This window comes from Pholcus phalangioides, unplaced genomic scaffold, assembly GCF_987345545.1.
Source record: "Pholcus phalangioides strain wild (caught in Gottingen) unplaced genomic scaffold, Ppha-v1.0 ptg000015l_1, whole genome shotgun sequence".
Taxonomy (NCBI): Eukaryota; Metazoa; Arthropoda; class Arachnida; order Araneae; family Pholcidae; genus Pholcus; species Pholcus phalangioides.
The window spans coordinates 78,802,342-79,043,348 of NW_028301608.1; the positions used below are offsets into that span (position 1 = coordinate 78,802,342).

Sequence of the window (241,007 nt, forward strand, 5' to 3'; positions counted from 1 at the left end):
CAGGAGTGATTATGTATACTACTCAGATCGCATAGGAAAAACCAATTAAATTACTCGGATGTACCGAAATTGTGCTTAAACTTCAGTTTAGGACCATGAATTCTACCGGTAATGTCGGTTTTCTTTGCAAATATTAGTACAGATGCAGAAAGCCAACATTACAAGACGAGGCGCAGCCTTCTTAGTTTTTACATATATTTTTAACAATTTTAACTTTTATAGCACAGATGCGTGTGGTGTTCGTATCATTTAGCCAAAACTGATAAATGAATCAACTAAAGTGATGGCTCCGTGTGGTTTTTTTCACATTTATCAAACTTACCAACCTAATTTGGGAATTATGCATAATCGCCGGTGAAAGTGATGAGGTGAAATTTATATCGAGACGATTATGCATATATACTAACAGATTCTCATCACACATTTACCGTAACATACTTTATTTCTTCCATACCGATGGGAGTAAAGGAGCAATAAGCCGTCGATCCTCTACCTCCGAATACGAAGCACGGAACTTATAGATTGCATTCCGGCATTCATTAGAGAATGCTCAGAGGAACTTTTATATAGGGGTTGTATTGCAGGTTTATGCAGTCACCATTTTTTGAAGGAAGAAAAATAAAGTTGCTTTACTCTTCGAAAATGTCTTTCCTTAAACCCACTTGAAAATCGGGTAAATTAACGCAAGATTGGATAACGCGCTCAAAGTTGTTTAACTATGAACAACTAACTTTTCTAATGTCGGAGAGTGGCAAAATTCACTGGCGCCGATTTCTCTCATTGCTCTTCGTAAAACCAAGTGCTTTTTTTTAAACCTATCTCAGTAGCCCGGAAACTAGAAGACTGGATGACCCTATTTTTTTTTTTTTTTTTTTTTTTTTTTTTTTTTTTTTAAATCACCCTCACTCAGGTGCTGCTAAAAACAAATTCATTAGCCTGGAAACTTTCCCTCACGCCCGCAATCACAAGAATTTAGAGAAATGACAATACCTTTCGCCCTCCCTCGTCTGAGTGACACCATAGAAATATACGTGTTAGGGGTTGCTACTTGGATACAATCTTTCAGTATCTAGGCAACATTAGTACCACAGTGTTAAATTAGGGCCACACTCGTGTAGAGCTTGGCCAATATTTATAATAGTCATTCGCAAATATTTGCTTCCAGGGTGCTTTCCCCCTGCTGCAATGAAACACCAGTGATATAGACTGGCTACACAGTGGCTCAATGTTCCTTTGTGAATATTTGCTTCCAGAACTCTCCCAGTTGTGACTGCGTTCTCCGACCAACGTGCGCCCTTACGGATTGAAAGATCGGGAAGGAAAACAGCTGCTTTGACTTGGGTTGTGCGCTGAAAGTTCTTGGTCGTTCTGTTCGTCCAACCTTCCAATACTTTCCTGCCTCCAACGTTAGATCCATTGATTCTGCTTAAGTCTCGTATTTTAGCATTGACAAACCCATATATTTTGATGATTTTTCGATGAACTTCCCCCCCCCATATCCTCTTAGTTTTCACTTGCTGAAAATCAGAAGCACGCCTATTTCATTAAACAATGGTATTTTGAATGTGGTTTAGTGATTTCTGCTGTACCGCTCAAAGGGTTAAACACTTATTTTCAGCAGCTGTAAATAAATTGTATGGAAAGTTGTCAGTTCAACTAATGGCGATTCCTCCCTGGCAGCTAATCTTCATTCCATCTCTATTTCTCTATTGACACTCATGTATACTAGAGTACTTACAATGTACGATGTGAAATCAGAAAAAATTAATGGAAATTAATCTTCCAATTCATTTTTGTTAGAATTTGGTTGCAAAGAACAGTTTGAACACAATTTGCTTGTGGCAAATCTTTATTTTCTTTTCATATTTTAAAAAAAATTGTTCATAATATCCAGCCAGCAGACATACTAAATTAAAAGACATCAACATATATTGTATAAAATTACTAAGACATCTTAAATTGCGAAGTAATAAAAAATCGTTCGAAAACGTATCGTTAAATATATACATTCGCATCACTGTTCGATTCCGTAGCAGTTTTTCGATGAGTGTTCAAATAAAAAGAGTCACAAATGATGTTTCAACCCATCACACCGGTGATCCATGAAACTAAGCGATTTGAAATGGTTGATACGATGCTAATGAAGGGTGTCGTAGGCCTTCGAACCGGAAAAGATGGATGTGGATTATCACCTTGAACGGTTTGATTCCAAATAGGCTACAAAAGCAAAAAAAAAATATAACAGATTATAAAATATCAGATTTGTTTAAAGCAGGAGAGTGGGGCAACTGATTATTACAAATAATACAGAGACACACTTACTATTTAAGGAACAAAAACTAAGCTGAATATGACAAGGTTTATAAAAAAAAATATGCTTATACAGTACAACTAAATAATTAGGCAGTATAACTGCTTCAAATTAAAATGTTGAGAATTTCCAAACGAATAAGAATCGTACTAATCCGCGTTATATCTCTCAAACGAATGAATTGAATCGTTTATTTGTTAAAAAATTTTTATCGTTGGAAAATCAGATCAAAAGACTTTTCTCCCTTGTAACACAATCGAAATAGATCGCTCAATTGGGAAGAGAGAAGAATAAACTTACCCAAAGAAAAGCAAGAACACATTGCGCTCATCACAAAATTCCTCGTAGAGTAGGCGGAGAAGTCGTTAGTATCAAGAGAAAGATCAAGAGACCCATCACCATTGCACAGTGGTAAACCTAGAAAGATCTTGGTCAGAAGGTTAATAATGGGTTAGAGTCCGAAAGCCCCATTGCTCTCCCCTACCTCTGCCCGTTTGTTTACTTTTAGCTGCTTCACGAGAGGCAATAACACCAACATTTCCCCGAGACTTTTCGCGTAAAGCTAAATTCACTTTTCGGTCAGTTTCGATTACGTTGTCCTGGAATTCTATTTTCTTCGAAGTTTCAAACGTTTCTTGTCTCTTGAGATTTCCCGAAAGTCCATTTCTTGTGTTTTCACAAGAAAGTCACCCGAAACCTAATGAGAATTATTCCAACAAATATAACATGTATTCACAAAACAGTTCAGCCTGGGCCGTGTCCGATTTTGTGTTTTTAATTCCCATACAATTTTGATCGGGGAAAATAAATTCTCTAAATAGTACTCTGATATTTTGCCCAGAGAACTTCTCTCCCAATTCACTAAATAAGAGCTTGAATCAAGATTCTTAGTACGCTTAAATATCTATCAGCATTCTACTAAATATTGTTTAATCTGGTTTGATGCGGTGATAAATACGTGGTTGACATCTCTTCAAAGTTAAACAAATTCCTCACCCAAAATTAAAGTATTTTCAAATAGAAAATGCGGAATAAACGGGGAAAAACAAGATGTCTCATAACTTTTAACATTTTTAAATAGTTTAAAAATACATAAAAATTTAAATTTAAAAATTCCTCACCAGTTTTTTGTTCTGTCGGGGGGAATTTAATAGCATACGTATATACTCGTATTTTGCATTATCTACTTTTAAGTGTTAATAAAACTGCAGTGAGGCTACTTTATGTGTGTAGGACACAGTTGTGCAGTAAACTACTTCACAGGGGCCATACATCTAAATATTATTCACGTAAACAATTACATTTTTTTGCTGACAATAAACACTCAAAAATGGACTTTAGGTAGTACTAACAACTGCAATTCAGAATAAATGCCGAAATCCAGCGGCATAAATTTGGCGGCACCTGATAATGCTGCTTCTCGATATTTTTTTCTTGGTTCACCGAATGTTGCAAAAAAAGGTATTCTTATGAAGGGGTTTTTTTTTTTGGTGCAGAAAAAAAAAAGTTCAATTTTTTTTCAAAGAGAGCACTGCACGAAAGTCATCACTGGAAATTGCATTTTATAGAATTCTGATTTGCATGAGAGAATACTATTAACAGCTCACGTATAAATTTTCCTGTTACTCGCGCTTACATAAGATTTTCATTGTAATGTTGACATTCTTGGATATGCACTATGGGTGAAGTTGTTTTACCTCAGCCACGAATTGCCGGCTGAAACTTTATGAACGTTTCGGAGACAAACGATTGAAGACAAGTCGAGGTCTAGTCATTCCAAATTTGCTTTCATGAAGCGCTCTCTTTCAACAAAAATTTGAACTAAATGTTTTTCTACACCAAAAAGCACCCCTTAGAGAGAATAAGTTTTTCACAAACCACATTTGAATACGCCGATTCTTTCAATTTTTATGAATATTTAGACTATTTATGAATTTATAGGACACCCATTAAATCGAATTCGCAATGACTCACCAACTTGTAAAAGTTATTTTACGTTACCCTAGCAAAAAAAAATTCGCGCTTTTGACCCTTAAGCTGCCTAAGCAGTCAGAGATGTAGATTTCGCTGATAATCAAGTTAAAAACTGCCTTTTTTCCCCAATCGCAAATAGGTGGATAAAAAATAAAATCCGGCAGTTTATTTACACGTTGAGAGCAGTTTAAGACATAAAATGGATTAAAAAAATGCAGTGAAACCTCTAAAAAAGAGATTTTTTCTTTTTTTTTTCAGGCCAAATCCGGCCTTCAAAGACAATGGTCAGATATGTAGAGGGAAATATCCAGACCAGATAGAAAAAAAAATTTATTTAAAAAGTTTTTTTCTGCACGAAGATGGTCTTTCAGAGAAGTTTCACTATACTATACTGTATTTCAAAGTTTGCTATAAAACCGCAAGCAATTAGTATTGTGAGAGCGATATTATTCACAAATGCGTTGGTAGGAAAAAGTTTCAAAGCGTTAGTAAAAACAGGACAAAGAGGAGAGAAAATCGATAACATTTTATTTTATTATTAGTATTTAGCAAACAAGACAATGGAAGACTTTTTTCACGGAGCATGGCCACGACGACCAAGTCCCGAATTAGAAGAGAGGAAAAGACAGACCGTTCAGATCTATATGTTGTTTAAATGTCAATGAACATAGAGCCGCAGGAGGAAAAAACAGCCTTCAGCAGATGAGCTTCACCATAACTATATGTATGTATAATCTATATATATTCCATATCTTTTTTTTAAATACATTACGAGCAAAGTATTCTACACTTAACACTTACACAGACAGAAAACATAAAACACTTAAATACGTAAAAACAGAGAATCAACTTATTTCACCTGAGACAGGAAAGCATATTTTGGATAAATTTGAACAAATATTCTGTGCATGTAATATCACATTTCGTAACATTTCGCATATATAATAACGCATTTTTTTTTTTACTCGATATTTACAAGTCGAATATTACATTTGTGTGGCACACGTTCGAGCAAAAAACAATAACAAACCAACGACCATCGGGCTTTTTTTTTTTACATTCTCCTTCGACAGAGAGGTAGGGCTCTCACTCCAATCTTTTTTTAACCTTTTAGGGATTGAACGGACAATCGTGACTATGAAGGTTAGTTGAGATTTTAAATATAATTCTTTTTTTACATTGCAGTGTGTATCGATTATATACAGTACGTATATGGTTTTTTTAATGTATTTTTTCCAAGTAAAAGTAACGTGACTTAATCTTTTTAAATATTTATATTTTACAGTCATTTTCAACATGTTATGAGTAAGTTGTAAGAGTTCTGTTAAATGTTTGGCTGATAACAGATATTTATAGCTTAAATCGGACATTAAAATCCGCTCAATTTAAAGAAATAATATCGGCCTCAGAAATCATGGGAAATGTATATCTTACAGCTATGAAAACAGCGAAATAATCATACGAAAATCTTTCCAATATGATAATAGGTTTCAATTTACTTATCCTAAACGTCTAAATACAATTTTCACGATCGGTGGTTTTAGAGCAATAGTTAAGTAAATAAAAATAAATTAAGCCACGAGAATATAGTATTGAGTATATTTGTCTCTGCTCTTTCGATCTCCATCCCCTCTATTCCTATTTCCTTGTGTTCACGAAATTCTCATTCCCGCTATAACCTTCGCTTGATAAATGTAAAAATTAAACTCCCCGTGACTTCAAATTAACTTGAGCATCGCGTTCTTACACTTTCCTGATCGTATAAGATGTCCGCTTACTTAAAACAAATTCCTATTGAATAACGAAAGAGACGAATTTACGGAATGTCATTCCTTTGCCCGGCGTAATCAAGAGAGATATTCAGAACTTTCCAAATACATGTTATTTCCTTTCGTACCTGAAACTAACCAAGACAACTGTGATCCAAGCCACGCTAAACAAAAATTTAAGTTCCCATACGTTGAGCCTCTGTTCCGTAAAGCGAATCGTTTCGCTAAAATTTTTGGATGTATTTGAATGGGAAGGAAATAAAAAAAACGCGAAGCTTAAGTAAATTTCCTCCCTCACACGCTATTATGCCGATTCGTGTGACAGGATATGAATTCAGATCTTGGGAATGTTTTTTTTATTCGTGACGGTACTCTTATCTAAATCCGATACTCACAAAAGTTTCTATAATTCAAGAATTCTAAATCCTTGGGGATAAAATTTCTACATAACACTCTTCTTGGTTTTTGGGGCATGTGAAACAAATTCAAATTTTGAGGAATTTATATAACACCTATTAACTAAAACACTGAAGTTTTTGGCTGTTTCATGTTCTAGACAGAACATTCTGTAGATGCGGCTGTGTTAGTAGACAAACGGATACTCGTACATTCCGAATCAAAACGTGTTAGGCATCGAATGACATTTCGAAAATAATTCACGTTACTCGTGCAAGAGGAGACACGCATGAAAATACCAGAAAACTACATATTTCATAACGACATGCTTTGTTAGCACTTCTGAGCAATTTCATGTCGAAACGTATATATATAAACCAACGATAATAGAAAAATCTACAACATGCCCTAAGAAACTTGCGATTTAAATATTTTCGATTTGGAATCTGCCTTAATAGATGGTACTTTCTCGAAAATCATCTTCGGGGTGCTTTCCGAGTTCAACCAGGATGATTCCCATTAGACCGGTAACCCAACGTTGAATCACAGTATTAGCTTCGTGATTTCCAGTGCGAAGAAATTGCATCTACTTAGTCGTATCCGCAACTGGATTTTTTTGTAGGCATCGTCGATTTTCGTGAAATTTTGCTGTCGCTCCTTTGGCAAGCAAAGGTCCATTCCGAGAACATTGTTTTTTTTTTTAAAAACAAAGAATTTAAAAAAATCGAACCAAGATATTTCTTTCAGTGGAAAACTAACAACAACGACGACGCTGCGACGGCTGCCATCCCCGCGACGGTCCCGTGGGACCTCACGACCATCAAAGGGCAGCACATCGCCACTACCAGGTCGGATAAATATACGAGCCACCACCACCATATGCTGGTGAAGGTCACGCTCAATCGAGTGGAAGCATCTGTGGCCGCATCTGCGGTCGGATAGAGTACGGGAAACCCAGAAGACGAATTGAGTCTGTAACCTTCATCCAGTTTAGACTCTATGGCGGAGTCGTCCTCGTACACGGAATCTGTTAGATCGGAATCAAAGGAGTCGTCAGTTTTCTCATGCAGTTCCGGGTTATTAATCGAAGACGAGGAGCCAAGGGTCGGAGACGAGTTGCCATTTACCATAGTCGGCCTGGACGTGCCGCTGTCCTGTCCATTCTCGAGAAGTTTCTCCCAAGGATCCTGAGTCGACATTTGAGATTGATCACTTACCACTCGCATAGGGTGTAGCGTGACGTTGTGTATAGTCACTTCCTGAGACGTCACGATGAAAGGAGTCTCCGAGGGTTTGTAACCGTCCGCTCGAACCTAGAAGACATATCGTATAAAATACAGTAAGGCCTAGCTAATAATCACTTAGATTAACTTAATACAGTCGAATCCCGTTTTAACGAATACCGTTGCAGCGGAATTCTCATTTTAACGAACCCTTTTTTCTAATCCTTCAGATAAGTTTACATAAGAGCAACGCAAAAACATGGAATTCCTTTATAACGAAATTTAATTTCAACGAAGTGATTTCCCGGTCTCTTGGAGTTCGCTATAAAGGGATTCGACTGCATAAACAATTGGTTTATTAATATCTCCAAGTGGCACTTATTTACTGAGTTCAGCATCATCAAAAACAATATTTATACTGAGATTAATCAGTTTTAACTAAAATAGCACTAGTCTAAAAAGGTTTTTCCAACATGGAAAATCTTTGCTGTTCTATATTTCAGGGTGCTTATCCCAGAATTGACTAAAAAATAGTTATCACGTCGTTTTTTAGTTGTATGGTATTTAATTTTGAATATATTCAAAATTTACAGATTCAGGCTATATGTGTGAAATGATACTAGAAATAATGTTTATTTTTTGCCGTCTAAAACATGAGAAATGGCAACACTGTCTGAGAAATGGAAACACGAGCTTCACGTTTATGTGCAACCCTTTGACTCGGTTCCATTTTTTGACTAATGTCGTAGATTCATTAACGTTCCAAATAAGTTTTGCTGCCACCACTTCATATTACGGTGCTGATCAGAGGTATACGCATAGGATGCGCCCCCCTCCTCTTATGTCCCCCCCCCAAAGCGATCAAAAATTAATATTTTTAATGTTTGTGTGAAAAATACTAATAAAAGACAGCTATTTTAACCAATTTCTGTTAACTTAAATTTTTAGTTATTAACCTTGAAAAAGCATTCATCTGGAGGAAAATCCTTGTGAACCCCCCTCCGAAACCTTTTGTGGCCCCTCCTAAGTCGACCCTGAGTATGTCCCTGGTGCTGATGGGGAACATTATGAAGGTTACCGACAAATCTAGAACTGGTTTCTCGCACCTAAAAGAAAATTTTTCTGAAATTAAACAGGGCAAAATATTAAAAGTATTTGTATTTCCTCAAATAAAGTAAACTAACGGGTGATTTTTATTTCCACATAGAACACATACTGCATGGCAATCATTCATATCTGCAATGAAGGGGTTTTTAGGGAATCAAGGCAGAAGGGACCCATCAATGATGAGTGATTACTGTTGGGTTTTTTTTTCAGGAATAAGCCACCACAATAATATAAGAGAAAGAAATGAATTATTTTTATAAAATACTAGAAAAAAATGCGTATAAATTTCGTTTTGTGTATATAATATCCATAGAGTACACGTGTATACTCAATGTATGTGTATAAAGAAAAAACATTTCGTATATGTAATATCGATGTATGAATACGAAAAAATAACTATCGTAATGAATGTTGTACTTTGTTTTATTAATATGGAAATTATCTCCATTTTCAAGATGTGTAAGTTTTCCATAATGTATGCATATTTCCGAAAATGACCATGCATACAGAACGGACCAAGCATGACCAGGCTGTCGCTTACACAATTTTAGCTGCCCGAGAAAACCCTGAAAGACGACCAATGTATATTGTACCCTACGAAAGCGCCCCCCCCCCCCCTCCAGTGTCCCTTCTTATGGGAGACTGGAAGGGGGGGGGCCACTTTCGTAGGGTACAATATATATTCGGTAATCATATGTATATCGTATAATTCGTTATAGGGCTACATACAATCGTGACAATATACACTCATTCGAGATTCAAAAATATAACTGTGTAAATGCAAAATTACAAAATGAAAAATCTGGAACCCTATCATGCGACCCAAAGGACGAGGCCCAACTCATGTCGTTAGTGGCTCTGCGCAAGTTCCAGGTCCCCTTTTTCTGCGTCCGACTGGATCTGTGTAAACGCGCCTTGTCAGTTTAGCTGATCTCCGGGGAGGGGTCACTGCGGTGTCCGAGCAAACTTTTTCTTCATTCGGATTCCCTATTAGCTCTCCCCATAAACTTATGGGAGCGCGGATGACGACGACATGCATATTTAGCACCCCAAAATTAGTTTAAGAAAACTTATTTCACTCATGTTAAAGGGAAATATGTTAAAAATTGTTTATGATATTTATGACAATCATGAAAATCTCGATTTCCAAAAATCCAGCTAAGCCTCGAGAAAGTAGGAGAAACGGACCATTTTATAAAAAAAAGTTGGGGTGGATAAAATTACGGGATTGCCCCAAAAATATACGGGTCACATATGTTCACTATATATACACACGAATACAAGTTTTTGGCCCGCGAGCGTCAAATATACCGCATATCTGGCCCGCGGACTGAAAGTTATGCACCCCTTGCTCCAAGACATTTCAGAACAGAACTTGGAAATAGTGAGATTTAAAAAATCTTATATACATGCATTTAAAAAAAACGCAAAGGTTTTGATCCAGATCAATATTCTTTAATTACGTGAGATAATCTCAGGTTCTGTAATATCAGCAGTGAATTTTCGCATAGTGCGAAATCATTTTTCACTTTTCGAGAAATATATTGCAACAAAAGAGACTTGAAACATGTCAAAATTATTCAATAATTTTTCATTTCGTGAAAAGAGCATATTTATACAATATATTAACATACAGGTAGATTCAAAACTCGGGGATCAAATTTCACGGCTAACCTTTCACTATCTTTTCCTTTTCTCAAGATTTTTTTTTTTGGGTGGTGGTCGACTTGTGGACATTGAGAACGCGGCTCCCATCCAAAACAGGGAAGACCTCGTTACCAAAATTGATGTAATAAATGGGTCTTCAGTAATAGAATCCATACTTTGAATTTTGTCATGTTCGAAGCTTTTTTTACGAGCAGACATTTCGTCCCCTATTGCGGTGGACATCGATGCAGGTGGCTGCAAGGAGACGAAACGACCTCCTTGGAAGACTTTTATCTACTACTTTACCACACACCAACTCCGGTCATATATCGCCGTACGGCAATTTCCAACCAGTGGAGTTGGGTGGGAAATGAAGGCTTCATCCATCGGTGGTCACCCTAGGCTCGGTAGGTAAAGAACTTTCTTCTGATGTTCTATGCCCGGAGACAACGGTCTAAAAAGGTCATTTCGTCGCCGTGCTTGCCGCCACCTGCACTGATGATATCCACCGCAGTAGTGGACAAAACATCTGCTCATAAAAAAGCTTCGAACACGGCATAGCAGCCCGAAAAGTATGGATTCAGTCAAACTCCTGCAGTGAAAGCCTGCCTAGTTTTTTCAGTGTTTGCACTTCAAAATTTTATGGGTTAAAATGGCTAAGTGCCAAAAAAACACCATTTTTCACGTGTCTCAAATGAGCAATGCTATATGATGTTGTCAACGTGAAAAGCGCATGGTAGTTCTTTACGTGATTCAAAAGAGAGTGTAAAGAAGTCGCAAATGTTAACGTCCCTACAGGCTGCAAAAACAGTTTTTTTCTTTTTCCCAAATTTTTCTTTTTGGCACTTAGTGTTTACCCTTCACTTCATATTCGAAAAATCCTTACTTAGGTGTGGTGTGTGTTCTCAAAGTTTGTACCTAGAGTTTTGAATCACCCTGTAAATTGTTGTGATCACGAATCGATGAAGTTGCCACTCACCTCTAATACGTAAGCTCCCGGCAACAAAATTCGCCAATATTGCCCATGCTTCGTAGAATAAAAAGTCATATCCCTCCCTTTGACTTTTAAAGCCGCTCGAACGATGGGATTATTGGCACTATCTTTTATTATCCCTTTAACACCTGAAAAGTTTCGAAAAAAAGCTTTCTGCAGTAAAGATCGGGGGAAAAACATGGAAGGAAAACAAACACAGCTTTACTTCTCTCAGAAATTAAAGAAAACACTGTCCATGATTCAAAGACGATTTCTAAATCAAACATTCTTTTCTACTTGCCGTTTGAAAATCCTGTTAGTTCGAAAATCTACAGTAAATCTAAGAGATTGGCTATTTAAACAGAATGCTTTTCGATTGAGATACCTATTTTCAGTGATCAGGTTTGGTTTTAACCCTTTAGCTGTTAAACTAGATTTTAATAAATGCAATAACATTATTTTGGACTTCGGTTGCTGGTTGTTGGGACCAAATTAGTTTCTCCCGGAACACAAAAATCCACCAGGACGTCTGATCACTCTACCAATTGTTTAAAATTTTGTGTAAGGAAGTTAAAAGAAAAAGGAGGGACTTTTTAAAGTCCCGTCGGACTCGTCGATTCTGGATACATGTATCCAAATACAGTGTAGACCTCTTACGTCATTCATATTGCAAGCGGTTTTAAAGCCGCGTTTCTATAGTTATTGAAATTTTTTTTTTTAAATCTTTATTTGGTCACCGTCTTAAATAGCCCAATTAGAAAATTGTTGCCCTGTTTCTTTTGAGCCAAAAACAAATGTTTTCAAGTGCAATATTTGTTGAGATATGACATGAATGTCGCTCTCCACTTGTTAATACAAGATATACAGAAGACTGGATGTTGTGAAGATATTTATTATTTTAGATGTTAATTTTTTAAGGAAGGAAAAAACTCATCTTGTATTAACAAGTGGAGAGCGACATTCATGTCATATATATAGCCCTCTGGTGGCTCGTCGTCCATGAGCTATTAGCTGATCGGTTTCACCGTCCATTGCACGGTTCCGTTCGGCATATATACGCTCTAGCGAAGGAAAATCTCTATCTCCTCTGTAGCTTAGTGGTCAGAGCACTCGTCCGGCAATCGAGGGACCCGGGTTCGACTCCCGGTAGAGGCAGAGATGAGTTTTTTCCTTCCTTAAAAAATTAACATCTAAAATAATAAATATCTTCACAACATCCAGTCTTCTGTATATCTTGTATTTGTTGAGATGTTTGAATTCGAAAAACAAAGAAAATGAGGGAAAAACAGCTTGTGAAACGTAGAATGAGCTTGTCCGTTTATTCGATTATTTCCCTCATTTTCAGTGATTTTCGAATTTGAATATTCCAGCGAATATTGCACTTACAAATAGGTTTTTTGGGCTAAAGAGGAACGGGGCAAATTTAGAGCATAATTAAATGTTTTAGAACAGGGTAACCAAATAAAAAGTTTCTTTTTTTATAACTATAAAACCCCTTACACTATCAATGATGCTTCTGGGGTCTACACGTTATTTGGATACTTTTTCCTAACTGGATATATGTTTCTAGAATCAACTGTTCACGAGTAATTCCAGAATAACGGGACCTTCCCATGCACCCTGCACTAGAGTTCCTGAACAAAGCGGGAAAAATATCTAAGCTGCTTCTCGCTAATAAATTGGCCGTGTACTTTCGTTGCATGCAACTCTTGTTTGGAAATAAGAAATAAAATTCACTCTCTTATCAGATTAAGCGAACCCTACCTTTGTGAACTTCTCCAAGGAAATGCAGCAACGCTTTTTTATTTTCGCCCCAAAACCTGGGGATATCCTGGCGGTTAGGAAATTTGCAACACGAGATCTCGAATGTTACTTCCATGGTTCCACCCCAGACGTAATTGTAATCTTGCATACCACCTGGAAAATCGACGAAGCGCATTCATAAAACATACCATGGAAACTTAAATACTCGTTGCAGTCAACTTGATTGTGTTCGGAGAAACGGCGAAAATTACATTACCCATGAGTGGATACCACGCTGCTCCGTTCGTAGTACCATTCGGGAAACCTAGGGTACCGTCCCGGCACGGTATTCCCAGATGCATATTCTCATGATTGAAAGAATACACAGCAGCTAAATGGCGGAATACGTCGTCATCCGGAGTCAACGAAGGAGGGCTGAATGTCTGAAACACTAAAAGGATACAAAATGAAAAAAAGACATCCATAAAACATTTAACTCAATTTCTGACGAGTGCATTTCTTTTCCTCTTTACAGGATTGTCATCATCACACACATTGCAGATATTATTCCATTAAAGATATTGAATTACGATTAAATGGCAAAGCGCTGTTGGAATGATAAGATATATGTACGACCAGATATTTTCCCTCCGGTAGCAACAAGAAATTCGCTATTGTGCATCGCTTCTTCAAAAACAAACTGCACTTGATCCTTCCAAAACAAATGAAAACAAAGCTCTTTTTTCGTAATCCAGTAGGTATTTCTGTTTGAAAGAAAATGAACGTTACCGAGTTCAAAAGCATATAATCAGAATACGCGCATTCACAGACGAAGCTTTCCATCATGTGCCTCCTCAATTACGGATATGCACGCGATCTTTCTCGCATCTCTTTCAAGTGATCCTGCTTGGCATCACGAACAAGCTTTGAATTCAGTCTTCTCTCAAATTTACTTCCGTAGTTGGAATATAATGATAAATATATAAAATTTTTCTGTGCATACCTTTATAAGCTCTGGATTTTATTTTTTTCGCCCATCTTTTACTTCCCAATGAAGAGCTATTCACGATATGTTGCATACCATTATGTCATCACTTCGGCAGTTATTGCATTAGATTTCGTGCAAAGACTTGGAGCCGATTTCAGATAATTCATACTAATAATAAAAGTAGTGAGAGCTGCTGAATGGAACAGCGTTTTCCTTTTGTCATTGACTATACATTTCGGGAACGATATGGACCATAGCTACATTGAGCTTTTCATATAATGATGGCGTATGTATGAACCATAATTCGTTAAAGCAAGGTACCGAGCTGGTTCCAGCTGGAGGGCAGTTTTTTTGGGTTTTTTTTTTGTTACTTGAAAGGTTGGAGGTGCACCAGAGCACCGCGGTGCACAGTTTGAGAACCCTTGTTCTATACAATATGTAGTATAGGGCCAGATTGGTACGATCAACGTGACAGTAATAAGAATGAGCAACGAACGAAATCAAATCGAACAATTAAAAATGAAATAAAATTTACAAGCACAGAATAATTTAGTTTTTTTTTTTTCAAAAGCATAAATTTCAAAGGAAACAAGCGTCTACCCAAACATTCTCAGCTCATGTTCAATAATAATACGAATACCACATCACTTTAAGATTGGGATAAGGGAAGTAGACGAATAAATCTTGCATTATCTAAATCAAAAAAAATAACTATGCAAGGGGTTCTCAAACTTTTTTTCCCATCCGAGGCGCCTCTTTTCCCCATGTAACGCTCCGGGGAGCCGGCCGAGCTAGAGACCGGCTCCCCAGAGCTGTTTAGTAGAGAGGTATCGAATAGTCTTTTTTTTTTAAATCAAATGTGAACATTGGTACTCCTTTTATTGATATTTAATTTCTTGCTAAATGTGTGCTTACTGTTGTTGGCCGCGTTGTCGTAAGGGAAACTAGCCACCAGGGCTCCTCCATGGATGTTTCCGGAAAGAACAAATTGCGTCCTGTCCAGCCATTCCCTCACTGCTTTTGTCTCTGGCTGTTGCTGCTTGTTGTTGGTTTTGAAAAAATCGGGGAAATTCCTATTCAAGTCGAATCCTCTCGCGTTATACCTGCGAAAAGAAAGTTTTTCGTCATCAGTAATCTAAGATTCGAGCACTCTTAGCCTTTCGTGACACCTACATAGCAAAACAAATCTTCTGAGAAACATCGAAAAGATTAAATATTTTAACAGATTTAAAAATTGATAATTTGAAGCCAGTACAACTAATCCAAGATTCTGTTTGAAGATAAGGCATTGTATTCAGCTGTTTTAGATTGGTTAGCACAGCGTTCTGTGGTAATTTATCATAAAACAATTATGCTATAATACTTGAGCCACAAATCAAGAGCATTGTAAATGTCAATTAAGGTAGATTCCACCTTCTAAACCAAAATTATTTATTAACATGCCCACAAAACATGAATCGATGTTCTAATTTGCAACCAAGGATATCTATTCTGAATTCTGATTACCATCAACCCTGTCATTATTAGGAATTATGACCATCGGGCAACAATATTTTATACTCTGAGTAGGTTTGTTTTGTTTCCTTAAATTCAGAAGCCGCACTAGTGATAAATATTTTTCTTAATTAGACCTGGATTTCACAAAGCAACGAATCATTTCGTCAAACAGATCCACTGATCCGGAGACATTTGAAGTTTGCGTAATGTCCCGAAGAAAACTACATTAAAGATGAAACGTATAAACTATCAAATCGGGAGCACCAAATTCCTGCTCGCGGGTTGTTAATGGTGTTGCCCGAGTTTTGTAAGGTGAATTGTTAACCTCGGACCAATGGTGCTCCGGTGATATAGAATGTATATATTTTTTAACTTTTATTTTTTTTTTGATTGAGAAAATAAATGCTCCCTTCGGGGAACCCCGTATGGCGAATCACATTCGCCGGGTCGGGGTAAGTAACTCAAACTATCAAATGTCATGCATCATATGGTTTTTAAAAAATTAATCTCTACGCTAATATATATAATTATAATATTCATGAACCAATGATATTGGTACGTACCAATTTTATTACTTCATTTCAGAAGAGAAGTGTCTTACCTGTGTAATTAAATTAATGCTCTAAAAAGATTTGAGCCTTTGTGAACTGCTTCGTATAGCAAAAAAAAAAAAAATAATCACGAGATTATTTTACAACAGCAATTTTCGCACAAAAAGTAAGATGTAGTAAACACTTCGTTCTAATTGAGCAATGGAAACAGCTTCTTCCGCTTGTCTCAGTGAACCTAGCTAGTTCAGCCAACACCTTCTATTGCAGAAAGCCTCCGTGCGAAGCTATATATCATATATAGTCATTGAATATACTGAACATACTACAAAAAAACGGTAAAGATTTCGTATACGTCGGACTGCTATATTCAACGGCTACAGGTGAAATAGACGACTTCAGGGACGTGAAAGCTTCCTGCTATAGGCGTTGGTTTAGCATATTTTACAATGTATTCCGATAGTAATAATTATTTCAATTTAATATCGGCTTACCTTCCCTGACCGCCAGAGCATTGTCCTTCAATCGCCGTCTCGAATCCATCGGGATTCATGGAAGTCATTATGTGTATCCTAGTTGTGTCCAGCAACCACCTCACGTAATTATCAGTGTAATAGTTATTGATAAGATAAGCGATGAGGTGAAGCATCAGTTCTCTGCCTATGGCCTGAAGAAAAACAAAAACACTCATCAAATGTGGTTGAAACTTCAACACATTTCTCCATCTGAGATTTATTTACTGCCCCTCTCTGATTTGGTACTTACGATCTACTACTACTAAACCACGTATGCACCTCGTCCATATTCCTCTGCGGAACTTCTAATGAATTGGTAGAATTGAATTGGTGCGTGCGTGCACATTGCGTACAGTTTGTTTCTACGTAATGCTTATTATAGTGCTGCCATCTATTTTTTGAACTATGAGTGAAGTGTAACGATTGAAGATTTGTTGTTCTCTGTGGCGAGACCTTTTAACAAGGAGATCGGCTCACTTTCGATCTACTATTTGTAGGCGGCGCCTACAGATAGAAATATACATATTGCCAAAGCTATAAACAAAATCGGTGGTTGACGAAATTTGTTTTATGGGACTATATTTTTCTGCTAGGATCAATTTATCCCTTAGTCCAATTATCCATGTATCGCTTCGTATTTTAGTGATTCAAGCTGTGTCCAGTCCCAGGACGGACAGAGCTTTTATCCACATCGTTATGGGAGCGACACTAGCGTTACGCAGCTGTCTCTTTGGAATGGTTACTAATCTCTTTGGGCAAAGAAGCTATAACTATTTTCGTGATTAAAGAACAGTCAGTAGATAAAGTACTACGTTAGATAATTTATGTACTAATAAACTGTTTAAAAAATAATCATTTTTAATAATCAGTTATGAATTCGTTTCAATTATTTTTTTCCAATTGGAATCAAAATTACCTACCAAATAGTTTGAAAAATATAAATGTGATGATTATTTTAATTTCCTTTATTATCTTTTTCTTCTTATTCTACTATTCGTAATGGGGTAGATAAAGGGTTATGCCATACTCAGAGGCAGAAGGAACGTGAATTTCAGATAATCAACGATATTCTAATTTCGACCAGCACGCATCTATTATTACTCTGTGTGTGGGCCAAGTGATAATTATATAGTAAAGTTTGTTGTACTTTCAGGAGTCTATCCATACTTTTTTTGTAGGGTATTGTTTTCGTGAAAATGTTCTCTTTTTGTGAAAAGGGTCCTTAATTTTGTTAAAAGTAATTTTGTGGAAACTGAAATAATCTAACAAACCTATCACAAAAGAATGAAATACCGAATTAATGGTTTATTATTTTTGTGAAGGGTCCGGAAAACGGACTCTTCACAAAATTCTGGATCTGAAAAACGGACCCAAATGTCGGCTGGACAGACCCCTGACTATGTGGTCAGTATTTCTGAGTAGGCTGAACATTATGGCCGTTCGTTCTGCTTAGATGGCGATAATGTGTTCAAAATGCGTCTTGAAATTGCGACATGCTGAAGTAGACTCAAATTTTACCTATGACTTCCTTTAAATAAAATAACTTACAATTATTGATCACATTCTTTTAGACACATGCAAACACCAAACATAGCCCCCGCTTTGTCCGTTGTGGGATATAAGCAGGCCATCTTACGGCTGGGCCTTGCTGGAAAAGGGAAAGCCCCGCCAGCCATCAAGAACACCGGCCGACTTCCGACCCACACAAAGAACCAGCAAGGGCGGCCCAAGGTCCCAACCGGACCTACAGCAGAACGACACCATCGGTCACTCCCCGTCCATCGGATCAACGGAAAAGAACATACGTCTGCTCCTAATCCAGTGGTACATATAAAACCATTATCTTTGCACTCAATCACTAGTAGCTGGTCAAGTGACCAGTCTAATCCTATTCTGGAACCTCTCGACATCGAGTAGTTGCATCGTCCACCTAAAACGATAACAAAAAAGAGCACAGCACGGCATAGAATAAATGTTGGAGAGGTTCAGGAGTGGGAATTAACAGTCAGTATAACGGACTTTGTCAAACATCACAATTCTGAATAGGGGAACCGCAATAGCATCAATATATACACATTCCAATTTCCATAATAGGTTTCTTATAGTCCATGGAAATCAAAGTTAAATACTGTATGCAAATCAGTTTGATATTGGAAATTACATTGGTTCATAGACCAACTAGACAAAACAAGCTGAATATACATTATATGAATATATGAATGATACAAGATATGGAATTATAATTCACAGGATAATATATTAACATATCAATAAAATATATATGGAGAATTATAACCATAGTAGAGACATAGTAAAAAATGACAATTCAAAAATATTTTTTTATAAACATGGATGACGCTCATGACATCAGTCTATATCCACAACCACCAGTCAGGGTAAACTGACAAAATGGAAAAAAATGACATCACCGGTGCACACGTTGATTCGTCAGCTGTTTGAACGTGTGGCTAGCAATGAATCTTCTAATTCATTATCTAGTAATGAAACTTCGACGCTCCTGATAATATCAAGCACTATTGAATGCAAATTGAACTCGCACCGACGATGGCTGTTTGTCCCAAATAACGTTCTTTCAAAAAAAGAACAATTTGATTTCATTCAGACAATTTGCTTGCATCGTGTATGAACAGCATATATTCCGATGAAAAAACACAAAACTTTAAAAATAAAAATTGCCATTTACCTCATTTCCATGCATGTTTGCTACGTATTTAACGTTAGGCTTAAATATCGTTTCTTCATTGGGATACCTTGTAACTATCATCACCCACAATTCCCGACCTGAAATGTATACATAACTCATATTTAACATGCATTCACGTATATAAAACAGTGTTATTGGGAAAATATTTCGTTCTATAACGTAGATTTGAGAACCAAATAATATTTGTGCAAGAAAAACGACCACTTGAACAAGCAAATTCTAATTCCTCTCACGGAGCCATAAATATTATGAATCGCGTATGAAAATGTAAATGAGACAAAAATAAACACGAGATGCAATGAGGAACGGGCCAATCATGTCGATTTTTTGCAACTGTCATGTAAACAGGTTTCTCTCGAGAGCAAGAGCCTTTTATTCATCAGAAATAACGTTTCGTCGGTCGGCCACCCTCTTCCCGCATAAATCAATGTGCGTAGCCAGGCGAAAAGAACAAAGTAGAAAGATTATTTTAATACAAATAGTTATTAATTGTACAGCACCATGACGGATGACACTTAATTGGAGATCTTCCCGCAGCTACAAGCCCCGGAAAGAAATTATTGCTCCTCATAAGGCGGATCATTGCGGATTTAATGAAGTAACTGGAAATTAATTGCCAGAGGGAGAGAAACAGTCTCTGAATCTAAAGAGGAAATTCCTAAGAATTTGCGAGGCGAATGAATTTACTCGAGCTTCTCCAGTTCGATTCATTCGAGTGCGATTCCGTAATTTGATCTGTCATAGAATTAACATATCCACTATTCGCGACACCTTCTCTTGCGGGCTCGTGATGCGCCTCGCATTGCAGTCATTTTTAATACATCTTCGCTTCTCTCTCGTGGGATCAGACATCTAAAAGGTTAGAGAACTATATTACGTATTATGTTTCTGCAAATTTCGCGAGTGCATTGTGATTTGTGATGAAATTCCACTCGTCGAAACAGTGCAATCCAATGGGCACAGTTGGATGTTGCAGTTTCTTTTCTGTGGAAACTCAAACAGTCGAATTTCATATTCATCTATCTATATTAGTTGACAAAAAAAAATCTTATTTCAGGTCTGAATTAAAAATGCATTTATAAATGCAATTGGTAGCATAACACCAAAAGTGAGCAAATTTACGCGTACCTGGAAAATTCAGATTAAGTTTTGATAATTTTATTAAATTCGAGAAAAATTAGAAACCATATACTAAAAGAGACTTCGTGGTATGCACAGTTTAAAGTACGAAGATAGAGTTGGGTTACTATGTATCCGCCCGCTGGAATTGCCTCTCATGCAGGCCGACCTAAAGTTTTGCTACCCATAAATGTTCTTAGGCCGGGTTCATACGGGACCGATACTACGATACAATCCGTGCCGATATTGTATCGCTTATCGTATCGTTCCAGTTTGTACCCAGCCTTATACAACTCTGCTACCTCCATTCTTTTTAACTGCGTCATCATGTCACTTCGTCGACATTCATTTCAGATCCAAACACCAATGGCTCGAAGCAATCTAAGATACAACAGTAGAAAGGCAGAACTGGGAGAGAATGGAACGTTGTACCATTCAAGCTTGTATGCTATCATATCAGTTCTGTTGCGACTTATTTTGAAAAGTATTTTCTATTGTTTTATTGCGATGGTTTTATTTGTTTCAGGTGACGAATTCATTTTTTTTTCATCGTTTACATTTATTACTATTCACTATCTTTTTTTTTTTTATCATGTAGAGCAGTGATTCCCAACGTGGACGTTAATGCCCGGGGGCAATGGAATGTTCCGGGGGGGGGGCGGTGGGAGCTACGGGTATACCATAGGATCCTATGGGTTAGATTGCGTTGGGGGCGATGGGACAAAAAAAGTTGGGAAATTATGATGTAGAGTAAAAGCCTTGCATGGCCTTTCACATGCAGTGATAAACAAGTTTTCAAGAAATATATTCACTTACATCTGTTTTAGAAAAGAAATGTGTTTTATACTCACGTGGCACCATACACCAAGGGTGTCCAACAGCTGGCCTTACGTAGTTTCTCCGGCCACACTGGATGCCAAAAAAAGGGGCAAGAAATAATTGAATTTGGGAAAAAATGTTTCGAGAAACGGTGTCACTCTCCGTTGTTCATAAAAGCACGAAAGACTAGGTACCAAGTGGAGAAGAAAATCCATATGCCTCTGCTAGCCTCACCTCGAGTTCATATATATGTTTCATAGTTTACGAAGTAATGTGGGATATTCATAGTTTAAGTCAGTGTTTCTCAAATGTGTCGCGGCTCCTCAAGGCATCGCCAACCTTTGTCGGGGGCGTGCTATAAGCTGGAAATTGTGATTTGTGTGCTTATTTATGCTTGCAGTGGTTGTTTTATGAACGTACAATATCTACTTAACTATTCTGGGGACCATGAACAAGGAAGGGAGCCACGAGTGACAAAAGTTTGAGAACCACTGGTTTAAGTAATGGGGGATTGTGAATGTGAAGCCCTCCTCCTCACCAGATCATGGCCCACAGCTGTCTCAAGCGATAAATAAGCAGGTACTCGAAGACGATCTGAGCCCATGCTGAAAAATGAGCGTGTTATGTGTTGTGAACCTAACGTATATTTGTTTTTGTATAATGCTTACTATATACTGCTGTCATCAGCCATAAATTTTACTAACTATGAGTGAAACGCAATGATTGAAGAAATTTTATTGCTCCCTGTTTCCGAGAGTTTTCAGCGGAGAGTTCGGCTCGCATTCGCACTTCGAAGTTGAGAACCACAAAAACCGATTGTGAAGTCTAGAGTAAGATTTAACGACAAAATTGCCCACATACTTCCGTTTTTTGCATATACAAATCTGCTATTACTCATTTTACCGGTGCGGCTTACACGCCAGAGGGTGCAGCCCATTACTCTGCACGTGACCATTATTTTGGCAGTCAAACGGAAAGAAATTGACCACCCCTGGCATCGAATAGGTTCTAGTTTTGCTTTCGACTCACCTTTTCTTCGATTTCCAATATTGTGGCAAATTAATGATTGACATTGAAAACTTATTTGATCCTCGTTAAAACTCTAACGCGTTGACGCATTCGGAACACGTTCAAGCAATATTGTGATCGCGGTTGGATTTCGCGAGATCGAACTCTAACTGTAATTCTGTAGTCATTAAGCAGTCATTTCGCGCCAAATCTTGAAATCGCCACGAGCGGATGGCGGATTAACGCTGGATTTGGGGAAATGGTAGTTAATGACGAGGCCCGAGATCATTTATCACCATTCGCCTCCGTTTGACAAACTCCACGAACGAATGGAAGGAAGGCGGGATGACGATGATCGATGAACGAAATGGCATTTTCCCCCCTCCACAGATTTTCTGAAATTCTTCGAGAAATTCCGATAAAGTTCCTCAATCGCGAAGAAATCAAATTGTTCTCCGCTGGAATTGTCATTCAAGTTCGTTAGCTGTTGAACGAATCCTAACGAACTTCCCGATACGTTCCCGACCTTAAAGAAAGCCCCCCCCCCCCCGACAAAATTCCATGAATCTTCCCACGATGGAAAAATTTGGATTTAATGCTTTTTATAAAATTCTTTTAAGAAATGTTTTCTTTTTTGCTTTATTTTTTTGTTTAGGAAGGAAAATAAATAGCTCGACTGAGAAAGAAAAGGAGATCAAACAAGAGATGGTGCTGCTGTTGCGCCGCTCTCATTTTTTTGTATATATAGTCGAGTATTAATATTATCCAGCTCGCGAAGAACAAAGTCATTTCTTCTCGTTCTCATGAAAAAAGACGGCGTCTATAAAGGCAGTTAGAAGTTAAGATGGGGTCTGCGGGTGGAAGTCGGAAACTTTATCGCCGTCTGCCACGCAAAAGACAGTGGCCCGCCCGGACTGTTATGAGCAAAAGGACCTCCTTATCTCCGAAAACCAGCGTTTGTGATGATGTCGTGCTCCTACACGGCCCGGAACTCCCCGACTGTTAAAAAGATTTGACAGCAAAAGTGTATTGAGGTGCCGTCGTACATTCAAGAGAAACGCCAACTTCTAGTGGCGAGTTCCTTTCTTTCTGCTCCTTCGCGTGTACCGTACATTGAATAAGAAATACGTGTATCTGTATGTACTTAAACAGGTGGCGATGTTCTGAATTTATTTTTTCTTGAAAGATAAATTAAATTTTCTTACTTCTTTCCGATCGAATGTGCTTGTTTAAATACCTAATGATGAACTAAATGCGTCGTGTTAATACGCGTAAGCAAAGTAATAATCCAGGGAGCATCAGCTCTGACGCAGTATTTCAATTAATTCTATTTTAATTATGCTTATAGTACAGGATGTCTACAAATTATTGTTGTAATTTCAAAATTTTATGGATGTATTATTGGACATGTGATCAAAAACATTCCGAAATCGCAATTGGAATTCTTTACACAGTAACTGGATATGCTCTTTGATTTTCTAAACATCTGCAATCAATTTACTCCCTCACGCAATGTAGCACGTTCTTGTTGAATTTGAGGAAACTCATGAGATCCTGCAGTTCTGGTACATTAACTAGTAAAGTGTGCCGTCAGCCTCAAAAAAAATCACAATGGATTAAAAAGGAATACTTAAACATGATCAACACAACAGTTGATGACCCAAAATACTATCAATGAATCTGGCATAATCTAGCGATCGAAAATACCATATTTCTATCACAATGTTTGGAAAGAGAACCTATGGAGGGAAGTAAATGAAGTCTACAATGGTGGCCTTCAAGTATGACTCGATTCAATTTCCCAACAAGTCCAGATACACGAATTCTGTTCGCAAAAGAAAAAACGACAATGCTTCTCGTTATTCTAGGACTACTTTTTGTATCTCTGAATCAAATTGTTCTCTTACGACAAGTGAAACCCAAATGAGAAAAAAAAATCGAATAGCATCAAACTCAATCACCATATAGGCAATTATAGATATCAAACCAAAATTGCTCTGCCCATGTGTCCATGATACTGCTATGATAGTCCTGCTTTTATGGGTCGGATAAACCACTTTCAAGAGTTTATTATTTCAAAACATTAATTTTGTTCATGTTTTTGAAATGGTCGGTGTTTATGCACAATCACCGGATTTATCACTTTTGCCTTTACATATACATGTGTATGACGTGCTAAAAGTTAGAAAAACCTCACTCACCTTGAACAGATTTCCCGATGGAATATAAAGAAGCGAAATCTGGATGTTCTCTGCTAATGTCATGTAATAACTTAGTGACTTGGTCATAATTATGATACGTAAAATCTACTTGAGCCCCTCGTACGTACTGCACAGCTGTGACGTATAGGTACAAAATGACGACCACGAAAGCCCAGAGGTACCAGACCGCTGGCTTCATGTCAGAAACTGACTTTTCTGAAAGAGCATAAGAAACGTAACATTAGATTCAGAAATGCGATTTTAAAAACTCTGATTGAAATAAAGGACGACTAAATTCCACCAAAAACTTTCGTCGTGATTCCAGTAGAGTTAAAAAAAAAAAAAAAGCAATATACATTAAAACCTCTTGAGGGACAAAAATTCTTCCGTAAAATAGAGGTAAGGCATCTGAGTGGTGTCCGTTAAGAGGAGTTTTACTGTACATGCAATATAGTAGAAACTTCGTTTAGTAGTAAAAGTTTCTTTGCTGTGAAGCTATTTGTTTGGACACGTAACCGATTTTTCTTTTTTGCTTGGGTGATGCATAATTTCTAGTTACTTCGCCATATTGTGCCGAAAGTGCTACTCGGAAAATCACGTTATTTTCTTACGTATTCGTGATTATTCATGACATGCAGTTTTTAATACTTTTTCATTCATTTTAATTTCGATCCGTTTAAAATTCTGTTTGTCACGTAGGTTTGTTTAAAATATTTGAAAGGTTGGTTTTATGGCCAAGTATGCTATATTCACTACGCACGTGCGAGTACAAAAAATTTTTTGTGAGAAATTTCATGCTACCAGCTCTCCAGATTTCTATTCACTAAGAAAAAATATTTATCTGCTGAAATGTGTCTCTTAATTTCCTCAAAAGAAATCATTGTTGCATATGAATTGCCAATTCATTATTTCAATTTAAGTAGTTAAAACTTAAAAGAAATTAATTCGCCCAGAAAATAAATTTTGTATGTACAGTAAAACCTCTCGAGGACATCGGCGGGACAAAAAAAAGACTCGTCCGTAAAAGATGGGGTGACCGCCTCTGAGGTGTGTGGGTCAAGAGGGCTTTTACTGTCTTTAATATTCAATTAGAAGTTTGATTAGTTGAATAATTTTTTTTTAAACCAATAAGTTCTCGTGAAGGAGGACTCCATTTTACCTTCACCGGTTGGAAATATGACCAAGTAATACTCTTTGAAAAAAAAACTTTTCCATATTTTTCCATTGAGGTAGGCTATACCTGGGATTTTTTTTTCTTCTAACAACTCAAAGTATTTCTTAAATTCTGTTGAAAACGAATAATTTTATCATACAGGCCTCGGTGAAAATCACATGGGACCATATAACCCTAACTTAACTTTTTTTTTAAAGTCAACTCATGACCAGTTCTTATCGGAAAGTGGATAATAAATGTTTGAATTTAGTTCAGACACTCGAGAAGAGTATCTTTCCGAGGGAACAAAACAGCTCGATTCACCCCCCTCAACCCATTAAATACACTCATTAATACTTGAATTTCAGAACGAGAAAATTTTGGTTAACCAGTGAAGCTAAATTTGTGGTTTCGGTATAGTTATTGGTGCCTTTTAGAAAGTATAATTATGGTGATATTCGGCTCCACATTAGCATAATCGAAGTTTCATATTGTAAACCAGCTTATTCCAAACTTAGTTAACCTATAGCACGTCGACCCCCTCCCCCCATTTTTAAGGCAACCCAGATTCAATGTTATACCCAGGGCTTTTACAAGCCTCCTCTACCTCTCGGTATAATTCAGATTCTTGGAACGGCTATATCACCCACTTTGCGAAATCTGCCAAATGCGAAGGATAAATTTATTGGAAGTGTATTCATGCTCCAAAACAGGACAAAAATGTCACCTCTAATATCTCTATTTTGACGTATGTATCAGTCGCGCATGTTATATAAACACTGAACGAGGTTATGCGTTTAAAGACTCGGTAATGGATGGAACACGAGAAAGCTGTCGTTAATGTTATCCGATAGCTGTAACGCTCCCGGATTTCCTCACGTCCAGAGCGATAACAGCACTTTGTCAAGTAGCCGTTGTAATGGCGCTCTATCAAATCGGGCTATTATCAGATTCCGACCTTTAAAGGGTTGAACATGAATTTTAAAGCTTTGCCTTGCGTTGGCGAGAGGAAAGCTTTATCTTTCACTCATCGATTTTGGGCTATTGATTTAGTGGAATCCATATAAAACAAGCTGTGTAGTTATACCTCATCAATCCTATTTGCCGATCTTCAGTCGTTTGTTACCAATTGCTTTTCAATCATGAACTTTTTATAACCTAAAGCCTTCAACATTTCTTAAATCGATTTGCATTCATCTCTAAAATAAATACGGAGAGGTTTTTTTTCAAAGTTATTGGTCAGTGCCGGACTCGTGATGCGAGGATCCGGGTTCGAACCCCACAGTGGTGGTCGGCTGAAGTTGGTTTTCTGTGGTTCCCAACTTCAAGGCGCAAATGCGAGCCGATCTCCCCGTTAAAAAGTCTCGCCACAGAGAGCAACAGTCCTACAACGGTAAATCATTCAACCATAACACTTCACTCATAGTTAGAAAAACTGGGGGCAGATGACAGCACTACACATAACAAGCATTACACCGAAACAAAAAACTTTACGTCAGGTTGCACTACACGTACACTCACATTCCCGCATGTACCGATTCGTTGGGGGGTTGCGCGGGGGGGCGGGGTGCATGTGTGGTGTAGCAGTAGTAGGTAGGGACTCCAAAAAATGGCTCGGGGATCCATGATGTTCTTAAGTCAGCCACCTCGTTGGGCAATTTGCCTGTTGTGGCGTTGTATTTGTATTTGTATTTGTATTCTTTCACCGCTGCTGCTTCGTGGAAATTTCCTGGTGATCCGCGAAACATTTCGCCAATTTCTCCAAGCAACTACATGTTAACCGCTTCACTTGCAAGGTTTCGGCGAGAATAACCGCCCGTTAGAGGAAGGTAAAGTTGAAAAAAACAAATAAAAGAAAAACAATATAATACATAAGTGAGATAGAGATAAGCGAATGTTGTTATATTAAGTAGATCTCTTTTCATCCTCACCCAACCAGTTCTCTTTTGCTCTTATACGTATCGTATATAGAAGCAGCATACATCATATGTGGGGAAGAATCATAAATAATTCTATAGAAATAAAAGGTAAAAAGAACAACACTTCGTAGGGTTACAACAAAGCCTGATGGTGAAAAAAAAGGAAAGAAATAACTTGTTTGACTTTATTCCAAAGGCGTCTGGACGCAATATTACGTCCTTGATCGTAAAGTGGTTAAGGAAGCTACACTGTTGAGGGGTTTCAAGAGATTTTTTTTATTTCTATTCGTTTAATAAAGAAATTGTTCTGTGGTATCAGTAATTAAAACCTAACAGGAATTGAATGGAAGCACTTTATATCTCAGAAGCAACGTTGAAGCCTCGTTTTAATGATTTATTTTTAACAAAGAAACAGCGGATGTCCATCTACTAAAAGAATGAAACGGACAGATATTTATTGAAATACGAGAAGCTTCTCACTGAGACTCTTGCTGCCACCTATCAAATAAAACTTACCAACTCAAATGAAATCGAATGCTCGTTTTATACCGGTGAGCAGTATAAAAATGAACATTGTGAATCCATATATTGTATATTTTCATGCTGCATACTGATATAAATCTTGTATACGTATGTGTCCCTAATAACGGTTACTATATTTTTAAGTTTACCGTAAATTTTACACAAAAACATAACAGCTGATATTGTTGTGATAGCGATGAATTCACACCAATGTACAACATGGAAGTAAAAAAGAAATAAATCGTATTATACCATGTACCGTTTATTTTCATGCGCTAAAATTTCAAACCAGCAACCAATTCAACTTGAATTATAGCAATTAGTTTGTTTTTATTTGATAGCTGGCAGCAGAGGGTCACAGTAGAACGATGTTTCCTGCATGATAAAATATGAGCTAGAAAAATTAGGAAATTTCTTTTATCACTGGTTTGCAAATTATTTCATTTATAAAATTATACAATATTATACAATTTTGGACTCAATCTCACCGGTTCACAAGTGGAAAATGGTTGAACACTGTTTTAATGGATTGCGATATATATTACGCTTTTTCCAAAATATTTCTTCAGAATGTTCTACAGATATGTATCCCTTTTTAAAAGATTGAGGGTTCAAAAATTTGTGGAACACATTAGTGTAATTTCCTTTTTTTAAGTAAATTTATGCAGCATATATTCCTTCCAGAGAATGGAGTTCGTATTTCCTCGCGGAAACGAGTGAATATACTATTGAAAGTTTATTTTAAATTTGAAGCTTGATTGACAGTCGAATCAGTTTCTCTCTCCCCCCACTCTTGAAAATGGAAGAAAAATCTCGGTGAATGTTCGGATCGCACTTGAATCCAAATTTGTTAGAGAAGGAAGAAACCGTTGTTCGCGCGCACTATCTCTAGAATTGTGCGAATTATTTTGAGATGCCGATGAACACAGAACTATCGGAAATATGAAAAGTACGAACGAACGAGTTCATTTGAAAATAAAATTAGGAAATTTGGGTTTGACAAAGTAAAATTTAGGGGAATGGTGGAAGTAGACCTCCGAATGAAGAGCTAGTCGATATTTCATATGCAACCGCACATCAAAGCTGTCGAAACCGTCAGTGTGCCTCTCTGAGCGGCACAAATATTTCAAAAACTTCTATCGTCTTTTATACTGCATGAAAACAGAAGAACGAACGAAAAATAGAGGGGGGGGGACACACACACACACGGGAAACTATGCATAATTCATGAACCTAGAAAATGGAGTATCCGCCATTGAAAGAGTAGATAAAGGAAAAGGATAGGGTAGGTAGTGGGGGCTTAGTACGATTTCGGTTCGAGTCGGCCATCGGCGATGAGAATTCCCCCCCCCCCCTCTCTACATTCTGGCTTCACATCTTAAAATAAAGAAGAGACTGATTCTACATCATTCGGCGCCGAACTCGAGACACCGAAATGCTATAGCCATCCGTGCCCGAACAACGCTAAAACCCGACAGTAATTCAAAAAAGAAATAAAAAAATTTTGCCCACAGAAGAAAAGCAAGTTCCCTGCATTACTTATTTGTGTAGTGCAGGGCCGAATCAGATTCCTGAAAAATAAATTGATCCGCGAGATTATTTCATGTTATGATGGTGAAAAGCCAACCAGGAGACTTATTTTTGGCATCTTATTATGTGTGTGTCCCCTATCTTTCTCCTACAACATAGTTGACTTTTTTTTCAAAAGATAAGGTTGCAAAAATCCTCCTTTTCACTTTTAAGCTTCCCTCGGAATTACACCAGTATTCCGCCGGTGCTGATGCGATAGCCAGACTTATTGAGCCCGAAATGCATTCGGGAAAAGAAATAGATGCCATCCAACGTTCGAAACTCTGATAAAACTTTGAAGACTGCGCGTTTCAATAATTTACCGTGAGAGTTTCACGGCCCTACGTTCCTTCGAGGAAGAAATGTTTGAAATAAGCTAAGAGCAAAGCAAATTAATTTTCATCTTTCAGAAAAATATTAGACAACTTAAACTACCGTGAAAATATTTATGCTGTGTTATCAATGTGATAATACACAGGGTATCCCATAAATTCATAAAGTTTAATAATGAAAATTGAAATGTTTGAATGCGGTTTGCAAAAAAAAAAATTGACGGGGATGGGTTTTTTTTTTAGAGTACAGAAAAGTAGCTTATATTTTTTGTCAACAGAACGCGACACAAAAACAAATCACTGAAAATATGCAAATAAGTGTCCTATCAAATGGAGGGAGAACGATTAAAAGCTTAGTTTTCCCTGGAGCTTACACGAGGTTTTCGTTGTGATGTTGCCATTGTTGAATACAGCACTATTGATGAAATGGTTTCACCTCAACCATGAACCACCGGCTAAGCTTTATGAACTTTCCGGACAAAGAGATAAAATAATGGTTCCGCGAAAGATTTTTTTGTAACTAGTTCTCCTGCAGCGCTCTATCGACAAAAATGTGAACGTTTCATGTACTAATAAAAAAAATTCTCCGTGAGTTTTTCGCAAATCGCATTAAAAACGAATTTCTTCAATTTTTTTTATACATACACACACCAGCTTATATCTCCTGTAGCGACAAGCGAGGATCATGGTTTGTTGTACATACATACCATACACGTATGTATGACTGTTGTCATAGTTATGCTTGTTTCATGTTATACTGGTGAGCCTGTCACACTTATTCAAATTTTTCTCGATAGAGGACGCTGCGTGAAAGTCTCGCAGGAGTGATTTGACCTAAACTTATCTTGAATATCTTCTGTGTCCGAAATGTTCGCAAAGCCTCGTCCGAGAAATCGTTGGCCGAGGTAAATTAACTTCATCAATAGTGTCAACATCACAATGAAAATCTTATGCAAGAGCCAGTAAAATTCAGAAATGATCTATAAAATGAACGGTGTACGATTAACAGAACTCAGATTTGTATATTTCCAGTGATTTGTTTTTTTATGCAATACCCGGTATTAAAAAAAAAAAATGGCAATTCAAATTTTTGTTATGTACCAAAAAAAAAATACCCCTTCGTGAAAATAACTTTTCGTAAACTGCATTCTAATTCACCAATTCATAGAAATCGAAGGAATTGAATTTTTAACTATTTACGAATTTATGGGACAACCTGCATTCTTTTATTATTATCCCTTCATGAGTCAGACATTTGAACTAAGAGGAGCCCTGGGCTGAAATATCACAAAAACACAGGAACAGGAGATTTAGGTTTTTAAATTCACGTTTGATATCAGATGGAAATTACGAAAAAATGTGCTCGGGGATAAAACCTTTCATTCCTGTCAGGATTGATTTTAGTCTTCATCCAAAAAGAAAAAGATTAAAAAGGTTTTTTTTTATAACGGTAAAAAATTACTTTATAATGAAATTATCAAACTTTCCGAAAATCCTCCGTGATGTCTTTTTTTAAGTATAATCTTTGTAAAAAGTAACGGGGCTTCATAAATAACATTGTTTTCCATCACTATGGAGCTTTCCACGTGAAGGTTTTAACCTAGGAGCTTAACTCGTACTTTTTTTAGAGGCTAATAAATTGATATAATAGAATGCATTGCGCGACGATATAGGTATAAATCGCAAAACGGGAAAAGCACGGGTATTGCCTCCCCTCTCCCCATTTTCCATAATTATTACCCAAGAGAATACAACACAAAGTGTGCATTTGCAGATTGTCCATCAACACATACATGTAGTACATATCTGTGTAGGCTGTCCACATCAAAAAAAAAAACTTTTGGGTATGTGTGCCAAATACGTTTTTTGCTAAAATTCTGGTTTAATTTAGAAAAATGAAAGCTATAGGTTTTGGCATTCACGCTTGTTCTTTTTTTGCAAGATTTGAGGTTGAGTTTGTGAAAAAGAAATACAGCGAAACCTCAGCATAACGACACTCTGCTGACCAAGAAAAAAAAATGGTTTTGAGGGGGTATCGTTCTACCGACAGGTAGCAGCATTATCATAAAGCACCTAACTCATGCTGTTGTCGGCATTTCTTCTGAATTGTTAGTACCATCGTAAAATGCATTTTTCCCATTTGTTTGCAGCAAAAAATTCAATAGATTAGAGTTGATGAAAACAATTGATCCTTCCTGTGTGGTAGTTTACGAGTTGAATGGTGTCACTATCCCGGATGCAACCAGGGTCACCGATTTGGGAATTCTCATTGCGAGCGGCTTAGGTTTTCTGAACATTGTTCAGCGGTGGTCAAAAAATCGAATAGAATGCTTTGTCTCATTTTCAAAAAAGTATTTTCACGTTCTTCTAAAGTCATTCTTCCGCTTTTTCGAGGCTTAGTTCGTCCTAAACTGGAGTATGCTGTAAGGTTTGGGAGACCATACCTGCAGAGGGACATAGACTTGGTTGAAGGGGTGCAGAGAAGAACTACGCGTGTCCTTATTGGCACACGGGGCTTGAGTTATGAAGAGATACTTCATTTTTTGAATATGTTTACATTGGATGAACGGAGGTGTCGAGGAGATATGATCGAAGTGTTCAAAATTTTCAATGGGATGGACCATGAACTTTTAGTATACCGCCAGTCGACTGCTTTTACAAGGGGACACCAGTATCGATTGGTGAGGGACAATACAAGGTTATGGTGTCGCAGGGAATTTTTCTCTAATAGGGTTGTTAATAAATGGAATAGCTTACCCCCGGAGGTAGTAAATTGTAACACAATTGGCACGTTCAAAAAGAAATACGATAAACATGTTGGGGTAAATCGAGAAGCTATCCATTCTTAGAATAAGACAACCATAAGTATTCTTTATGGGTATTGTATAATATTTTATCATGTATATATATTATTTATAATTTTTGTTAATTGCATTTTTAATTGGGTTGCTGCATTTTTGAAATATGACATCCATATTTTTATGGGGTTTTTTTTCTCAGCCACCTCGTTGGGCATTTTGCCTGTTGTGGCGTTGTATTTGTATTATACTATACTATAATGTACCTCACAGAAAACAACTACACAGCAATTTCATAACTTTCGGCTGGTAAATGGTGCAAAATACCGATGTCAAATACTGGAAAGAACAAAAACTGGCGAGGAATTCAAAAATGTATGGATGTATATTTTGAGCGTGATGAACTTAGATGAACTGTAAATGTGCTGCAGGGTATTTGAGTAACTTCGGTGATGTGGGACTTCACCACTGGCTCCACCACTTATGTGCTCTAAAACTGTGCCGCAAGTCACTTGAATCATACATAAATGTGGCACTTGATTCATTTTTAAAATTTGGTTTGTCACGGGTCACGTCAGATGCCTCCTAGAGCCATAGGCTAAGCATGTAAGTTATAGGGATTTGTTATAGTATAGGATATCGTTGTATCGAGAGGAGTTCAACATTGCACTATAGGAGATTCTAAAAGATATCGTTGTAGAAAGAATTTGTCGTTGTAACGAGGTTTCGCTGTATAAAATTCATTACGCAAACTTTTCTTCAAAACAGAATTAAACCTCATACACCCATGTTTCAAAAGAGATGATTCTTCCGACTTTCAACTTGCTTAGAAAGGTTGAATTATCTATGTAACACTTCAGCGTAAATAAAGAAATTAATACTAATATTAAAAAAAAGACACTTTCTTGGGGTCGGATTATTTCTTATTCAGCAAGCTCACAAAACTATTCAAATCCGTAATAGAAAAATATTTATCAAAAGCAAACGCACCACGAAATTCATCTCATTCCGAAGGATAATTACGGAAAACTGACAACAAAATTACGAATGTATCACTTGGCGCCCGCCTTCCGCTGCGACAGTTAATTTTATAGCTGTCACCGCGAAAAATAATTGATGTTCACCGAAGGCGAAGAGAACAGGCGAAAACAGTCCACCGAAACCGCGATACATTTACGGAGAAATTCCTGTACATCGCTAATAAAACCCGAATTGTGTATGTCTGAACAAACAGCGCTTCCCTTTTCCATTTTTAGCACGAGTTTAAATACACGCAAACGCCGAAATATTCGTGGGCGCCCCCCTCCAATGTGCTAACAAAAGCCTCGATGATAGCGAGAGACACACTTGCTGATTACCTCTTATTAATTGCAAACTGAAAATCCATTAACTTTTTTTTTCTATCCCGTTCCTAATTTCGCTACAACCCTGTCGTACCTGGAATTAGGAAAAGATCCAAATTTGCGAAGCTGGGGGAGGAAAAATAGGAAATGTTCACCGAGTAATCACCGATTTTGCAGTTTCGGCGATTCCAGCGGCTGCAAAACCATCGCATTAGAATTGAAGAATTCGGCGCCCGCTAATTCCAGTTTATGGCTTTCGGAGTTTCCGCGCTTAATGCTCTGGAAATTTACGATCTCTGAATCTTTTCACGTATATGTTCGGGAGGGAGAAAAAAAAGGTACAAATGAAACAGACTCTTTCCTTCATTGGTTTCTGACGCCATTTTTCCAATAACCGGAAGAGTTCGGAAAAATTTTTCTGAATAATGAAAAGCACGCGTGAAGAGAAATATGGAAATTATTTGATTTTTTTTTTTCCTCTTCTCCCATATATTCGGTGCGTTAAAACCCAAAATGAAGCAAGAAATCACCCAAGTTTGAATTCCACAACGCAATGACGTGGAAATAGGGGTTTGTCAGAGTTAAAATTTTCCAATTTAAAAAAAAATATTCAAAATTTATAAAATTCAATTAGTACTACTACATATCATTCTTGATCAAGATAATTATTTACACTGGTATTCTGAAACCTGCAAAATTTCATAACCGTCATAAATGGCACAATCCAGTCTTAGTCTTCACATTGTTTCTAAATACTACTACTTAACCGTACATGCGATTCGTGAGCATTTCTTTGGAGAATTTCCAACGAATTCAGTATCCATATTGCTGCCAATGCCCGAAATAGGTTAGTTCGTGAATTGACCAATTTCGTTGTAAATTGGCCCTGCCAATGTCTGAATTTCGGATTTTAGCCAGCCAGTTCGCGAAGTGATTGGAGATCCCTGGCCGACGTCCGAAAATGAGTGACATGGAATCGGGGTCATCGCCAAGTTGGCGTAATTTTTCGTGACAATTATATGTCCACGTTAACTATTGCAGTCCATCAGTCACAATTCAGTAATTATTTTTTCAAAATTTGACAAAAAAAACCCACCTCTTCTTTATATTGTATAATTTCCATTCATGACATGGAACTAGCTAATCCAATACAGCAACTATACAGGGTACATTTCGCCGGTAAAATTCCATGCCCCACCCGTTTGCTATGCACCCAGTATATAGCCATGTATTACTCGTCGGCGATGAAAAATGGATATGGCGTCTACCGGATCGTCATACATCAGCACATCGAACTTTGGCCGGGAATCTCCTGCCATTAACGAATTACCCGGTCAAAGCCCGAATAATTTTTGAAAATCGGAATTTGGCCAAAAGGACGTGGCCGCTCATCGGAGTTTGTTTACATAAAGTACATATGTTGCGGCCATAAATCTGTTTCACCTTCGGCTGCAGAAACACTTTCAGTTAGAAAAAGTATTCAAATAACATACACGTCTGAAATGTGTTACTTTACTAAGGGTCGTATATGAACAGAGATAAAAAATACATTTTTTATACGTTCCCGTCTTCTAACTTCCAGTTAGAAAGTTGCTGCCCACTCTCTTGAGCCACCAAAAAAATGGCATGACATAACGTGCAATGTCAGTGCAGTTTGAATTCAAATATCTCGGCTGATAGTGGAAGGAACGACAAACTAACGGACAAGGTCGTTCTACGCTTTATATGCTGTTCTTTCCCTTCAACGATTTTTTAAACTCAAATATCTCGGCTAATATTGCACTTTAAAAAGATTCCATGCTTTTTTTGGGGGGGGGAACAGGGCAATAACGTTTTGTAATTGGAGGTTAGCTCAGGGACCGTATGAAAAATAAATCTTACATCTCGGTGCATATACGGCTCTTAGAAAAATAAATGGCTCAAAAGATGGACACATTATGCAAGTGCTTCTCATAATTAACCCTTACAAAGGCATTTCTGAGATATATGTTAGGTTCTGAAAACCCTTTCATATCGGCATTGACGAGCTGAGATACGGTTTCAAATTTTCTCCTCCTGATACCGTTTTCTTCTTCCCCGTTCAGTCAATCAGCTGCCATTGTGCGGAGTCAGCTTCAATTCAATGTCTGATAACAGAAGGGGGAGCGAGAGGATGTTTTTCGTTTCCCGTCGAGGTAGTATATGACTGCGCGTTCAAAATAAACAGAAAACGATCGTTTTTTTTCCTCCCTTGTTCTTTTTATTGTTTTATGTTGAAGGGGAAAGCATTTATCACTTTGAAATCAGAAAATATTCTTGAAAATAGATGGCAGTTTTTAGAAGGTTTAGTGATTTATAATGTGGCGGTTATGAAATACGCGGATCAGGAAAATTTTATAAAACGCTTAAAGGGTTAAAAACAGTATTTCCAAATTAAGAGTTTTTCTAGTGTCAACTGTTTAGGAGCACAGGTGCAGATAGAGTTGAAAGTCTGGGGCATTATGATGGCAGTTTATTATACGCGTACACATGGGATCAGTTGATTCCACCTTTGACGCTGGGGGGGGGGGGGGAAGTATCTCCGCCCAAGTTATTTGAAGAAAAATGGACTCGAGTTTTTACCCTGCATACATACATGGCCCTAACGTTTTTATGATGTCACAGTTACGCTCATTTCCATATTATATGGTGAAGCCATCTGTATCACATTTGGAAGGTAAAATCGCGAGCACTGGACGTCAGTTTCTTTCGGATCATTCTTTTAGCACTAGAAGCTGCTACGCTCCGGTTTCTTTTATTCTTCTGGGTGTTTGGGGGGGGGGGAGCACTTCCGAAAAATGTACATGAAAATTTTTTTATTTTGCAGAGGGTTTGGGGATTTCCACTGTATCGGTCGGTTATAATGTGGATCAGGAAAATCTCAAGAACCACTTAAAGAGTTAACTCCTGGCTTTGTAAAAAAAAAACATTTTCATTACCGCAGATGGCAAAGAAATGATGTTTTGGGTAAAAATAAAGTGAAAAACATCCGTATAACGGAAAAGTTGATATAGAAAGTCTCTATGAAAGGGTTAAGACAAATATTCTATTAACTGAAACCTCGAATGTAATTTATGCAAAACAGGAGATTGAACGGGAAAAAGACTGGTGATGGAGTAAAAATCATAATTGCATTTTCTTTCCCTTCATTAAAATATTCTATGCTTTCGGTTTCCGTGATGAAAGTGTCCATCCTTTAATCCTCGAAACTTCGTCGCAAAATTTCCGCGGAAAAAGACAAAAAAAAAAATCCAGAAATGGAAGGAGACGAAAAAAACTCATTTATATTCGTGTCGCTCGGCACATCAGGTGTGTTCGAGAATCTTACACGTTTTACCTTTTTTTTTTTTCACTCCTTTATGGACTTGTATGATATCCCTTGAGGGGTTCAAATATAATCCTCAGAACAAAGAATAGCGTGTTCAATAAGCGAAAGATTTTCTTCACCAAAAAACTACATAAAATCCAAGTGGAAAATTTAATTATAGTCGCAATATGGGCGAACTAAGGTTTCTTCAGCGAATATTTGCCATTCGTAAAAATGTGATACGAGATTATATTAAAAACAGAATTTCGCTAGTTCATTATGCTTCTTATACACATGATCTTGATGCCAGGCTTGTCAACTTTTCTAGTTGAACAATTTTTCTTGCAATCATACATGTATGTAGGTTGTAACGAAAGTTCATGCAAGCGTAACTTATGTTTTATCACTATATAAGTAGAACCACGCTGTACATCGCAATGACAAATGAATTTAATTTTACTAATCATTATTCGAGGAAGGTTCCGAATTCATCCACAGAGCACTCACTGCCACTGTTATCAGAAAAAATTATTTTGTAGAGTAATTTCATTTCTCCCGCAATATTTAACGGGTAGTTTTGTAGAATGATAGCTATTTCATGTGTTTTCATAGATACCCGTTAAAAAAATTATCTAAAATTTATAGGGAGTATTTTCGCTCATCGAAATTTGGAGGAATAAAATTGAATTTTGATGCGTGAATCACACATCTAGATTAGTATTAGCGCTGCTTACGAATCATAGATCCGTTACGACTCTGAATGAGAGCGGTAGTCCAACATATATATATATGCGACTCTCCACCGCTCCTATTCAATTTCCCAAAGTAGCAGAGAAAATGACTGCCACGGCAACAACTTACGCCAACTCTTAGAAATGATCTCTAGAACAAGGATGTGTACACACAACGAAGTGTGGTCCTCCAAGGGGTTTTATCTGGCCAACGAAAAGTCTTCCGGAAGAGAAATCATACATTTTCTCGATAAAAAATATTAAATTTCGAGATCTGTATGAGAAAACATCGGACGTCGCCAATTATAGCCCAGAAAATAACTAAGGTAAGCAAAATTGCTATTTATCACTCAAAAATTGCAACTAGCAGAAAATGAAGCACTACAGCGAATCGCAATGTCCCACTGTTGCCGCAATGGTGGTCGGCTGAAGTTGGTTTTCTGTGGTTCCCAACTTCGAGGCGTGAATGCGATCCGATCTCCCCTCCCCCCCATTAAAAAAGTCACCACGAAGAGCAACATTCCTACAAACGGTACAAATATTGAATCGTAACATTTCACTTCTGAAATATAGATGGCAGCACTAAAAATCATACAACACTAGATACACACTTCCGGCACAACTCACTAGGTATTAAATTGCGCATGGCGATATACCCGAGTTGTGTGCTCGTTTCAAAGAAAGTCGATTAAAATGTAATTCACGGGAAAAGCGTTTAGTTTGGCAACCTACAGTATTTATTTTGAATATTCATACGACTTTATATTACTTAAAATAAATAGTCATAGTTATTATAAGTTGTAAAAAATATTCTTGATCCTTATCTACACTAAAGAATAGAAATTCAAGTAAATTTTTTATAAAATATGGCATTGTATGGAAAAGTAGCGATGGTAAAATTACGGAAACAAAAGAATATCCCGCCAAAATTAGGTCATATCACCATCGTATATACAGTCGGCCCCCCGGTAATAGCGTTTTGTTTTTGATGAATGTTCAGTTTTGGCATGGAAGGGTACCCCCAGGACAACATAATCATAGTACAATAAAAAAAATTGAATTCAAAAATTACATTTTTGAGTGAAAGTTCGTTAAATACAGCGCCTCACTGAAACCTAGAGGGCTCGGTCGAAGTCCCGAAACAACGTTCCGAGTTCCTTAATAATTCATAAATATTCAGTGTAATCCCAACTTGCATACGCCATTGTGGGCCGTTTATATGGACATCTAGCAACCCTAGACCTTCCATCTCCGTTTTCTTCGCATCAGAGCTCTTTACGACGAAACGTTCTTTCCGAAACAAGTTCCGCGAGCTCGACCACGCACTATGCCAGTGGTGTGCAAACTTTTTGAAGCGCGACCCCTTCTGACCAAAAACTTTATCGACGACTCCTATATGGAATGACCATTTTTCCCGCGACCTCACATGAGCTGACCACGTGTGCCGGAAAACCGGGACATTCAGATTTTTTCATCAGTAAACGTGTTGTCTCAAAAGCCCTTCTTGAAACGCTTGTTTCGATTTTGATCAGGCATATTGACTTCCAAAAGATATTCAATTTTTAATATCATAAATATTTACTTTGTTTTTTTATGTCCCTTATGCAAGATGGTAGTGTAGCGAAGTGTTGGTCCTTGATTTTCGTATACAGGGGTTTATTTATTTTGTTATATACAAAACCTGAGCAAGGCCAGTAGGCTCTAACTTCACAGGTGCACAATCAATAAAATTGGAAAAGGACAGCAGGGAACATTAAAGACGATAACAATTTACACACACGAACATATGCAAGGAGAAGAATGCATAAAAGATGGCACTGATAAATGAACAACTCCCCCCCCCCCCCCCGAACACAAAACAATCAAATAAACATGTTTACACAAATAAAATTCAATAAATTCAAAAGAACATTTTTTAAAATATCATCGCATGTAATTCCAAATTAAAATAATCAATAGAACTTATGTAAAAAATTTATATGTATACAATAAACAATAAAATAAGCATATATGCACCAATAAAACCCAACAAACTAAATGCATAGCACGTTAAAAATGCTTGGGACGTATGGTCACTTCTATCCACAATGTGGGGAGGGGGGGAAGAGATCGCCGCTCATGACTGAGCTCTAGATCCGATCCTGCTCACATGCGTAAGCGAATTCATCGTTACGGTAAAAATCGATGCAATTAATTATATAAAAGGTAAAATAAATAAAACACAAGAAACTCGAAGAACCGTTTTTTTAAACCGTCTCCCGTAGCTCCGTAGTTTACTGCGGCCGTCCGTAGAAACTACGGGCAATCCGTAGCAATTGGCAACTCTGCGCCAGTAACAGGAAAATTCGCAATTCAGGTGTTAATCGCACACCCTGAATTTTATAGGATTCTGATTAACATTTTTCCGGTGATTTTCTTTCTTGCAACGCGCTCTATTGACGTAAGTTTAAACTAATTGTTTTTCTTCACCAAGAAAATATCCCCCCCCCCCCCCCCGTGAGAATACATTTTTCGCAAACCGCATCCAAATATATCAATCCTTCACATTTTTAAACTATTTACAAATTTATAGGACGACCTGTGTTCTAATATTGTTGTCTCTTCGAGTTGAGCATTTGAACTGAGAGAACCCTGGGCTGAAATATCTAAACATCGCAAACGAATGGGAACAGGAGATTTAGGTTTTTAAATTCAAGTTTTATATCAGATGGAAATTATGAAAAAATAAAAGTGTTCGGGAATAAAACCTCATTCCCGTCAGGGTTGATTTCAGTCTATCCAAAACAGAAATAGGTAAAATTTTCTTTGATAACATGAAAAAAAATCAGTAACGAAATTATCAAACTTTTCGAAAATCCTCCATGATGTCTTTCTTCAAGTATAATAAAAAGAATGGTAAAATATAGCGGCTTTATAAATAATATTGTTTTCAGTCACTATGGAAGGAGTTTTTCAGGTCAAGTCTCAACCTAGCAGCTTAATAACTGGTCCTTTTTGGGGAGCTGATAAACTAATGCATTATGAAAACGGGCGGAAAAATCGTAAAACGGGGAAAAGCACAGGTATCGCCTCATGTTTTACAATTCACAAAAGAATACAACACAAAATGTGCGTTTGCAGATTTTTTATCAACACCATATCAATTTCTTTTGTTTGAACACATTCTCTTAAATAAATTCAAGTTTTCGGGTTTGTACGTTAAATAAGAATATTCTAAAATACGAGCTGTATACCAAGATTCGATAGATGAAAAGAAAAACTAGAATATTTAAAATTTCAATTATATTGTGAAGTATGCACGGGTGTTGGATAATTGTAAAATCGAGAGAGTAGTACTTTACTTGCAATACAGCATTTACTTTTGTGCATTGCTGTTATAAAAAATACATAAAAATTTCCCGCAATATGTTGACACAATATGTTGTATGTTCATAATGGGTACACTGTACCCATTATGCTTTTCCACTTACAGCTCAAGGTGTACCATTCAAAATCTGAATTTGTGTCATCATAAGAGTATGGAAAGCACGAAATGTTCAGATCACGTGTTAATGAAAGTATATTTTCCTTGATAGCATAAGAATAAGCAAAATTTGGGATAAAGTTTCATAACGGATGATTATGAACTGTTTCCATAAAACAGTCTTTGAACATGGTTAAGAAATTCTGCAATGATGCTGATTCCAGAACAGTGAAATAATGCAGCAGCTAAGATCAATTATAATTAATTATTCAAATTTGGGAAACAGTTTCAGTATCTGATAAAATTTTAATTGATGATTATTATCGTGTGTGAATGTTAAGTTGCCATTTGTAGTCCTTTTTACACACCCAGGATAGATTAATTGGAAAATTCGAACTTTTCCAGTGACTTTGGACTTCCATTAACCAAGTTTGACTAATTAAAATTTTTTGTTGATATTTATTCACAAGTGCATTTTCTGGTGGTACTAACGATGCCAACTTAGAAGAGATGCCAAGAACGTTAATCTGGTAGCGCATGATATTACCTCTCGATATAACGATAATCCCTCTACAACGATATTTTCCTGAGTCCACACACCGAGTATAGTTATATCATGGTTTCACTATACATGGATTTTGTAAAATTATTTGAAATACAACTCCCGAAATAAAGAAGGTTAGCACATGTTTTAAAAGACTACAAAAAATTAACGTGAAATAGCTTATCCATACGCTTCATCTTCGAACATACTGCGGACTTTGGTATTATTCTCTTTCGCGTCTGAATTTCTTTAGAAAACGTAGCAGCAGCTAAATTACGTTCTTTGCGAAGAGTGAAGGCAGTAATTGAACACTCAGAGATTAACTTCGGCATCGCCCCTAAATCATTGGTTCGTGGCTTATCTTTTCGGCTGGAACCTGAATTACGCAAACCCCCCCCCCCCCCAGTAAATGTAATCGAAATTAATTTCAACACCTGTTCGTCGAAAGTAATTACTGGCAATGATTCGTTTACTAGACGAACGACGACGGAGGGAAGAGCTATAAGCTGGTCAGGAGGAGAGAAAAACTTATTAGAACCATTACGGGAATTTTCGCTACATTGATCGCGTACTAAACTAAATCTAGTTAGTGGGGGAAAGAGTTCATTAAATTTATTAATTAAATGCTAATTTGTCCAAGGATCCTTAGCCTCTGCAAACAACTTTCCGTCGGCAAAGGGAAAAAAATACGGCGTATCGTTTCCCAACTAGAATTCCCGTGCAGGTCAAAATTGAACCTTTTCCATGGATTTGTAAGTCTTCCCCCAACCACACTGTTCACTAACTTTTTTTAGGGCGGGTAGGAACCGATTAAAATTTTTAACTGTTTAATCGAGAATTGTAATAGATTAATCGAATTTTAATTGAGTGTTTTTCGTAACTATATAATGTTAATTGATGCCACAAAAACTTATGTTCATTTCATGCACCTATTTGCAAGATGTAAACAAATATAGGAATATATTGAAAAAAGGTGCCTGCTTGAAGCAATTTATAATGTGTTGAACATTTGTCAAATCCTAGAATTTCTTCACTTTTATCTTGTTTTTTAGACAATCGTTTATTTTAGCTCCATTTAAATATTACATGAAATAGAGAAGCTTTTTGCGTTGAGACCCCTGCTACCATCTATCAAATAAAACCAAAACTGTTTTCTTTAAGTAAAAATGAATATTTATGCTGCGCACCGGTTTAAAAAGTAAAAATTTAGTTCAACACTATATATTGTTTATTTTTATGCTGATACCGATGTACATCTTATGCGCCACACACAATACTGATTACTATATTTTGAATTTATCCCAAAATTATTTTTCAGTAAACGTAAAAACATAGTAACCGGTATTTGACGCAATAAGTTTACAAGGTAGAAACATTAGGTGAAACTTCCCTATTTTCTATTTATTTACTTTTTGTTGTATTCTTTTGCGATTCTCAAATCATTTCTCCCATTTATGCTGGTCCGAGAAATTGTTCAATTAAATCTCACCGGCCCCCGAGTACAAAATTTAAAGAATGCTTTTAGGTAGGTCGCTGATTTCGAGACTACCTTTGATCATATATTGTACTTCCTAAAAACTCTCCACAATTACATATGGGAGGAGTCGATACATCCGAATACGAAAACTGCTATTCACAGTGGAGACAATAAGTTTTAATCGTCTCTCTTCTAAAACTCTCAAAATGATTTTGAAATAATAATTTTTCGTTTTTAGATTTAATAATTACATTTTAATAGATCAGATTTTCAGATTTAGATTTCCCCCGGGCAAAAAAATATTGGTTAAAATATTCTTTGATATGGTCACGTATCCAAAATGTTATGTATAGGAACATGTAAAGCATCTAATTGGTTTTGTTAAACAAATCAACTTAATTTACAAACTTTTTCAAAAAAAACTAATAGATATCGATTAACTCAAGTAAAATTTTTAACTGGGATTAATTAATCGATTAACCAACCAGCTGTTATTTTTCATATTGCAAGGCATGTGACCTCGTTTAATTTACATAAGATTCTTTGAGGGTACGACTATGTATTAAAATACTGAAAAAAGATCGAATACATTCACAGTCAAGTTTACTACCGGAAAAATTTTTTCGTGCTTAAGGCCGCTGAGTTTAGTCGAGCCGATACATGAATGAGCAGATCATGAAGAAACCATTACGGCCAAATTTTCAAGAACTGAAAAAATTTTATGACGAACACTGGAGTTTAATAATAACCAAGGCGTTTCTTCAACTTAATGGTTTTTAACCCGTAAAACCAACCCACAAAAAATCAAAAATATCTCACGTGCAATACAGTAGAACATCGTTTATACGACGTTTGGCGTCGGTCTCAATTCATTCCTATACATTGATATTATTAAGTAACTTCAATATTACACGATGGTTTAATGACTTGAATCCCAAATTTCCGTAAAGATATTTCTGTTAATCGATTTTTTTTTGTCGTTGGTGGTATAAACTCATCATTGAAATAAACTTTATTGAATATTGTCACCGTAGAAGTCATAAATTGTAGTGTGATTTTCAACAAACACTCAAGATACATGAGCATCTAGCAGGCTGAAGACCACTTTAGAGTGGGCACTAATGATTTATTATCCCCTTTCGAGAATTTAAAAAAATGCGGCGTGCATCAAACAAAATAATTTTAATTTTTTGAAAGGTGACCGCACTAGATGAACGAGTTTTCTCCAATGTCAATGCTTTATTTTCTCATTGTTATTCTTGATTCTTCGGCAAACCCATTAACATAAAATTAAAATTGGAAGCAATTCCAGCGACAATTCCGTGTCTATGAAAAATGGAAGTCCACAATAAAAAGTGGACCACGTGAAAAAATTAAATACCCCGAGTAACTTTTGTAGAGGATTATACAGAAGCGGAATTAAAAATAAAATCTATTGGCTGGCGGAAAATATTTAAAAAAATGTATCTAAAAAAGGGAACACGATTGAAATAAGACTAACATCATGATTTTTGAGAAAAACTATTCTCGGTTTCATGATTTTTTCTTCCTGTATTCCTGATATTCAGATCATTTTCAAACAGAGTCCGAAAATGAAATAAAAGCATTCATTATTTGAGAATTTGCGAGAGTTTATTTTAATTTAAAAACTAGGCTTCACAGTTTGCGTTTTTCAAATTTATACGATGTTTTAGCGTTGCCTCGTGAACATTTTAGAATACAATTAAAGCGGTTTATACATGTCTATGATTCAAATGCTTTAAAAATTGCATACTGCATTAGCCAGCATGCAGAGGAATTCGTGTCAGATTCTGGAAAGTCGTTAAATGTCTGGACTCTAAGACATTGTTTGATTTTGAACCTTGCCTGTGATCTTCACTTTAGGATACTTTGTGTTTTACGAACTGCTTTCGGATAGTTCGTTTTAAGTCTGCTTGTGCTACTAGAATTCTTAGTGCAACGCAAATGTCAGATCCTCATCAATATTCATTCACGTTGATTAGATGAGCTAAAGCGAAGTATTTTTGTATTATTTGGTATGGTGTTTAAAATTTGAATAATTTGAGCAAAAATATAAATTGCTTTTCAAAACACGTAATTGCAATATGTAGTAAAGCGATAGCATGTTTCCTGAATCTCTGAACAGTAAAAAAAAAAAAAACAGTATCTCTATTTCGTATGAGACTAGTGCTAATTAAGTTCGGGCGATACGATAATGAAAAAGAGGGCTCAATTTCCATTTTCGTTGCCAAATTCTTGTATAAAACACATTTGCTACAGTGAAAACTATTATTTCATTCCGATTAGTATATTTATTAGGTATCAATATGCAGGGTATCCTGTAAGTAATAATGCGGCATGAATCCAATTCAAAAAATGCTCAAAAGTCGTTCGAAAATTACTGTTGCAGTATTGAAAAAAATAGTGTCTCAAAAATATACACATTTTTACACTATCCCCTTGTCCTTTAACTTTCAATTAGAAAATTGTTGCCCTCTATCTCCCGAGGCCAACAGATGAAATATTCGTGTTTCTAAGTGCAATATTCACCAAGATATTTGAATTCAAAAATCTGAGAAAATTTATGAAAGAACAGCAAAAACTAACGACCAACGTTCCTTTCATTTATGCTACTCTTTCCCAACTTTCTCCGATTATTCGATTTCATTATCTACGAATATTGCTCTTGGAATTTTTCCGTTGGCCTCAGGAGAGATAGGGGCAACGACTTTCTAGCTGGAAGTTAGAGGACAAGGGGACCGTATAAAAATTCAGATTTATTTTGCTACACTATTTTTCTCTCAAAACTGGTACAGGGTACTTTTTGAACGAATTAAGCATTTTTTAACCTGAAACTATACCTCCACGACGGGTGGTTGATGAGATGGTCGCATTTGCGCTTACAGGACACCCTGGGATTAATATCGATCTTTTAAATGTATCATGTGATTCTTATTGAACCTCGCCTTTCCCGGCACGCCGGGAATGGAGTAACATTGAAAAAGTGGGTGTCCTCCAATTTTACGGCATGCCAGCTAATGTGGTATGAATAATATCCATACAAAAAGTAGGAACGACAGAAAACATTTTTTGACATGATAATATCGGTGGAGTGCAGTGTACTTGCGCGGACGCACTATCGGAATTGGGTAGTATGTGACTATGGGGCTTCCTCTTACAAAACAAATCATCCAAGTCGGAAATTGGAAGCGAAGTCTTTAGTTTCTCCTTCGCCCTCAATCCCCTTCGAAATAACACCATCGAATGCCTGAAGGCGAAGAACGCCAAAAAAACCGTTATGAAAGAGACTTCGTGACATTCTTAAAATTGATAGCAAGCCCTCGGTAAAAAAAAAAAAAAAATGAAATGACACGCATTGTATGCTGCAGAATATTTTTTTTTCAGGTCATCTTTGGATCATATCCAAGATCGGCGAATGAAATTTCCACTAAGAAAAAAAAATTAATTTTTTTTTTTTGCTTTCCCTAATCGCGTCACGTCTATTTCAATGGAAGCCAAATTCAAAAGGTTTCAGACACTCAGAAGGGAAAAAAAATCCACTTCACCATGCACTCAGATAAAGTACTAAAGTTATTGCTGGAGTCTTAAGAATAAGATTCGCTGTCATTTCAGTCCATTTTCAAGTATTTTGAAAAAACTGTTTCGTTATGACTTGTAGGATTCGTAATTTCCTACTTGTTGCTCTTATTCGGGATTTTTCTTCATTAACCTGTTCAATGTTTCTGACATAATATAACGTCTGAAGTTATATGGAAGAAAGAAAAACACCATTCTTTCGCTTCCCAAGTGTGTGCGTCGGTTTGAGACAAAACCTTCAGAATTTATGTAAGCAGCTAAGAATACGTATTTCCTAGAAATATTCCCTCCAATTTTTGTGTCTGCTTGAAGGGTTGTATATTAGCACAATTCCGTAGAGTAAGAGAATTAGAAACTGACTGCGTTATATCAAATTAGAAAATATATGAAGTACATTATGCAAAGGCGCGAAGTTATTGAAAATATTGAGAGGCTTCAAAAATATTGTTTGAGGAGGGGATGCTCTCAAACCCAATATTTCTACAGGTATTATCAAGATAGTGACAAATATTGAGAGTGCTCGGACTCGTGCACCGGATACAAGTTTACGTCTGTGATAATTTGTCACTATATTGTTCGCTAGTGGTTTATTTGGCATTAAATAGTTATTTGTCCATTGCATTATACCCAATAGTTCCTTTTCGACAAGATATTATACTTGCAAATTTCTCATTTTGTATTAGATATATTTTTAATTCCACGTCACTAATTTATGCATGGAGCATCAGCTAAAAGCTCAGTTTAAGTGTTATGAATTAAATTCATTCACGGGCTTCGGAAGTGTTTTAGTGTTGTTTATTCTTGGTGTGCTCGGCTTGAACTTCATGTAGAAATTCTAATTTTGAATAAATTCTGGTTTGCTCAGACGCATGAAAAAAAAAATATTGGGCTTGCTCCAGCACCTTCGGCTCCGACGCAACAGTTTTATTTACAAAGTTATATGAACAGTAGTAAAAAATGTAGAAAGTGTCTAAATCTCTCGTTTCAAAGAAAAAAAAACGAGGCTTGTTTCAAAAATAAGAAATAGAACTTTCTTCCTCCGCCGAAAATTGCTGCATAGCCTAATAACAAATACTCTCATATTTTCTCAATCTCCATATCGTCTATTGTTATTGAATCGCTAAAACCTGTTTGTTAGAACGCTGTCCTGTACTTGCAAGCAAATAAAAAATTAACCTAAAAAGAATATATTTTTCCCTGTTCTCTCCACAACCCAGGTTTCTAGTTTTGGTGAATTCTTGCATGGGAAAAGAAAAAAATACAGTTCATTGAAAAAGAAAATTTTTGCTGTTTCAATTCAACTTTTGCTGTTCATTCCCAAATTTTTGCGCCCCACCCCGACATTGTAGGGGTTATTGTTATTTATTTAAAAGTTCCGTAATTTAATGCGTACAGTGGATTTCGATATTTTAAAATTTTCCTATAACCCACATATGCAAATTTTACTCACCAATTGTGAAATCTTAAATGGAAAGAATTGCTGGTTACTTTTTTGGAAAAAGATGCTTATTCTATTCTTCGCTGTCTGATTTTTAACGTTACTCGCAGTACGTATTTTCTTCTTCTCTTCCACATTTTTTTTTTTATCGACTATGCATTTCAAAAAACGTAGAAGACAGAATATCCGAAAAGAGGGAGGGGGCGGTAGGAAGATGAAGACTACAACTTCAAGAGCGTAATTCATCGTTTCGTATCAAAACGGTAGTGCTGCTGCTGCTGCTGCATCTCCCTCATCTATCATAAATGTCGAAAGGTCGACAGGAGCACATTCTTCGTCATTCTCAAAATACATCCATTTCCTATCGCTTCTACTGTTTCAACGACTCAAAAAAAGGGTAAAAAAATTGCTTCAAATATTTTATGGAAAAAAAACAAAGCTAATGTAATTCAAATCTGGCAACCAGTTGGATTCATGATCCCCGAATAAAATGGCTTTGAATCGAAGAATGGATGCGAGAACCTTATTCAGCCGTTCATCTTGTCAAATCATGAATTAAATCCCATTCCTCTTGCATTTCCAGTCTATTGTCGGATTGCATGCATCTCGGTGACGATAAGATTTTCAATTAAACTTTTGGGGTCTAACCTTCACCAGAAATCTCTTCACGTCAAATAAATGTGTCTAGCGGAAGTAAACTAAATGACGAGTGAAATAAAAAAGCACAGCTGTAACACAACTTTTTATCAACTCTTACGCTAGTGCAGTTTCCCAAATCGGGCGATAAAAGATACATGCATAACATAAGATCCTATGAGTTCACTTGAGTTGGGACGATGAGAAGCAAAATTGTTGATAAGAGGGCAATGGAACAAAAAGTTTTGGAAACTATGCGCTAGTGTAGGTGCCAAAGTAGGTGATATTGCCCCTTGGAGGGGCGATGGAATGAAATAGGGCAGGAGTTCTCAAACTTTTTCCACCCGTGACGTTCCTTACACTAATCAACGCATATCCGCGGCTTCCCACAGCAGTTAAAGAATCTCTTCGAAAAATCTTTGTCGAGGGATGGTGGTGCAGTTTGAGAACCCCTGGACTAGCGAGTCGTAGAAGATACAGATGCAACACATCCCTTTGGTTTGGCTGAGCGTGGGAAAAAAATGAAAATATCTAGTCAATATTCTTCCTGGATCGAACCTGGGACACGACGGCAACCGCAAAAGTGATAGACGAACATGTTACCACCACGCCACTCTAGGCCGATCTACTCTTGTTCGCACTAGATACAATACAATACAACGCCACAACAGGCAAAATGCCCAACGAGGTGGCTGAGAAAAAGATGCCCATAACAAATATGGATGTCATATTTCAGAAATACAGCAACCCAATTAAAAACTAAAAAAGATTCCTTTCCAGGAATTTCATTGCAAAACTTGTACCTAAGATTCTCAACGAAAAAAATTTCAATATATTATTTTTCAATCAAAACTTTAATTCAAGGAATTCAATGAAAAATTAAAATCTAGAAACTTGAATGCAAAAATAGTATCTGGAATATTCCAATGGAAAAAAAAATGCTATCAAATTTCTGTCAACGAATTGCAATAAAAACCTATATCCAGGAGTTTCAATGAAAAATTTCTATGAAAAATTAAAATACTGTTAAAGTATTCTATTCGTCTCTTTACGTTGGTATAAGAAAATTTCTATCCAAGAGTATTATTGAAAAACTCTTATCCAAGTAATCTCAATGAAAATGTTCTAACTGGGATTTTGATTTTCAATGAAATTATCCCAATCAGAGAATTCTCTAATTCTTACACCGGAGAAATGTATCGGTGGACACAACCATCAAGAGAAGTCACTGATACCATAAACATTATGCAAGTAGATCTTTGAGGAAAAAAGATTTTGCGATTGTAGTCTATATTTCCGGACCGATTGTGTTCAGGAAAATGTTGTGGACACATGCTTTATCATAGTTAAGACGCAACAAGTTAATGTTTTCAATCGGCGAGGAGGTGCCACTCGAGTGAGGGAATTATTGAACGCGAGTAAATAAAACAATAAATAGTAGTTGCCTAGTAATAGAAAAATAAATAAGTTCTTGAAAGCGGACATGTGTTGATGATACACTTGAACGCTCACCTTCAACAACCGTGAGGTCGGTTCAGTTGGTAGGGATGAATTTCGACGAAAAACGAAAATACTGATAAAGTATTGAATTCGTCTCCTCACGTTGATATGAAAATTTTTTATCCAATAATTTCTATGAAAAATTTCTATTAAGGAATCTCTCTCAATGCAAGTTTTCTATCTGGAACTTCCAATGAAATATCCCAATCAGAAAATTATTTTACTGCAACACCTGAAAAATTAATCAATTTCACAATGTGAAGAAAGAGAACACGCCTATCAAGAGCAAATACCATCAACAATATGCAAGTAGTTCTCTTGATAAACCGTTTAGAAAGATTCGCCGATATTGTACATTTCTGTGTCTACAATGCATGCCTGACCAAATCGGTCCATAAAATGAACGTGGACACACATGTTTCACCATAGTCTCGATGCAACAAGTTAACGTTTTCAATCGGCGAGAAGAGGCGTCGCGTATGTGAAAAAGTAAATAATATTATTAAACGTATAAATGTTCTCAATAAAAAAATAATAAATAAGAGTGACCTAATGAATACAAGTGCTTTTTATCGGGAATTTGATTTTACTGCATCGACTCTACATTTCATCAGATGAAAAGTTCTAGGCTGAAGAGCCGAGGTCCATGGAATTCGAATTCTCAAACGTTCCGTCTGCAGCTGCGGTAGCATTCATTATTGGACAATTGCACATCAAACACAAGCAAGAAATCAAGGAAAAAGACTTTCCTATATATTAATGCAGAGACGAACTTCGAGAAGAAAGTCTACTGGTCTCTACCGGGAACCGAACCCTGATCTTGCAATTCATTCAAGCATACTAACCATGACAATTTTTCTTTCCTTGCAACACGTACCGTAGTGTGATGCACTGAGTAGAAACATTGAAAGATGATAGTTCCCAATAAGTCAACGATAATCCTCTTCCTCAAATTCGATCCCAGCAAAAACTAATAATATATCCCTCAATTTAATCTCATGAATTTCCAGAAAGTCTTTCCCCTGTGCTGTGTGTACCGAGAATGATATCTCTTCACAAACAGGAAGATTTTTCTTTTGATTGAAATGCACCTTATGATTCGCTTTACCCTTACGCAAAGTGAAATTTCATACCCTGTTGAAACAATTGAGACATTCCAATTGAAAAATTGTATTTGTTGATGTACAATACACACACACAATCGTGAATGCTGCCACAACTGCAGAGGAACATGTGGGAATACAAATTCCACTAGACCCGGCTCTTCAGCCCAAATCCTTTATCATGACACCGGCCCGAAAAAGCCTTTATTCCTGTGTATATTTCCTATTTCCTTGGAACAAGAGACCAGCGTCTTAAAAAAATACAAAAAAAAAAAAAAAAAAAAAAAAATCAATGCAAGGATGTGATGTTCATTGCAGAGTATCAGATAATTTATCATTCATTGACCTAGATACGCAGGCTTTAGCTTCGCATCTCAACTCTTGCCAAGAAAAAATTTTACAGGAAGAAACGTTTACAAAAAAAAGCTTAAAATTTTAAAGTGCAACGAAAGAACAGCTGTATTTTATGCTGTAAGAAATTTAATTACTCCGCGAACACTCCGCCGTGTTTAAAATGTATTCTGGAAAATAACCAAGAAAATGCTGTTGTATATAATAAGGGATCTTTAAAAGCCCCGAGGGAGGGGAATAAAAAAAAAATAGATTACGTACTACCTTCAAGAAGAATTACTAAACCATTTTTCTGCAAATTCTTCTCCTCGGGGTTTTCTTTATTCGGCTGATCAAAATGCTCGAGTGATCTCGCAGCAATTTAAACCTAAATATGTTGCTGCTTTCCTTTGTAATCATCAAGTAAAAAAAATTAACGAAATTAATTTTTTTTTAAAGTGAAAAGGGGCAGCTCTCGAAATTACCGATAACAAATAAGCAAAAAAAAACCGCGTACAGAACTCTAAACATATCAACACGAAGTTATATTCTTGGAAAGAAAATTAGATACTTAATGCTGCTGCAAAGATTTACAATATCGTACGTTAAAAACATTGAGGCAGAATGTTGCTAAATGACATTTTCGGCTACTAGCTGCACTGTTAATACCCATCAACCGCTACACAACGTTTTTATTGAATGAAACATTTAAATATGTTACTAAGATTTTTTTTAAAAACACATTGAGAGGAGGTTCTACTTTACCGTACACCAACTCTGGTCATATCGCTATACGGAAACTTACTACCATTGGAGTTGGGTGGGAAATGAAAGCGCTATCTATCAGTGGTTGCCCCAGGCTCAGTAGGGCTGGGATCTTTTGCTCCCACCACATCCCCCCCCTTTCAGTCAAAATACTCACGGGCTCTTCTATAGTTAATTTATATCATGAAAAAGAGCCAAAATAACATGAGAATTGTCCTGGGCCCTTGTGGGTTTAATGGGTGAGAAAACCAAAATGCACACTTGCCCCTTGTGATAGAGTACAGGGGCGGCACTTGGACATCGGACCATTGCGGCCGCACGGAGCGCCACTCAAGAGGGGTGCTAAATCCCAGGTTAATTGGTAAAAAAAATTTTCCATTGGAAAAAACAAAAGAAAATGTTTTCTGTCGGCTCTGGCGAGGCGCAAAATCCGAGATTGAAAGGTCGAAAAAAAAATTTCGATAGGACTTGTTCGGATAAATTGCGAGGGAGGGGCATGACCCTCAAGGGTAGGGCTGACAGGGTTCCAGCATGGGGCCCGGGACTAAATCCTTACTTTTTTCACCATAAATTAACTGTAGAAGGAGCTCCATGGGGAATCTGGCTTGGGCCCCACGAAAAAATTCGTCTAGGAGCCCTGACGCAGAATGTAGGGGCTATGGGGGAAAACAGGCAGGGGTCCCAAAAAATAAGGTATTTTTCGGGCATGGATACAGATTTTGTCTCGAGCTGCCCCGGTGGCTAACATTCTAGTTTCGGGTATTACGGTCAGAGGCTCTATATTTTCTCAACGTTTCGTTGTCGAAGTTCGACTCAAAAGCGTGATGTCATGTGAATTTTTACAGTGTTAAATTTTGGGGTCTTAACTAAAGTCTACGCTGCCGCCCCTCACAACCTGCCACCCGGGTGCGCCGCACCCCTTGACCCTCGCTTTAGCCTCCCTTGGTAGAAACTTTTAGGGAAGGTTTAGAAAACAAAAACAGAACATAGCAATGTATTGACCATAAACCCCAACCTGATCAGCTGGAGGTTAAACGAAGATGCAGAAATGGGTGGGAAAACTCTTTAGTGATACTTTACACGGGGAAAGTACACGTTAAGTTTCACAACAAGTGCTCAAAGTTCTCATCATCCACAGTTATGCACTGTTTACAACGGCGACGCATTGATTGTCGAACCTTTCAAAAATAACCGGCATTTCGCGGACGTTCGCAGCGGCGACGAGGGCGGTGCTCCCTCAAGCCCACGTAGCTGTGGATGGTACGAACTTCGAGCACTTGTGAAACTTAACGTGTACACGTACTGTCCTCGTGTAAAGTATCGCTAAATAGTTTTACCCCTTATTGGCTTGCGATTTCTGCATTTTCGTTTATCCTCCAGCTGATTAGGTTGGGGTTTCTCCGGTCATACATTCTCATGCGATTGTTTTATTTTTTCTACCTCTACTAAAAGTTAGTACGTTGAGTTTTGAATCGCCCTGTATAACACACTGTCAGTAGAAACAAATTTCGCATATTATTAGTCACGTGATGGATACCTCCGTTGAAATACTAGGCAGCCATGTACACATCTTTGAGCAGAAGTGTGAGGTCAGTATTATCGTTGTAATAAATCGTTGTTCCCCTCATTTTGTTTCTTTTTAACGATTTGATGAAATTCTCTCTTAGCTGAAGGTGATGCGATTTTTTCTTTTTTGCACATTGCTAGTTGTGACAATATTATTGCAAGTATGAAGGATGTAAATTTTAAAATGAAATATAATCCGAAATATATATACACTCTTATTTTTATCTTTCAGATAGTTCAGAAAATTATATTCCTCTTCATTCACAGCAATGGTTGGTGTATTTAATCAAATTTAGCTTAAATCCCGTCGTATCACGATTTCATGCTTTGTGGGGGGATGGGATAGTTAGAGGTGAACTAGGAGGTGTGTAAGTAATGGTAAAAACATAAGCGAACCTATTACGAGACGCACAGTATGCAATCTATATACACTACATAAAATAACCGCTGAAGCTATAAATGAGATTTTATCAGTTATTTCATGATGAAAAGACTCACTAAGAAGGGAGTTTTCAAAATTCTCTCCTAAGGGAGCCATAAGTGAGTTCAAAGGTTACAGAGAAATCACGCCATGCTGAAACCGCTGAAGCTATCATTATGAAATATAGTCAGTATAATGTACAGATTCACCAAGAGAAAAGATTTTTCAAAATTCAACCTCTAGGGCGAGGGAGTCATACGGCGGTTCAAAGGTCATACGGGGCATCATGGCCAAGGCGAAACTGCTGAAACTACGCATTTTAAATTTTTCTGAAAATTCAACCCTGAATGGGGATCATGGTGTTCAAACTTTATATAGGAGAATCATTGAGTAATTACCAAATCCACGCGAGCGAGGCCGCGGGTGACAGCTAATCCCTTATATATTTCAAAAAAATACAAATTAACGACGAATTTATAAGCTGTGTGGGAAAATCAGAGGCAAAGAATCGCCATCTCCATCCCTACTAAATTATGTGAACTTTGTTATTACCAGCTTCTCTTAACTACAAGATATGCACGTCCCAAGAGCTGTCAAGTCAGCTATTAGAAGAGTCATCCAAGCCATCGGCGAGCTTAGAGACTAATCCACAAACAATTAAAAATAGTTCCGATTGGAAGATGAACAATCATGAAATAGTGTGAGGGGCAATTAATTTTTTTTATTATATTGTACTTGAAAAATTCGTTAAGAAGCTACATGTAATGATAAAAATAATCGTATCGCGATACAAAATAATGTATAAATGCCTTAATTGACTTAACCCCTCCAAGGCTTAGTTCGTCCTGGCCTCGAGTATGCCGTACGGTTTTAGAGACCTTATCTTCAGAGGGATATTGACTTGAATGGGTGCAAAGAAGAGCCACTAGAGCATTGATGGGTATACAAGGCTTGAGCTATGAAGACTTGATCCGTTGAATATGTTTTCTTTGGAACAACGTAGGTGTCGTGGAGATATGATTGAAGTATTTAAGATTTTCAAGGGGATCGATATGATTGATCATGAAATATTGTTACGCCGTCTTTCAAATGCTTCGACTCGGGGACACCAGTTTTGATTAGTTAGGGATAATTCTAGGTGGTCGCAAGTAGTTTTCTCCAACAGGGTTTTAAATGTAGGAATAACTTATGTCGTGAAATGCCTGATCACCAAAAGTCATCACCAAAAGTCAATATGACTTTTTGTGGGAGTAACCGAGAAGCTATCCATATTTAAAGAATGACAACCACCTTTCTATGGGCACATAGTTTTATTACTTTTTCCGACTTATTATTTTTGAGTACCTGTATTTAGGCTACGACATCCATAATTTTAAGGGCTTTTTTCTAATACTAATTATTTACATATTTGTTTTCTCCTTTTTATTTGTTAAAGTCATCTTGTTGGGCAATTTGCCTGTTGAGGTTTCTAATTTTGTAAACATTTGAGAAACTTAAGAAAAATCGCATGTAGGTGTTTTACGATCCTTGATAGTATACATGTATGTCTGGAGCTGTTTGTGTCGTGTTCAGAGGTGTTGCAATCTATTTTCTGAATCAGAGGAGGAATTTGCCAATGTTGAACATACCACCGTGTGAAGATTTGAAAAGTTGCCCCCTCAGAAATTTTTATTTCTGATCACCGTGATCACATTTGCTGTATACATATAATTTAATCATAGCCTAGACTTCTAGTTTCAGAATTCAACTTTGCACTATTATGTGTGCAAAAGAATCTTTACTCTGTTACTCTGGAATGTGAAAACTTAGATTAGTGGCGTTAACCAGAAATGCGCGTTCGAACCATAACATTCGTTTCACATACACCGATGTGCCACAGTATTCATCACGATTACTATACACCTATATAGCAGCCCAATTTACTAGGTATGCTAACTTGAAAATTTTAATTAAGAACATTTAATTTAATATTTCCGGAATCGCCATAATTTTGTGAACCAGAAAGTAAAAATCAGTTATTCCTGAAAAATCACAAGCATAAAAACGATTCAGATTGAAACCTTGAATGAAATGACGCTCGCTTCTCAATGTTCCGTGCGAATTAGAGCTCATGCCGGAGTTGCATCCATTCGAATATCCAATTAACAGCTTATTATCTTCAAGATGTCCTTGAAAAAATCATTTCAAGGACATCTTGAATATATTTTCGATCTTATAGAGTGGTCACTCGTTCAGAATGACCCAAAAATATCGATGACATCCGCACCGGAAGTGTGCGGCGGTCTGTCAGTCGGAACTGTTAGAGATTGCGACCTTGTTTACACAGAGGACAACAAAACCTTCGACGAACTTTTCTATAACCTATTTCAAAGAAAAACTTCTCGCCTTTTCTCAGACACTCAGAGAACGTTAAGAATAAATAAAGTGTAGACGCATTTTCACTCGAAGTTAAAGCTCAATTTTAACGAAATTTTAGTAATTGAGAAGTGGTGCCAATAGCAAATCTGCAGAATATAATTGTACAAGCGATTATGAAGTCTAAAATATCCATAATTCTCTAATTTGAGCATTCATTACAGCAGTAGCTTTCAAACTGCGTCCGCGGACACCCCTATGGGTTCATTGTAAGGGGTCTGCAAAATCATTTTTATTAATTACCATTGCATGAACATGTGTTTTGCTGTAAAACTACAATTTATTCACTTTTTATATGTAAATTAGCAAAACAAACAGTGCATTTTGAATTTAATGGGAAAAATTACTATATTATATTATTGAAATCAACTTTCTGACGCTACCGGAGATCAGTGACATCAAAAAAGTTGAGAAACGATGCATTAAAATTTTATTGATACAGAATAGAAAACCATATGTAAATAGAGTTTTTATTTCATTTTATTTATTAATCTTTTTCCCCCTTCTCATTGCGAGCTGCTTTCGATAAGGAAAATATCTTTTTGTTGCTCTATATTATTCACGTTTGAAAAATTCGATATGCAGAAATTCTTTCGATACACGGTCCGAGATTCCATTCATGTCATTTTATCATGGCAAAAGGACTTTCTTACGACTTCCAACAAATATTTAAGATGAAGGTGGCAGAGTAGCATCAGAGTACTTCTAGGAGGACGAAAACTCGGCAAACGAGACTTTGCGTCATTAGCGATGTCTTTCTCTTGTATTTTGTGCTGGTGGATCTCGATCAGTGAATGGAGGTTCACCGATAACTCGACAAAATCAGCTTTTCATCGCGAAGGTGAATGCGATGGAGGAAGAGGGTACAAGGGCGAACATCTCCAGCCAGCATCTGTTAACTACTGGCTCTCCTTTGAGGCTTTTCGCGAAAGCTGTCACTTGTATCGCGGATCGGAAAGGCCTTTATGGGAGTGACACTAATAGCATGTTCCAGCCTCCGACGCACACACACACAAAGCCTTTTCGTAGCTTCGAGGCTTCATTAGGGGAAAACTCCGGAGGGGTAACGGTGTTGCGTCAGCAGCATTTTCGAATGCCAATCAATCAGCGCGCCATAGTCCGGCATACGGCTCAGCCTCGAACAGTTTTCCCTCAATGGATTCTCTCTAAATAAATCTAATAGACTTTAATGGAATTCTTGACTGTCGTCCTTTATTCCCAGATAGCATCGGTTACAATTTCACAACTGGAAATTTCGACGCACGCCTAGCAAAGTGGATTCGCAGTTTTATATTCATGGGAACGCCATAAATATTCGATCGATTCTGATGCTGGTGTTATCGGCTCGGATGAGAAATCACTATAAACGGTATGAATTTTGCAAACGACGTTTAAAATCAATAACCTAAGCTTTTTCAATAATTACGGAACATTATTCCCACAACAAACGTTGAATGCTTGCGAATCGCACCAAGATCTTGTTAGATATTTCCTATCGTATTCAAACTCGCAAATTTCTTTGCATCAACAATTATTGAAATTGGAAAATTTCACGGCATTGGAAAAACTATCATATAGCTTGTCATACTAATGAACTGTTTTTGAACTACTAACCAACGCTGTCAAACGAATATCAACACTTAGTTTTTTTAGGTTTACCAATTTTTGACCGGTCCTCCAATTCTCATGACTAGAGCCCGGAAGTTTAGGCACTAAAAACGGTCGAAATAGGCAGGCAAAAGGCACTAAGAATGCCTAAATATGCACTAAAAAAAACATTTATAATTTTTTAAGGAAGAAAAATAACTAAAAGATAAGGTATTAAAAAGGTCCATAAACTATATGAAAAATCGATTGCATTTAACCCGTTTATTGTTTTAATTATAGTTTATAATAACTGCATAATCATTAGCTAAATTGATTTCAAGTCCAAAATAAAAATGTTAGTATGCCCTCAGGATTAGGCTAAATTCCAGGGCCACAATTACCAGATGCAGAGTCGATAGAGAAAATTATCTATGGTTCTCCCTCGAGTAGCGAATAATTACCGTTTACTTGTATTATTTGGAATAATCATTTCTACAGTTGAAACGTGGCTATATTACTCTTTTTGTAAAAAACGACTTTTATATGTTACCATGTACCAGGACTCCTTCAAACGCGGGGTCCTGTGTTGGCGCATCTGTCACACATCCTAAGGGCGATTTTTTTTCAATTTAATCGAATACTAGATATGTTTAATAAATAGCCATGGTTGTGCATTTAACGCTTGGTTGTTTTATACTAGCCAGCCCTGTCAGCTCCTACCCCGCCTCGTGTGAACCATGACGCCAATTCAAGATCTATTGGGAAACTGCTGCTGTTTTTAGCATCATATTGTGCCCTTCAATTCACTATTTTCGTCAAAATGTCTTTCTAAAAATTAACATCCTTTGGCGCTCAAAATATTTCAAGACCATTAACTTACTCCACAAGACATGCGTGAATGGGTAGTTTGGTCGTTCTAATTTGCCGATCAATTCCATAATTTTCTGAGCTCTGTAAGGCCGGGTCCGGCCAGAGCTCAGAAACAAAAAAAACCAACCGAATACGTTATTATACGAGTTAGAACATTTTCAAAACTGAAGGAAGATTGCATGAATCGAGCATCACATTTTTTTTTTAAAAAACCACATGCGAAAAGGTGATCCAATTTTGGCAAGAGAATATTGGTTTTTAAGCACATAAGGATACAAGGCGCAAGTACTGAGTAAAATTATGACCAATTTTTGCTTTTAAAAATACAAATTATCGATGTTTCCAGGAACAGTAAAAAATCAAATTTTCGCATTTTATTAGTCAAAATTCACAAATTTTGCATATATTTCGTAAATACGAAATTTATGTATCTCTAGTCATAGCCCATGAATGAATAGTTTTTCTCGTTACTGGTGGGCCAATAACCTCACTAGTTAACGTGTTAAAAGGCGGCTTGGTGGTCAGTGAAATTAAACTATTGTAGTCAAAGTGTTAAAATAGAACTGCCAAAAAATTTTATAAACAAAAAAAAATTAGTGTTGCTTCCTCAATCCTCAAATTCAAGGTGTCAAGTTATTTTAACCATTCAACGTAAACATCGCGACCTTATTGTTACATAAAACGTACGAATGCGGCCAATGTAATTTTTGCGCATTAGTCTTTATTAACGCGAGTTCCTACTGCGGTGAAGTCCAGAACACAGAGCTGAGAGAAAATTGTCTTTCTTTTTTTAAAACGATGTTTTATTATCCAAAAAGTCAACGATGGGAATCCTTTGAATTTCAAACATCCATTAAGGAGTTTTCATTTGGCTAACGCGTAATTGATTTTGACATTAGAAAATCAGCGGTGAAAATCGCACAAAGAAAGTCATTAATTTTTCATTAATGAGAATGTCTTGCAATAAAATATACACGAATTTGATCGTTTGAAAAAAAAGGAATCCGACTGTAATTATATGATCTTAATGGATTATCAGGTAACATTCCCAATGCATTTAGCCAACATTAACGAGACAGCCCCCCCACCCACGGTCTTTGTTTTCTTTTTTAATGCTGAGCGATTTACTTCCTCAAATACTAGAATGCGTACTGATGAAATTCTAGCTTTAATAACTGAAGTATACACCCATCAGAAATCTCATTTTTCGCCATTTGATGGAGCTTAGAGATGATCGTATAGTCATTAGATATACTAATTACTGGATTTACTCATTGGATCAAGAGAAAATTTACGTTGTTTGGACAAGATTCGAAACATAGTTCTGAAATTAGAAAAAGAAACGATCGGTTATAGTTTCAAGTTTCGTATCTTATGACATGCAAATCGTCCTGAATGCCGCTGTGCGGTCATCGTGCTCTTGAGGTTCTCAGTTTGAACTCCGCTGGCGGCACCGGTGGTCGGCTGATGTTGGTTTCCTGCGGGTTTCAAACTTCCAAGAGCGAATGCGGGCCTGAAGGCACGTAGACCTTCAACACAATACTTACAAATCATTAAAATTGAGGCAAAAGTGCCGTTTTCACTTCAAAATACAGAATGCAGATGGCAGCTCCACTTTAACACGAACCAAAAATAACTCTGACAACTAAGTTAAGACACTCCAGGTATACATATATACGTACATGTTCGGGAATGTACCAATTCGTTAAAAAGAAATCCGCAAAGAAATGTATAAGAGGTGCATGTACGTTTATGTGGCGGTAGAGCGGCCTGAATATCAGAACAACGCTTAGAGTGTGTCGAAAATAATTTATTTCAACAGTTTTGTGGCTTCAGAAGCTGGAGCAGTCGCCTATACAGGACCATATAATCATTTGATCATTTTTGTCGCACCACGGTCATTTTCTGCAGACGAGGGCTAATTAGAGAGAGACCGAAACCTACAATTTATTGCCGATTCCGAACAGTAAGCTTGTTTTTTTTTTATACTCATTGAGAGGTTGGTGCGCTAACCCCTCGGTGTGGGACTTCCTGCGGTAGCAATTTTTTCTGTGGGCGTGTTTCTGTTGTACCGTGTCACGAAAGTTTGACAAGGAGACACAAACCGGGTATCGTACTCACGACACCTCTAAACATCCTTTGGTAATTTAGGCGAGTATCATATCGACCTGGGCTACCGCGCCTGGGGACGGCGATGAGAAAAAAAATTCTAAAAGGGGGGGGGGGGGGAAATGGAACTACATGTTTAAAGCCGGGTTTTCCTAGGAGCAGGTTATCTGCACCGTGAAAACGTTGATTAAAAAATCTGAATTTCAGGTTTTTAACCAATCCCCACCTTCACGCTGCATAGGGCGCAGAAATACTCCTAGGAAAACCCGGCTTAACTGCGAGTTATCTCTGGCATTTGGCCACAAAAATGCCGTGAAAACAGAAGTTAGCTGTTGCCGAAAGATGACGCTGTAAGGTTATGGATTACTGAGGCAACTCTCGTTTAAATCTTACGCTGAAATTTGCTTTCATGCTAAAATTCAAGAAAAATTCCGTTAATTATTTGTATTCTACACTAATCAAAAGTTGAGTGTCATACGTTTTTATGGTAAACAAAAAGTAGATATACAGGGTTTCGCGTAAATTCGTAAATAGTTTAAAATTTCATAAGAAATGAAGGAATTGGTATACAATAAAACCCCCTCTTAATGGTCACCGTTTTATGGCCAAATAAAAATATCCCGACAAAGATCCTATTCAAATAATGCATTTCGAATACCACCTTAACGGCTCCCTCAGATACGGTCACGGACGCTATTTTCATCATTTGTTCCAATGAACTAAAAACACTTATTCGGACACCTATAGTTGCAATTTTGGATCAAATTATGCTTACTAGATGGTGGCACAAGTTTTAATATTCGATTCGCTTTCTGGCAGGAAGAATCTCTAAAGCTAGAAAAAATATTTCCGAAGACAGGATTTGCCGTAGTCGCAGTTGTGTAAGATTGGTATGTTTCAGCTAGTAGGATGAATTTACGTTTCCGACCCGATTCTACAAAGGAAAAGGTCGAGAAGCTGCAGAAAAATTCGGACTCATCATCTTCAAAGCTTCAAATGGTTCGTGGATCATTTTCGTTAGTCACGAAAAATTGCATAAAAGTATGAAATTGCGCGGTGAATCTTCTGATGTCAATGAAGTGTGCGATGAATGGAGTAAAAAATTGCCAAAAACTATCGAGGGATATTCAGCCTATATAAACCTAGGGTTGACCAATGTTTCAGAAGGAGTTAGATTACTGATTAATCGATGTTTAGTAGGTTTTGCTAAGTATTCCAACTATTTATGAATTTTCGGGACACCTGCATTTTGGCGGTAATAGGTGCTGTTGAAGAAAGTTTCAAAAATGCTAGGTAAAATAAAAATTAATGCAATCATGTTCAATCGGAACATATTCACATAGCAAGCGAAAATTATGAAATTAGTCTTACGTTGAAGCGCGTATAAACAAACGAATTGGAAACGCGATATCAAGTGTTACAGTTTTTAAAAGGTCGACGTCAATATCCCACTCGAATGAAAAAATGATAATGTTAAATTTAATACGACTAGAACATGAACTAATTTGAGTTTTAAAAAATTAAAATCAATAATTGATTTGGAAAAAGGTTTGTGTGCATATAGAATGCCTACTTCGAAGAAAAAAAATCGTGCTACTCAAATTACTACGCGGACTCCCAACATCCCAGAAGTAATTGATTTTGTTGGCTGGTAAAAATGTGCATATTATAATGACTTGGGTAAAGAGAAATAATACAAAAAAATCATTTCCCCTTCTTTGAATTACTTAGCACGCCCGTCTACGACTCGTAAGATAATAGGCAGCGCAGACATAGTTTTATTACTTTTAATGCGAGTAATTACTTCGTTGCTATAAAAATTTTAAACGGATTTAGTTTTGTGTACAGAAAATGGGAAATTTATAAACTAAAAAATGCAATCCGTTAATATAACCGATTTAATATAATATTTATGTATTTTATGTGTTTATCAGATTCATCTACTACTAGCTATAATACTCGGCGCTGCCCGGGTTTTCTTCAATTACTGAGAGGATTAAAAAAGTGACAAACCATTATAAAAAGCGCATGCATGTCAAACTCACGGAAGCAAAATAAACATTCCGAAAGTAATTGTTGAGGTCCAAAAACCATTGTTGCCCGACAGTTTTGGTTTACAATGGTGACAAACCATTGTAAAGGCATATACACGTCTGAAGCGCATTGCTAGGGAACCACGGTAACCAAAGTAAACGTTCGGAAAGTGATTGTTGAGGCCCAAAAACCATTGTTGCCCGACAGTTTTTGCCCATTTCGGGCATTTGCCATGCTCTGGCAAACTTTTAAAGTAGCCTATCATTCAATCCGAGCCCTGTTTGGTATATAAGCAAAATTTGGTGACGATCGATCTAAAATTGTAGATTTGTATAAAGAACATCACACACAGAAAATGAAATATATTTATAGACTAGCTATAATACCCGGCGCTGCCCGGGTTTTCTTCAATGAGGCTTTTTGGATCACGTGAACATGCAAACCGTGTCTAAGTTAACCAATATGCACCTTCCTACGCGACTCGTGAAACGAATCTAGATTTTAAAAAACGTAGAAATGAATATATTTTTATCTTTTTTTTAAGGGGCGCAATAGGTATTTCGATTTCCCCCCCTTCCCCGAACTTCAAGTTATCCATCTGCCTGTTTCTGCTTCAAAAAATGCTTAATTAAAGCTGTGGAATTTATTCGATGTACTTTTACTGGCCCATAATTAATTTTAAAATATCCTCACCCACATGAATTTATGCAGTTGAATATCAAGAGACAATACGGAGATATTTTCATGCTTGAGAAGATATAAAATGTTGAAATCAATGTTATTGCATAAATGTCCAACTCAAAAGTAGGTCCTGCTAATAATTACTTCATATTTAATCTCCTGGGCTTCGTATATCTCTTAGTATATATCAAATTTAAAAAATCGGGAATTCTATACAATTTTTAAAATTATCGATGTGACAAACCCACCAAATTTCCCATTTCTACAATAAAATCGGCAATTTTAACACTGATTTCTATGGAGGATCATCCTTTTCCTGACCCTCAAAGCGATGCTGATGACGTCTATTCAAAAAGCCTCATTACTGAGAGTATTGAAAATGAGACAAACCATTGTAAAGGTATATACACGTCTGAAACGCATTACTAGGGGAACCACAGTAACCAAAGTAAACGTTCGGAAAGTGATTGTTGAGGCTCAAAAACCATTGTTGCCAGAGTTTTTTGCCCATTTGGGGCATATTCCCTGCTCTGACAAAATTTTAAAGTAGCCTATCGTTCAAGTCGGGTCCTATTTGGTATATATGCAAAATTTGGGGACGATCGATCTAAAATTGTAGATTTGTATATAGAATATACACAGAAAATCAATTTTTATACCGGATTCAGTTGAACATCATTAAGAGACTTAAAAGATGTACAAAGTAGTATAACAGTAATACCCCTTTTATAACGGACACCCTTCAAATGCGGTCACCCCTCTTTCACGACCAAATAATTTTTGGTAAATAATTTTTAATTTTACAGAGTAAGTGTTTATCTGTGCACTGCAACAATACAGTGAAGTAAAGCGCTTAAGCTTTAGCAGCCTGTTGATACGCTATTGAATTTGAGCGTTATTAACCCTCTATGGCTCACCCCCATTAAGAGACATTTGAAATTTTGTTTTACATAAAAGGAATGTGAATCGGTGCTGTAAATCATATTTGTAATTTAAACAACACTTCAGCACAGCAATTTAATTAGAGAGGATTTTTAATTAGCTAAAACGGTTAATTAAGGACAAAATATATCCTTTACTTCAATTTTAATCCTATCTATAAGAGGATAAAATCTTGCTCAGCAAAGTTCAATAGTTTTACCTTGAATTTCATTTCCGATGCCCTCAATGTAGTGCGATTTTATAAATCTCTGAGCACGTCTTTTTTTGAGCTGCTGAAATTTCATACCAACAAATAATCAACTCTTTCGATATATATAGTACTCATATATGAAGTACGAAAGCCTGGATAACCAAGCAGAGAGAGATGTAGTTCGGAAAGAAAATTCACATTCCTCTGTGGGGGAATCGAACCACCAATCTCTCACTGTCCGGGCGAGTGTTCTAACCATTGAACTACAGAGGACAGACATCTTTCCTTAGAGAATATATATATAAATGCTCAACGGGACTGCGCATGTACAGCCTCCTAGCTTAGCTAATAGCTCTTACGACGTTAGCCCCCAGATGGCGACATATAGAGAAAGAAACGCTGAAACAGAGGCTGTCCATGCACAGTCCCGTTCAGCATTCATATATATGCTCTAAGGAATGAAAATGTCTGTCCTCTGTAGTTCAATGGTTAGAACACTCGCCAGGACAGTGAGAGATTGGTGGTTCGATTCCCCACAGAGGAATGAATTTTCTTCCCGAACTACATCTCGATCTCCGCTTGGTGTTATCCAGGCTTTCGTACTTCGTGTGAACAGCGGAGAGTGACATCGTTTCTCTCTATAGTACTCATATAGCCGTATTTTGTACCGAAACGCAATAGAAGATGTACGTTCTAAAATACCAAACAAATTGAGAAAGGAAATCGGTATAATAGGTTTTTTAACCATGTGTTTTTGCCATGTAAATTCAAATATAGCTATACTGGACAAAAGAGGCTTAAATTGAAACGAGTTGCGAAAAATTCTTAATTCACAATGTGTTTCTTATTCATCGGTATATTGCATTGCTTGACCCAACTTTCTTCCTCTGATAAAATACTCATTTTGGAAATATAAGGTGATCATTTGCGACTAGTTTTACATATTTTGAGGGTATCCACGAATTCCTAGAAGGAAAATATGACATTTTTAAGCGTTCGAAGTCAAACAGTTCTTTCTAGCGTCGAAAAAATTAGGTAAGTTTGAATAAATACAATCTGAATGTGGAAGTAAAAGAATAAAAAAAAATTCTTGCAGTTCATGTTTATGCTGAATAGCAGTAAATATAGTGCTAATCTCTAGAACCTAAACGCGTCACTTGCTGCCATGCATTTACTGTCTAAAAAGTACTTCACCGTTGTTTATCGTCCCTTGAACTTCATACCACGCGTTCAGAATCGCACTGATGTAGAAATGAGACGCTAAAAGTAGCCACAGATCAGCTTGCTCAGCGTTGAGTATAGCATTCAGAGTGCCGATTACAACTTAAGCTGTTGTGATGACAGTGAAATCTACAATGTCGCTCGCACCGAGAGGCCATAATCATGTTTCGAGAACAAAGCGGAGTAAGAAAAATTCTTTGCGAGAAATCGCCATTCCATCATTCAAAATAGATGCGGTCAAAGGAAACGCCCATTCGTCCGAGCCATGCAACTGCATTATCAGCATCGCTAAAGTTTCCGCTTGTCCCAGTAATTGGCCGCGTCCGGTGTTCGACGTAATATTGTTGTTCGCCGTCGTCGACTTTCTTGGAGCGGAAAAGATATCTCGAGAACTATTCCTTCAAGGATTATATCTTTACCGCTTTCGCCCAGCACGGAAACCTACAATAATTACAATCGGAACATGTGTATAGGAAGGACGGACGGACATTTCGGATTAAAATTAGTTCCCAAGTTACTTTCCCCGCAGATACGAATAACAATATTTCCACCCAGCGTGATAAAGTCTTTCGGTGTAATCACGGAATTGATAACAATCGTCGTGCTCGTGTAAAATAACGCTGCTGTTTACATCCTTTTCAACTAGTGGGACATTAGGCAGAAATCTTTGCGATGCAGAAAGATTTTCAAAACCAGTAATTGCACTAATGAAGGCCACCCATTTACCAAATGTACTATTTTTTGTTATTCCCACTCTCACGCAAAAACGGGCTCAAGTATTTTTCGGACCTCTAAAACTGGTTTTTGGAGGGCCACTTTGCCAATCTCCCAATATCCATAGGCACACTCGCGCATTCCAGATTTACATTGGCACCTCAGAATGACTATCAAACTATTTTGTTGGTCATAAAAATAGACATTCGGCAATAAATTTGGACAATAGTGCCTGCTGCCCAGTGAAAAAATTGCAAGTGCGCCCACAGACACTTCAAGGTTGGGGGTGTCCAGTGCTAGAGAATTAATCTACCCACGGCCACAACTATATAAAGTCGAACCCCGTTTAAACGAATTCCGTTATAAGGAAAAATCTCGTTTTAACTGACCCCTTTTCTAATCCCCAGATAAATTTACCTAGAAACAATGCGAAAACTTAGAATTCCTTTATAACGAATTTTCATTAAAACGGAGTGATTTCTCCGGTCTTTTTGGAGTTCGTTATAACGGGATTCGACTGTACTCTTTCAAAGAAATGCATGCATTATGCTTCCCTCGTGCAATTTTTAATAAGTGTTTTAAAGAATTTATGACACCCCGCCCGGAACCAGATCTAGTAGCCACATCCTTATTCGCTTGATAGGGTTCTGATGAGACCCCCTTCTCCAAGTCAGAATTTTTCTAGAGATTTTCTATCTTGGACAGAATTTTCAGCTATTGTTTTGTTAAGCAATTCAAGTCAAATGAAATTTAGCCAAAGTATTATTTTCTATCCGCTTTTAGCGGCCGCACCCTTCATATCTGTCCAAGTTCGGTTCTGCTCCCACGGTCCTTGGAGAAAGTCCTTTCAACATAAAGACATTAACAAAGTAGACACCTTTTTTTCGCTTTTCAAGCGCAACTCCGGTCTATCGTCATGAGCAATGCAAAAGAGACCGAGAAAAAACATCTCCACACATCTAGGAACACACCTTCCTTCACACTCCACACCTTCTGGATATTGTCGAGAAAAACTTGGAAAGAAAATGAAGTTGTCTCCGCCCAGGAATCAAAGTCCGATCCTCTTGCAAAACCAAGCAAGCACATTGTCCAATACACCAAAGACAACTTTTCTTTCCTTGTAGTAGTATTAGTAGCTGATTCGCCAAGAGAAGACTGCCGCTTCCTTTCCGACCCGAATTTGTTTAGACAGTTGAAATTTTTATCAATTTATTTAGTCTTCAGGTCCAATAAAGCATGGCTATCGAACATCTTTCTGAAAAATGTGTTTCAGTTAGGGATTAACGTTTCCCGGGTTTTTCCTCAATCCTGAGATTTGGTCATTGTAAACATAAGCAATTTAAGTAAATTTAGAGGCATTTGATAACAGATAGAGTATTTATATTAGAGTTATTAATATTTGAAGTTTATTAACCAACATTAATAAACGTTTTTAATTTATCAAAAAATGAAATACATAGTAATACATGGATTTGTATAGAAATAATTCATTCTTTTCTCACCGAAGGCTTGACTCTATTATAGGCCAGTGTCTGTGAATGGGGGGGGATGTATCCCGTGGATTGCCAATAGTACTTAAAGCCTAAAATACCATTCAATAATGTGGGTGCAGTGTATAAGTTATTACAGTTCAGCTATTGCACTATTATAATTCTCATTAATTAGAAGAATTATAACTATAATATAGAAAGTAAACTATTCTACAATATTGTTGGAAATAATGTAATTTTACTTCAAAAAATCTTTAGAAAAATTTAATGAACTACAGAAACATCTTTTTTCAGTGTAATTTATATATTTTTAGAATAATCCTTCAAAACAATGAGCTAGGTACTTTTCTTTTTTCAAAAAAAAACATTTCATTGAATAAGTTTTTAAACTAAGTGATTTGACGTTATAAAAAGGTTTCACATTTTGCACTTACAGCAATTTTTCAGTGGTGAACTTGTAAACCCTTTAAGTGGTGTAGCGACCCTTTTTCAACTATGTTTATTATCATTTTCTTTATTATTATTTATGTCAGTGTGGCAACATGACTATTTTTCTGTAGTCAAAGCCGACTATCATTATTGTTTGTTTTGCATTCGGCTTCTCCGTACGTCTGCCACACGCTCCTGCCGTTAAAGTTATAATGGTTGTATAAATTGTAAATAAAACATGTAAATAATTAACAATCGCTATATTCTACTTGTGAGCCTACCGAACGACGTCGCGCCCCCAACAGCGTAACAGTGGCAAAGCACAGAAATCATTGAAACCCCCTGTAAAATTCCACAGCATTTTTTTTATAAGTAGGCTTTCTTCCAATTTTTTTAGCACATGCAAAGACAGCGGTATACAATAAAAATGCTCCATTGAGAAAAATTATCAACTTTACAAAATATCTGGTCTTGTCATTGCTGAAATAAGCAGCTTTCAAGGAGGCGAGATATTATTTCAATGCCGATTGAAGAGTTAGTTAATAAACAAATTCAATGAGCGAAGGAAAAAAAGACCGAATTCAAGTGACGTATTTATTACGGATTACCATTGCCCGTCACAAATTACTGGAAATATTTCCAATATTACAAAATGTCTAGGCTTGTCAATGCTAAAATAAGAGGCATGGGATAGAATCTCGTCAATGCCACTTAAATGGTTATATACTGCGCGTAATTCGCAGTATATAATGTTAAAATTGATAATTTATCTATTAATACGAGTAATTTTATACTAAATTTATTGATTGCAGATTCTTGAGTGCATGCTTCTAGTGATAAAAATTCTTTAGCCATGTTTAATTCGATGTAGAAATCATTTGGTTCAACCTTATTCTTCTTCCGCGATCTCGGAAAATTCCCGGTTGCATTTTAGGTGCGGGAAATCCCGGGAGGAGAACCTTACTTTGTGTTGAAATTCAGAACTGATTCCAATTGTCAACATACATTTTATAAATTCAAAAACAGTTTAAGGATTACATTCTCTGATCATATTAAAAAAAGCAATATTGATATTATTCAAAAACACAGTAAATAGCTGCTATAATTTTCGAAAGTTTCACAGGCGAATGAAATCAACAAAAACAAAGTTCAATGATAATCATACAACCGAATTGAGATGGAACAGTAAACCACTTTCTCTTTCTTCGGAACCGAGCACAACTACCTCTTACGGGCATGGGAAACTTTATACTGAATGAGTTCTGCCGGAAGTACGCACGTTTACCTAACAGTCAGAGTGAACATCTAGTGTTGTGCGTGAATTGTGAGTGCTGCCATCTATTTTTCAAACTATGAGTGAAGTCTGATGATTGGATATGTATACCGGTCTGTTGCGAGGCTCTCTAACGGAGAGATCAGCATGCATTCACGCCTCGAAGTTGGGAACCACAGAAAACGAACTTCAGCCGATCATCACTATGCCGCCGGGAAGGGGGTGTCGAACAGCGTGTAAGTTGCAGTAAAGCATTTGCAATCTATCACCAAAGAAAGGAACTGCAATATTCAATGCTAATTGTTATCTTCACAAAGAATGGGCTGAATGCCAAAAACTGGTGATCCCAATGGAATCGCTAATGGTCAGAAAGGTTCAAACTACAGCAATAGCCGCCCCAGGAGGCAACAGTACAGAGAGAGTTTTTACTCAACCAACACGTGTAGGAAATACTTTCTGGCTAGCTATAAGGAAAAGAAAGTTGTGTCTCTGGAATAACGGTTACAATGCTTTACCAGTGTTTGCAAGACGACACGAATTCGATTCCCGGAGGAGACAACTTTTCTTTCCAATGTTTGCATCGGCATTATATTCAGGAAGTTTCTTTCTCCTAGATAGACTAATTTATCAAAAAAAACTCCAATACCCAAATATATTTTCAAACTCATTCCCTGTCTATTTTGAGATTCTATCCGCGCAGTGTCACTTGACTTGCACAAAATAGATTTCTTCAATACGTACATTACATTCAACAAACTCTACGCGAAAGGGTTTTTTTAGGAAACTAAAAGCGGTAGCAAATGAAAAATGCTCCAGAAAAACACTCCCTCCCCAGTATGAGAACGAACCTCCGAAGTGACTCTCACGGAGAATTTTATTAGCGGAAGTCCGAGAATCCGTGTGCATCTACAAATGCAATTACCGTAATGTGAAATCCGCTCCCAATAATACCGGCTCGCTGTATTCTACGATGTTTAAACGCCGGCGTCCAAGATTCCTATGAAAGTGAACTTCATTATACTGAGTGCCCCGGAGCTAACTCAAATCCGTCGTTTTCATCGCTCAACTTTAATTTCATTCAATTCGAGATGGAACTTGCGAAATGCGCGGAAGAGCACCACTTTGTCATTAACGAAGACGGCGAAATGATATTTAGACAAGCAGCAGTAGCAACGAATACGTGTATCGTGTGCACTCGTCCTGCGATTTACCTAATCAAGATACTCCCCGTGCCCGGACAGTCATTCGTGCAGCATATTGTACGAGGAAATTCAAATTACGCGCGATGATTGCGCAAGTATCTTTCCCCACCGCTAAATATCTCTAATGGGCTAAGTAAGTGTCCATAATTATATAAATTCACGATGTTAACGTTGCGAATATCGACATCCAGTGATTGCATTTTCGAGCGTAAGTTTACGCGTTTCAAAATTTAATAATAAAAACCACAACCTTTTGGTACTAAATCGGTTCAAATAAAATATAGCAAATGGCGGAAAACCAAACAGAAACAGCCAGAAATAATTTTAACAGTTCTGTGTCTTCTGAAAACAAGGGGTGCATAAAGTTTCACTGCCGTAAAATGCATTTTTGTATTCACCAGTCATAAATAATGAGCTGTCATTTTGTACCAGTAATCGGCGTCAATTTCATTCCGAAGTACAAGGTGTCTCACGCGCTTTACTATTTATTACATGATATAGTTTAATTTTTTTATAACTACTTATTATAAAGTATTTACTAAATTTCTGAATGGTTTAAAAATTCAAAAATTGAATAAATTGGTAAATTTAAATGCAATTGGCGAAAAAATTCTCATGAAGGGCACGGAAAAAAAGGAGTTCGAATTTTTGGCGATAGAAAACTCTGCACGTAAGAAAATCGCAAGAAATATAGATTCGAATCAATCATATATATACACCTCATATTTTACTAACAGAATTTTCCTGTTACTGTCACTTCACTTACATAAGGTTTTCATTACGATGTTGACATTGGTGGATTAAGTATTATGGGTGAAGTTGTTCTACCTCAGCCACGAATCATCGGTTGGAGCTGTACGGACGTTTCGGGCACAGAACAGATTGAAGACACTCCTGTCCGACATTCGTGTAGCGCCCTCGTTCGACAAAAATCTGATCTATATTTTTTTCTGTGCCAAGAAAAATCACTTTTAGTGGAACTTTTCGCAAACCACAATCAAATACAAATTAAAAATTCATAACAATTGAAGGAATTTGTAACTGAATTTAAGATACCCTGTACTTTCATTGCTGTCAGAAAAGTCTGATCATAAGCAGGGCCGTCTTAAGAGCATCATGAGTCCCTGGGCCAAGTGATTTCATTGAGGCCCTATCTGGCAAATTCTTTTTCCAAGGACAATCTTCTCTTGAGGTGCCCGGATGAGCCCCATGCTTTAAGACGGCACTGCTCATAAGCTTGAAAAAAACGGACTCAAAAATTATGTCGTCCTTTGTACAATAAAATATGCATATCAAACCCCTGATTAAATACGGTCACCCCTCTATTACGGACAAAAAATTTTTTGTACCGTCGGTGATAGTAAAAAGGTTTTACTGTATTCATGCATTCACGAGATTTTCGGTCGATTACTCTCCCAAATATAACCATTGATCTAAGATACGCATGTCTGGCATAATGCGCGTAACACCGATTTAATTTCTAAAATTCAAAGGCAGGGTAAATACAAAAATTTAACGAATTGGTTCACTTTTACGCAAATGTGGAGGGAGGGGGGGGAGGGGGCATTATTAATCTCACTCTCTGCTTCGAAAATATCATTTTTGACTCGGAAAAAGGAAAAGGTTGCGTTTTAATTATGCTAAAGAAAAAGATAATGAAGATATTTCTCAGAAGAAGCAGCCGTTGAAAACTGAGGGGAAAAAATTGACAAATTGTAATTTTCCGAAATTGCCCTGATGATGGGTGGAAATTAATTTTTTTTAACTTCACCTGAAAAATTTCATTAAAAAAAAGATCCAAAGCCTTTGTTTTAAATGACTTCGAGTAGATAAAGCTTTTTTTCATTGTAATGCTACGATTTATTTTGCATTTATTTTTTTTTATTTTTTTGTCTAACGCTATCACACATTCATGACTCACCGCGTACGAGGAGCACAAATCCCAAAATACCATAAATATTTCGGACGTTACCGTAATTTTCATGCATATTACCTGCGGATATACACCTTAAAATAATACCATTGATTTTCTCATTGCATATTATCTGCAGCTTTTATTTCAGGAGAGTTGAAATAGAAATATTTCGAAAAAATTTGTGTACGAGAAGTTTATTTTTTTAAAAGGGAAATTTTTTTTCCGAAATGCATTTTTTAACGGTTTATGCATCTTTGAGATAAACTTCAAGACTATGCAACCTGGATTATTCAGACGGGAATGTTTTTAGTAGAAATTACAATGTAAACTTAGTCGTTTAACCTTTTTCATACAGTTCAGTATTTTCCATTTGTCGATAACGGACATCATGGGACAGAAAATTTTGTTCGCTAACGAGGAGTGCCCATTAATGGATAGTAAATCATGTACATCGAGTCCCGTCGATGTAAATCAGAACTGTCCGTTATAGGTTTCACTGAAGAATGGTCATGTTTCTTGTTACTCACGGGAGAGTAATAAGGGTACCTTCCTGGGCTAGGTCAAACCTTCTGAATCAACGGGTGGCGTAGAAATTTCCAATTTATCAGACAAAAAAAAACTTTTAATCAAAAGATAACATTTCCACTAATTTTCTTTCAAAACGAAACATTTCAAAATTTAAATGTAGATAACTCCCTTGAATGTTGATCAAGAGAAACAATATTTGAACATTCTTATACCACTTTAGTATGCTTGCTAACCGCTGAGTTAATTTCCACTTGTGTAAGGCACTTCATTTCAGAGAGAAAAAAAAGTTCTTATACCTGCCCTGTATATTTAGCAAAAGTGGAAAGATGCTCCTTTTTGAAAATAAACTCTTCATAAATCTGAAACTTTTTAAAAACATATGTCATATTGGAAGTAGAAAAATGAATTTTTTTCTACAAAAACGGGACTAAAATCCCTTTTATTCCTATTGGTAAATGAAGCTTGTTTATATGCGGATTATACGATTACAAGTTTAGCTATATTTAGAGAAATGAGTATCTGTGCGTAGGTGTAATATCGTTGCATATTAGATAGAAATGATTTGCTTCAGATCTTGTTAATTACAGCTAAATTTTTATCTCTATACCGCTTCTTTCTCGCCTATGTTTTCTAGCACTTCAGTTTTTGGAAATTTAGTAGATGGAATCGATCAGGAATTTCACACTCCCTCACATGCAATCTCTTTCTAAAAATCGATCTCCCGACTTATCTGTAAAAGGTTTTGGAATGAGTGTTTTGATGTATACAAATAGGCATCTGGAAGAGCTGTGCAGTGAGATTTTTCTCAGCAAAACCAAAAGTTTTTGAAACGAATCGCCTATATGAATAGCTATAAGTCAATCGTAAATTTTGTTACAAAACGGGTTTAAAATTCCTAATTAAACATCTCAATAGGAATAGTAGCATAGAAAACTAAAATATTAAAAAAACTACGATTTCGGAAATTTGAATTTACTGCTCAAGCAACAGGAGAAAATATTACTGTAGTCAAAACTCGATTAAAACGACCTGTTGTAACACCTCGCCTAACGTCAAAAATTGGCGGTCTCAACCGATCCCCATAGTGTATCTATATAATGGTAGTAATAAGCCTTGCTTATAACGTTGATAAAATGCAACGACCTCAGATATAACGACACTGACACTTTGTGATGGCGTTTTCCGAAGGAATTATATTTTTCCAAAGAATTACAGTTCTCTCATTCAGAGAATTTTTTTAATCGTCAGGTACCGATAGAACAAAGGTTTATTACATGTTCGACTTGCTTGTTGGTATGACCCCGTTTACGGTGTGTTCCATATTTTTCCAGTAAATTTGTGACTTTAAAAAAAATGTCCCTTCTTCAATGGAAGCTCACGATCTTCACTGAAACAGGGAGTGGAGATAATTTCCACAATTTGTTAATTATGATAATCTATCGAAATTCATCTCGTATTTGCCATGTTCAACACTTTTTTTAAGAAATCAGGGCTGGACAAATTTATTTCCGACACGCCCGAGGCATGAAAAAATTTCGATCGGGCATATATTGCAAGAGTATTTTTGTTGACCACACATGGCCGACGCTGGCATATACTATTAAAAAAAGGGTTAAATATGACAAGTGTTCCTACACACGCGTGAAAATTTCACAAAAATGCTTCCTTTGGCAATAAATGCAAATTTGTAGTTAGTATATTTGTATCTTTTTACGGTCCTAAAATTTAGTAGACCGGAGGCCATGGGCCCTCATGCACTGCAACTGGGCTTTTCTTTATTTGATTACTCCAGAGCAGCGATGTGAACACAAATTTTCTTCCCAAGAAATTTTGAATTACCACCCTTCGAAAAACATTTAAATTAGCAGGAATTGGTTAAAATACCATGTAAAAGGTATTCTCTTTCGATATGTTAATTTTTCCTCAAAATTTTTCTAATTTGTTTCCTCCCCCACCCCACGTACGCCTCAGCTCCTAGACATTTGTGTTTGTAGGATGAATTATTATTGTTGCCTTGAACATTTATGACCGAGTTCGAATTCTATTCGTTTTTCCATGTCAATAATTTTATAAGTGTGGTGCTGCTTGGCTTGCGCAATTTGTTTTTTTATGCCACCCACTAGCTAGGCATTATCTAATGTCTTCTTGTATTGAAGTACAGTCTAGCTCTTGCTGTCGACAAACCACATATATACTAAAAATTTCTTCTCTCCTATTTCTTCTATTAAATAACTTAAAAAAAAAAGTCATGACTCGGTTATGTTTCCAAAATAGCGAGCCATCCCCAGCACTCGCGTCACCACATATGAAGAACAGAATAAATACCGCTTGAACACCATGACCCCTGCTGCCACCTATTGGTAAAAACAAAACTATCAGCTACAATTCTCAAAATAAAATGGGTGATTTTACACTGAGGTGCAGCATGAAAATGAACAACGTGGTATAAAACTACATGTTTATGCTGCATACCGGTGAATATTTTGTGCACCAAAATATCGGTTTCCATGTATTTATATTTGTTGCACGAATTTAATTTTGGGGCAAATATAAAAATATAGTGACATATTATGCCCAGTCGGGCATGTAAATTTTTGGCGATTTGTACAGGCTTTCACGTAATGCATTTTATATCATTGCATACTTGTTGCATTTTATTTCCCGCTGAAGGTAATTGATACGCAATATTTAAGATCCACACACACTTCCAGTATTTCTCTCCTTAAAATATGGTCATATTCTCTCTAATCATAATTAAATAACTTCGTATACAGTATTTAATTGCATCTGATTATATTTTGTACATCTATAAATATCTTGAAAACATTAGTCTTGTTTTTTTTTTGTTAAAAACGACAAAATTTCGTGGACTCTTCGATGTCGTTATAACATACACTTCTCTCTCGTTCAAGCTATTAATTACAGTCGACCATACTCTTCAGAGTATAGGTTATTCGTTCCGTCCACAATATAATCATTAACCGACACGAAAGCTGTTTTTTTAAATCCAAAGAAAGTACCGATCATGCTGTAGTTTAAACAAAATTTGACTACGAACCCAAACTAATTCCCTCTCGTGACCAAAAAAGTAGTACTTCAATATTTTTCAAGGGCATCGTACGCTAATCTAACTCAATCCAGTGTTATTATAATATTGAATTCGTGAAAAGATGCCATTGTATAGATATCAAATATCGATACTACCCCCAAAAGAAAAATATCGAAAAAGATCAGCTTCTTTGTGTTTGTCGATATGAATATCTGCTAGGAAATGAATTTGCCGATAAATTTACAACGTGTACCATTTCATGTGTGCAAGACATGTCAAATCCTTATAGCGAACCAGAATTTTTTCGAATATAACGTATGGAATTTCTAGTCACATTCGATTGCTTTATGCATACATTATTTTCCACAAATGTAGCGACCCTCAAAAAGTATGAAATTTAAATACAATGAACTTTATCGATATCTTCGACTTGGTTTTTTTATTGCTTGCAATCTTTTTCATAGTAACCATTCAATATTTTCAACCTTCAAAATAATTTATGTTCATGTAACAAAAGCAATATAAAAACCCTATATGCAAATGGACGATATTTTATCTTCATCCTCCACTGCATTTTGTCTTCTCAAGTCCGTGAAAGGCTTGTTTTAAGGAAGGAACACAGTAAATATATTTTACCCGTAGCCAAGGCTTTTTTTACCCGAGGAAATCGATTGCACTCATAAGGAAAAGAACTGGTAAACTAGTAAAACTTTTATATTGACTCCATTTAAAGTCGAATCAACAAGCGCAGAGCTACACAGCTTCGACCCGCGAAAACCCCGGTTTTGAGGTGTGGCTAGCACAGCACGGGCTGTGTTGAGGGTGGATTTTCAGAGCCAACTCTCCACAGCCGGTTTGTGTGCAGCTCAGAATCACGTAGTGCGGCAGGTGTGGACCAGCACCTTCTAGAGATAGGCCTCCGCATGGGTTGCCAAGTTCGTCCGAAACATCATTAAGACTACCTAGCAAGTTTGCCACGTTTTGAACCACAACATCCTATTACTTTATTTATGACATTAACATCCTATTTACTTTATTTTGGCGTGAAATCTTCCTGGTTGGCTCACAAATGCCGCACGGTGATTGGATGTGGATTTTCATAGAAATCGACAATTCTGAGCATGACGATGATACTATAGCACGTGCAGCGGAATTTTTCTGAATATTCTGAGTTAGGATGGACTACTTGCTGACGTCACGAACAGCGTGCGGAGGCCTATCTCTAGGTGGTGGTGTGTGGACCCAGTTTTAGGATGCTCTAACATTTCAAAGAGGGCTAACAAGGGAAGTGTTCCCATGGTGTCATATTCAAAAAATTATGAAAAAATTTAAATGCATTCATCTCACACAGAAACACAAAAGACATGGCGGTGGAATGCAATTTTTAAAGCTGCAAAAAAATTATTAAAAATCATAAGAGTTAGCTACTCGTCGCCTCTTGGCGATAACTAAATAATCTTTTAACTTTCTTCACTTTCCTCCAGCTTCTCTGTTCTAGAAACTAGTTATTTTTTCCTCTTTCCTTGTCTATGCTGTACTTGATCATATTTGAATGACGTCACTTTAACACTAGGGTTACGGGATTTTCAAATGCATTCTTAGCCTGTGTTGGCATTCAAAATATTAATTATTGCACACGTGGTTTTTTTTGCAGTGACCAATATTAATTTCGCCAGAATTTTAACATTTTCGTGCAAACTTAGAGTAAAATCAGTGGCAAGTTTTTCGAAACTTTTGAAAACTTCACTTTGGGACTCTTTTCTTGTAAGATATTTCTACCCGACTACGATGAACTGCAAGAATGCTGTCTCAGAAGTCAGAACAACGACTACGAAAAATGTCTTCTCAGCTCCCAATATATTTTAATTTTAATCATGTTGATGTTTTCTGGCGGGTAACTGGGAAAAAAAGTCTCTGCACAGAGCAGGCAGATCTTCAACACGGGAATACATTACTTTGGGGCACTTTCTATTTTCCCTTCAAAATAAATAAAAAATAAAATAGTAGCATCATCGAACACGAAACATGCATGCATAATTGACAACAAAAATACGTTTGAGCCACACATTACGGCATGCGAGTAGCAATATATGCAGTTTGGTAGCAGTGGTAAATGCCCTGCCTTGAAGTCATTGTGATGAGATCAAGTTGCGAGGACCGAGATTCAATACGACTGTTATCAAAGTGGGGATCAGCTGAAGTTTGTTTTCTGTGGTTTTTTCTAATTTCGAGGGTGAATGAGGGCTGTTCTCAAATTAAAAGAATCTCCACAGAGAGCACACACCAACATTTTAAACTTGCGCAGAATACGACCATGAAAACCAGACACGCCTCCACGTTAATATTCCTAGGGAACTTCTAACGTATAGGAGGCGCGCTGCAGAATACGAACAAGCAACCCACGGAATATGCTTGCTTTCGAAATTAGAAAACAGATGGAAGCAATTCTCGAACACAACACGCGTGAATACTTTTCACTTAACCAAAAAGCGATCATTTTTACTTTAGGTGCTTAACACATATTTGAAGAGATGCCACTCTCCGCTATTCATACGAATATATATATATATATATATATATATATATATATATATATATATATATATATATATATATATATATATATATATATATATATATATATATATAAGCAACGAATGTCTTTTCTTCGCAATGAATGTGGCTGTCCATATAACGCGGTCCCGTTCAATGCATACGAGCTCAAACGAAAGCTAGTTGATTCTATTGCAAAGTGGTCTAACGTGCTCAGCCGGCATGCGAGAGGACGTGAGTTCGATTTCCTGTAAACACATGCACAACCAGATGCACCCCCTCTTTCCCACGCGTAGACAGTTGAATTTTCTTTCCTGAATTTACTTTCGCATCAGCCAGTTGTTTAAATCTTCATACATAACGCATACACGGCACTTTCCGGCATGCAGCGATTCATTTGAATTTTTTTTTTTACAGGAATGTTTACTAGGTGCATATATGGTATCTGTGATAGGTAACTGATAATATGCTTACAATATTTTTTGATCATTTCTGTTGCAGAATCTGTTTAATTAGCTCTCGTGTGCATGAATTGACCATTGCACACGATTTTCTACACACGAGAGCTAATTAAAAGAGGAACTATAATTTATTGCCGATTCCAAAAACGTCAACTTACCAAAAAAGTTCCGCAGAGGAATATGGATGAGGTGTATGTGTGGTTCAGCAGTAACCTTTTTTTATATTCACCAAGAGGTTGGTGAGCAACACTTATTATGGGACTCCCCCTACGGTAGCAACCTTTTCCGCGGTCATGTCACTGTTTCTGTTCTACTCCCCACGTCAGGAAAGTTTCCGACAAGGACGAACCGGGTGTCGAACTAGAGATTCCTCTAAACGTCCTTCGGCACTTCAGGCGAGTATCTTATCGATCCGGGCTACCACGCCCCAATATTTTGTGGAATAATCCTATTATCATAAGATCGGGTATAGTGTTTGAACCACAAAAAAAAAATACTCCGCTACTTAAAGTTTTAGTGGGGATAATACGAGGACTAAATTTCGAAAAATGCCGAGATACAAGTTTAATAAAAAATGTGCTCGTCATAACCAAACTTATCACACAAAAGTCGGGGAATTCCTGATATAATTAAATAACGAACCAAAAAAATGGTTTAAGGAATGCTAATATTAGCCGTGCTAGTCTTTAACGAGTTAGACTGTTTGCATACATACCTCAGTAAAATGAAACTCGCCATCTACTAAGCTATAATGAAACTGTTCTGGTATTAAATTTAAAAAAAATTATATCGGACTGAAAAAAAAATAATTTCCCACAAAATAGATTTTTTTTTAATGCCGCTGTGTCTTGGTCCGACCTGAAAATCCGTTGCTCGTACACATGTATATCTTATACAAAAAAAAAATATTGTGGATTTCCCGACACAAAAAAAGTACAAAAGGCGGGAGAAAGATGGCGCGAGAGAAAAGAGATGAGGTAAGAAAAAAAAAGTACATCAAAAACACATTCTTTATTCCCGTGTGAAGGAAGATAAAAGTTTTCGTAAAGAACTCTGGCAATTTTATTTATCACAATATACCAGATTGTTCCCAGCGGTCCCTTTTCAATTCAACCTTTTTTTCTCCGCCCTCTTTTTCCTTTGCCAAGTGTTTCCAACTACGTAAATTCTCCACAAAAAAGGATTTATATATTTATTTTATTTTCCTGGTGGAACTGTTGCCGGGGAAGGTATCGATGGCACAGAGTCAGATGCAAATATGAATTCCATTTTATCCAGTAAACAGTATTGAAATGTAATGAAACGGAGCACAAATCATGTTTTGATAAGAGAAAAATTTTTTGAAGCAAATGCAAATAATTTTCCCACTAACGCTCATACATCGACCGAATATTTGATGGAAAAGAACTTTTTTAATGATCACATATCAATATCAACAATGTCGTCTCGATCTTGGAACTCGAAGATCGTGGTTTTGCCTTATACTGTACAGTAATGATGAATTTCAAAAATCGTCTTACCTTGCCTTGTTTATCGAACAGATTTTAACAAGCAAGCACAAACGATTTTCGATTTCAAATATTTGAGAGAATTTGAGATTCCTTCTCCCATCATAATCTTTTTAAAAAAAATGGAGTAAAAAGAATCCTGTCTCTTGAAAAAAAACCCCAATACTTTGATGAATCGATAAAGAGAAGGGGGAAATATTTCGTTTGAGAACAATCTTGTTTGTGTGTGTGATCACAACCACTACTTCTTTCTTCTCTTAATGATGTCTAAAAGATTATTTATTGCGATTATTTTTCCATTTGGGGATTATTCATCTGCATACTGATTATCTCGTTTTTTGAAATGTTGCCCAAAAAGTCCAGTCATATAACTACACTAACTAATTTGTATTTTAATAAAACATTACGCACAATTCATAAAGCATTCCAGATTCTGTTGAAGCAGGAAACAGAATTCAACTTCGTTGCTTGAATCTTAATTCTGTTTAATTGTTCTCTGAATGTATTGCGTATAAAGCATTTTTATCAAGCCTTTATCTACTGACAGTACTTTAAAGTAACAAGTTACATAATGTTATGCGTATGAACTGTTTGAAAAAAAAATTCTCTTTAGTTAGAACTAAAATGATTTACGTGACAATTATTTATTGTCATTTATATTTATCATTATGTATGTTTATTCTCATCACAGGGTGTCCCACAAATTCTAAATAGTTTGAAAATTCGAAAAAAAATTTGAAGGGTTTACGAAAAAGTTATTCTTACGAAGGGGGGATTTCTTTTCGTACAGAAAAATTTTTCAATTTTTTATCGATAGAGAGCGCTGTACGAGAGCAAATCAAAAGTTATTGGACCTGAACCTTTCTTTAATATCTTCTGTGTCCGGAACGTCAGTAAAGCTTCAGGTAGTGATAGCTGGGGTGAAACAACCTTCACTAATAGTGCTTTATCCACCAATAGTCAGCATCACAATGAAAACCCTACGTAAGTGACAGTAACAGGACAGTCACAAATGAGCTGTTAATCGTACACCCTGCATTTTATAGGACTGATTTGAGTGTATGCAGCGATTTGCTGTCGTGAAGCGTTTTCTATCGCATCAGGCAAAGGAATAAAAGGTTCAATAACCATTTGAACAAATTGAGCCTGGTGCACACCCGCTGCTGTAAGTATCACCTCAGCGCCAAAACAGGCAGTGGCTTTAAAACAGAGCAGAAGAGTAGCAAAGCAATTTCGAACAAAACGAGGTTTTAGTGGTCGAGCAGCTTGTTCCATGTGGAGCGGGTGAGAATGAGCCAGTTTCTTTTACATACGACTCCCAGTGGATCGCTCAGCGACTACAGCAAGGATACGCAATTTTGAGCTGTTTACTGTCCAAGCACTGCACAACTTCACCTAAAAATCCGGTTTTCCGCTGCGCAGGGTTGGGGGTGAGGACGCGGTTTTACATTACATTACGTGATGAAAGCGTCGTTATGAAATTCAGTCAGAAATACTTATTTCGCAACTCTATTAAAAACGATTACGTTCAAACCCCTTCCCATATATATAACAACCATCAAAAATGTATCTTTGGGTTCTGAATAGTGTGCAACTTTATTGTCGAAATGTCTGCGCGAGTTGCTACGAATTCATTCAAAAATAGAATTGTCAAACTAATGCCATTTCGAAATACTATCGCATAGCCGGATTAAACTGCTCCAAGGGTAATGGGTAGGGAGGTGGTGCTAAAAATGAAAGCAGGACGAAGTTGTTTCCATTATTAGCGGCTCCGAAAGGTAGACGACCCTTTCTCGCACGTCAAACTAATGTTTTATTTGCGGAGCGATGCAGTTGGTACATTTTAACGTTAACGGACAAAGCGAAGTTGTGCGAGTAAACATTCAAACTTTTATTTCAAAAAAGTTCCAACGAAACAATGTTCTGCAACTTTCACTTGAGAATTTATTTCAATTAGGAATTTCATCAAATTTGATGCCTCCAAATCAACAAATTCTTTTAAATGTGTTGTCAAATCCAGAAATGAACGCATTCGCTGTAAACGTGATCAAAACAGATCTTTGCACTTCGGTCGAGATGCTGAATTTTTCCGTTTACATTCTCTCGGAATAACGTGCCTCTAATATTTGTTTAAGGAATGAATTGCGTGAAAATGACTTGATTAAGAAAGAAAGTTTGGATATTCGGTATTCTCCGAACAGATGGATTGGCATATTTCAAGCACTTTTTTGCAAAACCTCTAATCGGGGAAAAGCCACGAAGCATGAATTCGCTATTAAACTGAAATGACGGAACTTGAAATAACTTAATTATTCTTGATAAGTCGAGACATGCATCCTAAAAGGAAATAAATGAGATTATTTCCGCCGTTTAGATTTCCATTTGCGCGCGTTAGCTTTGAAATTTTCATTCTCAAAATATGCCACTTACAAATTAGTGTATTCGTCTTGACATATATTTAAAAGCTAATAAAGGCTCTAACGGAATACAACAAAGTATTCGAGAACCCTCAAATAATTTCAGCATAAACGCATCGTTTTCGGTACACATTCGAAAAAGTAATGAGCACGTAAATGACAAATTCATGAAAGGCTGCGTTACTCAAGAAACCAAAAGTGAGACTATATTTCCTTAATTTATAACACTTCTTAAATTGCTAGGAATTCTTTCTCACGATAACCGGGTAAAACAGCGAAATGCTTAAATTGAGTTTATTTTCGTAATTGTGAAAAGGCACCGTTTGTATGGAATTCAACATTTTGCAAAAGTGTCGCATGCTTTATGAACAAAGAAACAATGAATTTGGGGGAATCCCCCTTACGTATAACAATCGCAGTAACTCGCGTATGTATTCGAGTTATCGTATTCCATGCATCATAAATGAATTTCCAATGTGAAACATAGGATATTCAAATTTAACGCGGTGAACGAATAAAACGTGCCGTGTTTTAAAACAGAACTTTATGCCGGAGGACGTTTCCCTTCCAACAACGACGACGATATACGACAAGCAGGAAGAAGTGTGTTTCAGTCCTCAACATGCACGGCAACTGCAATATCTTGTCGTAGAAAAACTTTGGAGCTCGGCATCGTTCCTTGAGCATTTTATACGTGACGTGAAGACACTGCTTCGGGGATGCGTTTTAGAGGTAAAGAGGAAACGGGAATGGATCGCTTTTAATATCGCAGTAGCAGCTTCCAGCACTACTGCTGATGCTAGAGTTTTTTTTATAACCAGCAACACAGTACGAATAACATTACCAGGATAACGAAAAAAATGCGGTAGCATAAAATAGTAAAGGGGGAGCCGTGAGCAAAAGAAGATTCACCCGGGGAAAAATAAAAATTGCTCATACGCGCACCCATACATACACGTATAGGCTCCAAAAAGAGTATAGTTCAAAACGGAAAAAAAAATTTTAAGAATGCAGCCAGAGAAAAATTTGAATGCCACGTGCTGCCATTTTGCTCTCTTCACAAGTTTCCTTTAGAAAATGTTTCCGAGAAAATGGCTTCCTACATTCACATACTATGATAGATAAAAAAAATCGCTATCAATGAAACGAAGGAGAAAAATACATTCCTACGGTCTTTCCTTTACCTAACATCCTAAAAAAAATATCTTCAAAATACAATTTTTGAAGTTTGATGTTCCTTTAAAATGCATTCCGATATTTACGGAGGATCCCGGATAACATCTGCATTCATAGGCACTGCGCGATCAAGACAAGACAAAATACTGTACCTATCCTCTGGGAGATGAAAATGATTACATAAGGAATTATTTCTCACAGGTAAATTTAATTGGTTTTCGACAGCCCCACACACGTATACCTCAGATCCATTTAAGATGTCACATAGGGCGTGTACCCCTCTAATTTCTATTTTACGTCCGAGTTATGCCATGATGGTGTATTCAGTGATTTCGTGTACGTGGGAGCATTCACAATGTGGTCAGTAAAAGGGAACATAAGTCGAAACGGTCTTAGGTAAATACCCAATCGAGGTTGTGTAATAGGAACCTCCGTGGAAAGAGGTAAAATTCCGTTGTCAAATTGTAAGCTAATACCATGCACAAAGCATAAATTATAGAATAAGTGTATTAGCTAGTTAGTACAATATTATATTTATTTCAAAGTCTCCAAACAGAGAGCAGCTGGAACTTCAACACTAAACTTACAAAAAACATGAAAATCTAGGCATTTTCCACTTTCAATATGGAAGACTGATGGTAGCACTCCTAGAACACTAGCACGTATGACCCTGATCATCTATTTTACCTATCTCTCAGGACACGTTCTCGCATGCACCAAATCGTTAATAATACCCCCAAAGGAATGTTTACGAATTGCATGTAAGGATGTAGTGCAAATATTTTGATCACATTTAATTTTTGTCGAACCACGATCTTTTTGTGCACAGGAGGACTAATTAGAATAGACCTACAGTTTATTGTCGATTCCGAACGGCAGCGTTCGACATTTCCGCATTTTTACACTCACCGAGAGGTTGGTGCGCTAACCTCTCGGTGTGGGAGACCCTGCGGTAGCAATCTTTTTCTGTGTGGCCATGTTGCTGCCAATTTTGTGCCTCCACGTGAGGAATGTCTGACAAGGACCAATTGAATACCCAATTACCAATCGGGTATTGAACTTGACTGATTGAGGTAGATTCATTTCCTCAGGGCGTATCGAGTTTCTAAGACTACCGTAAGCTTCCCGTTCGATGCTGCTCCGTACGAGCTGGATGAAGTTAAACGTTTTGTATAAGATAGTTGGGTGTTTAAGTACGTGTATAAGAGGCGTGCCAATAAAAGAATAAAATTTACAGCCTATGCTGTATACTCAGATTCAGTATATTCAAATTAACTGAGATCATTTTAGAAAATATGAAATCGGTGAGTTGTGGCTTAATTATCACAGAAATTTAGAATTTGTAGAGCTATGTCCGAAAGAGGTGAAGTATCAAAATTCAAGAACGTATTTCATATGAAATCACAGAATCTAACTCAATTATCTGAGCAAATAATTGACAAATAAGTGGAATCCTCTACCTAATGGTTACAACAGAGAGAGAGAGTGTGTGTATATATACACGTGATTAAATACAATATATATATGATTACATGTGGATAAAAGATTAAATGCGATAAATATATGGATTGTCGCATTCAGTGTATATGCAACACTATGCCTCCAATCAATTAAGAGAGAATTAGGACTATCTATATACACTTTTTTACAAGACTAAACCAATTCACTGACCCATATCAGACCAACATCCTTAGGTCGAAGAAACCTCAACATCTCTCCCGCACGATAAGGCGAGATGTCTCATGCGCTGATATTCTGATGTTTCAGCCCCTATCAAAATATCCTCTAAATAGTTTGACTAAATAGTCATGTATGGTTTCAATTTTTAAATCCTTCATCATGTCGAGAGATTTCGGATATACCATTGTGCCCCGGTATATCGCCGAAGTATTTTATTTTGTTTTACTAATAATTGTTTGATGACAGAAGGTTTCGCTGTGGAAAAGCATGGTGCTGCATAGCACATAATTTGTCTAATGAATGGCTTGTGCATAATGGTTTTGTTTTCGAGGCTGAGTGAAGAGTAAGGCCAGTATTACACTTTTAAGGTTTGATAAAATCTTTTATAAAACTCAAAAAATCCAACCAATAAAGCTTATGTTACATTCGAGAAAGTGCAACTAATAAGCTTATTGGTTAAATTGTTCAAGTTTCATAAAACGACTTATCAAACTTTTATAGTGCAATGCCGGCCTAACAGACTCTGTTTAGAAGTCCTGCAGCCTTAGCGGCTGGAAATTTCGCCTCATGAACGTGAGCTTTGAAATTGAGCTTTTATCCAAAATAACGCCAAGATATTTTGTCCGAGACTTGGGTCGTAATATGGTGTGTCCCACTGTGATAGCGGTGTTCGGCGGGAGTTGCTTCTTATAAACTATATAAAGTTACATTTGCTCTCGTTTAAGACTACTGCATGTAGCCGACAACAGATCTCGACCGATCGGACCATTTCTTGCAAGTTCCTCAGAGCTTACCGAGGGTTCCTGGATACCATAAGGATTTTCGAGTCGTCAGCATAAGAAGTTAAGATTCCTCTGTGGATCCGGAAAATCGTTAATAAAAATACTGAAGAGTATTGGGCCAATTACTGACCCTTAACAAATAGATGCCTTAATTGGGCGTCGAGTAGAAAGGGTGTTTTTGATATGGACCTGAAATATCCTATCCCTGAACCATATGTATAAAGGAGGGAGACATAAGTATCAATGGCAATGAGTGTTGAGTGCTTAACCTTATCAAAGACCTTCTGTATATGTCTGAATCAAAACATGCTACATAGTCCTTGTGGATGACAGCATCTTGTATGTATTCTACAACACGGACCAGTTGTTTTACACAAGAAAGCCCGCTGTAAAAGGCATGTTGTTCATCTCGGATAAAGCTATTATTCTCGAAAAACAAAGATAAACTCGCCTTAAAGACTCGTTTAAAAATCTTGGACAATCCCGGGAGCAAGCTGATCGGGCGAAAATCATTCGCAAATAGACTTATCTCCCTAGTTTTTGGAATGACTTTAATAATGGCATGTTTCCAGATAGAAGGGAAATGGCAAATTTTTAACATACCATTAAATTGAACTCGCGGCACCTCTAAACATTCTTTTGTTCTTTTGGCGGGTATCTTATCTACCTGGGCTACCCCGCGCCCGTAATACGAGTAGTTCATTTATTAAGAGTTCACATGTGGCAAGCAACTCGTGTCTGAAATTGATATAAAAAAGTGCGACTCAAAAGTGCGAAAATCATTCCTCAACGCATCGAGGATAAAAAAAAAAAAATTATCAACATCCATCAATCCCCCCCCCCATACTTGAGTTTTTTCAGTATAGAGCTTGTTTAAAGCCCAGTGGAAAATCTTTTTTATACAAATTCCCAGCATTCTTCTCGCTCTGATCATGTAACAATAATGGTAAGACTTTAGCTTGGAAGACATTTTTCCAGAACATTTCCATTCTTTTGAAATTAAACAATTGTTATTGAATGTAATTGTTTTTATTGACATCCAGTACTTACTGTACAAAATACACTTCGTCATCATTCTCCGCGATTAATGCCTATTTTTGCCTAAACGCCTTTTGAATTTTTCTTGCCATAAATGCCTATTTAAACATTGAAGTTTTTTTGCAAATTTCAGATGCCATATTCGGTAGAATTTAAATATTTTGAATTTGAAGAAGTTCAAAAGGCTTGATATTGCTAAAATCTCTAACTCTTAGTATTAATTACCAGAAAGTCCCCCTTCCAGCCCAATTTAAACGTGAATAGGTGCAAGTGCCTGAGAGATAGAAAACTTGGTGTTGCCCTACATTAACTTTTTGGCTGGATGGTGTTAGACATGAATGGTTTCGTTTCAGACAAACGCAGCTATATGAGAGATGATAAAAATTATGAGTGCTTCTCCTTGTAACATATCTTGCTCATGTATTGGGCAGTATTATATATGTATAGCTGGCCGATCCCTGTCAAAACCGGTCATCAGTTGACTTCTTGGTTCACCTACGCCGTGCAGGGGTTGAGTACTCTGGTCCTGGAGCCAATGGTGCATTGAGACCCATTTTATTCTTTTTACACCACAAATAACCATAGCAGAATATTTTAGGTATTTAGTATTCGATTGAATTGACGAGAGAAACCCTCAGAGTAGTGACAGGTGCGGTCACTTGGAGTAGACGTTCGCATACGTGGTAACATGAAAGTCAAATTTTTTCACAACGAAATAAAACATGGAAACTGTTTCAACTATAAAAATGAAAATGAATTTTTCAAATAATACAAGAAATAAACGAAAATTATTCGTAACTCGAAGGAGCCTCGCCATCACTTTCTCTAAGGGATTCGCATCTGGTAATGGTCGCCCTGGAATCGACCTAATCCTGAGGATGACAAACTTGAATGCAAGTAACCAATTTCTGGACACTTAATAATCCAAATAATACACACTTGGGCTGTTGGTTGTTATTTAGTGCCGATTTTGAGCATTTTTAGTGCCTAAACTTTTGGGCTGTATTTATTATTACTGTTATACGCCATAGAAAAATATATGATGCGAATGATTCACCCATTTCCAAAAAAGAATCATTCAGGTTATGAATGAGGTTTTTAGTAAAGTCGAAATAAAACTTTCAAAAAAATTCCACATATAGATGAAGACATTAATTTCAATTTTCTACATACCCAGATACTATAATCCCTGTAATTGCTCGGTACGGTTTGCTAACATCTCCTGAACGCATACGAGATGATACTCGTTTGGAAATAAGTGTCAAATGTCTCGCTCATATTTCTTACTTTTATGTATTATATTGCAATGTAGAAGTTATTCTGGAGTTTTCAGGAAAGTATTGCCGAAGTTGTCACGCAAATTCCCCCCAGCAATATTTACCAGCTTCACTAGATAAACGCGGAGGAGAAAACCTCGCTTTAATAAAGATTCGCTGGTTGGTGAACTGCAATCGAGCGCCTTTGGGCAATGGAAAATTTAAACCCATTTCCACTCGGTGCATCTTTCAAGCCATTAAATTTGATTTTGCGTTCGCTCATTTCTTCATATGCCCTTGAGTAGAAACATTTCCACTTGATGTAGAAATTTAGGTTTTCCTTCTTTTTTCTCCAACCAGAAACTTATTTTTCTTATCTCAACAGCATCTCATGAATACTTGCGCTCCACCATCAGTCACGAAGCTTTTTAAAATGGAAAATTAAATTTTTCTTGTATTCAGAATGAAATTCTGGATGAAATAACTGAAAATCAAGATAAAAATGAGATGACAGCATCATAAAAGATAAAAAAATAAAACAAAAAAACTTGTATAAAAAATGCATTCGAATTATCTCGGACTGGTTTCATGTGCAAAGAAAAACATTCGGTTTCAAAAATACTACGATTCGGGTTTTTTCTTCTTTTGAATAATTGAAAAGGGAAATTCTTCGATGAAATTAATCTAATTATTGATAAATCTGTATGGAAAAATTATAAGAATCATCCCAATACTCCAGCGATGTTTTCAATGAAACCAACAAAGACCCTATGCCGGTGATCACTCAGTTCACGGCACCACTACAGGTGAGCGAGCAGTGAGAAAGTCGCTCATGCAGTCACTCCTTCAATCGCTCGCTCAATTATACGGTTACTCACCCCTCTTTCATATGGTCACTGACTTTATCGCTTACTCGCAGGGCCACTCCCCCCTTTATCGGTTCCCTCATACGGTCCATCAATGGCTCAACAACTAACTTGGTCACTCAACTGACTCTAACTCACCCACTCAATTCATACGGTCACTCTCTACCTCATTCACGCATTCACTTACGCATTACTTGGTCACGCATTCGCTCATTTGTGATAAACTGTTGTCGGTAAATCTTCCCAGCGGTGATTTTTCCGTCGGTGAACTGTTTGTTGGCGGTGAGTTGTTAGCGAATTTTAGGTTAATCGACTTTTGCATTTTAAAATGGAAGTTCGGCTCGCATTCGAGCCTGGACCTAGGAAAACTACTTGTAGCACCAGTGTTCGATCTCGAAGCATTTCGATGACATACTCAAATAACGCGACACTAACTTAAAATACAAGTTTTATCCACACTGTTTGGGAATATGACTTATTACATAATGTGCTTGACAGTTTTGAATTCTGGAATTAAAGAAACATTCTGTTCAGACTATCGCCTTTCTATTCATTGCGCACCCGAAAACATTGCGTGTTGAAAAAAAATGTTAGGGCTGTAGAATTAAGTTTAATTCGTACTGGCAGCCATGTAAACGAAAACTTGGCAAGCGTCAGAATCAGAATTGATTTTCGAGTGCAGTAAATACATTTATACGGGGGCAAATTAAATTATATTCACTTATGTAGAACTTGTGTTCCATAGTAAACAATCAAAACGAATCGCACACTAACCGTTGATTATCTGTACACTTCACACGTCCTTTTTACACCGTTTCTGTACTTGTGTACTTTTGTTTTGTACAAATGTAATAAAGCGAGGGGTTGGAATGGATGTCTATTATTATAAGTGTTTGTTTTGGCTGTCGGTCAAACAACGTCATTTTCCCGAAATTCGAAGCTAAATCTATCTTATTCCGATTCGTCGCAGCAGCCATAAAAGCTCATTTCTTACTCTATTTTCCCTTCGGTGCTATCGTGGAAAAGAGAACGGCATAATGCATAATTTCTCTCACGAACATCATTTCAGTGGTACCAGGAACATAAAATGAACCAAACTCGGCACTAACAAGGATGTAGTAATCGAATTAGTTGCAAGCGTGAAAGGTTCTATATGGCGGTGTTTTCTTTTTTGGAAGTTAAAAAAAATTGCCCTCTAACAATGTTTGAATGCGTAGTTTTCGGCAGAACTAAACTTCCAGTTGAACGTAAACGAGTTCCGGTTTTCTCGGAGAGAAAATGCTTTAATGAAATGAAAACCCCCTGATTTTCTACACGAAAATGTTAAATTCAAGCGAAAACGGTTTCCTTTTGAAATAATTCGATTTTTCTAATTGGAATTTATTAGTCTGGAGAGATGTCGAAATGCTTGAAAATCAAGACGTTTTCTTGTTTTTAGATTATGTACGACAGGAGAAACAAAAACAAGTTTCCTCACTTGTGCTCCTGATAATTTATGCAGGTAAAGGCCCTTTCACACAGTGGAAGAAGTTATAACAATTGGTATATACGGTGCCTCTTTCAGACGATGCGGAATGCGACCGCAACTTCGAAGTGTTCATGCGGGTCCGGATGTCGTCCGCATGTGTTAAAACACAGTTCGAGCTCCGCATCCGTCCTTACAAGTTGTGTACATTAGGTTATTCGGAGCTATTCACACGACGCGGATGCGGGTCGAATTCATCCGCATCTTTGGCTACTTTTTAAAGATGGTTTTGCACGGAATGTTTTTAATTATTTGCCATAAATACCCTTAAAAACACCTTATGAAGGTCCCTGTTCATCAAATATGATGTACCCACATACGTCTATCCCTCCGTTTCCTTCCGAGTCCCCCCCGTACATATATTTTACACGATATTGAGTCTATAAACTTAAAAAAGTGAAGTTTTATATTTCAGAACTAACTAATCTAAGGATGGGATTTCACTAAAAGGTTTATGAAAGTTATTTTATAAAACTTGAAAAAAGCAACCAATAAATTTATTGGTTGCATTTACTCGAATGTGACCGATCAGCTTATAGGTTGCATTTGTAAGAGAATTATTATAAATTTTTATAGTGTAATCCGGGCTTAAGACAGTCATGATGTGAATATTTCTAAGCACAGACATTTTGAAAGTCTCCACCCCTCCCCTTTTTTCTACTTACAAAGTCTTTGATATCTCCTGAATTTATTTTCAGGAATTTTTCTTTCATTTTCCAAAAAGACATCTTAATTTTTTTTTTCAAAACCTTTTGAAAATATTTTCTCCCATCGACTGATTGTGAGGATCGAACTGAAAGCATCTTTATACCCATATTCTATGGGGCTCTAGATTAAACCACCAAAGAATGGCTCTAGGCTGCCTATGAGCACTCAATCAGGGAAAGAGAAAAATAATTACAAAAAAAAAAGTTTTTATGCACGAATTTCAAACGGGTGAAACGCAGTATCTTTAGTGCTCGTGCGAAAGGGCACAAGGATCCGGGCCCGCATCCACTCCGTGTGAAAGGGGCGTAATACAGTCGGATTTGATTAATTCGAATTCACTGGGAAAAAACTAGAATTATCCAATAAATCGATCTTGGATCCTTAAAATGACTACAAATTGCAATTTAGTCATCAAAATTCACATAGGATAACAATTATTACGATTTTACCATTAGTTATGAAACTGTTTTCCAAATTTTAAAAATATATAATTATAATTGTTGGTCTTAGCTGCTACATTATTCTACTGTCCTGGAATCATCACTGCAGAATTTCTTCATGCTGAAAGAGTCCGATTTACGGAAGCAGTTCATGATCATCCGTTACGTAACTCTTTCCCGAATTGCGATTGTTCTTACGCTATCAAGGAAATATTACTTTCACTAACGTATTACAGAATTTGTACTTTCCGATACCATCTATACTTTTGACGATAAAAATATTCAGAAATACTGAATGTTAAACCTTGATCCTATAGGCTGAAAAGCATAATCGGAATTAAGCGGTACATAGTCGCGATGCACTCCAATTGAATGATTTTAAAATGAGTAGAGTAAAACGGAATTTTCAAACTTGCCTTTAAAAATTTGTTGCTTAACAACTTGGTCGAGAAAAGCAAAGTCTGACTTTTTGTAGAATTTTCGCAAACTAAATTTGCTCATACAAAAATCATGATTTTTTTCCATCCAATTTCGAATTATTCAATAGATTCGGAAAAATTTCGATTTAAAGAAGAAATTTTAACATTAAATTAGAAAACTCAAGGAGTTTATAAGAGTTCGAATTATCTAAAGTTTGAATTAACAAAATTCTATTGCATTAATAGAAAACATTCAGTTGAAGATAGCGTGCGTATTTTGAAAAGTAGTTTCATATTTTACTGAAAATAAATTCAATTATTCAAGTGACTAGACCAAATGGGTCGAAAATGTTTCAAAAAATATCTACCAAAATACATTTTTAAAATCACTTTCTAGTCTTGGTTTGCCGATGCAATGGAAAATGAGCTAGTTTTTAAAAATGCAAAAGGTGTATTAAGAAATTAATCGTTTACAAAATCAATAGAAGTTCTTCTGATATTCAATTACTAATCTCAAAGTTAGTCCGATAGAAATGAACTCTCCAAATAAATGTATAATTTAGCTATATTATTTGGCCACTCGCACTTTCATTGGACTAACAAAAATCGTATTCAATAATTGGTATTTTAGTTCCTGAATCACTACGTGTAAAATACAATCAAAAAAATCTAGAAAACTTCTGACAGATTTTTGGTTAATCATTTGTTTTGGCGCAGCTTAGCCCAATTGGTTATTGCGAAATAAAAAAAGTAAACTTCTTGCTCGGCAGAACTAAAACTGTCATTAATTTAGATACTGATATTAATCTTCCTAGCCATCCCAGTATTTTTTTTCAACTGGCTTCCAGCTCTCGAATGCCCTTATCAAACAAGACCATGAGTGCCTGCTGCAAGTCTGCTTCATTTCGAAAGAATTGTGGTAGTTATCTGAAAATAGAAGCAGCAATATTTTTTTTTTTTTTTGGGGGGGGGGGTGCAAGTTCTGCGCAGTCATTTTAACAGAATCGTGGGAGCCAAGACAAACCAATGTTGTGAGGGCCAACTTCTTAGAAGTACCAACCCACCAATTCACATACTGACACTCGAAAATCGGAGTACGCACAGATTTTATCGAGAGGCCCTATGCACCTGAGGCCGCCCCTGTAGGGCCCATTTGTAAAGACGGCCCTCGTAAATCGCTGGATCACTGACAATCAAATCTGGCCACGCAGGCTACGGTATTGAAGGAGCTGTGCAATTAGACAGTACTAGCTAGCTCCTTGCTTTGGGGCCCGTTGCACACGTTTCAACTGCTACGAGTGAATTTCCGCATTGGCAGCTTGTTTGTAAAAGGCACCAAAGCAGAAAAAAAGCAAGCATTGGTTAATCACGAGGATTGTACCGCTCCCGACATTGCCAGACCCACGTGTAACATGGATTGCCACGGATAGCATAATGATTTTGTTGAGTCACTTATCCATCGTAATCCCATCATTAGATTATCGACTCTTCCATTTCCCGAATAGCCTCCACCTGAAAACCTCAAATGAAATAGATCCATGCAAGCACTTGTGAAATTCTTTGCAACCAAAATCTCCGATTTTTCATGAGGCCACAACATACACTGGGTAGTTGAATGCAAATTATTTTTAGGAATAACGGTATGTTACATTTGTTATGTAAATTTTTGCTTGCGATGAGCAAAAACTGCACGGCTGTTTTCTGGTTACCTTATTATGAAGTAACCAAAAAAATTAACTACAATCTCTATTAATTATATAAATTGAAGAATAATTGGTTAATCAATGTATTCCAGAAGTTGAAATTACGGTAGAAAAAGAAAGGCTTATCCAGAATAAAAATCAAAAGTAGGAAGCAGCTGGTCTGCATCGCTCGTAGGAGCATTTCCAGAGATGAATGCGGCCGAAAATCACTGCGGGTTTGCGTGAGTAGTACGTTTCATCTCACCAATTGCGTGACCCTCTTGGAAGTCCTATGTTGCGAAATCAATTTTCTCCTCAGAGCGACAATAAAAAACGAATAGGTGGCCCAGAGATTCCGTGAACCAGGCAAGTTTCTCACCACTCTTCGTAGAAAATTTCGCGAGTTTTCGATTCCTCTGTCAATTACCCACAATTCTACTCTTTCGTAAGCGCCGGTTCGACGTAAGAGAAAACCATCTTTAATTCAACAAAAAAAACTTTTCGTGACGTTACATTACCCATACATACAAAAATTATCGTAAGAATGAATTGCTTTACGAAAAAATTGTTCTTTTCTTTGAATAGACATAAGCAACAAGTCACGGAAAACAAATGATTGTCAAAACGGTTCGTTCTATTATCTTATATATAAATGTGAAAGTATGTATGTTCTTTATACAAATCTACAGTTTTAGACCGACCGTCGCCAGATTTAATTAATAAGGTATAAATATGTAAACTTTTTACAGGGCGGACAACGTCACCGGGTATCAGCTACTGGAGAATAAAAACGACAAAACGTCCGCGAGTAATAACGCAAATCCATTACACCACACGACTATTGGTCGAATAATTCAATTATGTATATTTCTACTCCACATAAAAGCTGTACCCACTAACAACGACGAGAAACATAAAATAAACAGTTCAACTTAACCCGCTTCGATCCGTTTGTATTAGTTATTTCCGGATCGTTTTTAATATTAATATTGGATTAGAGTGAAACTGAAATCACTTCTAATCAGTCATCTAGTATCGATGTTCCCAACAATTCCAGCCACCATTTAAAAGATTAAATCGGAGCAGTTATAAGCAATTATACATATTGACGCATATCATATTTACTGTCCAAAGATTTCTCGCACACAATCTATTGTATTTTTTTTATGAGGGTATACGCAAATGCAAAAAAAAAATTATTTTACACGAAGGGGGATTTTATGATAAACATTGTACAAAGTTTTATTTGAAAATAGTTTTTTTTCTTATCATTCTTATAGGGCATTTCCTTATGACATTTCCCACAAATATTATGATCATTAGTGTTCGGAATAGTAAAGTCCTAAAAAAAGCTCGTATACAGCATCTTTAATTATAAAGTTCCACTTTGAAATGGACATGAAAGGAAAACTATTGGATAAAATGTTATCAAACTTGGTAATAGTTTACAGGTCATTAGATTTTTTTTGTGCGGAAAATTGAAAGTTGAAAAACTGACCACCAGCGGGGAATGGCGCTGTATGCAATATTGTTAAACGAAATAAGGGTAAAATGTTTTTAATCGTTACTGAAACGTGTTGCAAAGCATCTTCAATGTGGCATCCACCATTTCCTGAAAGCAGGAATTTCTTAAATCAAGCATTTTCTTAAATAGCATTACTGCGTTCTCCACAGTAGCGCTTAGCATATCAAGAGTATTGTTATGGACATTACCACTGTTTGTGGTGATAATTTGGCGGAATTGAAAAATGCGATACACTGGCATGTCCGTAACATTCCTCCTGATCTTCCTAAGCGCTACTGTTGAGGACGCAGTAATGCGATTCAACTTGCTTTCAGAAAATGGTGGATGCCACATTGAACATGTTTTGTAACGTGTTTCAGAAACGATTAAAAACACATTTTAAACCGATGTCTTCATTTGTTCAACAATATTGAATACAGCGCCATTTCCCACTGGTGGCGAGTTTTTGAACTTTTTTGCGGAAAATTAAATCTCATGACCAGGAGGTCATGAGATTTAATTTTCCGCAAAAAAGTCACGTTTGGTCAAAAGGCGTTTGGTCAGAACATATCTCCAAAAAATGGCTTTTAGATCTAAAAATAAATCTTGCTAATTATAACTAATTAGAAGTGAGATAAACGCACAAATACGTGCGTACGGCCAAACGTGCTAATGATATTTTCATTTGTATGTGTATATGCTTTATCCCAAAAATGTGATTTTGGAGTTATGTCCTGACCAAACACTACAGAAATATTACCAAGTTTGATAACATTTTGTCTAGTAGTTTTCTTTTTATAAGGCCATTTCATAATTATAAAGACCCTGTATACGGCCTTTGTTTTAAAAGTGGTCATTTCTATTGGAAAAAATAGCAATTTCAACTCAATGGGTTTTTGTAATTGTTTTAATCACGACTAGCTTCTTTTCTCTGAGTGATAGTGGGAAGGGAAAATTATTATAAATTATAAATGTATAGCATACCTCGTATGTTTCCATAATTTTCAAATGTTGGTTCAGAGGGTATCAAACTAATTTGCGAAAAGTAATTATATTGGGGGAAAAACCAACGTCGCAGCATTCATGATAGCAATCACTAAAAATGTGATATATACACAGGGAGCATAGCTAACTCGCGTTGCAGAGAATTTCTGGCAAGCCGTTGATTAGAGAAGCATACTTCCAATTAGGAAATGCATCCCAATAACGGGTAGACTTCAGATTCGTTATTCATATTGCAGGACGGTTGTGCAATTATTAGAATAAAGAAAAATTAACCTTTCCATACGGTCAGTGTGCTCAAAAACCCGGTGAGAAAGTTGTGTTGCCCTGTCTCTCACCCGAGGCCAACAAAAGAAATTCCACGTTTTTAAGTAATATTCGCCGAGATATTTAAAAATATATCATAAGTTGGGAAAGGGCAGCATAAACGTGAGAAAGAAGCGTTGTTCGTTAATTTTAGCTGTTAATTTTTTCCTATTTTTGAATTAAAGCATCTCAGCAAATATTGCACGAAATATTTAACTCAATATAAAATTTTGGTCATCCGGCTTTTTCTTATCAATATTTCCCGTTTTTTCGACGAAGTCTGCCCCCTGGACCCCCCAGTGAAATGTCAAACAATGCGACGGGCCACTAACTGATAACAGCATGAGTAGTGTGACCATGTCCGATATTTCACGGGGCATTCTTGTATTTCTTGGTTGTTCCGACTTTTTTATACAATTTTTTTCAAGCGAAGATCATATGAATTCATAATCTTTACTATAATCACGAATGAAGATGATGTTCATAACTTATAATTATCGCGATAAATATAATCATCACAGGTCAAAATTCTTCTTGTGCACTTACTGAAAATATTGCACTGAATTGACATGTAGCTTTAATTTAGCGTTCATTTCCTATCCATCGGTAACTTTTCAGAAATTTTAGCAATAATTAGTGATTTTGCCGATGTGTTTTATGACAATTGACGATGCTCTGTATTCTGCTGTATTTAAGAACCCAGTCTCCGTATTTTTCTTAACTTTTAACTTTTTCAGCCGCAGTCCCGAGATATCTCGTCAAACTTTATTAGCTTTATTTCTGTCACCCCTGATATGTAGTGTTCTAAACATGCAATGAAGCCGTTTTTTTTACAATAAAACATGTTTTCCATTCCCCTTCAACCAATCAACTGCAGTGAGCGGAGCTCTTGTTCAACATTAGATAAGGAGCAGCGAAAAAAAATTGTATAATTTATACTGAGCGTATATTTCAATAAAATTCCCCCCAAAAAAGGTATTTCTCATCCTAGAAAGCCGCAACACGTGGCAGGTGATTTTGCATCATAGTCAGGGAAATAAAGGCGATGGATGGAGTAAATTTTCTTGTTGAGGGGAAAAGCTATCTGCTCGAAATCGAAAAAATTCTTAATTTACGTAGCAATTTGGGATCGTTTCGCAATTTCAAATGTGGCAGTTATAATGCTAATCAGGAAAATTCAAAAACTACTTAAAGCATTAATGACAGTCACCTCGTTTTCTTTCTCTTTTTTTTTTTGAGAAATATATTTTTGTTTACTGAGATTTGCAGCAGCCCGTTATCTCTCCCACCCTTCAAAAAAATTTAGCAATAATTGCTAAATTTGCCTTAAGCTTTTTTTTGTCAAGATTCCTTTCTTAGGGTAACAGTTTAACGTACGCGTGTATCTTCCTTGAGACATGGCGACCCAAAGTATGTATGAAAGTTTTTTTTTTTGTTTGAACCCATAAGTATAATACTAATATCAATTACAGCAATTGAGTAATGCTTCATTCAGTTAAAATTAAATTACCATTAAAGTCTGCCTGCTGACAACCAGCAGGCAGACCACTACCCACTGGCGTCTCACTAAGGTCCAACCTTAGTGAGAAACGCAAGTTTATAGATTTGTAGTGAATTATGAGCTACCTTTTTCTTCCCGTTGTTTTTCTTCTGTAAGGGTACGAACATAATGCACGTTAGTTTCCGATTCTGCGTGCCGGCGCTGGTTGGTTAACCGGGATTTCAGGTTTTTCACCTATCCGTAACTGTGCCGACTCACAGAATCTGAAACCAGTGTGCACTATATTGCACCCTAAGCTTTAGTAATTGCTTCTCGGCAACTTCACCGATTCCCTGTCGTTACACAGACAATAAGCCGTGTCAATACGATTTCCTTTGAAACGTCAAGATGAATCATCGAATCGAATTCATTGCTGCCATAAAAGAAAAATTATGTACGAGTGTGGAAATTTATTCAGCCCAATACAGAATTTGTAGCCGTGATAATCGATGCTTGAAATAAAATCCGAATTTCTTCGGTCGACGAAGCAAAACTAATCGGATTCTGGGCAACTGAACCAAATTGTTACGATTGCCGGGATATTGTTTCATCCAGAGATAAGTCGCTAATTACGCGATATTTATGTACCGTGATCTTCATTAGAGATATAACATTACACAAATTTGACTGACTGATTCAGGTAGAGCGTGGGCGTTCTTGCGTACATTGAAAGATGTTGAGGACGCCCGAATGAATTAAAACCTTTGGAAAGGAAAATTTAATCTTTTGAGCAATCGGAAATTTTCATGATCGTTGAATCGCATGTAAAATGAGTGTCTTAACAATAAGACAAATGAATTTCCATGTCACGACTTGCATTAGACAGATCGCGTAATCTTAGCGGGAAATTATCGCCGCTTCATGCTATATCATAATATAAAGCTTACTATAGTCAAACTCGGTTATAACAAGATCCACGAAATTTTGCTGTAACCGAGGTTGACGTTTTTAAAGACCTTTTAAGACGAAGAATATGATCAGATCGCACCAAATACTTGGCATGAAGTTTTTAATTCATTATGATCAAGGGTGACCAATTTTGAGAATATGGGAAATTGGAATAATTAATACAGGACATCACTGATTCTCGCCAAAAATGTTGCCAAATGTCGAAGAAATTACCAAATATTGGTTAAAAATAACCCTTGGTGGGGAAAAAATGCTACAGCAAGTCTGCTAAAATTTAATTCACAAAAAACATTAACTTGGCAAATATGTGAGATGAACAGTCAAACATAATGCACAATTTATTGTGTAAATTACGCTCATTCTTGATTCTAGTAAAGATTGGGAATTGAAGCAAATTTCATAAAAAAAAAAAACCTGAACATTAAGAAAAAAAAATAGTTGAGAAGACCAAATATATTTGGGAATGTTTCAGCGTCCCGGTCAATGAGCAAGTCGCAACGTCAAACACATGCAATAAATCTTTCTTTAAGGTTAGATATGAATAGAACAGACGAACATTTCGGCAAACTATCAGCTTCAATCTCACGAATTTATGGGGAGGGGGAACGTCGATGAATCACACAAAAGGGACGAAAAAAAATCCGAGGTGGTTGCTTTTGATTGACGTTATAAGAAAGGATCATTAGCATGATTCTATTGTGATCAGTTCAGTTCAATTGATGTTACAACCGAATTTGATCGAATTTCATGAACGCATGCATCAGAAGCGAAATAGAAAAGGTCCTAAATTTTTTATAATGTCTTGTTTGTTCTTTCAGAAAGACCAATTTTGAATCGAATCTACAGGTGTAGGTATACAACTTTTCTCAAAACTAATTGTTTCATTGCATGAAATCAATAGAACGAAGAATCAATACTATGCGCATTTCTACCGTATGCAAATTTTTACGTATAAAATTTGTACAAAATCACAACTTGATACAAGATGCATCGCAATGGTCTTTCTGAAGTTTAAACAATCGCTCACGTGACCGCAAAAAGGTTTGGGCTGACAGGGCTCCAGCTCGAGGAGCATCAGCCCAATTATTTTTACACTATACAGTGGCTCCATGGAAAATTTGGCCTAGGAGCCCTCCTGCAGGATGTAGGGCTACGATCGCTCATATATATCGTCACCCACCACCAATAAACAAGAGGAGGGGTAATGGTTAACTTTTTATTATGATGTAAATTTTATGAAGAGTATGGCGTGTGAAAAATCCTAGCAATACAATTTATATACACACAAGAACCCTTTCTTTAAATTTAAGTAAATTTTTTTAAAGAAAAAGTACCATAAAAAAATTTTGTCTTCGGGAAAGTTGCGTCATAAGCCAATGTCATTTTTATCACGGCACAATAACTATGCAAAAGGCGTATCACGGAACCGTTGTTGAAGTACGAAAGTTTAATATAGTTATAATTATTTTCACGTGTCAGTTATTTCCAGTGTTTACAATGACATAAATTCCACTCGGATCCACTGATTACGTAAGTAATAGCATTTCAATGTAACGCATTGCACATTCCACGCGCAAGTTTTAAAATTCCGTGTTTGAAAACAAAGTTTCAAAAAGTTATCTTTTTTTCTTTCAAACGCGAAATGTGTTTTTATTGACTTACCGTGTGGCATATTTATTTCCCAGATGAACAGAACCTACGAGAGAACAGAATTCCTGTTTGGGTTAAAAATATGAAGGGGGAAAAAAACCAAATCCACCGGTAAAAATATCGGGCAGAAGCAAATGATGATGATGATCAGGTAGAAGAAGAACAAGAGCGTCCCTCGATACGATGATCCATGTTACGGTCAGGACATCAACTGCGAAGAAGAAATTCCCGCTGTGCGTCTGCGACTCGGGCGACCTCTCGCGACTTCCTAATACTAACTGATTGCTGCCGCTACTCTCTGCATTTGCATAAAAGCCGCCTCGTTATTAGACACTTTCATTTTTTTAATTAACAAATTCATATACCTGCTAGCACCCAATCAATCAAGCTCCTCTCTCACCGCAAAATCGGCCGCACGTGGCAAAATGGACCGCAGTGGATCTTCCCTCCCACACACGAGTGGGGGGTGAAAAAATTCTTGAAATATTACACCAATTTGAAAAATGTGAAAAAAAACACAACTTACGGCGGAAAAAAAACCAGGTCTCTGTACAAACCTAAAGTAAGAAAGAAAGAAAAAAAAATTTAGTGATAAACACAAAAAAAATGATGAGTGAGTGGTTTGAAATAATTTTTTGCATCACAAATTTTAATCGCGAACGCTTCATTTCTTTGGAATTAATTTTTACCCTCATTTTCTAAAAATTAATTTAAACTTCGCTATAATTACCACTGTCAGAATAGAACGTTTGTTGAGCTTTTTATAAGTTCAAATTATGTACGCGTTAAGGCAGGGACCAGCGGGCCAAATGTGGCCTTCGGACCTGTTCACCGTGGCCCGCCAGCTGCTTTAAGGAAATAACTGAAAAACGCTGAAAGACGATTACAATAATTACAAATTAACACAAATTACATAATTTACAGGAACGCTTGAAACCCGTTAATTTAAAAAAATGATTTCATAATTTTTCAAATAAATAATTTTGGAATTTGTGACAGAAATTATTTCAGAATTACTGAAAAATATAATTTCGAAATCAATGACAAGAATAATTTGCGAATAATTGCAAAAATAATAATTTCGAGAAATATTGAAAAAAATAATTTCAAAATCAGTGATAAGTTTATTAATTCATAAATAACTTCAGAATTGCTGCACGGAATAATTTCAGAAATAATTACAAGAATAATTTTAGAAATAATTACAGGAATAATCTCAGAATCTGTGACAGAAATAATTTTAATCAGAATATCAGGGGCAGAAATAGTTTAAATATTAGTGTGTGTGTGTATGTGTGTGTGTGACGAAATAATTTCAGAATCCCTGACTGGAATAATTTCAGAATCAGTGACTAGAATATTGTCAGAATCAATGACTAGAATATTGTCAGAATCAGTGACTGGAATTATTTCAGTATCAGAATTTTGAAAAATCACTGACCACTTTTCGTGTTTATAACTTCAACAATTTCTGCTCGGCGATGATGAATCAGTGAATCGGTCAGTCAGTCAGGACATATTATTTTATATGTATAGATATCGATGAACCAAAAAAATTTACCTTAAATTTTGCATAAAACTTTTAGTCTCTAGGACAGCATTTCTCAACCATTCTTACCCCAAGGGCCAGTAGAATGTCTGAAATAATTTGACGGATCACTTTTATGTCCCGTATTACGGGATATTCCTTTAATTTTGTTTTGTCCGATTTTTTTTATACAATAAATATTGAATTTGTAATATTTGTTAGTCATGAATACACCAGCGTTTTCATAATTTATAATATTATGATAATTACGACAATAAATATTCATCTCACGTATTTCTCAGGCTCGTTTTTGTTCCAAATCTTTAAGCCATTTTAATAGCAATTTGTGATCGTGCCTGCTTTTGAAACGTTTTTGATGACAATTGGTGATGCCCCGTATTTTTTTTTTTTTTTTTTTGCCTATTTAAAAAGATCTCAGTTTATCGTATTTTTCTTAATGAAATATGGTCATCTGATCGTTTGAATTATTTTTCGCATGAAATACATTTCTTTACTGAGATTTGTAGCAGTCGTTCATCTTCCCCCCCCCCCCCAGCAGAAATTTCTTTTTCATTCAATTGCAAATAATATACTAAAAATTTCGTGTCAATCGGTTAATTTGTTCTTTCATAATAAAAATCCGTAAAGATTAAAAAAAAAAACTACTGCACCCTCCCCCAAAAATTATGAAATTTTGCAAAAATGTTTATTGTTTATTCGACACGTGTTAGTAAAGTAGACCTCGAATTTAAATATCTGTCCATTCGTTTGAATTTTATGAATTTTTAAAATTTAAAAGTTTTAAATTCAACACTTTTTAAAAAATACTTCCCATTAGTCAATTGCTAAATCCGAGGTTTCTATTTTACTGACACATGTCGAGTAAACATTTCTGAAAATTTTCAGAATTTTTGGGGAAGCAGCAGTAGTAGTAGTAGTTGTGGTTTTTTTTACGGATGAGCTCAAAAAAACTGCAATCTGAGAAAATCAAATCGCGTTCAAAGTGTTATTCCTTGTATGCGTTTACAGTATAATTTGTTGTTCCTTTCTTTTATCATGAAAGAACAAATTAACCGATTGACGCCAAATTTTTAGTATTTTATTTGCAATCGAATGAAATATTTTTTAAGGACATTTTTGCCAAAATCGACTTTGAGGGTGGTGGCGTTATTACCCTTAACGTAATAAAATAATGGTTGTAATTATGAGAGTATACTCTAATCCAGCGGTTCTCAACCTTTTTTGACTCGCGGAGCCCTTTTTAGTAAAAAAATTCTATGGTGGAGCCCCGTAGGCCCATTTCTTAACTATTCATCGAAGTTACTGATTTATCTTTACTATTTACAAATATTTATAATTATTTTTTTTAGTTTTACTGCTTTTTTATTTTTCTCAAGCGGCTGCGGAGCTGTTGGAGAGTGCACAAGGAGCCCCAAGAGCTCCGCGGAGCACCGGTTGAGAACCACTGCTCTAATCCATACACCACAAGTAGAATGGTTAAAAGCCGCAACTTTATAAGTTATTTTTTATTTTATTTTTTTTTTTCATCTGACAGTAGGCTTAGAATTTCCGCGACTTAACTTTCTGCGACACATTACTACTACTTAACATTCAATGTACCTCTGCGGAATTTCTAGCAAAAAGTGAGAATGCAAACGAAACAACCGTGTATGTCGGAATACGCCTAAATGAATGTGTCGAATGCCCCTAACGTATTTATGTTGTCAAAGTTGTGCTTGTTTTGTGTTCTTGCTGGTGTTGCTATCTGTCTTCCATATTTTTGAAGTGGAGATGGTAAACGCTTCAATCTTCATGTTATGTAAGTATCTTGTTTACGGTCTGCCTGCTCTCGGCGCCGAAAGACTTTTTCAAATAGGAGACCGGCTAACATTCGCGCGTTGAAGTTCGAAAATCGCAGAAAACCAACTTCGGTCGACCACTATTGTACAGCCAACGGAGTTATGGTCTGCTAAAGGTTGTTTTATTTTTATTTGTTTTTTTTTATTATATTTTTTTGGTTGGTTTATTACTATTTTTCATTTACATTTTATTTTATATTCATTTAATTGTTTTATTTACGTTATTTTAATAATTTCTTTTTTAAAAAAATAACAAGCTTTTCGTGATTTTTTTCTTGTGTGAATTTCCTATATCGTGAATAGTTGCATTTTGGATATAATATTTAATATAACATTATTTACATCAGGGTTGGCCAACTTCTCTCTGTTGAAGTGCCGCCATAATGGTCAGCTGCAGCGTCGTGGGCCACACCAGGAGACGACACTCCGGTATATAAGCCGCACCACTAAAACGACCCTGGAAACTTGCAGATTTGGCTTCGCCATAAGTAATATGGTGAAACACGGACAGCCTTTAATCTTCTACCCTGGGCTTAGTAGTCCTCAACTTTTCTCCAAACCGATACGTATTCATTGTTTATCTTATTGTTTTATGATTCTTGCTACATGCAATGCATCAAAATTATAGTTCTTTGTGCAAATTATTTCCTCCAATACATCCATAGTTTGAATTTTACAGAGACATAACATTCTACAAAATTTTTCTGCGGTTAGTTATTTTTTTCCCTACCCATGATTTGACACCTCTTCTGTACAGTCACCCCGTGTGACCACACGGATCGAATAGGCGATCAAGGAAATGATTCACGCACCGATAGACTTCGAAAGGAGTTTTGATATTGGGATGGAAAACAGGAAAAAGTCCTTCACGAAAATTGTACTACTAAACTAGACATGCACCTCGTCCATATTCATCTGCAGAACTTCTTGGTGTAATGTGTGTGTACGTATAGTGAACCTTCCGTGAAGTTTGTTTCTGTGTAATGCTTGTTATGTGTAGTGCTGCCATCTGCAATCAATTTTTTTAAACTATGAGTTTTTTTTAAACTCATAGTGAGTGAAGTCTAGTGAACGAATAATTATATCGTTGTCAGCCTGTTGCTCTCTGCGACGAGACTTTTTAACGAGGGAGATCGGCTGGCATTCTTGCCTCGAAGTTGGAAACCACAGAAAACTTTACTTCAGCCGACCACCACTACGGCGACGTTGGGGTTTGAACCCGGATCCTCGCGATGCGAATCCGTCACTATGACCACTCGACCACCAGAGCGGCAGGAAGATAGTACTAATACTACTACGAAGATAGTACTGACAATCCTGAATCAGATGGTACCGAGATAAGATGGATCAGCGCTCCACATGGACCAAGCATACTACCAGTGAATTTGAAAAGATATGCGTACCATTACCTAGTGCTCACGTACGTCCACTGAACTAGATTTGCGTGTATTCTTATTACGTGAGTTATATTCTTTAACCAGAATTTCGTTGGTTCGGTGGAAAGAAATGCCAGTCTGGTGCAACATATTCAAATTTTGATATGAGTGCTGCTCTTTTTCCGTCCCAAATAGTCATCGTGTCTGGGTGTGGAACCCCCTTAGTGAACAACACAACATGAATCCGACTATCAAATGTCACATTTTTGCAAATTGTTGGGGGTCTGCACAGTCTGGCCGATTGGAGTTTCGGTTGCTATTCTGAGTTGGTATACAATTTAAAAAAACCTTCGTTTTAGTTTTGCAGTGAGCAGAAAACCAAATATGCATTCAGATACAAATGAAAAAACCACAAAACAATACTTGCCTAACATGGTGGCGGAAAGAAATTAAAAGGAGGAAAAAAACGTGAACAAACAAACTTTGAGAGCAATTTGTGTGTTCAAAAAAACAGGTGCAAGCATAGTAAATTATTTCCGCCACTTTAAAGGATATAAGTAGTCTGTTCATCAGGAAAATGTAACCGAAATGGCTCAAATAATGATCAGAAATTCAATTTAATTCTTAGTGCTTTTAGCTAGTCGGGGGTCGCAGTCACCTCACGGGGAGCCCGAGTGGCATGGTGGTAAGATGCTCGTCTACCATCGTGAAGGTTGTTGTCAGGGTCCCGGGTTCAAACCCAAGGGAGGATATAGATAAGATATTTTCCCTAACGAACTCGAGGCGACCATCAATAGACAGCGCCTTCACTTCCAACCCATCTCACTAATCGCAGTAAATTGCAATATAGCGATATGGCCAGAGTTGGTGTTTGGTGAAGTAGTAGTCACCTCACGGACCAGCTGTCGGCCACCCCGATCTACATTATAAGCTACTCAGTTTGAGCAACCAAAACTTGTTCAATTTCGTTGGTACTTTATCAGCTTGGAGTCGTTTCACGTGGACAATATCGCGTTTCAAAACGAGTGATCCTGGTATAATTCGGCGAGTCCAGAGCAACGCAGTGAAGGAGATGGGAACGTTAGCATCTTTCGTATATTCAGAAAAACATTCACAAGAATTTTTTTCCTCCCTTTTCTTAACGCTAAAACAGTTTTTTTTTTCTCCTTTTCCCTCTTAAACTTTCAGCAGCCAATGGTGGATCCAACACTGCAAGTTGCAAAAATGTATAAACGATTTTTTTTTCCTTCCTCTTTTTAAAAAAACAAATCTTAAGATAACAAAAACCGAAAAAAAAAAATAAAGCTTGGTTTAGTGAAAAAATATTTTTGGTATTGAAACTCAGATATCGCAGCGAAATATTCGCCCACGAGGGGTGGAAATATTTCGCCGAGGGATAAAAGTCGATATAAAAGTCAGCGAGTGTCAAAAGAAAAGCTTTTACATTACGCCACGAGAGTACAATGACGTGACACACACTGGCTTTGCCTTCTTCTCCCTTCTTTTCTTTTTTCTTACTTTATTTTAGACATGAAGAAACATTTTCGAATCGAAAAATTCCGCTTCGCAGATTGCTCTTTTTTGTCCTATCTATAGACATTGTCCTTTTTTTATTATTATTAGTATTATTCGGCGCAATTGTTGTTTTTCTGTTATCGACATCGTGAGAATATGTTCAAAAAACAATGTCCGAAAACCGCACTCTATGAGTTCTTATGCGCATCAACGCCATGTGTGTTATTATTTCTGGTGCAATAAGCGAACTGTGTTCTTTAGATAAAGACAATCGTTGCACAGTTTGGCTGAGTATCTCAAATCGGAAGAAATTTGGCTTTCTGCTCCGTGACAAATCCATATATCAGTGTTTCCCAATCTCTGGTCCGTCAGTACTCTGTAAATGGTCCGCGGGATTATTAACATTTACTACCATTGCATGTAAATTCGTTAAACCTGGGGGGCACCAAGTTCCTGCTCGCATCATGTTAATGGTACTACCCGGGGTAAAATGTAATCTGTAATTTAGAAAATAAAATAAATAGGGAGAGACGTCGTTTTTATGTGGGGAGCGGACTCGGCTTTGAGCCCAGCAGCGTTTCTCTCTTCTACTGAGGGGGAGCTATCGAGGCGTCCTACCATCAAGAAGCCCCGCAGGGCAAACAAAGTTTTTCGGGGGATAACTAACTAGTTACTACCATTGTATGAATACCACATTTTGTGCTGCGCAATTGTAAATTGATTCAATATTTTATGATATGCAAATTTGAAAAACAATACATTTTGTATTTTATGGGGGGGACGTCGAAGGGATTTTATGATCTTCGAACGCTGCATGGTCGTTCGCGGATCATTAATCGGCACCACGGTGTTCCGCGGTGCATTGACCCTCACTGCAAGGGGTCCACGATATCAAAAAGTTTGGGAAACACTGCTACGAGTATATATTAAGGTCAGTTCTTTCTCCGAAGATTTTTAACAGCTGGCTGATGCGAAGATACATTGAGGAAAGAGAAAATTCAACTATCTTTGCGGAGAATCGGACACCCCTAGCCCACTAGACTACAAAGGCAACGAATACCTCACTCTTTCCTTGGAGTTCGTGTGCACTGAACGGGACCGTACATGGACGGTCGGACCTAACTCGTGCCAAAGCTCACGATTTCTCACACTGCCGCCAGATGGCGACTTATCCGAGGATGATGTCACTCTCCGCTATCCATGCGAGAGCTGGCTGATGCGAAGATATATTGAAGAAAGAATTGAATTTTTTCTTTCCTTAATAAATCTTCGTATTACCCAGCTGTTAAAGACCTTCGTATAGATAGCGGAAAGTGACATCATCCTCGGATGGTGTCACCATTTTTGAACTTGAGGAAATTTATTTTTATTTAGTATACAAACCTGTGTGAAAAGCCAAAGGGCTCTGAATTTACTAGGTGCACAATACAAACAATGAATGAAAATGAGAAGAAGATAAGCAGGGATATCAATAAAACAGTAAATTATTCAGACACACGAACATATGCAGAGTTCGCGTAGTATATAGTATACAGGGTAATTCATAAAAGATGGGAAAACTTTAAGAGATGGTAGCACACGCAAAAACAAACAAAAATATGAAAAAAATAATAATAAATAATAATAAAATTAAAATTAATAAATGCTGGGGGGGGGGGGGCACGATGATGATGATGATGATGTCAATTCATATTATACACTAGATCAGTTGACTCCACCTCTGACGCTGGGGGGGGGGGGCCGCAATATCCCCACCGCCCATGGTGAGGAGAGAGACTTGGCGGTCTGGTTTCCCCCCCCCCCCTCGAAATGTGAGAAATGGCCGAAAAAGGGGAAAATATGGCCAAATCTATTGTTCTATCACTTTGGTCCCCCCCCCCCCAAACGAAGTTTCTGGCTACGCCCCTGGATTTCGGTCTACGAGAAGTGCGGAACACCCCCGATTTGTTGCGTTGCACAGGTTGATTTAGTCTATGAGTGTAGACATACCCAGTGAATCATCTTTATCCTCGAAGTTTCTATTTCCCATAAATCACAGTTACACGTAATAACGCGTATTTTTAAACAATGTACTTTTTCTCGTTTTTCTGTTCGACTGACAGTTCTTGTAATTTCCATTAGTTTGTTATAATTCACTTGATCGAATGAAATTGATTCAAACATTTAATTTCTCGATTATCTTTAATAATCCAAGTCAACGCCCTAACATTACATGGCTGAAATTCGAATTAAAAGAGCATCACTCACAAGCATCGAAAATATCGGTGTATGTGTAATAAAAAAAAGGGATCTAAGAATAATTTGCTGTTACGGAGGGGGGACCATTTCAGGGCAACTGAAAAATTAATAGCGCCGGAAAGCATTTAGCAATTGCCGAAAATGAGTTGACAAATGAAAGGATACCCGAGCGCTAATTATTATTAGAGCACCGAGGAATTAAAATTCCTAGTCCGTGTTCGCTTACATTTTCGGTTGTGCGTGTGATGCCTGCAAGGGTAATTTGGTAATTTTCTCCGCCTGAAGCAAACAACCAGACAAGCAAACAAAAAATAAATAATGCACAGAACTGAAAAATAGAAATGTAAAAAAAGAAGTGCTTGTGTTTGCAAAAATGAGAGAAGGAGGGTGTAGAGATGTGTTACTTCGGCTTTGGGGAAGGAGAGCTAACAATTAATCAGGACTCAGCTCCGTTGCTCGAGAGTTAGCATCTCTCTTTAATTCAGCGCCAAAAACCTGAGCAAAGAAAACTTTGCGCCACCGTCAAAGAAAGTTTCGACGAGAAAATCGAGTTGTTGCTCGAGAATTTTCAGTTCGGCGTGTGCGAAACGAGCTCCCGGTAATTAAAATCACAGCTTGGCAAAACAATTTTTCGGTGAGCGACACTCGAGAGTCCGCAGTTGTTTGCTTGTTTATTTGTGTGATAGCATTCTGCGTGATGCGTGGGCAGAGGTCCTGAAAAGAGCGAAAAATTGTCTGATCGAGGGAATAAACGTGACTATAAACTCGCCAGTTTGAAATTAAAGTACGGAAGAGGCGAGAAAATGTTCGGTTCTCTTCGTTCGAAGTGTTTTAATTCTTCCTGGTGAATGTGTGCCATTTGTTCAAAGTAGCTTAAAGCATATAATACAAGTAATACTTTACTATGTGTTCCTCAATCTGGGGTCATATGGTCCCTTTTTCGGTAGTGATACACTGCAGGGAGGGCAGATGTGAAGATCAAGAACATCATTTTCACTGCTGTGGGGGGGGGGGGGGACACAGAGCTGTGAAAAAAAATAAATTCAGGTGTAAAGAAATAAAACTTTGAAGTGAAATATGATTTTAAAAAGAGTGACTACTTTCTGAATCCATCAGTACGAGGACCGTCTTAACAGAAAAGCCTACGAAGGTCCTGGAGTACACAAAGTGCTTCATGATTACGAGGTCTTATATCACGTTTTTCGAGAATACGTTTGTAAATTGGTAGGCAGATCCATCTTCACGGCTGATATCTGCAAATAAATATGTAAGCTGTTACTTCTAGCAAAGTTCATTTTGGCTGAGCTTCCAGTGTTCAGACAACCCTGCATAGACTCTCCTATCATAAAGATCAGTCAATATGTAGGAACGGTTTCGCTCGTAGATGAGGGTAGCGGGGTATCCTGGATAAAGTGGGGGGAACACGAAAGGGAAATCCAATTAACTAAATCCTTGATGGCCCACAAGGAATGAGCTATGAAAAAAGACTTGATTTCTTAAATATGTTTACATTGAAAGAATGAGGCGCCGGAGGGGGGATATGATCGTAGTGTATAAAATTTTCAATCGGATAATTAGGATGGACCATGAGTTATTAATACAACGTCAACCAAGCTTCGTGACACCAGTATCGTTTAGTAAAGGAAAATTCCAGGTTGTGGTATCACTGGGTATTTTACTCTAATAGGGTTGTCAATAAATGGAATAACTTACTTCCTGGGGGTTGTGAGTTCTAGTAAAATTGATATGTTTAAAAATAAGTATGATAGACATAGAGTGGGATAAATCGAGAAGCTATCCATACTTAGAAAAAACAACGATAATCTTTTTCTATGAGCAGTGTATTAATACAGAGTGTCCTGTAAGTGCTAACCGACCTTCATCTCATCAACCGTCAGTCGTAGAAGTATGATTTCAGTATGATTTAAAAAAATGCTCAACAGGCGTTCAAAAATTACCCTGTACAAGTTTTGAGTGAACATACAGTGCATAAAAAATAAAAATTTTGAATTTTTATTCGTTCCCGCGTGCTCTAACTTCCAGTCAGAAAGTTGTTGCCGTGTCTTTCCTAAGTTTCTAAGTGCAATATTTATACAGACATATTTAAATTCGAAAAACGAAGGAAATTTGGGGAAAAAACAACGTTAAGAACGGAAAACCCGTTTTACCCGCATTTAACGCTGTTTTTCCCCGAATTTCCTCCGTTTTTCGAATTCGAATACCTCTGTAAATATCGCACTTACACTGCTGGCCACCCAAATTGCAACACCAAGAAAGACAAGAGATATCGCAACAATATTTATTTTGTAGATAACATGTTGACCAAGCATCAAATGATTAAATTTATAGACTTCTGTGAAGTGTGGTTCCTGCCAAAATCAGTAGCCAGAGTAGCCGCCATTGTTGGAGATCACCGCTGCCACACGCCTCGGCATTGATTCAAAGAGACTTTGGATGTGTTCTTGGGGTACAGCAGACCAAGCAGCTTCCACGCGTTGCCAAAGGTGATCTGGTGTGGCAGCTGGGGATGTAATCTGGGTCAATCGTTGAGCAACCATGGACCACATGTTTTCTATCGGCGAAAGATCCGGAGAGCGAGCTGGCCAGGGAAGCAATTCAATCTGGCGATTGACGAAGAACCTTTGGACAATGCGTGCCACGTGTGGTCGCGCATTATCCTGTTGAAATATGGCTGTGGGCAAGCCCTGAAGGTAAGGAAGGACAACTGGCTCCAACACCTCGGAGATGTAGCGCTGGCTTTTTAAAGTACCGGCAATGCGTACTAGAGGAGTGCGAGAGTGATATCCAATACCGCCCCATACCATAATACCCGGTGCAAGACCAGTGTGGCGGTGCATAACGCAGCTGTTCAGCATCCTCTCTCCACGGTGTCTCCAGACTCGAATCCGACCATCGTGGTGTTGCAGACAGAAGCGTGACTCGTCAGTAAAGACAATTTCATTCCATTGTGCCGTCCACATCCTTCTTTCATCGCACCATTGGCGACGGAGACGTCTGTGGTTCTGCGTCAAAGGTAGACGAAGCAATGGACGTCTTGCGGACAGACCACTCTGCTGTAAACGGCGTCGAATGGTACGCGCAGACAATGGATGATGCGGTACAGACTGAATGTGCTGTGCTATGGTTCGTGATGTGGCTGAGCGATCCGTCACTGCCATACGCACAATACGCCTGTCATCACGTGAAGTGGTGCACTGAGGTGGATGCGATCGAACACGTCGGTCCGTCGTACCCTCCTGCATCCAACGATCACATATCCGCATTACAGTTGTTTGGTTTCGTCCAACACGACTACCGATTTCCCTGAAAGATAATCCACAATCTCGGTAGGCCACTATCCTTCCTCTGTCGAACTCGGATACTTGATCAAAAGATGATCGCTGTTTTCTACGAGGCATAATTGATCGTTTTTTTGAAAAATCCACAAGAAAAACACAATTGCCGTACTTCAACTCGTCGAAATCTCCAAGCCTTAAATAGCGCTTTGAAGTGGCGCCACAGGCGCGCGTGATGTGCGTCTGCACTGAAATTCTAATCATTTGCATATCTCACCTCCGCTAATGCATGTTGTAAATTTCATATTATTTGCATGCTTCCTTCAAGGTGTTGCATTTACGGTGGCCAGCAGTGTAGAAACATCGATTTATTTTTTTTGTTTTGTTTTTTTTTTGTTTTGTTTTGTTTTTGTTGGCATCAGGAAAGACAGGACAACACCTTTCTAATTGGAAGTTAGAGGACGGGGGACAGCATAGAAATTTTAATGGTTTATTTTGTTACACACTGTATTTTCACTCTCAAAACCGGTACAGGGTAATTTTTGAACGAATTTTGAGTATTTTTTAAATCATACCTCTACCACAGACGGTCGATGAGATAAAGGCCGTGCTAGCACTTACAGGACACCCTGTATATTATTAATCCTCTTTTGCTGATAGATGCTTTTATATTGGGCATTTTGGTTATATTTGGCATCCATATTTTTTATGATCTTTTCGTTCCGGCCTTTGTATTTGTATTCGTACTATACATAAATGCATGCGATGTAAGTATAGACTTGTTTGCCTTATAATGTTTTCTTCTTTTATGCCAATCAATCGTATGTTTTCGATCAAATTTAATAACTTGATGCAGTGCAGACATTGCACCGAGTGAATTTTACTTCTTAGAGTCAGAAACGAAAATGAATTTTTTGATTGAGTTTTTAGGATTCAGTTACATTTCTTCTTCCCTACATCATTCAGGATGACGTAGATTTCGATACATATTGATATTTTTTTCTGTATTTTTTTCCTTTTTTTAAATTTTCGTTAAAACGACTCATGCAAATTGTGCATCGTTTTTTACATTGCTTTCCTTTGCTGAATGATTATGACTTGTCTCTAAATAGTTTCCGTCCGTCTCCTTGAAGTAGCATTCAGTGCTAAAAAGTTTCTATATCATAAAGAGGACAGGCACGACATGATATCAAACTCAAGAGAGATCATCCCTTATCATTTTTAGTTCTTTTTCAAATAAATATTTTCTTTAATATCAAAGCAAGCTCTTGGCGTTGAGAAAAAAATTTAGGACAGATTGCTGTGCGTATAAACATTTTACGCAGTACGGCCGTAGGCAATGTCGTTTCAGTGAGACTACGTGCGATGTTTCATATGATTAATGAAGTATTGACTAATATCGTTACATAATGCTTACATGGACTGCCCAATTCAAAAAGGCAACAACTCAGAAAACTGCATTTTTGAGTTATGCTCGCCATGAGAACGGTGGGAAATGCCCTTACACATTGCAAAAAAAAGCAATAACTCCTAAAATATGAGTTGCCTTTTTGAACTGGGCCGTCAAAACGTTGTGCCGAGCCCAATTTGACTTTTGGACCGAAATACAGCACAGTTTTTTTGTAATTACTGTTAAGATATCACAAAAACACTGTTCTCTCTCAGCAATGGTTCTCAAATTGTGGATCGTAGTTTCTATGGGGGTGTTGCGGTGATCTGGCGATATCATGTGTGCCTATCCGGTGCTTTGAACTGATATTTTGTTAGATTAGTCGTTAGACTCTCTCTCTCAGGCACACACACAAATAGGAAGTGGCATGAATTTGTACTCCGTCCTTGAGGGTAGAATAAAGACTAGTGCTTCATACAAACTTTTAGTATATCTATGATTTTCGGGAATTATTTGACCTACTTGGAATATAACCTTACGCAGGAATTCAAGGTCTGTTCAAGAAACGCACACAGTACAAGGAGTTCCCGTGTAACGAATACAAAAGCTCACTTGACATAAAGACAGTTTTCACATTCTTATTCATCGGAGTAGGTTGTGGGGACTGATGAAAAATTACATTTTCCGACACGGACTAATTACTTTGCAGAAGCAGAGTTGCGATGAAAGAGCCGAATGCAGATAACTTTTTTACGCAGCAAACATTGTGCTTGTATGAATTTTACAGGTACACGAGTAGCGATGTATAATGAACGCATCAATATAAGCGTTCACGTCATCATCTTGTTTTGACGTCGATGGTTACAAAGAAAACAAAGCTCGTGATTGAAATAGCGAACGAACTTCAAAACGAGCCTATGTTTGCGTGTATCTTAATACACTCTGTTTCACTTCGTTGAATTTAGCTTAAACAAACTGATTTGTGAATGAAAATTGGATCGTTTTAAACTATTGTGGATAATGTGCTGATGTGTTTGAAGTAATAAAAGTTACAGGACTCTCTGGATATTTGCTTTTATTTCATCATCCATGCATTCCGTGTCAGAGATAAACGTCTAGGATTCTACGCGAATTTAACCGTGTTCGTTCAGAACGTTATTTTCGATTAGAGGTACGTATATATACTATAGAGATATGTGATTAAAGTTCAATCCTGCTATAGCAAACCCGGCTTATAATGAAGCTCGAGATATAAGGAATGAAAGTTTCGATCCTCATCTCATAGAAATTTCTCTTTCCAGATCTGATATAGCTGATCCCTGGATAAAAAAGTATCCCCCGCAGAGAGAGATGGCGGACCTTCATCACAATACATACATAAAATGAAAATTCAGGCATTCAATATTTTAGAGAGTCATGATGTCTCTCTCCACGGTTCATACAAATTACGAAATACTGTATACCAAGCATAGATGAAGATTTGGAAGGAAAATTCACTTACCTCCGCAGGAAATAGAATCGCAACCACTCGCAGTCCGGGTGAGTGCATTAAGCTGCAGGGCACCGACATTTACTTTCCCTAGAGTATGCACAATATAAACGCTAAATGGGACCGCTCATGGGCAGCCTCCTATAGCCCAGATTATAATATAGCTCTTTACAAACCTCCCCCCCCCCCCCTCCAGCATATAGAGTAAAACGATGTATCTCCCCCACTGTTCATACAAAGTTCGAAAAATGGAATACCAATATCGTCAAGACCTATTAGCTAACCAGCTCATGCGCTTTTCCGTTTGGCATTTATACAGGGTGGTAACTATCAACCGCCCAATAATTATACATGTGATTCCTTGTGAAAAATTAAAAGTGTTTTTCGTTTATGGATCGGACAAATGTTAAGTGAGTTATAACGTTTTGAAATTTTGTGATGTGTCATTTTTCTAAGGGTCAGTTATGCGCCAAACACCGAGCGAAAGTACATATCTCCGCCACCAGCGGGTTGTCACTTCTTGAAAATCAGCTGAAATATTTCATCCCGTTAGAAGCCAAGTTCAGCCTTCTTCTTTCACAATTGGCGCGTTTTCTCTCCATGTAGTGTGATATTATAACCTTGTTATTACGTGTAGCTTACGTGTTAGCTTCGTCCACTATGTTGCCAAATTTATCACCAGACTTGCAAAATGTTAGCGAAAAGAGATCTATTTGAATTTTTTTAAATCAAATCGACACTTTTTCGCCAAAATATGGTAATTTGCTTTCCTTCACTGATAAGTGTTTGCTTTTGAGGGGAGAAGCATAGAGTGCATAGTGTTCACTGCGCGATCGATCGTTCCTTTTTTTTTTTTTATACCGTGTCTTTCGAATTAAATCACACGTCGTTCAATAAAGCAGAGAGTAATATGTTTGACCAATTTTAAACTATTTTAAACTTTCATCGAAACTGTTACGTGTAAACAGTTTTAATAAAACATGTAAAAATGGTAGTCTCTTGACGAAGGTGTGACTGGTAGAAACAGTAAAAAAAATAACGCTTCAGTCAGAAACCGTTAATCAAACTGATTATTTTATGAATTGGCATATTCAATATAATTAGTGGTTTCTCTCTCGGGTTTTTTATATTGATTACTTACTCATCGAGCCATATTTTCATACCGATTTATACATGGTGGAACGAAGATTTTTGGTTCCCTTGTGACTGCAATTGATATTTATCGGGCTGAAATGTGTTAGTAAATATACTTTTTTTTTATGAGAGAAATCTTTTGACACTACTTAGAAATATTTCGACTCTGAAATATTTTATTCCAGCCTAGATCATTTGGTCATTTTTTCAAAGGAATTTTTATTTTGGGGTGTATTTATAAGGGGCTGTTACCCCGGGCCCGCCCCTCTTAGCAGGATGTCAACTTAACCAATCCGTATCGATCGCCTATCCAAAAATTGTGACTCTAGTTTTAGCCATGTCGGGGTATACTGAACTAAGGGGTGTCACGACCCCTAAAGTCGATCTTTCAAACATAACTTTAAAAAGTATTTCTTCAAATGAAAAATAAATGCAAGATATTTCGAGTATCAATCGTGTTAATTTTTTTTTTCAAAGTAAAATTTAGAAAAAATGACTGAAAGAGAAACACTTTGAACGCGATTCTCTTACATTGCAGTTTTTTGAGTTAAGATTTAAAAAATAATTACTGCACAAAAAATTCCTGAAATTCTGTAGGAACATTTATACATTTTAGTAAAACGAACCTCGATATCTGATCATTCATTAGAATTTTAAAATTAAAAATTAAAAATTTAAAAATTCTGTGTGTGTGTGTGAGAGAGAAAAAGAGAGAGAGAGAGATAATTCAATAATTTTTCACAAAAAATACTTCCCGTAGGTTAATTTCTAAATCTGAGGTTCATATTACTAGCACAAATGGTGAGTAAGCATTTCTGCAAAATTTCAGAATTTTCAGGCAGGACGTATTATTATTTTTGTAATATCTCACGGATGATCTGAAAAACTACAATCTGAGAAAATCGTAACAACAATCACATATAAAAATTTGAAATTGCAACACACACACACGAGAGAGAGAGAAAAAAACTGGTTTGCTTTCCTCTGTTTCTCATAGGGTTGTACTGTATCAGTTTCAAAAATGCCAAGTTATACGTTTGGTGTACGTTCAGTGAAATTTATAATCTTCATAATTTGAAGATTATGAAGTGATGCGATCAATTTTTATAGCGTTATAATTTTTTTACGTTTTTTTTATAATTGATTCTTATTATTTGTCATTAATTATTTGTCAAATAAAAAACTGAAAGCACTTTTCTATATTAGTTTTTCACAATGAATCACGGGTGCAATTATTGGGCGGTAGATAATATCCACCCTGTATGTGCTCTAGGGAAACAAAATGTCGGTTCTCCGTAGCTTAATGATGTAGAGATAATGGTAGAGCACTCGCCGGACTGCGAGAGGTTGAAGGTTTAATTTCCTGTGGATACATGTGAGTTTTCTTTCCGAACTTCATCTTCACCATCCAGTCAAGCTGGATTTTTAAAATACTTTGGTATAGTTTCATGTACAAAAGCTTCATACTGTGTATGTGACATTTTTACTTAAAAATATCGAAGCCAGGGAACAGCGCCAATATAACATGAAACAAGCGCAACTCTATTCGTTAGAAATTCCCCAGAGGAATGTTTACGAGATCCATGTACGGTTAGGTTAAATGCAATGACCGATATCGCTGAAAGACAATTTTGTCTGGGCTCCAAAGTGATTAGGTTAAGTAATTTCTCCAGGATATAGCGAATCTTTGAATTTTCCCCCCTTGAAGTTCGTTATAACGTGGTTTAAACTCATTGTCTGAAAACAAAACGTTTCTGATGGTGATTAGTTCGAAATAGTAGAAATTAACCATTCGTTCAGCCAACGTTTAGAAAACAATAAAATTTTATTCCAAATCACTAGAAATACAAATAAAATTTGAAAATACAAATTAAAATATATATATATATATCAAAACACAAATAAAATTTCAAAACTGAAATTAGGAAAGAAAGTTTGAAGCTATGAATACTACTAGAAAATCAATGTACGATAAGTATACGGAAGAATAAGATATAATGCTCTTGTATTTCCAAAATTACCCCGTGTTAATCAAGTGAAATTTTAGCATGAAAAGAATGTCGTTTTAAATTATAACTGCAGAAATTATGCATAAATATTCTCGTCTTTTTTCGGAGTTTCCGTCGCACAACCACGTCATCTGAAGGTCTTATTTTCTCATATGAATGCTCGTAAAACATTACTGATTCAATCGTATGAGATACCAACAGAGTAGGAGGATCGGAAGCAGAGTTCAAGTGAATAGCAGCGCTCTTATGATCGGTTGTGGAAATCTCTAGAAATTCTAGCCGTCATCACAGCATGGGGAGCAAGCCACACCTCTTGCATGTTAACTTGCCGCGTCTTCAATCCTTGCTCTCCGCCCAAAAGTCCTGGAACTAGATCATTTTCTTTCCTTTTTCCTTATTCCGGCAAAAGAATAAGAACTTGCTTCCTGACTTTTCTTTCTTTTCCCTCCTTTCGTTTCTTTCTTAACTTCCACGTCCTGGATTTCTTTCCATAGAAGAAGATTGATTTCTGATTTCGGAGCTAGATAACTTATTGTCACAAAAGAGAAAAAAATTCGATTTCTTCGATGCATTTAGTCTTGAAACAATCATTTTCAAAACATTTTAGTAAAGACTCGCCAGTTCATGATAATCATTAGTTTTCACGTGTATATGTGTAAGGGGTGTTTACATACACTGCATTGTACAGTGTGATTCAAAACTCAACGCACAAACTTTTATGGAAGGTAGAAAACACAAAAACAAATCAAAGATCTTTATGTAGTGGTACTTTACACTAGGACAGTACGTCTACAGTTAAGTTTCACAACAAGTGCTCAAAGTTCTTACCATCCACAGTTATGCACGCAATGAAACTTTTTTTTAATGAGTTTTTCCACCCAATATTGGCTTGTCATTTCTGCATCTTCGTTTATCCTCCAGCTGATCAGGTTGGGGTTTCCGGTCATGCATTCCTATGTGATTCTGTTTCGTTTTTGTATTTTCTACCTCCCTTGAAATTTCCACGTTGAGTTTTGAATCACCCTGTATACACTTTCCGCTGATTTTTCGCATGGTGACTTTATAATTAAATGTCTTTTATGTTCCGACAAATATTACCAGGATTTTAAGTAGCCGAGATCTGGAATTATCATCTTGCTGTCGTGAGGGCATGACAAAAATGTCATCTGTACCTTGGACATTATATAAAATCGTCTCTCCCCCCCCCCCTCTCGGTCACATACCCTTACGTAACCTTGGACATTAAAATCGTCTCTCTCTCACACACACACACAGTGCCATCTTAACGCATAGGCCTACCCAGAAGAGAAGGGCCTATCAAAAATTATAACTGGTTGAAGTTCTCGAGAGTTTGCCAGGTAGGGGCCTCAGAAAAATCAGTTGGCTCGGAGGCCTCCGATGCTCTTAAGACGGATCTGCACACACACACACGCATACCCTTATGTGAAAAACAAGTACGCTACTATAGTCGAAGTGTTTTTTGCATAAAGTTATCGAATAAATTTTTATATTCAAATTCTCCAGTGGTTTCGGCCCTACATTTTAAGCATTTTATAATTCACATTTATATATAACAAGGATGACTAATAGCTAGCCCTCGGGCCGCAATGTGATTTGTGCGGTCCCGTGAAAGGTCAAAGTAAAAACGCTTTGTATTAAATCAAATTTGTGATCATTATGTTTGAGCTATTGTTTCCTACAGCAAACTTCCTGAAAAACAAACAACTTATTGCTAAACAATTTATTACATTCATTATTTTAGTTTTATCGAAAATACTATGTTCGCATTTATTGCCTTTTCGAAACACATAAGGCAATTTTATTGCTTACTAGCTTACCCGTCGCGCGTTGCTGCGATCTCAGAAGAAAGGAAATTCAAGGAAATGAAGGGAAGGGGAAAAATTTTTTTATAAAAAACGATGTCAGAAACCTTCGCGGGAGTGTACTCAACAACTTCCCAAAGTTTCATGGTGATCGGATGAATGGTGTAGTAATGCATAAAGGACAAACAGACATACATTCGTTTTTATATATATAGATAGATAAAGCTTGTTATGGACTATTTTTCCCGCGAATTCGTTGGGAATGTTACCTGTTGTGGTCGCTGTATTTGTGGCTGAATGTATTTGGTGTTCTGCTCACTATGACGAAACTTTTTCGAAGTGGATGGCAACTCAAAAGAACACCTCGAAACTTCAACCGACCAATAATTCCAAAGGACAAAAATTTGTTATAATTGATATTGGGTTGCATTTACCTTTTACCGAGGGAGTTCTATAGCCTGGCACGATGATGATTATTTGCACCGAAAACAGAGAAGCATGCATCTCTAAATTTCGACTGGCACTTTTTCAAACTAAACAGCAGATATTTTCGTCAAAGAAGGTAGCTCGCGTAATAAAAACGCATTGTATCACAACATATCGTCGATTTCTGATCAAATATAATTACGACGACGGTAGACACTTTAATCAGCATGGAATTCATCTATTGCTATAGCAAAACATCAAGGACAAGACCGTGAAACATTGGTAGAAATAAGCGACACCTCACTAATTTCGTATATGGACCAACGAACGTCAAAAACTATATCGAAGATCACAACGGTTGTCCTAGTGTAGCGCAATGGGTGCTCTATGGCACTTAAAAACGCTTGTTATTGTACGAGGGTACTCACTTGCTTAAATATAATCATATCACATTCGTTGTGTGTAAAAATTTTTGATTTAAAACATTTCGATTGATGAACACTAGATGCGTCCATCCTTTGGGAACGCCTTGAAATCTGTAAAAGATGTAAGGCGGGACGCATCTGGTGTTATTGGTCGATACGATCCACGCGACTGGCTTTCGAAAACCTTTTTATATTGATCATAAAACTTTTCAGGAGTACCGGTTTATGAATCAATTCCTTTTAATGCCCCGTGCAGCAGCACGAGATACCGCTATATTCCATTTCACCGTACTGCCTTTTCGGGTACACAAACTGCTTTGACAACACAAATTCTTCACAACCGTTTCATGGCACTACACCCGGAAAGTGAAAGGGCGTGGGTTCGATTTCCCGCAGGGGCAGTTGAATTTTCTCTCTTTCCAAAATATATCTTCGCAACAGCCAGTTGTTAAAAAAACCTTCGTATGGTAGCGGAGAGTGACGTCATTCTTGTATATTTGGTATGCTGCTCACTGTGACGAAACTTTTTCGAAGCGGATGCCAACTCACAATTGCACCCCTCGGAACTTCCACCCGACTATATATATATATATATATATAGGCTATATATAGACTACGCAGACCCTAATAATTCCAAAGTCCAAAAAAATTTCGTATTAGATAGTGATGTTGATATTGTGCCTTTGACCGAGAAGAGTCTCCCACCGTAACATGATGATTTTGGCGAAAATAGACAACCTGCCATGTCGAATTCATCTCTAAATTTCAACATGGCAGCTTGGTGCAGCAGCACGTTGCACCAGACTGGCGCTGCTTAAAATCGAACCAGCGGCATTTAAAGGAGGTAGTTCACGGAATTAGAATACATGTATTGCAAATCTGGTTCCTTGTAATTTCCCTGTACGTGCGCACCTTTTCACATCCACAGGTAGTCTGTTTGGTCCAAAGCAGGTCTACCTTGTCGTTTAACGACTAAAAAAATGTCCGTGTTGACCATATTACTTATGGCGTGTAGAAATCTGCAAAATTTCCGGATTATTTCAAGGGTGCGGCTTATACGCCGTGTGACGCCCCGCGACGCTACGACTCACCCTTATGATGCCCTCCCTCCCCGAACAAAAAGAACTTTTCCACCCCGCGGCATATAGGATTGTAGAGAAATTCTAGATGAGAGCCATGTGCTATTATGTTGAAAAGCAATGAATTATGTCAATTCTATATTATGAAAATTTCGCTTTATAGTACCTTATAAAATTATCGTTGACGCTACAAATATATAGCTCTTGGCATGTAGTCCGTGCGATAAAAAATTCTCAGCGAAGAGAAGGATTACATTTTTCTTTTGGCAACTAAAAGCAAGTGAAACTGTCTGTAAGGAAGCCATAAAATAAAGAGACAGTATCATAAATCAGGAAGAAGAGGTTCTTTCGAAGAGCTCCTCGAATTGAATACCACTAGAATTCAATATCACCGAGGAAAACTTGCTCTTTTCTTTAGCCGGAGCATTTCCGTTTTAGACTGCACAAACACTCATAACGATGCGCAACGAGAAGCATAAACTCGAGCACAATCGTGAGTTTATGAGCATCGTCAACGTACGAGAGTGAAACTCGACATCAGGCTCAAAATATTTTCCTGTCGCTGAGTAGACCATATACAGAATATAGCCGTTTACACACGCGTGAAGGTACATAATATACGTATTGTTTCGCGTCTCGGTCTCTTTTGGTGAATTTTTTCTTCTTTCGGTGAAATTTTAATTTCAATTATAGCCGATTAAATTCAGGAAAATATATTTAAGAGCTAATCACAGCTATGTCTACATGAAGCCGAATTGGAGCGATAAAAATTCAAAATTCGGACCACAGAAATTTTTCTTAATTTTTTGTCAATTAATGCATATAAATTATTATAAATTTATAACAGTAATTTCACTTGATAATTATTATAATTTATTATCATCGAAATCAACTTTCAAAATAAAAAATCCCCCGTAATTATAATAATAAGCCTCTGAAATCTATATTTCTTCCGAGCAAACGCCAGCCGAATTTGATCTGAAAACAGGGAAAAACTTCGGCCAGGAACGTAAAACCTTAACCTTAAGTCATCCGCCAGCTCCGGCTCCGTAAATAGCTGGGTTACACGAACCCAGTTAACTGAGTTATACACCCATCCTTCGGGAACGCTTCGATATCTCTCCGAGATGGGAAGCGGGGGTGTGTCCGGTCGTCAAAGGCCAGGAACATGGAGTGTTGTGCTTTCCAAAACTCCACACACCATGCAAAAGTGTCGAAATTCCACCGCACGCTCCACCCTTACACACAAGTTTCTGAACGGGCCTGCTTTTGGGCATGAAAGAGTGGGCTCAAGAATGTGCCTCTTTTTAAAGCCGGGTTTTCCCAGGAACCGGTTTTTCTACGCCATGTGAACCGAATAAGACCATTTCGCGTCGGCAGAAACGTGTAACTTTATCACACTACGCGTTTGTGCTTTCCTACCGTGACGCATCATCTGTTCTGTCATCTGCATATCCATGTATTTTTGCCATTTTACACAATAAAAAAAAGGACGGCAGAAAGAAAATAAAAGTGAATAGAAGGTCGGAAGAAAGAGTAGATGACTGTCTAAATAATACTCAAAGAAATCGTGACCGAATAAGGCAAATATCAGTCCTGGTATTTGCTTTATTCGTTGACGATTTTTTTGAGTAAGAGAAGATCGGAAAAACGGGTGGCGCACGACACATTTGACTCCTGCAGCAGAAGTCGACCAATCACTTCCGGTGTAAAGCGCTGGCGTGAGGCGCGTTGCGTTCCGCAGGAAAACAGTCGTACCTCTCGTAGAGAACGTGTCGCGCTATGCTTATTCATGTTTTTCGGCTGTCAGCGATAGTAATACGGTTTTTCTGCACTGCTTGAATGGAATAAGATTATTTCCCGTCTGCAGAAACTTGTGGACGACGTGTCGCGCTGGGTGATTCACGTTGCACGCGGAGCAGAAAATCTGCTCCTAGGAAAACCCGGCTTTAACAACACGCTTAACAATACAGTGAAACCACAATTCTTAGTGACTAAACTCAGGCTTATATGTTACATTGTTTATACAGGGACGTAACCAGGATTTTGGGAAGGGTGTGCTTTGTTGTCCCCCTCCCCCCTCCCGCTCTGAAAAATTCGATGATTTTATAACGGGGTTTTCGTTCTTAAAATTTGCCGCCCCCAGAGTTTGTCGCTCAGGACACTTGCCCCATTTGTTTCTCTCTAGTTACGGCCCTAATTTATGTTAATGGAATCCTATCCAGATTATAAATTTGGATGATGGCACTAGGAGAACAAATGCTAGTGTTAGCATTCTACTGCAAATATAAATCATTCAAGGGTAGTTAACATGACGAGATGTTTAAACCGAAAACAGTCTCTACGAGTTAAATTAACCGCTTTATGTGAATGTTTTGGGAAACAAATTTGGATCATTTGGCCAATTTGCAGTTGAACCAGCAGAGATAAATCTCAAAAATTGATATTATTGTTTATAAAATTGTTCTAAAAATTGATGTTGTATAGGTTACACCAGGGTCTCAACCTTTTCTGCATCGCGGAGGCCTTTCCAGCGTATAATTTCGATGCCGGAGCCCTGTTTGACTCGAGGAGGTCTTTTTAGTTTTTAATTCATACGTCGGAACCCTTTAGGCTTAGTTTTTTATATATTTATCAAATTTACTGGTTCATTTTATTTTCTTAGAGTGGCTGCGGAGCGCTGGTTGAGAACCGCTGGTTTACACCAAAGTGCCCCGAAGCTTTTTGTTCCCTCGCCCCCTTAAGAAAATGTTTATTGCCATCGCCCCCAACTCAAGTTAGGATTCTATACTAAACCAATAGCTTTTATCATTCCATCGCCCATTTTAGGAACCACATTGTAGATCGGTTTTATAATGTGAAAAGCTCACTCATCACACTGGCTACGAGTATAAAATCACGAGTTAATTCGTGACTGGTGAACAATGCGTTAACACATAGGAAATGATTTCAAGGACAAAAAAAAGATTTTTGTGAAAAAAGAGCTTGTTTTTCCTTCTTCCTTTCCATTCCTCCTTTCCTTATTACATCATCAACCGTCCATGATGGGGAAAACACAGTGCGTCACAAAACAAAAACAATCTGAATTTTTATACGGTCCCCTTGTCCTCTAACTTTCAATAAGAAAGTTGTTGCCAAGTCTCTCCTGATGCCAACAAAAAAAAAATTCCATATTTCTAAGTTTCGCTGAGAAATTTGAATTCAAATATCGGGAAAAGTTGTGAAAGAACGGTGAAAATAACGGGCACAACGCTCCTTTCCCACATTTATACTGCCCTTTCCAAAATTTTCTGAGATTTTTTTAATTCGAATATCTCAGCGAATATTGAAAACATGGAATTTTTACTGTTGGGCTCTCAGGAGAGACGGGTCAACAACTTTCGAGTTGGTAGATAGAGGTCAAGAGAGACTGTATAAAATTTAGATTTTTTTTTTTTTTTTTGTTACACACTGTCTTTTCACTCTCAAAACCGGTACCCGGTTATTTATGAACGCCTTTTGAGCATTTTCTAAATTGGAACCATAGCTCTACGATGGACGGTTGATGAGATAAAGGCCGCATTAGCACTTACGGGACACCCTGTATACTGTAATACAGTACTAGTTTTTCCCCCTATCAAACAGTAGCGAGGGAGAGAGAAAAAAGGCAATGCTGGAAAAGGAAAAGAAAAAGTTTTTGTTTGCAGGAGTTGTCAATGAAGAGTCTCGAAAGAAAGGAGAGAATAGATCTCAGATACATTTATTCAGTTCCGAGATATCTCGTCCCTTGACGTTAATGGGTTGAAGATAAAAAAATAGGCGTTAACAGCTGAACTTTGTTTTCTGCGGTTTTCCAACTTTGAGGGAGCCATGGAGCCGGTCCCCATCTAACAAAATCTCTCCACAGAGAGCAGGTAGACCTTCAACACGATACTTACGTAACGTGATAATTTCAGGAATCTGCAACTTTCTCTTCTGTAACTAAAGAGAGATGGCAGCACCAGTAAAACGAGAAGCCAGAGTGATGCAGTAGTAAGATGCTCGTCTTCCAACATGGAAGCAATCGTCGGAGTCCACGGGTTCTCTCCGGAGGAAGAACATCGAAAACAAGTCCTTTACCTACCGAGCCTGGAGCAACCACCGATAGATGAAGCCTTCATTTTCCACCTAACTTCATCGGTTGGAAATTGTCGTATGACGATATAACAGGAGTTGGTAAGTGGTGAAGTAGTAGAACAAGGGGCACACGCATAATTCTAACATAAATACTTTAGGGCTACGCAATACACGCACGCACGCACGCACGCACGCAACACGGATCGTTAGGAATTTCTCAGAAGAATGTTTACGACGTGGTGGTACAGTTAAAAGGTAGTACCTTGTAGTTTCTACCATCATCAGGAGTTACCTAAGTTGTGTTTCTGGATACTGAATCCGAAGTTTCGTGTCTCGCCACAAGCCCAAGACTTTTCAACAGCTCACCGATCAACAATCGCAGCGTAAATTTGTACTACCATTATTTCACCGTATATGCAACTCGTAAAAAATTTTCTGCTTAATTTCTGGCCAATTGGTATATGCCAGAACGTGTGTTCTGAGTGTATGTGTGACCCAAAGTACCCATATTGTCAGAGTGATGCATTTTTATTCGATGTAGTTTCGCATTCTACGCAATGTATACTTTCTGTTTTTCATCCTGTCGTAGACTGCTTTGTTTTAATTGCTCATTTTAAATTTTAAACTGCTATTTCGACAAGTGTCATCCTTCATGTGGTAGGACAAGAGAAGCCAAGATTTCAACTACTAGTGTTGGGGGAAACGCTAAGGAAATGAACTGGGATGGACGATATTTCTTTGCTCCGGGCACATTTCTTTTAATCGACAACAACCGTGAAAATGTTATCAATTACTATAACCTTATCAGTTACTATACATACTATAAGAAGAATCACGGTAAGTTTCTTGTTATAGTATGAAAAGGAGGAGTTACAAAAAAGGAAAAGGTTTTAGCCACTTTTATGAGCTAAACAGCTTCAAAGAACGAAATCGTGATATACAGATATCAGTTTTCAGTCGTACGAGTTTATTGCCAGATCTCGAAGAAATCTCGTGCAGGTATCGAGAGTATGGAAAGAAATCGGTTCTCGGTCACAAGAAGGAAACTTTTCCGTATGGTTACAAGAAAAATCATCCAGAGATTTCGATTTCACGATCGACTTTCCACTCAAGTTCAAAAATGTTTGAGAAAGAGCTTTTCCTCAGCACTCGCCGCTCACTTTGCCGCAAAAACACTTTCCTTTTTCCCGTTTTTTTTTATTCCTCTGGGGTAAAATATTTTTCCTCCATTCGATTTCAGACCGAGTTTCACATCATTTCGGCGGAGTGCGATTACCAAAACCTCAGGTGAGAGTCCAGAATTTAATTTCAAGTCGTAGATTTCGACTCAAAAACTCGGGAAAATGTACCAGTTATATGAGAATGCGAATGTAAGGTTTTGCGATTTTTCAGAGAACTTATACACGGTAACACAGGGATAGAATTACTTCGGAATGATGAAGCTGAAGTGTCAGTCTTGAAATATGAATCTTTTGCACAAAAAATTTATATTAATTTTTAGATGTAGATGGAGGTCGTGTGTATGATACGAATAAACGTGGAAGCATATAAAAGTTCGAGTGCACTGTACCGGCGTTCGTACAGCTTCTGAAAGTCATCTATTAAAAGAACCCAGAAAGCTGTGTGTGTGTGTGTGTGTGTGTGTGTGTGTGTGTGTGTGTGTGTGTGTGTGTGTGTGTGTGTGTGTGTGTGTGTGTGTGTTGTTTTACACTACGTATCATCTCCATAACTTTATCGGTAACAGACTTTCTCGCCAGAAATTGTAATATAGCGTGCTTTGATTCCACATACTTGCTGCTTAGCAAAATGGTGGTGGGTGTAAAAGATAACTTCCAGCAAAGCTGCAACTAACACGGAGTACTGTAAAAATGTAAAAAAACACCCGAAGAACCTACTCTGGACTTGTCTATTATTTATACTGTGCGCATATTCCTATACTACCTTGAAAGAGAGGAAAAATATAGTCCCCTCTCCTTCTGATATCAAACCTTGAAGAAAAAAGCTCGCTCCTCCCTCTGACAGTTTGGGGGGATGGAAACATGTTCACAAGGAAAGACTGCTTTACAAAGATATCTGATCTCGACATTGCCAAAATAATTGGGTTTTAAGCAGTAGACGAGATATCGTCAATGCCACTAAGCGGATTAGTGATATTGTGGGGAATATTATAAACTCTTTGTCAACTTTTAAAACATAATCACATGATAAATCAATCAATAAATTAACAACTGTAAAATACCCCAAATTATAAAGAGAATAATATACAGGGTGAGTTTAATTATGTTTCCGTGTACTCTGAGTATTTTTTCTCAAAAACTGCTTATACCCAAATACCGCCAAATTTTTAGGTTATCTTAGTGAGGCCACGGGAGAGAGATGAAATGGAAAAATGTTCCAACTGAACACACCACTGGGTGAAAAAATTAAGTTTTTTTATTGAATTTTCCTTTTTCTTCCCCCATGGATAATATAGCGTAGAAAAATCAATAAAAACGAGTCGCTTTTTCCCCTGGTAGTTGAAAATGGAACTTTTTTTTTTATATTTCATAAATCTCTCTCCCGTGATCTCATTCAGATATCCTAAAAATTTGGCTGCATCCGGATAAGAAAAACTGCTCAGAATACGGGAGCTTTTATTATAATCGCCCTGTATCCTAAAAAATTTATTTTGACATAGTGATCGTTTTCTGGTTTTCGTGTGACCCCGTGTTCAAATCGAATCCTATCATACCAGTGTAACACCTCCAAAAAAATCCATGGCAAGGAAAAATTCATCAAAAGTCGATAAAGAAAAATTAAAATCGAAGTGAGGGATATTAAAAGATTGGAGAAAAATAATTTACTGAGGTGGATTTTTTTGAACCGAAGACCTTAGGGTTTACTATCCGACATTTGTTCTATGATACTTAACCAAATAAGCTAAATCGAATGAATAATTTTTTGGAGTGGGACGAATAACCGAATATTGAATATTCGGCAGTCGAATATCAATTTCCTTAAAATGCATCATAATTATGAATAAAATTAATGTTTTTAATTGAAAATAGATTATTGGTAATTTTTCAAATGATTGATATTGAATTTTAATTTTGCAATTAATTATTTAAATAAGTAGTGCTAATAAAATAAATGAAAAACTGCTAATTGAAAGATTTTTGTTGCCATGATTGTGACAATCAAATTTAACGATGATATATTGTATTCTAATATATTATTTACAGAATCAAATTTTTTTCAACACTTGTTATCAAATTTACATCTAATTAAAAAATTGTTCAACCATTATTTACTCTTAACTAGAAATGCATCATAAAATTTACGACTCATTTTCTTGTTTTTTTTTCTCTCTATTTGGATGTTTTTTGTCCCGTTTGCCTCTTTCAGTAGCTCAATACTCAACACGCATCTGGTCTAGGTACATCCTTAAGTTAATGAACTTGTGTATAATTCATGCACACTTTCACCTTATTGCAGTAGGATTCTACTTTCAGTTTCGTGCTTTCCTTATCCTAGAAATTTGCCCTGGCGTAACTTCTTTCACCACACAATAAAATATAATCAGTAAATTTTTAATTCATGGGAAAATTCCAATTAATATAACTTTTTAAAACTAGTTTGTTCTGCTTATATTTACACAGATATTCGGCCGAATACCTGTAATTGCATTTTTATTTTGGGGTGGGGTACTGTATTTAGAAATATGTGACATCCAATTTGTTATGGGCATCTTTTTCTCAACCACCTCGTTGGGCATTTTGCCTGTTGTCGCCTTTTGACCAAACCGAATATTCGGCAAAAGGGCGAAATGACAGCCAAATATTCGTCCCACTTCTATTAATTTTAATCTAACTTTGTTCACCATAGTTTTATCAAAGAGCTTTATAAAACTCCTCTGCTTGTGACATATTGCTACCTTTGACTTTCGTAGCGACCAATTACAGCATACCCATTTCTTCTATATTCAAACGGAGTAAAGAGTATAAGATGTGCGCCCCGGAGACACCGATCGGAGAGAAGTGCCAATTACACTCTTTCCTTTGAGCTATGCCAAACTTGATGCATAACAAGGTGACGTAGTATCAAAAGTGGCAAAAATTATATCGTCGCCTAACGAAATTCATTGTTCTGGAGGTGGTTGGTTGAGCGTCGGTATTTTAAAATAAACAGGATAATTGAAAGATATGCCTCGTTCTACCCGATAGGGTATGCGGTATACTAGTAAACCTGACTTCACAATCCTGCTCAGCACAAAGATCTGGCGGAGCGAAATGGGATGAATCCCAGAGTCGAACGCCAACGAGGTCAAGTTTGAGAAAATTACTGGGGTAAAAATTTCTCAAAAAAGTTTCCAAGCTTTCGGATCTTATTCCGTACATTTTCAGTGGGTTCGGCTCGGGTTTAATCAGACAGTACACGTAATAAGACAAACTGAATCGAAATTGGTATATGAATGAAAACTTTTTTACTTTTTCCATTTTTCCCTCTCAATTTATTATCTCGTCAGTTTTCTTGGCTATGAGAGGAAACGGTTTAGCAACACTGAATCGTTTTTTAAAAAAGAAATGTCTGGTATTTATTTACTTTTTCTTCCTCATTCCCTTTCCACAGACTTACCAAAACATTCAGAGTCACTTCACAATCCAGTCTGAAAACATTAAAAAGAAGTTTACTTTTCACCACACAACGAAGAAAAATTCTTCCGGCCTAGAAAATAAATTCCTCTTCTTTCTGTATTCCTAGAGTTGCGCTCACTTCGTAGGAAAAGAACTTGTGAGAAGTTGCCCCAAAAGATTTGCGAAAAAGATCAAAATTTTCTGTGAAATTAAAATAAAAAATCTCGCCATGAAATGAAAAATGTGAAGGGGAAAGACTCCAAAAGGAAAGAAACAAGAATCAAAAAAATCCTTTTCCGAAAGATAAAAAATGAATGTTTTTGGTGAAACATTTTTGCTTTTAGTGAAGTGCAATGAGTCTGATTCAGTCATGTGACCAGACAAAAATACTAATTCAACATTGTAGTTTGGCATAACATTTTTATTTGCGGTTAAGAACATCTTTTATTTGTTTCCCTATACTTTTGTTTGTTCCTTTCGATTCACAGTCTCTTTTAAACAAACTCATCGGGGTGCAATTAATTACGATTCATTTCCGTGCTAATTAGAGGTTTTCTTTAATTTCTCAGCTTCCATTAATCTAATTATTGATGAAAGCAAATAGGATGGTGCCACACAGGCAAACACCCTTTCGTTAATACATTTCTAATAGTCTGAATTTATGAATACGCTATACGTGATGCGAGGTTAGCAATTTTTTCCTTCATTTAGTCTGCGTTCAAATCTTAGCTGAAGGATGTTTGTCGTTCAGAATTACCTCTAAATAACTGTCTCTATAACTGTCTAATTAGAGTTCTAATCTGATGCTTCAGATTACAATGAATAAATGTAAATTATTCATTATGCTGTAAATTCGAGCAGCTTCAGGATTCTCCTATCATCGTCCACTCACTGGTATTATTCTTACATGAGTCATGCAGTAAGCTATAGTCTAGTCCAACAGATCTCGACCTTTTTTTGTTTTTTTAACTCGGTGAGCAGTTTTTGGTTTATAATTTCTATGTTAAAGCTCCGTAAGCCTCTTTTTCTAATTTATTTATCAAATTTAGTGATTTACTTTGAGGACCTGGTGCGGTCGCGGAGCCCCTGGGAAATGCATACGTAGCCCTAAGAGCTCCGCAGAACACAGGTCCTCTCTAATATTATAATATCTTGTACAGGGCCGTAACTGGAGAGGGCGGGGGGAGCAACTGTCCTGGGCGGAAAAATTTAGGAGGCGGCAGTTTTAGGTGAGAACAAAGAATAGCGTTATAAAATTATCGAATTTTAAAGTTGTGGGGGTGGCAAAAATCATAGTCATGGCCTTACCTTGTGTGATGCAATGCAGTCTTTTCTCAACACTCCATAAACAACTCACACCGAAAACACATCTTTGCAAATTTTATTTGGTTTTTCAATTGGAAAAGAAATGTTATAGTGGCATTCTATCAATCAGATAATTATCATGACTTCGTTAATGAAACCGTTAATTTTTGTTAATAATAATGTTTTTTGTTTATATAATAATGTTAATTTTTTTTTCATTTAGCTAAACTTTCTTTTTGTTTTTTACACGATAGGGTTATATAAAATTGGTTTTTTAGAGGCTTCATTTGGAAGCCTTAAATATTTCTTTCAAAATAGCACTTAAGGGTGAAGCACTTCTAACCAATGTTTCAACACATAAAAGTAATTCTTAGCTTTGCTAAAACTTGCTCATCTCTTCGGATTGTTTTGTTTTTTCTTTCGTTTTTTAATGGTCATAAATAAATTTTAATGTATCAGACAGAAAAATTCAATACATGAAATGAAAACGTACAATTCTTTCTTGAACGTTATACGTTCCAATAAAATTCAGTCAGGGCAAACTTCTTGTTGTGCTCACCCAAGTTTACTTTCACAGCCAACGAAGAAATTAGAGAACAACGTTCTTGTGGATACACACCGTGTTAGTTGGCTCCTCACCTCGAGACACTGAGGTTATTTAGCACCATATTAAAGTTTTTCAATGAAGTCGCTCGTTTTCCACGGTAGTGATTCGAAAGAAAAATAAAAGTAAACAAAGCGTCCGGATCTGCAAACAAATCAGAGTAATTTTTTTCTTTCTTGGATGAAACCTTTTTTATTTCACGCTTAGAAAGCCGGATTTTCTTTTTTGTTGATCCGAGATCCATTAATTCAAATATTTTCTCTTCCCTTTTTATCCTTAAACCTCGCTGTAATTACTTCCATGTACCGCATAAATTTGATCCAAAAAAAAATAGAGTATCATAAAAAACGGCAGTAGGTGATATTTCATTAGCAATTTTTTTTTTTTTCTCTTCATTTAGCATAGTATTTATACTGTGTGTGATTCTCGAACGCAACGCAATCTTATCTCAATACTCCCAAGACACCAAGATAGGGGAAAAAAATTAAAAGAAAGAAGAACTTTCACTTAATCTTACAATAGGAAGATCGCTGAAGAAGAAATAACTCCCCGAGTGGTAAGAACAAAAGTTCTTTTTTCTATTCTTCTTTACTCACCTAAAAAAAAAAGATGAGAAAGCTGTTATTTTATTTTTATTAACTTTTTTTCTTGCGTTTGTGATCTTTCTATCCTGTTAGTTTTCCCTCGATAGATTTATATATACGTACTGTACATGCGTACGTGTGTGTTTGTGTGTCTATTTTATTTTTTTAGATTTTCTTCATTTTTTCCCCGAATTCGGAAAAAAAATATTTCTCACTGTCTCTTCCGGAGATATTCTTTTTTTTTTTCCCGCTATTATCGATAGGTTTTTATATTTTATTTTGTGCCCACACCGTGTCTTTGCTTCCAATATCCGCATCAACAACAAATCCCCATCGCCAAAGATCATGACCAGTGACATTTTCGATACCGAGTCTTTTTCTCTCTCTCTCTCAGTTCACTCTTATCTTTAACGATGATGTCACCTAGTTTGTCACTCCTGGAAAATAGATGGTATTTATTTATAAGTTCCAATCGACTGTTACAGCTGTGACGTGTTTTGCTATCGCGAAGTAAGTCCCATTTGCACCAATATTGGATGTATAATAACTTTTTTTTTTATTCCGTTGTATAAAAAGGTACTCGCTGGAATCTCAGAATAATCTACGAAATTCAATGTCTATGATACGTATAATGAATATCGTAATGCGTAATAAAAAGTGATACTTGAGTTATGAATCTACGAAAATCGTCTGGAAACTTCTCCCTTACTTTAATTCCATATGCAGTAGCTTTTTTTCTGGTCTCTGGTATAAAGTATTTTGTAAAATCAAGGGAGAAAAGAAAAAATTAGTTTTCTTTTCAATAATTTTTTTAAATGAATAGAAAAGAATAGGAATGAGTCAGTTGTGTGAAGTGTTCAGCCGAATAAACGATCTGTGTTACATATTTGCGAAATCGATTTTGTTTTTTTACCGTTGCATACTGTATAGCTTCCGTTACTCGTTCCTCAAGTCGGTTCTTGCAGAAAACAACATATGACGTAGCTATGTTACTTTACAAAGCTGCAGTCCAGGCAAAAAGGTGTTCCCCCCTAATTCACGGATGACTTTGATTGTGTCTCCTCTAAAGTTTAAAAAAAATGACATAGACCGTTGTTCGACCGAATACTTCAACTGCAATTGAATTGCTCGAATCGCACTGATATTCCATAAGGTAGTGGTTCGCAAAATTTTGTCATCTGCGGCTCCCTCGTACAATTCATGCTCCATGCATGGTTCACCAGAATAGTTTAGTAAGTATTTTCACACTAAACAACACTATTTCAAAGAATAAATAGGCAGACAAAGCACTGTCTCCAGCTCGTCGCGATGCCCGTAGGAGCCACGACTCACACTTCGTTTTATTTAGTGGCAGTGTTACTGCCAATAAACAAAACATTTGTGTCTTGCCTATGTGCTTAAGAAACGCATTTCTTTTACGTTTTTTTGTTATAACTATTCAAAATCACCTTTAAATAGGATTACAGTTCGCAAATGAGTTGAAACTTTATCTGAAATCACGACTCTATACCAGTGATTCCCAACGTGGGTGTTAACTCCCCCTGGGAGGCGATAGAATGTTCCAGGGTGAGGTAGAAGCTACGGGTATAACATAGGATCCTATGGGTTAGATTGCGTTGGGGGCAATAGGGGAAAAAAAATTCTGAACAAGGGGGCGATGGGACAAAAAAGGTTGGTGAACTATGCTGTCTATACTATAGGATTGCTAGAAGTATTTCAAAGCGCATTTGCGAAATGAATTATTTCCTCCTAAACCTCTATATTTCGAAATCTTGAGAAGAATTTCTCCATTCCACCGTGTCTGTAGATGTTGACGCACTACTACTACTACTACTACTACTAAACCACACATGCACTTCCTCCATATTTCTCTGCGGAAAGTTTTAATGAATTGGTACATGTTGTGAACTCAATATAAAGTTTGTTTCTTTCTAATGCTTATTATAGTACTGTCATCTGCCATCTATTTTTCGAGCTATGAATGGAGTGTAATAATTGAAGATTTGTACCGTTGTAAGCCTCTTGCTCTCTGTGACAAGACTTTTTAACGGGAAGATCGACTCGCATCCCGGAAAGCTCCCTTCGCGATTGTGCCATATTAGATAAGGACGAATTGTGCTCTTGAGTCGGCCCGTCCAAGTGTACCAGGGCCGTCTTAATGCATGTGTTGCGACTCCCACTGCTTCCCAACAGAGGGAGGCAGAGGTACCATATGTACGAGCTGTATTATTATTATTATTTCTTTTTCCTTTTTTTGTGTGAGTATATTTCAGTAGTACACATCATGTAATTGAGGAGAAAAGAAGGACAGAGCGTCTTCTGTCACTCTGATTTAAGAAAAGATAAGATTATAATGGTTTTGTTTTCGACTAAGTGTTGTTTAATTCTTGCCCAGTGTGTCATTTCATTCATAATGCGAGAGGGGTAAGTTTTTAATTTTTATTTGGTAGAAACATGATTTTAAATTAAATTTTAGATCGACCCGGACGGGTTCCGCTTTGTCGATCCCTAAACAAGTGGCGAGCCAGCCAGGATTAAGAATTTTTGATTTTAAGAGTTTTTAAATGAAATAATTTTAGATTTAGTTGAAAAACAATTTTTGGATTTTCCAAGTGAAATAAGTTTAGATTTTAAGCGAAGGTATTTTATTTGAAGAATTTCCATCATGGAAAAGTTAGTTAGACAACGAAAGCCAATTAGAAGTTCATTCACAAAAACGGTAAACTCTCTTAAAGAGGAATTAGGTAATGAACTAGTGAATCAGAGTGAAATTCTAGATAAATTTACCAAGCTTGAAGAGTTAAAAGAAAAACTAGAAAATCTAGACGGTTCGGTTCTAGATGCACTTCTAGACTTGAAAGATGTTAGTGATGATGATGTCTCAAAAGAATATGATACCACGGAAGAGTATAGAGATGTGTTTATTACCATCAAACGTTTGGTAAATGAGGCATTACAAAATGCCAGTCCAGATCAGGGCAGTAAGGCAGAATCTGTTATTAGTTCGAATAGACGTACTCAGTATAAATTGCCAGAAATTGAGCTTAAGAAGTTTGATGGCGAGTTAATCAATTATTTACCGTTTTGGGCTCAATTCAAACAAATTCATGATAATGATGAACTGAGCGAAATTGATAAATTTCATTATTTGTGCCAGGCTATGCAATCTGGAACCAAAGCCAAAGAATTTATCAATGCATATCCTGTCACAACGGAAAATTATGAAAAGGCAATTAATGCTTTAAAACAGAGGTTCGGTAAAACCGAATTATTGATTGAGGTCTATGTAAGAGAATTATTAAAATTGATAATTGATAATTCAGGCCATAACAAAAATAAGCTGCCCTTGGGAAAATTGGTAGATAGCATAGAAGCTCAGTTACGGGCCTTAGAATCTATGGGTGTTGATTTCGAAAGCAATGGAGCCTGGCTATATCCCTTAGTAGAAAGTTGTTTGTCAGAAGAAATTCTAAGGGCCTGGCAACGCTATTCGTATTCTTCCTCCCCCGCTTTAGAAAATTCCACAGATGTGCACTCCATCCCCAAGGAAGAATTTCCCCCTCAACGACAACCAAGTTCAAGGTTAACGAGACTCATGTCTTTTCTGCACCATGAAGTAGAAAATGAGGAAAGGGTGTTGTTGGCAAGAAAGGGATTCGAGGGAGGAAGGGATCAACGACCCCGAGAAAAACAGAAAAAGGGAGATTCTCCCCTTCCCACAGCAATAAACCTACATGCTGGGAACGTTAAGTTGAACTGTATTTTTTGTGATCGTCCCTCACATGAGAGTAAAGATTGTTTTGAGGCTATGTCTCTTTCACTGAATGCAAAATTAGAAAAAATTAAAGAAAAAAAATGCTGCATGAAATGCATTAAAAGAAATCACATTGCAAAATTTTGCCGTACCCTCGTCCGTTGTCATATTTGTAATAAGAATCATCTCACGTTACTATGTCCCGAAACACCTTTGAGAAAGGCAAAAGATAAACGTACGATAGAGGATAATAAAAATCTTTCTTCAGATTCAAGCACTGTGCAAAGCACATCTGTTCAGGAGAAATGTACTTCATCTGTGGCATTAATGACATTAGAGCTTAAGGTTACGAGGAAGTTCTCAAAGCAAGTCCGTGTGCTTTTAGATTGTGGATCGCAAAAGTCATATATTAAACGGTCCACAGCCGAAGAATTGGACCTCGAATGCGTCACAGTGGAAACCATATCGCATACCTTATTCGGGGGTTCAACAATCAGTGCTAAACCCCATAAGAAATTTCGTGCAACTCTGGGGGCAACCGATAGATATTTAAAAACACAGTTAGAATTCGAATTTTTGAGTCAGGAAGTGATTTGCGGAAGCATCCCACGGTTAGCCCTTGACAGTAAGCTACTAGAAGAGCTCAAAATTAATAAAATATGGTTAACCGATGTAGGAACTAATTGCCCAGAAGTTGAGGTACTGATAGGCGCAGACATATATGGTAAGATTTTGACCGGACGAGTGAAACAGTTGCAAAGTGGTCTAACCGCCATCGAAACAAAGTGGGGATGGACAGTATGTGGGGAGAAGAATGATAACAAATGTCCAATTGACCGCTCCGCTAGCACTATGACAGTGACAAATCTATCAATAAGGGAGTTAAAAATTCCAGAATTGTGGAGCTTGGAAACAATTGGCATTGGCGAAAACAGGAGTCATATGACTAAAGCAGAGGAGGAAGAGCACGCTCAAGAACAATTTTGTGGATCACTGGATAGGAAACAAGATGGTAGATACTGTGTAGGATTACCATGGTTGGACGGACGTCAAGGTATTCCTTCCAATCGACACATAGCCGAGAAAAGGTTGTATAGCGTTACTCACAAGCTGAAAAGAACCTCTACTTATGATGATTATGGAAGAGTATTTAATGAATGGGAACAGGAAGGAGTAATAGAAAAGGTACCTGACAATGAGTTAGATCGAAAATGCCACTATTTGCCCCATCATCCTGTCATAAAACCAGATAGTTTGACCACCAAAATCCGACCTGTATTTGATGCTTCTTGTAAAAGTGGTAGGAATCCCTCACTCAATGATTGCCTGGTAAAAGGACCAAATCTCATCGAGCAAATCCCTTCCATAATTTTGAGATTTCGGGAAAAGGCGATAGGGGTGATATCCGACATTCGACGCGCATTTTTACAAATTGAACTGAATCAGGAAGACCGAGATTTTTTGAGATTTTTATGGTGGGATGCAGAGAACAAAATACAAGTGTTCAGGCATAATCGAGTTGTATTTGGAGTAACAAGTAGTCCGTTTTTGTTGGGTGCGGTAATATTACACCATTTATCTCAGGCACCTGAAGACAGGAAGTATCTTGCTAAGAAGCTTACAAAATCATTTTATGTAGATAACTGCATTACTTCCGTTGACAATACCGAAGAATTGAAAGAATTCATAACAATATCCACTGAGATGTTAGCGGAAGCGAAAATGAAGTTGAGAATGTGGGAGTTTGGCCCTTCTGAGGAAGTGGACATTATGGAGCATGAGATCCCGGACGTCCAACACACAGATTTCAGTGCCTCAGTCAATATATTAGGATATCTATGGAATAGAACAGACGATAGTCTTACCATTCCCGTCAAATTAGACCCAGAAATTCAGAATCCAACGAAAAGAGAAATGTTATCTATTACGCAAAGCGTATTTGACCCGATTGGTTTTGTATGCCCAGTGATGTTACAAGCTAAATTGCTCATTCAGCAAGCATGGGTATTAAAAACGGATTGGGATGCTCCCTTACCTGATGATATAAGAGATAATTTTGTCCGCTGGTATAAACAACTGGGGTTATTGGCCGAGCTGAAATTTCAACGAAGAGTAGGATATGGAGATCATGAGAACTGGTCTATACACGTGTTTTGTGATGCCAGTCAAGCGGGGTATGCTACGGCTATTTTCCTGAGATGCGAAAATCAGAATAAGGTATCTGTGCAGTTGGTAGGTGCACGGTGTAGGCTAGCTCCACTAAAGAAAATTACGATACCCAGACTTGAACTTCTTGCATGCGTCATAGGAGCAAGATTAAATAATTTCATAGTAAATTCCTTAAATGTTTCCTCAATTAGCTCGTACTTTTGGACTGATTCTGCCACCTGCCTTGCATGGATCAAACGTAATGACCAGTGGGGCACATTTGTGGGCAACCGAGTGCGAGAAATAGGAAAATTGTCAAATCCGAACCAATGGCTCTATATCCCAGGTCATTTGAATCCAGCAGATCTTCCTTCTCGCGGTTGTAATGTAGCCCACCTGATAGAGAGCAGATGGTGGGAAGGACCGTTATGGTTGAAAGAAAATCGAGATACCTGGCCTAGTCTAGAAGTGCATACAGATGAGCGTCTAGTAACTGTAGAAAGAAAGAAATCTTTCTCTGTAAATTTAAGCGTTAATGATAATAATGAAAATATTAGTTGGTATAAAAAATTCTCTAACTTCTCTCGCATTGTGCGCATCTTTTGCTGGGTGAGAAGATTCATCTTGAGAGCACAAAAAAAAGTCATCCCGAAAGGAAATCTAGTGGATGCGTATGAGAAGGAGAACGCAGAAAATCTCCTCTGGTTGTCTGTGCAACGAGAATCATTTCCTGTCAAGGAAAATCGCTTCAAGGGTCTGACCGTTGTTGAAGACGAGAATGAACTATTGAGAATTAAAACCAAAATTATTGAGAGAGACGATGAATTTCCGTTTCTTTACCCGCTGCTCCTTCCTACGAAACACTATCTTGTGGACTCTTTGATTTGGCAATGCCATGTCAATAATAACCATGCAGGGATTCAAATCCTAGCGTCAATACTAAGAGAAAAGTACTGGATTATATCTTCAAAACGGGCAATTAGACGAGTGATTTCCAAATGTGTACCTTGCAAACGACACAAGGCCAAAGCAGGGACAAGTGTACCGATACAGCTTCCGTTCGACAGAGTGAGGGAGGCCAATGTCTTCGAAATAGTAGGCATAGATTTGTGTGGACCTCTCTATTTGAAATCTAAAACCAAAGCTTGGATCGTACTGTTCACCTGTGCTATCTATAGAGCCATACACTTGGAGTTAGTGTCCTCTTTAAGCACCGAAGCATTTATACAAAGTTTCCGCAGATTCGCGGCCAGAAGAGGCAGACCATCCATTGTGTACTCCGACAATGGAACTAATTTTGTGGGAACTAGCAATGCGCTAAAACTAATTGACTGGATTAAAGTTACCAACGATGAGCATTTGTCTCCAATCAAGTGGAAATTCATCCCTCCTACTGCAGCCTGGTGGGGAGGATGGTGGGAGAGACTGATAAGATCAGTCAAAGAACTCTTAGTGCGGGTCCTAGGCCGATCATCTCTGCATTTTGAAGAACTCTATACGATTATTTGTGACGTTGAGGCTACAGTGAACCGCAGACCTCTCACATTCGTATCAGAGAATTCTGACGACCTGGTGGCGCTTTCTCCAGCATCCTTTCTCCAAGAAATCCCAACATCAGGAGTTCCGGATCTTGACGTGATTGATCATAAGAGCTCCAACGCTAGGCTCAAGTACCGTCAGAAGCTCCGAGGTGAATTGAGAAGCCGTTTCCGAAAGGAGTACTTGGGTCAGCTGATTCAACGGTCAAGTGAACAAGGAAGAAACTTCCAAGTCGGCGATGTGGTCTTGGTGGGACTGGAAGACAAGAAAAGAGTGTTGTGGCCCATGGCCAGAATAACAGAAGTTCTTCCCAGCAGAGACGGTAGCACGCGCGTGGTAAGACTCCAAACGAGATCTGGAACTCTAGTTCGACCTGTACAAAGACTTTACCCGTTAGAATTGAGTGACTCACAAGATCCGGTAATTAAATGCAGCGAACAGAGAAGGTCTAGATTCGGCCGAGAGCTGAAAATACCGGACAGACTTATATTGTGACACTCAACAGTCGTGTGTTCAAACAAAATCAACAATATGTGTCGCACTACATAATATGTATTTATTTTATGAATGTCATGCATTTTTATACATGTTTCATATACTCAAATTTTGAAAATTTAACTTTTATTATGGGTTATTGTGCAGAGCATATGTATTTTTCAACTTTTGTAGTTGCATGTGTATATATATAGCTATTTTTTGATTCTATGCACAGTAATGTTTATTTCGGAGCAATATTTTGTATAATTGGAATTTTGTTTAGGCGCACTGCAATTCCAATGGTGGGAGGATGTTGCGACTCCCACTGCTTCCCAACAGAGGGAGGCAGAGGTACCATATGTACGAGCTGTATTATTATTATTATTTCTTTTTCCTTTTTTTGTGTGAGTATATTTCAGTAGTACACATCATGTAATTGAGGAGAAAAGAAGGACAGAGCGTCTTCTGTCACTCTGATTTAAGAAAAGATAAGATTATAATGGTTTTGTTTTCGACTAAGTGTTGTTTAATTCTTGCCCAGTGTGTCATTTCATTCATAATGCGAGAGGGGTAAGTTTTTAATTTTTATTTGGTAGAAACATGATTTTAAATTAAATTTTAGATCGACCCGGACGGGTTCCGCTTTGTCGATCCCTAAACAGCATGGACCTCAGAAAAACGAGAAGTAGTTGAATTGAATTTTTTGAGGATTTTCCAGGTAGGACCTCAGAAAAAGTACTTGGTCATGTAGACGGCCCTGCAGTGTATGCCAATGCGCATCTTGATGCGGGACTTACGCATCAAGATTCAATTTTACTCCAAATTTTGTTCAGGGGTGAAAATACTCCTTCAAATTTCCTCCTTCCTCCTTTAGATAACTTTTTCAAAACAGGTATTTCGCTGTTTTTTCATTAAAAGACCCTTCCTTTCACGAAACTGCCCTTCAAAGTTTTGAAGAAGAGTAAAATTATTCTTCACTGTTTTTTTTCTGTTTCGGACAAACAGACCTTGGTTATTAATAAGCAAAAATAGAATGAAAGAAAACAGTATAAGTGGTGTATAGATCAGTTTTCTCTCTCTTTCCGTATTCTTCCTCATTCAAAGATTTTGTGCTGCCATCTGTTGCTTCAATCTCAAAACAGATATCGAAACCAGATTTTAGAGAAATCACAGATTGATTGCATTATGCAATAGGATTAATGAAATTCATTTCGGAAGCATTTTTAAAATTTAACGTGGAATCGAAACGGTTTGAATTATTGAATGATCATCAGAAAAGCGTCTTATTATATCTACTTTACGCTCTTCCACAGTACGTATTTGCTCACGGGTGAAATCAATTCCATCACTAAATTGAAAAAATCGTCTTCATCACGAATAGAAGTACAATCTTTCAAAGGTAAAAAAAGAAAGCCCTCGGATAATGTAATATTCCATCAATGGACGACGGGTATAAAAATACAAAAGATTCTAACCTATTAGCCGCACCGTCAATCATCCAAACGAGCTCAAAATTCAATTCAAAGACTAAAAACGTTAAATAATAAGGGAATGGGGGGAGGAGTAGAATAAATGAAAATGAATGCTGAAAAAATGAGAATACGGTTTTTATCTCCCTCCTCCCACTTGGCCGTTAAATTTGAAGCTTATCTCCCAAAATAAAACAATTGGCCTTTGTTTTTTTCCTGCTGGTGAAAGAATAAGGGAACTTAATTTGCTTAAAAAGATTTTTTGTTTCTCTTCTCATCACCCTTCTCCCTCCTCCTCCGTATTCAAATGAGGTCTCCTCCAGATTCCTTTGTTCTCATAAAGCAAGTGGACATTTTTATTTACTTTTTTAATATCTCTCTCTATCATACCTTTTTAAGAGTGCTTTTAAAGTACAAGCAGACCAAAAGAAAAAAAAATTAATAATAACAACAACAAAATGTGTGTATATGTATGTGTGTATCTTAGCCGCTGTTCCTGAAGAGGCTTTTCAAAATTGCTTTCAATTCTAGCTTAGTTTTTATTCTAGAGCATCTTTTTATTTTGAATTTTATCTTTTTTTTCTCTCTCTCTCTCTCTTTCTTCAAAATTCCCAAACGTCTGGTCGTCAACGAGCCAACTAATTGAAGGCAATATTAAGATAAATGAAAGCAAAACTTTGCTTCAAAAAAAATTTTCTTGAATATACATACATATAAAGCTATTTATGCAAAATAAGAATGTTAAATACAGTAAAAGAATCTCTCTCTCTCTTTCTCTCGACTCTGATGTAATAAAGGCATTAAAATGATAATAAAAATAAAACATTTTTTTTTTACTCCTTGCCTTTTCTCCGATTACATTTTGTGTTTTAAAAAAATTATTTTCGTTCTTATTAAAAAAGACGACGACAATTTACTTGCGACGCGCAATCGTTTTTTCTCCATAATACGGAGCTGTTATTGTATAATGAGAATGATAAAATAACAAAATAAAAGAACATCTGAATCAAACTCCCTCCTCCTTTTGAATGGCTGGTCTCCCTCCCCCACGCCGTATTAATTTTTATTGCTGCAAACCGCATCTGGTTTTCGTGTTTGAATCTAATAGATAATTATTTCAATTTTTAATTTACAGCCATCACAAAAGCTTGTGCTTCCAATTTTTTTTTATTTTTATCTTTCTATTTATTTTTTTCGTTTTACATAATTTTTTTTTTTTTGGCCATTAAAGAATAAGAAAATATTAACTTTATCGCCGATTTTTTTTAACAACCTTTGAGTGCTTTCGAGATCGATATTTGTATTTCATTTCGTGGAAGAACCATAATAGAATTTTTAGAAATACGTATTCCATTTTATCGATAGAATTCAATGATCCATCTCGTTTACTACGTGAGCTGCGAATGTATGATAAATAGCTATTGAAAACATTTTTAATGTATCGAAAGAAAATCCTGCTTGTAAATGCATGTAAACTGTCGCTAGTACGATGCTTCACAATTGTAATTGAGGAAAAAAATCATGCATATGTTAACGCAGCGTTTCTCAACCTATGGTTCGCGAACTGAAAGTGGACCCCCCCCAATGATCGCATAGGTAGTCCGCAGGCAGACTTGATGATTTAATTCTAACTGAAAGAAAAATTGTTCAATTGTTGTGATTAATATTTGTAAATATTCTTATGATTAAAAAAAATGCACTTTCAGACTTGGGGTCACTATATCTCATCTAGGAAAATACAGCAAAATTACAAAACTAAACACGATACATCGCTAATTGTGGCCGAAAAAGTAAAATACGACAAATTTGTTAATAATTGATAAAATTATTGAAGGGTGGAGAAATAAAGGGATGCTCAAAATCACAATAAAGAAAGCTGCTTTTTACAGTTGGGGGGGGGGGGAGAGAACCATTCATGATGACAAACTGGCTGACCATATTTCATTGAGAAAAATACCGGAACTACGATCTTAAATACGGCAGAATGCTAGATATTGTCAATTATCAACGAAAACGTCGCCATAAGTCGTTGCAAAAATTGCTTGCTGAAAAATTACCAATGGATGGAAAATTAAGAGCTGCTAGAAATCACAGAATGCACATGTAATGCATGGATAAAATATTGAACGTCTGTCAAAAAATGCGAGATGAATATCTGTATTTATACCGATAATTACCATAATATAATCTCAAAGTTATGAAAATTATTTTCATTCACGATTTTAGTGAATTAAACATCAAACATTACAAATTCGAATAAGCTTCGTGGAAAAAAACGGGGCAATGTATAAGAAGTCGGAACGGTTAAAAATGCAGGAATGTCCAATGAAATACCGGACAGATGGTCACACTACTAATTAGTTGCCCGTCGAATTGTTTCAGACATTTCACTGTCCTTGGATTCAGAAAGGTTGAGAAACGCCGTGTTAACCCATAAGAAGACATCAGTAGAAAATATGTACATGTCCAGAATACGTATACAGAAATACGAATATACAGAATATGCATTAATCTCAGCTGTGCTTTTCACACTTCTGAACACTTGTACGTGCGCTCTTTTGTATGGAAATAAGCTATTAATTGCATTTTTCAGGGGTTGTGTTGGGAGGGGTCTATCTATCTACGCTTTTCCGAAGGTATATGAAATAGCTCGATGATGGCATATAATCATTAATGGTTATGATTATCCTCACTTTGTCTAAAGTTTCAATATGTATATGTGATATCAATAATATGCATACGAAAAAGGAAAAAGCTAAGTCTTCGATCATGGTCGTAGAAAATGAAGCATCTTCTACTTCATCCATTACGTCTCGTTAGGAAGCTAATCATGGGCGACTTATGAGCTTACAGCCAAAGTATTAAAAAAAAATACAATGAAAGGGAAAAAAAGTTCACAACATATTTTCCAAGGCATCATTAAGAAGCTTCCGACCACAGTATAAAAAAAAGTTTTGAACTTTGTTTCTTGTTGCAGAGTTTTTAAGTATCTGTCAACAGAAGAAAAAAATAGTGGTGGTAGTAAGAGTTACCGTATTAAATATTAATGCCATCGGTCTTTCGTGTCACAGTGAAACTAAGACGAACCAAAAAAAAACCTATCATTAAGCTCTAAAAAACCAAGGCTCTCCTCTTCTTCTTTTTTAAGTATTAAGAGGACGAGAAACTTATTTAAAAAATTTCATCTCCTCTTTGTTCATTTCATTGTAAGTGAATTATGCTACATCAATATATTCATGGATTTCGATATTTACTTCATTTTAAATGACAAAGCTGCTTTACATGAAAATTAAATATGTAATTCATAACTATCGAATAAAAATCCCGCCCCAGTTTTTTAGTCTTTTACCTTTTTTTTAACCCTTTAACCGACATAGCAGAAATCACTAAACCCCCCACCCTGTAAATTTCTATCTTTTTTATGATATAGGCCAGCGGTTCTTAACCTTTTTTGACTCACGGAGCTCTTTCCAGTATATAATTTCTATGGCGGAGCCCTGTTTGACTCGAGGAGTCCCTTTTTGTGTAAAACTTTTATGACGGAACTATGTAGGCCTCTTCTTTTTTAATCATCTATCAAATTTACTGATTTATTTTATTTTCCTCGAGTCGCCGCGGAGCCCCCGAGAAGTGCACACGGAGTCCCAAGAGCTCCGCGAAGCACCGGTTGAGAACCGCTGATATAGGCAATTTTTTTCTGCAAGTACAAAATAAGTGGAACAAGAAGATGTGTTCCCATCGGGAAAAATCCGCTTTACAAAATATCTAGGATTGTGAAAATACTTTTGAAAAGGTGGGATGTATCTCGCCAATGCTGGTGAGAGAGTTAATTTGCAACTTGCGCAGAAGAGATGTATATAATCTCTCTGTTAATGGTGCTATTTTTCGTCAGCCTGTGACCAATCGTTTAGAATAAATAGGTGTTCTGTTAATGTACCGACAAACTCAGAGGGTTGTTAGTAGGTATCAAGAAGAACAAAAATTGCAATAGAACGTGGTGTCGCAAACTAGGTTGAGAGGGTGAAAATCGCGTAAAACGCATGCAGGTTTTAACGTCACGCTGGAACGACAAAAAGTACAACCATAACTTCAAAAAGATTTATTTTATTAATTATTACAAGAGTTGTTGGAAGTGGCGGCCGCTGATGCCATTGCACAGTCTACAACGACGTAAAAATGATTCCCGGTCTCACTCAGAGATACCAAGTATGTTTTTCATGTCTGCCGCCGCGATAACAATCCGCGCTATGAGATCCTCCACTGTGTCCACCGGATAAACGAGTGATTTTAGGTAACCCCATAGGAAAAAGTCACACCGATTGAGATCCGGTGAACGTGGAGACTAAGCAACGGGTCACGCGCGTCCAATCCACATTCTTGGGTATGTAACATCGAGGTGATTACGCACATCGCGGGAAAAATGTGCAGGCTGTGCTAAGCGCCCATTGCCATCTGCTCGACCGTAAATCAGATGCATATCAGCGTATTCGTCGTTCTTGTAGTCAGCGATACTCTTTGAAACAGACAACTAACTGCTACACGTGCTTACTACCGCAATAGCGCTTATTTGCGTCGTTCACAGTGTTATCCTACCCCAGCGCATGCGTTTCGCGACGCTGCTTACGTCAAATATGATGAGCGAACCCACGAACGCATTCAGCAATCAACTGACATCTACCTTTCGTCTCCACTGGACTCAGAGCAAGCGTGCGTTTTTCACGATCTTCACCCTCTCAACGTGATTTGCGATACCATGTTCCATTGCAATTTTTGTTTCTCTTGATACGTACTAACAACCCTCTGAGTTTATCGGTCACCCTGCATAGCATGATATTACGTTTGTTATATTATTTTCTGGGGTTCTTAACCTATGGGTAGCAACTCAAACTTGAGTCATGAGGGCTTCTGAGATGGGTCGAACAAATCCACATTTAATCTAGTTATAAATCCATTTTTTTACGCAACTGGTTTCAGCGGCGTCCCAAAGATTTCCGTGACCTGGACTGAGACCCAGACATTTCTTGGGCTCTCGAGAACCATGATTTTATACAGGGTGAACGCGACATGTTCTGCCAAACGAAAGAGGGTGATAGACGAACCCAAGTGAAACATGAACTACCCTACCAACCCTGTCCTATCTTGAACTTTTTCGAATTATTATTTCCTTCCCCGGGACCTGATGCTAGCCCTCATAGGCGGCAGATGAGCATGACGTAAGTGACTGGCGGATTTCAAAAATTTCGAAAACAAAACATTTTTTTTATTTAATAGCATCTTTTAAATAGACCCTTTGGATCTTGGTGATTTTGGGTCACAGTCAAAAAATGGTTAAGAACCCCCGGGTTATTTGCACCATAAATTTCTACAATGCATATTTGCCTGAAATATTCATATTTCGGCAGACTCGTACAACACTATTTCACGACAGAAAAACATCTATAAACATGTTTTTGCATTTCCTTTGTAGTCCTAATGAGTTATTTTTATCACCTTTGATAGAACTGCATTAAATCCATCGACTTTTTTTTAAATCTTTAACGTATGTGGAATATCAGTAATTTTCATTTAACTAAGTTTCATCCGTTTCCGCACGTGAACGTGTTATTTTGAACCTGAAACCGTGAAAAAAGAATATCACACAGTAAAACATGTTAAGTTAAAGTTCTATTCTTAAAAATTGAATATGAAAGAATCACTTAATAGTTTGTAAGTGATGTTATTCATAGTCATGAAAGAAAATTCTATTAATCTAGGACACAAGATTATGATGCATGTAGAAGCGATGATTTATTTATTCTTCATAGAAAAAGCCAGAGGCAATCATGTGTATTTGCATAATGCAGCTTATCGCGATATTTTTATTCGAACAATGCGTAAAAGTCAACGCAGAGCTCTTATGTATATATTTTATGTATTATAAATATATTATCTATATATTTACACCTTCCTTTCGTGTATAAACAGGAAATTTATCTCTTGCCTTTTAACGACAGGAGAAGTGTTCTTTTTTTTTTCATTAATGAAACAATTTCTCTTTCCGCGGAAGCACATCCTTCTTCTTTTTCAATTCATCTTGGCTCTTCAAGAAGCTATTCATCATCAAACCTCAACTTCAACTCTCGGTTTTTGTGGAAGAAAAAAACTACTTTCTCACGGTCGATGCGACTAAAAATTTATCGTAGAACGAAAAAATTAAATAAATAAAAGATTCCTTAAATTTATCATGTTTCTCGCAACATTTAACCAGCGTCGCGCGAAGCTAAACTGATACTTACGTCATTTTTTTCATTTATTCAGTGTATTTTGTTTTATTTCCCCCCCCCCTTTTCTTTTTCTTCTTTTTGTGCGTGTTCTTATCTGTGTCGAAGTCTTAGTGATGGAAACAACGTTAATTAATCAGATAAATCTTGTCCGCGGATAACTAAATAAGGCATGTATGCGTGTCTAAGACACGCAAAGCTTACTTATAACGGGAAGGCGAGACAAAAAAATATGACGAGAGTAAAAAAGTAAACATTTTAACTGCGATATTGAAAAAAAAATTAATAAAGAGTGAAGTATTTGATAAATGATGCGTGATTTTTTTTAAGCAATAACGTGATTTAAAAAAATGCTTAAATGCTTCCGTCATTCATCAACTAACGTTTGTGAGTTCTGTGGGTAGAATTTAAAAGAAACCTCATACTTTCGTTTAAATATATCTTATCGTATATGAACACTTCTCCTCCTACTTTGACGTTTGAAGACCGGACACACCCCGCTTCCCATCTCAGAGATATATCGAAGCGTTCCCGAAGGATGGGTGTATCCGGAAAGTTTTATTATGAACAACAAAACATTGTCGCCTCAGACGATGGCAACAAAAAATATAATATATATATATATATATAAACGATCGTCAATCTGAGATCATATAACAGATAATTAAAATCGAAACAACAAACGCCGATAGTCAATCAAAGTCGTAAACAAGATTATACGATGATGGCTTAGTATGATGGCATTCTCATAAAGAATCTAGTAACCTCTCCTCCTACTAGATATAAACTCTCGATAGTAATGTTACTGCCTGAAAAGATTTTTTATGAATCAGGAAATTTAAATGTCTGTGGTGAGGTACGCATTTGAAAACGAAATCCAAATAACCAATTCTTAGAAATTGATTTCATTTGTTCAAAGAAAAATTGAGATGTATTTTGCTTTTCATCTTGGATTTTTTTAAATCTATTTATCATTTCGCAATATTACTTAATAAAATACACGCCACTTACATACAATTCATCGGGACTCGGAGTTTCTGATAACAATAACCAGTTGATATCTATATCCGATAAAATCCTGGTTGTATGAACGATGACCATATATCCCGTTTTGGTCGAACCGGACAATTTCGTTTTTCTTTCAAACATAACAGGTTTCAAAATGTTAAATCATGAATTTTTTTTTGTTATTCTAAACAGGATTTTTTTTCATCCCTTTTTTTTATTCAGAAATTGTGAGAAGTTTTAGAATGGTACGATCCAATATGTATTACGAATTACAATGCTTTATAAAAAGCATTGTAATTCGTAATACATATTACGGACGGTACTGTTCTATAGATTCCCTTGTGAAAGTGTTCTAGCCGAGGTGAATGTGGTCACAGTTGGAAGAAACCGACCGAGAATTGAAGAAATTAACTTTTTTCTTTTATCTTTACACAGCCTTCACTGTAGAAAATAAATTGCAAAAGAAGCGCTACGTGTACATGAATCGTAGCCGCTATTTCGACTCGATTAGGAGATTGTGAACTGAGTACAGAATTTTTTGTCACAATAAGGAAACCTTCTGTCGTTCTACATAGTCTTGCAGGTTGATAATGATAACTTGTAGGGGGAGGGGAAATTAATCTGGTTCAAGCTGAACTTCAAAGTATGAAAAAGAAAAAAACTTTTTATGAAAAAATATTGATAACAAAAAAAACCGAAGTCCTGATAACCATTTCCAAACTCCCCCCCCCCCCCCATGCTACGATATTGGTCCGTTCCGTACTTGGCGAAAGTGATAACGGTACCAGAATGATAACATTATCCATGATTTTAATAAGTTTCGTCTACTGTAAATGTAAATAAAAATAGTGAGAGAATTTATATATTTCACTGAACGGCAAAACAAGGCAGTTTGTGTGATCTTTTAAACGGAGTGCGACGTTTATTTGATGTAGAAGTTCAAAGATTTGATTTCGTAGAAGTATTTGCCTTTTCTCGGAATAGGCATTTCTTTGCAAAGTGAATAAGCTGTCTGACTTCCGGATCGACAAATAAAGTACTGATTACCGCATTCAAGTTTTCTCGTAAAATTTAAAAAAAAAAAAAAAAAAAAACATGGGTTTATACAAAAATTACGAAACCGCAGCTTTTTCTTCAGTCTGACAGAATGAGGAAATGAGCAGAAATGTTTTTGCCCTACAATCGGAACAAGACCTTGAAAACAATCGAGAAGGAGAAAAGACTCACCGTTATATTCGACCAATGCCCCACTCACGTTCACAAGGGGGAAGAAGGACACTCGCGGATTATCTTCAACATAAGATAATGGATAGGTATTGGTTCATGCAAACCGGTTTCCATTAGACGTTTTACACATAGGAAGTCTTACCTTGCTGGATGATAAATATCCACGGAACGAACTCACAAGTTTACATCTAGATTCAAACAAGCAGTGGCAGTATTCGTAAAACGCTATATATTTTTCGTTAAATCGGAATGACGAAACTTTTTCTTTTCTCTTTCTTCTTTTTTTTTTCTTTTCTGATGGTCTATCTCTCACACACACGCACACAAGCTCGCGAACTTTCACAGAATACACCGCAGAATAGAAATTTCTTGACAAAATATTCAACTTCCCTCTTTATTTTGTTTGGGTCGCAGCACGCCTCAACCTGAAGAGCAGGTCGTTCAACTTCACAAAAAGAACATCCAAGCTTTTTTTTTTCTTCACTCTTGACAGATAGATCTGGAACTTGAAAACGTTTCTATATAGGATGGGTGAGCCCACGTGACCTCGAAAACTGGATGTTGTTGTTCGGCAACGATGAGGTTACGGTAGCATGACGCACGAATAATAAGAGACGAAATAAAACGTTCAGGAAAGCGTTACGTAACGCAAGTCAAGGCTTTTTTTTTATATCTTTCAGTTGACCAAAAGATATGTCACAGTTCTCTTCTCATTTCAAACTTCACGAAAAAAAAGAAAGAAAAAACTATCACTCCGATACGTTCCAAGAGGTTTTCACAATAGGATGAAAATGTCCAGCGATTCGCTTGAAGAAAACAAACAGAATGTCCTTCACCTTTCACTCGAAAACGTTCGTTTAGGATATCGCGTCGTCCATCAAGAAAAAGAAGTTCAAATAGAACTCATCATCAACAACTCAATATCAACACTATAGAAACACTCGTTTTAATTTTCTATTTTTCTTTTCAAATCATTATTCACATCATATTCCTGATTGAGAAAACTATTAACAAAGCTCCGTAGCATACCCGAATCGATTACACTATAAAAGTTTAATAAAGGCTCTTTTATAAAACTTTTGAAAAAACAATAAGCCTATTGGTTAGATTCGAGCAAATGTAACCGATACGCCTAATGGTTGCATTTTTCAAATTGTGTAAAAGATATTTTGTCAAACTTTTAAAGTGCAATTCCGGTCTAAGTGATATTTCGGCAAAATGTCTTCCATATTTATCATACCAACCTCATTCGGAAATTTTGCATAATGACCGGTAAAAGTGATAAATTTAGGAAAATTTACCAAAATTACGGTGATGGTTGTGCGGTGATTATGCATAATAACTGCCGATTATGCGTAAGGTTCGATTTATCGCATTTACCGTAGCATATACAGGGTAGTAAGGAAAGTCCCTAAAACTTTCTTTTTTTTAGGCCACATTTTACTGACGAACCGCTGGTCCTAGAGGCATACTTCCAAATAGAAAAAGAACCCAAATAACGTGTAGACCTCAGACACGTTATTCATATTGTAGGGGTTAGTTATTAAAATATAAAAACTAACTTTTTATATGGACACCCGGGGTCCTTGAAACCCACTCACAAAATTGTTGCCCTTTCTCTTCTGAGGCCCAAAAAAAAATCTACATTTTCAAGTGCAGTATTCACTGAGATATTCGAATTCAAAAACTAGAGAAAAATTTGGAAAGAACAGAAAAAACTAATAGACAAGGCTTCTTTTTTTTTATTAATGCTGTTCTTTCCCAATATTTCTCCGATTTTCGAATTAAAATATGTCTGCGAATATTGCACTTAAAAACGTGAATTTTATTTTCCTCCTCAGGAGAGAGTGAAACAATTTTTCTAATTGAGTTTTTTCGAGGACAGGAGAAAAAGTTATATAAGCCTCTCTCGTAGAAAGTTAAAACTTATATAACTTATAAAAAGTTAGTTTTTGTATTCTAATAACTTCTATACAATCCCTCGCAACATGAATGACGTATCTAAGGTCTATACGTTATTTGGATACTTTTTTTATTTGAAAGTAGGACCAATATTATGAATGTTTGAACTTTCCTTACTACCCTGTATACAAATTCCATTGTCTATTACGAATTTCTGAAATACACTCATGTTCATAAATTAAGGATAATTCAGAATCACACGCAAATCGAAATCTAAAGTTAAAATTTCACCTGTAGAATTATCACACACATCTGCAAGAATGATATGCAAATTTCAGGAAGCCACCAGATGATGCCGATAGTACGTCACAATGACGAGTGTGTAAGAGGGGGGGGGGTATATAAGGAATGGTGGCAAAGAAGTAAAATTGTTCACAAGAGTTCTGTAAGGCGCTCAGTGCCATAAGCCAATAGTTATGACACAGAGGACGCATGTCGATGATTTTTTACGTGGTAGAATTATCGGCCGCCTGGAATGTGGGCGTACTCAGATGGAAGTATCCTATCCGAGGAACTTGGAATTGCCCAAAGTGTCATCTCTAGGCTTTGGCAACGATTCCAAGATAACGGAAATGTCAATAGATGTTACAGTACAGGTCGCCCCCGAGTTACAACGCCGAATGAAGACCGGTATTTGGCAGTAACTGCCAAAAGAAGCAGACGGAGCACAGCATCCGACTTGTCTCGTCAGCTATCTGCAGCCACGGGTACCACAGTTTCAAGGCAAACCGTGTACAGACGTTTGGGAGATATTGGTCTATATGCTCGCAGGCCTGTGAGATGTGTTCCGCTCACGGCAACTCACTGTCGGCAGCGATTAGCCTGGAGTAGAGAACATGCAATGTGGACATCGTCACAGTGGGCTTGTGTGATGTTTTCCGACGAGTCCAGGTTTAGCTTGCAGTCTGATTCACGTCGGACTTTCATATGGAGAACGCCAGGTACCCGTTACCACCAAGACAACATCATTGAACGACACCGTTACAGTGGTCAGCATTGCTCGTTTGGGGTGGAATTATACTGGGTTCCAGAACAGATCTGCATGTTCAAACCCGAGCCATGAAAGCCCAAATTTATCGGGACATCATTCTGTAACAACATGTACGTTTGTTTAGGGGTGCCATGGGCGCAGAATTTGTGTTTATGGATGACAACGCCCATCCTCACCGAGCAAACATCGTAAACGAATGCCTTGAATCTGAGGATATAACCCGTATGGAATGGCCAGCATTCTCACCTGACTTGAATCCGATAGAGCATGTGTGGGACATGCTTGGCCGACGAGTTGCAGCCCGTCAACCACCTCCTACATGTGTACCGGAACTTCGGAGAGCATTGCTTGCTGAGTGGAGTGATCTTCCCCAAGATCATAATTTGATACTCAGCATGCCTAGGCGTTGTACGGACTGTATTTCATCGCATGGGAGACATACAATGTATCAACCATCATACCACCATGTAATAGTAAGTTTTTGTAAAGGAGATATTTTTTACAATTGCTCCAGGGAGCAAAAATCGTAGTTTTTATGAATGGTATCATACATACACCGTCGTTTTTGTTCTTTATCTTTAGTTTAATAAATGGGCTTTATGAATAAGTAACGTTTGTTTTGTTTCTGAACCTTTATTTGCCGGAGCTGGCATTATCCTCAATTGATTAACATGAGTGTATTTATGAGTTTGTGTGGCATTTCGTAATAAAGTGTATCTTAACCAGAGGCGTATGCAACGCTGAAGGTGCGAACTAGAAGATGTCGCATAATATCTTGATTACTCGCGAGAGTTTGGTGATCAGAAGCTTTCATTTTTGATGTCATTTTAAGCGTTCTCGTATATTTTCGAGATTTCTCCCTTTTGTCCTCATTTTCAGGTTCGTGGATTTTTTCCCCTTTGTAGGAGAAAAATAGCACTGTGAAACCTATACTTCTTCCTCAGTGTGTGTTTATGATCCACCAACCCACCCCACCCCCCCCCCCCACACACACACACACACATTCACACGCTATGACCAATCACTGTCGAACTGTCGAAATTTATTTTTTTTTAAAAAACGAGATCCCAAAAAGTGCTTGCAAAAACGTATTTACGGAGGGGGGGGGGGGGGGGGGGGCTTAGCGAGCTATAGAACGGGGCGGCAAATTTGAAGAACGAACTACAAACGAACTACAAATTGAGCTACAGTTTTTATCTAGCCTACAAAAAGCAGTGGTTCGTTGTTTTTCTTATAATCAGAACCACCCACCCCCCTTCATATCAAAAAGATTTGCGTTATGTCTCTTGGTGAAAGCTGTGACGCTGCAATCGCAACGGGTTCGTGGATGAGCGTAAAAAGGAGAAAAAAGAAAAGCAAAAGTCCGGCGTATTTATTTTTTTCCAAGTCTGAATGAGAGCCTATGTGGAAGTACCTGAACTAATTGGTGCATACCGGAAAGTTTTGTGCGTGTATTATGTGTGGCTTTAACGTATTTATGTGTCAGATTTATACGTACGTGTGTTTCGTGTTGAAGAAGTGCTGCCATCTGTCTTTCTTATTGGGAGTAAAAGGGGCAAATATCTGAATTTTTGTGTATGGGGGGCCATTCAAGTATTACGTAAGCAGATTTTCGGTCATTTTTCAACCCCCCCCCCCCCCCCGTCAGCAAAATGTCGTCAGCAGCTTAGAATATTTCATATCTTCAAAAAGGGGTGGTTGATGACGTAAGCAACCTTCAAACCCCCTCCCCCTTGTCATCAAAAGTCAGCAAATCTGAACCCCCCCCTCGATGTTGACGTAATACTTGAATGACCCCTATATCCTGTTGTACGTCTCTACTCCTCCATTTAAAAAAAAAGTCTTTCAACATTTTTAAATGGGAGACTTATAACCGTATCCCAATGTTGGAAAACCACATAGAAGCGACTGCAGGTGACCACTACTGTCAGAGGGGGGTTTGAACTAAGAGCCTCCTGATGCGAATCCATATGCCCACACGTCTGCATAATAGTTTCTAACGATATTTCTAACGAATCGGTACATGCCGGAACGTGCGTTTTGAGTGTATATGTGGCCCCAACGCGTTTATGTTGTTAGAGTTGTGCTTGCTTCGTGTTCTTGCTGGTGCTGCTATCTACGTTGAATATTCTGAAGTAAATATGGTATATGCTTGAATTTTCCTGTTATGTCAGTATCGTGTTGTAGGTGTACCTGCTCTCTACGGAAAGACTTTTTTCAAATGGGATACCGGCATGGCTACCGGAATCACCGGCTCGTACTAACGTCTGAAAGTTGTAAAACCAACTTCAGCCAACCACCAACTTTGCATCAACGGTGTTTGAACCAGGATTCTCACATGCATACTGCCATTTGAAATATGGCAAAAAAAACGCTCACGAATATGAGGGGAAAAAATCAGACTTAACGTCACTTCAAACTATAGTAGGAGCTGGAGCTACGGGTTGAGGCTATTCAAATCTTCCCCCCCCCCCCATTTTGTGAGGGGCTGACCGCTCGAAAAAAAAAATTCATTCTTTTATCAGTTAAACGCTATCTATTCATTATGTATTAATTTATTAATTAGTATCTATTCATTATTCTCCCGAAAAACGGGCTTGTTTAGTTTTTCTTGGTTACGTCGAAGCCACACTCGTGTCCAGCGTGGCCCAATACGTTCCAAGGTTGATCATGGGTGACTAGTGTGGCCACTCCACTATTGGCAATATGATCATCAAATGTTGGAGGCTGAAAGGTATTGGAAGCCTGATCAAAGAGACCGTCCAGGACATTCCAGACCCCAGCCAGAAATCAGAGAAGTCACCTTCCTTCTCGATTTTCAATCGGTCTGGCCACACATTGGTCGGAGAACGCCAATAGTCAGAACACGAAGAGTATTCTGGATGCAAATATTCACCAAGAAATATTGTACCAGTGTGTAGCCTGCCTATGCCTCAAGGCGCTTCATTGCAGCCAGGGATAGGCAAAAATTGGAAGCAAATATTTGCGAATAACTATTGGACCAGGCTCAACATGATTGTGGACTTAGCTGTAGTCTAATGTCACGTAGCTTACTACAGGAGTTTTTTAAATTTTTGTCGTAGCGGCTCTCCCGAATCACCAAAATCTGCCTCGTGCTTCGTCATACCCTATTTTTATCATGATAACGAGCAAAAGGAACTTTCAGTGGTTTTGAAAGTCCACCCCCGAAGAAAAATTTAGCTCCTCCGAGTGTTTGAAAACTCCTTGCTTAATAGACTGGTCGTCCACTGGAAGGTACTGCAAGCGAAAATGTCGCTGTATGAGCAAGACCGCTATAGCAACTTTCCGCGAACATGCGACTTGTTCTGAAACTTGTTTTCGCTCGTAGTAGCTTTCACTGGACGACCGGTCTTGTATGTGTTCGGCCTACAGTACGAACCGAGCACACAACCAGGCTCTCCTCGTAAACTCAATTTAAACTCATTGCCTCAAGGGGAGTGATCATGCCGAAGATGAGATATGGTGGATACCGCGCGCCACCACATTTGCGGTGCTTCATAATGTCAGAAAAAGAGAAAAGTATTTGTACATGTCACGGGAATCCCTTTAGCGACGGATAAAATGGGGACCTAGTGACGTGTATGTTCAGTACAAAAATATGACACAGTGTACATACTGAAAGAAAAGAGAGAAAGAAAAATTTGTATATGTCACAGGGGGGGGGGGGAGTGGTCGCCCCTTAGCGAGGGGTGCATGGAAGCCTGGTGACGAACCATGTGCAGTTCAAAGTACACTACATGTTCAGTGTTGCATAATGAAAGAAAAATATAGAAAGGGAAAAATTCTGTACATGTCACGGGAAGGAGCCCTTAACGAGGGGTACAAGGGGAACCTGGTGCGCTTTGGCAAGAGGAGCAAGGTCTCGACGGACCTCCCTAATAGTCAAAGATTGGTATAAATGTCACTCGATACATCATATATACATCATGTGTAAAATGTAATTTCGTTTTCACGTTGATAATAATCATCAACGGATAAAGTGTTCGAACTATTACGTTGCAGCTCTCAGCAAGTTTCTTCACGAAACTTCCCAGGACTCACCACGAGGAGGCGGCTGCGCGAGTCCCAACATATAGCACGCGGACAAACGAATATAGACGTACATATATACAAACGATAACACTAGAAAAAAATAGAAAAATGAAAAAAAAAAATTAATCCCCCCGACAGCACCTAGATAACCGACTAAGACAACGACGTACAGTAAGGCAACCCCTACGTACCCGACGACGGCACCGAGCCCTTTGGAGCCTGAGCCACTCGCCGAGGCGGTAGCTCAACGGCTCCGGAACGATCTCGATATCCGTGCCATAGCGCAGACCCCCAGCCTCCTCTGGCTGGTACTGAGTCTCTTCCGATGGTTCACCTGCAAATAGATGTAGATTCCAAATACTCAGGATGACTGAATGAATATTGATATGGGTTGAAGCTGTGTGTGTGCGTTGTACATGAAAGTAATTGACCATTCATCTCAAAACTACAATTATTGAACGGGAAAAATAAACTTAAAAATTGAGTGTAATGTTTACTTACTCGACATGAAGATAGCTTCGATGTCGAGAGTCTCGAGGCTGCTCGGAGGTTGCGACTCTTCCTGGGAAATGAAAAAATGTATATATACAGTACATACACATATAAAAACGTTTTAGACTTGTGCGTGAACGACTGTCAATTTGAAGAGTTAAACGACACCGATTAAATACCTATAAGTCGTTAAACTGAGATGACGAAAATACGCATCGCCCGCCGTGACCCTTGGCTTATTTGATTTAACCATGGTTCTTTGGGTCGAGTCAGTGTTACGCGTATAATTTTATCTTTGGGAGTAGGCATGGGCCCACCCGGGCACGGCCCGGGGACCTCAAGCGAAAAGGGGCCTCACAAAAATGAGATCTGGTTGAAATTTTCGAGAATTTGTTTGGTAGGGCCTCAGCAAAATGAATTGGCCCGGGGGCCCATGATGCTCTTAAGACGGCCCTGGGCGTGGATTCCCCCCAAGAGGGGGATCAACAGAGCTCCAGTGTCCTGGGACATGACACAATTTCCTTTTTTTTCCATGCAAAATTCACTAAAGGTGAAAGACCCGTGAAAAGTCTGGCTTGGGGGGAACGAAAAAAGATCCCAGCTTATATAGGAACCCTACTCTAGGATGTGGGGAGCAGAGGGAGTACGTGATGAGCCATTCAGGAGGGTACGCGACAAATAAGTAGCAATGGTAAAAGAAAGTGAATTTTTAAAAAATTTCAAAATATTATGGCGTGATGTATACTGGGGGCATAGGTAACAGGACGTATGGTATTTTACTGGCTAATCGCTGATCCTAGAAGCATATTTCCAAGTGGTAAAAGTTTTCAAATAACGTGTAGTACTCAGATATGTCATTCATGTTGCAAGGGATTGTGTTGTTATTAAAATAAAAATGTTAACTTTTTAAACGGTCATTCTGTGCTCAAGAACCCAGTCACAAAGTTGTTGCCCCGTCCCTCCTGATGCCAACAAAATAAGTCACATTTCTAAGTGCAATATTCACTGAGATATTCGAATTCGAAAAACGGAGAAAAGTTGGGGGGAAAAAAACAATGTTAAATGTATACGGATTTTAACGCTGTTTTTTACTCAACTTCTCTCCGTTTTTCGAATTTGAATATCTCAGTGAATATTGAACTTAGAAATGTGATTTATTTTGTTGGCATCATGTCCATATAAAAAGTTGACACTTTTATTTTAATAACTGCACAACCCCTTGCAACTTGAATGACATATCTGAGTACTGCACGTTATTTGGAAACTTTTCTTAACTGGAAGTATGCCTCTAGGATCAACGGTTCGCCAGTAAAATACCATATGCCCTATTACCTATGCACCCTGTATAAGGACGTACTCCTACTCATTTATATAGCAATATTTCTCAAACTTTTTTAACCCGCCATTTCCTTGACCTTTCATCGTTCATCCGCGGCTCCCCAGACTAGTGTAGATAATAATCATTTCAAAAGAAATCCGTTTCATCACTGTGACTGAGCATACATAAATATATACCAACTCTTCACTTGCCTCTGACAAAGGTTGGCGACGCCCCTAGGCGACTCGTAAAATGTTGGGATGAAGGGAGAACGTCGTTAAACAAAATAAATTGCTTCATCAGTATGTCTCTCTCATTACCAGTATCCTTGCCAATAATGCCTTCCCCCATTCACCAGTAATTATATGGCTGCCCAAATTGTATAACATGTATGTGTATAATGAATGGGAGAACGCACGCGCGACGAAATCTGCTAAGCATCGCTAAATGTCGGCCATGTCCGAGCTAAACATTGTCTATTTACAACCAGTATGTCTTCCAGGTAGGCGCAGAAAATAAATTGGTCTGCCCGGAAAATGCAGGACTATTCAACGAACCTACACAATAAATAGCCCCTCCCTGGATCCGCGCCTGCCTCCAGAGACTGGTCCTTCAAACCGGGGTGTCACCAGCACCCCCCCACCCCTTCAGCAATGCGTATTGCTTAATGAATTTCTAGAGCGAGAGACAGAGATTGTTCATAAACGTAAAAATGCGCATTTACTTACGAAGTAGCAGATGCTAAGACGATCACTGAAGGTGACACTTCGGACCAACTGAAATGTAAAGCATAAAAAGCACCATTTTAATTATATAATCAGTTCTCTCAATATTTTCTTTTTCTTAATTCTTTTTCCTTTCTTAATGGTGTCATTTAACCTTTTAAATTGCCATTCACGAGGTATCTCTCGCCTCCTTTGAAAGCCTCTTATTTTGGCTTTGCCAAGCAAAAATATCTTGTGAAATTTATTTGTCCATAGAACAATTTTCTCCCACATTTTGTTTTTTAAACTGCCTTTTTTCTTGCTTTGCACCTGCTGAAAATCGGATGAATGCTTACTCAAATAAAGTGGATATGGCATTTTGAAGGTAGTTTAGTAATTTCTGCTGTGTTGCTTAAAAGATCAAAGCAGTAGTTCCCATCTTGTGTTATGTGAAGGGCAGTTTAATGGTACTCGGGGAAATAATCAGAAATGGCAGAAAATTTTGCAAAGTAATAGAGAATCCAAAGCCATAGTTATAGCACAGCATACAAGGGCATGCAAGTAATGCATTATTATGCATTTCCAGGAAAGAGGGATAAATGGGACATGAAGGGGTAGGAATCACTGATTTGGAAAATCAATTTTGATTTCTTACATAGATTACAACATTATTCCTGGCGTCACTAAAGATAATATTGGCTGTTAGAAATCAATACACATGAGATTCTCTCATACCCTAGCATCCAAGGACTCCGAGCTTGCATCCTCCAAGAGCCCCGCGGCTTTCGTCTCCTCTACAGACTCAGAGGAATCTACGCCCTTCTCGTTTTCGACGTTATCAATGTCGTCGGGTACACCCTGCTGGTTCACCAGCCTCTCGAGCTCATCGAGCACCCCCTGCAACCACAAAAAAGAAATATGACTATTGGGATGTTTTTGATCGCAAGGTTATGTGAAGCGATGGCCACATTGCCGAAGTAATCAGTAGTAGTAGTAGTGCAGTAGACACTTGCACAAACTTTCGAGTAATAGTACGAACTCGAATTTGATCTCGATGTTCTCCCGTATAAGCCGTGGTCTTCTCGAAAAATTCGGAAAAAGCAGTGCAATAAGTTAAGTTCTGTGCATCGAGAAAAATTGATCAGCGGTTCTCGATCTTTTGTCATCCGCAATTCCCTTGCCCTAACGCAGAGCCGTACACAAGGGGAGGGCGAGAGGCATAAGAGGGCTCGTCCTCCCTCCCCCCAAGACAATCAAAACTTAAATATTTTTGTAGAAATAAAAAATATCTAAAGAAGATACTTTTATGTAAATATACTGTTTCGACCAATTTCTGTTAATTTTAATGCTTTCTTTAAAGGTTGGTTTCTCAAAATTTCTCTTAAAGAGATTACTTGTGCCCCCTTCCCCCAAATCTCTTGCGCCTCCCTCCGAAGTTCGATCTTGCTTACGCTCTTGCTATAACAATCATACTCACACGATACTCTCATGACCAGAAAGCTAGTGGGGCCACACTCGTGTTCAGCCTGGCGAAATATTCATTCACAAATATTTGCTTTCAATGTTTGCCTCCTACTGCTGCAATGAAGCACCAGCGGCATAGGCTGGCTATACATTGGCCCAGCTTGCCACAATATTCCTTGGCGAATATTTGCTTCCAGACCACTCTCCGTGTTGTGACTGTTGGCGTTTCTCAACTAATGTGTGACCAAACGCATTGGAGAATCAAGAAGGAAGGCGGCATCTTTGACTTGGGTGAAAAGTAGTGGTCGTTTTCTTCGACCATCCTTCTAGTACATTCTAGGGACGGGCTTTAATTTGCGGCCCGATGCAAAAACAGCTTTGCGGTCCTCTAAAACGAGGTTTCTCAATCCCCCAGTGCGGTGTATTGACATTCGCGGGGGGGAGGGGGGGGGGGCACCGCCAAGATTATACATTTTTGAAGTAAAAAATTTAGTTCCCCCTTGGAAAGAGAAATAAATTCGAACCCCCCCCCCCCTCCCTGAATAATCCCTGCCCATGAACATCCTGGTCTATACCAGGTTTACGTCGGAATTCGAGAATGACTATCAAACCATTATTTCATGGTCGCAAAAAACCAATCGACAATAAATTTTGACTATAGTGCCCGCTGCCCATCGGAAGAATTGCAAGTGTGCCCCTAGGCAGTTAAAAATTAGGGACGGAGGGTTAAGAATTTAGCTCCAGCACCAGATTCACCTACGCCCTTCTTTTGGCTTGGATGGGGGGTGTCTGTTGAAATCACGGCCCCCTCAAGGGTGAGGCTGACAGGGCTCCAGCCCTGAGGTCCGGGACAATTACCATAATTTTTTGTTTTTTCATGCTATAAAATTTCTATAGAACTATAGAAGGGCCCGTGAAGAGTCTGATTTTGAGGCCCGCTAAAGATCTGAGCCTAGAGAGCCCTGCTCCAGGATGTGGGAGCCTTTCTTTCTTTCTTTCATACCTAGCACAACTGAGGTCTATCGCCATGGGCAATTTACTACCTAGCAAGTTGTGACGGAAGTGTAAGTGTGTGTACGTAACAGTCTGAGTCGTTGTATCGTTTGTAGGCCTGTTCTTCTCTGTGGTGAGACTTTTCAATGGGGAGATCGACTCTCGGCTCACGTTCGTATCTGGAAGTGGAAAAAAACAGAAAACCAACTTCAGCCAACCACCACTATGGCGACGGTAGGCTATGGATGATGCCCTGGTCCAGAGAGCTCGATGTCTGAAATTTAGATACTGAACAAAGTTTTAAGCTATTGCTGGACACGATTGTGGCCTTATCTTAATCGATGTGGAATTACAGTCGGATACGAGTAAAGACTAATGAGGGCGCGTTAGTCCATTTCGATTAGATACTCCCCTAAGGGATGTTATTCCTTTCCTCGAGTTCGATACCCGATTCGTCCTGGTCAGAAACTTTCCTGATGCGGACGTACAGCAGAACAACATGACCACAGAAAAATATTTCTACCGCAACCGACGACGGGTTAACTCGTCAACCTCTCGGTTAGTATAAAAAGGTACAAATGTCGAACACTGCGTTCGGCAATAAATTGTAGGTTCCGGCCAGCCCTTGTGCTTATATTTCTCTTTGGGACAGAGTGAGAGCCATGTTCAGGTTTGGTGGTAGTGGCCAGCCCTTGTGTCCAGAAATTGACCGTGATGGACGAAAATGATCGAAAGACTAATCACCATACACGCGCACATCAATAAGTTTATGTAGGGTCGTCAGTTGTTCCGGAAAACCGGGATTCTTTGCTAATAAATGCACTGTCTCGAAAAATGGTCTCGGACCTCCTGTTCACCAAGGTTTTAAATTTTCTTAATCAAAGGTTAATGAAACCAAATTATTCTTCAATATTCAGATGGCAAAACCGTTCTATTATGAAATTTCAAACCACTCGTATGTTTTAGCTTCGAATCCTCATAGTTGCAAGTTTGGATGGGAGGATGCGTATCTTGCGCATCGTAACGCTACAGAATGGCCAGCTGGGTACTCTAACTCAGGGCTGTTACTCTAACCCAAACGCATTCCCCGTGGTGAAATAATCTCAGGTTCCTCCTTCGCGGGACGAATAATTTTAGGTGATTAATTACATTATTCAGAATGTTCATAACATTTTTATGGTTGTGGTCAGGATCAAAACTGATGGAGAGCAGGGAGAGTTCTGGTTCCCAGGCACTGTAAACCAGCGCTGAGTTAATTATTTTTAAAAAATATAATTCAGACGGCCCAACATGGAACCTCTACAAGAAAGAAGCTCACTGAACTTAGAGTAGGAATGTATATACAAGTCGGAAGCGGCAATTTATTGTGTAGGCTCGTTGAATCGTTCAGTAGGCCTATTTTGAGGAGCAGACCCTTTTTTCGCCATGTAATTTGACTGTCGGAGAGGAAGATCATCACCCCCTTCCCTGGATCCGCTTCTGGCCCAGGGGTCCCGATCGACCATATAAATAAAATTGTTATTTATTATAAATTTTGTTTCGAATATATTTAAATCAATATAAGTTAAAACGATTACGCTTCTAGGTGAGAGGCTGGATAACACGGGGGGGGCAAGAAGAAAATATCGTTCGAAGGGGCCGTGGACTAAAAAAAGGGTTGAGAAACATTGCCATAGATTACGATCAGGTTGAAAAATCATGAGGGAAAGCATGTATTCAAAGAAACGAAGAGAAGTATGTAACACCAAATACAGAAAAACTTACGGCTCGCTCGATCAAATCCAACACCACCGTCACGGTATCTACCAGTGACGCGAGCACCTGCTCGACCTCCTAATCAGAAAAATTCAAACATATGTTCAGTATTTTTAATACCACTACTACTGCATTTAACATAAATGTACAAGGTCATATTATTGTTTTTCAGATAAATCAATAAATTCTCAATTATAGTACCGAGAGAATTTTTTTGAAGGGTTTCTAGGAATTATAATACTATTTTATCTTAACAGGAATTGTTAATGTTAATGTTAATTGTTAATAGAAAAGACGCGCACACACTTACCTCTAACATCTCAATTCCCTTAAACATACTATCACAATCAAATCGCAAGAGAATCACTTAGATAGCGCCGCAATTCTCTCAAATATGAGTAACAATGGCTGGAGTAGGTCTTTTATGCCCTGTCAACAATGGGCGGAAGTAAAGCATTTGTTGGTGTTCAATCTCGACCGATAAGTCAAAATCACAACAAACGTGTGTGGCTATCTGTTGAAATATCTTTGACCGATTCTGTTCGCTGGGATTTTTAATAAATTTTTTAATACTCAAATTTTAACACAAATAATTCTCTATCAATAAATATTTTTAAACGTGAATGTTCTAGACATGGCCCGCCTTTGACATGAGGGTGTCCACGGCAAAGCAGGATTTGGGTGGCCCCCAACCAATTACTTAAATTTTCCGTCTCTCTGAACTTGACGCTGTGGGCTGTAAGCCCACTTAAGCTTTCCCCCCACCCCACCCCGTCTGCGATTTGCAATATTTTTATACCTCTCCGAGTTTACAGTAGTGCTTCCTTTTCTTGCAATTTGCAATTTTTCGGAGATTGAAGCAATATAGTGTTTGGGTTACTAATTTCCCGTATTTTTCTGAAAAAAACATGGTCATCATAGGAAGGGGTAGGTGACCTGTTGAGAGCAGGGCCGTAACTTGGATTTTTGCCGCCCGGGGCAAACATTATTTTGTAGCCCCCCACAACTTTAAAATTCAATAATTTTGTAACGATGTTTTTGTTTCCACTTAAAACTGCCACCTTCTTAAATTTTGTAGCCCGGGGCAGTTGTACCCACTGCTCCCCTGTAGTTCCGGCCCTAGTAGAGAGTACGGCTCTGTAATCGATAGCAGGGGCAAAGAAAACATGGAAAAATGTGATATAGGCTCCTTTGTTCAGAATGAAGGTATGACTATACGTCCTATAGTTGTTAAGATGGGTAGCACGGAGCAAGGACCTGAACTAGAGGTGGGGTGACGGGGGCAGTTACCCCGGTCTAGGGCCAGCATGAGATGACGAAGCTGCCGCGTAGGGCGGCATGATTACAGGGGCGACATTTTTGTTATGACAGATTTATTATGACGGTGTTTTCACTCCCAGAAAGTTTTACACATTAAAATGATTTTGAAGGAAAAGCTCGAGTAAATAAATAATGCTATTCAATGCTTGATTCATATCAACACACCTCCTTCCTTGCACTTCCACCTTTGTCTAAAGAAGCTGGCTGTCGGGGTGGGGGGGATGGGAATTAGGTTCCTTCTCTTTTTTTTTTGTCAAGGATCTCTTCGTTCTTTATCAACATTTTTCCGAATGATTTTCCTTAATTTAGTCGATTCCCCCCCCCCCCAGCACAAGTTTGGATTCCTTGGTCATCTCCCGAGAAATGGCTCTTTCAGCCAACAACATACTAGAAGAATCTCTAGTGCGGTACTGTCTGGCTCCGGAATGTTCTGACTGCCCATTTCTGTATATACCTAGGGTAAAGTTTAGGGTATCTATATATTAGGGTAAAGTTTCTCGCGGAACCCTTGATAGTTATAAGGGTGATCCATGGAACCCTGATAATGAAGCTCTTCTACAGAACTCAAACAAATGTTTGTGTATTTAATCCAAAAATTTTCCCCAACTGCTTTCCCTTTGGGGGATAAATGTTCATAAATCTCGTCTTAGTGGGTATTTACATTACAAAATACTGACTAAATTTCATATTTATGGCTTCAATAACCTTTGAATTTACCTGGGAAATACCTTCTCTGTGAATCTCTACATTACTAAAAATACTAAAATACTGACCAAATTAATATGACCCTCTCCTCCCTCCCCCCCCCCCCCCATAAAACCCCTTTGCGATGAAATGAAACTTCTAACCAAATTTCATAATGAGCTTAAGCAGTTTTTTGGCTCGGCATGATTTCTCTATGAGCCCCGCCCCCGTTTGACCCCCTTAAGAGTCGAATTTAGGAAAATCCCTTCTTCATCTTCTTCTACAAAGAAGGATAAGGATAAGGGATAAAGATCGATACAGGATACATGATATAAGTTTAAGTAGATTCTCTCAACTATGGTTCGTAAGTGATTTATTAACACGAAATATATGATGGACTACAGCTGGGACATAACACAACTATGGTCCAAAATTTAATTTTTAAAACATCCATATTTGAGCTACATAAGGAAAAAAAAATGTTTAATTTTTCTGTTTGATCAACTTTTGTTAAAACGTTTGTATGGATAGCGAAGAGTGACGTCATCCTCGGATAAGTCACCATCTAGTGGCATTATCAGAAATTGTGAGCTTTGGCTTGAGTCACTGAGCTATAAGTAAAGCAGCAGTATTTGCAGCTCAGTGGCTTGAGTTAGGTCAGACTATGTACGGTCCCGTTCAGTGCACAAGGGGTCCATGGAAAGATTGCGATATTCGTTGCTTTTGTTGTCTAGTGGTCTAGGACCTTACTCTTGGCTTCGCTATTCACACATTTTTACAACAGATGGCACTACTATACCGACAAGAGGAACAAGTTAAAACAGAACTCGTTTTTAACGAGAAAAGAAGCGTTACTGCAAAAATCGCAGTGAACAAAACTGTTACAAAAAGCATTGACATGACAAATATGTAAGATGGATGTATATATATAGACAAGTTATTTTATAATTACTATAGTATAATTTATAAGTTATCAAATTAAACCTAAATCTTGATTTCAGAAAAGTAAATTGTAAATGAATTATGAATAAAAAAAACGATTTAAAAAGTCTGATTGACCAAAATTTCAGGAATGTCTCCATAAAATACGAGTCATATGGTCACCATAACTGTGACAAAAATATTTCCTGTATTTTTCTTTTTGAAATATGGTCAGAAAAATGTTTGTGTGATTGTGAGAACGAGTCCCGTTGACATCCAAATGAAATATAGTCAACTGGGTCAGAAGACTGAATGATATTTAAGAATCTGGCAACACATCCTAGATTGGCATGAGTTTTTCCGGGTTGTTTACAAATCGCAGTTGGCGATTGCATCATAACATTGAACTCGCCCACTAAATTACAAGCCCCCATTCTTCCGGTTGTGAGAAAATTCAGAGGCAGGCCTCACAAAAAATGCTCAGCAGCGCCCGGGTGCCGCAGATTGGACGAATTGCCCGAATTCTCAGGCAATCACAGCCCAAGTGAGTTTGAAAAGCTTTTAACACTGTTTAATGCATACATGCTCAACCCATGGCCCGCGAACTGAATGCGGTCCTCGGAGTCATTTGATGTGGCCCGTGACCTCAATCTTGATACTATAAAAAAAAAATAAGCGGCACATTTGCAGATCGCTTGAATGGCCCTTGCAATGTTTACAGACCACTCATGGGACCCGCGACATATATGTTACACTTGAGTGACCCGCGGCACAGTTCTAGAGCACGAAAGTGCAGTTCCTCATCACTTAAGTGGCCCGCGACACATTTATAGGTAATTCAAGTGATCCGCAGCATATTTACAGATCACTAAGTGACTTACAGCGCTGTTCCAGATGGCTGGCGACAAGTTTTCAAACCAATGAAGCGGCCTGCACTCTCCTAAAAGTTGAGCACTCATGGTTTAAAGCAGCGGTTCTCAACCGGTGCTCCGCGGCGACTCGAGGAAAATAAAATGAATCAGTAAATTTGATAGATAAGTAAATAATAGAGGCTTACAAGGTTCTGCTATAAAAATTATGTATGAAAAAGGAATCCTAAAGTCAAACAGGGCTCAGCCATAGAAATTATATACTGAAAAGGGCTCCACGTGTCAAAAAAGGTTGCGAACGGCTGGTTTAAAGCATGGTCCGCGGGCTGTGTGTGACCTGCGATGCAGTTCTGCATCACTTATGTGCACTGTGATACATTCCGAGATTATTTGAGTAATTTGAGGCATATTTCTAGATAACTCAAGTGACGCATGGTGCAGTGATTCACATCGTCTATGTGGTGTATCGCACATTTACAAATCACTTAAGTAACCCACAGCACAGTTCTAGAGCATGAAATTGCAGTTCCTCATCACTTAAGTGGCCCGCGGCTCGTCCTCAGCTCACTCAAGTGACTATCATATTATGTTGTTGGTCTGCCTGCTCTCTGTGAAGAGACTTTCTCAAAAAAGAAGACAAGCTTGCATTCTCGGCTCAAAGTTTTAGAACCGCAGAAAACCAACTTTAGCTCACCATCAACAAGATTTGAACCTAGATCCTCAGGTAAAAAGGGTATGCAATAGTCCATCTTCTCCCTCCCCTGCCCTATTCCCCCCATTTTTTGAACTAATGATTGAATATGTGTATCGTTGTAGGTCTGTTGTGAGAAGGGCATTTCTTAACTCAGTGCCCAGAGTTTTCATGTCCAAAAGGGGCCTTCATGATGAAGAGATCTGGTACAATGATTTTTCAGAGTAAGACGTAAATCGGTATGCTGTCACTTCTATCTATCTAGGTACAGGAGCCCCATAATAATGTATAGATCGCTTTGACAAGGAGGGATCTGGGATACAGCTAAGCCTATAGTATAATCCAGGGCTTGACAAATCTCCCAATTGCCAGGTTGTCATTGCAATAAAAAACTGGCATCAATGCTGGTTGAAATCATGTACAAAAAACATGGAAGAAAAAAAATTTTTTTGTGGAATGTGTATGGTGCCATTGCTGCCATTTATCTCATTTATTGAAACTTCATCAATATCAGAAAATGAGAACTCAACGAATTGTGGACAGCTACCCATCTGCACTAGCATCTATGACCTATGTAATTTGTATTTCCAACATGTGTGCCAACATGGGACAATGTCCCAAGTTAGACAAACTTGACTTTTTTGTACTCAAGCCAGGCTGTAACTAACAATAATGGGGATAAGAAAAAATTGAACCACCATTTTGAGAGAAACATCACCTAACATTACCCTAAATCAGATAACAGACCCCCCACCCCACCCCATGTACCATCATATAACTGTGATGAAACCTTAGCAGTTCATTAAAAAAACTCTGATATTCAGGCACACACATGAAAAACATTTTCTCATTAGAAACACGTACTTCACTACTGAAACTATCATAAAATGTTAACGCAACAATAAACAAACATGATGACCTGCTTTAAACGTAGTTGGCAGGGTTCTGCATTGTTACTGCCATTGCAAGCACTGGCTACTTGAACCAGATTCAGTGTAGCAACGACAAAAGACCACAGCAAAAAAACTGAAGAATAATTTCCAAAGTCGGTGTTGCCAGTAGCCGCTGTGGTGGTTGAGTGGCCATAGGAACTGACTCGCCTCTCAAGGACCCGGGTTCAAACCCCACATTTGCCACAGTGGTGATCGGCTGAAGTTGGTTTTCTGTGGTCCCAACTTTAAGGTGTGAATGGGAACACAGATCTCCCCATTCACACACACACAAAAGTCTTGCCACAGAGAGCAACAGGCCTACAATGGTACAAATATTCAATCGCTATACTTCACCTCTGAAATATACATGGCAGTACTGAAAATCAGATACAACACTGTATACGCACTCAGACTGTCAGGTACTTACACTTTAGCAAATTGCCCATGGTGATAAACCATAGTTTGGCTTGGTTTGAAATAAAAAAATGTGTTGCCAGAGAGTATATACAATAAAACATTACTTTTCTGCCTATTTGTTAAGTATGTTTGCTTCTCAAATAACTCTTGGCTTTTTTTATATTATTATGCCTAATTGTTTGGCCCTCGAAGCCAAAGGCTTGGTAGGCTTGATCCAAGTTAAAACCATTTTGAGCACTTTTATTTCAAAATGTAATTTAAGCAGTAAAATCATTGATTATTTGCAGAAATGTCGCTGAAAATAATCACAAAAACAATAAATATTTGTTTTGAGTTTCTAATTCTCTTTCCTTTATTCCAGTATAAAGTGACAACATTAAAACTATTTTTTTCATTTCATTTTACTTTGTTAATCTCAAATAAATTGGACGGACGAGATTAAATTGCTTTGAAATTATGGCAAAAACATTTAATAGTCATTAATTATGTATAATATTACTTTTTGAACAATGGGTGAGAAATTCATTTTTTGCTTAGGGATGATGACTGTAGTGCTGTGTTCTTCAGACGAATGTACGGAAGCTCTACAAAGCCGCATCAAGTAAGAGAAATCAGAATCCCAGTTCCGTATGGGAACCTCATGGCAAAATCGTGGGGTAGCAACACTGGATACCCGGTCTTAGCACTTCATGGTTGGCTCGATAATTGCGGAACATTTGACAAACTGATGCCGATGCTTTCAAAGTCATTGAATATCATTGCTCTGGATTTACCTGGACATGGTCGCTCGTCTCACAAGCCGCCTGGAAACTTTTACAGTGTTCTTGACGTGATGGTTGATATCAGAAGAGTGATACATTTTTTCAAATGGGAGAAGTTCCACATCATCGGCCACAGCTTTGGCGGAGCTGTTTCTCTTTTGTTCTGCAGTCAGTTTTCTAACTTAATTGACAAACTCGTAGTGTTAGATCTGATAAAACCCCCGTCAATCGCGCCAGAAGATCTGGGCGATGTTTACTCTCGGGTCATTGAGCAAAACCTGGAAATAGAAACAAAGATTGCAAAAGGAGCACCTGTATATACAAGAGAATCTGCAATCAAACGTTTAGTCGAAGGCATGCACAATGAAATAAGTGAAGATTCTGCAGCGATTCTCATCGAAAGAGGAACTAGGCCTTCCGATTGTGGAAAAGGTTTAATTTTCAGTAGGGACTTGAGAATGAGATTTGTTGAAAGTTTTAACATGATAAGTCATGAAGGAGTGAAATCCCTCATGAAACGAATCAAAAATGAGTTTTTATTAATAAGAGCTACCGATCCTAGCCCTTTCTATACATCGCGTTATCCACATATAGATGAATTCACAGCTATATATGAGCAGTGCTCTAAACGTTTTGTACAGAAGTTTGTTGAAGGGAATCATTTTGTTCACCTAAATAATCCTGAGAGAATCGCTCCATTAATAAATGAATTTCTTTGTGAGAAAAGTGATGCAAGTTAGCATGATTTGAATGCATCAACGTCACATGATTCCATATTTTATCAGTATCATTATCTCAGAAATTAGGCTATCCAAAATAGTGGTTGTTATTTGTTTGCTTTACCTTAGCTGTTCTTCTAGCTTTAAGCTTCCGACGTAGTTAATAGATTTTTTTGATATCAAAAATATTCTTTATAGCTGATTTTATTATCAATATTATCAGCGCAAATATGAGCCAGTCTTTTGTTTGAAAAATAGAGCAAGAAAAACTTCACAACACAGTACTTACGAATATGAAAATTTGTACATTTGTCATTTTCACTTAAAAATAAGGAAGATTGGTTGCAGCACCAGTATAACATAAAATAAGGATAACTATGACAACATAAACACATTTATGACCACACAAAAAAAACCATGCACACACATGCATGTTCCTGCGTGTACCAATTTTTTAGAAATTCCCCAGAGGAATACTTATGAGGTGCATGTACGGTTAGGTAGTAATAGTATCAATATTACCAGTGGTGAGGGAGGATTTGCTCTTGCAATTTCAATTGTAAAAATATCTTTCATATGTCGTGAAATATATTTCATGGGTCATGTCTATATTTTAGGGCAAGCATCTTCAACCGATTGCTTGCTAGAACCATTATTCTTACTGAAGCACTCAAGAATGCTCAATGTGCAACTTGTGCCAGATTTTGTGATCACAAGTTCTTGGTCAAAACACTAATTAAACCATCCTATTCGAGTTGCATTAACAAACTCGCTTTATAATGGTCTTAATTCAAATGTAGGTCAGCGTTGAAATCAGGCCCGTCAATTTGGGGCACGTGATGATTGAGCCCCCAAATATACTAGAAGTGGTGTATATATATACATTGAGTATATGTTCTTCCCCCCCCCCCCCCAATCCTGGGAAAAGTTGAAATGACGGTCCTGGTTGAAATCTAAGTGCTCATCATGCTGAATATAAACAGTGCTTACTACTCGAAAAGGTTGAGGACTCTGCCCTGTTTTAGGATGTGGTTGACAAAAGTCTGAAAATAATCAAAATCATTCTAGTAACTGAATAAATAACCTTTTCCACATTTCTACCCATCCTCTCTAATATGCTTTTTAAATATCCATTTAAATTATGGCCCATTATGAGAATATTTGATATACAATGGACCCTCCCATATCTGACCTGGAACAGAGTTGTACTGAACTCATTTTGGATGAGAAAAAAAATTTAGTATAAATAAACATCTCTCTGTATAACTCTCTTTATTTATCTCTCTAAAACAAAAGGCTTCAAAGCTCATAAAATGCTAAACCAGGGGTCTTTGAGTTTGAATGAAAAAACAATAGACTCATTGCTATATTATATTGAATATCATTTTATAAAAGGATTCATGGCCTTCATTCTTTTGGCATAAAGAGAATCCATGGAACACAAAAAGTTGAGAACCCCCTGCACTAAGCATTATTGAAATCTCTCTCTCTCTCTGCTTCTTATTCTTATAAAATTTGAAAAGCATGTCTAAAAAAAATTATTGGCACCATTTAAAATTTATTGGCCTCACATCAACGCTCAGTCCACACATATCTTTGAAAATGCTAGCTGTGAAAAACTATTTTGATTGTACCGGATATGGAAGGTTCTACTGTAGTAGTACGAAAGCCTAGATAACCTGTTAAATTCTACTGTAGTTTTAATTATTTAAATTATTAGTGCATTTTAGTGCTAGGTTTGATTTAAAAAAAATTGCTAAAATATAGCAAAATCAGTTTTAATGTATTTAGAAGGTTCAGGGAATCTTTGCCCCCGACATTTCGCCCCGTTATATTTGTCCCCACTAGATATTTCGCCCCCCTGACCATATGAACAACTCTATCAGTGATCATGAGAGCTGGACATTTATCCCCAACATTTCGCCTGCCTTACCGTATGAGTTAACACATGAATGATGGGCACAAGTTACTAAGTGAGTGATCGTATGAGTGATCAAGTGAGCTGGGCACTTAATGCATTTACCCATGACATTTTGCCTACCTGACCATATGAGTGGCCACAGGAGTAACAAAGCCAGTGACCAAGTAAGTGATTGTATGAATCATCAAGTGAGTGAACCTATGAGTGATCAAGTGAGTTGGGCTTTTACGCCCTGAATTTAAACTGCCCTGACCGTATGAGCTACCGTATGAATGACCATATGAGTGACCAAGTGAGTTGAAAATTTACTCCCTTCACATTTCACCTTCCCCCCTGACCGTATGAGCGATCGTATGAATGACCTCATTGGTGAACATATGATTGATGGTAAGAATGACCAAGTAAGTGACTGTATGAGTGATCAAGTAGTTGGACATCTACCTGCGACATTTTGCCTGCCCTGGCCATATGAGCGATGGTATGAATGACGGGATAAGTGAGCATATGAATGATTATATGAGTGACTGCATGAATGATCAAGTAAGTTGGACATTTACCCACTGGCATTTCACCTGCCCTAACCTTATAAATGATCGCAGGAGTGACCAAGTAAGTGATCGTGAGTGAGTTGGACCGGATATCTCATTTCGCAATTTCACACCCTACATTTCACCCCTTATGTAAATGTTAGGTGAGTATGCAGCAAAAATTTGCGCAAACCATATTGTCATGTATATTGCAAAGTCTATTGCTGTCACAAATGCATTGACGTACATAGGAAAGGGGAAGGTACCTTTGGTGATTTTAATGTTTTCCTTCAGAAGTGTTATACTCCAGCTTATGCTGAAAATTTTCCCAGCATAAATTTAAAAAAAATTATTTTATGCTTCTCAGCAAATTCCAAATTCTTAGGGCCATTAAAGTACTGCATAATCATACACCCTATGGGGGGAATCAACTTTGCGGACACTCACCAACTCGGTCAATAATACGGACACTCACTTGGTCATTATTTTGGTCACCCATCCACTTATATGGTCGCTCTCACAGTCACTCAGGCGTTCAGGTAGGTGAAATGTCAGGTGTGATATTTTTGGGGGCAAAATTTTTGAGGGTGAAATATGACAGGGACGAAATGTCAGAGGCGAAATTTCCGGATCTCATTTAGAAGGACAAATACAGAACTGAATTTTAGCCTATATAAGTAAGTCTCTCTCTCGACTTGTAAGTTACCCAAGTTAAGAATGCTTCGAAAATGCTTCAATTTTTCAATTTACAAAAAACAATATTGGACTAATATGCATGAAATGAACAGTGAAACTTGCCTAAGATGGACACTGTATGAGATGGAAACCTGTCTTAAAAAAATCGAAATACAGTCTGTTCAATGATTAGTGGTTTTATTCGCACCTTTATAAAATGGAAATTTGTCTAAAATGAAATATTACTTCAGTCTATTCGTGTTTCGTTTCATACAGGTTTCACTGTATAAGAAGCAGCTCGTTCAGCATGCAAGAGCTGTCTCTCTTTGTTGGACTCAACCATATCCTGTATTTCAAATCATGTAACAAAAATTGTTTTCATTGTGTATAGAATACTTTTTTTTATAGGGGAGTATATTTAACTGTGTGATTTTTCAAGAAATCTTATTTTATCTTGCAAAGTTTTCATGCAGAACCAATTAGCAATATCAGCTGATGTTTCACTGTTATATGATTCATACTCAGTTCTTCATAATTATTTCAAATTAGCATATAAATCAAATTCATTGTGATCCATCACTGTGAGATCAAAGGAAAAAATTGTATTGCTGAGTATATTGTGTAGTAAAAATGTATGAGAAAGTATGATATACTTTATATTGAGATAGCATTTTTGCTGTGTAAATTGTAACCGGTTTTAAAGTATTGTAAAGGTTTTTTTTTAGTGACATAATTAAGTTAGTGTTATTATTTATGACAGTGTGCAAATAAATATAGAGTAATAAATCTTTTTCTGTAAGTGTGCGATGTCTTTACAAAAAAGAATGTGTTCATATAAACATACATAATTTGGTCTAGATTTTAGGTTGAGCTTGATAAATCTGTGCACTATGGAAGTTCAGTAGCAACGCTACTTGAAACTCTTAATGCAGCTTTATTCAGTACTCTCATTCACAGATCTTTATTATCGAATGATGTGATTTTGCTGCCCTTACTAATCTGTGACTTGTGCAAGCACTTGGGTTACACTGCACATACAACTGTATGATTAATGAAAAAATAATTGATCATCAAAAGATTGACTTCTCCCCCCTCCCAAGTGAATATATTGACAACCCAGTACAAAAAGGCATCAACTCAGAAAATTGCTTTTTTGAATTATGCACGCCATAAAAAAGAGGGAAAAGATGGCCAAATCTATTGTTGTATCATTTTGCCTCCCGAGCGGAATTTCTGGCTATGGGCTAGCGCCATGAGAAGGGTGAAAAAGGCCTCTACATATTGCAAAATAGAAATAACTCCTGTCTCTTCTTATATGCTCCCTACCGTAATTAAATCTGCGAATTGATTCTCATTCAGTTCTATACAAAGTAAATCTAAAATGCAGGCATCCCAAAACATATAATTTTGAGTTGCTTTTTTGAACTGGGCCATCAATATTGTTACAAAAATATCGGTAACGCAATTTTTGAAGATCCCCTCGGGTGAGTAATCTGTTGCCAAACTGGAAATGTAAAGATAAACATTCAAATCATGTGGAAAGATCGAGAAAGTCTCTGTTGACCTCCATACGGTAGAATTTCTGGAAAATTCGAGGCGTCTTAAAAAACGATGCAAGGAAGAGACGGTCATTCAGTGTTGTTGCGACTATCCTCAATGCGAGATTGTGAATAATTGTAAAAATAGCTGTTTTCGGTGAATAAATCTGTGACATCCTGAAAAATTGTTTCATCCTCTGATCATTTCAAGGACTTGTGAGACATCATCTGGAACGATATGCACATGCGAGCCTGTATTTATTTTTCTAATGCTTGCTGAAATGAAATTTTTCTTTCAATGTTAAAATATAAATTCAAACAGAAAAATATCCGTACAAGAACATACCTGGTTTGCAACCAAGATTCCTTTATAATATAAAGGATTATTATTTATATTTGAAAACAGGCTTATAATTTTATTCAGCATTTATCATATGATAAATGCTAAACAAATAAAATTATAAGCCTGTTTTCAACACATCAAATTCCATGTATTTTTAAGTTAAATTATGTTATTTATTTATAATAATAGTTGTTTTTGTATAATAAGTTCATTAGTATTTTATTTATTTGTATCACTGATGCAAAATTCATTTCTTTAGGGACTGTTTTACAAAGAAGATAGGCTCGATATTCGTGAATGCGCATTTTAGCACTACGTCCAGATCGATGCAGGCTGATATTCAAATTCCAATTCCATATGGACAAATAACTGGCAAGTTGTGGGGTAATAAAAATGGTCAACCGGTTCTGGCTCTCCATGGACTTTTTGATAATTGTGGAACGTTTGATAAAATGATACCATTGTTATCAAAATCTCTTCAGGTCGCTGCTATAGATTTGCCTGGCCACGGAAATTCTTCTTATAGGCCCGCTGGCTGTTTTTATAGTTTCTTAGATATGATGGTTGACTTGAAAAGAGTTATCAGATTCTTTGACTGGAAACAACCACCACATTTGATAGGACATAGCAGTGGTGGAGAATTGGCTTTGATGTTTGCTGGCTTATTTCCCAACGAAGCGTACAAACTTGTTATCATAGATACCATAAAGACAGCTTCAATATCACACGAAGAGGTAAAAAAATCTTTTGCCAAAGCTGTAGAAGACAACTTGAAGCTGGAACAGAAGTTATCTGGCGATCCTCCTATTTACTCAAAAGATTCTGCCTTGAAACGACTGATTGAAGGAACTTACAATGAAATTGAAGAAGACAATGCAAAAATCCTAATGTCCCGGGGAATTAAATTATCTGATTGTGGTAAAGGTTATGTTTTCACCAGAGATTTGAGGATGAGAACTTTGGAAGACTTCAACGTCTTGACGCACGAAGCACTCAAATCCATTATGTGTGGTGTAAAAAATGAAATTTTGCTCATCAAATCTCTGAGAACCAGTCCCAAGTACATTTTCAAGGGAGCAGAACTTGACCAGGAGTTTATCAATTTGTATAAAAGTTCCAGCAAAAAATTTGAAATGAAAACTGTGGATGAAAACCATTTTTCTCACCTAAATAATCCACAGCTTATAGCAGATATGATTAATAAGTTTATTTGTTAATAATTAGTTTTTACGGAGACTTTTATTTTTAATAACATCTGAGAGTGTATTTTTGCTCAGCTTTTAAATTTCTGCAACACAATTTTTTTTTAGTGTGAAGTAACACTTGTGACTCTCAGAATCACTTTTTGTATGTTGTATTTCATCTCAATCAACTGTTTGTTTCATACAGTAGAGCAGTGAGTTAGGGCGTCGTTCAAGTATTATGTCAGCAAATATTTAGCCATTTTTGACCCCCCCCTGTCAGCAAAATTTCGTCAGCTTTGCCTGTACATTTTCAGGTCATTCAAGTAGGCCCGTGGCACATCCACAGATCACTTAAGGGACCAACGACACAATTCCAGAACACTTAAGTGATCCGTGGCACATTTTAAGTGACGTGGCTAGGGCCGGATCTTGAATCCTGCGAACTACGCGGTCGCAGGGGGTGCCAACTGAGGGGGGTGATTTTTTAGGTTTTGTTTCAAAGGTGAATATTTTCAGAAAAAAAATATTACTATATAATACAGCAAGAAGGACAACAAGGTTGAATCTTAGCGAATTGGTGATGGCGATATAGCGGTCCATTTGGTGCCAAACGTGGTGAACTGAGCCGAGAGCTGTAGAACATTGAACGGACCCCCCCCCCCCCCCCCCCCCCCACAAAAATAGGCTCATCCATCAACTGGCGGACAGGCGCTAATGCCACGGCCACAATCGTTTCCCACTAGGGTTGCTCTCCCACTTAAAATGCACCCGAGTATTTTCCGTTAAATCTTGCCACCTTTCCCGGGATCCCGTATCAAATTAGCCGATTATTGCTAGCTGAACACAGTTATTTTAACCGAAAATAATTTTCGGATGTTTGTTATTTTAAGCATACCAGGTACATTTTAAGGCTATTGATACTGCTGTCATCTTTGAAAGAAACAGACATTCATGAACACATGCTTGTTAATTATTGTTGTAACCGTGGGGCGTATTGTTACTCCAGGAGGTGTTACATCTCTATGGCGCCTAGACAGGGTTTTTTTAGGAAAGTACAAGGAGGAAAACGATGAATATGACTGAAAAGATCAGAGAAAGAATGATGGGTAAGAACGGCTAAAAATTTATTACTCTAATACGCTATTAACAAAACAGCGGGGCGGAGAAACATCTGTATATGAGATATTCTGTAGATTTCGGATAATAAAGAGGTAGAAATATAGTTGAGGAAAGACAGTCAAGCCTCACTATCCTGAGCAAATTTATGATGCTGTGTATGAAGCCTCCCATGATCAAAACATTGATGCTTTTGGCAAAAATACTGCTTTGGTAATTGCTCGAAAACTGCAGTTTCAAGTTCCTTTGCTGTTTAGTCACCTGGCATGAAATACTGTTTAAAATAAGCTCGGTTAGTAAAATGTTACAGAATGTCACCTGTGATCTAGAAAGTTCAATGAATGTCATGAAAAGTGTCGAATGGTTTCTTGAAAACATGTCTGATGAATGAGTCAGACGCAAAAGTGCTTGTAAACAAAGTGCGCCGGAACTTAGGGGCTGAGGGAATTTGGGCCCTCCACCCAATAATTTCTGGAAATGCAAATGCACCCTCCCTCTCCTGCACGCACTTTAGACCCACATATACTGGACGACCAGCAACTTTCAGCCCTCTTCCCCTCCAATGTTTTCTTCATGTCAGCGCCTCTGCGCCCAAGGAACATAGAAAAGTAATTATTTTATGAAAGTGAGGATGAACCTATTGTGTGTGTGGGGGGCTGGGAAAATACCTTTCAAAGTAAACTTTTTAATGTTGTGCTTGACAAAGCGATCACATCACTGAAAGAAAGGTTCCAGCTTTTATGGAAAACCACAGCGAAAGCTTCGAATTTCTATATCAAATAGACAATCTGCGGATGAACGGATAAAGAGGATTTGAAAAAAGCATGTCTGAATCTTGAAATTTTGTTGAGTGGATGAAGAAGAACATGGCACTGATTGACATGATTCCCTTCAACAAACTCCAAATATTTGCAATTATATGTTGACTTCCGGTACCACTTCATCCAAAGCCTTTCATCACAAAACATTGGTATGTGGATTCATTTCCTAACGTTTTTGTAAGCTTCAGAATGCTCACTCTTCCAATATCAGTGGCGAACGTAGTTAAACTTAATAAAGACTTATTTAAGATCAGCTATAAGAGGCAAGAACGATTGAATGGACTAGCCTTGATGTCCATTAAAAATGGCATTCTCAACGAAATGGATACGGATGCAATAATAAGGAATATTTCCAAACTGAAGGCCAAAAGAGTCTCTTTATAATATGAATGTTGGAATAACACAGAAACAATGAGTTTCGACATGAAGTTTCAGTTGTAATTATCAAAATAAAATTTTTCATATACCTTACTTATTTGATATGCATTCACCTTATTAATTTCCATTAAATTCAGCGGATGACAGTCAGGAGACCTTCCTTATTAGTGGTGTGTATTTAGTAAAAATTGCTGACATAATTATTAAAATTAGAGCTTCGTTCTATATTTATCGATAGTTATAGTTTGCCTTCGGCCGTTAATATTTTTGGGAACCTACGGATATTGAAAAAAAATTGCAATTATTATGATTTTTTGCAGAATATTTGTCCATTAACAATTTCCTACACCTTTGTTATCATTGAGGGAGGGGGGGGTAAAATATTATTCGCTTACACTTGAAAAATGTCTAAATCCGACTCTGCATGTGGAACAGTTTTAGAGCACTTAAGCAGCCCCCAGTCGGTTCTATATCACTCGAGTTACCCGCGGCACATTCCCAGATTACTTAAGTGATCCGTGGCGTAATTACGGATCACTTGAGTGACACGTGGCACAGTTCCAAAGCATTTAAGCGGCCCGGACACATTTCCAGATCACCTGGATTTGCGAAATGAGATCACTAAAGTGGCTCTGTATCAATTGGGAGAATGTTAGTTCAGGTGCCCACAAATTAGCGAAAGGTTTTTCTCGTTTTTTGGTGCACCGAGTAAGATGCCATTAAGAATATTTCATTTCTTTAAAGGATGGTTGAGGATGTAAGCATCATCCAAAATACTCCCCCCTTGCCCTAAAAAGTCGGCAAATCGGACCCCTCCCTAGAGCGGGGATGACTCAAAATGAATGCCATGGCTTACTGTCTGGCGAAATTCTGCTGTTTAGGGCCGAATGCGAAGCAGCCATACCATGCCTCCCCCCCCCCCCCCGTGGTTTTTTTTTGGGCCTCAGTATAACGAATTTATAGTGTGAAAAAACATTAAGAATTGTTCCGGACCCCAGGGTCGGGGCCTTTTCAGCCCCACCCTTGTGGGGATCATACCCATACTTTTGCTCTAATGAAATGTTTGTTCTACGTAGAATTTTATCAGAGTGGCTAAAAAAAAGTGCCTTGAGTAGGTGAAAATTGTCTCGAGTCACCATTGATCCTATGGATTTATTCAACTAAAAATGAACATACTGCACAATGCTTGCTTTGATTTTCCAACTTCGAGTAGGCCTTTCCTTAAAAAGTCTCCTACTGAAAACAGGTAGATTCGATGAACACGAAAATTATTTCACTTGATATTCAATCGATTCATACACCAGTCACTTTCACTTCCGATTTGGAACGTGGATAGTCGCACTTCAGACAATTTATACACCTCCGATACTTCGAAATACAGTGCAGTATTAAACCTAAACGGTAGTTTCAAAACTTTTTTGGTTCACATATCTATAGTACTATAGATTGCAGTAGTATTATAGACGTATTATGATATCTGCTCACGATAACGGTGTGGCATGATGAACGTTGCAGGACAGCAGCTGGATGGAATTATGAAAATTTTGCTAAACTTTCATTTCTTAGAAGATTAATTGTTATTTTTCTTTTCGATATTTATTTTTTTATATTTTAATCTTTTTCAGTCACTTTAGTGGACAATTAACCAGTTGTGGACTCGTATTTTTATAAGTATAGGCTGTATTATTATTAAAATTGATAAAAAAAATAAAAATGAATTAATGTAGTTAATTTGAGTAAAAACCAAACTGTGAAAATGTAGTACATTTAATTTGGTTTTTTTAATGAAATTTGAAGTACTTTGAATGAATGCATAATTTAAAATTTGTGCCTGAACAGGAACACAAAAAAGGTGCCTTTTTCGTGATTCCATTCTTCATTCTTCCATTGACAAAAATCTAGCTACGTCACTGATCTGGGAATGTGCTGCGGGTAATTTGAATGATTAGAGCTGCAATGCGACTTGCTTAAGCGCTCTTAAACTGTTCTGCATGTCACTTGGGGATCTCTAAATGTGCCACGGAACTCAAGTGCTCTGGAACTGTGCCACGGGTCACTCAAGTGATCTGTGAGTGTGCCGTGGGCCTACTTTATCTGAAAATATGCCACGGGCCTATGCCTTTATGCACAACCAGTGCGTGAGGCAGTTTTTAAGCCACTTTAAGTGCAAAATAATTGGTACAAAATGGAAATAAAAAAAAGCAGCCCAAGTGATTATTTTCCTAAATACTAAGGCCAAAGAGATGACTCATCGCGTCTCGTAAAAAAAGTTTTTTATTTTTAATTTTTTTTTTCTCAATACTATATCCACATAGCGGAAGGTTCGGATGGGCGGCATATATTTCAGTAATATGTGTTCAAGAATATGAGAGTGGAACAGAAGAAGGGTGGCGTAATTTGTAACGCTTACAGGCAGCAAAACCGTAAATACACAGTGGCGGAAAACGCTCGAGCACTTCCAGTACTTTGAGGCACAGGGCCGAGCACCCCTGGCCTAAGCTTAGAATTTATTCTGAAATCGAAATATTCTCCTATATAAGGAGAAACGAAAGTGTTTTAGACTTATGGGTGCTCTGTTGAATATGTACGAAATTTTCATTTCTGAATTCATCCTACTGGGTTGCTCGGCCCAGGGTCGCGGCTGGGGGGGGGGGAGGCAATTAGGTCTGGTGCCCCGGCGCTGGACCAAAAGCGCCGGGTTGAGAAATTCTCCATTTACTTTAATTCCCTTTTTATCCCAATCCAGTTTTCTGAATACATCTAAAACAGTAGTAAAGAGTTTCGATGAGATAGTATCACCCTGTCTGACTCCTTTTCCAAGTTTAATCTTTGCTTTTCCTTTATCCAAACGAATCGTTGCAGTTACTTTGTCATATATTTTCTTGATAATATTGATGTAAGTCTTCTCGACCCCAATTATATCTAGAGCTTTAACAACAGCAGATGTGAAGACAGAGTCAAACGCTTTATCAAAATCAATGAAGGCCATACACAATGGTAATTTGTATTCCTTTTGTCTCTCTATAAGTTCCCTGATTGTTTGGATGTGATCCATTGTACTGAATTCACTTCGAAATCCTGCCTGTTCTTTTGGTTGAGCTTCGTCCAATTTGGATTCAAGCCTATATGTATAGGCTATAGGCTGATTTTATAAATTACTGATAGGAGACTGATTGATCGATAGTTTTTAATATCTCCCTTTTCACCCTTTTTGTAAAGAAGAACCATCATTGCGTTATTCCAATCTTCAGGCACATCCGATTTTGTAAGACGATTTGTGAACAAAGCAGCTAGCATACAGGCAAATTTTTCTCCTGCTGCTTTAATAATGTCTATTGAAATCCCATCCTCACCTGGGCGTTTCCCTTTTTTTCATACATCTTATAGCTTTGTAGACTTCCTCTTTCAGCACAGGAGCTACTTGTACGAATTCGGCTTCCATTTTCTTTTGTTCCGATCCTGTTCTTCATGTTTGTATAGAGTATTATATTTTCCTCGAGTATTGTAATTCCTCAACAATACTAATGATTTCATTTCCATCTTTTGTGATGGTTCCATCTTTCCTTTTTTGTGCAAAAAATCCCCTTTCTCCCAACACACAGTTTTCGTTTTGCTGATTTTAAGCTCCTATTATCTTCCCATGCTTTCTTTACAATATCGGAATTAAACTTCCTGACATCTTCTGTAATCCGCTTTCGTACTGTCTTACAAAGTTCTGCATATTCCACTTTTGATTTAGGGTCATTCTTAATCTGAAATTCTCTCCGGTCTTTCATAAGTTTCTTCTGTTATTTTCTTCACTGGTTTGATTTCTTTTTCTCCAGCGACTTCTTTTGCTACTTCTTTTTAAGGTAGTGGTTGAAGTTATGTTCATCGTGGTGACATCTTGTTCTTCCTCAGTGGTGTTACATAGCAAATCAAATCGGTTCTTCAGCTCTAACTGGAATTGATATTGATGTTCTTGAAGCTTTGTGATATTTTGATGTCAGTTTTTCTATTTTTGATAAGTTTCGCTCTTTCCATTCTAGTGTTAAACCTTACTCTACATCTAACCAGTCGATAATCCTGTATTGAATTTGTTGAGAATACTGCAGTCTTGGATCATATGCTTCTTATTAGATAGGACGTATTCGATCTCACTAATTATTCCAGTTTGGTTTCTCCAGGTCCACTTTCTTAGGGGTTTTTTAAAAAATGAATTCATGATGCATAGCTGTTCACTCTCTGCAAATTCGACGAGTCGATTTCCTCTGTCGTTTCGAACAACGTAACCATGACGTCAACCGAATTTTCACCATTTCTACTCTCCAATTCTGGCATTGGAGTCACTCATTACTATTTTGATATGATGGTTTCCTTTACTATGCAGCTCGTCTAATTCTTCATAAAAGTCTTCTACTTCTTCCTCCGAATAGCTTGTTGTTGGTGCATAGATTTGTATAATCTGTATCCGCGCGCTAGTGTATACGCCCCTTAGAGGAGAAATAAAGATTTTCTCCTTCGATGGATGGCACACAAATCTACGATACTACAGCATGACTCGTAATTTCAGCCATCACTATTTTTTTTTTTCATAAAAATGTCCCGTTTTCTCCCGTAATTTCAACGGGACCTACCTGAATTTTCATTCTTCATCTGAAATGAAGGAATAAAATTGTTTACCCAACTTATTTCTATAATTATGACTATAAATATTTGACGAAATGTGATTTCTCGTATTTAGGATTTCCTCCTCCATTTTCAAAAATATGGTCAGCTCAAGAATGGTATGAAATACTGTTCACCGTGACGCAAAAGAAGCAGACGCAATAGCCAAAGCAGCGACAATCAATGGCGCACATTTAATTAAAATATTATTACCATCACCAACAGCGAAACAAAAGGCAAGAAAATAAATACTCAATCTATGGCAATCCCGATGGAATGATGCCGAAACTGGAAGAAGTGTCCACAAAATAGTACCAAAAGTTTCATACAACGCAAAAAATTGGAGCAGAGAACTGGTATTTTTTACAACCAATCACGGACCTTTTCCAAATTACCTTCACCGCTTCAAAAAACGAGGAACAGATCATTGCTTTTGCGGTGAAATCGGCACTCCCATCCATTACTTGACAACATGTACATTAACTGCACATCTAAAGCACATGGCTGTGCGCGCTGCTGAAAATGCCACACTCTGGATCAGAGTGATTTTTAAAAACAAAAGTAGAATAAATAAAGTCAAGAAAATAATTAGATGGGTAGAAGACGATGAAGACAAAGTGATCCCACGGACGCCTTATCAGCCTATAGCACAAGTACAAACTGCACCACCTCGCCGCTCACAAAGAAAAAAGAAACTGATCATCTACAAAGAAGACTGACTGATAGCACAAGACCAGTATAATGTCATGGAAATCGAACGATTTAAATTGAGGATGAAATCGATTATGAATTTTATCTGATTTATTATTGATTTCAATATGTGATTTAGGACTTTATATTCGAATTAAGATTTTATATGGAATATATAGAATTATATGCTAGATTTCCGATTGTATACGTAGATTTGTGATCTCGCAATTGACTTTATACTTAGATTATGATTTTATAGTTGTTATGATTGTAATGTATATTTTGTAATGTATGCTTTTTTATGAATAAATTGCCAGAGGTATCCAGTCCGTGTGGACCATCGAGGAGAAATAAAGTATCGTAAAGTAACTGTATTTCTCCTCTAAGGTGTGGACAATGAGCCGATATTGCCATATGGCGATGTGGCCTGCGTATCTTTCGGTTTGACGGTCACCGTGACGCAAGTCTACTCATGTTTTATCATCATCCAGAATCTCGTTTTTTCATGTCTTAAGAAAATGTTTTCTGCCGAAAAAAAAAATGGCCATATTTTTTTGGTTGCGTTCTTCATCAGATCAACTCTTCGTAATAACGGTAGATGGTAGCACGCTCTGTCATATAATACAAGGAAAAAAGGAAGACATTAATTCTCGCTCAGAGAGTGAGAGACGTTTTTGAGTTTCCTTTCGTGAGTGTAATCGTGAGAAATTATTTTTTTTCCAGCTAATCGAGCGCATAATCTCTTTTCCTCGTTGGATTTTCTGACGTTTGCGCGCGTTTGTTGTTTTTTTTTTCATTTCGTTGTAATCGTTCCTGTTCATGGCACGGACGTCACCGTAAAGGTATGTAATGTACGCTGTTTAAAAAAGTAAAATATAAGTGGTTCACACACAAGTCCATTTGTCTTTATTATGGATAATAACACCTTGGAGTTTTTATAAAAGCCCTGCTTTTGCAGAATTTGTAAAAGCAGGGCACTTATACCTGCTTACTTATGATAGTTTTAACTGAACTTTGACATATTTAATTTCTTTACACACTTTTGAACTGAATTGTCTATCAAAGACTTTAAAATTGTCCATTAATCCATAATAAATACTGTGGTTGTGAACCCCTCATGTTAACAGTACAGTAGTCTCCAATAATCGTAGACCAACTCGGATTATCAAAAAAACGCAATTGAAATCAACTTTGGGGAGAGGTGAGCACTTAAACTTAAGTACAGTAAAAGTCTATTATAACGATTATGGCTTATAAGTTGGGTTTTTCTTTTAGCAGATTTTTTTTTGCTCAGCGTGAACCGAATAGGAATCACATCGGCAGAAACGTGTAGCGTTATAGCTCAGCATGACACCCCGTCCATTCACCAATAGGAAAAGTGGTATGACTGTTCCTGCAGAGTACAACACACCTTGTGCCAGCGCGTTATGTTGGCCGATCTACAGTATTGGCAGATTACTTTTCAAAAGTGTGTGGCTTCGATCTTCTCTTCACTTTTGTCTATTTTTTTATTGGCAAAGATACATCGATATTCAGACGACAAAACAGATAAAAAACAAAAATGCCACAGCAGAAAAACACAAAAGCCGGGTTTTCCTAGGAGAAGTTTTTCTATGTAGCATGAATTGACCAGTGCGCCATCCACTCACCAATCAGAAAAGTGGTTCAACAGTTTTCCCATAGAGCACACGTACAACATGCCTCATGTTGGAAGGAATCAAATACGGGCCACTCGTTTCCTGATGTTCTCTTCATTTTTGTTGTGTTTTCTTTCTCTTCCCTTCAAACCAGAACATGCAGACTACAGAATAGTTGATGCCAGGGTCTTATACGACATATCTGTGCTGACCTGATGCATCAAGCTAGGAAAACACAAACACATAGCGTGATTATGTAACACGTTTCTGCCGACACAAAATAGTGCATGAAGCATAGAAAATCCTGCTTCTAGGAAAATTCGGCTTAACTCTTCACTCTCACCTATTTTGGTTATAACCCCTCAAGCCTGGAGGAGATTTAAATGAATCCCATCACGTATAAATAGGAGGACATTTAAATAGAATCACAGATGTTTAGTAAAAAAATTAACTTTTCTAAACTAATCATTGAATTAATTTGAATTTTTTTTTATAAAATAACTTCTTGTCTATATAATTTTACATAGTATCACTTGTACCTAAAAAAATATTTCTTCTTTGGTAAATTTTTTTACTTGTCTACTGCTGCTCAAAAATCAGAATCTTGGATCGCCAGAACCTAGGGCTGAGGCCATCTCAATAAATTTTGTAATTTATTGGGGAGGGGGGGGGGGCGTAATAATTTCTAAAAAAAATGCAATGCACTTTTCACACTCATGCGTACGTGCTCAAGTACCGTATATACGGGACAATCAACAACTTTCAGTCCCCTCCCCCTTAATGTTTTCATAATGTCTGCTCCTCTGACCTACTTGTATATGAGACAGAGTAGCAGGCCATGCTCTGGTTAGGAGGAGGATCCCCCACAAGTGATGTATGGAGTTGGCTGCTGCGGCATACTCAGTACATCATTCAACGTTGAGTTAGTTTTAGTTGAATAGTTTTAGTCATGGACACCCTGGAAATCTTGGCATTTCCCGTGAACCCCCATTTATAACAGCAGAAACTACAATCATCTATAAGCGAGAATGTTTTTGAATGGAGGAGGACATTCTATCCATTAACTAGTAAATGTGATGCGATAGCAGTGCCTTGACTAACTATGTTTCATACTCCTATCAAACAGATGTCACCACGAGTACAGTTTTTGTGAAATTGTAACAATATTGCTACTGCAATCTACCAATGGTGCTTTTGCACGTTGATTTAATTGAAACTTTTCTTCTTTTTTTTGAGTAATTTATAATATTTTTTCAACCTAGTTTTTTTTTTTAACATAATTCTACAATTGGGCCATGACCCCTGGGGGTCAAGGCACCCCTCAATCAGGAAATGCTGCTCTAGAAAAGAATTACTTCAGAGCACTAAACAGGCATAAATCACTGCACCAGGGGTTTTCAATGCATGGCTTACAGGATACTTGTGGCCTGCCAGGATCTTTGATAACATATTTTAAGTAGTGCTTAGTGACCCGCAGGTCTGGCTGGAACATCAGATGTGCCCGCACTGTGTCAGTTGTTAAAGTCGCCCTGCACTACACCAACTCCTCTTGATATCCCTGACAGAGGTTAGCAATGCCCCTAGGAGCCGTTTCACACAATTTTGATCTGCCAAGACTGATGGCCTCTTTATATTAGAGATTTACAAAGGGGACTCTAATATCCCTGGGAGCAAAGTATGAAATATTTTTTTTACACTTTAAATTTACTATAGAAGGGTCTGGAAAATTCTGGCATTTGTCGGGGGATCCAACAAAGACCCTAGCCTATGGATCAAGGCCCCTTAAAAACTGGAATTGAATCAACCAAAAGAAATAGTAAAAGTGCTTCGAGAGGGAATTTAGAAAAATTCTGGCAACTCAGATGATCCGCAAACACCTCAAACCTTCGAGATTCAAATGATCAAGACTCAACTGTATATGTATACCCTGATTAGTATAGTTTCGGGTTATCTGAAGTACTTTTCATAAATCAATTTAAAAAATTTGGCACTGTAAAATGACGTGAAATTAATTGTGGTGTGATACACGTCTTTAATAGAGAGTGAGTGACCAAAAGTGTGACTTAGTCATTCACATGCTTGCACACGCTCTAACAGAGTGACCTAGAGAGTGTAAGCATGGGAGAGACCAAAAAGATTGATCTATGATATGTGCAAGAATTTGAGTGACCAAAAGAGTACGCAAGTATGTGAATAACCAAAAGAGCAACCTACAGAACAAGGGAATGAGGTTGAGAGAATATTCTCTAAAAGGACTACTATTATAAATTCCCAGAGAATATTCTTATTTGAAAATAATAAGAATTATTCTCAAGTTATTTATAACTAGTCCTTCCAGAAAATATTCTCTTGAAGATTATTCTCAAGAATTGTACATCTCTACGTGACATGAATAAAACATTAGGGAGGGGGGGATTGAAAGTTGTCAGTCGTTGCATATATACAGGACTAAAGGGAAAAGGTTGTATTGCATTGTATGAATATATTCATTAATTATAGGGGAAGCTCAGCTCTTCACCTCAGCTGGGGATGCCTACAACATGAGTGAATTTAGTAGAAAGGAGTGTACTCACAAAAGTAATGCAATTGAATTTAGAGCAGGGTTGTACAAATCCCAGGTCAATTAAAAACAATTGGTATGGGTGCCTAAAATTTCCTTTGTGTGTGTGTTACTAAATTGCAGCACAAACTGTTTCTTTTGGGAATTTTTTTTTTTTGCTTAAAAAATTGTTCTCTGACGTCCAGATTCTCTTTGCCATTTGTCCAGCCCTGGCTTAGAAAAAAATCTCAAAATCTCTTACTGTTTTTCTTCGAAGATTTATTTTTAAATTGGATCATAAACATAGAGATGCAAGTTGATGAAAAAGATACCATCATAAATAGTTTCCCCAAAACTTCCTTATATGTACGAAAAATGAAATTTATTCAGTTCGCATTGCAAAGTGAATTTCAGAGATGAGATCAACATTATTTCCTATTCCATCACATTTGAAATAGCTGTTGACCAATGTTCACCCTAAGCTGTGCACACCATGGAAACTCTTCTGCATGTGAAAAATGAACAAATATGCCATTACTGTATATGATTTGTTGTAATACTGCACACAGAGATATCAGGTCTGTGTGCATAAAATTATAAAAATTAGATGGAGCGTTGATGACACCTTTATCAAGACTTTAGTTACATTTTTAACAGTAGTTTCAATAGAAAGCTGAATTTATCTGAATCCATCTTATAATGGGAGGCTACTATAATATATTTCTTTCTTCTTTCTTTTAGGTCTCTCTACCGGAATCAAAAATATAATACAGTTTACTCGGCCAATAAGATGACACCTCAAAAGGTCAAAGAATTTTTTATCCCATTTGGATATGGTAAAGTAGCAGCTAAAGCGTGGGGTGATGAGCAGGGCATACCCATTCTTGCTCTTCATGGTTGGCAAGACAGTCTTGGCACTTTTGAAACATTGGTGCCTTATCTATCACCTTCGTTGTATGTTGTGGCATTTGATAGTGTGGGCCACGGTCTTTCAACTCATAAACCCCCTGGATGTTTTTATAATTACATGGAGACACTTATAGATGTAAAGCGAGTTGTAGAGTACTTGAAATGGGAAAAATTCTACATCTTAGGTCATAGTCTAGGAGGGACGGTGGCATTGTTATATGCAAGTATCTATGCGGAAGCAGTGGAGGGAATAATTTTACTCGACATCGTGAAACCCTTTTCGAAACACTTTTCTCAATTACCAGTGACTACCAGGACAGGTCTTGACAACTTTCTGCTGCTTGAGTCAAAGCTGGGTAAACCTGCACCTGTTTACACGTATGACGGAGCACGCGAGCGTCTTTTAGAAGGGACACATGGGCAACTGACTAAAGAATCTGCTGATGTTCTTTTAAAGAGAAGTTGCAAAACATCCGACTGTGGTAAAGGATTTGTTTTCACCAGAGATTTACGATTGAAAGTGATGCAGGATCTACAAAGATTCAGTCACGAAGCTCTCAAAGCCTACATGGAGAATGTTAAATGTGATCTTTTGATCATCCTAGCTAGAGCATCTGTGATGTATGAATCAGTAGATTCTCACTTAAACTCAGATTTCTTGTCTATCTATAAGAAGAATTGTAGATCTTTCACTGTAGATATAGTTGAAGGCAATCATTATGTTCATTTAAACAACCCGGAATGTGTCGCACCCATTATAAATCAATTTTTTCAGACTCATTCAAAATTATAGAAATTTGAGTATTGTTGAATTTCCACATTTTAATTTCATTTATTTATCTATAGATTTTCATTAATGTTTTCCTATTTTATGATGTGGGTGTTTGCATCTTTGGGGCTGTCTAGTACCAAAATGAAGACCACTTAATTACATAAACGCCAAGATATTTATACCAAAAAAAAAGTACTTCTAATTTTTTCCTGCCTTATTCAGATTGTTGGAACAGCTTTTTTTATTCCAGTATTATACGCATATCATTTTCCCTCGCTGTAGAACAGATTTCAGTATTGAAAACTGATATGAAATATACTCATTAATAATACGAGTAACAAATAAGTGGAATTATAAAAAGCATGCATGTTTTAATTATAAAAAACAAGGCTATCGTTTTCTGCTGTATCATTGTTTTATGTTAACTACTTAAAAAAATTCACTGTTGCTGTTTTATATTTGCAGAAAATTATGATTTTCTTTTCTTTCCCTTTTTTAAAGTTCAACTAAACATTCTTGAGTTACTTTTCATGTTTGTGATAACTGTAAAATCAAGAAAACAAAATGATTTTGTTGCATGTGAGGTTTGTGGACAAACATTCATTTCATAAATCTTGGTTAAGAGAATTTGTGATTATAAAAAATGTTTCTTTTTGCCTATATATCAAGAATGTATTTCATAGTTCTCTGCACATATACAGTGATACCTTCGCTAACAAATTTTTCAGCCAATGAAGATTTTTTTTATAAGTTATTGTCATTTATTTGATTTTGAAACCGCTCATTTCAGCTTGTGCTCCTTTTTTTACACTACTTGTTTAGTGTTACATTACTTATCTTGAAATTTTGGGCTACACATGGAACAGATTAAACAATTTTGCATAAAAAACCTGTTGTAAATTGCTCTTCGGCTTACAAATATGATTCCGGAACGAATTGTCTTTGTTAGTCAACACATGACTATAGTCAATCCCTCTTATGTTTTTCAAAAACCATCACAAAAAATTTTATAATCGAAAAAACATTTAAAAAAAGTTTCAATGAGTATTAGTAAGAGTTGGGATCATATGAAAATAAGTTGCACTAAGCCGCAAAACGTTATGAGCGGGTTCAGCTTTTATGACCAAAATAGTTTTCCAGATGCCAAAACTTCAACTTGAAAGCAGTGGCATCAGGGGGGGGGGATGGGGTTACACCCATGTTAATTTGTGGCATGGGTCCAAGAACCCTTAGAAATCAAAATTTCCTACATAAAGTGCAAGTGTATCACCCATGGCCCCACAAGGAGGAAGGCTGACAGGGCCTGGGACACAATTACCATCATGTTTTGTTTTTTCACGCTATAAATTGACTGTAGAAGGGCTCATGAATAATCCCAGCCTAGGGGGCCATGGTAGCTCCCACAGGTTAGAAACATTTAGGATACCACTGCTTGAAAGCACTAGGTCCCAAAACAATGTTTTGCATTGTTCTGCCAACGAGTTCTCAGGTAATTGAAAATGTCCTATAGTTAAAAAGTTCCTGTTGTAATGTTTGTCTGAACACAGTTTTTTTTGCTTTTTTAATTTTTTGAGATTTTCTACAGCGTATGTCAGTTTTTTTTATATTCTGCTTTGGAGGCATTGTATTTTTGTTTTTTATGTCAGTCTTGTTTTTGCCATTGTAAAATGCTTTTTGCAGCTGTGCCGTCTTCTTTTTTTTCTTAATGTTGATGCATTGTGCCTTTGGGGAAGAAGATATCCCCAAACAATTTGCAAAAATCTGAAAAAACCAATGTATAAAAAAATAAGTATAAGAATGTATGTGGTCTTGTTATCTCCTCCTTATTTATTCTATTTCTTCCCCAATGTTTTAAATGACAAATTTTATTTCTACATTGTTGCTCATTTTTTATATTTCTTATCAAATAAAGATTTATTAGAAGATATAAACATAATTATGTATTGTTTTCATTAATTTTTTTTTTCTCTAGAAATAGAAAGTGTAGAATGACTTTCTGGGGATCTTACAGATGCATAAGTTGCATGTGCTGTCTTAAGCCTCTGGGAAGCATTCATTTTAGGGCTTTCAATACAAAGGCCATCAAATAATGACAAGACGAAAGGGTACACCCAGACCACAATGGGGCACATTCAGTCATTTTTAAATGGACAGGGAAAGAAAAAATAAGCTTATGGTTGACCTAGGCACTTTATGTTGAAACGCATTTCCCCTGACACCAAGCGCAACTTATGCATCAGTAGAACCTCACCTTGAATGTATATTTCAGGAGCTTATTTTCAAAATAGAATATTTTCACTTTTGTCAAATTTACAGTAGAAGTAAAGAAGTATTTCTCCAGAATACTTCGTTCTACAAAAGTATAAAGCCAATGGGTAGCATGGAGGAATGGTTGAAGATTTTTTTTATCAACATTCAAGGGAGTTATCCACAATTGAATTTTGGAAATGTTCTGTTTTGAAAATAAAAAAAATAGTAAAAATGTTACCTTTTGATTAAAATTTGAACTAAAGTCTGAAAAATTAGAAATTTCATCACATGTTGATTCCAGGAAAGGTACCCCTACTTCATTAACATAAGTAATGCAATCTCTACAGTGGGAACCTCCTGTTAGTGAACACCTCACTGGACACAATTTCTTATTATCCATTAACGGATACTCTTTGTTAGCGGCCAAAATTTTCGGTCCCATGGGTATCTGTTATAGAGATATGAGAAAGGTGGATACGTTCCCTTTTCGTAGAAACAAACTTTAAACAATGCAATTGCTACCAAAAATATTCCCAGTTGCATAACTTGACACAGCTTATCCCACAGATTCATAAAGCATTTTAAAAAAATGTGAATGATCACAAGAGAGAAACACATTCGTCAATTGTGCAAGAAACAATCATGTCAATAGAATGTTTTATTTAATTGACGCTGAATGGTACTTGGTTGCGCATCGAGTGAATTGAGATATCTGCATCATATGTGTGATACTGAGTTGCCACCACTCATTACTTTAATGTGGGGGGGGGGGGGGCCTCATGAATAAAAGCACTTTTTTCTATTAAAAAAATTTTAATCTATGAAGTTAATTTGGGCTTAAATGTGTGTGTGTCCTTTCACACAAACAGATTTTTGGTTTGTTTGTATTTTTTTGCTTGTAGTTTATTCATTAATGCTCAATTAAATTTGAGCAATTAGGAAAACAAAGGTGATATGAAAATATGCATTATTAATGATTAACAAGATTTGTTTTAATTAATAAGCGGTCGGTTAATTTTAATAAAAAATCTGATTTTTACATACCCTGGTCTAACTCTCCTCCCATCTCTAAAACATACGAATACATGAAAAATCATGCATCCTTGTCTCAAACTTGTCATGAGCTGAACCACAACTGGGGGAAGCAAACAGGTCTTGTGCCCCTGACTAGAAAGGGCACCGAGTTCACCTTTTTTAACTGTGTCTTCTACATTATAAGGTGCGCCAAAATGTTGGATGACAGTGACGAAGTATTTTGATGTGGCCGCAACTAGATACTTTGTCACCCACCATTTTGACATTCCCTTATTCTACCCATACACCATTCTTTTGGTAATGGGTACCCAGACAGTGCTCACGACTAGAAAAAGGTTGAAAACCAAAATTTTGCCTCTCAATATCAAGTAACTTTAGAATGCATGCAGAGGTTAAGGATCATTTAGACTGGTTTAGTTCACAAATGATTAAAGGTAGAAATAGTGTCTACTTACTAAAATAAAGTCATTACTTGATTATTTACGTTTGGACAGATTTCACAGCACTTGATGATTTAAGTGATAAAATAGTGAACTAAATTTCAATTCCAGGGCCCGACTTTGACTTCATGGGACCCTGGGCAAGAGATTTGGGAGGCTCCCTGACTGTGGTCGAAGAAGTTTAGTACGTCAGCAAATACGGTACATGTTTGTAAACACGTAAAAAAAAGATATGCATTATTTTAAATGAGAAATGTATATATAATGTGAAATTCTCTTTGTGAAAATGTCTTACAATAAACACCCACACACGAGGGTTTTCCTTCGTACTCTCACATGAGCACAATCAATACCCAATAAAGCTAAAGATGAGTTTTTTCTTGTAAAAGTGAGCGAACTGACGATTTTATCCTTTTCAACAAGAATGATCATCTTTCTCTAGAGCAGTTTGTTATTGGTGGTAGTGTTAATGCTGTTTCAATGTATTTTGGAAACATCTCTTCTAAACCTCTCGCGTTATTTAACATTTGTGGCATTGTCACCATCCTCAACCAAGGATGAAAATTTTTGCAGAGTTTGTCTAAGAAATTGTTTGCAAGATCAGATGCATGAAAGTTTTGCAATTCACAAAATCTTCATGAAGATTTAAGGATTTCATATTGATCACTAACATGCACTTTGTCATCATTTCATAAATTATTTTACGGTGAAAAATATATGAAATTGAAGACTCGAACATAATACTGACACATTAAAACAGTTTTGTTTCATATATATACATGCTGTATTATAATTGATAGTCCATCATTGATTGATATATTAAAACTGATATTTAATAGGCACTTAAAAAATATGATTAGAAGAAAATTCTTTGATTTTCCACAATGTTTTACCAAATAAAAATGTATATATTTTACTTGAATTTTTACACATTTTTTTAATTTCGGGGCCCTGTTCAAATCTTATAAACAAGCCTTAAGACTGAAAGCAAGTGTTTTTGCTGTTCATTCATTCTAAATTTCAAGACTACTTTTGCAAGATGCAAGTACAACCCAGTTTATTAAAATTAAACCCAAAATCTATCTCAAATTTGTTTGCCTGCACTGCTAATTCTGATCCCATTCTACGTTTCATATCACTGTCACATTACGAGACATTTAAAAAAAAAAACTTATAATTCAATTTATAAAGTCAATTTTTATAAAGAGGTTTGACTAAAGTCAAATTATCACTATTTTAAGTCTTTATAAAAATAAAAATTGGCATTTTTTTGATTCAGTCAAGTTACGCAGAATAAGTCACAATAAAATACCATCAACTCAATAATCGTAATCAGGATTCTGATACGCGTTGACCCAAAAAACTAATCAAAATCAATCATTACAATATAATGGGCAGGATACGAAATCGTTAAAGATTTTTAAATCGCCTACTTGTGTTTTGTTAATTAACTGGTCTAATGGGATTAATAGACCCCATGCATGTGTATCACTGCTAGGATAAAAATTAAGTTTACCTTATCAAATTTTATTCAGCATTAATGAATAAACTACAAACGAACAATAACCAAACAAGGCATACGAACACCAAAAATCTGATTATGTAACATGAAAGGTCATTGAGCCCAAACCAACTTCATAAACTTATTCTGTGTAAAAGAAAAGAGTACTTTTATTTCCCCCCCCCCTTAAAATAAATGCCTAATGGTGATTCAGTATCATATACGGTGCAAGGTTTCTCGATTCACTCAATAGACTACCAAAGGATCATTCAATTCAACATCACTAAATGAAAAACCCACTGTATTGACGATTAATTAAAAAATGAAATGAATATATAAAAGATTGTTTCCTGCCTAACTGATGCATTTGCTGGTTTTTCGGACTAGCAACATCTGGTAAAAAGACAAGCAAACTTCACAATAAAATTTCCAGTCCACAGTATTTATAATATTCATTATTTTACATCTACAATTAGGTCAAAAAACTCCCTGCATTATAATACATTTACAAAACTATTTTATATATATATACACACACACACATCTAAGAGTTGATCCCTACATTTTTTCTGCAAATTTTGTTTATGCCCGAAATCTAGCACAGCTTTCTTTACTCTACCTAAGAATTATGTCAAAAAGTCTTTATTTACCAGATCTTCTACATATCTTTTGAGATCAAAACTCCAGCATTTCAATAACAAGCATAGGTCTACCATGCTAGGTTATGTTAACTTCAATGATATTTGAAAATAAAGGACAAAAAGGATTTTTGCAAATCAATGGATTTAAAAAAATTTCAAAAATCAAGACAATTTAAAATCATAGCCGATAGAAAGTTTGATTATTTCAACTTGCAGGGACAAAAACCTTCTAGGTGTTTCGAAACATAAAAATACATACAAAAAGACGAATTCCTCAAACAATACACTGTTAAAATTTTTAAAGATTGGTACATGTAATTCGATAGGAAAACCAATTTTCCTCAACATAAACATTAAAAATTGTTTGTAGGTGGAACGGTTAAAAGAAACTTTCAACCTGCACAGAGAATTTCAGGAAATTTGATTTGGTCCTATCTTCCCAAACCACCTAATCTGAATACAAGACCACAACACACAAATTGCCCAACGAGAGAGATGGCAGAGATAAATATGCACGTCATTTGTATAATACAGCAACCCAATTAACAATAGCTATCTGCACAATGTTATACAGTGGGCATAAAATATTTATGGAGTCTTATTCCAAGTACAGATAGTTTTTCAATTTACCCAAACACGTTTACCGTACTTCTTTTTAAACGTGTCAATCGCATTAGAATTTACTACCCCGGGGGTAAGCTATTCCATTTACATCTATTAACACAAAAATTACTAGACACTAAATTAAAAGCAAGAAACAAATCGTACATTTACTCACATTTATTGACAATTTAAAAACATAAATGGAGATGACAAGTTTACATTTTAAAACATGGGATTTAAAAATTCACAACTCTTTAACAAAAAGTGAGAGAGAGAGAAAGACACGACCCCACACACATTAAGGAAACACTCACTGGTTGATAACTGATGACGAACAGTCACAAGGAAAAACAGTAAAAAAAGATGATAGACAAATGAAAACGATATACCAGCACAGCATCGTAGCAGAGCGGAACTCTTCAGCCGCCGAAACCATACAGGGTTCTGCCCTGTCGTTTCAACGCATACACCACATCCATGGCAGTGACGGTCTTGCGTTTGGCGTGCTCCGTGTAGGTGACAGCATCTCGGATGACGTTCTCCAAGAACACTTTCAACACGCCTCGGGTCTCTTCGTATATCAGACCAGAGATACGTTTCACTCCGCCACGTCTTGCCAGACGACGAATCGCAGGTTTGGTGATGCCCTGAATGTTATCTCTCAGCACCTTACGATGACGTTTGGCGCCTCCTTTTCCAAGCCCCTTTCCTCCTTTTCCACGGCCAGACATTCTTGCAGATTTTCAACTGTTTCAAACGCAATTAAGTTTTCTTTTGAAAGAATCGGCTCGTAATCAAGCTAGAACAACTTCTTTTCCAACAATCGACAACAAAATGGCGCTTCGCGTTCTTCCCAAACACAGAAATACAGTGAGAATGGGGTACCGAGATTAAGTAATCTTAATCAACCAATCAAATCGAAGCGTTTTGCCATCCAAACAAATTGATTTTTTATTTGCATATACGAAATACTATTACCATACGTCCTGTATTATCTGGGACATTTCTGTATTTTCACATTTTAACCATCCCGATTTTTTTTTTTTTTAAATGTCCCTTTTTTTCAACGAAGCCTACTTGAATCTTTGTTCTGTATCAAAATTATATATTAAAATTATTTCCAAACCTATAAATTACTTTATGATAATTATGAGTACAATTCATGTTTGTCAGGTTAAACGTTTAAACTTGTAGAATTCATTTTAATCCCCTGAAATTTGCAGTAAATTCCTGTGATTTTTTTAGTAGTTATGGCGGGGTGGCCATACGTCTCGTATTTGTCGGGACAGTCGGTTTTTTATGTTTTTCTGATTGCCCCGACTTTTTTTCCAAAAATATCCCAGTTTTTCACGTATTTTGAACGACGCCAACTCGACTTTTATTTCTCAAATCAACGATTCAAATTATCCAGACAACTTAGAAATGTCATTACGATAACTACGGCTACAAATAAGAACATTTATTTCCATCGAGAAGAAATATAAATAATAATATAAAATTTATTTCTCCTCTAAGTTTATTTCATGTACCCAAGTAGTCACCTGACGTCGAATATGACGTGAAAATTTGATCCTGTTCTCTGAATGACGTCAGTCAAAAAATTAATCTCCTCATTTCCAAGTCATTTAATGGGAAAGAACAATAAAGGTCAGGAAATAACGTGATACTTGATGACCTTAATGAAATATCAGGTAATTTCATGACCTGAAGGTTAATAAATGACGTGATATTAAATGGCGTAAATGATTTTGCGTCATAAAAATCACGAATTTCTTTCGAACTGGATAATTCTGTTCCGGATGAAAATATCAAAATTATCCGAAATGTTTTTTAATGAACTTTCTGAGGGTGTTTCAAAATTACCCTATAGTTCGTTTCAGGTTAACTTTGCAGTGGAAGGGAAGCTACGAGGGAACCGCATCACACGTTGCTATGACAACGAAAGCCTTTCAACCAATGTATCGATGCGCGGTCGCGGTAAGGTATAGCTTATTCTCACTGAGAAAAATCTTTTCACGTATAATGGTGACCATTTTTTTTTCTAATTTAAAATTCTTAAACGAATAAAGATCGATTCAGAACAATATTTTTTCTGTATTTTCTTCAATCATTCAAAAAATTGAAATATTCTGCATAAATGATCATCGTAAGCATCCGATATATGGGAACTATATTTTGTGGCGAAGGAATACACTCCCTACCTTTCTCTGCACTGCAAAGTTAACCTGAAACGGACTATAGGTCTATTCGTTATACTGGTTGTCACAAGATGAATGAAGTACTTTTCCCAAGTAGTTGCCTGACGTCAATAAAACCGTTTTTTGGAAGTCATAAAATGTCTCAAACATGACGTGATAAAATGGTCATTATGTCCATTTTCGAAACGTCAAAAATGACCATTTGCGAATAGTTCGACTTTCAGAAGGTAGATGAAGAGACGGGAGGGGAAAAAAGTATGACTTTCTGGCGTAAGTCGGATTCGAACCCAGTTCATTCGAGGATTGTCACTTCGTAACCCACGCCATGCCTCTACCGATTGCGCCTTTACAGCGGTAACCGTCAGGTGTTATTTAATGAAGACTTCAAAAGTATTGATTAGTTATATTACAATTACCGTTTAATTTCTTGCTGAGTTTAGCAGATGGCAGTTATTTTTTCGTTTTCTTTTATTTTTTTTATCCTTGAAAAATATAGTAATATAATTATTTGCGTTATTTATCATTATCGAAAAAAAAATATTTTAAAAAAATTCATTTTTTTAGTTCAACGTACACGTCAAAGAATTCGTTGCATCTTTTTCAATTGTTGGCAGACATTTTTTTACGTTCCCAAATGGACATAATTATAGCCACTAGAATAACCCTTATCTAGTCGCCTTTGACATAATAGCCATTTTATCACGTCATGTTTGAGACATTTTATGTAGAACCCCTATATACATATACTATATACACTGCTCAAAACAATTAGGGGAGCACATGGTTTTAACAAAATTACGCAAAGATGTATACCGATAAGTAACATAAAATGAATCATCCATAATTTAAAGCCTAGCAGGAAACGGAAGAAGAAAACTTCATATGCAAATCAAAGTTCATGACGTCAAAAACCAGAAAAAGGAGATAAGGGCAGAAATCGGGATGTTGCAGAAACGTCTGTTTTACTGCCGTAACTGTGAAATTCGATTGCTCAGTATTTTTTTTTTTTGAGACAAGGTGACTTGAGGATGTCTCAACAACGTGATTTACCGGAATCCATGGCATGGCGTGTTATAGGCAGACTGGAATCCGGGCAAACACAACGTAGTGTCGCGGACGCTGTTGGAGTCGCCAGAAGTGTTGTTGCAAGGCTGTGGAATCGATTCCAAGAAACAGGAAATGTTAGACGTCGACCAGGGCAAGGTCGGCCACGCGCCACTACAGCAACTGATGACCGGTACATACAGTTAACAGCCCGTCGAAACAGAACAGGGAATGATACGCAGCTGCAAAGACGGTTGCTCTTGGCAACAGGACGAAGGGTGTCCAGCCAAACAGTACGTAATCGGCTTCATGAGGGAGGGCTCTATGCACGTAGGCCAATGGTCTGCATTCCGTTGATCCCACGCCACCGTGCGGCCCGAAGAAGATGGGCTGCTGAACATCGAGATTGGAAGCAACATGATTGGAGCCAAGTGCTGTTTACAGACGAGTCCCGATTCAGTCTGGAGTGTGACACCCTACTCGTCTGGTGGAGAACATGCTTGAAGCTGAAACAATACAGCGTATGGAATGGCCAGCGTGCTCTCCTGACCTGAATTCAATCGAGCATGTCGCTCGGACGACGCATTGCTGCGCGACCAAGGCCGCCTGTTACTGTCCGAGACTTGCAGATTGCACTTCTTGAGGAGTGGAACAGTATTCCCCAAAGTCTGATCGATAGCCTCATCGCATCCATGGCGAACAGGTGTGCAGCAGTCTTAGTTGTTCGAGGAGACCACACGCCCTATTAAAACTCATGCATCATGTCTAAACAGTACTATTTTTTATCGTTTACATGTAACCAAATTGTTGCCCTAAATCATCTTTTTTCCATATTTTCAAAGAAGTAAAGCTTAATTCCAAATTTTTTTACGTCTTTCTTCTATATTGCGCATTGATACGCGTGTACTATCCATTGTATGCCAATACGTGGCTGTCTCGAACGTTTTTCTTCACTTTTTTGCTTGCTCCCCTACTTGTTTTGAGCAGTGTATATGAAGTCGTCTTAATTTTATGACTTCCAAAAACGTTTTTATTGACGTCAGGCGACAACTGGAAGTTGTGCGCTTGTCCTTTTCTTGTTGCTTGTTTTCTGGTATTTATTTTTCTATTGCAGTCCTTTTTATGTCATTTGATAAAAAATAAACGGCCCTTATCCGGGCCAAGTACCTTTTCTGATACGGGAAATCGTTCGGAATTACGATGCAACTTGTCCCAGTCGGTGTTTTCCTGGGGACAGTGCCGTCCATGGGCGGAGATACGGGGGGGGGCGGCGTTGCTCCCCCAACATCAAAGGTGAAGTCGACTGATCTAATGCATATATGTATAGATGAATCGACATCATCATCGTGCCCCCCTCCCCAGACTTCCAAGTCTAACTCCACCTATGGTGCCGTCTTAAGGCATGGGCCCCACCCGGGCGCCTCAAGATAATAGGGGCGCACAAAAATGAGATCTGGTTGAAATTTTCGAGAATTTGACTTGTAGGGCCTCAATTTTCGAAAATTGGAGAGGCAGGGCCTCAGAAAAGTCATTTGGCCCGGGGGCGCATGATGCCCTTAAGACGGCCCTGGGTCTAGTGATAGAGCATGAGGAGCACGTATTTCCTGAGCAAGTTTTTGTTTTGAGAGTTGGTACCAAATCATCTCTCGGCGACTAGTTCATGCGATAAGCTATTTGTTGTGGTAACCTTGACTGGACCTAGAGCAAAGGATTCTTAGTGTATTGTTCTCGGGGGGGGGGGGGAAACTCTGCTTTAGGTCTAGTCAAGGTAACCACAATAAATAGCTTATCGCATGGACTAGTGTCGCTGAGGGATGATTTGTTGCCAACTCTCAAAACAAAAACTTGCTCAGGAAAATCGTTTCTTTCCTTTGCGTTCGTTGAAAAAACCGATTTCAAGAATCGTTCACAACACCGTACAAATTACTGAATAACCAATTGCGAATGCTGCCATTGCATGATCCGCGCGCGAATGTACACGCGCCTTAATAACTACACGAAAATACTAGGCGCTAATAGCAATTTTTTAATCGCTGGCGTCATTCAGCCATGCATAACAGACACATAGTGAGGTGACCATGAGACACGGGAGTGTAAAGTGCGACGTGAAGAATTGGGTTTGTTTTCACCTCGAAGTGTTGATTTTCGATATCTGCTGATTGGTCCGTTTTTCTTCCTCTTTTGCGGAAGCATCACACCCTATTTTCTCTATCCTCTTCCTGTTTTACTATGCACTCTCTTCCTCCACCCCTAAGTATTTTCCTTTCTAGTCACAATTCACGTACAGCTTATCTCTTCACTCTTATATAAATGCAGCCTTAGATATATATTAAACTGCTTGAATGAAAGAAAATTCAACTGCTCTTGTGCAGAATTGAACCTGTGTCCTCGCACTTGATCAGTGAAGAAATTATTATAATCATCGAATAGAAATACAAATTATATTTACTGTTTCCTATCATGAAATTATCAGTACACTCTAAGCTTTTTATATTTTGCTGTTTAAAATAAGACACTAATGAAATTGAGAATCCAGACTTTCAAATCATATGTTGAATAAATTGAGTATAATTGAATTGGAAAAGCAACCATTGAAAAACTACGGTAGTGAAAAAAAAATTGTACAAAAAAACACTGAAATACCAATTTAGCATGTGCAACTGATAGGGCTGGATATTGGCAGTCATAATTCATATGAAAGCAAAAGTACAGAAGTCCAAATAAATTCAAATAATTTGTGTTAAGAAAAGCATTTTAACATGCTATGAAAGAGCGCTCATTTCAAGAATATTTTATGCTATTGATAACTGATGGCACATGGACAAGAAAGAAATCCAGATTGAAACTTTACAGCAATCCAAAAAACATGTAATTTATGTAGCTTAAATGAATCAAGTTCATGCTAAAATATTCTCTAACCATTCCTTTGTCAATATTCCTCTTAATCTGCTGATGCATCATGGGTAAAGAAATTGGGGGGGGGGGGGTCATGAAGAGGGGATACTTCCCTCCCATGTAGATTGACAAGATCATGATTGTTCACCTTCATTTAGGCAGTGCACAGGTTAAGAAAATGTTATAGACACATACAGTGCCGACTTAAGGCATGGGCCCACCCGGGCACGGCCCGGAGGCCTCACAAAAATGATATCTGGTTGAAATTTGAGAATTCGTTCGGTAGGGCCTCAGAAAAATTAATTGACCCGGAGGCCCACGATACTCTTAAGACGGCCCTGGACATATATAGGATCCAGCAAATGCCCTGGCAGGCCGTAACGGAATACCCAGCATATTTAATCTGACAAGCACTTTATCCCTCACCAATCCTAGAAAGGTAGCCACACACCGACTCAATTCAAGGCCAACGAAGCAAAAGATCATGTGAGTCTATCCCCATCCAAATCTCAGGCATAGCCGACTCAATATGTTTGGTCATGTGGCATGTTCTAGCTGGCACAATGGGGATGAACACAGGAAATATATTCAATCGTTAGACAGATAAAGTCATGCAATCTCAGGCTTCATTGACCTTGCATCGAGTTGTCATTGCCAAACACTTTCTTACTAGTCACGCAACTCGGCTAATTCATGTAAGATCTATGTACACGTTAATGATATATCTCAAACATATATTTCTTTTCTTATAATTATTTAATCTTACTTTCTTGCATAATAAAATTAGTTTTTCTGTCCGCCAATACTCCATACACAACACTATTTAATGATTCTTGCTTGCACCAAAGTATATTCACCTCACAACTTAAGTTTTGAGATGAATAAACTTGTACTACTCAATTGTTAAAGAATTAAATTTTCAATTAAAAAAAATTATGTATTGCAACTTGAAGAGAAATATTCCACTAAATGTGTTTTTAAAAATTCATTTTTCTCCCAATTCAATAAATGAGTGTGGTACGAACCTCTTTGACATGAGCAGAGATACAGGAAGAGAATAAAATTGATGTTAACACAGAAAATTTCCTGCACGTGATTACTAGCACGGGCAAAAGTAATGTTTGACCCCTGCAGAACTTTCAAGACTATGGCCCGCGATACACATGCTACTTAACAGCTCAAAATCATAAGCTTATTAGTAGGTATTCAAGCAAATGTTATCAATAAGTTTATTGGTTGCATTTGCTTGAAAGTAGCATGCTTTCCTACTGCTAAGTGGCACATGTATCTCAGGCCTATCTCTGCCTATGCTTTTTGATGCCAGCATATCACAGCCTGAGTGGCGCAGTGGTAAGATGGCAGTCTTCCCCTATGAAAGTAACCATCAAGGTCCACGGGTTCGAATCTAGGCAAGAACGTCAGAAATAAACTCTTTACCTACCAAGACTGGGGCAACCACCAATAGCTGGCGCCTTAATTTCCCACCAAACTTCACTAGTTGAAAATTGTCATATGACAATACATGATCCAAGTTGGTGTGCGGGAAAGTAGAATAGCAAACAGGTTTGTGCCTGAATAGCAGAAAGTTGTGGCAATACGGCCGTAACAAGTTAGCACTTGGGTGGGGCTCTGAAGAGAGAGAACTATATTTAATTAGTATTCTTTAAGAAACTCCAGCATGTTCGGTGTCGACCCACCTCCATCAACTGTGTGAAGCACAATGTACTTTAAGTTTGATTAAATACAATACATAGAATTTTTGACTTGCGAGCATTTTACCTACATGCACAATTCATTACAAAAGCAATATCATAATAACTCACAGAAAATTTAATCACAAAAAAAAAAACCTTGTTAAAAAAAATCCTTACTCGATAAACATTACAAAAACAAGCTTCGCTGAAGTCATTCGTGCACCTCATTCTGAAAATAGCATTAAACAACAAATATTTGCTTTGTTAAGAAAAAAAATGGATCAGATATAATTAGAGTTAGTGGAAAATGCTGAAAACTGAACACAAATGTTCACTCCTTCATGGACTCTTCAGTAGGCTGCGCAGCAGGTGCATTACCATCGGAATCTTTCTTCTTGAGACCAGACAAAATATCATCGATACGCAGAAGCATTATAGCCGTTTCTACAGCCGTTTTGTACGTCTGTAGCTTCACAGCCAGAGGCTCCCAGATGGTGTATTCTTTCATGTCAGCCAACTGCCCGGTTTCTCCATTGATACCCCAAGTAACATTACCCGGGAGAGCATGTTTAGCTCTGAGAGCGGTGAGGGTGCGAATGGTATCTCCCCCACAGTTCTGAATCAAAGTGCGAGGAATAATTTCTAGGGACGTAGCGATAGCCTTGTATGGCCACTGCTGGATGCCTGTTAACGTTTTCGCCTTTTCCATCAGAAGGTGACTGACTGCCATCTCGACAGATCCTCCACCAGGCACCAAGTACGGCTCCAACATGACATTGCGAGCCACATTCATGGCATCTTGCAGATTGCGCTCTACCTCGGACAATATATCTTTGCTCGCACCTCGTAACAATATCGTGCAAGCCTTAGGATTCTTGCACTCCACAATGAAACAGAAATATTCGTCGCCGATTTTCTTGATTTCCAGCAAACCAGCATCGCTACCAATATCTTCCTCTTTGATTTCGTCAATTCTATTGACTATGGTTGCGCCACAAGCTCTGGCAATACGATTGTTATCCGTCTTCCTTACCCTGCGAATAGCAGTGATATTCGCCTTAACCAAGTAATGCTGTGCCAGATCACTTATGCCTTTCTCCGTGATGACAACATCTGGCTTGAACCTTATTATCTCGGCACATTGTTCTTTGATGAACTCTTCCTCCAGCTGAAGAATCTTGGTGAAATCTTCTTCCTGCATCACCTCGATGTTGGTTTGGCTCTCGCCCTTTTTATATTCCAGGTTGCAGTCGAGCAAAAGGATCCTGGGATTCTTGATGCAACGCCGCATCTTCGGATGGGTAACGTCCTTGTTCAGCATCACCCCACGGAGAACACAAGAATCTTCGATGGCCCCGCCAGGAACTTTCTCAACTTTAGCGTACCGCTTGATGTCGATTTCACGCCTCCCATTCTCCTCCAGGGCAACTGTATGTACGGCTTGCAGGGCGATCTGGCAAGCGAAATCACCCCATTTCCCGACAAACTTTGTTCTGAGGCAACTCCTAACGATTTTCGTCATTTCATCCGCGTTGTTGGGGTCGATGGGTCGAGCCACGTCGTTCTTCAGCGAGGTGATTATGTCCTCCAAGGCTTGCCTGTAGGCGCCTATAATCACGATGGGATGCATGTTTTGTTGCAAGAACGGCAGAGACTTGTAAAGTATCTCACCTGCTAAGACTATGACGGAAGTGGTCCCGTCGCCGACTTCTTCGTCCTGGGTGCGACTTATCTCGATCATCGACTTGGCTCCGGGATGCTGAGCGGTGATTTCCCTGAGAATCGCGTTTCCGTCGTTGGTCATGACGACTCCGCCCATCGGATCCAGAATCATCTTGAGCATGGCTCTCGGTCCGAGGCACGTGCGAATCACATCTGACACCGCTTTCGCTGCCATCACGTTCTGTATCTGCACTTTCCGGCCGCTTTCCCTCGTCGTGTTCTGGCTCAGAACGAAAATCGGCGTTCCACCAAGCTGCATCATGGACGAATCTTTTTCAAGTACAAAAGATAAACGAATATTAGTGACTCTTCAATGAGAGCTTTTACTCTGATGGCGGTGCGGTTTTTATGTGGGAACGAAAAGCGCTGTTGCCAAACACAACTAGACCAAAATATATGAATATTTCGGAGGTGGGATAAATTTTTCAAAAATATATAATATTCTTATAAAAACTCAAAAAATGCAACAAGCAGCTCTAACTTCAGTTTTTTTAATTTTTTCAGAAATAAGGTTCATTAATTCGATTTCTTTCTTGCCAGACGTCCCTCACATACGGGACTGTTCTGTATTTCAAAGGGATATAAACTTTGAAACAAAAAATAGCTCTGAATGAAACGAAACATATTCATTTCAGTGATTTCATCCGTTGATGACGAGTCAAGAGAGTTTCACTGGATTTCTAGACAGGATTGCCTAATAACTTATGCCAGACTTTGACAAACCATACGTCATGGTTTATGCTGTCATCTATATTTGAAGTAAGTAACTCTGTGAGCAGTTTGTGCCCTTTGTTTCAATTTTTGAAATCCAGCAGTCCTATTTTGATAGGAACCCATAATCAGTTGACTTTAGCAAAGCTCAACTCCCATTGACTTTTTTTCATCATCGTCCTACGTTTTCTTTATCAAAATATTATTTTTAATAAAACAGTATCATTTCACATTTGTTCTTTCCACGAAGTTTAGTGGTCGGTTATATATGTAAATGAGAATTTTTTTTTTCTGAATAGTATAAAAGTCAAAGCCGTTTTGAATTTTGTTTATAAACACTGTTCGGATCTTGGCGTTTCTGTGTAAATGATGGTTTCGAAATATTGCGCCACAGATGTCAGATGTTTACTCAAGTCAGAACTGAAGGAAAATTTACTGTCGTCTGAAAAGCCAGTTGTATTGAAAGATGCTCTGTCATCATGGACATCTATGCCGAATTCTCTGGAACAATTAAAAGAACATCTTGGACATCAGACACTTAAATTCCGAGTTGCAAAGAAACTTGACACTGGTTTGTTTCGATTTTTTTTATAAAGTATGTAGCCGAATCCTCGCTATTACGAACTCCGATTTAACGATTTTTTTCTAAAAGCTCCTGTGTATATATTTGTATTGTCGTAGTTGTATATTTTTTTTAACGAGCAAATATTTATTTATTTATAGACTCTCACAACAGGCAGATGCCTAATTACAGTGGAGTGAAGAAAGAGTAAAATAACAAACATAAACAGCACGTTGCAATACAGAAAGGCACAGAATAATACAAATAATAACGGCACAATAAAAATAACGCAAAAAAAAAAAATTTAATACAAATGATACCATATGTGTGTACAAAAAAGGAGAAAAAAAAGTCAAAAAAGCACATAAGAACTCCCACACCTGAGGAAGTGGAAAAGAGGAGAATTTTCCAACACGTTTGTTCGGTATGGTGGGACATACAGTAGATTTCGGTTGCGAAGATTTATGCTATTACAGTGAAAACTGATTTGGGCTAAAATGTCTGGTACACCCAAGTCGAAGTGCAGAATTTTCACAAAAAAGGTGATCAATGCATTCTGACGGCGGACTTCGAGTGATTCATAGTGAAAAGTAGATCTGAGTATGTCTGTAGGAATTCGAATATCAAAAATTTGAAACTTCTTGAAGGTAACAAAGCGCAAAAGCCTATTTTGTGTGCGTTCAATCCTTGTGTTATTGTACAAGTAATATGGATTCCAGATTATGGAACAATATTCTAGAACTGATCTTACGTAAGAATTGTAAAGTCGCAGCAAGGTTTCTGTATTTTGAAACAATTCGCTGTTGCGGATTATGAAACCGACATTCCTTGATGCTTTTGAAGCAATGTTATTAATATGCTGGTTGAAATTTAGAGTCTTATCAAAAGTGACACCTAAGTCCTTCATGTACTCTACCCTTTCGATATCAAAATCATCTCTACCCTGATATTACAATTTTTCCCGATTTATCGAATAAAAATGTCGCTTTCATCCGATTTGTTAAATCAGGGTTCAGCTGTGTGTTCCCGAGGACGTTGTAGAAGTGAGTTATGTAGTTAAACGTATAATAAATGCAATTGATATTATGCAAATTATGCATAATACCAGAGGCTATATAGGCTGACTATTCCTTGAGCAGCAGTTTCGAACCTTTAATACTTCAAATACCCCCAGAAATGCATAGGACCTTGCATATGCAATTGTCTTATTTAAGACAAGGGGTTCTCAACCTGTGTGCTGTCCACAATAAGTGGGAGGCTTGTGCTTATCACCTTCAGCCTAGGGTTGCAGTCACTTCTGCAGTTGTTTAGCCATAGTGACAGACTTGGATTGCGAGAATCTGGGTTTTTGAATCCCACCAGCAGTGCAGTTGGTGGTTGGCTGAATTTGGCTTTCTGTGGTTCCCAACTTCGATTTGTAAACATGAGCCAACCTATTAAAGTCTCGACACAGAGAACAGCAGACCGGCAATGGTACAAATATTCAATTGTTGCACTTACTCATAGTTCGGAAAACTATATTGCTGCATTAAAAATTCACGGGCAGCACTAGAAACACACTGTAACTGTTTGGTATACATGCATGTTTCTGGCAGTGTGCTGTAACTCAGGTCGATAAGATGCTCACCTAAAGGATGTTTAGAGGTGTTGTGAGTTTGATACCTGGTTCATCCTTGTCAGAAAAATTTCCTGACACGGGTACAAAGAAAAAAACCGGCGACGTGGCCGCAGGAAAAAAATGCTACCCAGGGGTCTCCCATCAAGGGGTTAGCGCACCAATCTCTCGATGAGTATAAAAAACAAGCCTACCATTCGGAATCAGCAATAAATTGTAGATCCCGGTCTAATTAGTCCTCGCGTGCAGAAAATGACTGCAGCACAACAAAAATGATGAAATCAACCAATTCTGACCATATCACTATTTACATTTATTATTAACAAGTTAGGTTGGAAATAAAGGGACCATCTATCAGTGATCACCTCAAGCTCATTAGGGGAAATATATATGTTCTTCCCTCACTTTGAACCTGGGACCTGACAGCAACCTTCACGGTGGTAGACAAGCATCTTACCACTATGCCACGCGGGCAACACAACAACCCCTGGCTATGACACCACTATCAACCACTAGATGTGAGTAGAAGCGTTGCGTGACATTTGAAATGTGTAGGAGTCTTATGGCACGTCTATATAGGCTCATTCGCCCTGATCTTTGTTTGTCATGCTCTAGCCATCCATCTTTTTTTTTCTTTTTTTTACCCCCCCCCCCCTCATTCGCATGACAACCTAGTTCCGACAGCAGCATTGGCTATGCAAAATCAAAGAGGTGCAACAATTTTCTTCGATGAATCCATTGTTGGTGGGTCTTCCTAAGTTCGACGTTTGTCTGGTGCAGAATTTGACAAATCCCATGTGCCAAGTTACCTTGGTATTAGCGCCTAAAATTTCCATAACATTGGTAAGTTAGAGTCTAAGGATGGCATAAAATTTTCTGAGTAGTACATCTTTCGACATGAAAAGGGGTCATTAAACAAGAGAAAAGTTGAATAAACATTATTCTGAATAATGTTTATTCTTTTGTTCTTCTGAAAAAAAGAAAAAAAGAAAACATGCTTGGAGCTTAAGCTCTGCTTGGCTCATGATGAAATTTTTCATGACGGTTGTACATATGGATGGGAAATGGTATTTTCAAAATGGATGCTGTGTGTGATTTTCTTCTAGAGTTGTTTTTCGAACTGCCTTTCTCATGTTATCCTGAAGAAATTTGTGCTGTGGTTACAATAGTATCTTCTGCTCTGCTTGCTACTTCTGTCCTTGTATTCTGGGAATTTCTATAGTGATTGGGCAAAGCGTGTAAACATGTGCGGAAAAAAAAACACTACCATTCATAGCAATAAAGAGATAAAGCGGGGAAAAAAATCCCCAGAAAAAAATAAAAATAATTACGAAAACCTGAAGAGGAGGAGAAAAGAACGAGTTTTTTTTATAAAATGTAGGAAGATTCTTGAAATGACACTGAAAAAGAATGTTTGGTAACCCTAACCCTGTGATAGAAAAAATTGCCATCAAGGGTCAGGAACTGGAAATTCTGTGACCATCCAATTAATTAAGGGTGTTGAAGGTTGCCTAAGGTTGTGCATGCATTGCTCAGCCCAGAGGTGGATGAAGGTCCATTGAAGCCCCGGGCACGGAAGAAAATATGGGGGTCCCCTTAAATTAGGAAAAAGTGTAACGTTAAGGTTTTGCAGGGTTCTTCAGAAGTTGGGGCCCAGGGTGCTTGCCCAGTGCACCCACCATTAAATCCACCTCTGGCTCAGCCTACAAAAGACCAATGTATTGACCTTATTCTTAAAAAAATTCTATTGACATTTTTTTTCTTTTTTTGCTAGAAATCTGATATAAAAATTTCAATTTGATGTGAAAAGTTTGAGATTATACTAGAAAGATATTTCTTCTTATAAAAAATATTAGGGGTGGGAGATATAGAGATCATCAAACTCACAACCTCAATTCAGTTTACATCTCAAAAAAGAAATGAAGAATTCATAATTATTGAAAAAAATTAATTACTCAATTTACTTGGGATCAGGGTTTAAACTAAATAAAAAATTCATTTAGCCAAAAAGCAAAAATGAGAAAAAAAAAGCTTTTGCAAAATGCTAAAGATTGATGGATGTATGACTACTTGTTTCGTACTTCCTGTACGTATTTTTATGAAAGTGGGTACTACTTTTGTAATCTAAGATTTTCTTTTGCATTTTGCAAAAAATGCAATCGTAGCTTCAACCCTGCTTGAGATATATTTTTATTACAATAAAATTTTGTCTCCCCAGATTGCTAAAAGAAAACTTTTGTTATTTCAGACTCCAAGTGGGAAGGAGATGCAGATTTTCTGGATGCAACTATCAAGGATTTCTTGGACTGGACAGCAGCAATTCCAACAAGAAGTGATTCAGAAGCGAACCCATTCAAAAAATATTCGAAAACAGAATGCTGGGCATATTCTAGTTATAATTATATGAATCTGATATTTTCTGAAGGAAGTCCAATCATGAAGGTATTATACACATATCTCCATTCTTGTTTGTTTTCATTGAGAGACTTGGGTTGGAATCCTGTAAAAAGAATCCTTTAATTACAGATGATTGATTTCATTTTGTGCCAAATTATGCACATTTTTGAGATTCCCAACCTTTTTCTCTTTGTTCTACCTTGAGGACCACCAAAACCACAGTGCATGTCAAGTGTTTTCTCTCCAAAACCTGACAGGTGTATTGGCGGAATTCCCCCACTATAATTTTGAATGGGAAAAAAAATTTGCTTATACACAAGTGATATACAATAGATTGTTTCACTTCCCACAAAAATATTTATTTTTCGCAACATTATGGACACCAACCAAAAATAAAGAAAATTTTTACAAAACAGGACCCTATAAAAAAATATGGACAGACCTTTGTTCATCTTGATTCAAGGTTTGTAGGAAATGGTAATACCTATTTTTTTTCTCTCATCACTCTCATAAAAACATTGCTTTATCGTTTTCTCAGGCTATTGATTGGTCATCGCTGGGATTTGATGGAAATGGCGCAAATGGAAGTGTTCTTTGGATTGGAAGTCCTGGAGCTTACACACCTTGTCACATGGATACATATGGATGCAATTTAGTTGCTCAAGTCATTGGAAGGTGACATTATTTTTCGCCTGTGGGTGTATTTTACTATAAAGCTTGGTTTTGTATTGATTTTGCATTACCTTATTTATAAATAATAGATTATTATTTTTTCATTGTTGACTAACACTCCTAATTAGATATTTTAACATTATCTTTCATTATATACTACATTCATTGGAATAATGAACACTATGCTGAGGGAAAAAAAAAATGTGAAATGTATTTTTAAATTCAGCCTCCCCGCTAATTTTGGGTTGCTGTATTTTATATATACTGTGGAACTTCGGTTAATGAGCTTAATTCATTCCACCATCGTGCTCATCATCCGAATCAAACTTCCCCATAGGAAATAATAGTAACTCGGATAATTTGTTCCACAATCATTCATTCACATAAAAATTAATAAAAATGACATTCAATCAATAATTAAACAACAATAATAAAACATAATACAATAAAATAACCATGATATAAAAATAAACATAATAGCCATAATTAATCATATCGTACGATAATGTTTGCAGATTAACTTACTCTAAATCATAGTTTCCCAACCTTTTTTGTCCCATCGCCCCCACTTCTCAGAAATTTTTTCCTCCCATCGCCCCAATGCAATCTAATCCATAGGATCCTATGTTATGCCCATAGCTTCTGCCGCCCCCCCCCCCGGAACTTGCCATCACCCCCCAAGGGGACATTAATGTTTACATTTGGAATCACTGCTCTAAACGATGAGAGAGGAGGACTATAGTTTAGGACACTTTACAAACTCACTGTGGTTTGCAAACTTATTCTTTTTGCATGAATTTAAAAAAGAACCTTATCGAATGGCACTTGCTTTTTCCTCCTTTTAAAGATTTCTGGGAAATAGGAGATTACAGTGTTCATTGGACAGATTCATTTCTCGCACACTGCTACAGCTTTATTTGTGTGGTTCTTTTCTATAGAGTTTTGCACAGATTCCCATATTCTACACATCTCTATAATCTCATTTTATGTGAGAGACATCTCCTTACTTCCCTCTTCCTTAGGTGAGATGCCGTCCATAAACTCTTGCTGGTCTATTAGCTAAGAGTTAATTAGCTGGTGCAAGAGTTTATGCCATACAAAAGAGATACATAACTTTAACATAAAACGTACAAAAGAGATACATAACTTTATCTACCACCAACTTCTAGGCATTTTTCACCACTAGTTCTTGAATGCTATCCTCATGCACCTCCAGTCCATGGTCTTCCCCAAGCACGCATTCTCTTTTACAAGTAGTGGCTCCTGTTAATTAGCTAGCCCCTCAAAGTCCCGTTCAATAATATAATCAGCCCAGTTTTCTCCGAAATTTAATGAAAACTTCAAGCGCACATCTGCATGGCTGCAATGCTGCTACACCTAGTTTCGTATCGTAAATATTCACACTCGCACGTTTTAATTTCCAGAGTGAGGCATGCTTACTGGAGACTGTAGGGGAGACTATTACCCAAAATTCCATAACATGTGTATGGGCAGAAAAGCAAAAAACTATCAGCTCAGTTGCGATAATGCCAAAATAAATAAACAAATCTCAAATTTTTTGCTCGTAATGCGAATCATTGCTCATTAACCAAGTCAAAATTTGTTTCAAATATTTGCGCGTTATGTGATTTGCTCGTTAACCGAAGTTCCACTGTACAGTAAAGCCTCTCTTTTGTGGAGATAGGAGAAAAAAGTGTGTCTGTAAAAGGTGATTTCATTTCCATTCCCTAATTAACATACTTCTATTATACAAGGGGAAATTATTATTTGGCCATAAAAGAGGGGATGACCACATCCGAACAGTATATGTTAAGAGGGGTTACACTGTATACCATCAGACCCCCCCCCCCCTTTATAACAAAATCAGAAAAAACACTGTTGCATATAACCACGAAACTGTTGGTTATATGCAAACTTAATTATTTCCATATTGTTCAGCATTTGAGAAAATTGAGACATAATTCAGATGTGCGATACAAATTTTTAAATAATCTGAGCATTCTTAAATAGAGCTTAAACTAATCAAATCAGGTCAAAATTTTAATCAAAATCTTACATAATTGAATACACAAACAAAAATATTTGTTGTTTTTTTTCTTCACGATATAATGTGGATGTTAAATGTTTTGCATTAATCCTTTTTACCTAATAAATGTGCAAAATGGAAATTTTTTTATCAATAGCCTGGTAAATGAAAAATCTTTCCATCCATTATTTCAAACCATTTAAAAAAATTACCTTTTATGAATCTCGCCTTGTAGATTTTCAGTTCACCATCCAAAAACTTTTTATTTTAATTCGTCTTTGCGCTTCAAAATCGTGAATCACAAAACGAGGAATGCCAAATCGCTTTGGTACCTCACCCCCCCCCCTCACTTTTGGCTTTCAAACGGGGGGGGGGGGGGTATAGTTTTAATTTTGGAGCAACAGGCAGCATTTTCTGCATAAAATTCTGAAAAATGAACTTTCACACGATAGCGTCACCACAACCAAATCTAGCTAAAGATTGGTAAATGCACATTGAGGGTGTTTTTGTGGTTAGGAATATGAACGTAGTCTTTTTTTTCTCATAAGGTTTCGTGCAAACGAAAATAGAATTTAACAGAAAAAAGTTTAAAAAAATAAATAAATAATTGAAGCAAAAGAGGATTTTACAAAATTCTTTCTTAAAAACCAGTTGAAAATTTGTTATAGGCATACTTTGCTGAAATTAGTATTTCTTATAAGCAATCAAAATCAAATAGATAAGCAGTAACGAATTCATGGGACATGGGAAAACACTTTGTTATGTATGAAAATTTGGAATATCTGTGTTCATTTTAAGTGAGCTTGCTGTATTTGTTTTTTTATGAACATCTTTTTAGCCGCCCCACTGGGCATTTTGCCTGTTTTGACCTTTGTATTTACATTTATTTGCAATTTTAATTTGTAATTTTTTTTCAACATTATGATTCAAATATTGTTCATTATTAATTAAAGTAAATTTTCACTCACATTTGCTCTGGTGTTTTTTAGGAAGCAGTGGATTTTATTTCCACCAGATGACCCTCTTTATCCAACCAGAATTCCGTATGAAGAATCGAGCATATTTTCATCAGTAGACATTTTAAATCCAAATCTTGGAAAATTTCCATTATTCCAGGTAATCTTGTACTTTTTTTTTCTATGCTTATTTCTCATAATAATATTTGATAAGGAGTTTCCGAAATAATTTTTTATGAACATTTAGATATACTCATTTACATAAAACTCACTGCAAAGGAGGTATCTTCTCTTGCATTAAAAAAAAGTTAATGTGTGTGCTATTACAAAAAATCAATAGAAAATCACTTTCACATTAATTTTGGTTATAATGCTTGGGGCATTATGCACAACATTCTGGCTGTGTGCAGACAGGCTGTTGTGTTAAGAAACTAATCAGCTTCTTCTTTTTATACATGTAATCAAAGAACATACAAATCTAGTTGTAGTCTCTTCTGATATAGATCAGCTGGTGATGTAGGTTGGTATACCGCTACAGATGTTGCAGATTATTTTGAGCTTAAATGAAGTAAATGAGACTGTAAATGGCTGGAAGGGTTATTTTTATACTCTACAATGCACTAGAAAAGATAAAATGAATGCAGTATAAGTTTAGATGAAAATCACTGCAATGTATTTACAGTTTACAACATTTCGAAGATTAATACAGTGCTTTAAAAAATAATTATTTCAATGTCTTGTGCCACCCTTAAGTGCTTCAGTGAGTACCATGGAAATTCCGCAAAGGAATAAAGACGAGGTACATGTGTGGTTTAGTAGTGAGCACCATGGTGCTCGCAAGCAACAGTGTGAAGAAACTTTTTTTTTCGTATAATCTACCTTTACAAATGTGTGAAGCTCTTGTTATATGCTACTACCAGTTAACTGTCTATGCACCTCATACACATTCCTCTGCACTACAGCATTTCTAACAAATTGGCACATGCTGGAATGAGTGTTCTGAGTGTATGTGTGGTCCTAACATATTGATTTTGTCAGAATTGTACTTGTTTTGTGTTCAATCTGTCTTCCATATGCTGCAGCAATGTGTAACCAGTTTGTCACGACACGCGACATTTTGCACTTCATTTTACTGCATGTAATTTCCAAAATCAATTCATGTAAAGTACCTTGGATAACCCAAAACTCAGTTAATCGAGGTTCTAGTGTACGTAATTTAATTTTAGGTTAAGCTGAATAAATTTTTAGTTTAATTTAATTTTTTGTTTCAATAATTTTTTTAATGCTCACAGAAATGTCGCCCTCATATTGTAACCCTTGAACCTGGGGATGTGTTGTTTGTTCCTTCTAAATGGTGGCATTTTGTTTTGAACTTAGATGTCTCTATGAGTATAAATACATGGATTGAACTGGTGAGTAATTTTTCTTCATAACACAACAAACATATATCATGTTTATTGCATAAGGTGATTTAAAATTTAAAAATGTCTTGCATTATTCCAATGTAATTAAATCTTTCGCAATATCTCAGAGCACCATGCCTTAATTTTTCTATCAACTATATATTTAGCCACAAAGAAGCAAAAACATTTGATTCATTAAAAATTAGCAATTTCATTGCTAATTGCATGGAATACAGTTTGAAGTTGAACATGATGAGTTAATTTCATTACACTGGAGCTTTCATTTTGTTCAACCTTCTTTGTTGATTGGCACCCGTTTTCTTATTATTGACTTTCTTCAATGATGAGGAAACTATTACCACTTCATGAAATGAAAGAAACTCTGAAATTGCAAATAAATAACAATATTTTAAAGTGTCTTTTCTGGTCATAGCAGCTGCGACAACATTGTGAATCATTAGATACAATGTTACCGAAGAATTCTTTTGCAAAGGATAAATTTTTCTTTGTGTCTGTTGAATGTACTATATGCAATTATAATTAGTATTCACACACAATGATACTTGACCTCTAAATTGATGAATTTTGAATTATCTGGAAATTTTAATTTTCCAACCTAGGCTAGGAACCCTTTACCCCTTACCTCATCCAACCAGCTGTAGATGGCCCAGTTTGGGAAGGAGAGGGATTATGGATATTTTTAGAGGCTCTTGTGGAAGGTGGAAAGAAAACGAGTTAATTATGTTGTTAAATCAAGGTTATGTAGTTAAATCAGCCTGTAATGCTGTATTAATGGATAAAAAAATTTTAAAGTGCATTTCGATTTTTTGTAAATATCTAATATAATATCACATATTCAAGGGACACAAAATTATCTTAATTTCTTATTGTCTGTATTTTGGATGCTGTGTCATATTCAGCATGATTTGGATGAATAAAAAAATTGTTTTATTGGAGTTCTGTTAAAGGATTCTGATGATGAAGCAAGATCAAAAGAAGCTATTTCGGCTACATTGATGTCAGTTTTAATACCAGCTTTCAATGGGGAGCAAATGAATTGGTTGAATCCACATCAAGTGAGTTTATAAAATTAATTATAGAGTAGATTTTTCAAAAAGCTGTGTTCTTGCCAGTTTTCATTGATTGAAATGATTATCAGACAAAGTATATATTTTCAGAAACTGTGGGAGAATCTGTCTAATTTTTTTCCTATTTACTAACTGTTGAATTCTTCTCCCCCCCCCCCCCCAAATTTTTTAGGACCTTATGAAACCCGGAGAGGCTTTGGAATGTATCAAACAATGCTTCCAGAGATTACAGAAACATGTTACAAAATCTTTTGAGACAGAAGAAAGCAGCTCAGAGTTCTGTAACCCTGTTCATCTTCCAAAGATTCCCAAATATAATGCAGCCATCAACTGTCAAAGTAATGTTGTGCATAGTTGTGATGTGGTAAATGTCCAAGATGTTGGAATGTTTACATTTTCTGAATATATGGGAATGTGTACAAATGTTTCTAATAAGAATGAGCTGGAACTGCAGAGTGCTCTTCTAAATATAGATTCAATAATCAACTGTTTTGTTCACCCTGATGTGGTTTCATGCATTTTTGAAAAATTGAGCTTATTAAATCACGACTCATTCAAATGATCTCATTTGATGATGAACCATTTTCATTCAAATTTTATGTACAAAGTTTAAGACTAATTAAACTTTTTGGTTGACTATTTGCATAGTTTATAGCTGCTACGCATGCCTCTCACTGAGATGTTGGTAATCACCATTGGTGTACGCAAAAGGGGGTTTGGGGTTCTAACCCCCACCAGGCCGAGATTATAGTGTTACTTTGCAGGAAAAAACATAACCCCCCTCCCCCCGAGAAAATTCTGCACATGATTTGTGGTAATCCCTCATCATTTTTTTTTTGTAGCCTTGTAGACAATACAGAGGGCGGTTTCATGATTAATTCTAAAAATTGAACTAAAATATGAAAAAAAAAATCGGCAAAATCACATCAGGTAAATAGCACCTCTATAAATAGGCTAAGTGTCTAAATTAATTCATTGGATACTGAATTTGATTATTCATTTTTAGCCACTAGTACCTTTCAACCACTAACTGACCAGTTTTAGCAGTGTGTTTCTTCTACCCGCCAAGCACCGTTTTGTTGTGATTGCTCATTCAGAATTTTTATTGGTGCTCCACAAATATCATTAGTTTTTCAAGAACCGTTTCTTGAACTTTTTTATTCCACCATTCTTTTCAGAATTATTTTGCCTTATCTCCCAACTTAAGCCAACCTATAACGGAGAAACCTATAATTTATGAAACACTGGTCAAGTACCATAGTTTTTAGTGAGGAGTTCATAGGCAGATATAGACTTGAAAGTCTGGGGGAAAAGGGCCCGATGATGATGATGGCAATTCATATATATTATGGCAATTCATACATATTATGGCAATTCATACATATTATGGCAATTCATATATATATATATATATATATTCATATATACATTAGATCATACAACTCCACCTTTGACTCTGCCTTCCCCCCCCCCTTATCTCCGCCCATGGAGAAGTTCACCGACCTCTTGGACAGGTTTCAAAGGACCATGAACTTGAATGAGAAAGCAATCACCTTATTGTTTTGCATTATTATCTGCTGAATATAATTCAGTGACCCTGAATATAGTCAGTGACCTTCATCTTATTTGCAAAAAGAAGGTCCTTGTCTTTCGTCTTTTTAGCACAAATGTTTGTAGAACACAAAAGGATTAAGAGCCCCACAGGATTTTTTATGGTTCTTTAGAGTGAGAGCATGTTCAGCTGTCGCTGACTTCTCAGTTTGACCTAATCTCTTTTCATGTTATTTTGTTCTGGTTGCTACAATTATTTGGGTTGTGCCAATCAGGGCTGTAATTAAGATTTTTGAGGAGGGGTGGAAATATGATTTTGCCCTCCCCCACTACTGTAAAATTCAATGATTTTATGACAGCGTTTTTGTTCCTAGATAAAATTTCCCACCATGGCAGATATCCCCCAGTTCTGGCCCTGGTGTCATTTAGCTGTCTATGCAGGGTGAATCTGACCTATTCTGAAATGAAAGGGGGTGATCTATTCCATATGAAGAGGGTGATAGACAAGTCCGAGTGTATCATAAAACACCCCACCAACCCTGTCCTATCTCAAACCATTTTCGAGTTATGGTGAATAATTGATTATGGGAAAAAAATGCATCAAATCAAAAAACCAGAAGTTGTAAAGTTTCTGTAAGACCTATACACAACCTAAGCACATATTTGGAAGGAGAAAAAAATCTTATAAGGTGGCACCAATTTCATCAAAATATCTAGATTTAATGGTGAGCTACAAACGCTGAACGATTGGCGAAGTTCAAAATCGAATTGTCTCCAAAATTTTTAATCGAGGATTCTGCAAACACCTTTCTAGCTACAATAGGTCAATTTTTTTAAAAGTTTGTCCATTCCACCAGCTTCTGAAAGAGCTTCTTTCTGTTCGCGGGCCAATGTAATGGTCAGCTATAGAGTCGCGGGCCGCATTAGTGGTGCAACTTCGGTGTATAAGCCTCTCCATTATTAATTGAATTAATTATTTAGTTATTAAATTAATTTCGTCACTAGGAATAAGGATTTTGTAAGCGGTTTGTTAATCAGGGAATATCTGCTGTTGGAACCGATAGTTCAAATGACACACATTTAATTTCTTCACTGTACTTTTACCTTGTCGTGAGCTGAGCCGCACAAAATCACTTCACGGACCAGCTGTTGGCCACTCTTGCAATAAACCATATCGATTGTTTTCTGGTTCAGTAGAAATGTATAGTCCGGTGTTTGCAATACATCACTGAAATCAGCATTTGTCGAAGTAGATATTCGACGAAAATTCGGAATTGTCGATTACCGATTTTGGTGACAATTTGATTTTGCACAAAAAAAATCCTATAAGGTGACACTATCTCTATCTACAAGACAGTACCTAGAAGGGTGTTTGCGGAGTTGGGAATTAAAAATTTTGACTACAATTCGATTTTGAACTTCGCCAATTTTTCAGCGCCATATTCCAGATATTTAGGCTCATCTCGCCATTAAATCCAGATATTTGAATGAAATTGGTATGACCTTATAGACTTTTTCTGCTCTTTGGAAATATGTGTTTAGTTTGAGTGTAGGTCTCTTCACAAATTCGGATTTTTTCAGACTTCACGCATATTTTTGCCACAATCGATTATCCACCATAACTCGAAAACGGTTCGAAATAGGACAAAGTTGCTAGATTGTTTCATGATCCACTTGGGCTTGTCTATGTAGGCCTATATACAAGGTATTTGATAGACCTTGGCGTTAGTAAGGGAATTTCACTGGTCTTTCGCTGATTCGTTAAATTTTTCTTGTGCACCCGACCGGAATAGTTTTGACGCTGTTTCTTCATAATTTACCTGATTTCTACATTGATCTCAGGCGAGAATGGTTTTACGCGTACCCTCCTCCCCCCACAAGAGTGGGGCTGACAAGGCCGTAGCGTGCCTTCTCGGAGCTTCGAGCAGTTTTTGGGGCACCATAGTAATAATTATACACATATAAGTAAAATTTTTGGGGGTCCCATCTGGCTCCAGTCCTGGAGCCAGAGAAAATAGCCATCATTTTTTGTTTATTAATGCCACTCTAGAAGGGCCTTCCAAAGATCCCAGCCAAGGAGCCTCCTGCTCCAGAATGTGGAAGTCATGGAGAGAAGAGGAAGAAGAAGAAAAAAAGCAGTTACTCTGGGTAAATTTTCCATAAGCGTGGTCAGAGCTAACATGGTGATTTTTTAACGCCAAAACTGGCACCCCGACACAGCCCAGCCAGTTTTGGCAACCCTTTATCCATTTATCCAGAGTCGAGTCGTAGCGTGCCTCCTCTGGTTCATGGCCGGACTTGAGCAGAAGCGAAAGGTACGAGCGCACCGGGCGCAAAATGGATAAAAATACTTTGATTGAATTTTTTGACTTCAACAAAGCGATAGCTTAAAATTCTGTCCCAGAGAGAACCTCCAGCATTCAGACGTCGAACCCTCTGGCCTAGGATTTTAGCAGATCGCTTCGCGCCCTCCCCCTCCCCCACAAGCAAAATAAGGTGGTACACGTGGATCTGGTTCCCGGGCGCGGAGAACTAGAGGAAAGGGCCGCTAAATTCGTATTTTACCAACTTATTAAAAATTTAACGAGGTAAGTATAAGGCTCAGGGCCACAACTAGATGCTTGGTCACCCGGGGCAAGTGCACAATTTAGCGCCCCCTGGTAATGTTGAAGGAGAGGCTTGAGAATAAAATTTGCGCCCCCTCTGTGTTCCGGGGCACGAGTTCCCTAGTTGCTCCCCTATTTAAAACAAAATTGATATGGAATACGATCTTTTCTGCGCCCTGGAGGTGGCATGCTGTCGCGGGGCAGAAAACAAACTGCACATGCGATGTCAGCATCCCGGAAAGACGAACGATTGAAAGGCAGCAAAATACCTCACGAGACTCGCTAATAGGCCCAATGGGTCGGCTTTTGTATATAATTGTGAAAAATACAACTTGATGAATAAATCATGAAGAGGTGGGACTACGCTGTGGGTTCCCCGCTTGGTAAGGAGCCGGATGGCAGAATTTCGTATCTTAAGGGATGTATTCACCGACATGGTTTAAGCTATAGTCACAATTTTTTGATGAGGGATTGATTAAATTCAAGGTTTTAACCAATCTATGTTGATCTCTTATCCAAAAATTGTAACTACAGGTTTAAACCATGTAACTATTTCGGTTTTTCAACGAACACAAAGGAAAGAAAGGAACACGAAGGAAGTTTGTGTACCCACGAGCGGATTAGAACCGCTGCAGGGGGTCGTGCGTTGCAAGATCTGCGCGCTAGTATATACGCGCCTTTACAAGTCTGAACGAGTGGCCACAGGGGCGCCCGCTGCTGCTTTGCCAGCTTGATGGGACGGGACAGGGGCCCTCAATACGGATAGGGGGAGCCATCGAATGTATCTCGAGGGCACCCCGGTCGGGCACATTCAACACTCTCAGTGCACACTTGAGGCACATTTGCGATTTTTCCGCTGGGAAGCAAGCACAATTATCCAAATTTATGGAAGAATGTCTTTTTTACGACCATGAAAGAGTTTGATAGTTATTCTCATTTGCCAATATAAAGCTAGCGTTCACGAGGGTGCCTATGAACACTGGGGGATTCGGAAACCCCGTTTTAGAGGACCGCAAAGTACTTAAGCCTGACCTGTTCGGGGCACATGGGCATACGTGGGGATAGACTTGAAAGTTGGGGGGGGGGGGGGAGATGCATGATTATGTCAATTCATTAGATTGGTCGGTTCCACCTTTACGCTGGGTGTGGGCACGACCTCCTATATAACCTAGATTATCTGGGTGGTCGTGGTGTGGGGCGTATATCCGCCCATGCCCATGGGGTAGAATTTTCCTTGGGGGCCCTCCTTGAAAGGGTTATTATGATGCAAAATAAAGTATATATATTTTTGTGGGGAGCCCCAGCCTAGTTGCGGGCCTGTCTTTATCAACCGTATTATTGACAGCATTTTTATGTTTTATGTCGTAGTTTTTCGCATTACCCGCCATACTTCTATTGATTGTTGCACTGTTTCACGCATTGAGAAGAAATATAAGTATTTCTACCTTATTACTCCTCTAAGGTTTCATGTATTGAATTTTTTTGTGTCTGTGGTCTTTGTTGGCCATTTTGAATTGACCAGGAAAGCCACTTTCGTGGTCAATTCGCTAAGTAATCGCAGCTTTCCAAAAGCGCAGGGAAAAAAAAGTCGCCACATTGACCTTGACCACGCTTATGGAAAATTAGCCCTTTTCTGATCATTGCTGTTTCGGGACTGTCTATTCTGCGAGTAAAATAGAGACGTTTCTGGGTTATCAATTTCTGGCTTCTCTGGAAAATACGGGTCATACAGCCCATCCTTTTATTTACCGAATTCTTTTCGGTAAAATATGGTCAATCACGAATTTCTCCCACACTTTTTATGAAATACAATAATAAATTATAAAGGGCTTTTTGCCACATTTTTTATGAAAATTTGCGAGAATGTATCTGGCAACGTGATTCATAGGGTTCAAGATTCTTTATAAATGAGTAACGATTATTTCATGATTAGTTTCTTTCATTAATTTGTGAATTTGAACTGGAGCTCGAAGTTCAAGTTTCTCGACACAAGCAAAGATTGCGATGCTTCAGGTAAAATATTGCTCGAACTGTGGATAAAAAAAAAATAATAATGCTTTTAATTGCACAGTTCCCTTCCTTCCACGTGTGAAGCCATTATCGAAATTTTGTTATTGTGTTGCTCGATTCGTTTCAAATATTTTATGTATGCAATTATTGTCACAATGCTGTATTGTTGAAACTATGTACCAAGGAACGTAGATTTTATTTAATTTTTCGTGAAATATTTAGCTACATTTGAAATCTGATTTTAGTGTTTCTAACTTGTATGAAATGGCACAATACCATTGAAAAGAGTCCATGAAAGCCCTGGAGTGATACCTATTACTGCATGTTTTGATGTACAATGGCTAGTTTTTAATATGGGTCTTCTAGACTACGTAGCGATGTTTCGTGTAATGCTTAATATGTTTCTTTCGCATGTGAATTGGGGACACTCAACCCATACTCATGTATATATATTTTGAGTTGCAATTAACAATGCGTCGTTTTTTATCTAGTAGTAGTGCAGCTGTCTCTATGTTATCTGTGCATGATAAGATATAATTGGGGAACAGGTGTTGCGTTATCCAGAGATTGGTGACTTTTTTTTGGCTCGACGATAAGTCTCCATGGTCCTAACTCTGGAACAGCTATAACAGTTTGTTTTCCCAAACTTGTTCCATCGCTCCCTTATTCATAAATATTTTCCTCATCTCTCCCAACTTAAGCATGTCCATAGCCCCAAAGCAGAATGTGCCAAAATCTGCGACATATGCTGCCGAACAACGGAAGAATTTCAAGAAAAAGTGCAAAAAACTTACACGAATGGGAATTTTTACCGCAGAACATTTCCAGTCGGCCAAGAGCTCGTCGCAGAACAGTGGCAAACATTCTGCATTGGGGTATGTACAAATCCACTCTCTCTCAATAACATAATGGTCAGTACAAAAAAATAAGCTCTGTCTGTTTGGTCTAAAACAGTTTCTGGGCTCAATAAAAACGTGATTGTGGGATTTAAACAAAAATGGCTAGAACTTAAAAAATTGATAAAAATGAAAATATAAATGTATGACCTGATAAAACAAGTTCGGAATGAGATATTTAGATATTGAGATATAACAGAAAAAACAATGGAACAGATGCAGTATGGTCCGCCACGACTTTGGCGACTTTTTTCTCCGATAAGTCGCCAAGACCGTCATAATGCTTCTCTGGGTTGCCATATTTTTTAACTTTTCCGGTTTCGTTGGGTGATACTAGATGGCGCTGGCTTCACCAAACAGGATTTTTCTTTTGTTCACCGCGTTTTTTCAAAAATTCTAAGCAGCTGTTGTTCCATTTCCAGCGAGTCTTCCTCTCTTTCATTATTATTCCTCCCTTCTGTAGCTCTAGTTATTTGGATTATCTACTGCTCAGGTTGTATCATACCATTTTATTATTTCGTTGTATTTATTAGTTATTCATCCATTGCCATGCCTTCTGTTTTATTGGTTTATGAACCTACAGAATTTTTCATGCCCGGATCCGTTTATTTAAATAAAGGGTCCGGGTTTTAGTTTTAATACATAATTATCACAAAAAAAAAAATGAGTAACTTTGCCTGGTTTTAATTTACACAAAAATTGCCACGTTTTTAAGACAAATAAATCACACTGGTCGAATGGTCGACGCGTTTCGGCTCTTCAATGGAGAGCCGTCATCAGGACCTCGTGGTCAGAACTCACACGAATGAAGAGTGATGTTTACGTCTGGTCGTCCGAAGAGTTCGCCTTTGTATTTGCTGCGTCCGAGTGGTCTTTGGATGCGAATTGGGGAGCCATCTGTTGTAAAGTGTTGAAAGTTTTTTCACGACTGAGGTTAATACCTCAGGTTTTCACGACTGATGACGGCTCTCCATTGAAGAGCCGAAACGCGTCGACCATTCGACCAGTGTGATTTATTTGTCTTAAAAACGTGGCAATTTTTGTGTAAAAATAATACATAATTATTTACACATAATTATTACGCATTTTAATACATAGAATATTTATGCCTGGAATTCCTTATGGCCCGATCTTTTTATTATTAAAAAAATGGGCCAGGTGTAATTTTTTTTAACTGATATTTTTTTCTATTTTTATGCTTGGTGGTTTCTATTATGTTTTGCACGCTGTTTTTTTTTCGGCGTCCGTAGTGTCTGACGGCCTTGGCGACTTTTCGTCGGGCCATCAGACATGTGTGGCGCCAAATAATCACCAAGTGGCGGACCATACGACAGCTGTTCCAAAACAATGTAATGACCTATTCCTGATGCATGCCTACATTCCTAACACCCGAATCATTGCAGATAACAAAGGAACACTAAAAAAAAATCACTTTTTGTCACCAAGAATTTATCGCAGTTGGATCTTGTAATTAACATTTAGTGTAAAAAGAATTATATTTGCAGTTACTGATCAAATTGGATTAATGACAAAATATCAATTTTTATTCTCGTCAAGTCAGCTAATGTCCTTACATTTACTTTCGGTTTACATTAAAACATACTGTTCAATTTTTATTAGAACAGTTCTCGTCCTCTCCACACCACCAAGAGAGGAGGAAGTAGACAAGATGAAGAGTTCAGTTTTTCAGGACAATAGGTGTTGTCAGCATGAGATGATGATCATGCTCGTTCCAGGGTTTAAGCTAGATAAAAAAAATTCCTTTCGTAAAAAAGCGAAAATAGGGAGAAAAGCTTTGGCAAAATGCTAATGTAATGATTGATGATTGGATGTCTACTCGTTTCGTACCTCCTGTGCACATTTTTGCAAAAGTGGGTATCACTTCTTTCACATTCTAAGATTTTCTTTCGCATTTTGTAAAAAATGGGTTATTAAGCCAGCTTAAACCTTGGCTCGTTCATCCTTTGAATGTAAAATAAAAAAACTTGTCAAAAAACTAGTCATCAGATCAACTGGAATTGCCCAAGAACGCAGTAGACATCAACAGCATATTTTGGTTGGATTGCCATTGATCATCAAAAAACTCAACAAAAAGCTTAGACTTTATGTTTAAAAACTGGACCTGCTAGTAACAAGCAGGTGCCTAACTTATAGTATTGTAGGTGTGTTGAAACTATGCATTTGGCTAATGTAATTACTGAACAAATTCCAAATGAATGCGAAAATGCTCTGAAAACGGGGAACATTTGTCCGATCATAAAGTTTTTCTTTGGTGCAAATGGATTGCTACACTACTACATTTTGCCATAAAAATATGTGCGTCATACATCACATTCCTGATTAATTTGCATAGTCATTCGCGATGAAACATTTTTTAAATTGAAGCACGGGAAAAATGGCAACACATCAGGTGAGCTGCCCAGATTGTTACAAAATGAAGATTAAATATTTAGTAGATATTTATTTTTCCAGCATCCAAAGGTTTTTTTTATGTTTCACATGTTTTCAAATGTTAGGGTAACAGTTTTGGATAGCTAATGTAACAGATAATGTCAAATCTGGTCTCGCGATAAGAAAACGGGATTATATTTTTGAAACAGTTATAGCTTCATCCCTTTTTTGGCCAGCTATTTTTCTTTGAGAAAAACATCCAAAAGCATGCAGAGTAGTTGCCAAAAGTGATATGGAGTTATGCTTTTGGGTGTCCTTGCCAAAGAAATTAATTCACATCGCCAAGTAGACCAGGAAGTATTTTTGTACAGTAGCCACCACTTATAAGAATCAACCAAATCGGCAGAGCAAAATCCAAACTGTTTTAATATGGGAAAATCATCTGTTATAAAAATAAGATTTTTCTACTTTTAAGAATAAAACAAAAACATTTTTCCCAAAAACTGCCACTGTTTATCACAGTAGTGGGAACTTATATTGAGAGAATATTTTGGGTTATATTCACACAAGATTATTTGGAGTACTTTATTGTCACTTACCTTTGTAGTAAAACCAACCCGTATTGAGACTGTTGTCTTTCCCCCCTCCCAAACAGTTTGTAGTAAAGTGAGCTTCCTTCCATGCATGACAGAACTTATCCACGAGAGATTTATAGCTAAAAAAACAAATTGTGGTCGTCTGTAAAAGAAGTTACAGATAAGGAATCTGTCTATAGCAGTGTTTCTCAAAGTGGGCAATATCGTCCCCTGGGAATGATAGAAAGCTTTAGAGGGCTGTAGAAGCTACCAGTATAACATAGGCAATGGGTTGGTTTGAGTTGTGAAGGGAGGCGATGATTAAAACAATATTCTGAAAAAGTGAGCAATGGAACAAAGTTTTTGAACTAGAATGCTCCCGGACAATGGTCGTGGCCCCCACATCCTGGAGCAGAGCCCGGGCCAGACTTTTCAGGGGGGGGGCCCTCTATAGTGAATTTATAATGTGAAAAAAAGATTCATTCGGGGTCCCAAGGCTGTGTAGTCCTGTCAGCCCCACCCTATAGTATGGGGGCATGACAATTGTGCAGTAGTGGTTAGTTACTGCATAACATTTAAGTCTGTCTACATTGACAATGAACGATGTCCGAGGACAACTATATGCTATAGATTTTTAAACTAATTGGAAATTTTAAATATTCAATAATAAATTAAACAATGCTTTTATCTCGCCTGAAGGGCCCCCCTCCACCCCTTGCGTACTGCAGTGGTAAAGGGAGGGTAACAGCAAAAAAATTTCCGGATATAAGAATAAACTGTTTATAAGAATCAAAATGACTGAACAAAACATGATTCTTATAAGCGGTGGCTACTGTATTTTAAAATCATGCTTTTAAATTGTAATTAACAGCAAAAAATTAACAAATTGCACGACAAAACGTGATGTTAAAGCTATGGCATTTTTCTTCAATGTCTGAACGTGCACTTGAAAAAAACTTACGAAGTATCCATATTTTGGTGACAATTAGAATAATTAGTCAGTGTTGAATTTTAATTGTCATCAAATTTCTAGGTAAAATACAAATATACATTTGTTGCAGTGGGTGTGTTAAATTTATTCGATTTCCATTAAACTTTTTTTCAGCATGCTTAACATTAAAAAAAGCTGGTGTTTTCTGGTTTTTTTTGGCATGCTAGCTAATGCATAATGCATCTAGTACTTTATTTGAATTGGATTATATTTTCGATAGTTTATGTCTGTTTTGGTTCTCAAACTGTTTGCCAATTAACCTTTGTTGGGGGCCAAGAAGAGGTGGCCTCGACAAAAGTTTTTCCAAGAGACTTTTTGTTAAAGTGCTCTGTGGGGAGCCGTTGATAAGCGTTGATTAGGAAAAGGGGGAACATAGCAGGTGGAAAAGGTTTGAGAACCCCTGGTTTGACATTTAGCATAAATTTTCAATGCCTTGCAACTTGTGTCTACCTCCATGAATAAGTCAGCAAGTCGCTCACAAATTTGAGTTTCTTGTGTTACATTCATGGAATATTAAAAAGGACGTTTGTGAAATCTGCAGTTTTTGTAGATTTTGATGGTCTTGATAATTTCTCTTAGTTTGGGAAATCTTTTTTCTAAAGAGGAAAATTATCAACATGTGTTATATTGATTTAACTTACGTGCATAGGAATTTTACTTAATATTTTTTGTATTTTTAACGCTGTATTTTCTTTTGATATAAATTGTCACGTTCATTTTTCTTAAGCTGCATTCTACGAGTCTAGATGAGATATGTGCACATTTTCATTCCATTAAAAATACAAATGTTATTTTTTCTTGGGTAAAAAGTTTGGTGCATTCTTTAGTGTGAAAATATATTCTTTCAGGTGTCTGTGCAGTCAAAATTTAGGTCCGTTTTCTGGACTCTTCATTAAATTCCAGATCTAAGAAACAGACCCTTCATAAAATACAAATTATTGAAACCGTAAATTTGGAATTTCATTTCCTTTGTTATAAATTAACTAGATTATTTTCCTTCCCATAAAATTACTTATTTTTCACAAAATTAATGATCCTTTTTGCAAAAAGAAGGAAAATGTTCACAAAAACAGTACCCTACAAAGTCTGGACAGGCCGCTGCCCTTTCAGATACAGTATTAACAAACATAGGTTGTTTTTTTTTCTCCTCACTCTATATTTTTTTTAACCTCAGGGAGTTCAGCCCTGAGCTCAATGATAGTCCACATGTAATCCCTGAAATCAGATAGGCATTAAAATGTTTTCAGGGTTTTTTTCCATGTTCTATAAATTATCTTTTCTTTTCATAGCAAAGGACTCTTCTCCAAATCATGGTCAGCGTCTGATAAGCCTCTTACTGGTCATGGCAAACAGGACAAAAGCATTTGAGAAGTGTGGGTGAGCATTTTTGCTTCTATATTGAGAAAGATCAATTGGAATCTTTTTTTTAAATTGAGAGCCTACCATAATTTTTACTGTTTTTTTTTTCTCATTTATCAATGGTATCTTCATGTGCTGAAATTTCTAGAAATCGGAAGTTCTCTCATCCGTTGGAATACAAATCTCCTAGGGAACTGAAAAGGAAATCCTACATTGTTCTAAAAAAATTAATTTTGATAGTGTGATGATTTTTAAACTTTGTGCGAAAACGAAAAAATGTTTTTGTGAAATGTTGGTTACATGTTTTTCTTATTGATGTGTAAAGAATCTGAAATAATCCATGATTTTATGATTAAAATCAGGTACGGGTTGAATTACACTGGCATGGCTTTACCTACATTGTAAGAAAACCTAATGTTTACTGTATTGTTCTAAAACTGCATTAAATAATCGTATGTAAAGGGTTAAGACATAACACAGAGCTGGACGGGTAAGTTTGGGAAATAGTTCCAAAGAGTATTGTGGGGTGTCTGTTTCCTCTATTTAAAGAATTGGGGAAAATCTTTTTAGTACATACGAATAGCTTCAAAAAAATATGGCTTTAAATATATAGTAAAGATTGGCAAATACCAGGTGCTAAATGACTGTGACAACTAACAAACATTGGTATTGTCCACTAAACTTTTCTATATGCGAGTGTTAAATTGAAGTCAAATTGTCCGAGAGTAATTTTAAAAATTTCTGTATTTATATTGGCATGACTACCTGCATGTGAAACAGCTTTCAGTCCCATAAAATTTGATAGAAAAAAAGGGGAGCTAAAACAATATTTTTTTCTTTCCTCATGGGGGAAGGATTTTGGCTTTGTAGTAAAGTTTTTGTAGATACCAAATTTTTTCTCCCGATTTGTACACTCCTGTATGTAGCATGACTTCCAAAATGTTTTTGTTTAATAACGATTACATGGTTTTTCTCTTTAAAAATCAATTAGAAAATTTTATTTTCTGTTTTAAGAACAAGGATGAATGAATTTGGTTCTTGTCTTATAATCGCCAATCATTCTAACTTCCTCTAAAAAACATTTATCTTTTAAAGCAGATGAAAAAATTAAACAATTTTATTTTTGACAGTTGTTTTTGGTGGAGGGGGGGATCATTCGAGTAAAGACATTGTGTGGATTAAATAGCATGTGACTTTCTGTGTAGAATGTTTCAATAAGGTACTGAATGTTTATATGTTACCCCTTCATTACTTTATATATTCCAGCAAGGTTGACGGTAAATGAAATCTTATGAAAAAAATGTTTGGTGACTAGAATGTGTTTTTTCTTTCTTTCAGAAATATCAATATCTGTTTCATGGATCATCGTTATAGTGTGCTTATGTGAATCTCCTTTAAGTAAATAATGGCTTCCAAAGGACCAGTGAATGATATCAGGAGTGAACTTGCAGAGTTAGTAAGGAAAAGAAATGAAATAGCTGATAATCTGGCTAATTTAGAGCGGCAAATTTACGCTTTTGAAGGTAGTTATCTAGAAGATACGCAACTGTATGGAAACATTATTCGAGGGTGGGATAGGTATCTAGTGACTAACAGAACTACAAGTAGCAAAGCCGATAAACGTAATAGGAAATTTAAAGAAGCAGAGAGACTTTTCTCAAAGTCATCAATCACATCCATGGCATCAGTGAATGGAACAGTAGAAAGTGAACAGAGCGAATCGGATTCAGCTCATACACCGAACCCGGCCGATGACCCTAGCACACCCCTGACTGAAATTTCAAATGTGAATTCATCTGGTGCAGCAGTAGATTCGAAAAATGTTACTCCTTCTGCTGCTGTTAATGGTAACCAGTCTTTACCGGTGACACAAGATGCTACTCATACACCTCAAGGCCCGAAGCCCAGCCAGAGAGGGAAAAAAAGTGCTAAAAAAACCAGGCCATGAACTTGGCTGATACCCAAATATGACAAAATTTGTTTAAAACTTTTTCTTCTCCCTGTCATATATGTACATGTGCGTGCCAAAGATTAAACTTCTTGCTCATGACTGTATGCTTGTATCATAATCATTGACAATAAAAATCCAATCCTTGTGAAGTTCTTTGTAGCCAGACAAGCTGGATTCAAGTTTTTTTGTCTTTATTCACATTTTAAAGGGTTCCTAGCGACCTGGGAAGTTAGGGGAAAAGAAATAGTTAGGGAAAGTGTCAAATATTTGGCTAAAGTCAGGGAAGTATGTAAATATTTGATTAAAAAATGAAAGAAAATTTGAAATTTAGAATAAGATTTTTTTAGTTTTAGTCAGGAAATTGATCGAGCAGATTCTGATGTTAACCCTGATTTTATTGTAATTTTTAATTGTTAATGACATTTAACATCAATTTTCAATGCCTTGTAACTTGTGTCTATCTCCATGAATAAGTCAGCAAGTCACTCTTAAATTTGAGTTTCTTGTGTTACATTCATGGAATATTAAAAACGACCTTTGTGAAATCTGCAGTTTTTGTAGATTTTGATGGTCTTGATAATTTCCCTTAGTTTGGAAATCTTTTTTTCTAAAGAGGGAAATTATCAACATATGTTATATTGATTTAACTTGCGTGCATGTGAATTTTACTTAATATTTTTGTGTTTTTAATTATGTATTTCCTTTTGATATAAATTATGATAAATTTTCATCTGCAAAAATTCGAATATTTTTCTTGCGGGGAGGGGGGGGGGGAGAGTTTGGTGCATTCTTTCACGTAAAAATATACCACTTTCAGGCCTAATATTTACAAATATAGGTTTTTTCTAACTGTGCAGTGCGAGACATAATTAAAGGACACTCTTAAATTGTAGTGAAATCACAAGGAGCAAAGTAAAAAATATCAAATTTCAAGCTGTTTCATAACTGCAAAAAATAACTTTACACTAAATATTGGAAAATTGAATAAATGTTTTCACGTTATTTTTATAGAAAAACAGAAAATGTAACATGGACAGATTTGTAAGACCTACTACTAAACCACACATGTACCTCATCCATATTCCTTTGCGGAAGACACCACCTGATTTTTGAGGGAAAAGTAAAAATTCAAACAAATTGTATATAAATTTATTAAAATCAATATTTTGTATCGCCTCTGTTGCTAATCAAAGCAAAAATGCAATTTGGCATGGATTCAATCAAATCAATGAGTGTCACAAGAGACGTCATTCCAAACCTGTGATATGGTGGGTTTTAGATGTTCAGTGGAAGAAAATTGCCTCCTTTGCAGATCAGTTTTCCATGGGGTTGAGGTCAAGAGAAGAAGCCGGTCATGAAAGAAGGGTTCTGACTACACAAGAATCAGGTCATGAATTCTGGGTTTTTTGGCTTAAAAAACGTGGGTTTTCAGGGGAAATTGTTGCTTTCAGGTTAACATTTTATTTTAAGGTTAGTTTATGTATTCCAAAAAAATTGCTGTATAGTAGTGTCTAGAAAATATTTTTAAAAGATTTTAATATCATTTCTTGGAATTACACTTTTTTTATGTAAGCATTTAAGTGTGAGATTCTCATAACATTTAAATATGTGAAACCGCAAACAGAAAATGTAGCCATGTAATATGTGATCAACATATCTAAAGAATTTATTGCTTATTTATAATGCACAATTTTTCACACACATCCTTGTATAAAGCCTCTGTGAAAAAGTAAATCAATGTATATAAACTGAATTTTCATTCAAAAAATATTTACATTTTTGCATTACTTTTTTTTATAAGTTTTATACAGATACATGAGATAATATACAATAATGTTATTGACATTGGTATTTAATAATAAATCAAGTTATTCTGTAGTTTTAAGTTCCCAAAATTGGCAAATTTAGACAAGTGGAAAACATTCCAGAGTAATGAATCATCCTCTTAATCAGATCATTTTTTTGTTAACACCCTTCAGGTTTTGCTCAAAATGTGTCTAATTTAAAATATATATATATATATATATATTACATATATATATATATATTACATATATATATATATATTACATATATATATTACACTTTTCTCATGATGAAACTATGTAAATGGAGGTATTGCTGTACCAGGACTTTCTTTTTTCCACTTGTCCGTTCTAGTGTTCTTTGATGTGGAAAATCGAGGAAATTATAGATTAAAGTGATTCACTCTAATGCAAATTATAAACCATTTATGTTCTTACTGTTGAGGCAATTGGATGTCAGATGATTGTTCATTGTCATCTGAAATTTCTGGCCTCATAAATTAATCCTTGCTCTTTAACCAATTGTCAATCTCATTTTGAAATTGGTACGCTGCAAGAAACAGATTTTCAATTATAAATATATGTACAGATAATCTATATTTGGTCCTTTTTAATTTGAATTTGCATTCGATCTCCTTGTTCTCGTGAAATTTTAAATTTATTAGGCTAAGTTCTTATAGAGATGCCCACCTACTTCAAGGTTATATTAAGGTAACTGACTACTGGGCACTTGGTATGAAGAAAAAATGCATAGAGTTTCTTCATTTTTAGCTATTGAGTAGTGTTATTTCATTGTGGAAAATCTATTGACCTTACATAACTGAAGTTGTGTGAATAAAAAGTGGACTTGGCTAAGTTTTTTATTGAGGCAATTGGATGTCAGATGAACATTCATTTTCATTTGAAATTTCTGGCCTCATAAATTAATTCTTGCTCTTTAACCAGTTTCAAGCTCATTTTGAAATTGGTACGCTGCAAGAAACAATGATTTTAAATGTGATATACCTTGTAATATTCCTTTATGGTGATTTGTCATTTCTCTTATGCTCCCAATTTGATGGTTTCCATTTATATTTATATTCTATCTCAAATTATTGTTCGCTTGGAATTTGAATACTGTAGGCTAGCTTTTATTGTGATGCCCACATATATCAGTGTAATAAGGTGAAATGCCTACATTACGATGCCCAAGTAACTAGAGAAACGTGTCGTTACAGATGGAAGATATTAGCATTGAGAAGTACATGAGGACCAGAAAATATAATCAAAAATTTTCATTATATTAAGATAACTATTGAGTTACGAAGGTTTTTCAACAGCTGGCTGATGCGAAGATATATTTAGGAAAAATAGAAAAAATTCAGCTGCCCTGCGGGGAATCGAACCGACGTCCTTCCACTTTCCGAGTGAACGCACTAAAGAGGCAACGAATGTCTCAGTTTTTTTTTAGAGCTCTTGTGCACTCAACGGGACCGTACATGGACGGTCGGACCTAACTCAGGTCAAAGCTCACAATTGCTGGCAATGCCACCAGATGGCGACTTATCCGAGGTTGATGTCACTCCGCTATCCATAGGAAGGTTTTAACAGCTTTGGCTGATGCGAAGATATATTACTATAAGGAAAGAAGGAAAATTTCCTTTTTTTCCTAAATATATCTTTACATCAGCCAGCTGTTAAAAACCTTTGTATTGATAGCGGAGAGTGTGACATCATCCTTGTACTGAGTACTTGCCGTAAAAACAATGCATGGCGTTTCTTCGTTTTCTGCGAGAGTGGGGTTATTTAGTTGTACACGGTTTTCTCTGCGACCTGGAGGGTCGGGAAAATTCTATGAAGGTTGAATAATGCTTTGAAACTTGAAAACATTTAGAAAAGGTTAAGATTTTGAATTATATTTCTTCAGGAGTTTTGAACTGAGGACCGTTACTTTTTTTTAAGTATTAGTATTATTTTGAACAAAAAAAAGTGGAAAATCTATTGATCATGCATAGCTGTTTTGCGAATCACAAGCGAACCTTTTTTTTTTGCTAATTTGTTATTGAGGCAATTGGATATTGGATGAATATTCATTGTCATCTGAAATTTCTGGCCTCGTAAACTAATTCTTGCTCTTTAACGAATTTCAAGCTCGTTTTGAAATTGGTTCATTGCAAGAAACATTGCTGTGCTTCATGATTTACATCTTTTGCCTAAATACTTGAAAAATTCTAAAATACTTGTCTTTTATCAAAAAAATTCTCCACTTTAGTTATTTTAAACTTTTGGGGATTCATATTTTTCTTTGTGAAAAATGATACGATTCCAATAAACACATATTGCAATCCTCAAATGCCCTGTTCGATTTCATCAATGAAAAAACTCAGACATGTTTCAGGGGGAGAAGTCTGACTCGAGAGATAGCCGATCTTGTTTGGGACATTGAACAAATCGCTATTTGCCAGCTGCTTACATAAGGGTTTTATAGCTTTTGAATGGTTGACGTTCGTGCAGCATTTCGGCAGTGACGTAGAGTCAGAACTTCAACTATTTATTTGCACGTCAACAGGTTGAGCGCAATTAGAGATGAAAAACTACCAATAACAAAATTACAATGAACTAGTAAAAATATAAAAGTAAAATCAACTTTACACACATTAAGAATTATATTGTGAAATGAACCACAATATATATATATATGCATACACGTAATAGAAATACAAATTGCTTGTCAAAACGTCTACCTAAAAAACCGAAAAATTTAATATGCAGACACTTATAAAATAGCTAATGGGAATACATGTATAAGCGAATTTATCTTGGAAGCGGATTTATTTTTTTAATCATTATATAGTGGCAAG

The 241,007-nt window shown here is 37.2% G+C and overlaps 8 protein-coding genes across 21 annotated transcripts; 5 read left to right on the plus strand and 3 right to left on the minus strand.

The window, feature by feature from the left end:
* Window positions 1-1,834: 1,834 nt before the first annotated feature.
* Window positions 1,835-154,265, minus strand: LOC149076752 (carboxypeptidase M-like). Of its 7 annotated transcripts, XM_089244401.1 has the most exons (11): window positions 103,179-103,397; window positions 24,564-24,779; window positions 19,396-19,493; window positions 16,671-16,843; window positions 15,047-15,234; window positions 13,421-13,594; window positions 13,165-13,317; window positions 11,407-11,549; window positions 7,578-7,763; window positions 2,612-2,728; window positions 2,093-2,217 (listed from the first exon to the last, which is right to left on the minus strand). In XM_089244401.1, the coding sequence occupies exons 1-10, from the start codon at window positions 103,186-103,188 to the stop codon at window positions 2,642-2,644; spliced, it is 1,428 nt and encodes a 475-aa protein (XP_089100527.1). In that variant the 5' UTR covers window positions 103,189-103,397; the 3' UTR covers window positions 2,093-2,217; window positions 2,612-2,641. The 7 variants fall into 7 exon arrangements, with proteins under 7 accessions (XP_089100529.1, XP_089100528.1, XP_089100526.1 ...); XM_089244403.1 differs by lacking the exons at window positions 2,612-2,728; window positions 103,179-103,397 and adding an exon at window positions 153,979-154,264 and having other exon boundaries at window positions 1,835-2,217; window positions 7,668-7,763; XM_089244402.1 differs by lacking the exon at window positions 2,612-2,728 and having other exon boundaries at window positions 1,835-2,217; window positions 7,668-7,763; window positions 103,179-103,409.
* LOC149076753 (uncharacterized) lies at window positions 138,620-143,890 on the plus strand. Its single transcript, XM_089242297.1, has 2 exons — window positions 138,620-139,013; window positions 139,977-143,890. Exons 1-2 carry the CDS (start codon window positions 138,620-138,622, stop codon window positions 143,888-143,890), a joined length of 4,308 nt encoding a protein of 1,435 aa, XP_089098423.1.
* A 16,563-nt stretch (window positions 154,266-170,828) lies between the features above and the next one.
* On the plus strand, window positions 170,829-183,482 carry LOC149076754 (serine hydrolase-like protein). Of its 4 annotated transcripts, none has more exons than XM_089244405.1 (2): window positions 170,829-171,037; window positions 180,146-183,482. In XM_089244405.1, the coding sequence occupies exons 1-2, from the start codon at window positions 170,970-170,972 to the stop codon at window positions 181,101-181,103; spliced, it is 1,026 nt and encodes a 341-aa protein (XP_089100531.1). In that variant the 5' UTR covers window positions 170,829-170,969; the 3' UTR covers window positions 181,104-183,482. The 4 variants fall into 4 exon arrangements, with proteins under 4 accessions (XP_089100531.1, XP_089100530.1, XP_089100532.1 ...); XM_089244404.1 differs by lacking the exon at window positions 180,146-183,482 and adding an exon at window positions 173,940-179,898 and having other exon boundaries at window positions 170,857-171,037; XM_089244406.1 differs by lacking the exons at window positions 170,829-171,037; window positions 180,146-183,482 and adding exons at window positions 171,079-172,095; window positions 173,940-179,898.
* Window positions 183,483-189,176: 5,694 nt separating this feature from the next.
* On the plus strand, window positions 189,177-196,507 carry LOC149076755 (serine hydrolase-like protein). 2 transcript variants are annotated; one of them, XM_089244408.1, is made up of 2 exons: window positions 189,177-189,564; window positions 193,640-196,507. In XM_089244408.1, the coding sequence occupies exon 2, from the start codon at window positions 193,689-193,691 to the stop codon at window positions 194,598-194,600; it is 912 nt and encodes a 303-aa protein (XP_089100534.1). In that variant the 5' UTR covers window positions 189,177-189,564; window positions 193,640-193,688; the 3' UTR covers window positions 194,601-196,507. The 2 variants fall into 2 exon arrangements, with proteins under 2 accessions (XP_089100534.1, XP_089100535.1); XM_089244409.1 differs by lacking the exon at window positions 189,177-189,564 and adding an exon at window positions 189,720-189,923 and having other exon boundaries at window positions 193,640-196,501.
* A 4,704-nt stretch (window positions 196,508-201,211) lies between these two features.
* On the minus strand, window positions 201,212-201,929 carry LOC149076756 (histone H4). Its single transcript, XM_089244410.1, has one exon. The coding sequence runs from the start codon at window positions 201,778-201,780 to the stop codon at window positions 201,469-201,471; it is 312 nt and encodes a 103-aa protein (XP_089100536.1). The 5' UTR covers window positions 201,781-201,929; the 3' UTR covers window positions 201,212-201,468.
* Window positions 201,930-208,995: 7,066 nt separating this feature from the next.
* Window positions 208,996-210,973, minus strand: CCT3 (chaperonin containing TCP1 subunit 3). The gene has a single exon (XM_089244411.1). The coding sequence runs from the start codon at window positions 210,862-210,864 to the stop codon at window positions 209,212-209,214; it is 1,653 nt and encodes a 550-aa protein (XP_089100537.1). The 5' UTR covers window positions 210,865-210,973; the 3' UTR covers window positions 208,996-209,211.
* A 661-nt stretch (window positions 210,974-211,634) lies between these two features.
* LOC149076758 (HSPB1-associated protein 1-like) lies at window positions 211,635-222,671 on the plus strand. Its single transcript, XM_089244412.1, has 7 exons — window positions 211,635-211,884; window positions 215,739-215,932; window positions 216,426-216,562; window positions 219,575-219,701; window positions 220,834-220,953; window positions 221,913-222,020; window positions 222,205-222,671. The coding sequence occupies exons 1-7, from the start codon at window positions 211,680-211,682 to the stop codon at window positions 222,592-222,594; spliced, it is 1,281 nt and encodes a 426-aa protein (XP_089100538.1). The 5' UTR covers window positions 211,635-211,679; the 3' UTR covers window positions 222,595-222,671.
* A 5,383-nt stretch (window positions 222,672-228,054) lies between these two features.
* On the plus strand, window positions 228,055-236,511 carry Eaf6 (chromatin modification-related protein EAF6/MEAF6). 4 transcript variants are annotated; one of them, XM_089244416.1, is made up of 4 exons: window positions 228,055-228,202; window positions 228,901-229,074; window positions 234,342-234,429; window positions 235,750-236,511. In XM_089244416.1, exons 2-4 carry the CDS (start codon window positions 228,924-228,926, stop codon window positions 235,796-235,798), a joined length of 288 nt encoding a protein of 95 aa, XP_089100542.1. In that variant the 5' UTR covers window positions 228,055-228,202; window positions 228,901-228,923; the 3' UTR covers window positions 235,799-236,511. The 4 variants fall into 4 exon arrangements, with proteins under 4 accessions (XP_089100542.1, XP_089100541.1, XP_089100540.1 ...); XM_089244417.1 differs by having other exon boundaries at window positions 228,089-228,202; window positions 234,342-234,425; window positions 235,750-235,815; XM_089244415.1 differs by lacking the exon at window positions 228,901-229,074 and having other exon boundaries at window positions 228,056-228,202; window positions 234,342-234,425.
* The last annotated feature ends 4,496 nt before the right edge of the window (window positions 236,512-241,007 follow it).

Excerpts from the sequence above, each read along its gene's own strand:
- LOC149076754 (XM_089244404.1), top strand. The coding sequence starts at position 170,970 with ATGCTCAGCAGCGCCCGGGTGCCGCAGATTGGACGAATTGCCCGAATT. Across the intron at positions 171,038-173,939 it reads CTCAGGCAATCACAGCCCAA|GGATGATGACTGTAGTGCTG; the intron begins GTGAGTTTGAAA and ends TTTTTTGCTTAG.
- Eaf6 (XM_089244415.1), top strand. The coding sequence starts at position 235,817 with ATGGCTTCCAAAGGACCAGTGAATGATATCAGGAGTGAACTTGCAGAG.
- LOC149076755 (XM_089244408.1), top strand. The coding sequence starts at position 193,689 with ATGACACCTCAAAAGGTCAAAGAATTTTTTATCCCATTTGGATATGGT.
- LOC149076756 (XM_089244410.1), bottom strand. The coding sequence starts at position 201,780 with ATGTCTGGCCGTGGAAAAGGAGGAAAGGGGCTTGGAAAAGGAGGCGCC.
- LOC149076753 (XM_089242297.1), top strand. The coding sequence starts at position 138,620 with ATGGAAAAGTTAGTTAGACAACGAAAGCCAATTAGAAGTTCATTCACA. Across the intron at positions 139,014-139,976 it reads TGAGCTTAAGAAGTTTGATG|ATTCAAGCACTGTGCAAAGC; the intron begins GCGAGTTAATCA and ends ATCTTTCTTCAG.
- CCT3 (XM_089244411.1), bottom strand. The coding sequence starts at position 210,864 with ATGATGCAGCTTGGTGGAACGCCGATTTTCGTTCTGAGCCAGAACACG.
- LOC149076758 (XM_089244412.1), top strand. The coding sequence starts at position 211,680 with ATGATGGTTTCGAAATATTGCGCCACAGATGTCAGATGTTTACTCAAG. Across the intron at positions 211,885-215,738 it reads TGCAAAGAAACTTGACACTG|ACTCCAAGTGGGAAGGAGAT; the intron begins GTTTGTTTCGAT and ends TTGTTATTTCAG. Across the intron at positions 219,702-220,833 it reads GAAAATTTCCATTATTCCAG|AAATGTCGCCCTCATATTGT; the intron begins GTAATCTTGTAC and ends TAATGCTCACAG.
- LOC149076752 (XM_089244396.1), bottom strand. Across the intron at positions 16,844-19,395 it reads CAAACATGCATGGAAATGAG|GCCATAGGCAGAGAACTGAT; the intron begins GTAAATGGCAAT and ends GTTTTTCTTCAG. Across the intron at positions 13,318-13,420 it reads AGCGTGGTATCCACTCATGG|GTGGTATGCAAGATTACAAT; the intron begins GTAATGTAATTT and ends TCGATTTTCCAG.